The sequence below is a fragment of the Sarcophilus harrisii genome, chromosome 5 (assembly GCF_902635505.1).
Source record: "Sarcophilus harrisii chromosome 5, mSarHar1.11, whole genome shotgun sequence".
Taxonomy (NCBI): domain Eukaryota; kingdom Metazoa; phylum Chordata; class Mammalia; order Dasyuromorphia; family Dasyuridae; genus Sarcophilus; species Sarcophilus harrisii.
In genome coordinates, this window is record NC_045430.1 from 238,511,298 (window position 1) to 238,799,655 (window position 288,358).

Sequence of the window (288,358 nt, forward strand, 5' to 3'; positions counted from 1 at the left end):
GGAACTTACATTTTTATGGAGAAGACAACCCATAAATAACTAAGTATGTAAGATACAAAAAAAGATAGAAAGTAATCTGAGAAAGGGAAACAGTAGCTGAAAAGCCTCCTATGATGCAGTGGAAAGAGCCCAGAATCTGGTGTCAGGAAGAGCAAAAATCTGGCCTCAGATTTTTACTAGCTCAGTTTCCCCATCTGTATAATGAGAAGAAAATGGCAAACCAACCCAGTATCTTTGCCAAGAAAACTCCAAATGGCATCACAAAGAGTCAGATAAGACTAAAAATGACTGACCAATAGCAGCGGCAACAACAACAAAGTAAGTGGGAATTTCAGCTGACTTTTGATGGAAGCCAAATCTAAGAGGTAGAGGTAAGCACAAGCATATAGGATCATACATACATTCTAAAGGAAAGGGAGAAAAAGGCTTTATTTATTCCTCAAGGTGGGTGTGCTCAAACTGTTGCTCTTTTCTTGCCAGACTCCTAAGGCTTCTGCCAGGATAGGACAAAAGTCTCTGATATATGGGGCAGATCCTGCCTGAACTCTGCTATGGAATCAGTCCTAATTGGCTTTCTCATTAGACTTCGCAAAGAATATATAGAAAGAGACATCTAGGGCATGTAGCAGAGGAAACAGTTCCCTTATTTTAGGGAAATTCTCTGCATTTAGCAATTTTGCACACTCTTTTTGTCCTCAAGTCACTCTCAGGAAAGTATCTTTTTTAATTTTTTTAATCTTTCCTAATTATTATAAAGGCAATGTGTCTTTTCCTCAGAATCATGGGGATTTAGGTCATTGTGAACTTTTCTTAATGATGTTCACTTGGGAAATTGGTTTGATTCACTTTTTAAAAATAATAATTCTTTTTTTCAAAATACATGCAAAGATAGTTTTCAACATTCACCCTTGCAAAATCTTGTGTTCTAGATTTTTCTCCCTCTCTCCCTCCCTCAGTCCCTAGACAGCAAGTAATCCAATATAGGTTAAACATGTGCAGTTCTTGTAAACATATTTCCACAATTATCATGCTGCATAATAAAAATCAGATCAAAAAGGAAACAAATTGAAAAAATAGCAAGCAAACAACAACAAAAATGGTGAAAATACTATGTTTTGTGATTCACTCTTAAAAGCTAATAGAAGGGTGTCATAATAGAATAGAGGTATCAGTTCACCTCTTTTCTGGATTCTTTCTTCCATTCTTCATTTACCTGATTGTATTGTGAGCATCTTAGATCAGACTCATCTTTCTCCCCAAAACATTTTCTCTGGATTTCCCTAGTTCTGTTACCATCATGCTTCCAGCACTCTGGTTGGAAATCATCTTATTTTTTTCTTACTTCTAATCTTATATTCTCATATCAGTTCCCAAATCGCACCCATTTTTTCTTTGTAATGGTTCTGAGATCTCTCCTTTTCTTCCCATTCCAACTTTCACTATACAATTTTATGACTTAACTGTACTATCATGATAATCCCCACATTGGTCTTTCTTCCCCAAGTTTTCTGGCCTCAAGTTATCGTAGCAGAGCAGATATTCAAATTCAGGTCCAATGTTATTTAACTTTTCAAATATATTTTCTTCAATTTAACTAGAATGCAATATCCTAGAAGAAATGTCTATCAATCTTCATAGAAGGCACTGAAGAAATGTTTATTGGAGAAGGTAAAGAAGATAATGTCAATTTGTTGCAGTATTCAATATCAGCTTACTAAAGGTAACTCTAAAATTACACTAATTCTGAAATTATTATATCCTTTGGTTATGGCAACTCATGAAACAAAGGAAACGTGAAATGGCTAGACTAATGATGGTGGTAGAATGTAAACTTCCCCTTTAACCACTAGAATCAAATATAAAATCCTGTTTAGTTTTTAAAGAGATTTATAACCTGGTATCTTTGAACTTTTCCAATCTTCTTATACCTCATTACTTTCCCTGTGCTCTACAATTCAGGGACAATAGTCTGCTTGCCATTCCTCCCACAAAAGACTCCATCTTCTAACTCCATGCATTTTTATTGGTGATATCCCCTAAGTCCTGAATTCCCTTCCTCCTCACCTTCACCTCTGTCTCCTGCTTTTCCTATCTTCCTTCAAGTCTCAATTAAATCTCACTTTCTAAAGCAAGTTTTCCAGGTTCCCTTTTAATACTAATTCATTCCTTTTGAGTTGATCTAAAATCTATCCCTCATATATCTTATTTACATATAGTTGTCTGAAGATTGCTTCCTCCATTAGCTGGTAAGTTCCTTAAGGACAGATACTATTTATGCCTTTTTTTGTGTGTCATTAGTGTTTTTTTATAAAATGCCTGGCTTGTAGCAGATGGTTAACAAATGCTTGTTGATTTGGTTTTACTTGACAGAGTTGACAAAAAAAACTGACACTTCTATTAACCTTTAAAAGTGAATCACAAAACATAGTATTTTCACCACTTTTTTTGTTGTTTGCTTGCTATTTTTTTCAATCTGTTTCCTTTTTGATTTTTGGTTTTGCTTGACAGACAGCAATCATCACTGTGACAATGACTGTCATTGTCATCATAAACATTACGGTCATAATAATTATGATCATCACCATCTTCATTAGCATCATCAGTTAATACCTTTATATAATGTCTCTTGTTGATCTTTAGACAAGTACTAATGGTAAGTTAATATTTACAGAGCACCTAAACATTCTGATTCTTAGCTCATATTTTTGGATAATCACTGCAAACTAACAGTGATTTTATCCTAGGATTGAACAGGAAGAGAAGAGCAAGTTCAACTTTCTTGAGAAAATGCAGAGTTGTTTTGGTGGCCCTAAGTTTCTTCTTGAAAAAAGGCCTAGTTTTTAAATGCTAATATTTCATATGACCTTGAGTCATGGACCGTCACATTCCTGGGAGAACTGAAACATAAGACAAGTAACAATGGAGAGACATAATCTGGAAACAAGCAGGTTTTAGTGTATAACAAAATAAAAAAACTATTAATAAGATGAGAAATAAAGGATGTCATAAAATAAATATATGTGTAAAAAATTAAATGGCCTACTCATATTGGTAAAAAACCAAGTAATAACAAGTGGATAGCCCATCTCCACTGGTGTGCTTGTGCCATTAAGAGACAAAAAAGAATGTCTCCCAACAGGCTGTCTTAGTTATGGCAGCATATTGCTAAGAGCCCAATAGAATGAGTCTGGAATATGTGAGTTATGGTTGTCCTTGTTGACGGCATGCCACATGGGATCAGAGAGCTTTGCAAGTATTTGATAAGTAAATAATTTGAATGGACTGCCAAGAATTCTGTTGTGTTCTAGATCCTATCGCTCACATTCATTATCATGGAAATTAAGAATAAAGCTATATGATCGCTATTAGTTTACTAGATTTTAATCTGAAGATAGAAATAATCAGCATTTTTTTTTTGCTTCATTCCTTCTACCAAGGAAAATGATACTCACACTGGGATGTGTAGAACAGAAATGCTTAACAGGGAATTGGAGTCTCAGATAAGAACAAAAATTGTTAAGAGAGCATTTAGCTGCTTTTAGTGAGTCCAAACCCTGGATTAATTATATTCTAGGATGCTAAAATAACTGATAGATTGCTATTGTTTATCTGGACCAATGGACTTTGAAAAGTAGTCTTTGCTAAGAGTCGGCATGAGTCTAATAAGAACAGAACATTCCAGACTAACCACACTGCCAATTGCCTAGAGCTCTAGAGAATACACTGGAGTATCAATGCTATGGCTGAGACAGTGCTCAAGACTTCAGAAAACCATTTAACACAGTGGCTATATTATTCTTGTGTGGAAGGGGCCTGGGAGAGAGGGAGAGAGAGGGAGAGAGACAATGAGAGAAGAGAGAGAGAGAAGAGAGAGAGACAGAGAGAGACAGAGAGAGAGAGAGAGAGAGAGAGAGAGAGAGAGAGAGAGGCAGAGACAAAGACAGAGAAAGGAAAAGAGAGGGAGAAGGAGAAGAAAAGGAAGAGGGAAAGACAGAGAGAGAGGAAGAGCGAGGGGGAGAGAGAGATAGAGAGACAGGGGGAAGACAGGGGTAGGGAAGAGAAAGGGAGAGAAAAAAGAAAAAAGAGAGGGACAGAAACAGAGAGACAGAGAGAAATAAAGAGAGACAGAGCCAGGGAGAGAACGATGAGGAAAGAAAGAGAGAATGAGAGAAAAAGAGAGAGGGGGAAAGAGGGAGGAAGGGGAGAGAGAAAGAGAGAGGCAGGGAAGGAGAAAGAGAGGAAGAGAAGGAGAGAAGAGGAGGAGGAGGAAGAAGAAAGAGAGAGAGTAAGAAGTACATTTTGAAAATTAATGACTTTCATGCAAGCCAGAGACCCTCTCATCATTTCATGATATATGGTGATATAATGGTAATGCATCAAAAAGGCATGCACCTGAGCATCAGTCCATCTTCCCTTGGAAAGATGGAACAGATCAAGTCATTGAACCGAGTGACATAGAACTGATTGGTTGATGTCACTTGTCTATATATTTAAGAATTATTCATGCAAAAGGAAAGAGAGAGGAAGAGACATTTGTTAGTATGTACAGTTTGCTAGGTACTATACTAAGCAATTTTGTAAAGTAGATGCTATCATCATCATCATCATTATTATTAATATCTAACATTTATTTAGTGTTTTCTGTGTGTCAGATACTGTGGTAAACATTTTCCTATTTTTATTCTATATGACCCTGACAACAACTTTGGGAGGAAATTGCTAGGATTATTCCCATTTTCCAGATGAGGACATTGAGGAAAACACATGCTAAATAACTTTCCCAGATTCACACAACTAATAATTACATTATGGAGCCAGTTTTCAATTCAGGTTTTCCTGACTCAAGGCCTAGCACTCTAGTTAGCATTAATGGTATTCTGGAACAAAATGCTCTATTAGAGATAAACCATAAAAACATATAATGACTTATATGGTCTGCTTTGATGAAAAAAAAACTTATAGTCCATCCAACATGAAACTCTCAATTTAAAAAAAAAAATCTATTCATGGTTTGGTTTCCACAGTAAGCTGTTTGAGAGTATGCTATAGACAGATATTTACATTTTTAACCCTGAAATAGGACAATTAACAACTAGATTATAAACTCTTTGGTCAGGGGCTATATTTTACTAATCTCATTGAACACAGAACAAACAGTACCTCACACAAAGTAGGTATGTTATGAAATGAAAGGATAATTAAGTGATAAAACGGATATTGTATCAGGACTCATTTTGTTGAGTACAAATCCAGTCTCATATACTTGCTGGCTGACGCTGGACGAGTCATTTAACAACATTTCCTCATCTATATAAAATGAGCTGAAAAAGAAAATGGCAAACCACTCCAGTATCTTTGCCAAGAAAACCTCAAAAGTGGTCATGAAGAGTAGAACATGACAAACAACAACAAAAGTGAGATGAACTGGCCTGACCTTGGAGAGAGAATATATTGAAGTTGTGAGATACATGTCAGGAAGAGGTATTTATTGCTAAGATTTGGAGGTCAGGAGAAGCCATCCCCGTCCAGAGGGAATGATTTGACAAGAAAGTGTCCCAAGACAAATGAATGTTGCAGGGGTTTAGATGACAATAGGAGAATGGATCCACTACATTCTTTTCCATTTGGAAGGCTAGATTCCAGAAGACTGCCACCAGAAGCTCCAGCCAACCAAAATCTAGAGCAATGGAATTAGGTGCAGTTGTAGGCTAATAAATGGTTAACCATTTGGTTTGTGCTAGGAAGGGCTCCCCCTCCAGATTTACCTTTTCCATAATATTTCCTAATAAGTTCCCTTAAATTATATACACAAATGTCAAATTGAAAGGAGAAGTAAAGATAGGAGAGGGTACCAATGAGCTGAGACAATAAACATGCTAGTCGAGGGGAAAGAGGGCTACTCAGTATAGGAGTCTTTTTATACTTGTAGAATTGGTTGGTATTTTAATATTACTTGAATTTCCTTCAACTACATTGAACTAAGCCAATGAAAGGTTTAGATTATTCTTTAAGAAGGGGAAGCTAGATGGCATAGTGGATAGAATACAAGCCCTGAAGTCAGGTGGACCTGAGTTCAAATCTAGCCTCAGACACTTAATACTTCCTAGCTGTGTGACCCAGGGCAAGTCACTTACCCCAGTTGCCTCAGAAAAAAAAAAAAAAGAAGGGGAAGCTATTAATAAATGAGATAAGAGTTAATATTATTTTTATAGGTCAAATAAAATTTGCTGTTGAGGTGTCAATAATTTTCCAACTCTTTTCAAAAATCTAGATTAAATCTTGGGTCATAAACTTAAAAAAAAATTCTCTTTTTCAATTAAGGATTTTTTTTTTTGTGGTGGAAAATTCCACCAAAGTTTAACATTGTCATCCCAGCTGCCTGAGCATAATCACAACCACTAGAGGGCAGAGCTAGACACCCCAAAAGTATCCCTCAAATGCCAACTTTTAACAAGCAGTATGCTCTTGCTTAAAACCCACAGATTAGTTAAGACCCTGAGAATGCAGGTTTAACTCCCTAAAATGCTGAGTTCAGAATGGCCCCTAAATGTCAATATCTCCTTTGCCAGTAACTTTCCCCCAAAGGAAATTTTTATTTTTTCAAATGACTGTTGCACTTAACAAGCCCAACCTAAAAAGAGAACGGATTTGGGTATATATGGTTTTGACTAATGGGAACTTTCCTTTAGCTAAACCAACTGTTGGCAGTGTCTGAATGTCTGCCAATAAAAAGAGCCACTGCTGAAGCGCTTTTAACTTAAAAGTGGCTAATAAAATCATGAAGGGAAATCATAAAAGAGAATTACAAACAAAATCATGAAAAAAGAAAAAAATGAATTTACAATGATGAGAGACACCCTCCAGGGACCGGGACCAGAAGGGCAAATGTGCAGCCTGTAACACAGGGGCCTTTGACCAATTGAAACACTGCTCTCCTCTGGAGAAGTTTAATTCATCAGTTTGAACTCATCAATTATTACAGGGATTACAGAGAAGGGGAGGGGGGGGGGGAAAGTTGTGTTTAGTTAGAAAAGACTGAAGTCTTATCCTATTACCTGGGGTTGGGACAAGAACAACCTTTCAAATAGTCTTCCATTTTGATGTGTCTTACCTTTTGAGGAGTTGATTAGAATTTTCAAGAAGAGATTTCTCCCTCGTGGGGTGTTTTGCAAATAGCACTTTTAATATCTTTTTAATGTGGATTTTACCTTATAATTCACAGGATTATAAATATAGAACTGAATTTACCCAAACCATTCCCCTCATTTTATAGATGAAAAAACCAAAGTTCAAAATTTAAGTGATTTACTCAGGATGTCATAGTTGAGAAATGACGGAGCTAGAATTCAAATCTAGTTTCAAATTAGATTTTGAGATCAAGTCATATTTGGTCACTTAAAGGGAGAGACTGAAATTATATTGTTGTTGTTCAGTGACCGTCAATTCTCTGTGACCTTATGGACCATACTGTACACTAGGTTTTCTTGGAAAAGATGTTGAGGTGATTTGCAATTTCTTTCTCCAGTATATTAAGATAAAAAGAAGTTAAGTGGTTTGCTAGTAAGTGTCTGAGACTGGATTTGAATTCAGATCTTCCTGATTACAGACCCAATGCTCTATCCACTGTGGTTGAGTTATGCATTTCGTGTCAGTATCTTGAGATTTAGTTTGGGAAGGGACCATCGAGATCTTCTGGTCTAGTGATTATTAACCCATGGATTCCTTTGGCAGTCTGGCAAAATCTGCAGACCCCTTCTAATCATAATGTGTCTAAATGCACAAAATACAAAAGTAACCAATTTCATTGAAATACAGTGATCAGAATACATAGAATACTTCACAGACCCCTGATCTAGTCTAATCCTTGATTTTACAAATGAAATTGAGGCCCAGTGAGATGAAGGGATCCACCCATGGCCACATTGTAATCATAGCACAACTGGGCACTGAATTCATATTCCTTGCTACTATCTCTAGACTCCACAGCTTCTATAAAGAGTATCCTAACTGGTTAAATGTTGCAAAGTTCTTCTATTTTTAACTTCTTTGTACATGGCTGCAACCCAAAGGTGAAGTTTTTCTATGGCACCAATATACTTCTTTATTTTTGGAAAGTTTAAGCCAAATCTTTTCACTTTTTTAAAGTTAGGATTATTTTACACCCCCCCCTTTTTTTCTTTTTAGTATATATATTTACTGTGTGAGAAAGAAACAAATATACCTTTCCCAGTACCAAACACATAGTCTTTCCAAACAATTTGAAGACTTTGCTGACAAAGAAATCAATTCTATGTGAATTCTAAGATATCAGACTTCTCAGCTGATGTGCTCTAACCAAAAGCCAGTCACTATCTGCTCCATTTCCTAAGGGCTCACTGTACACCAGAACTCACTGATTGGGTAAGCTGCAGACTATTTAAGTGTTCCAAGCCACCTACTCAGACTTAAATTTCTCTGGGATCAATACTTCTCCCCATTTTGTTTCCTGGTCTCTATGAGAGTTTACTACACTCCTATGCTTGGAGTTCAAATCTGGTCTCCTACCCTTAAGAGACAAGGAAGAGGAGAATGAACCAGTGAAAAAAAGGAGCCAAATAGATAGAATAACAAAGAGATAACTAGTATTGTAGAAGTTAATGGAGGAGAAACAAGAAAGGGTTGAGGAGTAATAAATTATTAAAAACTACAGAAAGTTCAAGGAGAACAAAGACTGAGGGAAAAAAAGTTGTTAGATTCGGCAATGAAGAGATCATTTGTAATTTGGGACAAAGCAATTTTTATAAAGAGACTCAAGGCATTATTAGTACAAGAACACAGTATCTAAAATATGAATGCTGCTTCTGCTGCTTATATCCTTGAGATTTTTCTCCCATGGCTTCAGTTTCCTCATCTGTGAAATATAGGGTTGAATTAGATAGCCTCACAAGTTTTGCAATATATGATCCTATGAAAGGATACTTGAATAAGTAGAGATGGTGAATGCCAACTACTCTCCCTAGAACTTTACAGAAAAAAAGAGATAAGATGAAGCTTGAGGAAACAGAAAGAGTAAAAGAAACTAAAGTGTTTGCAAGTTAGCCACTTCAGGAATAGTTACTCTTTTCTTATTATTTTTAAAGAAAATTTTGGCACCTAATCAAATGAAATGCTTCTGTAACTATTGTAACCACTATGGTTTACAACTGACATATTGAGAGTTCCCAACTCACTTGTTGAATATCCCCATCAAAGAAAAGACTGATATTAATTAAATGGAGCCTTCACCTGCAGCTAGAGAGCTACAATTATCCCCATGCAAAGAAGTGTATCCAAGTAAAACAGGTGAAGGGGTCCAGTGATACTTCTAGTTCAAATTCTAGCTCTGCCACATACGAGCTGCATAGCTTTGGACATGTCATTTGACCCTTCTCAGTTTGTAAAATGACAAGGTTGGAAAATATGATCCCTAAAGTCTCTAGCTCTAGCTCTTATTTTCCTATGATCCTAAATTACCCAATCTTTCTGTACCTCAGTTTTTTTATTTTCAAAATAAGGGGGTTGATCTCCATGGTTCCTTCTCATTCTGAGGTCTGAGATCTGATGTTCTAGTGTCTCTTGTGAAAGAAAAAGAAGACAGCTGTATTTTTTGGGTTTTTTTTCTTTTACGTGGCTAGGAGCCTTCCATTCCAACCCTGAAATCTATCTGGAATAGGGCTAATTTTAGCATTCTAGAATCAGGGCCCACCAGATGAAAGATTCTCCTCCTAATTCTAGTTTTGTAATGTGTAGGCTTCTAGCCAGTCTAAGTTTAGAATAAGGAGACCTGGATTTGCCACCTGTCTCCTATGATATTTTTGTGTTCATGGATAAGTATTGTTTTAAGCTTCAAGGTAAATCTGTAAAATGGAGACAATAGTTGCACTATCTACTTCATAGCGTAGATTATTAGGAGAAGAATTATTTGTAAATCTTGAAGTCTTATATAAACTTATTTGTTCATCTTTTTCAATGTGTATTCCATTAAGATTATTTGATTGAAGGTTGCTATGGGAAACACAAAATTAGTAACTAAGTCAGATTGACCTCTGGTAACAGCCACTGAATTTTTGAAACTCTAGACTTGGGTAAAGGCTATATAGTCTGCTTTTTATTACCTAGTGAAGGGCTAAACAATTCGCAGATCATCCAAGTCATCTAGGACTTTTCCATGATCCTTTTGACCATTTTATTTCTACTTTAGCACCTCTCCAGATGAAAAACTTCTAGTTTCAGTGCTGGGCAGGTGTGGCCAGGTTCCATGTTTTTCTATGGTTCAAAGGCTCACTATCTGGCTTTTGAATTTGCTTTGGTTGTCTCACAGGAAATCTGCTGAACCATTGGCTTATAAACCAGAGTAACCTAAGAGCCTCACAATAGATTTATTTCAAAAATTTAATTTAGATCAAAACATTAGGTTTTTAAGGAGGTGACTGGGAATAAGAATTGAAACTTCCTTTGGAAAGCATATGCATTCAGGGCATTTGACCACCCTATCTAAAGTCAGAGTGAAACAGTGATTCGGGAGTCTTACATTGAGGGCCCAACTCCTACCTACACTATGTGACTGAGCAAATCACTTAAGCATTTGATTTCCTTATCTATGAGATGAAAGCATTGGAATAAATGAACTCATGTCCCTGTCAGCTCTAAATCTTTTGATTCTGTGATATGACCTTTCACCTATAGTAAGGTTGGGGCTTTTTTGTTTTTAAATTTCAAACTGCCTACTGGATCTTCCACTGATGTTTCTATCATGCCAAGTTCAACACATTCAAAATTGAACTGGTTATCATCCAGTCTCCCCCACTTATATCCTTTATCAATCACTCCATTGTCATCAGTGATTTTACCATTCTTTCAATCCTCTGGGTTAGAAGTCTGAGAATTATCTCTGATTTCTAGCTTTGGGGCATTTAGATTTAAACTTTAGTCACCATACATTGTTTCTCCTTCTGCCCTATATTAGTTTTATACCTATGGGCAGGACTAGAAGAATCACATCTCTTCTGTAAAATAAGGACAAGAAAAGTTATATTACCAACCTGACAAGGCTAGGTTAGAGTTAGGAAAACAATTTGAAAACTTTAAGATACTGCATAAATGTGAACACTTGCTCATGTAGAGAGAGAAGTAATACAGAGCCAGCCTAAGAGTTAAGGTGATCTCTATTTTCCTCCTCATCCCTCCCAAACTGGTCAAATTAATTTTGATTCTCCTTCCAGCAAACCTCTCCAGCCACACTCATTTTCTGGCATTTCCCTAAACATATAAAGACAAAAAGGCTCTGTCCTTTTTCTTGACCTTCAGCAACTCTTCCTGAACCCAATCAATCTATCCAAATCCTAGATACCTAAAGCCCAGCACACGTCCAGCTTTCTCACAAAGACTTCTCAGGCTGCTCCAGCTGACCGTTCTTTCTCCTTCCCCTGAACCTTTATTGGACATTTCTGTCAGCACTCCCACTTTCTCTCTTAATTGGGTGCTAATTATGAGCAGTCTATCCTTTTTCCTTGAAGGTAGACATCATATCATATACTCTGCCCCTACTCAAACACAGAAGATACATAATGGGATCATAGGTTACAGAGCTACAAGGGATCTTAAAACTCTAATCTAAATCATTCCTTTTTACGGAAGAAGAAACTGAGACCCAGAGATATATATGGACTGGACTCCAGAGACCTTCTACTCCAACCAGTCTCTTATTTGACAGATTAAGAAACTGAGGCGTAGGGACACAGCTGTTAAACAGCAGAGATGAGATTTGAACCCCGCTCCTCTGTTTTCCGGTCCTTATATTGTGCCAATGTATCTGTTTCCTAACTCCAGGTTTTAAACGTTAATCCACAATCGGGGGGAGGGAGGAGGCAATCAAAAGTCTCCCCCCTTTCCCTACTGCTCCTCAATTCCTCTGCCTTAATAGGTAGCAGAAAAGGAAAAGTGCATCCTGAACAGCACAGGGCCAGGCTTTCCAACACCTCTGCACTTCGGGGGAAACGAGCAGTTCTTGCCGCTAGATATTGGGGTGGAAAGTTTGAGGCCCGAGCCCCCCAGCCCAGGAGGCGCCCAGTAGCCCCAAGCTCCCCTGGAACAGAAAGTCTCCCGTGGGAGGAACGCCTGCGTGCCCACCCGGAGACACGGGGCAGAGGCAGGCTCCCGTACTGGGAGGGGCGGCGTGTCCAGGAGCCGCGGTGGCGAGGAGGGCCACCAGTCTCCATCTCGGGCCCCCACGCTCCAGCCCACGCCCGCGCGAGTTCGGGCCGCTGAATGCGGACGCCAGGAGGCGGCAAAGAGCCCGGCGTGCGCTCGGGTCTCCCAGGCCAGAACCCAGCTCTCCCGGCTCGATACCTTCCACCAGCCGCCGCTGAGAAGGGGGAGGGAAGGAAGGAGAAGAGGGAGGGGAGACGCGGGGAGGGGAGGGGAGCCCTGGACGGGATGCAGGCGCAGAGCAGCCGCGCGCCTGTCACCGCTGGTCAGCCTCAGCCTGCCCAGCTCTCCTCTCCCGGCTGCCCTCCTCCGCCAGCCGGGCTTGGGCCGGGGCGCAGGGGACTGCGGGCGCCTTCCCAGCGGCTCCTCGCCTCCTCCTCCTCCTCCTGCACCGAGCCGGGGCGCGGGCAGAGTTTGCTGGAGGGCAGGAGGCGAGCTAGCGATGGCTCGGGGCGGCCCCGGCTCCCCGCGGCGGGCTCCCCTCTGGGGCTTCTGGACAGCCTTAGGGATGCTCTGCTCGCCCGCCTCTCAGGCGTTCAACCTGGACGTGGACAAACTCACCGTGTACAGCGGTCCAGAGGGCAGCTACTTCGGCTACGCCGTGGACTTCCACATCCCCGACCCGCGAACGTAAGTAGTCCCGGTCCTGCGCCCTCTCCGTGCCCCCGTCCCCGGAGGTGGCCCCGGGACCTCCGCCCAAGCCCTCCGGCTGCCTCTCCCTTGGGAAGTGTCCCTGGAACCTCCTGGGGGGAAGGAGGGCGATAGAGCGGGACGCTCGCTGCCCATCCTTGCTTCCCATGCCCGGGACACCCCAGCCCGGGGCATCTTTTCCTTTGCGGAATTGTGGGTACATCCCAAAGTAGAGAGGGAGCTCGGGTCCAGCCCCAACCCTCGGAGAGGACCGCGGACCGAGACTTCTCCGTCGCATCGACTAGGTGACAGCGCCCCAGAGCAAACAAAACCAGACTAGTTAAACTAAACGGAAACCTGTCCCATGAAAAGCTGCTTCTGCTGCCTGTTTACACAGTGATTGGAACTACATTGGGGACAGACAAGCTGGGGGGTCGAGAGCGTGGGGCGACTCTGCGGATGAGCACTTTTCTCCTTTCGTGTCCTTGTGTGTGTTTGTATACAAACAGCTGCGGCTGAAGGGACGCCCCCAGCCCCCAAACTCCAAAGTTTCTGATGCTGACAGATTTCAGGCAAAAGACAATTGGTCACTTAAGGAATTTTACCCCCACAATCGGAACTTGTCTATCTCTAGGTTCCCTGGAGCGGAGCTATTTGATTTCTCAATTTTCGTGAGTCCCAGTTCTTAACTTTGGTCCAAATGTTTTGCAGAGTGAGTATCTTGGTGGGAGCTCCCAAAGCCAATACTAGCCAGCCGGACATAGCGGAGGGTGGCGCTGTCTATTACTGTCCCTGGCCGGCCACTGGGGATGTTCAATGCAAGCAGATCCCGTTTGACACCACTAGTAAGTGACTGCTTTTTTTTTTTTTTTTAACATTAATTAACTAAACATTAATCCATTTACTCCAGCCACCACAGAAATCAAAATCGGAGTGTACATGCGCTCTGGTTGGCTTGTTTGATGGGGTCAGGATGTGCAGGTCCCAAGAGAAGCCAATTTTTTTAGGCAAACATGTCTGGGTGTGCGGGGTGAGGGGTGTTTAATGGGCTCTCGAGAACTAATAATATCATGACCTTGAGCTTTTGAACTATACTAGTTTTTACAGTTTGTCTTAGTGTCCTGGGACCATCGAGGGCATGATGGTCCAGAAAAAGCACAAATGTTATACAACAGCCTTGGCAGAGAACTCCGTATATTCCTAACCACAAATCTGGAAGCAGACGGATTCTGCAAACCTCCAGTGTCTTAACTCCCAGGGCAAATTTTACTTGCTACAGCCTAACTTTACTTCACGTTGCCATTTAATTCTTTGCAGAAAGCAAAAATTTTCTTTCAAAATATTGGGCATTGGATGCAAACTAGTACAGTCAGAGTGTAGATGGATTACATTCGTTTCCAAAATCCCCAGACAGCTGTTTCTTATTTAATTAAAAGGAAAATACATTTTAAACAACTCAGGCTGGTTCTGTTTTCTGTGGTGTTTGCCTCTTTATGTCCTGAGAAAATAATTTAAACCCAGTGCTTTTGAAAACATTAACACTGAATGTTTTAATTTATGTGGGCAAATCTTGGTGAATATAGAAACTTGACATTATTAGATAAGCACGCACTTAACTTTTTCTCAAGGAAGCTGAAATTTGTCAACTGTAATAGAAGCCCTGAATTGAGGAGAATATCATTTGAAATACCTTGTGAAACACTCAGCTAACTTGGTTCTGTAACTGCTAACTTTAATTGTTAAATAAATGGGGAAACAGTGTACTGTGGTGGAGAGTGTGCTTGCAGAGTTCCTATATTTGAAATCTCTATCATTTCTTACTTGTATGACCTTGGGAAGTAATTTCCACTGTGTATCCTTCCATTTACCACTATATAAAATCAAGGAGCTGGATGAGGTGACTTTTGACATGCCTTCCACCTCTGATTCCACAATCCTATATGTATTTGCAATTTACACTTCATCAAGGTGAAATAACATAAGTAATATGTATCTCATGCTTATAATGTATGCCTAAAATTTTAAGGAAATAAGTTAATTTTGGTTTTTTAAGTAGATAATATTTCAAAAGATGAAATCACTTCTGTTAGAAATACCTTGAATCAAGACCAAAATGCATCTTTTTTTAATTTAAAAAAAATTTTTTTCTAAAAGTGAAAAAAAGTTCTGAGAAGTTCTGGGGTAGGGGATAGGATTTGACTATGTTAGATTGGAAAATGTAGGTAGTATAACTTTAAATTTTCATGAATGTTTTTAAAATATCAATTCATTTACTTTGTAAAAATTTTCAATACATTTATTTCTAAAAGCATTTATAACTTCTCCTTAACTTCTGCCTTTTCCCAATTCAACAACTTCCCCCCCCAAAAAAAAAAACCCTTATCATAAACATGTATTAATCTACTAAAGCAAATTCTTCCAAATAGAAATTGACTTTCCATTTTAAGTCAATCATATTTCTAGCAGAAAATGAATGGTGTTTCATTTTCATTCTTATGGACATCAGTGCACTGAGAAGAATTCTCAAATCTTTCAAATTTGTTGAATTTTACAACATCTTTACAATATTGCCATTAAAAAATTAGTTCTAATTAAACTCACTTTTCTCTTCATTAGTTCACAGAGGTCTTCTTAGTTTCCTCTGAAACTATATTTCTTAATTTCCTATTGCACAGTAATATTCCATTACATTTATGTACTATGATCTATTTAGCCCTTCCCTGTGAAGAGGACATTCCCTTAGTTTCCAATTTTGGGTCTACTAGGAAAAGAGTTACTGTAAATATTTTTTACATATCGGTCCTTTTCCTCTTTCTTTGAAGTCTTTGAAGGCATTTATCTAGTAAAATTACTTTCATTTACATATGTTTCTTCCCTACCTAACAAATCATTCTTTATAGCAAAGATTAAGAAAGAAAGGGTAAAAAAAATTTCAGCAGAACTTATGAATATATCACCCAGCTCTGACAGGATTTGCAATGTCAAACACCCATAGTCCCCTACCTCTTCAAAGAAAGGATGTAGGAACTTTTTCTCATCTCTTTTAGGATGAGCCTGATCATTATAATTGCCAGTTCATATATCTTCCCATACTTCACTGAATTCTTCATATTTACCATTTCCACTTAGTTATTAATGATTTCATTGTTTTAAAAGATCTTTGAAATTATGTTTTCTTTCAAGGACTGCTTATGAGCTCTTTATTATTGCTATACTACCTTAATTACTATTTTTATTAAATGCTGCAGGTGTCTTCATATCATTTGTTACAAACTTTCACTTAAAAGATGAAAGTTGGAAAATTAAAGTCTACTCACTGACTTTCATTTGTACAGGAAATGTTTCCACTACTGCAATAGTTTTAACAAGACTTTGAAAGCTTCCCCAGTTACTGACCTCAGCATTAGGAATAATCTTTCTGAATCAACAAAATGAAACATTTAAATAGAACAAAGTTGAAGGTCTGATTAAAAAATAATCTAACAAAATTTATATTTTAATAAAAATACTTTATATTTGGATATAGGAATAGTTAAGATTTAGTGATCAGTACCATCATAACTTTAGTTAGAAGAAAATAATCATGTATAATTTGAGGAATGTATTTAGTTTTACTGAGAAATAACATATATCACAAAAAACGTTGAGTCCAGTTGTTAGCATAAAGTGAGAATTCAAATGAAGAGTTACTTTCATATCCTAAGTTGTGCATCTGCCTCTATTATGAACTTATTCAGCTACAGAGACAATAAATATCTGTCACACAGAGGAGTTATAATTGAATCCATTTCTCATTAATCATTATAATAACAATCTTGCTTCAAAATATGAAGCAAATACAGATTAAGAATGAGAAATGTGTGTAATTATAAGTAGCCTTTAACTTACTGGAGGGTTCTATTCCAAAAGTTCATTTGTGGGTTGGCTATTTGGAATCAGAAACTCATCTTCCCATAGATAGACTGTCATCAGTTACAGTTAGGGTCTCAGGCTGGACCACAAAAAAGCCTAATCAACTAATAATGTATAGCTGAAATAGGGTACATTTGCAATGAAAAAAAAAGGTAGAAAATAATATTGCTTCAAGATTAATTATTTGACAGAGAAACAATACAAGTAAATGAGGTCTCTTGACCCAAGGAAAATGCAGTTTTAATTAGAGAAAGATGAGAAAGACAGAGACTTTGCGGATTTAAAGAGGGATTTTGTGCACTCTCAAAGGGTTTAAAAGTTATTGATATTGACTTTTAACTTTGGATAACCATTTCAAAGTTGTAACTTTCTTTTCCTCTTGGTAGATTTCAAACTGGATGGAATCTTGAGGTTTATATGAATCAGATTTCTCATTTTAGATATATGAGGAAATTGAGGGCCAGAGAGGTCAAGAGATTCACAACATGAATAAAGACAATAAATGGCAGAGTTAGAACTGGAATCTACCAGCTCACACTTCAACTCTAATACTCTTTCCACTGTACCATAGTCTACTTTTATGCTTATTATCCATGATCAGATTTGGTTGTTGGCTCATAAATGGAATGAAAATAGGGAAGTAAAGAATGAGAAAAAAAGAGTCAATTTCATAAAGACAAGGGTAGGAATTGGGAGGGGAGTAGGTGTAAATTTTTTTTCAGAGTACATTTTCATAGATTTAATAGAATGGGAGATCTTAATGGGAATTAAAAATTATCTAGTTTAATTCTTCAAAGGAAATTTTTTTTAAAAAATCCATGCAAAATTATGGTAGAGAGAGAAGTGTTACCACCTTCTTCACCATCACCCAAGAGGAAGAAAATGCTGGGGAAGAGAAAATTCTTCACACATGTCACCAGGGGGGGTTGTTGACTAAAGACAACTTTGTTGCTCTTCACCATGGTCTCTGACTATGTAAAGGTGGGTCAGTGGAATAGACATAAAATTCATATGTTAGTGTTCTGGGACTCTGGAGTACCTACATTGTTTACCTATCTACCGCATATCTGTCATCTTATTCACCTGATTCTGAGAGACAGAACTCAAAAAAGCAAAATAGAACACAAAAATTTATTTAGCACATATTTTATGCCAAGTGTTAGGGCAGCTGAGCATTATGGATGGAGATATGACATTGGAGTTAAACCTAGGTTTCAATCTTGCCTCTGGTGTGCACATGGGTAAGCTACTTGACTCTCAGCAATCTGGACAACTCTTAGACTTTTAAGTCACAGATAAGTTGCTTCTCTGCATTGCTACTGGGAGTTTCCATATTAGGAAGTCTAAAAAAGATGAAATCACATCTCTGAAAATATCCCAGGTACTGTAGATTCAAAGACAAAAATGAAACAGTCCCTACTTTTAAGGAGTTCAAACCCTAATTGGAGGATACAGTGCATAAAAGCATATTCAGCTGCAGGGCAGATGGAAAGGCTGAGAAATCCCAAGGATTTGGTAGTGGGATAGATGGCAAAACCCAGGGATCCTCAAGTCATAAAGATAAATCAGATGACAATGCTTGGGGATTTCATGGCATTAAGGCAAGGTGGACTTCTGTGTCGTAGATAGAAATAGAGGTGGGACTTTTTTTCCAGGTGTGTCAAGAACTGATCACAAAAGCACCAAAGGATGGCAGGTGCTTCTGGTTGTCCCAAAAAGATTTTCATAGTGGGTACTTAAGAAGAGCTTATTGGTTGATTGAGAGAGATTGGGAAATCATCTCCATAGAAATGAGAATTGAACCCAGAGGAGCTAATGAGAAGTGGAAGAACTAAGAAGACAAGATGTAGATGAAGTCATCATAAGGATTAAGGATGAATCCAATTCTCAGTGGAAAGTCTTAGAACAAAAATAAATGGCAAAAATAATTATTTTTGCAGATTATAGGCATTATGGTCAACTTTGCTAGAATGTATTTATCTATAACATGAGAACTGAGCTGTCCGTGGGCAGGTATAGTCCTAAGTGCCAAGAGAAGTATGTCATTGCCTGAACAAAATGTGTAGATGAGTCTCCAACTTTTCTCTACCCCTCATTTTTTATAGGTGATGAGATTAAGTGTATCATCCTTAAAGGAATTCTTAAAAGGCAATATATAGTCTGAGAAGATTTTTTTTTTCCCCAAGCAGTGAACCGTGCCTTGGAATTGGTTGGGGGAATTATTAGCTGATTGTGTGTGTGTGTATGTGTGTTCATCTTTGATAGTATTTAATAGATTGCTCTTTTTCATTGACTCCTTTCTAATCTCTACCTCCAATCACTGTTCAGCACAAAGTTTACTTTGAGGATGCTTCTGAGAGACAGATGGATCAAGAGACACAGAAACAGACAGACACACAGATATACACACACAAAGTTAGACAGAGACAGAGAACACTCAAAGACAATGAGAGACAGAGAGAGGGAGAAGGAGAGGGAGAAAGAAGAGAGAGAAATATATATCTCTATCTATCTCTGTCTATAGATATAGAAAAAGAGACAGACAGTATTAGTTCCTGAGAATCTTCCTAGATAAGTACAGAGAAAATCATATTGGTACAGACTAATAGATTGGCCACTCAGGGATGAATTTTTTATCCAGGGAAACCCCATGAAACAAAGCAAAAAATATATGCACACATATTCATGTAATGTGGCGTGATGTTTTAAGTGATAATATACATATATGTGTATACTAATATCTATGAAATATGTAAAAAATAAAACCCATACTTCCCTTTTAACTGTTCTCTCTATTCAGCTGAAGTGTTTTTTTTTTTATTCACAACATGTTGGGCCAGATAGCATACCAGTATCTTTGCTGATTTTTAAAAACACTTTCCTTTAGAGATATCAACCATTTTTTCAGTCCCTTGGGTTCTGTTTGATCTTTAGCAGTAACTGATTATAGCCTCTCAGTTTAGACACTAAGAAAAACTGGTTCATAATTCAATTCAGATCCTGGCCCATAAGTTTGATTTTCAATCTGTTACAATTTCATTGCTTTTTCATTTTAGAAATGACTTTTTCAAGTAATCATCATTAATTTTATTTTCATGTCAAAGGCTGCTAGTCTTTATCCAATTGTACATTATCAGTATGATCTCAGCTCTCCAAGCTTGTATGTTTTGTCTTTTCTATTTCCCACAGGTAAAACCAATCACAGAAGGTATGCAGAATCTCAAACCCTCCACATGAATGAATTTCAAGTATAACAAGAAGGGAACTTTGGGGGAGCATATGATAGTGTGGGAGGTGATAGTTTATTTTCCTGCCTTATTCCAGAATGCACTTCTCTTATCTTCTTTCTGCCTTTCTCCTTTTGTTTAAATCAAGCCAAATTCTCTTCCATTGTTGTCCTATTCTTTTGCTCTTGTCTATGATTTCTGTATTTTATATAATATTTAGAATAACTTTTCATGAAACATCTCTGAATTCATTTCAAAATCCCCACCAAAATTCACTTCTCCCTCTCCCTAACCATCTAAACCAGCCTGAGGTCAAAGAAGGATGGAGGATTGGAAATATAGGGAGACAAAAGAAGATCAGAAAAAACAAAATCCATTCCCTTTGACTTCAGGAGATCATATTTTTAGAGGGAGAAGAGGGACCATCCAATCTAACTCATTTTACAGATAAATGATATGCTCGGTGTCCTACAAATAGCATGAAAGACAAATTCCCACAATAATAAAAGGAAATATTGCACTTGCTTGCCACATAAGCTTAGAGAACAAAGGTTGCATCATTTATGTACTCTGAGTAAAATACAAGCATATCTCAGGTATTCCATGGTGTTAAAAAAAAAATGACAAACCACAGAAACAATAATGATAGAAGAAATTTCTTTTCTGTCTTTGTACCCCCAATATGTAATGTAGTACTTGCCTATGATAAGTACTTAATAAATGCTTATAGGTTCACCACTACAATAAGAAATGAGTATCGATACAGTTTGGGAACCACTCACAATTAAGCTCCCACATAAAAATCAGCAGGAAGAAGTAGAGGGAGTTATTAGGGTTTAACTTAGAAAATCCTCTTCCATTCCTCATTTAGAAAAAAAAATTAATTAGAATTTGCCTGGTCTTAATTTATAAACTTTGGTTGTTTGCTTTTTTGGGGAGACAATTAAAAATGGGAGACAATTAGGTTGGGCTTTTTTTTCAAAGCTCTGAAAAGAGTGGAAATTTTGCTGGGAATAGTGTTTTAGTTTCAAGACGAGAAGGCTTTGGGAGGGGGGTTCTGTTTTATTTTGTGCTGGGTAAGCCCACAATAAGAAGCAGTTTAAACCATCTGGTGTTGTGACTGGTACATGACTGGAGTCTGATAATGTTGGGTGTGCCCTTGCTCTCTTGGGATGATGGGAGTGGGGGTGGGGGAACATATTGGTCACAGAAGTCTTCTTTTTTTCCTTTTCTAACTCAGAAAGAAAGCAGTTTCTGTACAGGACAATAAAAGGAAAGAAAAGAAGAAAATATAGGTCAGAGCCTCCCTGTTTGGACAATAGAAGAAATATAAGAATTATGTTAATTGTGGCACAACTGAAGGGAAAGGAAGGATGTTTCAACTTGGAGCCTCAGTAGGAAGATGGGGAGGATTTTAAAGGCTTGAAGTAGCATTATTTTTGTTGCTAAGAGGTACTTAAAGAACAATCTTGTAGAAATACCATCTTGTAGGAATAATCAAAAGATTTTAGAAATTTATAGGAAGTACTAGGGCCAAAGTTTTCCTTTTCCATGTAGATCCCAGTTTGTTTCATCAAAACTAGTTTATCTTTTCAAGTCTGTGTAAATCAGAAGCAGCTCAGGATTGCTAAAATGAATAATAGCCTAACAAATCATTCTGTGGTGGGGAAAAAATGGACTTGGAAGCCAGAGCCCATTTCACAGTATCACAAAATTTAAGAATTGGAATGAACCAAAGAGGCCTTCTAGTTATTCAGTATTGCTTATGTGCTAGGCACTGTGCCAGTTGCTGGGAATCCAAGTACCAAGAATTGATTTTTCTTTGCATCCCTAGTGCTTAACACAGTTCCCTGTACATAGTAGGTACTTAATCAATGCTTATTGACTTGACTTGACAATCCTTATAAGGAACTTATATTCTAATGGGGGAAGACAGTGAATCTATATATATATAAACATATAATATGAAGTATATGTCAGAGATCATAAATAATACATATATAAGATATACTATTATGTAGTATATTATTTATAATACATGTGCTTTGTTGGTCATATATCTTTGGTCCTGTCCAACTCTTTGAGACCCCATTTAGAATTTTCTTGGCAAAGATATCGGAGTCCTTTGCCATTTTCTTCCCCAGCTCATTTTTACATACAAGGAAACCAGAGCAAGGAGGGTCAAATGACTTGGAAAGGGTCATGCAGCTAATAAGTATCGGAGGCCAGATTTGAATTCAGGAAAATGAGTCTACCCCAAAGAGTCGGTATCCTATGCATTGCACCACTTAGCTCTGTGGATGTACATATTCGCAATATACCAATATATACATATACAGACACATACATATATATATATATATATATATATATATATATATTTCAGATACATATGTATACACACAAACACCCATATACACACAGAGACATGTATATATGTGTATATATTGTTGTTCAGTTGTGCCCGACTCTTTGTAACCTGTGAACCATAGCATCCCAGTGTCGTCCATTGGGTTTTCCTTGGCAAAGATACTAGAATGATTTATCATTTGCTTCTCCAGGGGATTATGGAAAACAGAGATTAAATGACTTGCCTAGGATCACAGAGCTAATGAGTATTTGAGTCCAGGTTTGAATTTGAGCCTTCCTGACTCCAGATTCAGTAGTCTATCCACTGAGCCACCTCGCTGCCTCCAAGGTGTATGGGATGTTCATGGAGGACTAGCACTTGTGGTGTGAGGGCTTGCAGAGCCCTTTTGGGGGCTGCTAATCCACCTTTGATGTCTGACCAGTCACTCAAATCTCACCTGTGGCTCCAAGAAGTTGTAGCACGAGCACCGGCAACCGCTGGTAAAACTGCCTCGACAGAGGGGCTACATCAGATGGAAAGGACCTAATTGATGGGCACCAAACCCATTGGTGAGCTAGGGGAGTGTCTACCTCAAACATGTGAAGCCTTCCCCAGAAAAAAAGGTGGATAAGAACAATTTGTTCCAACATCCATGAAAGCTGCTGAAGCAGGTGGCAAGGAACACTTTCAGTTCATTTGCCCAGACACCAGACACCATGATCATTCATTGCATTCCAGGTCTTTTTCTTAACTTTTATCGTGCCATTGGACTTCAGTGCCAAAGGTTACGTAATTTGCTCAGTCACATGGCTAGTAAAGGTCTGAGGTGAGATTTGAACTAGTGTTTTTCTGACCCCAGGCCCAGCACTTTATCCATTTCATACCCTAGCTGCCTCTCGTTGGGAGGGAGATAACTGTCCAATAAACCTAGGAAGGGGAGTTGTGGCCAGGATGAAGAAGCTAATTAGAATTGCTTATATTTGATTCCAGAGGCAAGAGAAAACAATTGGAATTGACCAATGGTTGAAAGATCAGATTTTCACCTAAAGAAATTACTTTGGTAATAGCATGGAGGATAGACTAGACTGGTGAGAGTCTTGAAAGAGGGAGACCAGTTTGGAGGTTGTTGCAATAGTCTAGGTGAATGGGCAATGAGGACTTCAGTCAAGAACAGCTCTGTGAATGGAAAGTAAGAGTCAGGTGAAGGAAGAAATAGGGAGTGTGAGGAGGGGAGGAGATTATAGACCTGAAACACTGGCAAGATGGCAGTGCTGAGGGTTTAGTTAGAGAAGTTTTGAAGAGGAGAGGATGGGATTTCTTTTGGAGGGGAGAAGCAGAAGTTCAGGTTTGGATATGTTGAACTTAAGATAGCAAATAAAACTTAAGAAGCAGCCAAAATTTCCTTTGTAACACCCTTGAACAGTAGTCAATTTATGTTTAGAGATACTAAGTGATGGCCAATCTGCTAGCTCTTAAGGCAACCCACTCTGCTAATGGGGCAGCTAGTGCAAGCAGTGGATAGAGTACTGAGCCTGGAGTTAAGAAGACTCACCTTCCTGAGTTCAAATCTGGCCTCAGATACTGACTAGCTGTATAATACTGGGGAAGTCATTTAACTGATTTGCCCCAGTTTCTTCATCTGCAAAATTAGCTGGAGAAGAAATGGTCAAACTACTCCAGCACCTTTGCCAAGAAAACCCCCCAAAAGAATCCCAAAGAGTTGGACACAATTGAAAAATGGCACAACAACAACAATTATTATTAGAAAGTTTTCCTTTATATTATTACATGTTAATATTACTCTTTGAAGTTACTGCTCATTTATCATAGTTCTATTCCAGAGAGGCCAATGGAACAAATGTTGCCCATGACCACTTTTCAAATATTTTAAGGCAACATTTCCCATAATACATCTCTTTTTTAGGTTTAACAACTTTGGTTTCTTTAACCTTTCTTCAAAAGCCAAGATTTACTGACTTTTCAGCACCATCCTGTTTATTTCTTCTGTATACCTTCTAACTAATCAATGAAACCACAGGCATTTATTATGCACTTATTATGTTCTATGCACTATACAACATGTTGAGGATAAAATATTTTTAAAAATAGTACTTGTCCTCAAGAAACTTACATTCTATCAGGGGAAATAACTAAATGCAAAATTGATGCAGTAATTAGGAAGTAATTAGGTGTAGACATTGAGGGAGTGAAGTATAAATTAAGATAGACTGATACACAAGGAGCCTCTTGAATGGACTTTTGAAGGATAGTAGAAATCCTAAAAAACAAAAGTGAGAAGGGAGGACATTCTAGGCATGAGACAGCCCAGAAAGAGAGAGAGAGAGAAAGGGGATGTCCTTATGCAAAAGGAACAGATGATAGACCAATAGTTGGAGTCTGTTAATCCATGGACAAGAGGGACATAGAGCAAATCTGGAAATGTTGGTTGGAACCAAATTATAAAAGATTTCAAATGCCAATCAGGAATTTGTATTCTCTCCTAGAAATTATAGGTTGAATAATCATTAATGATTAATAAATATTTATTGGTTTGTAGGAAGCCACCCATGACAGGCAGCTTTTTTAAGCAGAGGAATGATATGGATGAACCTTGGGATTTAGGAACATCTCATTAGGAGTTTTGTAGATGAGAGTGGGGAAGATACTTGAGGACCAACAGGGAAATAATTGTGAAACACTAGGCAAAAGATGACCTGACAGATGCTAGTCTCATTAATGGAGAATGGGGGATCAGTGGAAGATGTTATAGAAATCGAATAAACAAGAGCTGGCAACCAGTTGGATATGGAAGGTAACCCCAGTTTAAGAACCTTAGAGATGACCTAGTCTCACAACAGATGTGGACATTGATGCTCGTATTAATGATGTTATTTCTTTTATCCTCTCAAGGTAGATGCTATTATTCCCCCACTTTATGGTGGAGGAATCTAAAGCAGAAAGTAGTTGAGTGACTTGCCCAAGATCACACAGCTGCTAATCCTCTGAATTTAACTTCTACTGACTGAGACCTCGCCCTCTACGGGCTGAGCCACCTGATAGCCAGTAGAGCTTAAATGATTTGCACAAAGCAACAACCATCAGAAAGAACCTGGTCATAAACAATAAATCCCATTTATTTATATTAATATTTCATATATTAATACATTTTTAAATTAATAAAATAAAATAAATTATATTAATCTCGCTCCACGCCTTCCATGGTGTTTGTGACAAAGGAATGCTCCTTTGGAGACAGAGGAGACAGCCATCACTCTAACATGCACTGGCTGAGGAAGCATTAGAAAGAGGAAGTCCTTGAACTTCCACACAGAAATAGGAAACAGACCCACTCGACGGCTAGTTGAGCTGGAGGAGCGTTAGGCGCCTGTTGCTTAATCTACAAAATTCTTTCAAGGAGCTGGATGTCTGTATGATGGAACAGGCTCCCAGGCACTTGGCAGAAACTTTGTGCGCAGCAGCTGCTGCTGCTTTCTGGGAGAAAAGCACAAAAAGCTTGGCTTGGTTCGGAACTCGGTTTTCGCTACTCGTCTAGACGGGCAGTGAGAACTCACTGAAACCTTATCGATGAGCAGAAAGTAGGAGTGCAGAGTGGTGGCGTTGTGCTGGCCACTGATAAACCAACCAAAATGAAAGTTCCTGCCCTTGGCGGGCTGGCAATCTGTCTAGCCAGAGCTCTGAACAAGTGGTCTCTGTTCCATGTAAACCTCAGGAAAAGGCTGGATTTCAGAAAGTGATACCTGAGTTGGTCTGGGAGAAGTTATCTTGGGATGGCCATTTGGTATCTGTGCGTTGCTTGTAAATTCCTCAACCTTCCCAGCTTCTCCTTATCTGTAAAATGAGGAAATTAAACACCATAGCCTCTGAGGTTCCTTGGGACTCTTTTCCTATCATCTTCCTCTTTGTTCCTATGATCCAAAATCTGTGCTCCTTTAATCTACTTTAAATGACAGCCTCCCCCGACTCCCTAATCCTAACCCTAAATTTGCCCTGAATTCGCACCTCCTGACTCTAACCTTAACCCTCCCTACTCTAACCCTAACCCTAACCCCCTCCTCCAACAACCTATTTTTCTAATACCCATATTTGTCACAAGGAAATTTTTGGTGGAAACAAAAATGTTAGTAGGTTAGCAAACCAAGGGAACATTGCATACAGTAATGGCAATATTGTTTTAAGAATGAATTTGAGCAAATAAGGTATTTTGTCTATTGTAAATGCCCCCCCAAATTCTAAAGGCCATGTGAAAAAAGATGCTATCTGCATTCAGAAAAAGAATTGATACATAGAAATGTATATAGAATGATTTTACATTTATACTAATGATAATCATCTCTAAGGTGGTGGGTGGGAGTGGGGAAGGAAGAAAAAAAAGAAATTTACATGATAATTTTGTCCTATATTTGAAAAGAATAGCAAGTTGTGCATAATGGATTTGCAGTTTCACATGTTTCTTTTATTCCATAAATTAAAAGTGAAATTTTAAAAAAGAGGCTAGCAAAATAAATATTCCTGGATTCACTTCTCAGAAAGTCAGTGGATAGCTCTAAGGCTCTTCAGAGTTAAACATCAAATCCTTTAAGGGATCAAAGAATTCACCTCTCATTTGTTAAAGTTAAAACAAGAGAGGAATTTAAAATGTTAGAGGCAAACTTCAGAGTCACTTTGATATACGATCAAATATCTGATCAAATACCACTTCTTTATGCTTGGTTGCTGAATGGTCCTATTTAATTCATATGCTCTTTAAAAAAAATTTATACCATATAAAAAATAGGTATAAAAGGTTTTGTGCAATAGTGACCAGAGATCCAGTCAGAAAGATCTGGATTCAAATTTTAGCCTCTAATTACTTTCCAATACCTACATTTTTATGACTCTGAAAATTCAATTTTTAGAAATATTGAGTATAAAATTACAGGAGAATTGCAGGTGGGGATATCTGGAAGGCAAATAGAAATAGAACTCAGAGGAAGAACTGCAGGTATATGATTAGATTGGTTATGTAGATTTGGGAGTCATTTAGATAGAAGTACAAATAAAGTCATGGAAATTAATAAAAATCATGAAGGGAAAGAGATAACCAGGCTAAATGTTTGTGAGATACCTCCTCCCAAGGGTGGGAAAGGTGATAGGTCAATAAAATTAATGAGGTGACAGGTGAATAAAATTAACAAAATTAAACAGATTAGGAGGAGGCAATCCCCAAAAGATAAGTATTATGGAAGCCAAGGGGAAAAACTGGGCTGTTTAAGTGTCATATGTCATAGAGGAGCTAAAGAGGAGAAGGGCAGAGCAGTTTGGGACTTGGAAACCGAAATGCCACTGAGGCTCTTATGAAAAGCAGTTCCAGCCTGGTGGTGGGCGAGAAAAGGAGCTAGGTTTTAGAGCATTGGAAATTGTGTGGGTATGGAGGAATGGAAGGCAGTAAGTAATAAGGCCCCTATCTAGAAGTTTATTAGTGAAAGGGAAGAAGGATAGTGAATGATAACAGGAAAGGATATCAAAGTCAAGAAAAGATTTTAATTTCTTTTGTGTTTTTTCTTTGTTTTTTTAATCTTTTAATTTTAATTATTGGAGTAAAACAAGTATTTCCATAAAAATAAAATATAATATATAATAAAAAATGAAGTTGTATAATATAATATACACATATGTAATAAATAATAATAAATAAAACATACACATATATAATAAATATATAATTTTAAAAGATGATTGCTCATGAAACTGCAAATCTAGTATATACAAGTTTTACAGGTGAAATCTGGGCCAAGAAAGGAACTAGTAACTAGTGAGAGAATGAAGGTAAAAGATGATGAATCTGCTGCAACAGCCTGGAAGATATAGAAGAAAATGGGATCAAGGATATGGCTGGAGGAATTAACCTGTGTAATGATCCTCTGAAACAAAAGAATTAAAGGGAGGGTAGTTAGGGTGTGCCACAGTTCATAGACTCATCTTCTTGAGTTCAAACCTGCCCTCAGATACTTACTAACTAGGTGACTGTGGACAAGTCATTTAATTCTGTCTTAAGTTTCCTCATCTGCAAAACTACAGAAGGAAATGGCAAATTTCTCTGGGATCTTTGCCCAGAAAATCCCAAATAGGGTCTTGAAGAGTCATGCATGACTGAAAAAATATCTCAGCAACAACACAACGGACACAGGTTTAGAAATGTGTAATCTCATGACCAGATGGCAACATGATGGATTGTGTCCAATGTGTTGTAAGAGAGGAAATTGGAATTAGAGGATTTAGGTTATAAATCTAACTAATTTTGATGTTGACCAAATCATGTGCTTAATCTGGACCTCAGTTTCCCTGCCCCACAAACCCCAAAGGTTACATTAGATGATCTTTAACAGTTTTAAAACCTGAATCCTACATTCTTGATTCCTTGAAGGAGATAAGCTTATCTGGTCAATAAGATCAAGGGAGTTGAGCTGTGAACTTGGGAAAGGAGGAGTAATGAAACAGCTGTTGTGTAAAGCATAATGGGAGATGAAGCAGATAAATAGATTGTTGTGCAATGGCAAGGACTCTGTTAATGTTAATTAGTAGTATGCATTTATAGCAGGACAAAAGAGCCAGGTCTTTGACTTCCTTTAGAAGTTGTTGGTAGTTAGGGAGAAAGAACTGAGAAAGTGGATTATTGGTAAGGAAACCCCTGGATTGGAGATTAATAGGATCAGAGTAGTGGGGATATAACTTGGAGTTCAGTGGTGGGAGTGGGGAAAGGATAGAGCTTAAATTGATATTGCTTATGATGAAATCAAGACTCTAAAGTCTGGGAAATGAATGTACATTCACAGTAACTTTCCATGAAATATGTCTTCTATTAGTGGGGAAATTAACTATTAAATGTGTTTATATATACTGAGGACAGCTAATCATCTTTGGCTGATGTTCCTAAAGAGGTGACAATTCTTAGCACATTAATTAGGATTCCATTTATAAATACATCAAAAAGGATAATCATTTGTTCAATTGAGACTCTTGGCTTCCTTCTTAAATATTTCACAGTGAGATAGCCCTCAATAAAAGAATTCCAGGCTTATGCAATTCATACATCCTTGGGAATTTCAAGTACCAGATAGAGTAAGACGACCTCCTTTCAAATAAACACATGGTCATAGAAAATGATAGAAACATAAACTTTACTTTAATCAACTGATTAATAATGGTTCTCTGTTCGTGGATATTAGCCCTAGTTCATTCTTTAGCTATGATAGCTGACATATGTTTGTGAAATAGATTCATTTAGATAAATAGTTCAGAAATAAATAATAATTTCTAAATAAAGAAATTTATTTCACCAAAGTGTTAATGAGGATTAATGACAAAAGGATCGGTTTAACCCATTGGACAATGACTTGCACATTCAATCATTCCCTACTCTATCTAAAACAGATGATGGCTCTTCATGCTTTTCTATCTTTGAAGTATACTTACCAACTGAGAGAAAGCTAGACTAAAGAATGTTTAAAAAAAAAAAAAACCAGCAATTTTCCCAGTTTCCTCTGAAACCATCACTTTTGTCTCTTTCTTTATTTCTTATAACACAATAGCATTGTGTTGCATTCAAATGCTATATTTTTAGCCATTCTGTAAATGGGAAGCACTTCACTTAGTTTTCCATTTTTCTCACATATGTTTCAAGGGATTTTTCTCTTTTTTTGTTTTCAGTAGGGATGTGGGGTGGGAAATGGAGGGGGGAAAAGTGCTTGTTGGGTGTTGCAGTGAATAAGAGCACTGAACTTGGGATTTGAAAGACCAAAGTTCAAATCTGACCTGAAACTTCCTAGCTGTGTGACCCTGTACAAATCGCTTAACGCCTGCCTGCAGAAAATTGGAGAAGAAAATGTCTGGCCACTCCAGTTTCCTTGTCACAAAAACTTCATGGACACTTATTTGGTCCACCAGGTCACAAAGAGTCAGCGGACATGACTAAAGGATAAACAACAATCCATCTATCTATCTCTCTCTATTTCAATCTATGTAATATTAAAATAGTAGTTTGGCTTATTGAAAAAATTTCTCTCTTGGACATTCAAGAACATCATAATTTACTCCAGAAACTTAGATATAATAAAAAAAAATATCCTATACTATAAAAATTTTCCTAAATTATAAACACACAGATGTTGAGAATGAAGAGCTGGGGAATGGAGGAACTATACTGGCAAAACATCCCCTCTCCCACCTAGTATTACTAATTGGGTCATTTTCTTGGGCTCCAAGCCTTGGGCACCTCCTTCTGATATTAGGTCAAGAACCAGATATTTGGGCATTAACTCAGGCAGTTGGACAGAGGAGAGAGAAGTTTGTACGAAATGATGTTTGAAAAAATTAAAAGACCTGTAGCTCTTATAAAATAAAATCACCTGCTGGCAGCTCCATGTTTCTCCCTCAACTTACTCAACAAACACATACATATAACTTTTTGATATAAACTAAGTGAAAAAAGAAAATCAAGGAGAAAAGAAATGACAAATGGGCGGCAGACAAACCTCAGTCTTGGGTCGTCTCACTGTAACCAGCTTGTGGTTTCCAGTATTTCTTGATATTTATGTTTACCCACAAGTGGAAAGAAGATTATTCCACTGGGAAGTAATTAATCATCCCTTCAATAAGAGAATACAACAGAAGGATGTATGAATTTCACTACCATCACTAGGGCAAAATAGGTTAGTTGCTGCTGTTCTTCATCCTTTGTTCTCAAAGAGAACTAATGAAATTTTGATATCTGGGTGAATATCATGACTTGAACATGAATTGGACATGAGTGGGACAGAACTGTGCAAAGTCATCCGCCTCACTCTCTCCTCCAGAGTCATCAGAAGTCCAGTGGCAGGACACAGATCGAGATTCCTGGCAGTGGCTCAGGATGCAGTGGGTAATTGATAAACATGATGGTGTGGTTGCTGATCTGTGCTCAGTGAGCCAGACATCCTGGAGGATGAAATCAAGTGGGTCTTAGGGAGTGCTGCTAACAATACTCCTAGTACAGGGTGATTGCCATCTCTATTCAGATGAATTCCAAATCTTTGTACCCAGCCCTAAACTTTGTTTTTTAACCCAGTCCCCATCCCACCAACTGCCTATTGTATACTTTCCCTTGGAGATCACATTGACATCTCTAACTCCATATGGCTGAAACACAACTTTCAGTAGCACTACCTTTAAAATCAGAAAATTTGTGTTCAGATTCTTTCTGCCACTTACTACCTTGGTAATTCTGAGCAGCTCAATTAACTTCCCTGAGCTTCAGTTTCCTCATGTATATAATGAAAGGGCTGGATCACTTACTTCCAGCACTAAATCTATTATCCTGTGATTGCCCATAACCTTCTCCTTACCTTCAAACTTTTCTATTCTCCTCCCTGCCCAAATGCATAACCTCAAAATTATTCTTGACTCTTACCTATTCTTCATATCCTATATTCAATTAATTATTAAACCTTGTTCACTCCTACCTCCACAACATCTCTTTTATTTTCCCTTTTCCCTCCATTCACAAGGTAATTCAGGTTCAGGTAACAAAAGTTCAGACCCTCATTATTTCATGTCTGAGATAGTCAATTATTAATAATTCGATTCTATTATATAACGATTTATATTATATATATTCAATTAAATTATATAATATTTACTTTTTCTCAATAATGCTTTATTTTTCCAATTACATGTAAAGATAGTTTACAACGTTCATTTTTGTAAAACTTTGCTTCTATATTTCCCCCTCTTTCCCTTACCTCCTTCTTCCCCAAATCTGATATAGGTTATATAATAACAGCTTATCAAAGGTCTCTGCTAAGCACAGAGGCTAAAAAGGCAAAGATGGAAAAACCCAGCCTCTGCCTTTCAGAAATTTATATTCTACTCTGACTATTGCCTCCTTATTTGTCCTACTACTTCCGACTCTCCCCTAGTTCTTCATACAGCTACCAAAATAATCTTGTAAAGACCCAGGTCAAGACGGCAATTCCTTGCTACAAAATCTTATCACCAGGATAAAATGCAAACTTTCTATTTTTGCCTTTAAAGCCCTCAACAATCTGGCTCCAATCATCCTTCCTAGCCCTTTCCCCCTTTCACATTATTTCTCCTCACACATTCTTTGTTCCTGCCAAACCACTCTACAAGTTTCCTAAACTTGCCTCTCTGGCTTCCATGTATCATTCAAGCTGTCTCCTGAACCTGGAAATTGCTCCCTGTTCATCTCTGACTCTGAACTCTTAAATTGCTTTAACTTTCATGCCAGTGTCACTTTGCTGCTGATGTTGTCCTGATCCCTGCTTCTGGGTTAGGGATATTCTCTCCTTGTTTCAGTTCTCTCATAATAACTTACTTGTAATTGTCCAGTAAAATGGGGGCTCTTTGAGGGTAGGAACTATTTTATGTTTGCATCCATAGGACATAGCACAATACCTTGGAATTTTTGTTTGTGTTTTTCTTGGTTGCACTTATGATTTTACTGGCATAGATAATTCCCATGAAGGCAGATCAGCAATTGTTCTGCAACATAAGAATCCTAGTGTTGCCCACTGAGAAATTAAAGAAAATGCCCTGGGTCAGTCACTCAAACAGTCTGTGTAAAAACCCAGAGCTTCTCAATTAGTCAACAAAACATTTATTTAGCACCTACTATGTGCTTGGTACTGCTAGGAGCTGAGGATGTGAAGACATATTTGAAGCAGTCTTTGCCCTTAAAGAGTACACATTCCAGTGTAGAAGAGAATATTCCCCCCCCCCCAGTAAATTATATTTTATTTTTCCAAATATATGTAAAGGAAGTTTTCAACATTCATTTTTGTAAGATTTTAAGTTCCAAATTTTTTCTCCCTCCCTCTCTTGCATCCGCCTCCCAAAGACAGCAAACAATCTAATACAGGTTATATACGTACAAACATTTTTAACATATTTCCATATTTATCATGTTGTGTAAGAAAATAGAATGCTTTGGTCTGTTTTCAGTCTCCAGAATTCTCTCTCTGGATGTGGATGGCATTTTCCATCACAAGTCTACAGAATTGTCTCGGATCATTGTATTACTGAGAAGAGCTAAGTTTATCCTAGCTGATCATTGCATAATGTTGGGTAAAATGCTCTCATAGTGATATACAAAAATCATATAGAGGTTATCTTTGGGAAAGGAAGGAAAGAGGAAGGAAGGAAGGAGGCAGGGAGGGGATATAGAAAGGAATATTTATTAAAAATTTATCATATGCCCACATATTATCTCATTTAATCTTCACAATAACCCAGGGAACTTGGCAAACAACTAGAGAGAATAGGACAAGTCTCATACTATGTTTCATTCTTCACATTTGATTTTCAGTATTGTCCCATTCTTGGTGTCCCCTTTGGAGTTTTCTTGGCAGAGATGCTGAAGTGCTTTGCCATTTCCTCCTCTAGCTCATTTTACAGATGAGGAAACTGAGGCAAACGGGTTAAGTGACTTGCCCGGGATGATAAAGCTAGTAAGACCGGATTTGAACTCAGGTCCTAGAAGGCTTTTTCAACTGTACTTTTTTGAAAAATGGAAAGCACTTTAATGCCTATAAGCAGAATTTAAAGATTATTTTTAAAATGTACTTGGACAATTCTTGCAATATTTAGTCCCCAGAATAGTACATTTAAATGGAAGACTTGGTACTATGGGAGAATTTGCTGATATTTTTCAATGCAAGGCCCCTACTTTTCAAAAAAAATTTAGTCTACCAAATATTATTGACCTTGCTTACCTTTATGAGTTTTACCTCTTTTCACTCCATCATGAACTATCTTCACTTCTTGGGCTGCTTCTCATTTCCATTGAGCTAAGAGAATAGAAGAAGTTGTCTGCAGACCATATGTTCAATGAGTTTTTATGCTCCCAGGGAAAAAAGGAAAGAACAGATTCCCATGAAAATCAAATCAAAAAGAAGTTAGGGTTGCCACCCAAGATTCTACCAGAGCCTAGAAGTTGGAGCATCCATTGAGGATGACTTTCTTTGTAGTCTAGTAATGAAAAGTCCACTTTTCTTGTCCCACATCAGAAGCTTCTTCAGGTTTTCACAGACAATCTATGACAATAGAAAGAACTCAATGGCATGAGCTCTGCAACTGTGACATTAAAATCTGTGTAGCCCCACAAAATTAGCATGTATTCAGGATTCACTCAAATACCCCCAGAGAATGGCAGAGCAACTCCAAGTTCTGGAACAATCATGATCCTATGTGTTTTGCCTTGAGTCAGCAGAAATGACTAAGAACAATTAGGAACAATAATTCACTTTGTTATTGTGCAGTCATTTCAGTTGTATTCAATTTTGTGGCCCCATTTTGGATAGATACTGGCAGAAATACTAGAGTAGTTGCCATTTCCTTCTCCAGCTCATTTTACAGATGAGAAACTGAGGCAAACATGCTTAAGTGAATTGTCTAGGGTGACACAGCTAATATGTGTCTGAGGATGGATTTGAACTACAGTCTTCCTGACTGCAGATTTGGCCTTCTAGCCATTGCCCCATCAACAAAATAAAGTTTGGTCTTTGCCATTCACTTTTGTCTTGGTCACTTTTGGAATTTGCTGTACAAATGATTGGTCTAGCTTATTTTTTACAATTGCTTTAAAAATTCCTTAATACTTTTAATAGGGAGAGTACAAAGATTTGGAGTCCATATATTTTCATGTTATATGCATGTTTGCCTTTCCCTTTCCCAATCAACTCTCACAAGCCTAGTCCTTTCTCTTGGTTCTTAACCAAAAATATGTCATCAATCCTGTGAGAACTACCTGGAATGTCTGCTACTGTTGAGGCAAAGTTTTTCAATTTTCATTAGAGGTTGTCTAATGGTTGACTCCAGATTAAATTATTTATGGTATAAGCTAATGAAAGAACATTTGAAAAATGTTAAGTACCTTAAGGATGGTTGCCAGATCTAGATGTGTGTCAGTTCTGTATGGAAATATACTTACTTTATCCTTATGCTCCATAGTAAAATACTGAATAAGGACAAAATAATTTTCTTTGTTACCATTTTTGTTCAATCATTTCATTCTGGATTACCAGGTCCCTGCCCAGGGTCACACAGCTTATAAGCATCTGAGGCTAGATTTGAACTCAGGAAAATGTGTCTTCCTGATTCTGAGCCCAGTGCTCCATTTTAAGTCCCCAAACTGCTATTTCTCAAATAAAAAATATTCAAAGTCATTTTTTAAAAGTAAACATTTTAAGGTCATAGATGTTCCATTTGGGACTGCTGATAAAAGACCTATTACACTCCTGTGTTTGTTGTACTATTATGAGGATTCTATTATTCTGATAGTTAAATGATCTCATCAGAATTAGCCCATTTTGTGGCATTTGTGCTACCTAGCTGCCCATAAGTTCCAGCAGATGCTACAAAATTGGAAAGACTTTGGATATGGGCTAAGGGGTAACACAAGAAGGAGCCTATCTACCCTTAAGGAGATTCATTGCTGGAAGTCGGGTGAGAAGGTGATGAATTTTTTTGGATGTGCCAACTGATGAAGCCAAATCTAAGGATCTACTCTTTATCAATGTACTATGTATGCATTGGTGAAGGAAACATGTATCAATCAAAAAGATCTTTTGAAATGTTGACCTGCTAAAATCTATTAAAGACAGGTAAGTGGTACAGTGGATAGAGTGCCTGGCCTGAAATCAGGAAAATGTCAGTTCAAATCTAGTCTCTGACACTCACAAGCTGTGTGATCCTAAGCAAGTCATTTAACTTGTACCCACCTTTCTCAACTGTGAAATGAGATATAATAATGGCACCTACCTCCCAGGGTTGTTTGTAAGGATCAAATGAGAGAATATTTTTAAAGCACAGAAACTGGCATATAGTAGGTGCTTAATTCTTATTCCAAAAATGTTCAGAACTTATATAAATACTGTATGGTGTTTTTTCCCAAAGAAGCACATTTTATTTTGTTTTGTGCTAATTAGCTGGAAAATTATGAACATATGGAAAAGGTAATTATATGGCTTTCTGCTAATATGACAAAAATGTGTATTTTGTAAAATTTAATATGTTAAGTTTAAACTGTTTATAAAACTTAAAAAAACATTTTTAAGTCAAGATCTAATAGCATAAATGCTTTTGCTTTGCTGAATTTGAGATAAAAGTTTGTTTTAGGAGGTTTTTTTTTTAATGAGAAACAAAATAAAAGAGCGTGAACACCAAAGGATCATCCCAGAAGCAAGGAACCTTAGCACTGGGCTATTGAGAAAGTCCTTAATTTTGACTAGTGAAGGAGCAGCTCAGCTTTGGTTAGAACTCTGTGGGAAATCAGTTTACTAAAGGGAAGTGAGGGTGAAAGCAAGGGATATCTGTTTTCTATTAAAACCTGAAGTATATTATAATTGGGGCTGAGTTTCTCCCCAGATGCCTTCTCTTATGTTAACATCTGCAACATGTATAGAGAGCAGTGAGAAAGGGCTGTCTCCTATGCCAGGGTGGACACATGTAATTCAGTTAAAAGCTGAGTCCCATTGGCTACTCTTAGCGCTGGTTCTTCATTGATGCACACAGTAAAGAACTTTACTTGTCTGACCAAAACGAGATTTCTGGGTGTTTCACCACAAAAAGAGCTTAATAACATTTAGAAATATTTGGTTTTAAATACATTTAAATATTTTAAATTAAAAATTGAATGAACTAAGTAATCATGGATGCAAGTCAAGCTGTCCTTGTATACAATAAGTGTTCACAGTACTTATCACTTGAAATGAATATTGTGTCTTTGGGTTTCTTTGAATTGAGTTAGAAATATAATCTGTGGGAAGAGGTTTTCACCCAAGGATAGTCTGTCTTTCCTTCTTTTTTTCCTTGCTTCCTTTTCTTCCTCCTTTCCTTCCTTCCTTCCCTTCTTCCTTCCTTCCTTCCTTCCTTCCTTCCTTCCTTCCTTCCTTCCTTCCTTCCTTCCTTCCTTCCTTCCCTTCTTCCTTCCTTCCTTCCTTTCATTCTTCTTTCTTTGTTCCTTTCTTCCTTTCTTTTTTCTTTCATTTTTCCTTCATTCTTGTTTCACTTTCTTTCATCTTTCTTCCTCTCTTTCTCTCTTTATTTCTCTTTTCTTTCCTTCCTTCTCTGACTCCTTCTTTTCTTCCTCCCTCTCTCTTTTCCTCCCTGTATGATTTTTTTTATTCCTTTTTCTCTCCTTCCCTTCCTCCTTTCTTCCCTTCCTTTCTCTCTTCCCTCTTTCCTTCCTTCCTTCCTTCTTTCTCTTTTGCTCTTTCAAATTCCATAACATATGCCTAGTAAAACTGAAATCCATTATTCTGAAATTTATAGTTGAGTAGTCATAGGCTTTGTCTTATTTACAAATGTATGTTGTCTATTTCCTTTAGTGCATCAAAGATTGCTGTTTCCGAACCTAATAATCCTCCCTCTTCTTTTATCAGACAACAGAAAAATTCGAGTCAATGGAACCAAGGAACCTATTGAGTTTAAATCAAAACAGTGGTTTGGAGCAACAGTAAAAGCTCATAAAGGGAAAGTGGTGGTAAGTCCTGATTCTGCCTTTGTTGTGCTAACATATCCCTTTTTCTGACATGTTTTATAAAGCAAAATTTTAAGAGACAAAATCATGTGCAAGTTGTATTCTGTAAAGTAAGATTCAAAAGATTAAAGGAGATTTTGTGGCCATTTTAGAAATGAAATTTGGTGCTTTGTTCACAAGCAAAGTAGTTTATTGCTTTGAGTCACAAGTCAATAAACATTTATTAAGTGCTTACTTTATTCCAGCCACTGTTCCATAGGAAATAAAACTGCATTTCTAGATATAACTTCACTAAACTGCTATTTCTCAACTAAAAAACATTCAAAGTGATTTTTTAAAAGTAAACATTTTAAGGTCATAGATGATCCATTTGGGATTGCTGATAAAAGACCTATTTTTTTTCCTGTGTTTGTTGTACTATTATGAGGATTCTATTATTCTGATAGTTAAATGATCTCATCAGAATTAGCCCATTTTGCTATAATTCAGATCGTAAGAAAGTTTATAGTGGTTTTTTTGTTCATTTCGATGACCAGCACTATAGAAAACTAATTCAGATGAATCCTCTTTTAAGACCTCTTGCCTCTCTGATATTCTGATCTATGGATCAATGATTCTATTTCATTTGTATCCTTACTATTATATATGTATGAATCATTTATTTTTTACTCTATTCTTTCACAGAAATACTACTGAAAGATTTTCTGTTGAATTTTTAAAAAAACTGATCAGATTTAATTTTTCTTTACGAGAATATAGAAAAAAAAAATTGGCTTTGAGATTTGTTTAAAGTGATTTCAATTATAATTTAATAGGAAGAAGTGCCTAAAGGAAATTCCTTGCATTATTTAGTTTTGTGGTTAACCCACAAAAGGGATTTTGACATAAAACAGGTAATCTATAAAATACCGTCCTCTCTGGTTACAAACTGAACATTTATAGTACACTCCTGCTAGTCTCTTACTTGAATTATTGTAGTTCTCATATTCCAGAATTAGTACATGTTATTTTCTTTCCTTTGTGGGGACTATGACAAGTCATTTTAATAAAAAAAAAAAGAGCATTCTGTCTAATTATTCATTTTAAAAAATCTAATTCCATTCATATAGTTTTTTGGACTGTTATATTGACTTTTCTAAGTGTTGAAAATTTAGGAAAATTTTAAATACATATGTTATTATCTACAAAAATTTCTTAGAAAGCACAAAAGGAGTCATTTTAAAACAATTGGAAACAAAAATAGCACATATGATGCCTTTTGAAAAAAAATAATTGTTGGTTAACGCTGGAGCACAGAGGAAAGTGCAAGTACATTTTCAAGAATCTTGGAGTCACTTTCTTAAAATATGAAAACTTTCCCATACAATGTTGTGAATTCAGCTCCACAAAATTTTACTAAATCAAATAATTCAAAAGATTACTTTGCCCATACAAATAGGTAAGTTAGATTGTTGCTTGGGTACATGGGGGAAAGAGAGAGAGAGAGAGAGAGAGAGAGAGAGAGAGAGAGAGAGAGAGAGAGAGAGAGAGAGAGAGAATATATACATACATTATATATATATAATATATATAGTTCTATATATTACATTTTCCTTCTTTATCTTTTTTCTCTCTCCTTCTGTCTGTTTCTTTGTCTCTGTCTGTCTGTCTGTCTCTGCATGTCTCTGTCTCTGTCTCTCTTTATGTGTCTCTCTGTCTCTGTCTGTCTCCTCTCTCTCGTCTCTGTGTGTGTGTGTGTGTGTGTTTCTCTTCCTCTGTCTCTCGGTCTCTATCTCTCTGTCTGTCTGTTTGTCTTTCTGTCTCTGTTTCTCTTTCTCTTTCTTTCTCTCTCTTTATCTTCCCCATCCTTGTCTCCTTTCCTTAGGGGATTATGAGTATGAGTATAAGGATTTACCCCATAGGCCATCTGGGAAGAGAATATTTTCTAAATTAGGAAGCCCTCTCTCAATGCCAGTTGTAATTATCATTGAGATTTCCAGATAACACTAGTATATGAAATCCAGCTATATCCAATCTTCTAGTTCAGTGTCTTCATTTTGATAATGAGGAACTAATGCTTAGGGATTCTATGACTTCCTCTAAATCCCCCAAGTATTAATGAACTGAGTTGCAATCTGAACCGAGGTCTTTTGCCTTCGAACATGGTATTCTTGACCCTGCACCACATTTCCATTTTAAGTGACAACCTTAAGCCATGGTCACATCTGGGTTTTTGAATCTTTTTTTTTTTTTTTTTGTTCTGTTGATGATGCTGGGCAAGTCATTTCATCTCTTTGGGACTTCTTTTCTCTCACATTGGGAATTCTAAGTTCCTTCAATATCACTGAATGACTTTCCAAGATTTAATCTTGCTCCTGGTTGGCAGAGTATTTAATGCTCAGATATCCTATCACCTAAACTTATTTTTATGGCTTTCCTGATTATTGTTTTATTGTTAATGTGATAAATATATTCGCCTCCTTTCCATGATTAGCATTTGTGCCTTTGGTGGGAGAAGAGTTCTAAGCTGGTCAAGATGTAGCTGTTCCCTTCCCACCAAATGTTTATTACACAAAAGATGACCATGGAGAGCAGATAAAAACACATCTACCAAAGAAGCATTAATTGGGGAAGTCACATGGGTTGGGCTAGGTGATAAAATACAAGAAATTTCAAGGCTCTATGACTCAAGAGCTGGATGAAATCTTAGCTCAACCTTGGAGAGAATAGTCACCTAAGAAGTACACTTTCAGTATTCTCTCATGGAGCAAGCCCAGGAAATCGAGGCACAAATTGAGGTATTTGCCGCCTTCTTGCATGTCTACAGCTTTAGAGGCCTCCCATTTATTATTCAAAGTCTGTGCCTTCCCTTCCTCATTTCACCTCTCCCCTTGGCCCCCAACACATCCCATCCTTCCCTCTTGGACTCTTTGTTAGTCAGAAATCATATCTCACTACATGTATTCAGCATCATATCCCAGGATTGTTCCTCAGGGAACTGAAAATGGCAGGGTTACAGACTGGTCTAACTCACAGAGAGGAGCAAGGTGTTTTATAACCCTGATGCCATGTATAAATATAATACAAAAACTAAGGCAGAATTATCCTTGCCTCAACATTTTACTGAGGGAATGCATCAGGTCTACAGAGAAGGATCCTATCCATTTTTGAGAAGCCAGGAACAGTTTAGGAAAGGATTTGTGAAGGAGTGATGACTGAGTAGGTCTGAAGAGGAAGTTAAAATCTGAAGAAGAGGTAAGGAGGGATTGTATTCTGGGGATGAGAGACAGAGACAGAGGGAGATGTACTTGGGATGTGGGATGAATAGCTGGCTTCTTTAGCTGGATCCCAGCATGCATAAAATAAATTAATGTGAAGAAAGATTGGAAGTTAGATCCAGATTGGGGAGAGACTTTAAAGTTCAGAAAAGTTGTTTTTATTATCCTAGAGACAATAAGGATTCACTAAAGATTTTTGAACAAGAGAATGGTGTCTCTAGATCTTTTAGGCAAGCATTTTACTTGGACAGCTGTGTAGAGAAGATGGATAGACGGAGAGGATGGCTAGTTAGAGAAAGGAGAGGCTAAGCAAGAGGGGATGAGGACCCCTTGTAGAGTAGTGACTGGGGGAGTGGAGAGAATGGAACGGATAAAAGTTATCCCAGATGAAGAACCAATAAGATTTCGTAACTAATTGGATGAAGGAGAATCAAGAACCCAGAGTGCTTTGGATATTGTGAACTTGAATGGTGAGGAACTGAAATAGGGAAGTCTGGGGGGTGAGGAGGAAGAAAATAAGTCTCAGTTAGGATACTTCATGTGTAAAATACAGCCTAAAGGGTTGGTTATAGGGCCTGGAGTTTAAAAGAGAAACTAGGCTATATATAGGTAAATGAACCATTGGGTTACCAAGATGGAAAAGAAAGGGAATAATCATTTATGGATTGTCTACTATGTGCCAGAATTTGTGCTTTGTCTCATTTCATCCTCACAACAATCCTGGAGCATAGGTTCTGGTATTATATACATTGGACAGTTGAGGAAACTGGCAGACGGAGATGAAATGACTTGTTCAGAGTCACACAGTTTCTCTCTGAGGCTGAATTTGAACTCAGATCTTCCTAACTCCAGGCCCATCAGTCTCTTTCCTGCTCTGCTTCCTATCAAGGGAGAAAATGTTAAAAATGGAAGAGAAGAGGGCACAGGTAAGAGCCTTGGGGCCAGTAACATTTGCACATGAACATGTTTAACCTATATTGGATTACTTGCTATCTAAGGGAGTGGGGAGGAGGGAAGAGAGGGAGGAAAATTTAGGACACAGGGTTTTGTAAAGGTGAATGTTAAAAACTATTTTTTCATATATTTTGAAAAAAGGCTATTATTATTAAAAAGGAAAATGTAAAATAAATATATCACTTTATCTTGACAAAAAAGAACTTATCACATTATGGTCAGTATCTATCATCTAGCTAGCTAGCTCCATATTTAATTTTATAATTTAAAATTTTGATTTCATGATAATTTATAATTCTTCTCTATTTGTTTATAAACTTCTGCAGGAAAGAGTCTATTTTGTGTTGTCTTTGTATGTCCAATAGCTAGCGCTGCATCTTGAATACAATCAGTACTTGACATTTTTGCTGGATTCAACTGAAAACAGGAATACAAGTACTGTGCTCAGCACTATGAATGGCATAATTAAGTGTGACCCTAGTAAATTTGTAAAGTCCCAAGACACAGGTTCCTAATATCTAAGTGTTTAAAGAGATCTTACCTAGAGTATAGAAATAAGGAATTTTTAGTCTATGTAGAACTTGCACTAGGGCCTGATTGATTTAGGCTAGAATATAAAAGTCTTCTAGAATGAAGCTGGTTAAATAATGGAATGAATTACCAAGACCTTGTGGACACCATGTCCTTAAAATTAGGCTATGTCCTCATCCATCTGGAATCATTTTAAGTGTTAGCCTGCCCAAAGGGGGTAGATGGACTCCATGACTTCTTAAGTTTACTCCCAGGCCTACAGTGCCAGGATTTTGTGTTCTTAGAGATAAATACTTGACTAAATAAGGTAGAACACTCATCCAGAATTAGGCCCAGCAGTTGGAAATAAAAAACAAAGAGTCTATGGAATATATAAACATATATTCCATAGACTCTTTGTATGTATTGTGTGTATAATATAATACACACACACATATATACAGACATACTCATAAATGTATACAAACACATATATTTTATTATGTAAATATTTTCTAGCAAAATTTTACCTTTTAAAATTTACTGAAATTTAAATTAAAAATAAATATTTTAGTTACTCTCTGCAATTTAAATCTTCTTTGGAGAACCAAGTTAAATTAGAGCATTCACATTCCTTATTCCTGCTCTGATGTACATTTATTTTGTCCAACAAAATTTCTTGTGTTGGCCAAAATAATCCATAGGGAGTAGTCACTCTTCTTCAGAATGAATTTCTGGAAACCATGGAATAAAATAGGTCATTTGCAAATGGACCTAATTTTCCCATAAAAACAGTTGCATTATTGACTGAGAATCTAGTCTCAAATAAAGATATGGTCAGGAGTAAGTCATATAAACAAAGGTGCAACAATTATCAATTTCTTTGATACTTTAACATAATAAAATTTTATTCTAATTCCTTTAAAGTGGGAAGAAATATCCTCCACTCAGAAAACTTATAGAGGCCCCCAATGTCCCATAAAATTTTAAAGTAGCACATAGAGATATGGGTCTGCTATATGATATATTTGACATAAAAGTGAATGCAAATGCTATAACAATGTTCAGATGTTCAAAACAATTTGTTGGAATTCATAGAATTAAAAAGATTTAGAGGTATAATTTTGGTGTTCCAAACTTCATAAAAAAACTTTCCCAGAAACTTTGAGTTGTCTTCTTTTTTTACATAAATATTTCTCAAGCAAATAGAAACCTTCAAAATCATCCTATTGCCCTTGGAATCTCCACTGAAGCATGAGATTGACCCCACTTTGTTGACAACTATCAACACGATTTCACATTTCTTTGGAAATTCATTTAAATTCCACAAACATTTAGTAAGCTCTTATTACATGTGAAGCACTCTGAGAAATATTATGATAATTACCAAGTTTTTAAAAGGTAGTTTCAGATCTCCTTTGCACCCTCAACTGCCTTACATAGCATTGAGATGAGTGTTGTTTAGATTAGGGCTTCTTAAATTTTTTTCACTCATGATGACTTTTCCCCTGAGAAATTTTTATGTGATCCTGAGTTGGTAGATATATGATATATATACAAATAAAAAATTTACTGATAATAAATCATAATTTTATGACCCCCACATTGTTACATGACTCCATACAGGGTTATGAACCACAGTTTAAGAAGCTGGGATTTAGATAAAATTTAATGAGTGTAATGTCAATATTAAAACAAGCAAAACTGTACCTATCAGTATAAATAAAAGTTATTTTTAAAAAGTCATGGAAATACAATTTTAATATCAAAAATGCATATATTTTATTCAGTTCCTGGATTATGATAATCCGAACTCTAATTAGCATAGCATTTTTTGATGACTTTTACATGTCATTATGGTCCTTTACAATTCCTATAATTACAATTACAATCTAACTCTCTGGTCCCAAGTGTTTGACACGAGAGAATAGGGTATGGACTTGGTTCCCATAATAAGACACCAGACTGATGGAGACACTCCAGTTAAATCTGTTCATTTTATAGATGAGGAAACTGAGGCTCAGAATGTGAGATAGATTGCCCACACAGGTAAAAAGTAGAAGAGTTCAGCCTTCGAACTCAGCTCAACTACATCAAATCCAGTGTTCTATTCATTATATCATACTTACGCAAATGCAATGAAACATTATAAACTATTTCTGATTTAGGGAACACTTTTTATCTGCTTAAGTATTTTTGTTTAATAATAAAATGATCTGTTTAATTTATTTCTATTGATGCATAGTTTATTGTTTATTTTATACTAACCCTTTCGGTTAAGTAAAAAAAAGGTATTTTCAGCGTGCTGACTCTTAAAGCTGCCCCAAAGTATAATATGTTATTCTACCAAAGGTTTACAGATAGAAGCTAGAAAATCAACTATGTGAGGTCTTGAGTTTCCTTTCTCTGTGTATCCAGTGCTTAGCACAGTCACTGTCTGGTATATAGTAGGTGCTTAATAAATGTGGTTTGATTACTTGTTAAACTAAATAACCTCAGAGATCATTAGAAATTCTGAAAGTTGAGGATTCTACAATAAATTCTACAATAAAGGAAAGATAGCCTTTATCATTCTGTAAGAGCCACTAAAACAATCTCCAATCAACTAATTCAACTGATATCATGGCTATTTTCTCATTTATTGTGGTTTGCCATAAATTAATTCCAACCCATTCCAGATGTAACAAAACAAGGTAGCTAAAACCTCATCCAAGAGTGCTTGTTGCCTTTGATATTTTAACAGGCCTGTGCTCCATTGTATCACTGGAGAACTCTCAAAGCAACGCCGGAAAAGGATCCTGTTGGCACTTGCTATGTAGCAATTCAGAACTTCAGTGCATATGCAGAATACTCTCCTTGTCGAAACAGTAAGTTGTGTTTATGTCAATGTATTGAAAATAATGTTTGATTCTAGAGATTGCTCCTTATATCTTTAAAACCGGAGAAAACCCAAACAACAGTTTTGAATGACCTCATGGAAAAAGTCCCTACCAGTGCTGTAAAAATGCTGTACCATTGGAGGGATAATAGAGTGGATAGAGTACTGGGTTTGGACTCAGGAAAATCTGAGTTCTCCCTTAGCTACTAGCAGTATGATCATGGGTAAGGAATTTAACCTCCATTAGCGTTTGTTTACTTATCTGTAAAATAATAATAGCACCACAGAGTTATTGTGAGAATCAAATAAAACAACAAATAAAGCCCTTTCCAAACTTTAGAGCGCTCTGTATAAATGGGGGCTGTCTTTATTATCTATTTTAAGTAACATTCTTATTCTCACATATGTATGTGCATATACACATATGTATGTATACAGATACTCACACATTTTAAAAAATAGTTAAAGTTCTAGTTGTATATATAGTCCTTTGTTTTATTTGGAGAAGAAAAAAAGGGGGTTGAATTAAATGACACTATATAAATGTAAGTTAAGATAAGCAAAACTCTACCATAAGTTCAGTGGTTTGATCAGCTTTTTTAAGATAAATAATTTCAGCTCCCAGTGTATGTGTGATTTCCAAAGACAGGAGGCAGGTCAGGATAACTTAGAGTCTTAAAAAACTCCCTCTGTCATTGAGCTATTATGGCTCCACTTAGGAAGTTCCACTAAGGAAGCCTCTGATTCCACTGCTATTTAGGTGTCAGAGGAAGGTCTTGAATCTGGCCTTGCTACTTCCAAAGCTAGAGTTTTCCCCACTATGCCGTGCTGACTCAAGAGATAGGGAAGACAACTATTATTCTCCCCATTTTGCCCACGAGGAAACTGTAGCTCAGAGCAATTCAGTGATTGATTCAAATTGGCCTTACAACTCATTTGTGTCAAGGTAAGATGTGGACTCGAGTTTCCTGAATCTGGGTATTGGCTCTCTACTAGGCCACACAGAACCCTTTATCCAATTTAAGTTTTTCTAAAGCTCTAAAATTGCTCTTAAATGTATCTATCTTAATAAAAATTATACTTTGAAAAAAATGTGCCTGTGAATAACAACAGTTACTTAGGAGAAAAGATATTTCTGATTTAAGCATTTTTAATTGGAACAGTAGAGGGTTTTCTTTTTCTCAACCATGGATTTTTCCTGTATCCTATTAAATTATCAAATGTTGAGATTCTCCTTCAGAAGGTCAGGCAATCATTGATAGAACGTGTTAGGAAGAAAGTAAGCCAAACTTCATGAAAATCAATGGAGACACTTTTTTTTTTATTGCTAATAGCCAGTGTTAATAAGTACTCTGAATTTTGTTTCAGATAAAGTCATGCTTATGTTTAATTGTATTAAATTTTAATGCTAATGAGCTATATGGGCATAATGTACATTAGCCAGTATGTTCCCAGAACTGGAAATGGCTAGTCAATCTTCCCTTGTATTGAACAATGTACTTTTTTAAAAATTACTCCATTCTTCTTGACTGACATCTTGGTCTATCAAATCTCCTCACATTTCTGTTTTCCTATTTCTCAAGTTCTCCATTTCTTTCTTGTTGGGACTCTGAAGTAAAAAGAACACACAGGGAAAGGGATCAAAATAGTGATCTAAAGGGGTCATCTGAATTATGACTTTTGGCTCTATTATAATGGAAAAAATGTCATGTTGTGGCCCTGGCTCTGGTCCAATAGACCTTTTGCCTTTAAATCACTTTCTGGATCATGTCATTACATCAGGTAGGGCTGTTTTTCATTAGCATATATGAAGCTACCCAGTTGGATAGAACTGGTTCTATAAGGGCTGTTGATCTCCCTTACTCTCGATTTAGATTATTCTGATATTACTACTACTTTGCTTTTGTTGCTTTTCCGTCATGTATGGTGTTTTGTGACCCTGTTTGGTGTTTTCTTGGCAAAGATACTGGAGTGGTTTGCCATTTCCTTCTCCAGATCATTTTACAGATGAGGAAACAGGCAGGCAGGGTTAAGTGGCTGCCCTAAAATCACATAGCTAGTAAGTGTCTGACTCCAGATTTGAAGTCAGGTCTTCCTGATTCTAGAACTGATGTTCACATCCACTGCAGCAACTAGTTGCTCCTATATCTTGCTTTAGACTGTGTCTAACCATGCAACCTGAACCAGAGGCCAAAGAACAAGGCAGAGTTAAGTAGCATTTTAGATCTCTAAAACACAGAAAAAGAAGCATAGATGTCCTGGGTACATGGTTATACATCTCTGGATGCTGAGTTCTTATAGTGGAACCCTGATTACAGGCTACTATAGAAGGTATGAGTTCTACTGTATGAATTTTGTGACATCCTTTTTTTTTCCTTTTCGATAGTATTTTATTTCTTCAATTACATGTAAAGATAGTTTTCAGTATTCATTTATGTAAGACTTTGTGTTTCAAATTTTTCTCCATCCCTCCTTTACTTTCCCCCTCCCCAAGACAACAAGCAAACTGATGTAAGTTAAATATGTGTAATTCTTTTAAACTTATTTCCATTGTGTCATGTTGTGCAAGATAAATCATTTCAAAAGGGAAAAAACACACAAGAAAGAAAAAACAAACAAACAAAAGGTGAGGGTACTGTGCTTCCATCCACATTCAGTCTCCATGATTCTGTCTCTGGATGTGGATGGCATTCCATTCTATATCTATTAGAATTGCCTTGAATCACTGAATTGTTGAGAATTCATATTTGATCACAGTTGATCATCTCGAAATGTTGTTACACTGTGACATCTATTTTTAACAATTAATAGGATTGAGACTAAGTATAATTATTCAACAAGCATTCCTTAAGTGCTTCATGTCAAGCACTGTGCTAGGTGCTTAAGATATAAATACAAACAATGAAATAAAGTCTGCCTATCCTGAATGAGCTTACATGCTAGCAGGAACAAGCTCTCATGAATACATTATATAAAGAATAGTTAATTCTCAAAGGAGTTTATTATAAGATAGTTCATTATATGTAATTATATATATATGTTATATGTATAATTAAGATTATAAGATAATATTTTATTATTATAAGATTATAAGGTAAGGAGGACATTAGCATTTGAAGAGATTAATAAAGACTCCATGTAGATTATGTTTGAATTGTGACTTCAAGGAAGAAAGGCATTTTCTAAGACAGAAGGAAGGAAGGAAGGAGTGCATTTCCAATATGGAGGATGGAAAATACAAAACACAGAGAAGAAGGAAAATGGAAAGTTCTTTCTGTGTGAGACTCAAAGAAGTCATTTTGGCTGACACAGAATATAGGAGGAAGACCAATATCTAGTGAGGCTAAAATGATAGATCAGAGCCAGACTGAATGGGACTTTAAAAAGAAAACAAGACAGTTTATAATTTATCCAAAAGACAATAGACACTTGAGTATAGCAGATAGTGAAATGATATATATGGTCAGAGATAAACAAGGAAATCACTTTCACAGCATTAGAGAAATAACTAGATATTTAGATATTCTAAAAGATTGTAAGGAATGTTAAGCAAATTATAAGATTGTAGTAATTTATTTCTTTTAAAAAATATTATTCATGCTAAACATTTTTTAAATTTTGAGTTTCAGATTATCTTCTTCCTTCCCAAACCCTTCCCCTATCTACTGAGAACTCCAGCAAAATGTTATCAATTATTTATATTTGTAAAATTATACAAAATGCATTTCCTTATTAGGATATAACAAGTAAAAACAAAAAAAAAATAGAGAAAAATTTTACGTCAGTTTGCCCTCAGTTCATTGGTTCTGTTTCTGGAGATGTATAATTTTTTTTTTTTCATCATGAGTCCTTTGGAATTATTTTGGATCATTGTATTGATCAGAGTAATCATGTCTTTCACAGTTGATCATCATTACAAAATTGCTATTACTATGCACAATGATCTCCTGCTCCTTCCCATTTCACTTTGCATCAGTTTATATGATTCTTTTTTTTCTGTAATCACTTACTCATTATTTTTATAGTGTAATAGTATTCTAAGACAATCATAATGCCACATTTTGTTCAGCCATTCTCCAACTGATGAGTATCTATTTGATTTCCAATTTCTTGCTACCAAAGAATTGAGCTTCTATAAACAATTTAGGGGCACAGATTTAATAGTAATATTCCAGGATCAAAATTATATGTGCAGTTTTATAGCCCTTTGGGAATAGTTCCAAGATTTTCTCTAGAATGGTTGGACCAATTCAGAACTCGATCAGTAGTTTATTAGTGTATCTTCGAGCATTTGTCATTTCTAATAGATATAAGGTAGTACCTCAGAGTTTTCATTTACATATGACTACCAATAGCCTCAATTTCTTCTCCTGAAAACTGCTTTATCAAATCCTTTGATCATTTATCAACTGGGGAATGGATCTCATTTTTACAGATTTTATTCCATTCCATATGTGTTGAAGAAATGTTGACTTTATCAGAGAAATTTTCCTTTACAATTTTTGATATTACTGTATTGTTATGATACCTTTTAACAAAGTGTAACTTCCCTAATTTTAATTCCCTCTTATAATTAGGTGTTTTTTGCTTTTGCTTTTTCTGAGATCATGATTGTTAACCTTGCCTTTTTTATTTTAGCTGAAGCATAATAGATCCTGCGAGTCATTTTTTTTTCAAGTATGTCTCTTTTTAAAAAGTATATTATTAAATTCTGCTTTTCTAAACCATTTTGCTATCCAATTATATTTTCTGAGTTTTCATTTCATCCTATCCATATTCACAGTTATTATTAATAACTGGATGTTTTCCTCTACCCTATTGTTCTTCTGCTATTCTGTTTTTTTTTCTTTTTTCTCCCTGTCTATCCTCCAAGTCTATTTTTGCTTCTGATCACTACATCCATTAATATATCCTTACTTGTATCATCTCTCCCCCCTCCATAGTTCTTATCCCTTCCCCTTCCTGTTTCTGTACTGGGTAAGATAGATTTCTAAAACTAACTGAGGTTTTGTATATATTATTCCCTCTTTAAACCAATTCTGACAAGAGTGAGGTTCAAGCATTGCTCACCCACCACAAATTTTCCCCTACATTATAAATAATGTTCCTTATGCACCTCTTTTATGTGAGAAAATTTCCCCCATTATACTTCTCCCTTCCCCTTTCTCCCAGTTCATCCCTCTTTCTCACCAATTCACTTATTTTCTGAGGTCATCCCAACATAATTGACTCACATTCTTGCTCTTTGTTTATGTAGACTCCTTCTATCTACCCTAATAATGATAAAGTTCTTAAAAGTTACAGGTTTCATATCCCATATAGGATTGCAAAAAGTTTAGCTTTATTTAGGTCCTTATGATTACACTTTCATGTTTAACTTTATATATTTCTCTTGAGTCTTGTGTTTGAATGCAAAATCAGCTTTGGTCTTTTCATCCAGAAAGTCAAAATTCCTATGTTTTATTAAATATATGATTCCTCCTTCCCACAAAGGATTGTACTTGGTTTTCTAAAAAGGTTATTCCTCTTTTAATCCTAGCTCCTTTGCTTTCTGGAACATCGTATTTCAAGCCTTCTGCTCCTTTCATGTGGAAACTTCTAAATTTTGTGTGATCTTGACAGGGGTTCCATGATATTTGAATTGTTTTTTTTCTGTCTGCTTGCAATATTTTCTCTTTGACTTGGGGGCACTGGAATTTGCTAAAATATTCCTGGAAATGTTCATTTTTGAAGTCTCTTTTAGGAGGTGATTAGTGGATTCTGCCCATTTCTATTTTATTCTCTAAATCTAAGATATCAGGACAGTTTTCCTTGATAATGTCTTGAAACATGATGTGTAAGGGTTTTTTTGATCATAGATTTTAGGTTGTCTACAATTTAAATTATCTCTCCTCAATCTGTTTTCCAGATGTATTGTTTTTCTAGTGAGATTTTCACATTTTTTCTATTTTTTTATTCTATTGACTTTGTTTTATTGTTTCCTGAAGTTTCATGGAGTCATTAGTCTCTATTCACCCAATTGTAGTTTTTAAGGAATTATATTCTTCAGTGAGCTTTTGCACCTCCTTTTCTATTTGGCCTACTATGTGTTTTTTAAAATGCAATTCCTTTCTACAGTAAACTGTTTTTAACCAAGCTGTTAATTCCTTTTATAATTTCTTGCATCACTCTCCATTTCTTTTGCCAATTTTCCATCTACTACTCTTATCTTTTTCTTTAACTATTCCAGGAATTCTTATTTGGCTTGGGTCCAATTAGAATTTTTCCTTGAGGCTTTGCATATAGTTATTTTCATGTTGTATCTTTTCAGTTTATGTCTTAGTCTGGCTAAGTCCTTTGTTGTCGTTTACTCATTTCCCCCTGCCTATTTCTTCACTTTGAAGTTTATTTTAAAGTTGGACTCTGCTTATCTGGGGAGTTGGGGAAACACCATGTTAAGCTTCAGGCTTTTTTGTGTTACTGTTTTCAATGTTAATTCTGGAGAATCTGCAAGATTGGTGCTTCCAAAGTGGTTTTATCTTGGAATAGCTGAGATTATTGTTTTCCTGATCTGAGCAGAGTCTTTACTCAGAAAAGGCCCTTGCTCTCTGCAACTACTAATACTTGTGTTCCTCTTCACCTTGGAACTTCAAATCAGACAATAGAATTGATAATCAGTACCAACTGTACCCAGTGCCAGCAAACAGTCTCCTGTCATCTATTTTTGACCAATTATCTGATTCTTTTACAGTTTCTGGGCTGTGATCTCCCAAAGCTTTTGCTGCTGTTTCTACTGTTTGGACCCCTTCTAAGGTTTGGGTTCTTCTGCCATGCTCTGAGTCTCCATCACTTTCCCAGTGTTATAGACCACTGCAGGAGATCTAAGTTGTCTTAGGCTGGGAAAATGTCTCTTTAAACAGTTTTTTTGTTTCTCCAAAATTTGATTTGAGGGATTCTTTTAAAGTTGTTTGGAGAAAAATGTTAAGAATTCAACTTCGCTTCAGCCATTCTTGACTGTGCCAGAAGCTGAATCCCCAAAGCTGAATTATTTTTTAATTTTTAAACATTTTTATTTAATGTTTTGAGTTCCAAATTCTATCCTTCCTCTCCCCTCCTCCTTGAGCTGGTAAACAATCAGATATAGGTTATACATGTGCAATTATGTAAAAAATTTCCATATTAATCATTTTGTACAAGAAAACTCTAAGAAAAGAAACAAATGAAAGAAAGAAAGTGAAAATAGCATGCTTCAGTCTATATTCAAGCAATATCAGTTGTTTCCTCTGGAGGCAGATTGTATGCTTCATCATGACTATTTTGGGATTGTTTTGAATCATTGTATTGCTGAGAATAAGAGCTAAATTTTTTAAAAAAAGTAAAATGGAGTTACAATTGAACTCAAGACCTGGGATGATTTGAACGATAGTGTGTAAGTATTCATTTCTGTTTCTCTAGGGCTTTTCCTCAATTATTGGTAGCTCTATTGCCCTATAAATATCCAGAAAAAATTCCTTTTGGTTTCTAATGTGCTCCCAGCTCACTGATATGATGGTCATTTGGTCATAGAGCCAAAACATCTGCAATGACGATTTTCAAAGAGGAATCAGAGAAGTCTGTCCTGTTAATGTCCCTAAGACTGTCTTCAACAATGTTATTGCCGCATTGATCAATATGGAGTTCACTTTCCCCTTCACATGGAGCTAGTTAACAACTTTCACATACAGACCTTCAGTACATCCATGATGAAGGAACAAAATGGCTCCCAAACTTTTTGCTTCCAGTTTGGGCAGCCAAGGCAGCCATTCAGCATGATTGCCAGGGTACCAGGATGCTGCTTATGTCCTGAGATACAGAATAATAGAGTGGAAAGAACTCTGAATTGGGAGTAAGAGGATTTCAATTTCAATTGGAATGCTGTCACTTTTTACTTGCAGGACTTCAAAAATCACTTAACAACTCTCTGAGTCTTACCCCATCTGTAAAATGAAGCGGCTCATCCAGATAGCCTCCTGCCTTCTAAGTCTATGATCCTCATACACTGGTATTTTGGGAGAAAGGATATTTCCTTGTATGGACTCCGTCCAATATTTTTCTTGTTGTTGAGTCATTTTTCAGTCATATACAACTCTTCATGACCTTAGTTAGCATTTCCTTGGCAAAGAGACTGGAATAGTTTGCCATTTCCTTCTCCACCTCATTTTACAAATAATTAAATGGAGATAAACAGGGTTAAGTGATTTGCCCAAGATCACATAGCTTTTAAGGCTGGATTTGAACTCAAGAAGAGGAATCTTCCTGACTCTAGGCTTAGTGTTCCCTCCACTGTACTATTTAGTCAGTCTCTCTCTTTCTCTCTCCCTCTCATTCTCTCTCTCTCTCTCTCTCTCTCTCTCACTCTCTCTCTGTCTGTCTCTCTCTCTCTCTCTCTCTCTCTCTCTCTCTCTGTCTCTGTCTCTCTCTCTCTCTCTCTCTCTCTTTCTCTCTCTCTCCCCCTCTCATTCTCTCATTCTCTCTTTCTCTGTCTCTCTCTCTGTCTCTCTCTCTCTCTCTCTCTCTGTCTCTGTCTCTCTCTCTCTCTCTCTCTCTCTCTCTCTCACACACACACACACACACACACACACACTCACTCACTCACTCATGAATTTCAAGAAAAATGGCACCAAGAAGTCAGAGGTCGCCTATTTTCTGTGCTTCACACACGTACGCCATAAAAGTCAATGTAGGGGAAAGATGAAAAATGGTAAATATAGTCCACAAGATAGGAAATGATGGAGAAAAATTGGAGGAACATCTGGAAAGAATGGGAGATGAGTGAATGCCAGAAACAATTCTCCATGTAAATGGAGAAAGAGCAGAGTCCATCTTCAGAAAGGACAGGAAGACTAAATTTGGTTGGAAAGTCTGGCAATGGCCTTCCATGCCCAACTTATAAATTTTTTTCCCTGATGATGTGATGATGATGTGTGTGTGTGTTTCCTTCCTGGCCCTCTCATTTCCATTTCTATCCTGACCAAAAAAGTAATTATTCACATATTTGCCACACACTCTTTAAAGAATTTGGTTTCTGCCAGCCCTGAAGCTGCTTTCTGGTTACAATTTAGACACCTTACAAAGCTGTGGTGACTCTTTCAAGTTACAATTTATGAGTAGTTGAATTTTGGGAGGAGGAGCTCTAATTCCACATGCTCCGAAGCCTTGAAATAGGGCTGGCTTTGGGTTCCATGTGTGAGGCTGTCTGCTGTGGGGAAGGACCTCGCGAGCACTGGTTCAGGGCCGGAGGACTTGAGTTCAGGTTCTCACTTAACAGTTAAGTCACTTACCCTACCTCAGTATCAGTTTATTCATCCTAGAAATGAAGTGTTGGACTGCATGATTTCTGAAGTCTTTTATATCTCTTGAAACTTGATCATGCAAGTTGGCCTTCTGGGTAATTAACTGTTACCCAAAATCTGTTACCCAAAGTCTGCTCATCTCACCTTTGTAGCATCTCTTGAATATGTCCCTTTCTCTCCTCTGACACTGTTAGCACTCTGGCTTAGGTCCCCATCACCTCATACTTGGACCATTACAATAGCTGCTGGTGGGATGTTCATCCCAAGTCTCATATTATTCTGCTCTCAACTTATTAAAAAAATTCCTGCTAGCTTTAACCTGTGTACCTTCCCTGAGAATGAGCAATTCAATGCCCTTCAATTGCACTGAATTACATAATGCTGGTGCATTTTGACATAATGATTTAAAATTTCCAAACCATTCTTGCATACCTGATGGGAATTTGGAGGTGCTGTGATATGGGGGAAAGCATGCTGGATTTGGAAGCAAAGGGTCTGAATTCAAATCCTGATCTGCTTCTTAATAGTTGTGACACTTTGGACAACTTCAACCTCTCTGAGATCCAGTTTCCTCTTCTGTAAAATCAACAGGTTGAACCAAGTTACCCTTAAGATCCCTTTCCAACTCTGTCTCCATTTATCACTTAAGTTATATGACTCATCCAGGGTCACACAACTAGTAAGTAAGCAAATCCAGCAATTTACCAAAGATTATATCATAATCATATAACTTTGCAAATGGGAACTCTGCAAAATGACCTTTTATTCCTCATAAATATGATTTGTGGAGCTAGACATAATGACTTGCCTGGGTGATGTTCTTGATGGTCCAAAGAAGTCCACTGATATTTAGACAAACAAATGCATTTGGAAATGACAAAGAGGCTATTAATACTGAATGAAAAGAAAACCACAAAGTTAAACATATTGATTGTGTTGCTTGTAGTCTCTGGTAAAATACCACAGGATCATCCTAATATGAGCAAGAAGAAGGTGTTCTTTGGAGAGTTCCATAATGTAATAGTTCCTTGTTTTGATCTTTGCAGACAATGCTGACCCCGAAGGCCAAGGTTACTGTCAAGCAGGCTTTAGTTTGGATTTTTACAAGGTGAGATTTGCTCCATTTGTAGCTTTCAGGCAACACTTAATTTATCTATTTGATTTGGAAACTCTCCCCCAAAATTAACTCTCCTGCTAGTTTGTTCAGATGCCATTTGTGTCTCTAATAGAAAAAATATCATCGTGTGTTTATACTAATTCATAATTCAGTAATTTAAAAAGATAACCATTGTTGTCTCTAAAATTCTCTGCTGCCTCTAATAAATATTAAATATATTATATATGAGTACCAAAATCCATAACCACTTTGATAAGTATTAGATCAAATTGAAAAGCTGGAATGGGGGCAGGAAGGAAACATCTATGCGAGATGTTCCCTTGCAGATAATATCAAGAATATTAGCAGCTTATAGAATGTTTTCCTGTAGTTCCTTTCCCACTGAAATTGGGGGTAATTGTGGTTAGAATAAGGAAGGGCTCAAGGCCTCAGAATGGCTAACACTCTGGGGATCCAAAGCTTCCTTGTGTAGTGAATGCAGGTATCAAGAAAAGAAGAAAAATAAAAGGGAGCCTATTGCTGAGTCACATTAATTCTCATCACACAAGCCTAAAATTAATTTTAGCCTCATTCTTGAGATTCATATGATCATGGAATTAAGGTATTGCAATGACTTTTGAGGTTTGTTTCCATAATACAATTCCAGGGAGCCGAGTTTACTCATTCCTAAGAATTGCATTCAATGAATTAAAATTGCCTTAAAATATAAAACTTAAAACTATGTTCTTAATGATAGATTAATTTTAGAGCTTTCTTTGGAAAAAATCAGAACCAAAGAAATCTAGATATTAGTAGTAGGGCCAAGAGAAACCTAGGTTTGAGTCCTGCCTTTGAAATGTACTAGCTTTGTGACCATGGGCAAGACATTTAGCTTTCTAAACCTCAGTTTTCTCTTTTGTAAAATGGATATAATGCAATCTATTTCACCAAAATTGTTGGGTTGGAATAGGACTCAAATGAAATAATGTCTGGAAGATGCCTTGAAACTTTAGAGCACAAAATATATATTAGCCCCTACTCTTAACTTCATGTTAATATGGTTGGCAGAGAAGTTCCTTTTAAAGTTAATTTTTCTCACACATACATATAGTCAATCAAGAGTTTATTAAATATCTACTATGTGCCAGTACTATGTGATAAAAACTTTTAATTTTTTTAATAATCAAATTTGCGTGAATAATATTTTTTAAACAGTTAATGTCATTGTTGTTTGTTTGTTTTTTGTAGAATGGAGATCTTATAGTGGGAGGACCTGGCAGTTTTTATTGGCAAGGTAGGTTTTGTTGACAGTGGGAAAATCCACATTTGGTAGAAACTAATAAAACACAATTATGAGGCATAAATGCCACAAGAAGTTGTACTTTAAATACATTTAGTTTTATATCTGCATTCATACAGTCTATACTTGACTGTACAAATGACATTTTGGAATCATGTTATAATTAAATAAACAATCCCTTATGATCAATCCCATAGGATTACTAAAACCAAATTATTTGACATCTTGAATGGTCTTATTAATTTCTTTCTTTATTATTTTTAAATGAAACAATGAAAATATTTGAGGCAGCAAAAGAATTGGAAAGCCAACAAAATAGAATTATTCTAAGATTTTTTCCCAATCATTTCCCCCCTCAATCAGCCCCACATTTTCCTTTGTTTTCACTAAGTAGACTTAGACATAATAAAGATGCTTTAAGGAAATACTGTCTCAGTGAGAGCATTCAGGGTAGTGTGGTTTCTAATCTGGAGAACTAAGCCTCTACAGAGCTGACTTCACGTCCTGTCTTTGCTAACTACATGACCAAAGGGAAGGTTCTCACCCTCTCAGGACTCCTAAAACATCTTTGAGTCTATCGTATATAGACAATGGCCAACCTGTAGCTGAGATGAGACTTTTTATACCATAATTTCTCTCTACACCAGTGAAAGGGTTTGTTTTTTCCTGAGAAAATTTATATCTTTAGCTTGGTTTCATGACTGCATCCAAGTTTAATATGAGAATTATTAGGAATATCTAAAAACAAGCTATCCCCCAACCATGAAGCCTGAGAAACTTGGCAGATTTTTTAGTATTGTTCTCCCTGGACAAGACATGAGCAATCACCATTGTCTGACTCAGAACAGTCCTTTAAATCACAGCCATCAAATCAGGTTTATGGCCCTGTTTCCTTGTTTTACTTGCTCTAGTCCCAAACAGTGTGGGAACCATGTGTTAATTCACTAAGGGAGAAATTTGGCTTTTAAATTATTATTACATGTTGGCCTTTAAATCCCCAAATTGACAGATTTAATATCTTCCCTCTGAAAGACAGGAAATTACCAGATCACATTCTTCCTTTAAATGCTCATCCTAAACTCAGTATTGTCAAACAGAGGCTCTCTATTCAGTCATTCTAGCACAGTGAAGTTCCGTAGGGACTGCCATGAAGCAGGGGGATCTTTTCTTTTCTTTCTTTCTTTCTTTCTTTCTTTCTTTCTTTCTTTCTTTCTTTCTTTCTTTCTTTCTTTCTTTCTTTCTTTCTTTCTCTTTCTTTCTTTCTTTCTTTCTCTTTCTTTTTCTTTCTTTCTCTCTTTCTTCCTTTCTCTTTTTTCTCTCTCTTTCTTTCCTTCCTTCCTTCATGTCTTCCTTCCTGCCTGCCTTCCTTCCTTTCTTCTTCCCTTTCTTCTTTCCTTCTTTCTTTCCTTTTGTATTTCCAGTACTCAGCTCATAATAAGTACTTATTAAATGCCTGTGGATAACTTGATTGGTACTAACATTACTAGCAAGTAGAGTCACTGAATATTTGTTTCCTTCTCAATTAATAGCTACCATTTCTATAAAGCTTAGAATGCAAAGCACTGTACAACTATGATCTCATTTTATACTCATTACAGTCCTGAGAGGTAGATGCTATTTTTATCTACATTTTAAAGTTGAAAAAACTGAAGCAGAATGAGGTTAAATGACTTTTCCAGAGTCACAAAACTGGTTAGTGTCTGAGGCTGACTTTGAATTTAGATTGTGTTGACATGAATCCAGTACTCTGAAAAAAATAGGAGAGCGGGTTGGTCTTAATAGTTGTGCTGTCTTATAGGACTATTATGTAGCTTAAAGGAAACTAGAAGGTTTCATAAAGGCAAATGAATATTAACATAGTAGCTGTATTGAAAAAAGTCATAGTAGAAAATTGTTGGATTCTGAAATGGAAGAGTATAGTCATATTGTAAGACTTTCTATACCACTTTTATTTGGGAAAAAATTATGTCTTACATAAATTTGCCAAAGTTTGTCCCCATCTCAGACTTTTTTAGTAATTTAGTCATCCATTTTTGTTGAAATTCAGTCAAGTTAAGCAATTAAATTATTTTGAATATTATAACTATCCAAATTAACTCTAAAGAGCATATGAAGAAGAATGCTATCCACTTCCAGAAAAAGAACTGATAAATGGGAGTTTACAAGAAGAATTTTGCATGTTTGCTTTCTAATGGTAGCCAGCTATATATGGGAGTAGGGGGAGAGGAAGAAAAAAGAAATTTATAGAATTTCATTATATGTTTAAAAAGAATAGTAAGTTGTGCATAGTAGATTTGCAATCATTTTTTCATTGTACTATGTTATGGAAATGCTTGTTTTATTCTATACATTAAAAATCATCTCCATGCTTTTCATTATTATAAATATACATAAATTCAACATAAAATATTGGAAATATACATAAATTTAATATTAAAAAGTCAGTGGTTGGCATAAATACATTTTTTTTATTTAGGTGATTGTTCTCTCTTTAAAAAAATAATTTATTATGAACATAGCCTTAAATAATAATTAAATGAATTGGTTGATATAAGCAATCAATTTAAGCATACAGGGGTCCTCAAACTACGGCCCTGCGGGCCAGATGCGGCAGCTGAGGACGTTTAAACCCCTCACCCAGGGCTATGAAGTTTCTTTATTTAAAGGCCCACAAAACGAAGTTTTTGCTTTTACTATAGTGCGGCCCTCCAACAGTCTGAGGGACAGTGAACTGGCCTCCTATTTAAAAAGTTTGAGGACCCTTGCATCAAAAGACATAATTTCCACATTCAGATATCTCAGACAATATTCTAACCAGTCCATGCTTATAGGCTTTTCAAGTGTATTAACAAAATAGTTTGTCTTTTATTTCACTTACAATTTGAGAACTATAAAATTAAATTGTATTAAATGGTAGTCTATCGATCTTCAGATTTCTCTATTATCAGTTTCATTTTTCATTTGAGTCAGAAGAGTCAGGAAGGAAGGAAGGAACTTCCTCTACTTTAGAATGAATTACTTGAACCTGTCTTCAGTTCAAGTCAGCCAGGAAAACTGATGATGAGAACCGGGCAATCACAGGAGTCATGACCCCAATCTTTTCTCATGGCACCACCTCAACATTAATTTTTTATTCTAGTAGAAACTATAAAAACGTTGCCTTTAAAAGCAATTCATACTTTAGTGGAAAATGAGTAAATTATTTTCAGAGAAAATATCTTTTTCTTGTGTTAGTCTGCAGCAATAATAGTTATTTGGGTTGGTACACTAATAACATCAAGACAATTAGGTAGGTGGCACAGTGGATAGGGCATCTGATCTGGAATCCAGAAGGCATGAGTTCAAAGTCAGCCTCAAACACTTATTAATTGTATGGTCCCTGAGCAAGTTTGATGCACTTTCTTTCTTCACCTGAATAATGAGCTGGAGAAAGCAATGATAAAGCACTGCACTATTTCTGCTAAGAAAATCCCAGATATAGTTACAAAGACTTAAGACATTCGGAAAAACAACTGAATAACTTCTAATACCTCATTATGTAAAGGGAATGAACAACTCATAGTGGGCTGGGTTGAGGTTTTCCCTTCCAGTTAGAAACTGCATATCTTGCTATTTAATTTGATTCATAAGATCCAAAAATCAGAATCACTTAAAGTCTACAAAAAATTAAGGAAGTACCTAATAGCATCAGGCACTTCCCTGAGGACAAGAAATACAAAAACAAAACTATAGTAGTGCCCTTCAACTGTCCTCTAGTCTAATCCCTTTATTTGATAGATGAGGAAGCTACTTTTTACTTTTGATACCAATGATGTATACCAAAAAAAAAAAAAAAACACACACACACAAACACACACACACACACACACACACACATATATGTATGGCATAATGGAAATACACTATATTTAGTATTGGAAAATCTAGGCTCAAATCCTGACTGTGAAGTGATCCTTGTGTGATCTTAGACTTGGTTTTCTATTACAAAAGGAGGAACTTGAACTTGAAGACCTTGAGATCACTTCTACCACTAAATCTATGATCCTACGAATTTCAAGAGCATTTCAGAAAATGTGTTTCCAAATATAAAGATATATGCTATGGCTGGTAGCCCAAGGTAGCTCAAGTTGACTGAGCAGATTCAGAATTAGAATAATTCAAAATACACTGATTTATTCTACTGTTATTTATACTAGTCTGGATTACTGCCCTGTGTATTTTGTTGTTGTTGTTGTTGTTACCCCAGAGATCATCACTAGTTCCCTCCATGCATGTAGAACATTAAGTATTTCAATAGCCTGTATGGCTTTTTCTTGGATGGGGTTATAGGAAACATGGTATTTTCTTGCTTTCTTTTAACATGTGAAGTTATTTGACCCCAGGCCAGGTGATTACAGCCAGCATTGCTGACATCATTGCCAATTACTCCTTCAAAGATATTCTAAGAAAATTAACTCGAGAAAGACAAACTGACGTCGCTCCAGCATCCTATGATGACAGCTACCTTGGTAAGATTGATGGACTCTGGAGGTATTTACAATTGCTCTTGGCTAGAGATGCAAGTCTCATCAACGACTGATGTAAAATACTTTGACTTTGTGGCCATGTCATAGAGAGGCTGTCTTGTTTTCCTATTGGATATATTGACTTGCCTTTTCCAAAAGTATTGCTAAATCATTCGCTGCACTAGGTGACATGTACACATTCTGATAGAATGGAAAGTGATGAGCATGGCAAATGGAAAAGGTACTAAGAATTCCCGAGATTAAATCCCAGCTGTGATGCTTCCTACTAGTATGACTCTAACGAATTCCCTTAATCTCTATGAGGTTCAGTGTTTTTATGTATAAGATGAGAGGATTGTACTTAAGGACTTCTCAGATCCTTTTGTCATCATTAATTTCAAAGATTTGGCAATATTGAATGTATGTGATATCCCATTTTTCCTCTGTCTTTGTACATGTTCTCTCTCATGCCTAGAATGCCATCCCTGTTCACCTCTTAGAATTTCTGGTTTCCTTCAAGACTGATATTCCCTCTTTCCATTCATTGTTAGTGCTCTTCCCCATTGGTTCTATTTGAGATGTATAGATATAGATACAGATATAGGTATAGATATATAGCTATATAACAATAGATAGATAGATAGATTCCCCCATTCCCATAGAATGGCAATTCCTTCAGGGTGTAGACAGTTTAGTTTTTGAATTTATATTTCTGGTACTTAGCAGAGGGTTTAGCAAACATAAGTACTTAATAAATGATTGTTATACTGAATTGAATTCAATGAAGGACTATTGTCCAAGTATTCCTATACATGAGCCTGAATCAGAGTTCCGAAGATTCCTACGGCAACTTTTGAGAATCCTATCATTGGCTATGTGAGGTAATGTTGAGATCACTAAAAATGTGGCCAAACTTTTCACATGTGCACTGTTCTGTGATTGGGCAGGTAGATAGTACAGTGAGTGGTCAGGAAGACTCATCTTTTCCAGTTCAAATATGTCCTTGGATACTTACTAGCTATAGGAAGCTGAACAAATTGCTTAATCCTGTTTGCCTCAGTTTCTTTATATATAATATCAACTGGAGAAGGAAATGGCAAACCACTCTAGTATCTTTCTCCAAAAAACTTTGAATGAGATCTCTAATAGTCAGACATGACTGAAAAATGACTGAAACCTATTCAGTGAATGTGTTACTTATATTATTCCACATAAGAGTTGCTTTTTTGGTACATTTTTTTGTGACAGAAGACATAAAACAAAAATGACTGGTCTTAATGGTATGGTATGTGTTCCTCTTGAGAAATCAAGAACTCTGTGTTGTCAGCAGATGTATCACTGATTTAAAGACAAGAGAGAAAAAGTCACTTTTAAATTAAGTAGGAAATGAGCCCTTGTTGATTCCTGAAATGTAGAAAAAATCTAAGCATCTATGTTAGGTGTCTCAAAAAGAGTAGTTGCTAACACCTAGATATTAACAATCATGATGCACTATATTAAAAATAATAACTGCTACCAGTCCTGATTTCAGGTTGAATTGTGAAGCATCTCTGCTTTTAGCAGCTTGGACCTTAGGAGATGTGATGTTTCTGTGTTCTTAATAATGATCAGTAGCTCATCTTTATAGCTCTTTATAGAAGGAACACATGTAAGTTAAATATTGCTTTTCTTTTTCCAATTTCAAACTTCCTCTTTTATGAAGTTTATAGAGTTCTTTGAAAAGAGGAGGAGCCTAGAAGTGCTTAAATCTGCATACTTCTCTTTAAATAGTTGGTCTTCTCCACAGAGACTTGTTTATTCATTCATTTTGTATTTGTTTCTTTTATTTACAGGATATTCAGTTGCTGCTGGGGAATTTACTGGAGATTCTCAGCAAGGTAGGAAATTATGTATTGATTGCTATAAGGATAAGAGAGAACTTTCTTCCCCACAATAATAACACAAAGAAGTGTTAGTTTCATCATTCCTGTTTTACAAATAAATGAGGCCCAAGATAGAAGAGACCTTGGAGGTCATTTAGTCCAATCTCTTAATTTTACATATAAGAAAACTGAGAGGAAAAGTGCTGAAAGTTCCTCAGGTTTAGTTCACAAAGTGGTAAATGCTAAAGTTTAGAGTTAAATTCAGATCTCCTGACCCCAAGAGCAAAACTCTTTCCCCTATACTGATGAAAGAACTGGGAGGTAAGGTAATATTTCTTAGTTCTGGATAGAGAATTTACCAAATAGTTAATGACTTGGATCACATGATTCATTTAGTAACAGATTTAGGATGAGAGACCAAGAGTTCTCCATCTAGTCAAGGTCACTGATATTTATATCACTGATGGGTGGTAACTGCTGTTCATCTACCTGTTCTAATTCATATTCTTCCAAGAATAAAATTTAGAATATGTTAAATAGAGTCACATGGAGGAAGGCAGATAGTCCTCTTATCAGTCTATGTTGATAGTGCATGTAATGCAGAAACACAAAAAGCAAACTACAATTAGCTAGACTTTCTCTGGGGGAAATTGTTTATTTTTCTTAAAAATATCCACTTAATTCAAACTAGTTCTTATATCAGATTTTTGGTAGCTTATTTTGTGATTCAGGAGAGATGAAACTGGTAATGGGGAGATTGTGAAGAGAACCAAAGATCTAGTATTATGGCAGGGGTGAGAGGGGGAATCTCAGTCCTATATTCACTCAGGAATTTTGCAAAGGAAACCATAAAAAGTGCCAAACAATGTGTGAGCAAAACAGTTTTAGGATGTTGGTTTCAGCACTTGTAGGAAAGAAATCAAGAACAGCCTTGTTTTTGGGCTGTTGTTCAATTCTGACCCAGGAGAAGGCATTGATGATCCCCATTCATAGACCTTAGAGGAAGGGATTTAGAAAGAAAAACTACTTTTCAATATTACAAATGCTGTTAAAATGAAGACCATTCAGACAACAGATCCAAGGTTTAGTGATTTCCAGAAACTTTGGTAAGCTGCCTTTGAAATTCCAGTATCTGACAACATCCTCAGCAGTTCAAAAGAAAATATAAACCTTCCAGGCAGACCGAGGCTCAAGAGGCCACCCGCCTTCAGTATTTACTCAATGAGACTGTCCCAAAAGGGAGTGAGGAGAGAAGCCTGTCAAACAGAATGAGTAATTCCACATCCTCTAGGAATCCAGTCAGATGCATCGAAGCCAAGCTAAAGAAAATAATTTGGTCCCTGTGGACCCACTCTCCTTTCCCCGAAGCCAGACCCTGTCACTCTCTGAGCAGTGAGTGACATTTGAGTGAAGGTTTCAGTGAATCACTGGACCAAAAGCAGGATTCGTGACCCAAGATCAAAACTCTTTCCCCTATGCTGATGAAAGGCTTGGGAAGTAAGGGCATCTTCTTAGGTTCTGAATAGATGATACAATGGGTAGAATGTCCAGCCTGGAGTCAGGAAAACTCATCTTCTGGAGTTCAAATCTAGCATCAGACACTTCACTAGCTGTGTGATCCTAGTCAAGTCACTTAATCCTGTTTGCCTCAGTTTCCTCATCTGTACAATGAGCTGGAGAAGAAAATAGTAAACTTCTCCAGTATCTTTACCCAAAAAAAAGCACAAAAGGGGGTCATAAAGAGCTAAACATGACTGAAAAAATAACTCAAAAGTAACTTGGACAAAATGGGTGCCTTTCAAATAAGAGTGCTCCCCATTAGCCATCAGTGTTACAGCTCACAGGAGTTAAGCTTCCAGCAATTAAAACTGTCCAAGTTGATGTTCAAGTTCTCTCTAATACAAAAACAAAAGCAAAATAAAATTAGGGGATTTTTAAAAATAATAGCTTTTTTATTTTCAAAATATATGCAGATATTTTCATCATTCACCCTTACAAAATCTTGTTTTCTAAATTTTTCTCCCTCCTTTCTCCCCACCTTTCTCCTAGACAGTAAGTAATCCAATATATGTTAAATATGTACCGTCCTTCTATACATATTTCCACATTTATCATGCTGCACAAGAAAATTCAGATCAAAAAAAGAAAAATGAAAAAAAAATATAATGCAAGCAAACAATAACAAAAAGAGTGAAAATGCTATGTTGTGATCCACATTCAGCCCCCAAAGCCCCCTTTCTGGTTGCAGTTGGATCTCTCCATCACAAGTCTATTGGAATTGGCCTGAATCACCTCATTGTTGATCATCGATCATTAGATTTAATCATCACATAACCTTGTTGTTGCTGTGTCTAATGATCTCCTGGTTCTGCTTATTTCACTCAACATCAGTTCATCTAAGTCTCTCCAGGAATCTCTGAAATCATCCTGCTGACTGTTTTTTATAGAACAATAATATTCCATAACATTCATATACTATGACTTATTCAGCCATTCTCCAGCTGATGGGCAACCACTCAGTTTCCAGTTTCTGGCTACTACAAAAAGGGCTGCTACAAACATTTTTGCACATGTGGGTCCTTTCCCCTTTTTTATTATCCTTTGGGACATAGACTCAGTGGAGACACTGCTAAGCAAAGGGTATGCACAGTTTGATAACCTTTTGGGCATAGTTCCAAATTCTTCTCCTGAATGGTTGAATCAGTTTACAACTCCACCAATAATGTATTAGTGTCAAATTAGGGGATTTTAAATAGAGTTCTAGCTCTGCTACTTGTTAGCTGTGTGATCTTAAGCAGATGGCTTTTTGTTCTGGGCCTCAGTTTCCTTACCTGTAAAATAGGAATTGGCCTAAATAAATACAACATTCTGAGTTGGAACCCGGCCCTGGCCAGGAATTCCTTCTACAATCCCTCCCACCAAATGTTCCTCCAGCTTCTCCTTCAAGACTTCCAGTGAAGAATAGCACCTCTCCTCTGGAGGCAGTCCATTCCACTATGGAGCAGTGATAATTGTAGGGAAGTTTCACTTTACATCAAAACATAATCTGCGTTTCTATAGCTTCTACCTGTGTGGAGCCAAGAAGGACCATCTCTTTCCTCTTTCATGATTCTTCAGATCACTAGACTTTAAGGTTCTGTCCAGCTCTATGTTTTCTCAGATTCTGGAGGTTTAGAAAACCTGTTGTAAGTAACTTTAATAACAACTTTTGACTTAAACTCATGAGAGCTAGCATTCTGTAGTGAAAACAATGCTACATTTGGAATCAGAAGACCTGGGTTGAGCCCCACCTCTTCTTCTTAACACCTAAGTAATCTTGAACAAGTGACCTCTTTGATGGGGTTCAATTTCCTACTCTCTAAAATGAGGGAGCTGAAGTAAATCAAAGCATCCTAAACTGTAGGACATATAGAGTTGTGCAACTGAATGTGGGAGTTGCAAAATTGTGATTTATTATCATTCACTATTTGATATATATATGTATAAATAATATCTATATACCTGAGAATCACATAAAAATTTCTCTGGCAAAATGGTTTTTAAAAGTCCTAGACAGCTTCTAAATCTCAAGAGCTATCTTTTTTGTTTCATGATATAATTTTTTAGCAAAGAAATTGGATTAAGTACCTCGTCCAGGGTCACACAGCTAGTAAGTGTTCAGTCATTAAAGTCAAATCTGAACTCAGGTCCTCCTGATTCCCAGGCTGGTGCTGTATCCACTGCATCATCTAGTTGTCCTGTGTTGTAAAATTAAACTCTTTCAAAAGGGATGTGTATTTGTGTGTTCATTCATGAGTTTCTGTAGGGTAAGAGAGTGTAAATATTATATATCTAGAATTCCTTTATAAACTCTTGCCTGTTTGAAAGCAGTATGGGATAATGGATAATGAGTTGACCTCAAAACCAATAGGAATAGATTCAAGTACTATCATTGACTTTATGATCCTGGGCAAGCCATCTAATTTCAGAGCCTTAAGTAACTCTTTAAGACTATCAATTGCAGAGAAAGTGTTGACTTACAGCACTAGAGATTCTTCACTTGGGGGTTTCTTATACAAATGGCATCGCCAGTCTCCTCCCTTTCATTATATGGTAGATCTCTTCCTGATTTCTCCCAGCTTTCTAACACTTCCTTGTGATTCTGCAGGTGCCAGGTAAATTTAATTCCACCTCATCAAATAATCAAGACCGTAGGCAAGTGTGGCCAAAGTAGACAACTCACCTATCAATGCTTCCACCTGGCTTAATTTTCCTGAAAGCTCTTTCTCTTCACTCCCCTCTCCCCACCAAGTAGATGGATTTACTACTGAAAATTCCAACAGCTACCCCAAAATGGATGACTTTGTTCCTAATTTTAATTCTCCTAGTCCAAACTGTCAAGATAAATTTCATAAGGCCCAATTTTTTCTATATAATGTTAAGGTTACAATTTTGATTTGAGACGGGCAGGTAGGCAAAGAAGCAATGGAAAGGCTGCTGTTCTTAGACGTAAACTTAAGAGCACCAGCCCTGAAGTCAGGAGGACCTGAGTTCAATTCTGGCTTCAGACACTTAATATTTCCTACCTGTGTGACCCTGGGTAAGTCACTTAACCCCAATTGCCTCAGCAAAAAGCAAAAAAAAAAAAAAAAAAAGTAAGTTTTTGAATGAAAAGAAGACCCTTACCTACATGTCAAACAAATTAACTTTGTTAATGCCATGCTGTTATTATATTTATTCCCTAATTTCAGTTTTAATACTGCTATCGTTATGTGTTGCACCATGGTTGCCCCAAAAGGTATGGCAGCCAGTTCTAAGGGAAAATGTTTTTTAAATAGGAGTCCTCCAGCCTGCACCTGAATCTTATAAATTGTGATCTCTGTGGTAGGAGGCCAAAGTCACCCATTCTTTCACATTTGTCCAAGTAGCCTTCAGTCACTGGGAGTTAAGGACATCAACCCCTCAAGTGGTTAATGAGAAAGCCAAAGTTCCTTTGAAGTAGAGAAGAAGAGTTATCCTTTCTTTTCTAGAGCTCATGCAGAGAGAGCAATAGAAACCGATCTGGGGTTCAAAAGAGATAGCCCAAAGAATATACCTAAAGCATCTGGTCAGAAAGGCATTTATTTAGAGACTCATACCTCTGAAAACACTCCCAAGGAAAGGGCCCTAAATAGAGGAGAAAGCAGACTTTTTATACTCTTAAGAAAAACAAATAGGTTATTTTGAAAGCTGCCTTTCACTATCTGGGAAGTAGCATAAAACTGCTCGTTCCACTTTAAAGTTAGTCTTGTAAAGTTGGACAAAGCAGCTTATTTCTCCCGTCTGGGACAACACATCTTTCCGTATTTAGCCTTTCAGAGCATACTGGGATGGGGGTAAAGAAGTCAGAGAGATTTGATTGATCTATACTGCTATGGCACCTAATTCTAATCTCCTTTGAGAGGGAGTATTTAGGAGCTCTCATTTTGTTTGTACACTGGGGCAGCAGACTGTGACCATAACACTTCTACTTTTTGCCAACTTGAAAGAAACATAAAAGAGACAAGGGTTAAGGTATAAAAGCATGACATAAACCAGGTTTCAGGTTAGAGTGCAAGGTGATGTAACACAAACTCTGCCTTGACTGTCACATACCTGGTAACATGAATAAACACGTCCACTTTCTAATCACCATTTTTCCTTTCAGAAATCCTGGCTGGTGTTCCACGGGGTGCACAGAATTTTGGATATGTAAGTATCATGACTACGCCTCTCAATTCATCAAGGAGATACCTTTAACTATCTGCCTCATTCTCTATCTCCATCTCTATCTCTATCGCTCTGTGTTTAGATACCCCCATATACACACATATTATGCCATGTATTATATAATATCTACATGTACATAGATTCATATATGTATATATACACACATATACTCACATATATCTACATATATATGTATAAAATCTTTTTTCAGTCTGAATTTATGATTGCCTCTTCTCATGAAGAAATTTCCTCTACCAGTATAAATGAATGAAAATGATAACCACAATATTACTTTGAGGTTTGCAAAAGGCTATATATATATATATACATATATATATATGTATATATATATATATATATATACACATACACACACACATATACACACATACATAACTCACCTAATCCTTACAACTACTCTGGAAAGTAGATACTGTTATTATCTTCTTTTTATGGATGTAGTATATGAAGAAAACAGGTTAAATGATTTACACAGGGTCACACAGTAACAAGTATCTGAGGTTGTATTTGAACTCAGATCATCCTGGTCCCATGTCCAGTGCTCTATCCAATGGGCCACTTGACTACTTAGGGCAGGGATCATTTCTAATTTTCACTTTACCTTTTTCATGTTACCCAGTATAGGGCTGAACTATTGGATAACTGATATTAGATATTGGGTGACTGATTGCATAAATTATCAGATAACTGAAGAAGGAATTAGAAATCAGAGGAATTGGGTTCCTTCGATCCAAATCCATTAGTGATACCAAGACAAAAATTAATTACATTCTTGCCCTTTCCTTTTAAGAACTTTGCATCCACCAGAAGGTAGTACAAACAAATTTGAGGAAGGGGAGGACTCCCTTTTTCTCCAATGCAAGGAAGTGGGCAAAAATTGTTTGGAAAGAATCCTCCAGTTGATATTGAAAAGTCTTCATTGACTTCTAGAATTTAGGGTCTTTGTACCATTTAAACCCTTAGTTCATGTCACCACAGCACATGTAGAAATGAGGGAATGGTAGAAGAAAGAAATAACCTTGAAAGTTAACTATTGTCCTTTTGCTTCTCAGTAATGTAGCATCTAATTTCTATGATTTTAGGTTTCAATTATTAATTCAACGGATATGACCTTTATTCAGAATTTCACTGGTGAACAGGTAATTTCCTTTTTCAACATTTTAATGTTTATTGTGTATTGACAACATAACCTTATGTTATCGATACACAATTTATGTTGATTCACAATGTTATGTTGTTGATACACAATTTGATCCTATTTTTCAACTATTTTCAATACTAATTTTCAAAATAGGATCAACTATTTGATCCTATTTTTCAATGGGAGAAAAAAACCAATATACTAAATAAGGGTTAGCACCAAAAATCTCTCTGAGTTTCATAGTTTTCTCTATTTTAAGTTTATCATTTAGTAGTAATAATAGTCTACAAAAATAATTATGCCTTGGTTATCCCTCTAATAAAACTGATCTAAAGGCCCAAAATCCAAAATCATGACTAGACCAAAAATATTTTCTTTCTGGCTTTGAAATTCTTTTTTTTTACATAGCATTTGAAGACAGATGCATTTGATGTCAATTCTCCTTTGTTCTCCATTACATGCTAAATATTGACCACTTGACCTTTAACACAAGGGTCAGCAGTCCAAATTGAATTTCCTGATTGTTGTCTTTCCCTCCCTCATCTCTTCTCTCAGTTAAAAGAGAGAACTAAGTATTTTTGTTAGAAATGGCCCTTGTCATGTTACAGGCCATATCAAAAAGTAAGGACAAATCAAGGCAGACTAGTGATGATAAATAATTTAATAAAATAAAAAGGTGATAAAAGGAAATAATTTTTCAAAAACATGATTTTTATGGTTAACTTGCATTGGAGATGTATTTTTGTTGCAATAAGAGGTGATTATATAAAAATAGTTCAGGGATTCAAAATATGTAATAGCTTCGGATTTTCATTTGCAGATGGCATCTTATTTTGGATATGCTATTTCAGTATCAGATGTCAACAATGACGGGTAAGTGACTACATGCATTTTTCTGTCCTAATTTAGAATACTTATGTAAAAATTTCAGTTTTCCATGTATAATTTACTTATAACTCTACAAGAAGAGAGAGTCTACTTTCATAACTTCACAGAATTTGATCTGGAAGTGAGTCAAAAACAGTTGGTTAACAAAAGTTAAGAAGAATTGACAACGAGAATTTATTAAATGCCCATTATGTTCCAGGTATTATGCTAAGCATTAGAATTAATATTTAAAGATTGTTTTCCCCAAGTTTCCTATTTTACAGATGTAATAATCATAGACAGGACAAGCATTCGTCAAATTGGCCTTAGCCTCAGGAACCAACAGCCAAAGGGACATATTGCCTACTTGGTAGCTACCATCTGCAGATCTTACCTCATGGTCCTTTGCCAACTGTACCATGACTCAATTGCAACTTTCCAGGGACCTATCCCTGAGGTGCTACTTACTTTCTCCCTGAGTTTCCAGAATAGTGAAGATCAAACAGACCATCTCAATATAACTGTAGGTATTATTAGAGTATCCTCATCCTTGTTAACTCATTTTCTTCCTATTCAATGGTTTTTGTTCCAGATGAAGAAAAAAAACATATTCTGTCTCTGGATGCCCTTAAAATTTAGGGATATGAAATGACTTCCTTAAGGTTTTACAGTTTATAAAGTAAGTCAGACTTTGAACATAGGCTATCTGCTGTCAAATCGACTGTTCTTTTTAGCCTACTTTAGGACAAGGTGATATACCTATTAAATAGAATTCCCTATGCTTTTTTTAATCCTTCACCCAGTTTCTAAACTGTCATTCCAAAGGATGTCTTTACTTTTATTTTTAGAAAAATGATTATTCTTTCATGAAACTATCCATCAAAATTCATCTCTTACATTGTTTTGAAGATCTTACTCATCTGACTCCCTCTCTAATAATTATTCCTCTTAACATGTCTAGATGTGTCCATCAACAATCCACGAATTAGTCAATTATGCTTCTAATGGTCTGCTAATTTGGTAATGGATGCTCTCTTGTTAGGGGTCAGTAGTTAAGCCAAATAATGTGAGCTTGGCAAAGAGCTAAATTGTGGTTTTGGTTTACTCTTTCCAAAGAGAGCAATTGATTTAAAAAAGGAAGAGAGCCAATAGGAAGAGTTAAATTAACAGGCCATTAGAAGGAACATTAACTGGGTCATCTTTGTATAGCTGGGATTGATTGTGTTTTATATGATTTTGTTTGTGTGATTCATGTGTCTTTATTTCCCATCAATGGTTCTTTATAGAATGTAGGGTTCTCCAGATCTCCTCCTGTATCTCCACAGATGCTCTTGCAGGGCTCTGCAGATAGTGAGAACTCATCCATGCTAATAATGTAATAATAGCAGTGGTGAGATATGAGTTTAAAGTAACTCTTGTTACTTGTAACTTTCCCAAAATCATACTTGATAGCTGGGGGACATAATCACTTAAACAGTCAAAGAACTGTCAAATGGGAGAGAAATAAGACTTGTCAATTATGTCAACAATAATTTAGTAAGTGCTTCGGGCACTAAACTTAGATAATCCAAGAAATGCAAAAGCAGTTCCTGCCCTCACTGTCTTTCAATCAGGTAGATTTAAAGATGCAGCCAATGGAGTCTCCTCCTGCCTGTGTGATAGGGAAATAAGCTAGTAAATATCTCTCACATGAAGACCACCATCTTAGGTGATTTGGGCATCTTCCAATTGGTCAAAGATATTGACTGGGAAGGAACCACAGCAGTCATCTGGTTTATTAATGTCAGACTCAAATAGAACTAAATCTACAAGCTGCAAATTGACTTATAAATTAACATTATTTGTTGTGTTGGGTTGGGTTATATTTGTATTTATTTTTTCAAACATTTCCCAATTACATCAATTTATAGTCTGTTTGCTCCAGAGGGCCCTTAGTTTGACACTTCTGATTCTGGTCCAACCCCTTCATCTTATTTATGAAAAAACTCTGTATCCAAGGATACACAGATAGTGTCTAAATTAGGATACAAACTCTAAAATCCAGCAATCTTCTCACAATACCAAGTTTCCTATGACTGGAGATAAGCCCAGGTGATTACATGCCAAGTATATTATTAAAGGGCTTTCTATTCAGGTATCAGATAGACTAGATGGTCTCTGGAGGTGCTTCCAACTTTGGGATTCTGAGAATCTGGAACTCCATATGGTCAGAAACCTAAATTATAAGATTTACCAAGTGATAATCATTCTAAAATTCACCATTTATATATTAATCTTTTTACACATAAGATTTACCAAGTGATAATCATTCTAAAATTCAATCATTTATATATTAATCTTTTTACACTGTGAGGATAAATTGACATATCTACTTACACTAAAAATTTGGGAAGAACACATTGGCTAAAGGATATGTTTCCCTGGTATGGAGTAGGTGGAACATCTGGAGAATAAATTAAAAGCAAAAAAGACATAATGTCCTAATTTCATTAATGAAAATACATTTGCACATTGGCCTACCATCCAACTAATGGTACGGCAACCAGCATCAGGATGCCTTCCCACTGGGGCTTGCACATAGCATTTTATAGGGCACAAATTGGCTCAATGTGTTCCTTTCTGTGGGTCAGACACTTTTTAAAATTCCTTTCAACTTTCTCCCTACTTCATAGTATACCCTGCAGGACAACAAATACATGGACTCATTCTAGTCTGTAGCAAAGTTTTGTGACACCATTTATTGTAGTTTTCAGTGTTTAAAAAAGAAGAAAAAACAACCTTGTTGATACCCTCCAACCAAAACAACATGGTTTAAGTAACTAATACCAGCCTTTCTCCAGTGATAATCAGGCCATTCTTTCTTGTCCATAAAAGACTGCTCCTCTGGCTCATCCAGTTAATACACAATTTCCTACAATGTGTTAGTTATTAGGCAGTTCATTCTGAATGCTTTCAAATCCTTAGGATAATGTCTCTGATAATTTAATAGTGTTCCTTTAAAGATACTCTGGAGAAAAGGATGGATATACTGATATTTTAAAATATTAAGGTGCCATGTAAATTCAGTATCAATATATATACAGTTAAGACGCTCTTTGGACATGGATCAAAATGGCTCACAAAGAAAATATTCAAATTCATCTCCAACCGAGATAGAAAACCACTGGTCTTATTTACACTAATTATGTGATCAGTCTCTATTATTTTAGATGTATGTTTGCCTTTACAATAGAATAGAAAAGGAAAACTGTGACTTTTTTCTGTATCCCAGTGTTTGAGTTTTAAAGTTGAATGTGAAGGCTGCCTGTTAACAACATAGGGACTGACCCAAAGCTGTCATGAATCTTCCTGGAAGAGTTCACAGTTGTTAAACATTTTCCTGAACATCTCTGCATTTAGGTGACAGTCACATGTTCCCCCATTATAAGTTGCTTCTACTTAATACTAGATCTATGTTCTAAGCAAAACTGTATGTGTGTGTGTGTGGTATGAGTACTTCTACCCACCAACACCCCCAACCCAATAAGAAAAATTTAGACTATATCTTAATTACAAATTCATCAGTGAAATTATAGACTTCATCTATAATTATATAAAAAAGAACTAATTGAAGAGAGAAAAATGTAATTAAGTTGGCAATTTGGCATCATGGGATAAAAATTCCTTGAGTGCAACATGTGAGTTCCAGTCAATTAGGTCCTCAAGAGCAAGAATTGTTCTGTTTTTTAAATTGTTATATTCCCAGAGCCCAAAAGGATCTTGTATATACATACATATGTGTGTATGTACACACATAGCAGTAAGTATTCCTTGAATTTAATTGACTTGGATTGGATGGAATCCAATCATTTTATCAACAAGTATTCATTAAGGGTCTGCAATGTTACAGGTACTGTTCTAGATATTGTAGATACAAAAATAAACCAAGAAAACTTATTTTGTCTTATTGAATTTATCTTAATTCTAAACAATCAAATAACTTTGTAAGTGTATTGTTAGCCTTAGCCTCTGTGGGCATCATAGAATGTCAATCTTGCACACAGGTAATTTTTTTAAAAGTAGCTTCTTAAAACTCTACTTAGGCTGCAAAAAGCCATCTTGTTTAGTATTTACCCATGATAAATGGATTGCAATGAGCACTGGGCTATCTGGAGTAGTTGACTAACTATAGTTAATTCTTATTTTATGGATAGTTAATGACCATCTTAAAAGAAAAGTGGTAATTACCAAAATCCAGCATAGCTTCATCAAAAAGAGATCATGCCAGGCTACTCTTGGTGGTTCTCTCCCTCCTCTTTTTAGCTATTAGGCTGTTAAATGAGATTACTGCTGTAAACAAAGTTTACTTCAATTTTACTAAAGCATTTGATAAAATTGTACATATTTTCCTTATAAGAAAATATGCAGAGAGATATGGTCTAAATTGCAATACATATAGGTGAATTCAAAATTATTGAATGGCTGAACCCCAATTAGTATTTATTAATGAATCAATGTTATTTTTGAAAGTGGTCTTCCATAGAATTTTTGCTAGCTCTGTCCTATAAGGGATTTTTATCAGTGTGCTTGTACATTGCAGACACTTGTAAGTGTTCCTTGAATTGCATTGAGTTGAGCTGGTCTGGATACATGCCAATCAATTTATCAACAAGTGTTTATTAAGAGCCTACTTTGTTAGGCTAATCTCTGGTTTAAAGTCGTAGATTGCATACTTATCAGATTTTCAGATGACACAAAGGTGAGGGAGATCATTCAAATTTTGAATGACTATATTAGTATCTATGAAGACCTTGACAGGCTAGAACATTGCGTCAGATTTAATTAGATGAAATTCAATAGAGATAAATATGAAATCCTACACGGGATCAAAAATGTTAATTTCACAGTTGATTCTAGAGGACTAATACAGGAGCAATAGGCTGATGAATTGAAAGCAAATTTAGGTCTGATGCAAGTGAAAAATTTGTGCATTTTTTCTCCTGAAGAATTACATTCAGTTTTATTGGGTGGGTGATTCTTGGTTGTAATCCTAGCTATTTTACCTTCTGGAATATTATATTCTAAGTCCCGTGCTCCTTTAATGTGGAAGTCACTAAATCTTATGTGATCCTGACTGTGGCTCTATGATGTTTGAATTGTTTCTTTGTGACTGCTTGGCAATATTTTCTCTTTGTCCTGGGAACTCTGGAATTTGGTTATAATATTCTTAGGGATTTTCATTTTGGGATCTCTTTTAGGGTTGTTAATAGATTCCCCTTTATATTTTACCCTTTGGTTCTAAAATATCAGGGCAGGTTTCCTTGATAATTTTCTAAAAAAAAAAACCATATCTAGTCTTTTCTTTGATCATGGCTTTCAGGAAACCCAATAATTCTTAAATTATTCTTCCTTATTCTATTTTCTAGATCCATTGTTTTTCCAATGTGATATTTTATATTTTCTTCTATTTTTTTCACTCTTTTGACATCCATAGATGTCTCATGGAATCATTAACTCCCATTTGCTCACTTCTAATTGTTAAGGAATTATTTTCTTCACTGAAGTCTTGTACCATTTTTTTTTTTGATTTGGCCAATTCTGCTTTTTTTAAAAAAAAAGATATTATTTTCTTCAGTATTTTTGTGCCTCTTTTACTTATTATTTTTCTCACAGTTTCTGGCATCACTCTTATTTCTCTTCCTATTTTCTCTCTACAACTCATATCTCTTTATTTAACACGTTCTAGAAATTCTTGCTGGCTTTTGGTCCAATTAGTATTTTTCTTTGTAGATGTTTTGGTAGCTGTTTTCACATTGTTTACTTCTGAGTTTAATGTTAATCTTCCCTGCCACTGTAGCTTTTTGTGGTATCTTTGCTGTATTTGTTTGCTTATGCTTACTTCTTGACTTTCAATTTTATGTAAAAGTTTGACTCTTTTCACTCTGGGATGAGAAAATTCTGTGCCAAATTTCATTCTTTTTCAGGCTATATGTTCAAAACTATCCTTCTTTGTAGATGTTTTGGTAGCTGTTTTCACAGCTTCTGAGTTTATTGTTAGTCTTCCCTGCCATAGTAGTAGCTTTTTGTAGTAGTCAAATTCTTTGATATATTTGTTTGCTTATGCCTACTTCTTGACTTTCAACTTTCTCTGCAAGTTTTTGGTGTTTCCAAGGCGGAAAAATTCTGAGAGATGTATAGTCCCTGGTTTCTTGCTTCTGAGTTCCCATCTTTACCCTGGTCCCCTGCAACTATAAGCCTCAGCACTTATCTTTGCTTTGAAACTGCAGGTCCCTTCCTCTCCTGTGACCAACCCCCAGCACTCCTCTCCACCCAGACCTACACATGGGCAATAAAGTTGCCAGTCAGCATCATCTTTATCCAGCAAAAGGTTCCCTCTAATCTCTTTCTCATCATTTGTCTAACTTCTTTACTGTCTCTTGGCTGAGTGCTCCTGAAGCTGCTGCTGCCACCACAGTTATCACCATGCTTCCACCCCAATGTCCCAAACTTTTCCTGTCAATCTCCTAAGTTTTCTTTGGCCAGAAAAAAAGTCTCACTTTGATCTTTGGTAGCTCTGTCACTCCAAAATTTGATTTGAGGAGTTATTTTTAAATTGTTTGGAGGAGATTGTTGAGTGGCTGTCCTTAATCTGCCATCTTGGCTCCATCTCCTGTTTTTAAGGGCAGGTTTCCATTCCATCCCTCTAGTCATCCCAAATAGTACTTCTAATAATAGCAACTAGCATTTATATAGAAGTTTAATGCTCTTTAAATATTTAAATCTTTGTACTTAATGTAGACCTCATCAAGTTACTCAAAATAAGATTCTAAGTATGAGATGGATGTTTCTTCTTAGTTACTTTTTAGTCACAAAGGTTGTGGGAAAGATTTTCATTCTAGATCACCAACCAAGAGATAGATAGGCAAATAATAGCATTGGACATGAAAATATTTAAATCTATTTTCCATATGACTATTGTGTATAACACCCTTATGCAGTTGCTTTGTACCTTGACACTTAGGAGAATCTTGTCCTCTAATGTTTTCCAAGGTCTTACTTTCCAAGAACTCAGACTGAGGAAGGAAAATTGGTTAGTCATATTGGGTCCTATAGTCTAATGAGTAAATTAAGGTATGTTTTCTCAGAACCCCCAATTCCCCTCCTCCACTTTCACATTAAACTGACTCAATTCATTCTCCTGATAGTCATTTGGGTGAATTCTAAACAATTTGGATTAAATTGTTTAGTTAATGTTGATTGTTGATTGATGAATGAACTTTCAAGGACTCCAGATATTTGGGAAACATAAACAGCTAGAGGAAGTTAACTTGAGAAGCTAGATGTATTCCCTAATAGAAGCCAGTCAACTCATCTGAAGTCATCAATGTTTGGTTACGAATCTTTGGACGAGTTTTTCAACAATAAAAGATCTTGGTGCTTTTCATCTGCCTGAAACAAACAAACCTGTGTCCAGAACTTCAATCCCACTGCCTCAGTGTGTTTGTACTGTATCAGGGTTTCACAAAATTACATTTTAACCCATTGACACCTCCCATCCTCCTGCTGTTTATGGTCTCCGCAGGACACAAAGGAGCTGAGTAGAAGCCCAGCAGGTGGCTAACTTGACCATTCTAGGGCCACTTTATTGGAAAGGAAGTAACATTGGATACTTGTGTTTATGCTGAGAACTCAGCATAAATAAATCTATTTGTTGACTTGCCCTGAGGATATCATCTGGGCTCAAGTTCTGGTAGCCCACTAGATTGAAATTATTATTTTTTAAAATAATAGCTATTTTTCTCAAATACTTGCAAAGATACTTATCAACATTCACCTTTGCAAACTCTTGTGTTCCAAATTTTTCTCCTTCCCTCCCTTTATTTCCCTAGACAGGAAGCAGTCTGACTAAACATATGCAATTCTTCTAAACGGTTTTCCATATTTGCCATTTAAACTTGAGGGTATGTTTAGATAGCAACATGACTTTGCCCATTAGCAAAAATAAAATAATTGATATGATTTCATAATAGCCTATATTTTTGGTGGTGCATTACTACTGAGTTAAAATAAAGCTCTATAGGTTATAATATAGTTGCAAAATATTTTTAGGAAAATGATGAATACAAATGATGTTTCTGACTTTTTTTTTTCTGAAGCAATTGTTGTTAAGTGACTTTCCCAGGGTCACACAGCTAGGAAGTAATAAATTATCTGAAATCAGATTTGAACTCAGGTCTTCCTGAATTCAGGGTTGGTGCTCTACCAACTGCACCACCTAGCTGCCTCTTGTTTCTGACTTTTTAAAAATATATCAAGCCTGTAAATACTAATTCTCCTGAACTCTCTCTCTCCCTCTTCCCTTCCCTATCTTTCTATCTCTCTCCCCCTTTCTTTTTCTTCCTTCCTCTCTCCTTGACTCTTTCCTCTTCTCCTCTCCTCCTTATTTCTTTCTTATGTTTCCTTTCTCTTTCTCCTCTTTTCTTTTCTCCTCTCTTCCCCTTTCCTCACCTCTCATCTCTTCTCCTCTACCTTCTCCTCTCCTTTCTTCTCTTCTCTCCTCTGCTCTTTTCTTTTCTCTTCCCTCCTCTCCCTCTTCCTCTCTCCTTCCATCTCTTTCTTTTTCAGCCTGGATGATGTATTAGTTGGAGCCCCCCTTTTCATGGAGCGTGAATTTGAGAGTAGCCCTAAAGAAGTGGGACAGGTTTACCTCTACTTGCAAGAAAGTCCTTTGCTCTTCAGAGATGCCCAAATCCTTTCAGGAACTGAAGTGTTTGGCAGATTTGGAAGCGCTATCACCCATTTGGGAGATCTGAACCAAGATGGATACAATGGTGAGTTTAGTTTAAATTCACAATACTTCAAAAGTATTGCAATTTTCATGTCACTGTTGGGTGCAAGGAAAGAATGTCATTTTATGCTAGTCTTGTTAGTGTATGTGATAGAGCTATTAAAATGTGGGCAGGTTCAAGATGGTTGTTTGGGACTCTTTATTAGAGAATTCAAATCAATATTTTGTGTGATGTATTAAGGATAATTTAAAAGTTATGTGATTTCAAGCAGTAAATCAAATATAATTTATTGTTTATAATATGCCAATAAACTAAGCACTGTGGTGATAAAGAAGAAAAGCAATTCTTGATCTAAAAGGACTTACATTCTAATGTAGAAAAATAAAGATGTGAAAATAAGTACAGAAGAAAGAATAGATGGGAGGAAATTTTGTAGGGAAAGGTACTAGTAGCTTGGCAGACCAAGAAAAGCCTTATATAGAAAGAGCATTTAAGTTAAATACTGAAAAATTCTAGGGAAACGAAGACAGAAAAAAGGGAGGGAGAACATGCCAGGCAGGGGAACATCCATCATCAAAACATCATGGAAGCAGAAGATGGAGTTTTATATAGAAGTGAGAGTAAGTTTGCCAGCATAATAATAATTAATAATAATAATAAACAGCAATGTAGATTACACGGAGGGGAATACAACATGAGAAGATGAGAAAGGAAGGTCATGACGTATAACCTCCCTCCATCAATGAAAATAGCAACAATTCCATGTGCCATCAGTTGCCAAGGCGGAAAAATCTATTACTTACTGATAAACCCTTCCAACATAGTGAAGTAAAGTTCTTCATATGATAACTCTCTAGCATTTTGATAATCCTCAATTTGAAGCATTTTAAGCATCCTTGGAAGATCCCTATCTTCAAAATTGAAGACCAGCTCAGGAAAGGACAAGAATCTTGAACATTTTCAAGAGTTTGCGTAATACAGGGTTTCTTAAATTTTTTCCACTCATGACCCTTTTTTACCCAAGAAATTTTTCATGGCCCCAGGTATATAGGTAAATAAATAGGTATACAAATCAAACATTTGCTGATAACAAGTCATAATTTTGTGACCCCCCTACATTCAGTAACATGACCCCATATGGAATCATAACCCACAGGTTTAAGAAGTTTGGGGTATAGCACATATATATTATATGTAGCACCTGAAAGGTTTCTGAAGCTCATCCTGAAAATACATATCATACTCAAGAAGTGATGGTACCAATCCATTAAGATATTTCCTTTTTTTTTAGAAAATATAACTCTCACTTCTCTATTGCTTAAAAGATGTCCAAATACTTAAATGCATTATCTAGTTCAATACTCAAAAAAATATTGTGAGGTAAAAATACTTATGTTATACCTATAACTTATAATTATAATATAATACTTATAAGTATTTAATCCCATTATATAGAGGAGTCACCTTGGAAGTTAAATGACTTACTCAAAGATGGTAAGGCAACTAGCTGGCACAATGGGTAGAGCATGAGTGTGTTGAATCAGACTTGAATTCAAGTTCAATACTATATTTTTCTAGCTGGGTGACTCTGGATTAGTCACTTAATCTCTGCCTCAGTTTTCTTCTCTGTAAAAAAAAAAGTGAGTATTTACCTTTTAGGGTTGTTGTGAGACTCAAATGAGATATTTGTGAAGTGCTTAGCAAAACTTAGGGCACTATATAAATGCTATGTTCTGATGATAATAATAACTACTATTACTATTATTGTAATTTGGCAAAGATGAGTCCAGATTTTCTAAATCCAAGTCTAGTTCTGTTTCCACAACAGCATATTGCTCTCCAGATAGTGACTTGCAAAGGATCAAAGACTCTAGCCAAATGGTATTCCTATTTCTGCCTGAATTAAAGCAAATAAGCAAGTGATATTTCTTTGATAAGATTATCTCTCTGAGATTAATCTACCTAATTTTCAGAATGAAAAAAAATAAAAATAATACAGATTATCAGAAACTATCCCTTCTGAATTCACTGTTAAACATAACTGTGCTGAATAACTCAATTTTAAAATTTTTATTCATATGTTTACAAGGCAATTGGGATTAAGTGACATCCCCAGAGTGGCATAACTAGTCAATGTTAAGTATCTGAGTACATATTTGAACTCAGGTCTCCTGACTTCAGGACTAGTGCTCTATCCACTGTGCCATCTAGCTGCCCTATAACTCAACTTAAATAAGCAATTAGTATGGAGTTTTGCTAAGATCTTAGTTCAGAAGTCTAGTGTGAGAGAGTATATAATTGTTAAATACTATTCTGAGGTACCCTGATCCCTAAGTAGCTAGATTGCTGCACAGTAATTACTTAGTTAATGGTTTTTGTTCTCTTTCCTCCATGTTTTAGTCATTGAGATCTACTAAAGAAACTCTGTATCTATAGAGCATGTGGCCCTTGGGGATATTAAATTTTATACTGATTTATGACTTGTGGCTTTCTAATGCTACTCCTCCCCCCCATTCTTGATTTATGACTTCCAAAGACTCCCTTAAGTGAATTACAATTCTACATTCCCTTGGGTAATTGTCTTCTAGTATTTATTTGTTTCCTTACCCAAGACATTAATAAAATACTTGGAAGATAGCAGAAGTGCTTTATTAATTTGTTATAAAGGACAGATCTTTTCTATTGATACTCAGTAAACCAATCTTAAATGGTTTTTCCAGATCATTTTACAATCTTCTTTTGTGGACTTTAAAGTTGAATATTCAGCAGCAGTATATTTATTATCTATTAGGAGCTGATCTTATGGGAGCATTACAATTAATTGAATATGTGTTCAGAAGAGTATGAGATTAGGTATTTTGTTGAGAGAGAAGGAAATTAGAGTTGGAGTTAGCACAGGAGGAACTTTCAAGATTTGTCACAGCCCATCATGGAGAATTTGGCACAGTATAATGAGGGAAGAGTAAAGGAACTATTGTGCAGAAAGTTAGATAACACAAATTTGTGGTGGACCCAATTAAAAATGGTCACATGTCTTTCTCTAGTACTGTTGAAAAATATGTGAATAGGAGTAGAAGAGGCAGAGGTGGGGGAAATTAAGGGTTAGAATTTGACAGGGAATTAGTGGTAGAATAAGGGGATAAGGAAACCAAGGGAACAAAACAGTATAAATGTGAGCTCTTTATATATAATGTAAAGTCAAGATTGATATAGGGAAAGAACAAAACCAGAGTAGAGGTACTGAACTAGGAGAGCCCCAAGCACTGGGGCTAGAAATCATGCAATAATGAAGAATGAGTTTAAGAGGATATATAGAGAGTGATGGAAGGATATGTAATTGTGATTGAAGAGAGGAGTCTCTTAGTTCTCGATACTGAAAGTAGGAAGTTTGTTGCCAGTGGTAAGAGAGAAATAATAGTCCCTGAATATGACTGATGTGAGTGAAGATATAGGATATGGGGACTAAGAAACTGAAAAGCCAGGGTAGATTCATTATCAACATGTGTGCTGAAGTCCTCTAGGGCAAAGCTTCTTAAAATAAAATAAAATAAATAAGCATATCCACCTCATTATTATGCAAATTTGTTTTCCTCTTTAATAAATGGTAAAATGTATATGTTTTAAAATAAAATTTTAGAATAAATTTCTTTATAACTTATTATTCATAAATGTTTGATTTGTATACCTATTCAAAAGGTATAAATAGAAATAAGTATAAATATATACCTGGAGTCATATTTTAAAAAATGGATGAAAAGGAGTCAAAAGTGGAAAAAGTTTTACAAGCCCTTCTCTTGGGCTAAAGTTAGGATGGAGAAGAAGTCTAAAAGTAAGTGAATAAACTTGAGAAAGGAATGAAAATAAGCTAGTAGTCAATGGACATATACTATGGGAATACAGATAGGGAAATATATATAAAGGGGGTAAATATTAATAAACAACAGATTACTTACTACTGGCAGCTGAGGGAGTGGGACAAATCTGGAAATAGCAATGGAGACAAAATATCCCTAGTTTTCCTCTTGGACCAATGTATTGGGGAGGGGAGAGTAGGGGAGATGAATGAAGGCATTTCTAGTTGAAATGATGGCCAGAGATTCATTGCCTTTTGGTGTTAACCAGGTTTCAATAAGTGCCAGAAGTAAAAGGAGCAAGAGAGGAAGAGATTAAGGAAAAAGGAAGTAGGTTAGTGGTGGGATGGTATTCCAGAGGGCACAATGGAGGAAGCAGCAGAGCTGGATCAAGACTTACAGCTGTTAATAGTTAAAATTCATTTATTTAGTCTTATCAACTGGTCTTTAATTATGACAAAGAAATGTAAGACAAATTGTCTACTTATGTTTACTATAATGTATCATTATTATGTTACTTTTCTTAGAGATTTTTTTCCCATTAAAGTAACTTTTGTAATTCAATGGAGATAAGTGATACAATGGAGATAGTGCTGACATTTAGATTCAGAAAGAACAGACTTCAAATTTAGTCTTAAAACCTTACTAGCTATGTGATTCTGGGTAAGTCAATGTCCACATCTGTAAGATAAGCTAGAGAAGGAAATGGCAAACCACTACAGTATCTTTACCAAGATAGTTCGCAAAGATGTGTTCACAAAGAGTCGTATACAACTGAAATGATCCAACAACTAAAATTGTAATTCAATAAATGCCCAAATTAATAAAAAAAAAAAGTGGAAGGTGATCTGTTTTTATAGTTTTTATTAAAAAACATTGAATCGAGAAAGTTGGAAGACTTGAGTTCTGGTACCAGCAGTTCTATTTACTGGCTATGTGACTGTGAACAAACCATTGAATCCTTTGAAACCCAGTTTCCTGATTTCTTAAGTGGAAATAATCATGCTGCTGTCTTGATGCCTTCATACAGTAGTTGTGAGCATCAGATGAGATGGCTATTATAAAGTATAATATTATATGCTTGAGAAACTAGAGAAATGAGGAATAATAAAGCCTTTGAAAAGGCTTGGATTCAAGTTCTGAGTCTGAAAATTATTGTCACTATGGGCAGACAAATCAGAGGAACATGAATCTGGAGCTGGAAGGGACCCCAAAAGTTTTAAACTTCATGCCTTCCCTATCCTTATTTTACAGATGAGGAAATTGAGGCACATATTAGTGAAGAGACTACTCTAGGGCTGCATAGCTAGTAAATATCTGGGGGTAGGGTTTGATTCCTGGATCCAAGTGCAGTGCCCTAACCTTTAGATATCACTGTCTCTCAGGCAGCTATATGAAATTATAAACTAAAGACTACATGTCCTCCCAGCTTTAAAAAAAAAAAATCAGATTCACAAAGCACTTCACTAAGTAAAAACACCAAAAATGGGAAGTTATATATACATTTAATATATATAAAACATTTATTGAAGTTGTTTTCATTTACAGCTAAAACTGTTTTGTTTCAAGTTATAAATCAAATGGAAATACTGACATAGAATGGGATTCCAGATGGATCTGATACATTTATGAATTTAGTCAAACAGAAACATGGTGCAATAATGGAAAGACTCCTGAACTTTCAGTAAAAAAAAAAAAAAAAAAAAAAGTGCTTAAATTCTAATCCTACTCCTTACCTGAGGGGATGGCATGTAAGATAGAAAGAGCACTAGCTCTCAAGTCAGTAGTTTTAGGTTGAAATCCTGCCTCTGATTCTTAATAGTTGTTCAACATGAAGCAATTTACCCTTTTTAAATTTCAGTGTCTTCCTCTGTAAGCCAAGAAAGTTGAACCAAGGGACTACTGAGTTCTAATTTTATCAGCCCAGAATATCTCTTAATCTATTAGACCCCATTTTTCTCAACAATAAAATAGTCGACCTACATACAAAGCCTTTTCCAACTCTAAATCCAGGATATCAAGACCTTGGGAAATTAGATTTCAAACGATCACTCTTTAAGAAATAAATATTTATGTCTTGTAGACATTGCAGTTGGCGCACCATTTGCAGGAGAAGATGGAAGAGGCAAAGTGTTCATTTACAATGGGAATGCTGAAGGGTTAAACCATAAACCATCCCAGATTCTGAATGGAGCCTGGGCTTCCCAGACCGTGCCATCGGGTTTCGGCTTTACTTTGAGAGGTGATTCAGACATAGACAAGAATGATTACCCAGGTAAGTCCTTCCACAGAAGAATTCATTTCATCCTTCCCCTTCTCTGGAAAACGTATCATGCTTCAGCAACTCTTTTATAAAGGCCAAGGTCAAACTCAAATGTAGTCACAAGGGCTCCTTGTATAGGATTCCTGGATGGCTCTCCTGCAAATTTAGTCAGACAAAATAAATACTCCCTTTCCTGTCAAGAGACAGCATCAGAGATGCAAAAAAAGACTTCAAACAGTGACATTAAGCATGAAACCTGTCGACTTTGTTAACAAAAAGATTTAAGCCCCCTTTTCTTCTCAAAATCCCAGTGAATTACATGTGCCAGAAATGTGGACAATTTCTTTAGTATGTGTAAGGAGTTCTTAAAGCATGTAATCCTTCAGAAGTCCTGCTGACCCCACAGGTCCCCTCTGCCTTTACTCAAACTGCCTAAATAGTTTTTTTTGGGGGGGAAGCAGCATTTATTTTAAGCAAGATTGCTTGTTGTTTTTTCAATTTTTTTCTGAGATGGGTAGTATAATTTGTTTAGGCAACTAAGTGACATAATAAATAGAGCTCTGGATTTGGAGGCAGGATAACCTGAGTTCAAATGTTACCTCAAATTAGCACAAAACTTAGTAGTCATGTGATCCTGGACAAGTCATCTAACCTCTGAACTTCAGTTTCCTCATCAGTAAAATTAGGGGGTAGAAATGCCTGACCTTTGAGAACTTTGAGAAGTTCCCTTCAAACACACAATCTATGATGCTTTGAAGAACAAAGAAAGACCTTTCACTTGTCTTTTCAGGGGAGAGGGAATCATTGTCTGTACTATCAAATCAATAGATAAATTGATCTGTCTCACTAAGCAGTCTCTCTCTTTGTCTATATCTTTCTTTTTTCTCTTCCCTCTTTTCCCCCCCTTTGTTCTAAGCTCTATGAGAAGAGGTGAATGGATGTTTTCTAAAATGATACAAAAAACCCTATTCATACAAATATTTTTAAAAATAATAACAACAAAAGGAATTATGGAAAATGATACAGTAAACTATCCTTCATTGTTTCATTTTGATTGTAGAGTTATGGAATCTCTCCATATAATATAAGATAATTGTTGTCTGGAGAATCTTCTCAGGCCACATAGAAGTTTTCTACACTTCCCCATAAAGACTTGCTTTCAAAAACTGCAGTTTCTAGCAAAGAACATGAAACTTCTTGATTTTAAGTTTCTGTTTTTTTCATTCATTCAAATTACTGTAGTCCAAGATGATTTTGACTCCAATAACTAATGGTTAATGACCATTGACTCTTGGTTGGATATATTCCATACCAAAGTCTTGCTATGGTTCAGGGCAGCATTCCAACAAGTCAGCTGCTTAAATGTACATTATTCCAATGTTCATCCTTTCACTTTCTCTTCCCTCTATAATGGAGAAAAAAAAAAAGATTCCCACAGTATTTGTTTCTCTCCCCCCTCCCCCACAATATCTCCATTTTCAATCTTGGCAGAAGACTTTCAATATTAACATAGACAATATGGCAAGCCTTGGAGTCATGTTCAAATCTGTTCTAAAGCTCTAAACACTTGACCACTCAAGACTGTAGCTTTATCCTTCTCTGAGATTACATCGTGCTAAGCAAAATCTTGATCAGTAACTAACCATGATCAGCTACATAGAAAGGCAGCGACCTATTTATAATGTATCCTTCTTAAAGAGTTATTTATCATCTGATCTCTTAAGATCCAGAGTAGAAAATTCGTTTCCCCTCCTCCTTCCATTCCCTTCACCCCCTAATTCTCTTATCTGATTCCTAGCAGTGGAATGTCTGAGTGATTAAACTAAATTATCACAATGTAATTTTAGATAAATAGTTGTCTTAGAAAGTTTTTCTTCTTCATTGTGCTTGGCACTCCCTTCCATTCTCCCATTCTTACAATTGGAGACCTTGACAGAGTGATTCTTGGGTCTGCCAGGATTTAAAGGAGGCAAAGGAAGTATCCCTTGAAAGGCTAGCCCATCTACTTCTTTATAAAACTAGACATTTTTTTTTCAGAATGAAGGGACAGAAAACATTGAGAAATGAAACTTATTCTTAGAAGAATTTTTTTGGGAGAGAAAGGAGCAAAGAAAGATGGAGGCAAAGAGATGTTCTTGTAAACACTGTTCTAGAGAGTACTTATCAGCCACCATATATTTCTTTCCACCCCCTCTCTTCCCACAATAATCAGAAAACCTGACAGCGGATGTGTACTCAGAGTAAAAAAGTAAGGGAAGTAAGTCTGCTTATGTTGGAAGTGGTCACTACCCTCAAGTTGGATCTGCAGGAGTTCAATTTATGGTAACTAATGAAGACATGTGGAGGGACCCAGGTGGTGGCTTAAAAAAAATATAGCTGATGTCTTTTCCCCTTGTCCCAAATAATAGATCTCTCTCTAGTGCAAGAATTTTATGAATTTGTGATTCATAGACTTGGGGTTTACCAGGAATCCAGGAACCTATTTTTAAAAATATATATTTTGATGATGACTTCAATAGTCAATTTTTATTGTAATTCTATGGATTTTATTTTATGCATTTAAAAACACTTTCAGGGGATGGTGGTCCTTGTCTTCAGCAATGAGTGCTAAAGGATCTCCCCCAAAGTTAAGGACCCTTTCTTTATTTCACTATTTCAGTGCTTTTTTTGTCCAATATGGATTTTATTTATGTAAAGTATAATTTATTATTAAAATAGATCAGCAAATTTTCAAAGATTCAGAGAGATGCTGTAAAGTACCTACTTACCAAGGTCATAGAGGATATGTCAGAGTAGCAATCGAGCCTAGGTCAATCTGATTTCATAGCTGAGTCCCAGATCAATCCATCTTATGGCAAAGTCAAGCCAAAGTGCCCCAAATCTATACAACTCCCTTGCTCACAACAGTCTTGGCCAATGTTATGGGATAATTCTCACTGATTCTATCAATATTTTAGTTCACAACAGGGTACAATAAAATGCCTCGTTTAAATATTTGAAGGGTCCCTTATTTCATCAGCATGGTCACTGTCTACTAATGTAGATAGTGACCCCTCCTTTGTTGCACACCTTATTTACTTTATTCTTTCCCCCCTTTATATTCCTCCAAGCAAGCTACAGTTACAAAAAGATATATTTATATATTCAGATATAGATATGTATACATAAACACATACATGTCGTTCCTATACCTATATCTGACTCTTTAATTCTGTTCCATAACTTGCTTTGCTATTACTTAACCTCCCCCCACCTAAGGATCCTTCTTTTGTCTTCTTCCCTCACTCTTTTCTTCCACATCCACCCATCTTTTCCCCCTTATTTCTTTATGAGGGTGCTATACTCTTTATGGTACATATGCAGTGTTGCCTATTGAACCTATTCCCAATGTGATTAGATTTTCAGAACTATAAGCCCTCCTCCCCATTCTAATGCCTCTGTGTCTATTATTCCTCTGCACCTCATTTGTGTAACATTATTAGTATTTTTACCTTAACCCTGCCAATCTTTATTTTGAGTAGCCCTAGTGTTGATGTGAATATTAAACAAATAGTATGCATTTTTCATGTCAAAAAACCCATAAACAATTTGTCCATATTTAAATAGTTTGTCCAGGTTGAGTTCCTTAAAATTGATCTATGATATTAACTTTTATATATTAAGTTTTCTGTTCAGTTTGGGTTTCATTGATAGAAAGTCCTGAAAATCTCTAAGATCATTGAAGACCCATTTTTTCTCATTTAAATTATAATTTTGATTACTATGATACTTTTGGCCACAAGCCTAGTTCTTTTGATTATTGGTAGATATAATTTCAGGACTTGTGGTCTTTTATTGTAGCTGATAATAAATTCTGTAGAATTCTAATTGTAGCTCCAGCATATTTGAATTTTTTTCTTGTTTCTTGAAAAAATTTTCTATTTTTGAAATTTGGCAATAATATTTCTGTGTGGTTTCCACAAAAGATCTCTTTGAGGTGGTGATCGGTGGATTTTTTTCCTATTTCTATTTTGCCTCATGTTCTATCACTCCAGGACAATTTTTTTTTATTTCTTGTGTTATTATGTTAAGGTTCTTTTTTTTAGTCACAATTTTCAGGTAGTTGAATTATTCTTATTTTCTCTTCTTGATCTGTTCTCCAGATCTGTCATTTTTCTTATATGATGTTTCATATTCTGTTCAATTTTCTCATTTTTTTATAATCTGTTCTATTATTTCTTGATCTCTAATACCTTCACTGGCTTCCCCTTGCCAAATTCTAATTTTAAAAGAATTATTTTCATCTTTGAGACTCTCTACCTCATTTTCTAGTTGGCTAATTTCCCCCTAATCTTATTGTTTTTCTTAGATGGTTTTAATTTATTTTTTTAAAGTTTTTCCTCAATTTCTCTCATTTTATTTTTGAATTCTTTTTTGAGTTCTTCTATAAATTGTCTCTGAATTACATTCTCTTGTGAAATTCCATTTCATGTTACTTCCATTTCATGTTACTCTTTAGTGTAGAACCTTTTTAAAAAAAACTAAAGTGTCCTCCTCTGAAGATGAACCCCATTTCCCTGTTCCTATAATATGTTTCAATGGTGGGGTTCTTTGCTGGTTCATTTAAAAAAATAAATGATATTAGTGTGAGCACCTCTAATTTAAGAGTGGGAGCCTTTAGCTTCACTTCAGATCTATACTCTGACCTAAGACCTCAACCTCCACTCTCCAGTAGTGCCCACAGCCAGCAGCATCTCTGTCCCCCCACTCCAGTGAGTTGGTTCCTTCTTGCCCAGGGGCTCATTCCTGCAGCACAGCTGAGCCTGGCATTCCAAATAAGTCAAGGTTCACTCTGTCTTCTGAGGCTCCAGCCACACCCAGCTCACCCCAGGATGCCCCACTTGCTGTTTCTATGGAGCTACCCTGGAGGTGTTTATACTTCAGACTTAATCCCCAGCCCTGTAGTCTTTCTGCAGATCTTCTCAGATTATATCAGGACAACCCCTGATCTACACCATGTCTTCTTTATTTTTCAGAAGTCTATGTTAACCCTAACGTGCAAATTTGTACTATTTGTAAAGGAATTCTGGAGAGCTTGAAATTTACCAACCTACTCCACCATCTTCCCCAAATCTTCCCCCTAGGCTATTCTCTAGAGTAAAAGTTGATGATCAGCCTGCTTTGTTAAAATGAATTTTATCCTTTGGGAATTCCTATGTCACTGGAATTACAGATCCAGTCCCTATCTTTATCCTTATCTTCTATGGATTACCAAAAAATAGCTCATCAATTCTTTGTCTCTAAAATATTGTTGTTGCTGTTTTTGTTATTGTTGAGTCCTTGCAGGAGTGTCCAACCCTTTGTGACTCCATTTGTGTAATGGATACCTTCTCCAGCTCTTTTTACATATAAGGAAATTGCAAAGATACCTTCTCCAGCTCATTTTACATATAAGGAAATTGAGGCAAATGATGACTTGCCTAGGGTCACATAACTAGTAAGTGTCTGAGATCCTATTTGAACTCAGGTCTTCTTGATTCCAAGCCTAGTACTTTTTCACTTGTTCCACGTAGCTTCCATCACCAATGGTTCATCCCAGTCTGTTAACTTGAACTCATTTCCAGTTGGTTGGTATTCCTTTATAATTATCTTTTTTTTCCTGAGGCAATTGGGGATAAGTGGCTTGCCTAGAGTCAACATAGCTAGGATGTATTAAGTGTCTGAAACCACATTTGAACTCAGATTCTCCTGACTTCAGGGCCAGTGCTGCATCCACTGTGTCACCCAGCTCACCCTCCTTTATATTTATCTTACCATCTTCTTCTATATTTGGATGATCAGTTGTGGAATATGATATAGAAAGAATTCTTGTTCAGTTAGGAGTTGGCTTAATTGTTCACTAAGGTCTCTCTCAAAGTCTCTTCATGATCTAGTGTAACTGGACTTTAGTTTATAATTTGAGGAAGGTTTAAAGTTCTAAGGAGCTCTTGCAAAAATAAAGAAAAAGAGTGAGATAGTGTTTGTATCTACGTTAAAAATTTGGCCAATTCCATTATTGCTGCTAAATATTTATGTAATATAAGGAGGGAAATCAATATACTGATCTGAATGAGCTCTGAGCAAGGGTTCAAACTCAGATATTTATATATGAATGATCATGAACAATCACTTCACCACTTTTAGCCTCAGTTTCATCATTTTAATTGGAGATGATGACAATACTATTTTTTCCCTTAAGATTGTTGTCTGGAATCTGCTTTGTAAACTTAAAAGTGTTTTATAAATCTAAGTTGTTTTGAGTCATAGCTGGTAAAATACAGCTTGGATAGACATTAACATAAAATATAAAATAAAATGCATGGTAAGAATTGTCTGGAAAAGTTCATTTCCTTTGATGGAATGGGAAAAGAAAGAAATCTTTCCATTTGTAGTTTGACTTTGAAAGTTATTACTTTTCCTTTGACAGTAAAATTATTTGACAAGCCAGGATGTATATTATATGTTTTTCATGATGACCAAACCCACATCAATGGTTCCTTGTCAATCATTTCCTTGTATATAATGAGCACAGCAGCCATCATGGTAGTTTGATATCCCTTAAAAAGACTGGCTGTTGGATCATTCACAAAAATGAAGACTAGTTCACAGAACATGTGCATCAGAATCTATGTGTCTTTATATAATATATTCATATCTTGCCTATAGAATATATCTGTAAACATATTGTCTTAAGAGATTTTTTGCATATTTAAATCTGATTTTCCCAGTGATATTGTAAAATTAATCTGGTTCTGTGTTTCTTTGGGAGCTGGGATCAAAATTATTGACCCTAGCACATATAATCCCCCCACAAAAAAAATTTTTTTGCTAACACAGAAAACCAAATTACAAGAAAAATGACAATTTCTAAAAGTAAAACTTTTTTTAAAAATTACAAAATAGGAATACAAGATAATTTGGGGTATTTTTTATATTTGGCACAATAGATTCAATATCTAAAGGAAAAGGAAATAAGTCCAGTCTAGCTGAATAGGTCACATTAGGCTAAAAAGTCATTCTGATTACATAAGATTTCCAAAAGAATATTCTAATTCAGTTCAGTAAATATTTATTAAATGTCTGTCATGTGAGCCTAAGACCTAGAGTCCCTTCAGATTGGGGGAACTTCTCTGAAGGTGTGGGAAAGTTGAAATTATATCTCTCAGCTACAGGGGCCAATTTTTAATAGTCCTTATGGAAAATGCAGGAAATAAGTGCTTCCTCAATTTTTATCTTGATTAAGGGTTCTTTTTGCAATTTGATTATTAAGTAGGGTTCTTCCAGGATGTCCTTTGAAGTCAGAAATATGTCATGTTTCTCCACACAATTTTTATGATGACTGATTAAATCAGTAACTGATTAAGTCTTTAAGTGAAAGTCATTTTGGTATAGAAATACTGAAACATGCTTGTGAGGGGAAAAAAAATGGATGACTAGCTAACTTTCCCCTAATCTTGCTGTTCATAAGTATGATGCTGGTACCTTAGTCCATATCTGAGTATTTCTTAGTCACTTAAAAATACAACCAATGTCATTGTTCTTTTTTAAATTTTGAGGGTATTGTTGAAGTTTATATTTATGTGATCAGGATAATTTGGCACAAGGAATTCTCAGTGAGGAAATTCTCTGTACCAATGCAGATTTGTGACTTAGGGTCTTAAACAATTGCTTTAAGTCACTGAATTATTACATTACTCACCTGGAGATACCCAGTCAGTATTTGTCAAAGAAATGATTTGAACCTGGATCTTCAAGCCTTTGCTCTATTTACTATGCTTTGATATTTCCCTTAATAGAGTTACCTGAAAGAAATTCCCATCCCATAGGAGTACTGCATGACCTCATGATAGTAGAAGCTACTCTAGTATTTTTCCATTCTTCAGACCTCCAATCCCAGAAGTATAGATCCCCAGTTTTCAGAACCTGGTATAGTTTCAGGCCCCACTCCCCTCTTTACTTTCCATTTAATTAGAATCCCTAAATCAATTGAGCCTTTGAAATCCAAGGGAAAACACAAAAGAGTGATTTTAAAAATTGAAGTTGTCGATTTCTAATTCATATGAATGTAAATTGAGTTGCTTGGATTTGCTATTGGGCATGATTTCCTTAAAAACTGTGATTAGATTTGAAATGTCTTACAAATGATTGCTTCTGATGAGATAAAGGCAGTTTGCTTTCACAATCACAGTATTTCAGCTATCCCACTCTAATTCGGTTAAGTTTTACTGCTGTGACATAGTAGAGTGAGATGTGTGCTAGATCTGAAGATATAACCCTTCCTCATAAGCTTCCAAGGTTCCACAGTCTTTTTACCTTTAAGGGCCTCGGTTTCTTTATCTGTAAAATGGGGAAGAGGGAAATTGGACTAGACAGAATTTAAGGTTCTTTTCATGTCTAACCTTCTATGATCCTGTTTTGCACCCTCCTTGTCAAGTATCATCTTCCCATCGCTAGTTATGTTTTTTCCCCTTTATAAGGTCTAACAACACATCAGTGAGTGTCATCTTTGATCTTTAGTGGTGCTTCCCCCATTCAAAAAGAAATAAAGTTTTATCTCTTATTTAAAGGTATATAAGAAAACCTATAGATCACCATTACAACATCATTTCTTCCTGAGGGAACAGATCAGGAGACTGATTATTCTGTATTATTTACATATGCTAGAGACACTGACGGTCTCCAGCATATCGGGTGGACCCGTGTTGGAAATGTTTGGGAAGGCTCTTTTCAAGTGTTGCATAGAAGGGCAGATGGGGATGGGTTGTAATCTGTGTTACTGAAAAGGACATCAAAATTATTGAAATGATAGATCCACTTGAGTATTTGAGGATGTATATATTACCAACTATGAAATAATTATTCATTCCTAAGTTCCTACATGGCTCAAAACCATCCCTATACATCATCCACAAAGGGCCTAGCCAATTCATCCACAAGAATTCATCCACAAGACCAGATCAAAATAAGTCCATGTAAAGACTAATATATTTCTAAGTACAGAAACATAGAAGAGTTGTACCTTTTAAGGAAAAGTTGTTACTGTGAACTTGAAGCCAAATTCATGCTTTTCTCTCAGTTGAAACAGTGGGAGACAGGAAAGAAGGGTAGCAGAAAAACTAAAGGCATAATTGTTACTGTTCTGTTAAATATTTATTTGTTTGTTTAATATTTGAGTGTTAATAATGTGCTAAGGACTAACCAAAGCCTAACCACAAATCCCTTCCTGCTAGAATATGGACAGTGCTGGAGGTGGGCAGTGTGTAGACTGAGGTTTGGTTAGACCTCATAATTCTACTCCTATTCTTTTCTCTATTACGATATGCCCTTGTTATTCATAACAGCCATTAGCAACTTAATTCTATATAAGGAAAAATCTTTTTACCTTCTTATTCTACTAGAAATAACAATAATATTTATAGAATACTTTTAATTTGCAAGGTGCTTCATAAATATTTTATTTAATCTTCACATCAACTCTAGGAAGTAGTTACTATAATTATTCCTATTTTATAGATGAGAAAACTGAATCAGACAGAAGTTATAGGATTTGTGCAGAGTCACACAACTAAGGACAGATTTGAAATCAGATTCTTCTGACTCTACAGTCAGTGCTCAACCTACCTGCTAGAATAATACACCAACCTATCCTTCTTCATTTCTTATTTCTTTGTAAGCATTGTACCTACGTGTATATCCAATGCAAATATATATTTACATATCTATTGTGTTCATCCATATGTATTTATGATATATTCACACATGAATTACGTGTGTGCATCCATGTACATGTATGAGATGTGTACAATGAATTATGCCTTTTATTGTGCACATCTATATACATGTATGATACATGTACACATGAATTATGTATATATATATATATATATACAAATACATGCTTTTTGTATCTTAGTGTATCTGATTTTATCAGTCTGAATATAACTTCCATTGATGTCATCATATAAAAAATTAGTTCATGTCTTTTCATAAATAGTTTTCATACATGTGTGTATACACATATATTATATTATGTGCATGCTATATATATGTATACATATATATAGTGTGTGTATATATGTAGATAGATATTCTTTCAGTCAACATTTGTTGCATGTCTAATGTATGACAAAACATGTGCTAGGTGATGGAAAAGATACCAAATTTTCATAAACATGGTCTCCTGACTTCATTGAACTTGTATTTGAGTAGGCAAAATAAGACCCCAAACATAAATATAGTGAACATATACTTCATTATATTTGAATGGTTGATTGAGAAAAGTACAAAACAAGTCATTTCGAGACATTTAAATAAATAAAATAAAAGTTCATTATTACCTAGGTAAAGCTTTGTGGAGACATTAGCATTTGAATTCATTTTTAAAGGCTGATGAATAGTCCCAACTTTTGGCAGATAAACTATTAGTGTGAAATGAGGCATACATTTTTAGAAGTGACCAAGGTTTGGGTTTGTTATGCTTGAAAGCACTTATTAATTTTGAAATGAGGATTCTAAAGAGGTTGGGAAGAGATTGGAAGAAAAAATGGTATTGAAAAGAATATCAATAAAACCTTTTAAAAAATAATTATAAAGTATAACTAGGAATTCAGGAGATGAAAAAGGGAATAGGGTCTGTGAGGAATAATTCCTTCTCTATGTAGATATATCTATTAATATTAAGTAGCATATTTAATGTTACCTAATAGACATACTCTTTGTTTATGCACATTCCAAGATCATGAATATGGAATCTTTTGGGTTTAGTGAGATTACATTTTGGCAGTCTCTTACCACTTCTCACAGGGCTTTCTTTGAAAACGAGATTGTAGATTCAGTAAAGATGTGGAAGTAAAATCTGCATCTACCATACTGGGAGGATTAGTTTTATTCAATTCAGTATTCATCAAAATGGGGATTATAGCACAAACCGATAACCACTTTTGCCTTAGAAAATTCACTTTTGCCACTTTAAATAGTAAACAAGACACAGTCAAGTAAGGAGAGCATATCTTAAAGAACACAGTGAGCAGAAACAACAGCCACCATCAGACCAAGAGCTTCTGAAACTTTCTGCCTCTCAGAGAGACAGAAAGAGGGGAAAGCAATGCCTACTGGCCTCTTTTCTGATCCAGACAGGGAAAAAATCCCTACAAAATCTCTTTTGCCTCAACAAGAGCTAGCAGAGAATGATAATGAGAGATAATGAGAAATGATCCCTCTTGCCTACAAAAAGGCTCTTCTTTCAGTATGTATAAAAATATTAGATGTATAAACACACCAATATATATGTGTGTTATATCCACATGTATAATTTTTACATATATATACATAAACATATATGTGTATATTTCAAACTTCATGATATAGAACAAACACTGGAATAAGGTATTTTCAGTGACAGTGATGTTTTTTTTAAATACGTCTTCAATCTTATTGGTATAGACATTTCCTCTGACTGATTCATATCATAACTTTTTCTGTAACATACACTCTTAAAATATCTACAGCATTAAGGGATTGTGAATGAAACATGTCATGAAATATATTATTATAAACAGAACTTGAACTCAAATATACCTGATTCTAAGCCCAGATGTGAAGGAAAGAATGAGTGAGTATATGAATGAAGTTGAAGAATGAATGGATGAATGAAAGAATAAATGAATGAAAAGCATTAATTTAGTATTTATTTTATGCAACGCACTGTTCTGAGTCCTGGAGATACAAATAGAAAAGAAAAATTATTCCTTGATCTTAAGGACTTCACATTTTGTTGTGGGGCAGACAATATATATAGAAGATTTCAGATGCAAGACAGATGGAAAGGACCCACAATCCTTAGGGGACAGCTGCAAACCAGATTTCAAATCTGTTTATTTGAATAATAAGGAAGATTATTCTTTAATTTCCAGCTTTACTGATAAAGTTATGTCAGTTTCTGATGTTGAATCATAGAAAGAATTCCAAAGACATTAGAAGCAAGAACTTTCTTTTCTGGATCTTCTTTCTATCCACTGTCTTAGAAGGATTTCTTTTGTTTATTTGTTTGTTTTTGCATAAATCTCTTTCAGTCTGTCCTTGAAAACAGTTGTTCCTTTTCTATAGGGACCATTTGATTGGCTGCATAAAATATTATAGAGCCCTCAGTTATCTGGATCAGCCTCATTTATTAGGGGGATGATGCAGAAAAAGGGTAGCCTGTAGGGATTTTAAAGAATTGCCCTAAAAGTTGAGAAGGGAAAAGATTCAGGTTGATTAGAATGTGATGAGAATTTGGAAGAAAATGGTAAGAACAATTGTTATGTTAGATCTGTTCCCATGAAATTTATTCTTTTACATCAATCAGTAAGTTCCTTTGTGGATAAGGAACATTTTTTTTTTACATCTTTATTGTGATCCCTCCACAACTCTTAATACTGGTGCTAGGCATATAACCTTTAGATGCTCATTAAATGCTAAATTGAGTAAGAGAAGTAGTGCTATGAGTTTATATTTTGAATCTTTAAAAAGCATTTCAGGATCTGTCTCTTTACTTTTAGTTCACTAGAAGGTAATCTAATTAGCTTTAAGAATACCTTAATCCTAATAAGAATCCCCAATAAATTCAGAGGCATTTTTATTTGGGAAGGTTTTTGCCTATAGTCAATCAATGTTTTCTGAGTGTCTGCTGCATCTATGCGTGTATATTTGTGCTTAGATCTGTGAGTGATATATAGAATTATGGTTCAGCAGGAAGATATTTATACTTATAAGATATGGTCCATGTTCTCAAAGATATTAAACTCTACTTTGAAAGCTAAGGAATTAATGTGTGTGTGTGTGTGTGTGTGTGTGTGTGTGTGTGTGTGTGTGTATACACACACACACAAATAAATAAATTACTATTACCATTCCCAAATCAATCATTAAATGTCAAATATATAAATGGTGCAAAACGTTGTAAGAAGTAAGGGAAGAAGGAGGGGCAGAAGAGAGGGGGGGGAGAGAAGGAGAAAGGGAGAAGGAGAGAGAGAAAGGAGAAGGGGAAAAGAGAAAGGGAGGGAGGAGAGGGAGAGATCACTTCTAGCCAGGGTGGTAAGGGAAGACTTTTTAGACAAACTGGAATCTTGATCTGAACCTTGGCTAGTTAGTATAAAGTTATTATAAAGGAGAAAATTTCATGTAGCAGGACCAATGTGAATAAAAGTGACAATGCAAAATATAATGTAAATGTGGATAAAAGTTAGTATGGGTAGAATAGAGTTTATGTAGGGAATAGTTGGGGTAAGTTTGAAATGTAGGTTGGGGCCAGATTGTAGAAAGTCTTGTATAGCCTAAGTAAGTAAGCTTCACTATTTGGGCTATTTCTCTTATTCAAGTTTCACTCATACTGGCAGTTCTGGGTTTCTTAGAGAGTAGGATTAGTTCAGTCATTTTCCAGTCATGTCCAACTCTTCCTGACCCCATTTGGGATTTTCTTGGCAAAAATACTGGAAGGGTTTGCCATTACCTTCTCTAGCTCATTTCACGGATGAGGAAACTGAAACAAACAGGGATAAGTGACTTGCCCAGGGTCATACAAGCGAATAAGTGTCTGAAGCCAGATTTGAACTCAGGAACGTTTGTCTCATGATTCCAGGAGTGGCTCTCTATCCATTTCACCATCTAGCTGCCCCAAAGAGTGAGATAAGGCACACTCAGGATCCAAAATGTCTCTCAAACTCATAGGCAAATTAGATATGTCAAAAAGATAGTCTTCTATAACTTAACACTATAATTACTTAGTTCTTACTAATGTGTTCATACTTATACAAAATAACCAAGACATTAACACTTAAAACATAGAACATTTACTTTATAATAAGTCAAAAGCAGGAATGATCACAACATTTATTCATCAAAAGCAAAAGCAAAAAAAAAATCCACTTTTTTACTCAGTAGAGGGAAAAATTGGGGCTAATCAAAATGTCAGTTTACCCACAAAATTAGGTCACAGTCTTCCAGGAATGCACTCAAGAGCCATAGGGCAGAGTGGACACACACAATTGTAGGAACCTAGCAAGGAGGCACAAAAGTGAGGAAATGTCCATTCTAGCCAGTTGGACTTGATGTTTTTTGATCCCACATTAAGTTTCTTCTCTCCTTATCATTCTCACTATTTTATTGCCAGGCAAAATGACTTCTTTTCTGAGTGTGTATGCATGTGTTTGTATATGTGCATGTATTTAGATGTGGTGACTGTGATATAAGGAATAGAAAGCTGTCCTTAACATCTGGAATATCTGGATTCAAGTCCTTCCATAATGATTAAAAGAGCCTGGGCCAATTACTTAGCACTAGACAACTCTGCATTGGTCAAGAAAATTATTCACTGTGAAATCCCTTTATCAAAAGAATCACAGGATTGATCAAAAGAAAAAATACACACTTAATGTATATATAATCCCTAGAGGTATTTAACTTGCAAATACCAAAATTGCTTACTTACTGAAAAATGAGGTTAAGTGGGGACATTTCCAAATGTGCCTATTTATGTGCTTTGAAATGCTTAAAAGACTGATTCACTAGTAATACCTTGAAAACATTGATCAAATGGAAACATTTCAGAAAAGAAACAGCTGTGGTAGTCAGACAAGAAACCCTAACATTTAATAATCTGGTCGAATTCTATTAAAATATTATTCTCCAACAACCCCATCTGCTACAGGCATTAACTCAAACAGCAGAGAGAAGTGCATATTTGTTGTAGAAGCAAAAAATTCAGGCTCTAGAAACTGGATGGGGGGAAATGGCACCATGCCAAAGTTATCATTGTCTTGTTCAAACTCATAAGATATGATGATTATGTCATGAAGGCAATTTAAACAGTTATACGGGAAGGGGAGCGGGGGGAACTGTGAAATGGTGCATCTGTTTTGACGAGTAGAGCATTGTACAGTGTGTGCACATGTGCGTGAATAAGAAACAATGCATAAAAGGAAATGGATAGATTCAACCAAATAGAGTAAAAATTGAAGTCAGGGTATAATGTATTTTGTCAAGCTCCGAGTCCACTTAAAATCGCCAGTTTGACATTTGGAATTAACTTCTCAAGCCATATAGTCTGTTTATTTATTTTCCTGGCAAGCTCCTACTCATGTTTTTAAGAAAAGCAGAACACCAAGCTGCTTTTATGTAGCTATATTTTGATAATTCAGTACAAGCAAATTAGAAATGAAGGGATTGCTTTTCTAGTAAGATTCACTTGAATTTAGATGAAATTAAAAATGTGCTGAAAAGACTAGAAAATAGCAGCATCAAGCAATAGAAAGAGTATGAGGAACTAGAGAGCTAGAGCTTGAGTCAGAAATTTACCAGTAATTGAATTAGTTGTGTTACTTCATGCACATAACTTCACCTTCTTGGCTGTACTTACTCATCTGTACAATTAAATGGTAGATACAAACTAAAATTCAGATTCTGAATTAGGACTTTAGTGGACCCAACATCACACTGCTCTTGCATATAGTGATACTAGGATGTTATGTCAGATGAGTGGATCAAAGCATTGAACTACTTGGCTTATGAAATGATGAGTAAATTTGATGCAGATTGACATTAAATATGTTGAAGCCAAAATCTAAATATTCACTAATATTGAAATTGATGATATTCATTAACTAATGTCCAATGTCTGCTCAGGAATTCAGCTTAATGATTGTCAGCAACAGCCTTTAGTGACTTTTTCCATAGCATTTAGAATTGAGAAACTGAATAGTAAGGGTAGCACAGAGAGGGATTTGAAAAAGCATGAAAGAGGACAGGGCAAAACAGCAAGGGAATCCAGAGCAGAGGACAATATACATACATGTATGTGTGTATACATACACACACATACATGTATGCAGTATATGTATGTAAACACATACAGAGAAGTTTATATATACATATGTGTATATATATAAATGAAATTATTAGTTCAAGACTGAGTGAGGGATTGAATAAGAAAGTGGAAATGTGAGAGCAAAGAACAAGACTAAGTAAAAGTTTTTTTTAAAGATGGAGGAGACATGGGGATTTTTGTAGATAGTAAAGAAGTTAAAGGAAAAAAATAAGAGGGAGAAAGAATGTGGGGAGGAAATGGCTTTAAAGAAGGAAGGAGCTAAGATCAAAGCAATATGGTAATATAAGAAGGGTTGTCCTTGGAAAAGAGAAGAACTTCTTCTTCATTGGAGACTGGAGTAAAGGAAGAGAGAATGACAGAAGATGATTGATTGTATAGAAATGTCTCAAAGGATATCACACATGGATGGGCTATAATAAACCCAGTGGACGGAATCAGCTAGACTGCAAATCCAGAGAAGTACTTTAATTAGAAGTAGTAATTACAATAGATATGTCAGTCAATTAATAAATTTTTGTTAAGTACCTGTTTTGTCCTAGACACCATGTTAAGTGCTAGGTATACAAATCAAGACAAAAGACATTCTCTATCTTTAAGAAATCACAATTTAATGGATAAACAATATACAAACAACTATGTGTAAAAATAAGCTATATGTAGGATAAAATAGATATCATCAAAAGAAGGAAGGCACTAAAATTAAGGATTAGAAAATGTTAGATATAAATGAATGAACATATAAATGAATATATATTAAGTGCTTACTATGAGAAAAGCATTGTGCTAAATGCTAAGGATACAAATAGAAAAGTAAGACAATCCTTTCTCTCAAGAAGCTTTCATTTTAAAGAAGTTAACATGTGGAAAGTTTCTACTATAAGCTGGGATGGAAAAGTTTCTGATTTTTAGGGTACAGCAGTAAGGCAGATAGCAATGCCTTTTTATGTCATTTTCACTAACGCAATCAGATCAGTTTCTGACATTGAACCATTTTGTCAAATGTCAAGAACTTTGGTGGCAAAACCTTTCTAGGTCTTGAGAAGCTGAGACTATTATAGCATCTGCTGAAAAGAAAAAAACACAAATGCTACATCACATTTCCACAGAGCTGGCTTCCCAGGATGAACAGCTGCGATTCCCAAGATCTTTAGCATCCAAGTCCTGGGTTGTTTCCATCAGGGTCCGAAGAGAGATGGTGATTAAGGTGGGGGTGATGGTGTTAGCTAACCTTGACATGATGCCATAGGATTATAAAGCATGTATCTGCTTCCTCTCACATGCTCATCACAACATTCCAGTAATATACATTGTGGGAACAATAGAATTCCTTCCCCTCTAATTTTAAAGGTTAGAAGCTGTGAAAGATAAATTGACTTGGTCAGTATTGTTAAAAATAGGATTGAAACAGAAATACCCTCCCTCTAAGAGCTATGAACTAGAGCAGAGCCTTTGGATAATTGATAATTATACAATTTCATAATTGATAATTTTTTGAAATTCCAAAATCTAGAAATTTTTTCTTCAACTGTTATATTTAAGGTATAATTGAACTTTAAGATAGGGCAAGCTATAGATTCAGTGTTAAAGTGGCTAACATCTGTCTTCAAGAATCCTAGTTCCTCCTGTGCTACCTTTTCTCCTCCATGTGGAAATTCTTACCAGACTCCACGGGCACCTGCTTCTTCCTCTTATAAAAACCTCTCAACTATAAACTCATTTACATTAAGGTATAAATGACTGATAATTGTTTTTTTAAAATGGGATCTACATGGCCTAGGCATAAAGAATGGAATTATGAATAAATTAGAGGAACACAGGATAGTTCACCTCTCAGACCTGTGGAAGAGGAAAGAATTTATGACCAAAGAAGAACTAGAGATCATTACTGATCACAAAATAGAAAATTTTGATTATATCAAATTGAAAAGTTTTTGTACAAACAAAACTAATGCAGACAAGATTAGAAGGGAAACAATAAACTGGGAAAATATTTTTACAGTCAAAGGTTCTGATAAAGGCCTCATCTCCAAAATATATAGAGAATTGATTCTAATTTATAAGAAATCAAGCCATTCTCCAATTGACAAATGGTCAAAGGATATGAATAGATAATTCTCAGATGAAGAAATTGAAACTATTTCTAGCCATGTGAAAAGATGCACTAAGTCATTATTAATCAGAGAAATGCAAATTAAGACAACTCTGAGATACCACTACACACCTCTCAGATTGGCCAGAATGACAGGGAAAGATAATGTAGAATGTTGGAGGAGACGTGGGAAAACTGGGACACTGATACATTGTTGGTGGAATTGTGAACTATGCTCAAAAAGTTATCAAACTGTGCATACCCTTTGATCCAGCATTGTTACTACTGGGCTTATATCCCAAAGAAATCTTAAAGGAGGGAAAGGGACCCACATGTGCAAGAATGTTTGTGGCAGCCTTTTTGTGGTGGCCAGAAACTGGAAACTGAGTGGATGCCCATCAATTGGAGAATGGCTGAATAAATTGTGGTGTATGAATATCATGGAATATTAGTGTTCGGTAAGAAATGACCAACAGGATGATTTCAGAAAGGCCTGGAGAGACTTAAACGAACTGATGCTGAGTGAAAAGAGCAGGGCCAGGAGATCATTATATACTTCAATAAAAATACTATATGATGACCAATTCTGATGGACCTGGCCATCTTCAGCAATGAGATGAACCAAATCAGTTCCAGTGGAGCAGTAATGAACTGAACCAGCTATACCCAGCTAAAGAACTCTGGGAGATGACTAAGAAGCATTACATTGAATTTCCAATCCCTATATTTTTGTCTGCCTGCATTTTTTATTTCCTTCACAGGCTAATTGTACAATATTTCAGAGTCTAATTCTTTTTGTACAGCAAAATAACAGTTTGGTCATGCCTACTTATTTTGTATTTAACTTAATTTAATTTATTTTATTTAATTTATACTTTAATATATTTAACATGTATTGGTCATCCTGCCATCTAGGGGAGGGGGTGGGGGGAAGGAAGAGAAAAATTAGAACAAAAGGTTTGGCAATTGTCAGTGCTATAAAATTACCCATCATATAACTTGTAAATAAAAAGCTATAAAAAATGGGATCTACATAGAACCAGGCCAACAGATTCCTAAGTTAGAGGAATAAGACCAAATGAAAGGACTTCAGGTATCAGCTTCAATGGGCAAAATGTTGGGAAGGGAATAAAAATATAAAAAAATCACCTTGTGTAAGTCTAGTGCCCAATCTCAGCTTTATGAAATCAGCCCTGGCACCAAGCAGCCTATTGTTCGGGGTGTTTGTAACCAACTTAATGATGCTTGATTCTAACATGGAAAGCTGAATGGCTCTGCCACCAGTGAGATGAGGAGAAATGCTGTGAGGACAGAGCTAAACATCATCTAAATGAGGGGAGAGATCTTTAACTGTAGCTCTCTGTATCAGCAACTTCAGCCTCTGAGGACTGATGGGTGGGGAACGTTCAATAGAGCCAGGGGTATGACTTTTTTTTCAGCCACACACTGGCAAAGATATGTGGGATATAGTTTTCATGAAGCAGAATCACAGATAGACATTCATCTTCTTGGGTTTTTGTTGGCTAGTAAACAAGAAAACACACCTTTAGGAAATTAGAATGCTACAGCCCCATAACTCCATAATGTTTTTCTTCAGAGCTCACTTGGAAGATTTTCATGCAGACTATTAGGGTGAATACTTTCTATTAAAGAAATTATGGATGCTTTTTAAAGCATTTTTTCTTTAATCAGTCACCCATCCTCTCATGGTGTTGTGTAGCTTGCAACAGAAGGGCAATGAATAAAAGCTGCTTCTGTCTATTTTTAGACAGCCATACTTGCCAGATTTAGGAGACTTATCTAAACGCTTGCTTTCCACAAAAATGAGTTATGTTTATGCAGTGCCAAACAACCACAGAGATTTCATAATCCTCTGCTTACAAACAAACTTATTGTATTTACTGACATAGTTTTCCTTCATTTTTTTCTTCTGTGTAATTATCACTCTCAGGAGGGATAGGGGAAGTCAAGGGAGAATGCCATGCTCAACTGCCATACTTGGCAACTATGGTTATATGCTTTAAGGTTCTTATGTCTATTTGCCAAAGAACAGTGGCTCCCTTTAAGTTATATAACAGGGGCAGCTAGGAGCAGTGAAGAGAGCACCAGCCCTGAAGTCAGGAGGACCTGAGTTCAAATGTGATCTCAGACCCTTTACACTTCCTGGCTGTATGACCTGGGCAAGTCACTTAACCCCAATTGCCTCAGCAACAAAGATAGATAGATAGATAGATAGATAGATAGATAGATAGATAGATAGATAGATAGATAGATGGATAGATAGATGGAATAGATCAATAAATAGAAAGATAGATGGATGGATGGATAGATGGATAGATAGATAGATAGACAGACAGACAGACATAGCAGACAGTTATATAGCAGACAGAAGCAATAACTAGGTGGCACAGTAGACAGAGTACCTAACTTGACATCAGGAAGATGCAATGTGCTGAGTTCAAACCTAACTTTAGACACTTACTAGCTGGGTGACCCTGGATAAGCCATTAACCATGTTTGCCTCAGTTTCGTCATCTGTAAAATGAGCTGGAAAGGAAATAGGAAGTAACTCCAGTATCTTTGTCAAAAAAAAAATCAATAAACAAACAAACCCAGATCTGGATCATAAATAGTTAGACAGGACTGAAAAATAACTGAACAACAAAGTGGGATTAGGGGAGAGGGATCAGAAAAGGCTTCACAGCAGCCTAGCTAACTCAGCAATATACATCTCCAAGTAAAGGCAGGAGATGGCATTTTCTAAACAGTCCAAATCATTGCCAGCATTTTGATTACAAAATCAAAGACAGGCAGAGTTGGCTCAGGACTTTACCACTAAAAACCTTGGGAATAGCAGCCCGTCACAGGCCACTGACCCTGCTTTTAGCTCAACTCTCTCAGCCCTTATCCAGAGAAGCAGCTCCTTTGGACACAATTCCTTTTACAAGTGTGGCTGTTCCCACCTCCTCAGCAACCACACTTACTGAAAATCCAAAAAACAAAACTCTCACCACCAGTCTCTGGCACTGATAAAAGCTTTAGTGACAGAACTGGATGTGGTTTAGTGATGAAAATGACCCTAAGTAAGTTGCTTTGCTATCTGCTTTGTTCCTGCCTCCCAAGGAACTTTTCCATCTGTCTTACAAGTGAATACTTCTATATGTGTCTTCTTTATCTATTAGTTTGTGAACTCCTTTTTTTAAGTAGGTACTATCTTACCTCTCTAGCTTAGCACAGTGCTTAAAACATAGTAACTCACTATATTTGTATTTATTTATTTCTTCAATCAGTCAGTTGAATCCGGCTTTAAATGATGAGTAGTATGTTATCAGCAGGAACATTCAAGGGATAGCATCATAACAGAGGCATAGAGGTGAGATGGGGCAGGATACATACAAGATAACAATAAATATCCAAGATTGTCCAGAACATCGTGGATATAGTGGAAAAGAAGGTTGTTGTCTGTTGTTCAGTTATTTCAGTTCTGCCCAACTCTTCATGATCCCTTATTCTCTCAGAAAGCAGGTGGAAAGTGAGGGATGAATAGAATTTAGAATTCAAAACTTTTAAAACAAATTTAAAATTATTTTAACATGTAATTGGGGAAAATAATTTTTTAAAGAAAGATACTTGACATTAGTTCAAAAAGATAGCTTGGTACCAGATTTGAAGACTCATGAATGCAAAATTAAGGATTTTGAACTTCTGAAATGATCCAAGGGTTTAAATTCCAGATAAGCAACACTAGTAGAGAAGTAATTTGTTGTAATAGCTAAAACCGACTTTAAAATCAGAAAGAGCTATGTTCAATACCCACTTTTTTCTTTTCTTTTCTCTCAATAGTCTTTTATTTTTACAAATGCATGTAAAGATAGATTTCAATATTCATTTCTGTAAGACTTTGAGTTCAAATTTTTCTCTCCCTCTCTCCCTTATCTCCTTGTTCCCTAAGACAGCAAGCAATCTGATATAGGATATGTGAAAAATCCTTACAAACATATTTCCATATCTGTCTTGTTGTGCAAGAAAAATAAGACAACAGGGAAAAACCATGAGAAAGGAAAAGCAGACAGACAAAGAAAAGGCAAAAACTCAAGCCACATTCTATCCCCATAGTTCTCTCTCTGGGTACAGATGGCATTTTCTATTCCAAGTCTATTGGGACTGTCAAGATTCACTTCTGATGAACACTAGCTACATAATACAAGGCAAGTCTCATTTCTCTGGGCATGTCTTACTTGTAACTTAAAGAGCAAGTGCTGACCAGCACTGACAAATCAATGAAATCATAGATCCAGTTTTTCTCCCTGTTCTTATTACTAAAGTGGTCCCCTCGTATTAGCCATTCTCTTATATGTAAGAATTCTAGAAATCTCATAGGAAGTGATAAATGCACATAGGTAGCCACAAGAATTCCAAGAATCCCATTCCTTCCATACAACAATTTCAATTGATTTTTTAATGTCTTCCATCTTTCTTCCCGTGGCCTCCATCTCCTGCTGCTCACTCTCTCAGATCTCCTAAACATTGTCTTCTTGTTCATCTCACCTGCCTACTTGAAGCAGAGCTAGTCTTTTCTAGTTGGAAAACCTCCAATTTTAACAATTCCCTTGGTGGGTTGGCGAGATCTAAGACTTCACCTTCTCCATTTCAAGCAACACTTCCAAAGCTTGGTTTCTTTCTTTTGAAAATAGAAAAATGCAAATTTGAAGATTGACATAAAACATGGGAGTAATACATTTCTCCTGTGAGCTCATATTTTCTGAGTTAGTCTTGCTTGCTGACCAAATCTGCATCCCCCTTTGGTTTCAGCAAAAATATTCACTGGATCCAAGAAAAGTTGAAAGGAAAATAAACATGTTAAGCAATGAGATGGGTCACCAAGGGCCTAGCATTTTAAAGCTCCATTTCATTTTATTTTTCTGTTGAGGGGAACAAAGGTAATTTGCCAGACTCAGTTATTTTTCCCAGAAAAGAAACAAAAAAAATCCTTATTTTGCATAAAGTTATTTTTTAAAGAATCTGCCTGTGGACAACTCTTTAAAAAGAGAAAGGAAAGGAAAGAAAACAGGCAGCTGATAAAAATCTGAGACCTGTTATCTCATGGTGATCTGAAAGTATGTGGAGTTATGAATCTAAATGTTAACACCACAGTTGATCAGCTTCCAAATCATCATTTAAACCCTGAAACACTGAAATATGTGCCCTGCTTGCCAAATGCAAAAAGTTAAGATAATTTAAAATAATACATATGTGAACCACAACATGGCTATCATAGCCAATCTCCCAGTCAGGGGAAGAAAATCGATTGGGCAGAAATGCAAGTCAGCAAACCATTTCTCCTCTGCTCTAGAGATTGAGGGCCTGAACATGAACAATGGCTAACCCCTTCTAGCAGGCACAATACCAAGGTGATGTCTCAGAAGACAAACATTTTTCTGGGGTTGATATATAACTGGGATTTTGGACCCTGGATAACATAGCCATATTTCCATATAGAAAATTGTGCTGTAGTGCCGCCAAGGCTCTTATTTTCGTGTAGGGGGAAAAATCCTATTCTGGAAAGATTCCTGAAAAAACAAACCTTCTTTATTTACCATCCTAAGTTCCATACCCGGATCTTTGTGCATAGAATAGATACTTTCTTAAATTGAGCTTAATTTGTTTGGAGTGTTCTGGTCCCGGTGGAACCAAAGTTCTACTGTTTCTATCCTGCCACCTGGATCTGAATTCTTCTTTCAAAAGAGACCTCAAAGTAACATGTAGATTTTCTTCCTAAAAAAAAAACAGTTTAGAATATGTAAATCTATCAGAATTTACCCGTTTCATACTATACAGTCTTTATAAATGGATCTTTTCTTTGTTGTCTTTATCAACAGAATCATATTTTGTTTGTTCTGTTGCTTATTTCCCCTAGAGATTTTGTGTTCACAGTTGATTTTTGAACCTTTATCTATCTCTTTATCCATATGTTTATAAATAGCCCATATTATTGGGGGGATGTAGAAGAAAAGAGTAAAAAAATGTAGGAAGAAGGAGTAAGAGAAGAAGGAAAAAAGGAACAGAACAAAAGAGAAAGAACTGGAAGAGCAAGAGAAGAAAGAAAATAGGAATTAAAAAAAAGGAAGAAGGAAAGTAGAACAAAATTAACTTTTCTACCAGATTTTTCTCCAGCAATTTACAAATTCAATTGCCATCCCCCCATTAATCTCCACTCTCTCCCTAGTCATTCCCTACTGCCTTCAAACATTCCTGAGTGTCTTCCCATCTTTATAAAACCTTCCCTACACTTCATTGTTCCCAGGATGTTGTTCACATAGCTGCTTTCTTTTTTCTCAGCCACTTTAGCTGCCTCCACCACTCTTTTCTCAGCCCTCAAAACTTTGCCATTTGTTTTCCATCCTCAACACCGAACTAATATTGTTCTTCTCAGAGTTAATGGCAGTCTCTCAGTCACCAAATCTGATGGCTTTTTTTTCACTCCTCATCTTTTTAGAGCTCTCTGTCCAATGATGATGAATACCTTCTTCTGAATAATCTCTCTTCTCTGGGATTCCATGACGCTATTTTACTCCTTCTGCCTGCCTGCCTCCTTCCCAGTCTTCTTCAATGGTTCTTTATCTATATCATGTCTCTTCCTGCATCCCTCCCCATCCCCAAATGGTGGGTATTCCCCAAGGCTTTGACCCAGGCTCCTACTCTTCTTTCACTCTATTTTTTCTGTGGAACCTCATCAGCTCCTGGGGGTTTCATTATCACCTCCATGCAGATGATTTACAAGGCTATCTATATCCAGTCCTTTCTTCTGAACTTCAATCTTTGCTCACTAATCACTTCTTGGACACTTCAGACTAGATGTCTCAGGGATACCTTTAAGCTCAACATGTCTAAAACTTAACTCATTACTTCTTAACCTTTCCAAGTTTCCCTATTTCTATTGAAAATATCACCACTCTTCTAATATCTTAAGCCTGTAACCTCAATTATCTTGAACTCCTAATTTACTCTCGCTATATGTAACTGTTGCCAAATCATGCTGTTTATTTCTGCCTGTGCATTTCTCACATCCAACCCTATCACTTGAATCATATTGTTTCTATCTTAGTTCAGGCTCTTGTTACTCCTTACCTGGATTGCAATATTGGTCTCCTAAATGATCTTCCTGTTTCAAGCGTCTTCCTATTCCAGTCCACTGTGCCCAAGTGAATTTACTTAAATGCATATCTGACCATGTTTGTTGTTGTTCAGAACAACAGGTTTTTGTCTTGCCTGCTCTTTGTGACCCCATTTGGAGTTTTCTTAGCAAAGATACTAGAGTGTATTATCTTTTTCTTCTCTGGCTCACTTTATAGATGGGAAGCTGGAGTAAACAGAATTAAGTGACTTTCCCAGGTTTCACACAGCTAGAAAGTGTTTCAGGCCAAAATTGAACTCAGGAAGATGATTCTTTTTGACTCCAATCCAGTCACTCTATATAACATACCATCTAGCTGCCCCATCTATGTTGCGCCCCTGTTTAAATAATTTCAGTTCCTTTCTTTTTTCTCTACAATTAAACCTAATCTTCCTTGTTTATCTCATAAAGACTGTCACAGTCTTTCCCAGCATATCTCTCTAGCCTCACTGAACATTATTCCTATGTATTCACTCTATTTTCCAGTCCAATTGACCTTTTCACTTCTCTCCATCACTTTTCAGTTTCTTTGCACTGGCCATCCTCCATGGCTCAAATATGTTCCCTTCTCACCTTGACTCCTAGAACCTCTCTATATCTTCAAGATACATCTGAGACACCAATTTCTGCATGAAGTCTTTCCTGATTCCTTCATACCAATGTTCTTATCCTCCCTCTGAAATTGCTTCCTTTAAATTCTCTATGTGTATTTATTCTTTTTTATATTTATTCTGTATGTATGTACTCATCTGATATCTTAAAATATAAGCTCCTTGACAGTAAGGATTATTTCATTAGTTGGCTTTGTAGTCCCCATACCTAACACAGGACCTAATACCTTAATAAATGCTTAACTGATTATGTAATGGAGCTCTCTAGATCATCATTCTCTAGAAAGATTAGGGTCCATAGTTTCTGAGATAGAACACTTTACTTTATTCAAATGAGTTTGGTATTTTCCTTTAGTGTGAAAGAAAATTATTGCTCTATTGGAAGACTAGAAAAATAATAAAGAAATTAGGTGATAATTATAAGGGTCTATTGAACAATTAAAACCATACAAACTCAAGGTGAGATTAATATGAGAATTTTAAATTAGACATATTTTGAGAAGGCAAAATAGATTCATCTAGAAACCTGTGCCCTCAATTATCATGGTTGGATACAGTGGCTAGAGCAAAGAGGCTTGAGTACAGGGACAACTTGATTTGATCCTGGAGTCAGAAAGATATGAAATTCAAAAACAGCCTCCTATTCTCGCCAGATTTTTGTGAGAATGAAATGAAAGAATATTCATAAAATGTCTAGCATAGTTCCTGAAACATAGGTACTATATAAATACTGATTTCCTTCTTTCCTTTCTCCCCTTTTCTCAAAGTTTTTCTTGAATTGATAGAATAATTTAATTGTTATTCTCATTTTGACAAGAATTATTTTCTTATTTGAATTGTTAATGGTTTTTCTCTTTGCATAAAGCCTAACAATAATTCTATCTTTTAGGTATATATTAGACCATTGGATAAAAAACAAAACTATTTTATAATGAGATCCTTCCATTATGTACGTTCAACCAATTACAGAATCTTTTTAAATGGGGCTCCAAATGGAACACCAAATGGAATTGTACTCAATCATGTTCCATAGCCAGTTGTATTATGAACCAGAATGATTTAGAAACAGAATTCTCTGTTCTTATTTTGGTTGTTAATTGTAAATTAGTGTTATTACTCATCATATTCAATTGCTCCAGGCAACTGTCTTAGATCATAAGTTGCAATGAAGTTGCCAATCTGCATATAGGAAGGAATTTCCATTCTTGAGGTTACCTACACTGATGAAGTAGCAGTTCTACCAAAAAAAAAAAATCATTTCAGTATGTTACACATGCAAGTGATGAGTAAGATGTTGAAACAAGGCTACTATAAAAACTGTTATATGTTTTTTTCCAGATTTAATTGTGGGTGCCTTTGGAACTGGAAAAGTGATTGTTTATAGGTATGTGGTTGATGGTATGCAAATATTCATGTTGGTTTCAAATCTGTTTAATTTTTTGTGTTACGTTAGACTAAAATAGCATTGGGCAAGTGCTAGTTCAGAGATTTCCAAATATTTCAAATATTTATTTTGGAAACTCCTTTTAAAAAAAGATTAGAGTTGTATATTTTCATGCTTGCTTGTTTGTTTGCTTTATTTTCATTGAAATCTCTGCCTTCATGACTTAGTATTCTCAATATTATGAATTTAGCAAATAGCTACAAAACACTTACTTTGTGAAAGAGAAAAATGGAACTACCTCTGCCATCAAGGAACTTACATTCTACTCAGGAAAGAAGTTCTAAAACATATCGAGATAAATGTGAAAGGACTTGCAGCAACTAGGGAGTGAAGTAAACTTGGAATCAAGAGGAACTGAGGTATTTTACCCAAGCGAAAGCTCTAGCTGTGTGACCCTGGGCAAATCACTTAATCTATTTGCCTCAGTTTCCTTATCTGCAAAATAATTAAGAGTAGAACCTATTTATAAAGTTTTGTGTGGGGATCAAATGAGATAATATTTAAGTGCTTTATAAACCGTAAAAAACTTTATAAATGCTAGCTATTATTTTTCTATTATTATCCTAAAAGAGAAAAATCACTGACAACTAAAAGGAAGGAATGAATCAGGTAAGACTTCACACAAGAGGTAGCTCCTAAAATAGTGATAGTAGTAGTAATGGGACTAGTGGTGTTGAGTAGTGATGGGAGTAGTAGCAGCAGCAGCAGCAGTAATGTTGATAGAAATGAGTAATGTCATACTATGTTCTCCCATCCCCAGTTCATTCTCATCTATGACCAAAAAAAAAAGATGAAACTTCGAAGATTTGGAAGTGATCCACATTAGATATTACTCATTCAATTCTCTTTTCCTGCCTTCAGTGTATTTTCACATTCATATATAGAATAGAGGAGAAAAGACATTTCTAGAAATATATCTTGGATCTTCCCATCAATAGTAGGAATAGGAACCATGATGTTCTGGGTATCTCCAAAACTGAACTCATTAATTGTATAGTCAGTAGATCCTAAGTATTTCCTTATTTCTGAGGAGGGAGCCATCTGCTTTCCAGTCACTGAGATTTACTTCCTCAATAATCCCCAACACTTCCCTCTCCCTCCCATGGTCAACTATTTGCCAAGTCCTGTTAATTCTTTCTCAGAACCATCTCTCACTTGTGTCAACTCGAACCATCTCTCACTTGTGTCAACTCTGTTCTACTGCCCAAATTCAGGCCCCAATCCCCTCTAGTCTGGTAAGTTACAGGAATTTCCTTGGTCTCTCCATTTCAAGTCTCTCCCTTGAATCCATTTGTGGAGCTGCCAAGTCATTTTGTAAAGCATAGGTCTCATCATCTCACTTTCCTGCTTAAAAATACCAGTGGCTCCTGGAATACAATACAAACTTGTCTTTTTAAAGCCCTTCAGAATCTGGCTTCAATCTTCCTATCCAGACTCATTGTAAATTATTCCCCTTCATATGGTCAACATTCCAACCAAATTGGACCTACCTTTCATCTCTCATTCCCACCCTTTCTATGTTCCCTAAGCCCGAAGTATGTTTCCTCCTCCTCTTAAAATTCCTAGCTGTCTTCAAGATTCAGTCCAAAGCACCTTCTTCCATGAGCACTTTCCTGCTGTCTACAGTTTTAATTTCCCCCTCAACACAGACTACTTTGCATGTATCTTAGCACCCATTCACCCCTCAATACATGCATGTGCAAGAACATGCATGTACTCTCACACTTGATATTTTGGATGGATTTTATATTGGCAGCTAGGTGTTGCAATGGATAGGACTCTGCACCTGGAATCGAGAAGAATCATCTTCATAAGTTCAAATCCAACCTTTCATCCTATTTGCCTCAGTTTCCTCATCTGTAAAATGAACTGGAGAAGGAAATGGCAAATCATTCCTGTTTCCTTGTCAAGAAAACCCCAGATGGGATCATGAGAAATCTGACACAACTGAATAACATCATCTTGTCTTTACATATCTGTGTACAGACTTTTTTGGGGGGGGTTGCTACAAGAATATAAACTCCTTAAAGGGAAAAAAATTGTCTGTTTCTTTCTTTATATCTTCCGTGCCCAGAACAGTACCTGAATTCCTGAAACTATATAAACTTGTCTGAAGGATCATAGCACAGAACCAAGGGCCATTAGTCCAAAACAGGACCACCAATTCCCAACAGAGTTCTATGGACTGGTTCCCTCAGACAGAACAAGATTCCCAGCTTCCTCTCCCAGATTCACGAGATGACTTCCCTGGATAGCTAACCACAATGTCTCTGATAGCTGGGAAATGGAGGAGACTACATTCCCATAGTATCCACAGTAGGAATCTCATTAAATTTAAAACAAAGTCTTTTACAAAGAGTGCAAATGAGAATCATAAAGAGGTTTAGGAAAATTTACAATAGGACCTCTGGTAATCTGGTGATGGTTAAGTTCTCGTTTAAGGCTGCATGCTGAACAAGTCTTTGCTGGCTGCCCTAAGGCTCCGCATTCCCATTTGTCATACTATTGCCTGGAAGAAGCTTTCTTCAGCATGACCATCATGTGTGGTTTTCATCTGGAGCCTTGTACTCAGTAGCTACCATGGTTTTTAGTTACTCCTTATAAAAAATGTACCTTGTTTTCTGGCAGCTAGGTGGAAAAGAAAAGTGCGTAGTTTAGAATCAGGAAGACTCAATTCCCCGAGTTCAAATCTATCCTCAGACACATATTAGCTGTGTGATCCTAGGTAAATCACTTAGACCTGCTTGCCTCAGTTTCCTCATCTGTAAAATGAACTGGAGAAGGAAATGGCAAAGTACTTTAGTATCTTTGCCAAGAAAACACCAAATGGGGTCACAACTGAACAATAACAACAAATCTTGTAGTCTTACTCACTACATCTCATCTACTCTCTGCCCAGAGAATAGATTTTGTCTTCTGCTGAGCCAGTTCTTTAAAGGATCCTAGGAATATGATTTTGAGCTAAATCTTTGGGGTCATCTAATTCAACCTTTTCATTTCACAGATGAGGAAACTGAAGCTCAAAGAAAGACTACCAGGGTACACAGAGACCAAGATTGTATCCACATAATTTGAATGGAAAACTACAAATTGAAGTAAAACAGAAACTAAAAATAAAGCACCATTACAATCAGAATCAGAAACTACATAACTATAACTCTTCTAGTAAACATTTAAGAGAGGCAACATAGTGGATAGGAAGTTGGCTTTGGAGTCAAGTAAATTTAAATCCTACATCTGGCGGTATAACCCTACACAAGACACTGGACCTCTCCATCTCTCCCACCCCAAGCAATTCAATTCTTTAAGATTATAGCTTGTAAAAGAGGTTCTGGGATATGTATTGGTAGAGAAAGTGTCCTCACAAAGCTCAGTTTATACCAATGAAACCAAAGCTGACAAAAAGTCAGCTTATACCAATAAAATCACAAGTCTGGTCCCATTAAAAAAAAGTCACTCCAAAGTGCTAAATATTCCTAGCTCAGGGTTCCATCACACTGACTAATGTCTTGCATCTATCTCTGGAATCAAATCTTGAATTTGCACATATGTTGCTAAATATGCAATAAGATGATTAATGACTATAATACCGTATCGTGAATTTAATCAGGATTTAACAGGGATGCTAGGAGAAATGGCATAGGGGCACCACAAATGATCAGGAAATAGCATAGTGGCTAGAGCATCGGATATGGGATCATTTTTTTGGAAACAAAGCATTGGTTTTCAAGAATATGATTGTCAACTTGTCACTCCTTCAGTTTGTTCAGCATCTATTTCTCTTTTCCCCCATGTTCACCCACAGAGCAAGACCAGTTGTGACAGTGGATGCCCAGCTTCTGCTGTATCCAGTGATTATAAACCTGGAAAATAAAACCTGCCAGATCCCCGGCCTTACAGCATTAGTGCCTTGGTGAGTTTGCATACAGACATTTTTGTAGCTGCTATCTCCCTTTGCATGTTGGCTTGTTAGAGGTCTCTGAAGAACTAAAAACCAATAAAAGTTGAGGAACCTTCCCAGTGAAAACTTGCTCTGGATACAGTGACTATGACTGATTCTTTTCCCCAGCAGAATTAGATTATCTTAACAGCTTTCTAGGTTGCTTTACTGAAGAATTCAGAATACTTTATAGTCACAGAAAGTATTTTTTTCTCTTCTTGTTAAGGTTGGGTAAATTATTGCATTCTTGTTTTGGAAACTATCATCAGTTAATAACCTCCCATGTAGGTACAGCCAGAGAGTAAGGATGATACATGAGAGAATTTTTTTCCTTATAGTACATTTTCGTAACCATTACCACCTTGATAATGTGAATCTGTGGTTTTCTAAATTAATATGTGGGGACACACATACTTAGAAAAACACAGATTGCCATTATCTAGGTTGTATTATGTTTTTGCTTAGTAATACTCTGCATTTTGTAGGCAGCATGTCACAAGCATTTTTCAGTCTAACTAGTCTGATTTCTTATTAAAGTTTGGAAAGAGACTTGGATTGATGAACTGAGCTCTTAAAAATCACACTGATTGTTAAGGTGGTAGAATGATGTCCCCTATGCCCATATTGCAGGAGACTATCCTTTGTGGCTTATAAAATATTTTCCTTACCTTCTTTGGAAGTCATAATTGGATGAAAATGAATCAAGGGTGGGGAAATATATCATTATTTCTAATGGAGGAGTTGGAGTCAGGAAATCTAACTCAAATATTTACTGGCTGTATGATCCTGAGCAAATCATGTTACTTTTATGAGGTTCAGTTTCCTCAACAGGAAAATGGGATAATAAAACCACCTACCTCATGATGTTGTGATGAAGGGTCAGATGAAATGTCTATGTAAGTGCTTTGAAAACTTTAGTGCATTTTATGAATGTGAGTCATTACTTTTTCCCCCATGTTTGTGTTCAATGGCATTCAGAGAAATCTGCTTAGCACAAGGACTATTACTTAACTAATATTAATCACACAGTAGGTGATTAATAAATGCTAACTGACTGACAAATGTCACCAAATGACACCAGGTGTCATGTATTCCATAGGCAGGCAGGGGAAGTCCGTAGTTCTCTTTTCAGATGAAAAGTCTTAAGTAATTAACAGAAGAAATGCTATATTTCATTTAAACGATAGTGAAAAATAAAGGTGAATTTTTTTCCCTTATCCAATTCATGGGACCTTTGAAATCTTTCCATAGGTCAAGGCTAAGAATCCCTGATATAATGGTCAGGTTGGCAGGGCTTCTTAAACTTTTTCCACTCACAACCCTTTTTTGCCTGAGAAATTTTTACATAACTCCAAGTATATAAGTATAAAAATGGATATGCAAATCAAATACTAATTGAAAATAACTCATTGAAGTGAGGAGCAAGTGAAATAACATACGAAAAAAATCTTTCACAAATCCCAAAGAAACACTAAATAGTGTACTGGACCCGGAATTAGGAAAACTTGAATTCAAATCCTCCCTAAAATGGGGATAATAATAGCACCTACTTTACAGTTATATTCGTGTATGTATGTATGTATGTATATATATATATATATATATATATATATATATATGATAATATATAAAACATCATTTAAATGCTAACTTATTATTAGTGGTAGTTTTAATACTATTAAGATACATAGGAAAGCCAACAAAAAGTGAGTATTCAAGTTTTGCCATTCCTTTCCAGGCAAAGTGGCCATCTGCAATAGTGTGTGATGCTCTGAAAGGGGCAGGCTGCAGGCTGCATTCAGCCTGAGCTAGAGCAGTTATTTCTGGCTTTTGAGTGTTTGAGTATTATTGATGGTCTTTGGACGGGAGTCTGTGCTGGAGGCAAAGCCTTTAAGGGTGGAGAGCAAGCAGGAAGGAGGACCCTGAACAATTCTTCCCAAAACATCCTCTCAAACATCCTCAGTAAAACATTACTCTCCAGCCTCCCCCAAGGAGAAGCTGGTCTTGTTCTCCCATACCGGCATTTGGCAATGTTTGGGAACAGCCCTGAGCCCATAAGAAAATAAGAGGGGTTGTAAACCACAAAGTATTATAAGTAAAAGATGACCTGGGAAACTGGGGAAATGAATGAAAAATGGGAACATTGATCCTTTCCTTGTTCATGGTGAAATGAATATGAAATGGACTGTGAGGATTATACAAACAGGAATCTTAACCCTTTAAAGGTCACTCCACAGGTAGCCAGCTCCACATATCACTCATGAAAACTGAATGAAGTGACATTTAACTCGATGTAGACAGCACATTTGGAAAGAAAATGGTAATGCCCTGGAAAAGGATTCTTTTAAAAGGAGTTCTCATTTTTTTATATATTTATATTAGGTTTAAATGGGTTTAACAGATTACAAGCACTGTTTTGCTTTGAGGAAAGAATATTACTTTTTAACAAGAAAAGTTCCTACATGAGTCAGTCTACTGTTGTGATAAATAATGTTATTCATTGAAAATATCATTTATTACAAGAATAAATATATTATGTCACAGTTATTTTTTCAACAGTTTTAATGCATGAATATGATACTGTGAAAGACATTTTCTTTCAATTCTACAAGGGTTGTTTTTTTTTAAATATTAACCCTGTGTCTTACAAGAAGGGAAAGTACCATTTTATGCAATCTAGTGTAGACTGATTTCCCAGAAGATTTTGTGTTTAGTTCTACATTTTGAACTCAGTTTCCCTTTATAATTGAAGAATAGCTATTAATTTTCTTTTCTGTAATATGTCTCTATATTTTACATGATGATGTATTGTACTTCTGAAAACAATTAGGTAAATTCTAATAGACATACAGAGCTAAATAGAAAACCATAAATAGGGTCACAAAGAGTTTGACTGAAAATGACCCTAAATGGCATGATGGGAAGAATACTGACCCTAGATTAAGGAATATTCCTCTTTCTGTGTTCAAATCCAGCCTCTGACACTCACATGACCTCAGACACTCCTTTGTGATCCTCAGAAAGTCAATTGTGTTTGCCTCAATTTCCTCATTTGTAAAATGAGCAGGAGAAAGAAAAGGCAAACCACTTCAGTGTACCCCCAATGGGGGGTCACCCAGAGTTGGACACAACTGAAAAACCACTGAATGACAACAACAGGCAAATAATTCCTCAGACCCACTGGTAGAGATTTCTGTGTCCCTCAGCTAGCTGTGTGACTTGTACGAAATGACTGCTAACTGACATTTTGAAATTAGTGGAAGTTAAAGTAGTCATTTTCACAGAGAAATATAGGATTGTGGATAAACATCCAATATTCATAGAATATTTCTTAATCCGTTGGAGCAAGGTCATGTCATCTGGTGAAAAAGGTGGACAGTCAGTTACAAAATCTGTGATGCAGTAGAAAAAGTGTTGGATTTAGTAGCAAGGATCTCCACCACATGCTAACTGTACAACCTTGGGCAATCCCTTTGGATGAATTGTTTACTCATTGGAAAGGGGGCTGGATTACATGACCACTTCAAAGGCCATTTTCAGTTCTATTTCTTTGACATTTCTTATGTAAAAACAATATTAAGTATTTCAAATTATAATTCACACTTCTATAACATTTAATTTATAAAGTGATTTCCTCACTACATCCCTCTAAGAGTGGTCATATGGCATTATACCCATTTTACAGACAAAGACACCAAGATTCAAAATAATTGAATGATTTGTTTGAGATCACATAGCTAGTAAGTAGCAGAACCAGACATGATACCCCACACTCTTGTGATTCCAAGCCTGCGTTATTGTTACACTAGAAAGAATACTAGTCTTAATTGTTTTTTTACATTCTATTTCATTTTAAATTAACTACTTCTTTATTACATATCACTAATTCTTGCAGATATACTGAAGAATTCCTTTTTTCCCCCCAAATGTCACTAGGTTAGGAGGTCTTTAATAATGACAGAGTTAGAAGGTCATATAATGCATTGCCCTACCTCCAGGCAAGATCACATGGAAACCATCACGAACATATGGTTTTCTGTCTCCTATTCTTAAAGGTCTCCATGGAAGGAGAGGCTTTGGCAGGGTCTTCACAAAGAGACTGGATTGAATCAAAATTACTGATCAGACAGTCTGCCTACTTTGAACCAGAGGTTTCACTTCCAGTTGGAACTTTTAGCTCCACTTAAGCACAGAGGTCCCATGTAGAAATAACCCATATCTTATTCTGGTGGCCCCACCAAGTATCTCCTGCAATCAGCGGTTTGGTTGAAAGGAGAGAAAATTTTATGATATGTTTTTAAGTCACCCTGGAGCACCATAAAATTAAACCCAATATATTTATCTTTGAGAAACTTAATTCATAAAGGTTCCAGTCATTCCAATTTCTTTTTAAACTGAGAGACTTTCAAGTCTGTTTTCTGGGTCATAGAAGCAAGCCCGATGTTATTTTCTGTAAATGGGCAAATATCCTTCCTAAAGTTATCACCCAATGAAACTTGTTTAGGTGACAGTCCTATGGTTAGTAATCAGCTGTAGTCAAGTCAAATCTGGATGAAGCAAATTAAAATGCTTTTGAATCAAGGTAATAGAGCCAAAAATGGTGTACATGCTTGCAATCTCAGCCTCCAGAGAGACTGAAGCTGGTAGATCTTTTGATCTAAAATTTAGGTGACTTGTCAAAGCCCCACACATAATAAGAGGCAGAAGTGACATCTGGATACAAGGTCCTCCAGCTCCAAATCTAGGGTGTTGTACTATATCTTCCATGAGTAATTAAATTGAGTTTTTGCAAAAAACTGTGATTGATGATACAAATGATATAAATTCTCACAGGAAGAGATTTCAAACTCATCACTTTCCTGTAATATTTTCAAGTGCTTGGTATTCACCAAAAAAAAAAAAAAACATAAGAAAGAATTATCACAATATTTCAGCCATGACAAGATTTTTACTACTAAGTAGAATTCTCTATTGTTAAGGCATTTAGCAATGTCCGGAGTAGATTTACCTTTGAGTGGAATGTTTTCTAACAAGTAGCTGAGCAATTCAAAAAAGATAAATAGCAAAAAGAAATTTTCCACTTAGGGCCTAGCCTGTATCTGAAATTTCAGGCTACAATCAATTATTCATCTCACTTGAGTAATTCTAATTGAAACAGAAGTGGAGTCCCAGTTTGTGATTTCTCTTGGGAAGTGGAATAAACACTTGTAATAGCAATGAGCCTCAGGCAAAAAAAAATTTTTTTTCTTAATGGTATGTGGCAAATTATTTACCCTGAAGGAAGGCATTGGCTGAGGTCACAGAAGATATATGAATCCCAGATGTGACACATTTTCATTATACTTGACACAAAAGTAATATGGTTAGATATAATTTGCTGGTTTTGCATTTGGTGAGTACTTGAATTAATACTGGTATTTCATTATTATTATTATTGCCATTATCTAGTTTAATATGGTATTTTAAGGCCTGCAAAGCTCTTTCCATTTTATCTTATTCAAGCCTGCCCACAACCCTAGTAGCTCAAATCAGCAAAAATTCTGCAATTTACAACATTAGGGATTTGCTCAGAGAGACTTTGAAGTTAAATGGCTTGTCTTGGGTCCTGTTACCAGTATTTTTCAGGGCACAGATATAAACCAGAGGTTTTCTGATTACCCCTCATTCCTGGAATGTTAGGTCTCCTCAAAACAATGAATAACAATAGCTCACCTTTATTGTGTGTGTGTGAGTGTGTGTATTATGGACCTTGCCCTTTTATTTATTTAGAATTATTTTTGTTTTCAGTGCCAAATTTTTTTTCTTCCCTCTGTCTAACTCTCCCACTTATTGAGAAAGTCAGGAATATGATACTTGTTATATACATGAAGTCATATAAAACATTTCCACATTAATCACTCATCTCTATATGTCCATTTGTACACTTAAAAAGCCTATATATATATGCCTTATAAAATAATATATAATGTAATAATAAGTCAAAAAAATTAAAAGTATTATGATAATTGTAAAATTATTATAAATTTATAAAAGGTATTGTAAATCACAAGTCTTTGATGGAAATAGTGCAAGTGTTACTATTCTTATTTTTTCAGATGAGAAAATAAAACTCAAAAAAGTAACTCATGCTAATAAACTATTACTATCTTTATTTTTATAATAAACTATTATGATCCTTATTTTTTTCAGTTGAGAAAATTAAACTTAGAAAGGGGGATTTGACCAAAGTCATATGATTAGTGAGTACAATCTGTAGACTAGAATCCAGATCTCTTGACTCCTTCCTAATGATACTAATACTGGGACAAACTAGTACTAGAGCTATATGTTGGGATTTTTTTTTGTTGCTTTCAAAAGTCAGTAAAAAAACACATTAAGACATCTCCTTCCTTTTTTTTTTTTTTTTTTTTTTTGAGGAGGAGGAGGAGGAATCTATATTTCAGAATTTGGTATTTTTGTATTCTAACAATCTTGTTTTTTAATAGCTTTACACTGAGAGTGTGTGCATCTGTAGAAGGTCAGAGCATTTCAAATACAGTAGGTAAGTATCTTTTCATATTCCTATATGTATACATATAAATAGATGATAGATTAATAATTCAAGTTGAACTTGCTCCTGAAGCTATCTAATCATATTCCTTCATCCATTACCCTGAAAAAACTAGTCCAAAACCAGTAAACAACTGTAGCAACCTAGTCTTTAACAAACCCAAAGACCCCAGCTTTTGGGATAAGAACTTACTGTTTGCCAAAAATTGCTGGGAAAATTGGAAACTAATATGGCAGAAACTAGGCATTGATCCATACTTAACGCCGTACACCAAGATAAGGTCAAAATGGGTTCATGACCTAGGCATAAAGAATGAAATTATTCATAAATTAGAGGAACACAGGATAGTTTACCTCTCAGACCTGTGGAAGGGGAAGGAATTTATGACCAAAGAAGAACTAGAGATCATTACTGATCACAAAATAGAAAATTTCGACTATACTAAACTGAATAGTTTTTGTACAAACAAAACTAATGCAGACAAGATTAGAAGGGAAGCAATAAACTGGGAAAATATTTTTACAGTCAAAGGTTCTGATAAAGGCCTCATTTCTAAAATATATAGAGAATTAACTCTAATTTATAAAAAATCAAGCCATTCTCCAATTGAAAAATGGTCAAAGGATATGAACAGACAATTCTCAGATGAAGAAATTGAAACTATTTCTAGGCATATGAAAAGATGCTCCAAGTCATTATTAATCAGAGAAATGCAAATTAAGATAACTCTAAGATACCACTACACACCTGTCAGATTGGCTAAGATGACAGGAAAAGATAATGATGATTGTTGGAGGGGATGCGGGAAAACTGGGACATTGATGCATTGTTGGTGGAGTTGTGAATGAATCCAACCATTTTGGAGAGTAGTTTGGAACTATGCTCAAAAAGTTATCAAACTGTGCATACCCTTTGATCCAGCAGTGTTACTACTGGGCTTATATCCCAAAGAGATCATAAAAAAGGGAAAGGGACCTGTATGTGCACGAATGTTTGTGGCAGCCCTCTTTGTAGTGGCCAGAAACTGGAAACTGAATGGATGTCTATCAGTTGGAGAATGGCTGAATAAATTGTGGTATATGAATATTATGGAATATTATTGTTCTGTAAGAAATGACCAACAGGAGGATTTCAGAAAGGCCTGGAGAGACTTACACAAACTGATGCTGAGTGAAATGAGCAGAACCAGGAGATCATTATATACTTCAACAACAATACTATATGATGACCAGTTCTGATGGACCTGGCCATCCTCAGCAATGAGATCAACCAAATCATTTCCAATGGAGCAATAATGAACTGAACCAGCTACGCCCAGAGAAAGAACTCTGGGAGATGACAAAGAACCATTACATTGAATTCCCAATCTCTATATTTTTGCCCACCTGCATTTTTTATTTTCTTCACAAGCTAATTGTACAATATTTCAGAGTCTGATTCTTTTTGTACAGCAAAATAACGGTTTGGTCATGTATAAAAAAAAAGAAAAAGAAAAAAGAAAAAACTAGTCCAGAAATTGATTTTTTTTTACTCCAATTGAGGTTTCTGACTATTATTTAGAATGAATAGAGAGAATTATGACAAGTTCTCAGTATATTTAAATTTTATACACACATACACACATATATGAAAATCTGGGTGCTAGATCCGTGGAATATTACAGATATACCTTACTTTGATTTTAGAGTAAAATACTTTTTAAATTTTTAGCTGTTTTAGATATTTTCTTTTTTCCCTATTTCATGTAAAAACAATTTTTAATCTGTTTGTGTGTTTGGTTTTCTGGGTTTGGGGTTTGTTTTTTTACAGTTTTGAGTTCCAAATTCTTATAAAGGTTGTACTTGTGCAGTCACGTGAAACATTTCATATTAGTTATGATGTGAAAAAACAGACTCCTTCCCCAAAAAAAGAAAAATAAAGTTTAAAAGACTATATGATTCAATTTGTTTTCCGATGCTATGAGTTCTTTTTCTGGAAATGATTAGCAGTTTTCATCAAAGGTACTTGAGATTTTATATTGCTGAGAATAGTTAATTCATTCACAGTTGATCATTGTACAATATTGCTATTACTCTATATACAATATTCTTTTGGTTCTGCTCATTTCACTTTGCATCAGTTCAAGTAAGTCTTTCCAGTTTTTCTGATAGCATGATGTTCATCATTTCTTATGGTATAATACTATTCCATAACAATCATATAGCACAACTTGTTCACTTGTTCATCCATTTCTCAAATGATGACTATCTCCTCAGTTCCAATTCTTTGCCCCCACAAAAAGAACCATTGTAAATATTTTAGTACATATAGGTCCTCTTCCTTAATAAAAATTCTTTGGAATACAAAGTAAGGGTATTGCTGAGTCAAAAGATATTCACAGTTTTATTATCCTTTAGGCATAGTTCCAAATTGCTCTCCAGAATGTTTAAATCAGTTCACAATTTCACCAAGAGTGTATTAATGTTCCAATAGAGAAAAATACTTTTGGTAAAGTTTCTTAAGTTATATTTGTGTAAAAGACAGAGATACAGGCTGGTCAGCTCAACAATTAGGTAGATCTGAAACTAGTTGAATAGTTTTGCTAGGAAATATCTAATTGAGTATGTTGTAACTGAATGTGTTTCTAAATTTTCCAAAAAAAAATTTGTAATTAAAAATTACATTAATTATAATTAATTGTAAATGTAATTAAAATTTACATGGATATTAAAAATATAGACATACATATGAACTCTGAAAATGATGCAAAACTAGGAGGGAATGTCAGAACCCCAAATAACAGAATGAAGATTCAAAAAACTGACAAACTATATTATTGGACTTAATCCAGCAAATATCAAAAACAAATTCTTACATAGGCTCAAAAAACTAGCTTTTTAAGTACAAGTTGAGGAAGACTTGACTAGCTATTTAATGGAATATAGATAGATACATAGATAGATGGATATAGATGGAGGGATGGGGAGGAGGGATTTAGTAAGTGGGAAGCTTTGATGAAAACAATAGTCTAATATGATATCAAAACAACTAATTTGATCTTGGACTACATTAAGGGAGAGTATCCAATTCAAGGAAAATTAGAATATTACTGTCTCTATTTTTGTGAGATTATATCGAAATGATTGAGTTCAATGTGGGGTGCCATAATTTGTGAAGGATGATGAAAAGCTGGGAAATTCAGAAGAAGCCTACATAGCAGGATGAGAAAGGGTTCTGGGTTCATGTTATCTGAGCATCAGTAGAAGGAATGAGGGCAGTTTAGTGTTCAGAAGACAAAATGAATTGTGTGCACAAAAACTATTATCAAGTATTTGAAGTGCTGTCACTTGGAAGGGTTAAGTCCCCACAGACACAATTAAGAACAGTGAGTAGAAGGCACAGAGAGGCAAATTTACCCTGATATCAAGGAAAGCAGACCCACCCAAAGGAGAATAGACTTCCTCAAAAGCTTTGGGGTTCCCCCTCACTAGAAGTTTTTAAGTAAAAGCTACTTCACAGGTAGTGGCAGGAGGAATTCTTGTTGAACTTCAAGTGAGGTGAGATATCTATGATCTCCTTTCTGAGTCTGAGTTTTTATGATTCTCTATCATCAAAATCAGCAGGCATTACATGTGTTTTTATTAAATCCAAGAAATGCTTTATAAATTCCATCAACTTTTGTTTCCTGATTTTTTTGATTCCCATTCCAAAATACTTACCCCCAAAGAACCAACTTGAAGCAAGTGTGTGTGAGAAAGAGAGAGACAGACAGACAGAGACAGATATGGGGGGAGGGAGAAGAAAACATGTTGTTCATTAAAGGTTCCATATTAAATGTTTAATTTACTTTTGTCTTGTAGCTCTAATAGCTGAGGTGCAGTTAGATTCATTGAAACAGAAGGGAGCCATTAAGAGGACCCTCTTCAGGGATAACCATCAGCCACAGCTTGTCTTCTCTCTACTGATAAACCAGCATCAATCCCTCCAGTGCCATGACTTCATTATTTACCTCCGAGTAAGCCTTTTTTCCCACAAAATCATTTTTTCCTGTCTTCAACTGCCTGTAGAATTTATTTTTTATTCATACTTGTAATTAGGAGACTCCTTCCATCAATAAAGATGTATAAGTTACATCCCCAGAAGTGACTTGGGGCATGAACCCCTGAGAAGTTAAGTCCCTTGCTCAGAATCCCAAAGTCAGTTTGAATCAGAAGAGGGGTTTCCCCATGGGTCTCCTCAACTTGAAGGCTACCCTTTGTTGTGAGAATCTTAATCCTAAGATTCAGCCCCTCGTGGAGTCACAGTTGTACCTGCCCCTAGCAAATCTTTTTAAAGGGTATATATAGTTTATCTCATCTTGGTAGTTCAGGAACAGAGGTGGGAGAGAGTGATTTTTTTAAGGCTCTAATGCTAAAATGAGAGGTGGTATGACTTATTGAGTAGATCACTGAACCTATAACCAGGAAGACCTGGGAAGACCCCCACCTCTAGCACTAAATTGATTGAATGACTATGACTCCTGAACCTCATTCAATTCTCTAAGACTTTCCTACTTTACAAGTTGGGACCTGCATCTAAGGAGGGAGTTCCCATGGCTTCAGAGAGATGGAGGATGTACTAATGGAATAATTTGACATTTTTTGAGTATTTAAAAGTTAAAAGGGGACATGGCAAAGTAGAGAGATATGGGTCTACTGCTTATTAACTCTGAGACTTTGGACAAATCACTTCTCTCTGAGTCTAAATTTCCTCATCTATAAAATGGGGCTTTCCCCAAATTAGCCCTTCAAGTAACTTTGCATTTCCTAAAATTAAAACATAGAAGTTTAGCTCAATGGAAAGACTGATGAATGTGGAGTCAGAGGTCCTACGTTACCAACCTGGCTCTGACATTTATTAATGGTGTGATCTTGGGCATATCCCCAGAATCACGGAGCCTCAATTTCCTCATCCGTAAAGGGAGAGAGTTGGCCTAAATTACCTTGATAATTCCTTTCGGCTCCAAAGCTAAGATTGTGTAAATTATAATGTTTATTATCATTAATCCTGTCATTACTAAATACTCGACAAGTTAAGTGTCTGATCTCAAAGAAACTCATAAATTAGGTCATCCTTATAAATCCAGTCCATGATACTTTTAATTATATTTTCTTCGTTTTGGTTTTTGGCAAGGTTATCAGGGTTCCGTGACTTGCTCAGGGTCCCACAGCTAGGATCTGAGGCTAATTTTGAATTCATATCATCCTGATTCTATCACACCACCTAAGTGCCCTTTAATTACATTTTTAAAGATTATTCTCCTTCTTGACATGCACATTGCACACATGTACAGATCTGAGTCTGTGTAAAAGGTTGATGGTCTGGGTGACTGAGAAGAATAACTCCCAAGGATACCTGTGTGCTCCTGTAGAATTGCACGCCCTCCTGCCTTTACCTCTCAGCTAAAATCTCCCCTTCTACCAGAAGCTTCATCCTATCCCTCTTAATTCTGATGCCTTCTTTCCCCCTTTGGATTATCCTGCTCTATGTCTTGCTTGCACTTAGTTGTTTGTATATATCACCCCATTAAATGCTAATCTCTTGGAAATCATGGGCTTGCTTTTTCCCCACCCCCTTTTTTTGTATTCCTTGGCACATAGTAGGTGTGGTAAGTACATAGTAAGCACACACATCAAAGCTCATTGACTAACACAATGATTTTCCAATGACTTCACCTCTGGAAGACTGACTTTTCAGCCCACATAAATCAGCGAATCACTCAGCCTGTTGTTGTGATAATTGTTTCATTCACCCAGTGTTTGTTTAAAAAAAAAAATCATATGCTGTCACAGATTAGCATCTTGTAGCTATTTCATGGAGCCTTCTTTAATTTTGTGATTATTTCCGTCAGGATGAAACTGAATTCCGAGATAAATTATCTCCAATCAACATTAGCTTGAATTACAGTTTAGATGAATCCACTTTTGAGGATGGCCTTGCTGTCAAACCAATACTGAACTTCTACCGGGAAAGCATTGTTAATGAGCAGGTAGGATCAGGGACCCTCTCAAGTGACCTCTGTTCAAGCAGGCCATGGAGGTTGTTTACGTGACCTTGAAACAGATCCCAGCTCTTTGTATTTAATTCCTGCATGCAAATGTGTAAACAGTTTGGAATTTTTTTCTGACATGTTTCTTGAAACACTGCATCATTGTGTTTTCGGAAGCCCTTCCCCTTGTGAAACCCAGATTTAATTCATTCAGAATGTGGATGTCATGGAAGCAATACAGCCTGTAATCTTCCTGACGTTGCCAGGGCTATGTTCCACATGAAAATGTAGATTGAATTGGGATGGCGGGCAGGGTGAGAGGAGATAGGATGTCAGCCATATCCTCTGGTAGACCTGATGGACTTGGAACCAGGTGGGATGTGTGCAGTGCTTAATTTACGGCCTTTCTAATTGGTTTTGGGAAAGGGCAGTGACTCAGGTTTTCCAAGTGACCATTGATGCTTGTTTCCAACAAATGTAGGCTCACATCCTGGTGGACTGTGGAGATGACAATATGTGCATTCCTGACTTGAAACTTTCAGCCAGATCGTAAGTTTAAATAAATAAATTTGTGTATTATACATAATGGAATACAGGCGCTTATTTAAAGCTTCTTTAAGGAAAGTAAACATGTACTTCCAATTGCTAAGAAAAAAACCCCACATATATTTTTTGATCTTGAATGCACTTTGAACTGGTTTAGGTCAGCTCTTTGTGACTTATGTTGAGTGACACACCCTGAGATTTTGGTTGAATTGTTTCATCCTTCAGGGAAAGAAAAATTATATATATGTTTTCAAACATTTATATACTTATATATGTACATACATATATTCATGCTAATATTAATTAATTGATATTAATATATACATAATAATACCTATATGTATATAAAACACATTTTAAAATAAGTTTATAGGAACGGCTGGAATGCATACATAGATATATATTTAAATTAATGAAGTTATACATATTTAAAATATAATGAAGAGAAATTGACCTTGAGAATCAGTAGATGTTTAATAAATCCTTATTGATAGATTGATTAATGAAAGAACCTCATTATTTGGTGGCTCAAATGGGAAAGGCATATAATACTCACATCCTGTATATACTTAAGTGAGCTATCCCCAATCCTGCTTTTGTAACATCTCAAAGATGTCTCATATTTTCTCAAGAGATATTTGGAGACTGATCATAAAGTTCAGTTTCTCTCTCTCTTTCTCTCTCTCTCTTTCTATATATATATATATATATATACACACATGTATATATAAATATATATACATATATGTAAATATATACATGTATATATAAATATATACACATAATTCTCTATGATTTAAAAATTACTTATTTTAAGGATCTCTGACAAAATTAAACGGTCAACAGTATCATCACAACTACTAAAAGCTTGGGTATTAATTATCTAGGTATTTATAAATTGCATTGTATTATGTTACCAGGAGAGAAAATATCTAGGGATGTGTGTGTATATATGTGTGTGTGTGTGTGTGTGTGTGTGTGTTTGTGTGTGTGTGTGTGTGTGTGCGCAGGGATAAGGAAGGAGGTTGATTTTCACACCTATCCTCAGGGTGACTGTCAACAATTTTATGAGAATTATCCTACTGCCCTCCATGTCCTGATGGCTTCCTTGTGAACTTTAAGGGGCTGCAAGGTTATTCTCCCATGTTGGGAGATTAGGAAGGTGGTACTTTTGAATACTTTTGAATCAAAAATTTTTTCCAAATCCCTTAACTTGAGTTTTTAGCTAAGGGAGTTTCTTCCATTGGTTTCATGTTAAGGGATCGGAAAGCCAGGATCCTTGGTTTTTGGGGACTCTGGGACTCATTGCATAGACTGATTTCCCTTTGCTTGAGTATTCTAGCCCACTTTCTAGCATCAGGATCTAACCTTGTTTTTCATCTGCTCCTCTTTGATTCTTCCAGATAGATTCCTCTTTTCCTGTCTTCCATTTTCAGGGAGTGTACATATTATAGGATATTATAGTGACTTCTCTGCCTCTCCCCTCCCCATCAGCCTTTTGCCACTCTTAATTTGTCACCCTCCCACGGGCCATCCTTTCTTTTTAATCCCAGGGAAGTCATTAACTAGGAATAGCAGCGGTCGGTAGGGCAACCTGCTTCTCCTTTGTGGACCTGCCATAGCTAATTAGTCTTCTAATTCTGTTTGTAGAGACAAACAACAGCTGATTATTGGAGATGAAAATCACCTAATGCTCCTTGTAAATGCAAGGAATGGAGGAGAAGGAGCCTACGAAGCTGAGCTCTTTGTGGAGATACCTGAAGAAGCAGATTACATTGGTACTGAACGCAATAACAAGGTAATCTTTAAAATCACTGATGATATTGAAGTACCTTGATGGGTGCAGAGGGTAGAGCCCTGATCCTGGAGTTCACATCCAGCCCAGATCCCTATTAGCTGAGTAACCCTTCCAGGTCTCAATTTCTTTATCTTTAAAAAAGTTAGCCCCTAACTTTTAGCCCCTAGGTCACAAGGGTCCCTTCATTCAGGGAACATTTATAAGATGTGTCAGGCATTATGCTAAGCCTTGGGGATACAAAAATAAAAACAAAGCACTGCTTGACCTCAAGAAGCAAATATTCTATTGGAATGTGGGCTTGTTCTGGCAACCAGAACCCAGGTAGACCAATTAGAAAACTCCAAAGTACTAAATACACATGAGAATATTTTTGTAGTCAACTTAATTTAAAGAGTTCCTGTCTGTCGCTCTTTTCCCGACTAATAGAACAGGAGAATTTTACCTCATGGTAGTAATTATAGGAGAAATAAACCAGGAAAAAGCAAAAATTTGGGTTCAGGTCGGTAAAACAGGATTAAGGTCCTTGTAAGCCCAAGACACTTCTGTTTCCAGGCCCTGTGGTAGATGCATTTTTTAAAATATATCTGATTTTACAATGAAAACATAAAATCTACAAAAGTTGCATATCCAGTGTTAATTTCTTTTACTTTATGGGGGACAAAAAGATTGGCTTTACCTTGACTGACTCTGTGTATCTACTATTTCTAATCTTGCTAGACTTTTTAAGGATGAAAAAAAACCACAAAAAACAAACCACTAAGTCCTTTCTGTTATGATGTTTATTTTAGTTTAGAACCAGGTCCAGAATCTACTGTGTGTTGCATAATATGGTCCTGCAGGTAATATCATTGCCCACATATTGGAGGGGCAATTTGAATAGTCACAATACATTGAGTTGAACTGAAGAAGAGAAGAAATAAATAAGCATCTGACTGAAGGGATAAGGGGAAAAACCCCTCTTTGCTCCTGCCCCCCGCTCTACATCCCTCCTTTTTTTTAAGCCTATTTATAATTCCTTTGAGTTTCAAATAGGTCACAGGAGTTCTGGTTTTTATTATTGTTTCATGGAACTGGGCCCAAATCTGCCATGAACTGATAATGGGATGTATCAGCCCTGAAAAGGGAACATGTCCATTTTTCTTGCTTCTTGGCTTGCTTTCTCACTCTCTTGATCAAGAAATACTGACCAGTTCTCCCTTCCCACTTAATCAGTGCCTTCCTTTATTAAGCTCAAGCAGATGTTCTCATTCCCTTTATTAGGAGAACATCAGTCTTCCTGTACTAAATGGTCTTATGCCCTCCTCTGTAATCATCTACATTATCCCTGAAAATGCTTTACTAAAGTTTTGAGAGAACCAGGACATCAGAATCATAAAAACTCATGCACACACTTGAGGACAGAAACTTTGGCTTATGTTCTTATAATATAATATAGCATAATATAATATAATATAATAATAACCCAGCCTAGAATGTAGTGGAAATACAACAAAAGAATAAGAGCTCTGGGCTTCTTATTGGGTGATCTGGATTTCACTTCCACCTCTGATATTTGTCACCTATGTGATCATGGACAAAGTCAATTAGGAACCTCAGTTTCATCATCTACCAATACCCTGTTGTGTTGTGAAGAAAGCTTTTGTAAATCTTAACACATGCAAATATGAGTAACTTTTGTTCTTTATCATAATAAAAATTAATTCAATCAATGCTTAATTAGTTGACTTTATGGGAGAAAAAAACAAATAAAAATGATTAGCAAAAGCATTATGGATTTGCTGTAAAGAAGGGAACAAATCACAAATTGGCCTCTAGTCTTGCTAGCCCTATTCTCCTCCAAGTTTTACCCATAGTGTACAATACATGTTTGTTCCATAAAGTTGAATTCATTATATAATAATGGCAATAACTGACAAAATCTCAACTGTCAAAGATACACACACAAAAAAAAAAAAACAGGAGAAAAATAATTTTGTTTCCAAGCAAGTAATTTTAGGACAGTCTTTATATACATACAATTATGTGATTCTAGATAACAAAGCAAAAATAAAAAAATCTATGTACCTACCATTTGTGGCTCAATCAATAATTAATAAAAATCTACCATATACTGGGGATACAAGTTTTTAGATTGTGAATTCATTTTTTAACAATATCCTCATAGCATCCTTTTGTCCATTTACATGGGATTCTAGAATTGATCCCCAAATTATGCACAAAACAAAGAAAAACAAGCCCAATGATGTGATTTTAAGAACTAGCCTTGAAATTCCACAAATATTTGGGAATTAATTCCCTCCATGTTGTCCTACCTCTCAGTTAAACAAAGAAACATGTTTCAAAATTTTCTCTTGTTTTAGCATAATAACAACTTTGTTCTTTGGATGGTTTCATGGAGAGCAATTGTTGTTTTGACTTTCTGGCTGCAAATTCATCTCCAAACCATTCAGCAAACCTGATCCAGATAAAATCATGTCCACTTTCCCAATTCATCTGGTCCAAATTATTTGGTTCTGCCATCAACTCTGCTTGAGCCACTTTCTCCAGCCTTTATTTTTCACTTTGACATGGCCCCTTCTTTTCCATTTTCTGTTTGTTCCTAAAAGCCACCTTCGCTATCTCCCTATAGATTTAGAGACTGTTTATATTACATGCACTTATATTTCTGTTCTACTATGATTGTCAATAGCTTCTCTATTGCAAGGATGAGAAAAGAAAAAAGTCATTTTCACCTGATGCTAAGATTATTTTTCGGTCATTCAGAAATTTATCTCAGATAATATATAGACTGTTATGTGATTTCAGACCTTAATTAAGAGTAATTTTAAAAAAAACACCTCCTTTTGATAGTATTTCAAAAGCCACAGAGCTAACTTTTGCCAGAGGTGAAGTAACTATGTTCTTCTTTGAGTTTTTATACTACTATCAAAGTAATGAGAAAAGCAGATCATATAGGCTCATAGATACTGCTAGGGACTTCAGAGGTCATCTATTCTAGCCCTCTTTTGTTAGAATTGAAAAAACAGCCTCTGGAAAACTTAAGTGACTTGACCAAAATCACATACATAAATATCAGAGGCAAAATTTAAACCCAAGTCCTCTGATTTCATTGTCACTGTCTATCGCATGTTTATTTTATAAAAAGGATGGCAAAAAGAAAAAATAATAAATTTAATACACATAAAATTGGAAGGAATAAATAAATACTAACAGACATAAAGTTATCGGGGTAATAGTAGAGTAGAAAGTGAAGGATGTTAAATGGCATGCTGTGGAATATTAATGTCTGGCTCTGTAGCTAAATTATTCATTCATTGAGGGCAGATGCTAGGTCTTATCAGTGGTTCTCAAACTTTTGTTTTCAGTATCTTTATCCTATTAAAAATTATTGAGGATCTCTCCAAAGAGTTTTTGTTTATCTGGATTATATTTATAGATATTTACCATATTGGAAATAAAAACTATTTTTGAATTTGTAGACTCTCTAAAAGGGTTTCAGAGATCCCCAGGATTCTCTAGACCATACTTTGAGAACCACTGTCTTAAATACTCCTCTGTATCTTCCTTAGTTGTCTATCTGCACAGTGCTGTGCCGTGGTAGACTCTCAATTTCTTGAGATTTGGTTAATATCATCTCTCCTGTGCTATTTGTGTATCTTATAATGGAGGGGATGTCACGGAGGGTTCCCTAAGGCAAACTGTGGTAGCTATAGTAAGTCTTACAAGACTGAAAAGCTTTGGAATAGGGGCTTGGGGACAGACTGTATAGTAACTGAATGGCACCCTAGCTAAATTCAAGGAGACTCATTACCAGGAGGCAGCAGAGTAATGAATGGTTAGCTATGACAACTCTCAAGAAGTATATTTTAATTTGTAAGAAGGTTGAGATCTATATATGGAGAGAGTGCTCACATCAATAAAATTATAGATCATTGAAGTATTAAACTATTAATTAATTCAAATCATTCATTCACTCATTTCAACCAGAATGTATTAAGTGCTTGCCATTAGCATAGGTGCATGGAGGAGGACATGGAGAAAGGGAGTTGTATGAAAGATAAATGAGATAGACTTTCTACCCTTAGGAATGTTACCATAAAGCAAAAAGAGATAAGATATATGCAGATTAGTGGTTTTAAAATCTAGAGTGCAATAACAAACATAATGACTACTATGTACAAAAATTTGGGGATATAATAATGATTCAGCCTCTGTCCTCAAGAAGCTTGGATTATACGAGAAGGAATAAGACATATTCTCAGTTGAATATAATATAAGCAGATAATATGAGAAAAAGGAAAAATCCATACCAAGTATCCTAAAAAATCTGAATATAAAGAGTTCAAGGAAACCAGATGAGAGAAATCATGTGTGGGAATCAGGAAAGGCTTCATTGCAGTGATATCATTTGAGCCAAGTGTTGATAGTAGACTAGGAGATTCCCAGGATAAAGAAATAAATCATTCAATGAAGGCGCCCACTCTGTGCCAGGAGCTCTGCTAGATACAGGAGATGGGAAGACAATAAATGAAACAATCTCAACTCCTAAGCCGCATCAAGTGAAACACTGGAGAATGAAATGTGCTCAAATTTTATACATACATGAGGAATGATTAATTGATGAGAAGGAAGAATCCCATTATTTTCGGGCATCTAAATTTTCTTTTTGCCACTTATTTTAAAAATGCCTTACCTTATTACACTATCACAACGTCCTCAACGAGTTAAAATTATCAAACTAATGACTTGATTATGGCTACAAATGGAAAAGGGAGAAAGAGTTTTTGAAACAATGGAGGAAAAAGCTTAGTTATCTATAAAAATAAGAATTGTTTTTCCTAAACCACAGTTGAACAATTCGAAGCCATTGGAAGAAAATAAATGTTTAAAAAAAATAGGGAGAAAAAATATCTTTGATTGATGTAGGTGCCAAAAAGTCCGAGGACTGTTCCTAGGAAGCATGAAAAATGTATTGTTTGTTTTTTGGCTGCTGGACAGAATCAAAATGTTTACCAAGGAAGATAAGAGTTGTATGAAAAATGGAAAATCTTGATGAAGTCTTACAGGACAACATAGAAATTCCTTTTTTAATGTTTTTGTTATTTTCTTAGCAAGTAGATAAATTTTCTTTTTCTTTGTTTCCTTTATTCAATAAATTCCCCTGATATTCTAGTCAACTAAAGAATATTTATTAAGCATTTGTTATATGCCAGGCACTGTGCTAAATCCAAAGGACAAAAAAGAAAGGCAAAAACAATCCCTGCCTTCAAGGAGCTTACAATGTTTTGGAAAGGGACAACATGCTATCAACAGGATATAAAATATATACGGAATAAATTGGAGATAACTTTAGAGGAAAAATACTAACATTAAATAATACCAAGAAAGGGTTCTTGCAGAGGTTAGAATTTTAGTTGAGAACTGAAGGAAGAAAAATGTGGAGGAAAGAATTCTAGGCATGGGGAATCACTCATGAAAATGCATAAAGTAGGAGATAAGGTTGTATATAAGGAACAACAATGAGGTCAGAGTGATTAAATCACAGAGTTTGTGCAGGAGAGGAAAATATAAGAATCCTGAAAAAAAAAAAGGAAGCAGGGAAGGGGTAGAGGTTTTTAAAAGCCAAACCAAGGACTTTATATTTGATACTAGAAGAAATAGAGAGCTTCTGATTTTATTGAGTGGAAGGGGAAGGAGAGAGCCATGATCAAACTTGGACTTTTTTGTTTAATAATCTCAGTCATGTCCAACTGGTCATGACCCCAGTTGGGGTTTTCTTAGCAGAAATACTGGACTGGTTTGCCATTTCCTTGTCTAGTTCATTTTACAGATAAGGAAACTGAGGCAAATAGGATCTCAGTCTAGTAAATGTTTGAGACCAGATTTGAACTCAAATCTTTCTGACTCCAGGCCTGGCATTCTATCCTCTGTGTCACCTCGCTACTCCTAATATTGCACATTAGGAGGATCAGTTTGACAGCTGAGTGGCAGAAGAGACTTGAGGAAGAAAGTCTAACCAGAAAATTATTGTAATGGTCCAGACATGAGGTAATGAGGGCTTGTACTATATAGGGAATAAATTCAGAGAAGGGAAGGTAGAAATTACAAATTGGTTAAGGAGAAGTGAGAGAGAGAATGACCCCCCAGCTTTGTAAGTCTGGGTGACCAGGAAGATGGTGACAGTAGGAAATGACTTTGGAAATGGCACACCATTCATTATCAAGGATAAGTATGACCAGGAACAAATTGGGCCCATTCCACAGTAAGAGAAATGGATGATTGCTAAGCAACCTAAGAGTTATACTGGTATCTAAGAGATATTTTTAAAATTGAAGGAAAATCGCAAATAAATTGAATATATTCCTTAGGAAAATTACAGAAGAGCATGTACAAGAATTGCAAAAGGAAAGAAAACATGGATAAGTGGTAACATACATCTATATCAGTGAGATTATAATAAATATTATGTTATGTAAAATATAATATCATATGTTAATATAATATGGTCAAGGCAGCCAATACCAGGGAACATATTAACATGAACCAGAGTACTCACTTAGCTATTCTGTATTGTTGGAAGGAACATACCCGCCATTCTACTAGGACCATGGTTTGACACAAAGTAGACCCCTGAAAAAATGGAACAGAAATCCAATAATTATAGAATCTCAGAGTTGGATGAGACATTAGGGGACATCTGGTTTAGCCTGTATCTGAACAGAAATATCTTCTATAATAGGCATTATTACTCACCCTAATCAAGACTATCTCCCTGTACTGAGATTGTGGAATTTACAGTTAGAAGGGACTTAAGAAGTCATCCATCCCACATTTTACAGATGGAAAAATTTAGGTTCGGAAAAATATGATTAAGATCTTTCAAGATCTTAAACTAAGCTCTCAGACTAGAAATTCAGTGTTTTTTCAACTCTTTCACAGATATTGCTTGGGAAGGGTAAAGATGGGTCAGGCACTGGAGTGTCAGGCTCTTAGTAGTCAGAGGAAACCTGATGGCATATATCACTTAGTAAGAGTAATAATATATAAATATAAACATCTAAAACATGCACTATATAATAATAATAAGAAGAAGATTTAGAGCTGGAAAGTACCATATGATCTCTAATCATTGAATTCAGCCCTTTCCTCTCACAGATGTTGAAACTTAGCTTGTCCAAAGTCATACCTATAATCAGCAATACTGGGACCCAAATTCAAGTCCTCTGACTTTGTTCATATTCAACCCTTTTTCTGTAATATGTTCAATCACCATTTGTAGAGTAATTTTGAATATTGAACAGTTTACAATATGAATATACTTTTAACTCACTTAACCAATAGTTCAAATTTTTAAACATTTAGTAGCAGGGGTATAGATACCCTAGGGATCCCCTTCTACCAATACTCTGGAGTGGGAGCAAGTATTAAATTCTTCAAACTTAGCTTCATTTCAACTTTTACTGAAATCTTTGAAAGCCCCTTTGAAAAGTCACTACAGATGATCTATATCCCATGGTATTTATTCATATCCCCATGGTATTCTTTCACAGAGTCACTTTTAGCTACCTGTCAACTGACAGCAGTATTGTGAGGAAAGGACATTCTTAATATTAAATCTCTCTATGAACAGGAGTTACCATTATTATCTTTATTATTTAAACCTTGTAGTTAAGGTTATTTTTATTCTTTGAACCTGCATCTTGCAAGATGGGAAATCTATTTTAAAATGTTTAAGTAAATATCACACTACAAGTTCCCTCCCCCCCCAAAAAAAAAAACAAAAACAGAAAAGATACATTCCTCCGGCTCATTTATTTCTATAATTAGGCTCCCTCCCTTCTTTTTCAGGTTCCCTACTTCCTCCCTGAAGGTTGACAGTCACAAATTAATTGTGCAGAATTGCCCACACAGGTGTTTAAAATCAAAGAAATTTCACAAGCCCAGAGTTTTCCTTGTCTGCCAGGGTATAATTTGTTCTGACCCCTGAACTCAATGTTGGTGTTCTTGGTCGTTGCAGGCTCTGCACCCACTGAGCTGTGAGTACAAGATGGACAATGTAAGCAGAATGGTGGTGTGTGACTTGGGGAACCCTATGGTGGCTGGAACCAATGTAAGAGAAAACCAGATGCAGTAGCTGATTTTTATCTGATTGAATTTTAAGGGAAGTGAGTGGAAAACTACTCAATTAGAACTCAGCTACTTAACAAGCTGTGGCTAAAACAAATTGCTCATTTAGATGGGAAATTAATGGAGTAATAAGATCTAGCATCATTTCCACAAACTGGGGTCAAAAATATAAAAGGAAAATACTTTCTTCTTGACATTGAGAACTGATTTTCTGATTTAAATTTATTTTTGAATTAGTTCTACTTGCGAATTTATGTTAGAAACTCAATTTTAAAACCCCCCAATATATATGAGTTCCTTTCTTGGGTCACCTCCAATTAAACACACACACGAGCACACACATAGAAACTGAGTGACCAGAACAAGGAACTTCCCTCTCTCTTCAATCATTATTTGAAATTTCTAAGATTTCCCAATTGGTCTTTGAGTTGCCTTTTCTGTATGTGGACTAATAAATATGCTATATTTATTGTGCTAATGTCCACATCCTATATATATATTTTTTTCAACCTGAAACAAAGAAGGTTCTAAGTCTCTTTCACTATTTATTGTCTTCTGAGAATGAAGTCAATAATAGCAGAACAGGAAGCAAGCTTGTTTTCTTGAGATTTCAAATGTCCCTTTAAAAAGGAAAATTTTTAAATAAATAATAATTATTCAACTAAGTTCTTAAAGTGAGGATGACGCAAATAGTCAATATTGTATGAAGCCATAATGTTAAAAGTACATAATCAGAATGGGATATTTGAACTACAACATGGAAAATTATATAGGCAGTGTTGTGTTTATGAACCAATTAATCTGTCTCCTACCCAGTATTTCAAGAAAAATCCAGCCATCTAGTGTGAGTGAGACCTACCTAAAAGCAAACAGGAAAGAAATAAAGTCATTGCTATTCAGCATCTGCAGGTCATTAGTTTCTAATTGCTGTGTTAGTACTGAATCTTGAGTGAGAATAATGTGAGTTCTTTAAAACTTTACCTGAACTAGAGAAAAATGAGAATAAAAATTGTCAACTCATCATTATATAAAGGAGAGCATAGATGGGATAGAATTTGTTCCTAAAGTTCAATTTTAAAGTCAAAATGATTTCAAATAAAGGGGGACAAAAGGAAAACAATACATTTGGCCATCCAAAAATGTTTTTAAAAAAAAAAGGAAAGAAATTAGGAGATAGAGTTGTTTGGATTAGTTTATCTCATAGGATTATTACTGCAGCAGAAAATCATTCACTTTCTTATCTTATTCTTGTAATAGCTCTGACCACATTTAGTTTCATTGTATTGTTTTCTCATGTGACACTTTGGTATAATTACCTGCCTATTTTGTGGGTTTTGTGTTTTTTAAAGATTATATGTCCGTTGATTATAGTACAATTCTATAGATAAAGATACTATTAAGGCTTGAAGTATTAAAGGCATGAAGGGAGTGTTATTTCAAACCCCAGTATTTTAAAAGTTGTTTTCATAAGGGCAAGAACTATGTTATATTCATGTTTATATTGTTCTTAAATCCAACTGTAGGATCTTGTACATTTTAGGTATTTAAAGAGGTAAAATAATACACACAAATATACACACATTATATGTATATAAAATCTCATTTAATCCTCGCAGCAAATAATAACCCTAATAAGTCTAAATACACTCCAAGTTTATCAACTTAGAAGAGTTAAGAAAATTTTTTCCTAGCAAAAAAAAATAAAAACAAAAATGCCAAATGAGGTTATTTTTGAAAGTTAGTGTTTAATTCTAGTTATGAATATAATAGTTCATTCACATCAGACTGTCATCATTAATGATTTTCCCTTTACTTAGCATTGTTTTTAATTCTTGCCAATAGTAGAATAGGTTATCTTTCAAAATAGATGGCTCACTGTCACTAGAGTGTTTAGGAAGAAGCTGGATAGCTAATCCTCTATCAAGGATATATAGTATAAGACATTCCTAAATTGGAAGCAAAAATAGCTTTTTTAGTTCTAGAATTCTTTCATGGCTGAGTCTCATACCTGATTCTTTCCTAGTACTCACTAGGTCTCCGATTTGCTGTCCCTCGTCTTGAAAATACCAATACAAGTATTGACTTTGATCTCCAAATCAGAAGGTAAGACCTTTCATCATTGAGGGACTTTGAACTTTTGAACTAAATGCTTTTCTCTCCATGTTGTTTTATTTTATTCATCTCTTAAAAACTATCCTAAAAGAGCAATCAAAGATTTCATTACCCATTCAAGATAGTTCTTGACAAGGAGTCCATGAATTCATGGGGGGGGGGGGGAGTATGGTTTGTGAATTTGAAAATTTTAATATTTTGATATGTATTTCAAAATACTTCATTTCTTTTGTAACCATTTATATTTATTTTGTGCTTTTAAAAATATTATTCTGAGAAAGACTCCATAGGCTTCACTATGCTGTCAAAAGGATCTATGATTTTTTAAAAAAGATTAATGATCTCTAGAGCTCTAGGAGTTTCAACACCTTGATCAATGTTTTAATAAAGATGTTGTTTTCAGTACTTATCTATAGTGATTGAATTGACCAATCGAACAATCCCATGAAACACTCTAACAGCTAACATTCCTAATCCTAATCAGCTATTACTCATGTCTTAGAGGAAGAAAGGAATCTCATTGTCAGTACCAATCTTTGGCCAGATTATGAAGTAGGCAGAATCTGTTTCTCTCTTTCTCCTTTCATTTCCCTATCCTGGTATCCCAACCTTCCTTTCAAAGATCTATCTTAAACCCCAAACAGCTATTAGCTAATCTTCAGTAAATGATAACTGATGGTGTGACCCTACCTCAGGGAGTATTTTCATTTTAATAGGAGAGATTGATGTCTGGCAAAAACTTCTAAGACACAAAAAAATGATTATTTGATTAGATATCCTGACAGACAAGGGAAGGAAAGCAATTGAGAAGCATCCCTGACCATTCCCTTGATTTCAATTTATAGGACAGCTATGCTTCTTCCCACTGAGACTAGCTCTTTTCAAGTCTCTAGTTTATTTGAATTTATTCCCTTTCCCTCTACCCTTTTTTTCATCCTGAGAACTAGAATTAACCCTATCCTGGAAGAAATAACCAAGAGCAATGTGACTTCTCAACAGGACCATCACTGGATCAGTATTTATTGATGATGAATAAGGGCCAATCCCTTATTCCCCCATACCATGCCCCAGATTATGCAGTAAAGAGAGTGGCTTAAAATTTTCATTTAGCTTTGAATGAAAATATGAAGCCAGGATTTTCAACTTGGATCTCATAGAATGAATTATATGACTTTGATATAATGAATCTCTTTAGAGTCAGCATTCTTTTTTCAATACTTTAAGGAAATTCATGGTATATTAGGTAGAGAGCCAACCTCAAAGCCAAGTTCAAGGGTCTATTCTGATTTATTGTAGTTGTGTGCCTGGGGGCAAATGATTTAACCTCTCAATGCTCTAGACATAGCTCTGTGCTAGCCTTTGAGAAGTCTCCATTGGTAGAGAGAGTTCTCTCCTCTGAGTATCCCTTCTACCAATGAAATCACAGGCATTATTCTTATTGCTTAAGAAATAACATAGAAGTGATTTGATGGAGGACATTTAAATACACAGAAGCAGGGAGGATGGAATGCATCTGATGAAGTTGCTCAGTTAGGACTTCACCCAAGACCTCTGGGTTCCTGTGTAATTATGAATGATTTCCAGGGTGAAAGAATATTCTACCTCATTTTATATTCCCTTTTTAATGGATGTCAGTAAGATCTTCCTACATTTAACCTAAATTCTTCCTAAACCTAAAACCTTGTACTCTCTTGGTGATCAAGTACAGAGTGAGCATTCACCATTTATCTTACTGAATTATCAGAGTGCATAATGAAACCTAATGACCCACCAAACCCATGCTTACCACATAGTAAATCCTAGCCCATGGCTACTAACAGGAGCCCTATCAGCACTGCTCCTTACTTCAGGAATAATTATATGTTTTCACTTCCACTCCACACTACTTCTCTTCATAGGAATTACATCAATACTCCTAACAATATTCCAATGATGACGAGATATTGTACAAGAAGCATTTCAATCTCGGTCCAGAAGATGTCACATATAATACTGCAGTTTATCCCCTAGTTATATCATGAATTGTTTTTTTCACTGCACTCATTGTCTGCAATTTTAACCAAAGTAGCTTCACAGAGTTCTGCTTCCCTGAGTAAACATTTTATTGGATTCTACTCTTATTCATTAGTAGTGCTTTCCAGAAAAACAAACAAATAGAGCTTCCATTTAGAAAGAAAAAAATAAAATTAATTTATCCTTCTTTCTCACTTATAACTGCAGCACTTGCATATAATGAGCTGTGCAGTTAGTAGAGCTTGAGTGCTGAATCTAGGACATTGATTTTAGGATTTTCAGTTTTAGGAGCCTTCCCCAATGCCTTTTTGTAGAAAGCTGTCCTTTGTTATCATTGTTGCTCTAATAAGTACTAAATTAAAAATTGAAAACAAAATAGATATTCTTTTCATATTCACTTTCATCTTAAAGAATCTGTCTTGATTTTTCTTTCTTCCTTAAATGCTATAGCAATGTACTACCATCAATAATTATCTTGAAAAATTAAAAAAAATAAAAATAAACATGATATTGACAACCATATGGAATTATTAAACACATACACACATATACATACACACACACACACATACAGGACCCCTGCTCAAGAAATCTGAATTCTATTATCTTTACTCTTTTCCTAGTTAGGGGTTCCTCAGTCTCTTCTTCATCTGTGAAATGCAAGTTGGATTAGGTCACTTTCCAAGTCTGTGATTCATATTCTAAGAATTATAAATGTGTCCAAAGACACATTCTGAATCCAGAAAATCACTTGTAGACTTAATCGTCATGAGGCAAATGAATCCTCCGTAATCTACTATTCTGATAGATTTCAAAGATGCAAATAAGATTGCAGTGAAATGGTTTAATTTTAGCTTAAACAAGTCCATTCAAACTCAAAGTAAAACAAATATGCTCAAAATCAAATTTCAATTCTTAAGGGGTTGGGGGTGGGGATTTGAATGCTGATCCTCATATACGGAATCCCAGTCCCCTGCTAGAAGAAAACTGGGCTTTCAGAGTCATTAACTTGGAGCACTTTTTGGTTGCCAAATGTTTGAGTAAAAGGGCTTTTTGCTACTTTTGCTCTGTGATTCATGAAAGTCTTTTCTTCCATATGTAAAGAGAGTCTCCTGTATTTATAACAGATCCATATGATCACCTTATCCATTTTTTCTTTGCCAGAAGAGGAGCTATAGATTAAATGCTGGTTCTATTGGCTAATATAATTAAAAGGACAAGAATCTTAAAAGGTTGCATGTTTTCATTAAGAGGGAAGGAAGGAAGGAGGGAAAGACAGACAGACAGAAAGAGATAAAGATAGAGACAGAGGGACACACAGAGAGAGAAAGAAAGAGGAACAAAGGAAATAGTAAATGGAGAAGAAGGAGGAAATGTGCTTCTATTAGAAGAATAAGTGAAAAACATATTTATCCTTGGCATACATCAGGATGTGTTCCTATAGAGGAAGTTCACCATTAATTTTCTTAGAGTAGAAAGTATAAATAGCACCATATCATAGACAATGATGGATTACTTGTTTAATGTAACAGCAGTATTAGCAAGGGAGGCTTGCTTTTCAGAGAGCGGTCAAGAAAGCATACAAACTGTATATATTAATTGTGGTTCCTTTCTCATGAGGGGATTTTATTAAGAACTACTGGATTCAGTGCAAACTTCCCTAGAAATTCTATACTGCAAAATATCATAGAATTGCTTTGAATAGAGAAGCAGAAAATTTAGTTTTCAGGGCTTTGATTTACTTTATTGTATTTCTAAAAAGACAATATACACTTCATGTTTTAAAAATAAGTTCCATACCTGATACCTGTTTACATTACCATCTATAGCATAGAAGAAAGTACACATGCTTAACATATATTGGATTGTCTGAATAGGGGAAGGAATAGGGGGGAAATAGAGGGAGAAAAAATTTAGAACACAAGGTTTTGCAAGGGTGAATGTTAAATACTATTTTTGCATATATTTTGAAAATAAAAAGCTATTATTTAAAAAAGAAAAAATACATTACTGTATATAATGAATAGTTTTGCTCATTAAAATAATTGGAAATGACACCATTTAAATACACACTTATGCACATAAACATTGTTCTTATAATTCAATCCCCATGTTTTCCACTAACAAGGAAATAGGAAAAAAAAAATATAGCTAGCTATTCCTTAGAAGACTCAAGTTTGCAAATCAAATCATTGCCTATGACTTACAAGAAACTCAGAACCACAAAGCCTGCATCCAGAAGAATCATTCAAATGCTTTTCAGTGGTTAGTCATTCCCAAGGATGTGCTTGAAAAAGAAACTTTTCTATACTCCCCAGATGTGATCATAATAGACCAGTATAGCAATGGGATTCAAACAGTGGTGAGCAAGTCCCTCTAGGCTTATTCCAGTGCTAGCCCATTATGGAAACTGAAACTGCCATCTGCTGATTTCTGTTTTTCCATATGTGTTTGTAATTATATAGTTTGTTGTTATCTGTACATGTGATCAATCAGGATGTTAAAAAATGTAAATAATTAAAAGAACCAAGGAAGCACATTTTAATGATCTTTTAAGAGTTTCTATTGAATTTTATCCAATTCTTCCCAGTTTTTAAATTTAGAGAGCTTTAAAAAGCTCACCAGAAGAAACCCTGTTCTTTGGGAGTTCAATCCTATACCGTTTTTCACTGAATCATTCTTTCTAACCTTGGAATCCCAATAGAAAGTAGCTCTCCTTGGAGAATAGCCAGGTTACAAGACATTTTCATTCTGCAGAGGTAATTGCAGAATGTAAATAATATATTAACTCTAATCCATGGTAGGAAATAAATTAGGAAAGCTAGATGTGGATAGTGTCAGGACCTGTAGTCAGAAATGACCAGAGTTCAAATCTGGCTTCAGACACTTTGTAGCTGGGTGATCCTGGGCAAGTCACTTAACCTTGTTTACCTCAGTTTTTTGCGCTGTAGAATGAGCTGGAGAAATAAATGACAAACTACTCCAGTATCTCTGGCAGGAAAAATCCAAATGGGGTCATGAAAAGCTAGACTGAAAAAATGAACAACAATAGGAAATACATAATTTGGTTCAATTAATGCTTTAGTTTTATAAGACCTATCTTCTTTGCAGCTTTGAATGTTTAATATAGTCATCTTTTGTTAAATGATGGTTGGAGGGAACATTTTCCCCAACATCAGTTTGCTTGAGAAAGTATCAGCAAATATAATAATGATTTTACCATTATTTTTTAATTACAAAAAGTGAATTTTTCCACTTGAAATCCTTGAAGCACTTCATGGACAATTCATTGCTCTGTTATCAAGTAGTTTTTCAACCCAACCTGGTTTCTTTCTATAAACTTAATATACTCAGAAGTTCACATTCCCCACAGGGGGTAACTCAAAAAGCAGGATCTAGATGTAAAACTGAAACTGACCTCTGTAACCATATTGTCCAAGCCACCCATTTTTACAGATGAGAAAACTAAGACCCAGGAAGTTTGTGACGATAAATGTCCCACAAGAAGTGAGCTTCAGACATGGGCTATAACAATAATAATTAATATTCATATAACATTTGCCAAGTGCTTTATTCATATCTTATTTTATTTTGATGACAACTGTGGGAGAATCAGATACTTTGAATTCAGAACCAGAGATTACTGGATCATGAAAGTAAATTTACTATAAGGAGAGTAGATAATGTCATGTTTTTCAAGATCCTTATATTTTGATTGTACTTTGGGAGGTTATCTGTACCATTAGAATAAAAAACAAAAGTTGACTGGAAAATCTTTTGTGTAATAGAAAATAGAAAAAAAAATTATGAAAGTATCTGCCTATTGATCCTGGGAGGCAAATTCAATCTAGTCATTTTCCAATCAAAATTCCAAAGATTAATTCACTTCCTGACATTTAAAGTATTTTCAGAAAAATCATTTTTGTGTGTGTGTGTGAGGTACTTGATCTTTGATCAAGATGCTTGATCCTTAAAACATACTTTCATTTTCAAATAAGTTTTTTTTAGATGCTCATGCCTTGTCATTGTTGATTTAAAAATATATGGACTGTATTGTGTAGTTACTATTCTTTAGCATAATTATTAATTTTGCTGTATCTATATTTTAGTTCCAACAAGGATAATCCAGATAGCAATTCCGTGAGCCTGCAAATCAATGTTAGCGCTATGGCCCAAGTAGAGATAAGAGGGTAAGTAATAAATTGTAGTTGTATAATATCTGGACACATATCACATATCTAGGCACAAAAATAGTTAAAAATTAAAAAAAAAACTATACTAGTGAAGTGAGTTCTCATATTAAAAATTATCTATTCAGTTCCTTTGTATATTTACTTACATATTCTGCTAACCTTATAACAAAGAGTAAAAGAGACTTTTAATTTTAAATTTTTTTTTAGCTCCCTATAGAAAAGAAACAATGAAAAAACTTCTTAAAAACATAGCTTTCCAAAATTGGAGTGAACCTCCTTGGGGATGATGATTTTCTTAGCCTTATACATCTTTAAGCAAATGCTAGATAGGTAAATAAGATTCATGTTTTCATAAGGGATTGAACTAAATGATTTCTAAGATCTCTTGCAAATATCTAATCTAAATCTAAATATTAGAAATCAAGATTTTGTGCTATGATCTATGTAGAAACTGTCAAGGAAGACCCAAGTCTTCCAATGACTTCATTGACGTGGATTGTGAATTGTCATGGCCAAAAGGAATTTCTTCTGTTCACTTGCATTCTGATGATGATTCTATCTGTATTTAGTTCAAGTATTCTATGATTATGAACACTGGAATAGGAATCCACAATTTCCTATTTACCATGACATCCTAGTGGGTTATGGTTTTTATATCTGTCATCCAAGGATCAGGCTGGCTAAGTCTGAGAAACATGGAACCAAGATTTAGGGAACAGGTATTTATTTTTTGTTAGTTACAACAATTTATTAAGCCATTTGTTAAGGCATGGGCAGCTAAATGATACAGTAAATGTAATACCTAGCCTGGAATCAGGAAGATATGTCTTTCTGAGTTCAAATCTGCCCTCGGACACTTACTAGCTATGTGGTCCTAGGCAAGTTATTTAACCCTGTTTGCCTCAGTTTCCTCATCTGTAAAATGAGCTGGAGAAGGAAATGGCAAAACATTGTGTACTGACCCAAACATAGATAGAATCATCATCAGAAAGCAATTTAACAGATGAAATTCCAAAATTGAGTCACTACAAGTCAAACCAAATTGAAATGACTAAACAACACCAAAATTTTGATGTAGGTCTTATAACAATTTTAACATAGCTGAAATTACATTATGGTCTTGTTTGTTGATTGAGCAATCAAATGTGAGATTAGAGGAACTGGATCGCTAGAGCTTGATTTACACATTCTAAATCTATACCACATGTAAGGCAAAAAAAAAAGAAAATGAATTTTAAGTGGATCAATTTTATTTTTCATTTAAAAAAATCACATTAACTTAATAAATACCACCTAAGGTATAATCCTTACATACCACTAATTTCCATTTTCATTCCATTTTAAAGCTAATTTTAGATATTTAATAATTCCTTAGATTTGTGATGAAAAAAACATAATAAGACATTATTCTTCTTTACCTTATTATTAGTCACCTTTTTATACTTTTCACAGAAGATTTATTCAAAAGTTGGGACTGAGTTTCTTAACTTGACATAAAATGAAATGTTTCCTATTGCAAATAAAATATAATATTAGACATTTTCTGGGTGAAGTGAGCCAAGGACAATTAAGTTAAGGCTTAATGCAAAATATTCCCCCCCCTTTTTTTTTCTTATATTGAACTTCTGGAGGAAATGTATTCAGTTGTCTGCTTGTTACCAATGTGACTTTTTTCTTTATAAGGAGACATGGAACCACTCCCTTTGTTATACTGTAGTGTCATCCTATATAAGCTTCATTATAGAAATATGATCATCTAAAATGCTGATCTAATTTCCTAACTTAAGAAGTTTTGAAAGTTCTTTTTCGCCATTTTCACTCTCTTTTGGGGGTCATTTTCAAAATAAAATCCTTCCCTCCAATTATCATCATTGGTAGAGAAAGAATTTGTCAAAATGTTGTATTGTTCTAGGAATGAAATGTCATGAAAAAGTAATGTATGAGAATCTCATATGCTCGATTTATAGGAAAAGCTAACTTTTTAGGCCCGCAACAAGTATATTATTTTGTTGTTGTTGTTGAATCCAGACACTATCTTAAACAATAGATTTGAAAATTTCTTCCTGTATCTAATGTTTTTCTGAGCCAAATGTGGGTTCTACTTTTGAGGGCAAATACAGAAGAACTCACCAGCTTAATTTGAAACTAGATAATCTCTGCTTAGTTTTTAGACGCAGCTCTATACTGAATTCTTGACACTGTGAGCTTTAGAAGTACTGGCTAATACTGCAGTAGATTTCAGACTAAAATACATGATAAGAAAGCAATTCATATGAAAGAAGGTCTTAGGGAAGGAGTGGGCTATAAGCACAAGAATCACCAATATGAAGAGGCAGGCAGGTAAAACGTTTTTAACTGGATGAACAAGACCAGTGTGCAATGTCATTATCCCCCTCTCAACTCCTCTCTGGAATGGTATGTCTAATTCTGGGTGCTACATTTTTCAAGCAGCATTGGCCAGCAAGACCATATCCAGAATAAGGTGACCTGGAAGAAGATAGTAAGGGCCTTAAAGTCATGCCACCATTCAAAAGAAATAAGGATGTTTAACCTGAAGTAGACACTTCAGAAGGAATATGATAGACTTCAGACTTACAGAGGGCTGCCAGATGGAAAAAGAAATAGACTTCTTTTCATGGCTCTGAAAGGGAGATTTCAGTTCAATTAAAAAAAAGAAAAGAAAAAATAGAGCTTTAGAAAAATGGAATGAATCTTCTTGTGGGTGACTGTTTTCCTGGCCTTCAAAGCCTAGGTGATTATTTTCCCAGCCATGGATATCTATAAGCAAAGACTTGATGTGTGAAAAAAATTCATGTTTATGTTATGGATTGAGCTAAGTGATCTCTAAGACCCCTTTCAAATCTAAATCTGAATATTAGACTTCAATGATTGGTGCTTTGATTTGTGCAGGAACTTCCTTCACTATAGATGCAAATCTTGCAATGACTTCATTGACATTGGTCATAAATTGTCATGGCCAAAAAAAAAAAATTTCTTCTGTTAAATTGCTTTCTGATGATGATCCCATCTATGTTTGGGTCAGTACACAATGATGACTCTTCCATGGGCTGTTAGAATTTTTGGAAACAAATCTGATCTTAATCATCAATTATATTCCTCCTTCTTAAAATAGTCAGTAGATGTGGGATAATCTTTGGAAAACTATACCTTCCCCCCATAACAATTTCATTCAATCTAGGGAAAGAAAGCATTCTTTTTTCAACAGAGATACCAACTTAACAAATATTTATGAAGTACTTACGACAATCAAGCCATAGAATCAAGATGTTGGGGATATAAAGATAGATGTGACCCAGACCCTACTCATAGATAGTTTCAGTTTAAGAGACAGAGAGAGAGAGAGAGAGAGAGACAGAGAGAGAGAGAGAGAGAGAGAGAGAGAGAGAGACAGAGAGAGAGAGAAGAGAAAGAGAAATATTGATTGAGATTCAAACAGACACACGGAGACAGGACAGACACACAGAGAGAGAGACAGAGACAGAGATGCACAAAAAGAAATATGAGATGAGAAAAGAAGTATACCTTGGAAGAAGTTTAAAGGGTAGGAAGAGCATGAGGAACCAAGAAAAGGAGACCAGAAAGGGACAACCCAAGAGGTAGGATTGTGAACTATAATAATGTAATCTCATGGAACAAAAAGAAGGAGAAGAATAGCACTTCCAGTTCCAAAATGTTTCAGAGAGGTCAAGAAAAATAAAGATGGAAGTTTGGGGGGAGGGGGAGTATTTTTGTTTATTGATAACATAGTCATTAGTAATGCTGGATAAAGCTTATTCAGTAGATGGTGAGGACAGAAAACAGATTATTAAGAGATTTGGGAGAAAAACTCTAATTGATGATAAACAAAGAAAACAAATATATACTAATCTATCTAGGAAATTGGACAGTAAATGGGAGGAGACATAAAAGGTGCCTGAGGAGAAAGTGAGAATAGGGATGATTGATACAGCAGATTCACATAGATAAGAGGAGAGGTTGAGATTAGAAGTACAGGTGAAGAGGGTGACCTCTGTCAAGACGAGGGTCACTTGTGCCTCTGAAACTGTAAGAAGGAAAGAAGGTAAGGATATTCAAAGTATAGAGCAGTGGTTCTCAAACTTTTGTTTTCAGTATCTTTATCTTATTAAAAATTATTCAGGATCTCTCCAAAGCGTTTTTGTTTATCTGGGTTATATTTATAGACATTTACCATATTGGAAATAAAAACTATTTTTGAATTTGTAGACCCTCTAAAAGGGTTTCAGAGATCCCCAGGATTCTTTAGACCATACTTTGAGAACCACTGGTATAGAGTCACAAACTTTACTTTCTCATTGGGAAAGGTAGATAGAGCTAGGAATTTTAGAGAAAGGCAACATTAGAATAACTATCATGGAGAATGTGATTTAGGGGCTCAGTGAAACATTTATGGAGATAAAAGGTCGCCATGCAGCAATAAAAACCTACTTAAGATTAGATGATAGTAGACATTTATAGTGAACCCCATCATTTGTGCATATAGATCCAGATTTACTCCTTCCAAAAAAAAGTTTGCCAGATATTCTACGATAAATATTGGTATTAGCACCTAGCCTAAACATTTTGCTACCAAATTGTTCATGTCACCAAGGTGCTAGTAGGGAAACTATTAAAATCCCAGCAGCGACAGTGGTCCATTATCTCAAGGACTTTGTCTCTTCCTAAAAGGATCGGTCATCATTACTTTCCTGGACCTCAGGTTTTCTATAAATGAGGGGGTTTCAGTCATTATTTCTAATGTCCTTTCTTGTTCTCAAATTCAAAGATCTTTTATAAAGTATTTAGACATTTACATGAAATAACTGCAGTACAAAAGACAAAGAGGCTATTTCTTAAAGCTCCTTCTTTATGTTGATAGGTCTGTAAACTTAGATTATCAAACTTGTGAGGCTATGTAATTCAACCCATTCACTTTATAGATTAGGAATCTCAGGCAAAGAGTAGTAAAGTTACTTACCTGAGATCCTATAGGTAGAAAATAGGAGAGTCAAGATTTAAACTTGCATCCTTGACTCAACATCTGGCACCTGAAATGATAAATAATTACTGCTGGCAAAGAGAAAGCTATCTTCTGGAATAGTTATCATTGAGCACTCCCACTGTGCATTTTTATGCAATTTCTTTAGCATTAAGCAATGTTTCTGTGGAATATTAGAAGAAATTGTATATGACCCCACACCCTAAGGAAACAACTTTGTTTAATTACTTTTAATTAAAAGAATTTGAATTTTTTTCCAGTCTCTGTCATATATAACTCAGGAAATTTGTAATTTTTCAGAAAAGAAATAGAAGCATACAGAAAGTATAGCAACCCAAACTTAGAACTAGAAGAAACATTATAGTCCACTAAATACAATTTCCTCACGTTATAGATAAAGAAATTGACACAGAGAATAGTTAGATGACTTGGCCAGAGTTATACAACTAGTATACAAAGGATTCTAAGTCTTTGTTACTCCAAGTCCAGGACTCTATCAACTACACCATGCTGCTTCTATTAAGTGATTTGCCTGAGGGACAGAATTCAGTTTAAAATGCTTTTTTGTTCTTTCTTTGGACATGGATTATCCAGAAGAGAGAATAAGATTTGAACTTTTGGGAGACTAAGTTGATTACTAACTCCCCTTAAGAGGCCAAAATGATTGATGGCCAAAAGAGATCATTTCCATTGAAACTACTTCTATCTGAATGTCTGGGAATTCTTCCTCTAGTGCTTGCTTTTTTATTAAATGCCAGCTCAGCTTGCTGAAAGAAAAAGGATCAGTTTATTAAAAATATTTTCTATTGAAACTTGAATTTACCATGGGTTTTGACAAAATTAACCATGGTTCACTTGCCCTGAGTGATCAATACTTTCAACATCTAATCATTGATAAATAGATGATGATATGAAGTAATAGAATTATATTCCATTCCCATTCACTCCATGTCCACATTCCATGCTGTGGATAAACATATAATATGTGAAAATAGTACTATATAATATCACAAACCAACTTATTTTTTTAGATAACATTGATTCCTGTCTCATACTCTCAAATTGTTAGCAAGACACTTTTGGAATATTCAACTAGGTTTTATCCTGAGCTTCTCACCCTGATTCTGATTCTTGGTCTGGACCTTATGATATAAAATAAGATATAGCGAAAAGAACCACTGAAAATTCAGGAATAGAGAGCTGAGAAGTGGCTGCTTTTCTCGTCTTGCCCAATATTTTCTGTCTTCATCTTGGGACATGTACTTTTTGAATGCCTAGATGTTGTTTTCTTTTCAACCTTAGCTAGACTTATGCTAATAAAGCCCTTTATTAGGGTCACATTTTAGTATAAAAACAACCTTGGTTTCCTAAGGGCAACGCCAACAAAATGCAAGCTCTAACAGGCCTTGGAAAGATTTCTGAAGTGGACTTGGAAACAGACTTCATGGTCTTTCTTTTTAGGACCAGCCCAGTTAAATTATGAGAAGGTCTACCACCAGATGGGGGCCATAACAACTCATTAAACCATCTACTAATGTGTCAAGGGGTTGTAATCCAGGTTATGAAGGAAGAATTGACCAAGACAGTCAAGATCTCAGATGCTGGAAGTTCTGAAGCATGTATATTTGAGCAAACTTACACACAGACAAATATGTGTGTGTGAATACCATATTGCCATCCTAAGTACACCTACATATTTGTGGGTATATTTAGGTTGCAAATAGGGACTCATGATTTCATTGATTGCAAAAAATAATGAATAAAAGAATTCTAATAATATAAATTAGGCCGTCTTCAACTTTAGAGACGTGACCAGAACATTGAGAAATTGGAGTGTCTCTGGGGCTAGATAACTACTGACTGTTAGAGGTGGGATTTGAATCTAATTCCACCTGGCTTTGAGATCAACTTTCTCTCTACCATGCTGGTTTTTTCTTATTATGGAGTCATTTAAATTGTATCCAATTCTCTGTGATTGTTTGAGATTTTCTTGGCAAAGTTATTAAAGTGGTTTGCCATTTCTGTCTCCAGCTCATTTTGTAGATGAGGAAACTGAGGCAAATAGGGTTACATGACTTATTCAGGGTCATACAACTAGGTCAGGTACTGAATTTTGTCTAAATTTTTTTTATTTACCTCAGTTCCCAGTACAGGTCATTGCACAGGTAGTGATTTAATATTGTAGTCAATCAGTAAGCCTTTATTAAATATCTACTATGTGCCTGGCATTGTGCTAAGTTCTGGGAATATTAAGAAAGGCAAAAAAAAAAAAAAATTGGTCCCTGTCCTGGATGAATTTATAATCTAATTAGATTTATGGAGATAGATACATAGATATAGATAGATAAATAGATGGATGGATGGATGGATGTTGTTAATACTACTGAAATGTAATTTCCTTGAGGGAACTGTAGATCTTATCAATTTTTGTATAGGTTATAACCTGACCCAATTCTCTGTGTTCGGTGCTTATATACATATTAAGTTCTCAGTGAATGTGTTGTTGAATGAATGGATGGATGATAGTGATGATAATCTTCATTCAATCATTTTTGATGCTTACATTGCAGAGTTTCCCATCCACCACAGATTGTTCTGCCAATTCATAATTGGGAGCCTGAAGAGGAGCCCCACAAAGAAGAAGAAGTTGGACCATTAGTACAACATATTTATGAGGTAACAAATATTAATTTTGTCCTAGCAATGTTGTCTTAAATTCTTTTCTTTAAAAGCAAAAACTCCCCACTTTGATGAACATTTAAAATGGCACAATCCAAATTCTTTTACTCACTCTGTATTAGTGTCTTCAAAATATTCTATTTCTAGATGTTGCAGTGGATACTGCCCTGGGGTTGGAATCAGAAAGATTCCTCTTCCTGAGTTCAAATCTGGCCTCAGACTCTTACTAGCTCACTCACTAGCTGTGACTTGGGCAAGTCAATTAACTCTATTTTTCTCAGTTTACTCTTCTGTAAAGTGAGCTGGAGAAGAAAATGGCAAATCACTGCAGTATCTTTACTGTGAAAATGCCAAACTAGGGGCATGAAGAGTCTAAAAAAATGATTGAATAAGAAATTCCTAGTTTGGCTCTAAGTCGTATGGATTAAAATAGTCATGGATCAGATTTACCTGCTCACTGTTAGTAAAGGCCATTAACAGGAAAAAAAATTTTATAGATCGAATTTTCTTGGTGGAAAGAACCTTAAAGAACAAAATTCCAACATGGTTATCTTAAAGGAAAGGAAATTGCATTGAATGTCATCTCCCATGCCTGGAATGTATTCCTTCTTAAGAGTCCTTCTCTTCCTTCAAGACACTACTCTAGTGCCCCCTTCTTCATCTTTCCTCATCTCTCCAAGTATTAGAGCTATCCTTTCCAAATTATCTTAGTACCTAAGATAGTTGTGATAATTGTAAAGTACTTAGGACATCACCTAGCATAAAGTAATGGCTGTGGAAATGTTAGTATTATCTTCAGCTAATAATTAAGTTACAGGCTTATTTTAATATAATTGAGGAAGAAAGATCCCATACTGGGACTTTCCCCATATTGAGACAATTCTATCTATTTTATATATTCAATTAAAATTAAGTAACTCATCTTAATAATGAGACTGCTATCATAGAGAAGGTTCATGTTTCAGGTGAAGATATAATACACAATTCTGAATCACATCTGTAAGATTTTATAATTTTATTATCTATTCTTATACCATTAAAAATAAAGAAAAACATTTAATATCAGATTTGAAGCTTTTAAATGTAGAAACATCTAAAATTAAATGATTTATTTGTTGAAACTAAGAATGCCAAAATTGAAATGATGATGATTTTATTTCCTTCATTACTTTTTTATTTTGTTAAAACATAACACTGAAAAGGAGCAACCACTATCATTTATTTGAAGCTTTTGAGACTTTTCTCCTTGGAAAATTCACCATTAAAAATAAGATTCTATGTGCTCTTCATAATTGATTTCTCCTGTCCCTTTCCCCTAGAGTTTATTACTACTTATCTTTTCCAATACTCCCAAATGAAGCTCTCATCTTCTACCTTTAAGAGAACATGTGAAGGTAACATTGACCAGATTTAACAATCCATTTGAAAATGGATTGTCTGTTTACTCCATTGAGAAAAGAAATCCAACTCTGTCAAGTATCGGAGAAAAGAGTTCTGCATGTATCCAACTGCATGTGACTCTGTCTAATAATGGATCAAAGAATCATTGAAAGTTCTTCTCCTGATACAAGATCATTTGAACCAAGACACACTGTGAAAAAAAAAAAAAAAAAAGAATTGTAAGATAAATTATGCAAATATCCCTATACTGGTTTCAGCTCTGGGGAGTACCTGAATTAGCCTGTCCTATGCTCTACTGAAACCGTCACAAGAATCCAACTACCAAATGACCTTACTAGTCTGGGTATAATAAGAATTCCATTTGTCCTGACCACATCATGATTATCAGATGTTCCATGCCCATTTAATTGCTCAGAATGTCTTTTTTAAAATACTATATAAGCGAATATCATTAAATTTTGATTGTGTGGATTGAATGGATTACTTAATAAACAAAAAAGTAAAAATGTGTTTTGGAATTGTTTAAGGATGTTTAAGATCTATGAAAAAAAGGTGAAAGTTTCCTATTAATGCTCAGAGAGTTTAAAAAACGAGTTCAAGTGTAGTAAATACTCTCTGTGAGCTCTTTTGCCGCCACTGAATAGAAGGGCTTTAGATTTTTTGAAGTGCATATCTCTTTATGAGATGTGAGTTTTTTCTTAGAGATTTACTGATTAAAATAAAGAGATCCCATGTTTGGAACAAGCCCTTTAAGTGAACTGTGGTGAGACCAGACTATCTTCTGCATTTGATAGATGACCATTCTTCCAGGGGGTGAAAGAGAGTATATCACATATGGTTATAATTCACAAGTCAGTAAGCAGGAAAGAGTAGACAGCTCTTACTAGGAAAAGCAACAACTGAGTTTAAAAATGATACCGTTAATGTCCCAAGCCTATCTCTAAAATTAAAGTAATAAAAACAATCAAGGTAAACACCATAATTTTAGACATGGCTAAGCTCTGTGGACAGTGTTGAGAAAATCCATACATGGAGTTTCACTGATTTAAACAAGCTCTCATAACAGCCATCAAGTCTCACTGTCTAAGCTGTTTACATAATTTTTCTGAACTTATATTCTAGCTGATTTTAAAGGAATTATATATAACATATATACATATTCATATTAAGTCATGATAGTCACCGTAATCATTTCTTTGGCAGCTACACAACATCGGACCCAGTACTATCAGTGAAACACTTCTGACCGTGGGATGGCCAAATTCTGCAAGAGATGAGTCTCTTCTATATATTTTCCATATTCAGACCCTTGGGCCATTGCAGTGTCGAACGAACCCTGCTATCAACTCACTGGGAATAAAGGTAGGAACTATTCCTACTAATCATGGTTTCATTATTAAAATATTATAAATTCTGGCAAGGTAGTATGGTATAATGTGTAAAGAGTTGCTTTTAGAGACAAGACTATGTTGGTGTCATGAGAGCCAAAAAATAGAATTAATTGCAAGTCAAAAGCTTCTCTCCAAAAAGACAATTTTTGAAAAATTGCCTACTAAAGTCTCAGACTGGTTTTAATCTGTATCAATGGAAGGACTTCCACTAATCCACACATCATTCTCCACCTTCATATGTGTAAAAAGATAAGCAATGAAAAGAAGCTGACTGGCTTCTATAATAACAAATTCATTATCGTTACAACAAAACAAGTAAATTCTTTAATAATATCAGGCCAAAACAAATAGGATTCCCTTTCCTTTTCTCATGCTTTGGGTAGGAGATTGGACATTTCTTCCTCTAAGTTCCTTCCACAGCTTAGAATTCTATAATTCGTTGATTCTCCTGATATCTTTTAAACTATTAAATATATCACTTTTATCTGGCTGTATGTAATGCTGAATTGTCTATACACCCGCAAGCCAAAATAAGACATTTCCAAATCTTTTGTCTGGAGGAATCAGTGTGGAATGCTAGTTGTGAAATACAATTGGCAAAGTGCTTAGTTCATTGTTTGGAGTGGGAATGATGGGCTTCCACTACCAGCTCCAAGTGCTACTGGTGACATGAGATAATCTCCCAAAGGCTGTCCACATGTCATATGAGCCAAAGGATTATGTTTCCAGGTTTCCATCCCATTGACAGAATTATGGAGAAGCCACAAGAGGGAGTGTTTGCAGTGAAAGGAGCACCGTATTTGAACACAGAAAACACCTGGGTGTGAATCTTGTCCTATTAGCTATGTCCAGGACTCTGGCTCTGAGCTTTAGTTTCTTTAGCTATAATCCTATCTAATCTGACAGATCTCACAGGATTGTTGGGTAGAAGGCACTCCATGAGCCTTAAAACACTGTAGAAATATACACTTTTGTTGTTATAGTTGAAACTGATAGTTTTCTCCATCACAAACTTGATTTTGTCGAACTTCAGGGCTTGTCCTGACTTTTCAAGGGAAGTGGGGGAAATGCAGCACAAGAGTTTGAGAAAGTCGTGCTTATCTGACAAAGAGTCTTACTAATTATAGATATTTCTTTTTTAAAAAATAGAAGGAACTTTCTGCAGGGTAGCTGGGGGAAGGAATATTCTCCTAAAAGCTAGGGGACACAGAGCCTCTGTTTGAGAGGGAACACCAGGAAGAACTCGTGAAATACTGGGCTCACAGTCTGGGATCCAGGTTTGCCCCCTTCTCAATGGATGGCACAATGTCATTGCTCCTTATAAAAGAGGTTTTTATTTTTCAAGCTCAGCCTGGCTTGTTTTCTATTTTAAAAAGAACAGAAAGTATGAAGGCAAAAAGAGGGGTTCAGTGTTAAAGGACTAGTAGGGCTATGTTAGTGCCTCTCTCTGGACGAATAATAAATGGGAACATCTGTAGTCCACTTAATTATTAAAAGTGCTTCTCTTCCCTAAAAATGGAAAAAATAAAATTGCCATTTCATCTTCCTTGACCCTCCTCTCAAAGCACTTTAACCTCTTCTAGGACAATGATTTACTGTAAAGTAACTCTTCTTCCAATGTCAGCATGTCAGTATTTTTAGTAATTAACTTTTTAAAGATATCTCATCACAGTTCTGGGTTTTCAGTCTACGACCCTGAAGTAGAAAGCTTCTCCTCCATATTTAGCTTCATGATTTGCCTAAGGCTGGCACATTTGTATGTATCATGTAACTTGTTTAACGCACCTCGTTCGCCTTGACATCTGCCTTTCATTGCTATTTAATGATGCTTTATCATTGTTGGGACAGGGCCTGCAGTTAACTGGCTTGTTATCAGGCCTGTTTATTTCATTTGGCAAAATAAGTGGAGGAGCAGCCCCTGGAACGTCTTAGTGCCATTTTAGCACCAAGCCTGCATTGCCCGATCTTTTCTTTAGTTTCTGAAGGACTGCAATTACCACCAAAACTCCTCTGTGTATACATTGGAGATTAGATGCCAGAATAATCTCCATATAACTTGAGATATAATTAACATTTCAATTCTTTTTCAATAAGTTCTTATTAAGTTCCTACATTCTAATAAATAGTCCTTCCCCTAAAGGAAACCACGGTCTATTAGGAGGAGGTAAAACCTAAGCCAATGATTATTGGTATAAGTTAAACTGTGATAAGTGCATAGAAGAGAAATCCAAGATTAGGTAGATAAGATTACTTCACAGATTTACAGACAGACATTAAACAAAATTTCATTCAGAAAGGAGATAGTTTAACTCTTAGATGAATTTCTAGTACAATTTCTAATGGAATGAGAATCCCTTCTACAGTAAACAAAACCAGTGTCCATTGAGCCTTCTCTCCATTGATGAGGAACTAAAGTTAGCCCATTCATTCATCCTCCCCGCCCCTCTTAATAGTATTTTACTTTTTCTGATTACATGTAAAGATAATTTTCAATATTCATTTTTATAAGATTTTGAGGTCAAAAGTTTTTTTCTCCTTCCCTTACCTCCCTGATCCCCAACACAGCAAGCAATCTGATATGGGTTATACATGTACAATCATTTCAAACATATTTTCATATCAGTCATATTGTGAAAGAAAAATTAAAACAAAAGAGAAAAACCATAAGAAAGAAAAAAAAGTTGAAAGTAGTATGCTTCCATCCTTATTCAGTCTCCATAGTTCTTTCTCTGGATGTGGATGGCATTTTCCATCTCAAATCTATTGGAATTGTTCTGGATCACCACACTGCTGAGAAGAGCTACATCTATCACAGTTGATCATCACACAATCTTTCTGTTATTGTATACAATGTTCTCCTGATTCTACTCCCTTCACTCAGCATTAGTTCATTTAAGTCTTTCCATATCCCTTCTTCTTGTGAAAAACTCCAGTTTTGTTTCCATTTTTCCTTATATCAAACCTGTATATTCCTCTTTACAACTTCTACATATTCACTGCTTCTACTTTTGCCCCTTTAAGGTCAATTGGAATGTCTATCTCTTTGAAGCATTGACAGTTCTTCAGATCCTTGAAGACACTTTTCATGGCTCTTCAAAATCTTTTTTAGGCTGTATATTTTCACTTCTCTCAATGCATTCTCATATGGTGTGACCTTCTAGATTTAGAGGATGAGTGATGGGGCAGCTAGATGGTGCAGCGGATAGAGTATCTACCTTGAATTCAGAAAAAAGTGAGTTCAAATCTGGCGTCAGACACTTAAGATTTCTAGCTGTGAAACCCTGAGCAAATCACTTACCCTCAATTGCCTTGCAAAAAAAAAAAAAAATAGAGCATGAGTGAAGGCTTCTGTAGTCAGAGGATCTGGATGATGGCAATACCAGCTATCAAGTAGCTGATACAAATACAGAAAGGCAAGCGGGGAGAGGATGTTTGGGAAAGACTTAGTAGCACATTTAACCTGAAGCACAGAATACAGCAAGAGGACTAGTGTGAAATGAAACTGAAAAGATGGTAGAAAGGTAGAGAACCAGTTGGGAAGTAGAGAGAGGAAGCTGTGTATATTAAATACCAGAATAAAATGTTTTCATGTTAACTCTCAGACAATAAGTAACTATAGAAACAAAGGAATGACATGATCAAACTGGAGCAGTAAGAACATTACTTAGCAGGGAAGGTTGGAGTAGAAAGGAGAGAAACCAAAGGCACAGAGACTATTTATGAAACTTAATTGTTGTTCACTCATTTTTCAGGCATGTCCTATTCTTTGTGACCCCATTTGGGCTTTTCTTGGCAAAATACACTACTAGAGTAGTTTGTCATTTCTATTTCCAGATCATTCGATAAATGAATATACTGAGGCAAACATAGTTAAGTGACTTGCTAAATAGTGTCTGAGGACAGATTTGAATTTATAAAGATGGATCTTATTGACTTATGCCCAGAACTCTATTCATTGAACTACCTAGGTGCCCTACGAGACTTATACAATAGTTTCAATAAATATTAAGGTTCTAAATTAGATTAGTAATAGTGGGAATAGAATAGAATAGAAAGAAAAGATATATGATATCTTAGAGATAGAATGAACAGGAGTTGGTAAGTAATGTATAAGACATTAAGGATTAAGATAAGAACTATTATCCCCTTTTTACAGATGAGGAAACTTAGAGTCTGAAAGGATAAGTGACATACCCACAGTCTCATAACTAGTCTCATAGCATAAACTCAGATTTTCTTGACTCCAAATCCAATGCTACTCTTCTTAAATGCCATATATGTAGTTTTATTTTGAGGGGTCAAGGCCATCATTATATAGAAAAGCATAGCAACCTACCTTCACATGGCCATCCATACACACTGTATGAACTGGGGCAAAAAAGAGTTTCTTTTGCCAGGTGTAGCGGCCACATTTGTAATCCTAGCCATTGGAGGAGGCTGAGCCTAGCAAATCTCCAGAGTTCTGAGCTGAAATTAGGCTAAAGGCAATAAGGTGTTCACATAAGTGGTGTCACACACCAACCAATAAGGTGCTGAATAAGTTAAGTACTAATATAGTAAGGCTGAGGAGCCAAGGGCCTCTACGCTACTAAATGATGGCCTAAGTTGGAATTAGAGGGTTATAGCTCTTGTACCAATAGTGAGTAGCACCTACATTTCCAGGGAATCCAGTTGTTTTAAAAAGAAGAAAGAAAAAGTAGAGGAAGAGGAAGATGAGAAGAGACTTTTCTTATTTGTACTTCAGTCTCTTTATTTGATAGACTTGCTGAACAATTCTTTTTTGTATGAAATTTTAATTTTGCAAAAAAGTATTCTTATAACAAACTCTGTGAAGTAGATGATGCATTTGTATTATTTCCATTTTAAAGATGGAAAAACTATGACTTGGAGAGATTAAATGACTTACATAGCTATTAAATGTCAAAACTGGGATTCAAAACCAGTCTCCTGATTTTGAAACCAATGTTCTAATGATATACTTCACATACTACAGATTACTCTTTTAAATAAATACTTCTATCTCATTGACAAAAGTAGAATGCTAATTAATGAGATCAAGTCTAGGATGGGTTTGGTTTTTGGTGGGAGAAGTATGTAATATGTACTTAATGGGTGAGCATCTGGACAAGTGGGAAACGGGTTGGCTTTGGAGTGAGAGTAACTTAATAACGACCTGATATCTGACTTTGTTACCTTGGGCCAATTACTGAAGTAATTAATGTTAAGTGAGCTTTCTAATCTATAAAATTAGGGTGCTTGGCTGGATGGCCTTGGACTATGAATCTATGGATTGTGTTCTACAGCTTGTCAAACTATGAAAGCTTCAAACCACAATAAGACTTAAAGTTTCATAGCTTAAAAGTAGAGTAAAATTTTGGGAATAATTAAATTATATTATCATATTATTATTATATCACTGAATAATGAAAAAACCACAGGTTTCTTTAGAAAATAAACTTAGATTTGGTGCAGTGAGAGTTCTGCTTAAAGTGAATATGTTCTCTAGGACATAGTAGATTCTCGCTGTTTGAAGGTCAGGTCTCCATAGAAATTTAGGCTACCTCTTATTTGATGTGGTTTGGAGGGAATCTTTTTATAGGAATGGATTAAGAGAGGTATCTTCTTAGTGATGCTTTTTAAAAATCCGTTGTCTAATCAATAATTAGGATCTTAGTGTGGAAGATGATAATCACTGAGATTCTGTGATGTGTGAAATAACTGCATGAAGCACATGTATAAAAATATCACCTTCTTTCTTTAATATTGCCATCCATCTGAATGATTTGGTTATGCTTTTATGGCAGCTACATGAAGCACAAAGTCCATTGTGACAGGAATAGAAGATCCTGGGGATGGATGCCTTATAGAAGGATATTACATTGCTCTCCATAGTCTCACACAAATCATAAAAGCTTTTTTCATCATCTGGAGTATAATCACTTCTAATTAAAGCAATCCTAGAATCAGAGATTTAAAACTGAATAGAGCTCCAGAGATCAGCTAGCCTAATCTGCTCATTGTACATCTGTACATTATACAACTGAGACCCAGAGAAGAGAAATGATCATTGCAACCTCATACAAATGGTATATAGTAGAGGCAGATTTGAATTTGGACTTTTTAATTCAAGATACATTGATTTTCCATTACAGATTCCTTTTAAGATTTTTTACATTTTATTGAATTCTATAAAAAGACAAAGAAGCCTAAATTGGACAGTCATCCTTTGACCCAGAAAAATATAACACAAGTGAGTCATTTTTAGGCATATGATTATAATTAAATCCTTTTATATACAACAGAATGTTGCATCTAGCCCCTTTCCTAGTTGCAAACATTTGCAATGCGGACATCTGTATATATGAATATTAGACATTGTTAGAAAATATCCTTTTCTCAGTGCTCAGTGCACACACACACACATACACACACACATATACACACACACACATATGCAAACACCCTGTAGCTACTGGCTGTCTGTTGTAATCAAGATATCCCTGGCTGGCAGCACCACCTGGGGTTTGGCCCAGGGAACTGTCTGATTCCACATCCCTACCAGTCATCCCTTATTTATCTGGTGAGGGATGGTTATACACAAGCTCTCCTGAAGCTTTTGCTTTTTTTCATTCCTCACAACTCAGTTAATACTTTGGATTTCTCATTGCCTGTTTACACATACATCAGGGAAATTTTCCCCATCTACTCTGTCTTATCCCAACTCTCTTCCAACTTTTGTTCTTTTCCTTCCTCTCTTCTCTTCTCCTTTCTTCTTTTCTCCCCCCTCTCTTGTCCATCTCATCTTCTTTTTCCTCTTCCTCTATCCCTTTTCTTTTTCTTCTCTTCCCTTCTTCACCTCCCCTTCTTCTTCTCTGTCTCTTTTTCTCTCTCCCCATTTAAAATGTCCCGAGAGAGGCCATGGAACTTTTGCCCAAAGGCCAATATAATGATTGCTCCTTGTAGGTTGGAAGTGAACATTCCCTTTGTTTGCTGGCATCATGGGAATTTCTTCAACCTGTCTTGTAGTTGCAGTCCAACTTTCTGTTTCTGGACAATGAGAAACCATTTGTCAAAGGCTAAATGATGGCAGACAGTAATGGCAGTAGCAACAAACAGAAGGCATGATGATCCTGCCTCAGGTTTACCCTACTCCTGTTTTCATGGTTTTCTCCCACAGAATATATTATTTCATTTCTATTCGATTTCACAATATTCTATTTCAACATCTCCCCTTTATCAAGCTGCTGGTTTTGCTTGGTTGGATTTTGTCTTCTAAACCTGGCTCAGTGAGCAAATTTCCTTTCAAATATATTTGAGGCCAAGGAGAAAGGATTTGATGAGAGGAGCTCTTCATATTGCACTGTCTTAGACTTTTGTAAAATGTTCCATTGTCTACAACTTTAAGGCCAATTTATTAAATCTAATTAGCTCCAGAGCCTTCTTGGAATAAACTTTTAGAACTGAATCAATTTTATCTCAAAATAGAATAAATTTGGTTTTGAACAAAAAGAATTCTCTCCAACTACTGTGTTTTCCCATTTGGGTTGTCCCCAGGCTTAGTTTTCAAGGGTCATTCGAATGTGTTGATAGTTTCAAGTAAGAAAATATTAGAAAAATATAGCCTTATTAAGAAATAGAAAGAACAAAGAGAACAATGGATAAAGAGTTTGGCAAGAAGGATACTAAATAGCCAAGAATGCCATACAGGAGGAAAAAAAAAGGATAGGCAACGTGATACTTTGTAAACAAGAAAAGAAGACAAATGGTGATCCCAAGTTTAACCCTTGTTGTGATCACAAAATCCAGTTCCTGTCCCTAATATTCTAGGAGAAAAACAGCCTGAGTTAAAATTCTTTGTAAATGACTCGACTTAAGAAAAAAGAAAACAGGAGAATGACAAAGTTGACCTGTGATGAATTCAAGAAAGAAAAATCTTTCAAGCAAGACCAATCCCTATAGAGTACTAATTAAACCAAAAGAAAATGTCGATTTAGAACTGGAAGAGATCTTAGAGGCCATGGAGTCCATTCTACACACACATTTTTCATATGAGGAAACTGAGGCACAAAACAGTTAAGTGACTTGCCCACTTGATACTTACAGCTGATAAGTGTCAGGTCAATTTTGAATCTGAGTTTTCCTCTCTCCAAGCCTAGTTCCTTTTCCATTCTTCATCAATAACTACATAATATAAATATGGAATTAAGAGACATAAGCATATATATCTCATGTTGAGAAGCATGATTTCTCTTGAAAATATATTTAAGTACTTTAATTTTTGATTTCACCAATGTGCATTTGCCATCTCACTAAAATTAATCAAATCAAGTCAATTCTGATCATTCAAAAGAACTGATGTGCAAGGCATTATTAGTTGCAAAAGTGCAAAGATAGAAAGCTCCTGCTCTCAAGGAACTTACATTCTACAAAAGGTAAGAAAGTGTACAACCTGTATATTGATAATTACAAAGTAAATTGAAGAGGAAGAAAGCTGCTGAAAGTAAGGTGAATCAGGAAGAGCCCATCCCATCCATATCTTCGGTAAATCCTTCCTATGGAATATCAGCAAATTTGTTTTTCCTCAGATTTTGTGGTATTTCATGGATACCAGTGTAACGCATGGCCTTTCCATAGGTTATACCCAGTTCACTCCATTATCACTTCATCTTTTATAGTCCTTCATGGCCAGTGACTTCTTTTTTTTTCCCTGAGGCAATTGGGGTTAAGTGACTTGCCCAGGGTCACATAGCTAGGCAGTGTTAAGTGTCTAAGGCAATATTTGAACTCAGGTCTGGCACTCTATCCATTGAGCCATTTAGCTGCCCCCCAATGACTATTCTTTTGCATTTGGGGGATTTTGCTTATAACTTATTTATATCAATGATACATTTTTCTGTTACTTTTTTGTTTACTGACAATTTTTGTTCTTTTTGAAGTCATTGGATTCCATGATTTATAGCCATATGGAATCACTGAGAGAATATTGGTATTTTAAAAGAAGAGCTTTTATAACAAGATAAAACTTAGAATTGTTGACAATTCTTTTCATCTTCCCAAATGTGATCCAGTCTGTTTTCCTCCTATTCAATTCTTGCCTCACCTCGTTGTTCATTGGCAGTGCCTAAGCCAGATGTGACTATTGATGGACAATGTTAGTAGGCTGCCCATATAATCATGTCACATTCTGGATAAGGGCTGTTTTTTATCCATTTGGTTCTGCTATGTGTATTGATACATTTTTTGGAATGATCAGGTTTCATCTAGGGAAACCCTTAATGTGGGGCTTTGTATAATAATCACAATAGCATTATAAGAAAGGGAATTTAGATACTTGCCATCTAGAAAGACTCTTGCAACAGGTCATATTCAATGACACGTGATAACTGAAGACCTTTTCTGAAGCTTTATTGTGACATGGTGTTGTTTTAGGTTCTTTAAGTTTATATGAGAAGAGAACAATTTTTGGCTGGTTTTACCAATCCTGAAAAGATTTAAGTCCAATATTAGTAATAGACCGTACCTATTGGCCAAGGACTACATAAAGAGGCTTTCCTCCAAAAGATTGGCCACTAAGAGATGAATTCTTTGGCCACGCAGACTTAATGGAATGGCTCATAAGACAAAAACAGGTCGTCATTCGTTGGGAACCCCCTTCTACTCCTGCAAAAATGGTGGTTTGGCAATGGAAGAGACCATCTATAACATATTACTAGACTAATATATCCACATCTGTAATGAATATTGAATAGATGTGTATATGTGTTCAAGGAGCCAGAAGCTATAAAAAAAACTGACAGCCAAATGGAAGAATGGTTTACAGATTCTCCTTAGAAAGATGATTAAAGAAAGGAGTTCATAGCATCATAGGCAACTGATTTAGATCTGGAAGGAAACTCAAAGGTCCACCTAGTACAGCTCCTTTACTTTACAACTGAGTAAACTGAGGCCAAAGGTAATACTGGCAAAGATGGCTTCTTTTCTGATGCCTAAAGCAAGGCCAAAAACAAACCAATAAAAATTAGGATAATGATAAACTAACACAGCACCATGAAGAAATTGTTGTTTATATAGTAACATCTGTTACAAGCATTTGTGGAAGTAAAATGTTCTAGGAAGTACTTGACATTCAAACCAAGTCATTTATACTCTGATATTTGATTCACTGAATTCATTATTTCAGTCATTTTCTACTGTCCATGACCCCATTTTGAGTTTTCTTGGCAAGGATACTGGAATGATCTGCTGTTTCCTTCTCTCTTTCATTTAACTGAGAAAGAAACTGAGGCAAGCAGAGTTAAGTGACTTGCCCAGGGTCACTTAGGTATTAAGTGTCTAAAATCAGATTTGTTCTCAGGAAGAAGAATCTTCCTAATTCCAGGCCGGTACTCTATCCACTATACACCTGGTCTCCCTGGTACTTGATTTCTTCAATGTGAAAAAATAGACATAAAAGAGGGCAGCAAGCTGTATCCGAAAATATGATTTGGGTTTAAGAAAGGAAAAACTGTCAAATGCTGTATTATGAACACTTCCTCGGAAATGGCTAGATGATTTTACATAAGATAATCACCAAAACAAACTTGTGTCAAAAAAGAAATTGAGCATATCATAAGAAGAAATCAATGGCTACCAACCTCAGCATAATTTCACAGACCATCAACTACTTAGAGCCAAGGTCAGAATCAAGATTGAAAAAAGAACAAAGGATAAGAATAAGAAGAATTTCTGTGTAGCTAATTCATATGGATATTTCTGTCCTACTTAAATAAAAAAAAAAGAATAAATAAATAAATAGGTAAATAAATAAAAGAAAAAATGAAGATTGATTTTTTTTTAAAATAGAGGCATTGATTATGATGATCAACATAAGTTTAACCAATAAGAAGTAATTATCAAAAGAAAGAGACTGAAAGAACTGAGAAATCACCTCACCTTGTCCTCAATGCCAAAATAAAACACATTGCTGCCAAAAGGAAATACAAGTTTAGGGTGCAAGCTTATTTGCCAAGCATTTCAGAGGATGCTAGGCAATTACAAATGGTGGTGGTTCCTGTAATTATGAAAAACAATGAAAATGAATTTAAAGAAAGTTAGGCATGAAACTCAATTAAGTTAGGTCATCTCAATAGTTAGAGATGAAAATAGAAATAGAGATAAAATAAATAGATATGGAATAAACAAAATATTGACATTTCTATAGTGATTTATTGTTTTCATAGATGAATATGGGCTTCAATTCAATCCAGTAACTATGTATTAAGTACCTACTATGTGCAAGGTTCTATTATTCCTGGTACTAGAGATCCAAAGGGAAATTAAACAATCTCTGCCCTCAAGAGGCTCATATTATATTTCAGAGAGTCAGAAGAGTCCCAATCTGTATATGAGTGTAATGTAAAATGATTTGAGAAGAGAAAAAGCAATAGCAATTTGGGGGAAGAGTACAGAGGACAAATCTGGGAAAACTTTAGGAGCAAGCAGATTCCTGAGTTGAGCCTTGCAGATAAGAATTCTGGGATTAGGCAACTTTAAGATTAGGAAGCAGTGAATACATTCCAGGCATAAGGAAATATCTTTGTAAATACTCAGTGGCAGAGATAGTGTGTTATAAATAAAAACTCACTACCCACCCAAATGCCTACTTTCCCTGTAAATCATTATGAAAATGGTTTATAAATATATTATAGATACTATTGATGAAAATGTGAAAAGGTAACTAGTAGGCTTTCTTGGATGATTTTTCTCAGCAAAACATATCTTCCAATACTCATAACTGATTGAAAGGTATAGAAAATACATCATCTCACTAGGTTTATTGTTTGTTGATTACATGCCAACCAAAAATTAAGAAAAAATGACTTTTCAGGACAAAATACAGCCTTAAAACTCTCCTCAAACAATCTCTCTCTGGTATTTTAAGACGAGAATCCCTTGATAATTACAACCCAAACCTAAAAGTCTTCTTTCTATCAATATTTCTCAATTTCTTAAAAAATTGTTTTCAAAAATCTGTGGGAAAACCCTGAAGAAATAATTTGACTCATGCTTAAGATTAGTATTTCCTCTTAGCTGTGTGACCCTGGGCAAGTCACTTGCCCCATTGCCTCAGCAAATGCACACACACGTACACACACACACACACACACACACTATTTCCTCTCTGATAGTTATTTTAATGTTTTGGGTTTTTTTCCCCCTTCAATCCAAGTGTAAGCTCTGTCTCTGAGAAATATCTTCCAAAGAAATAAATTAACCTTTAAAAACACAAAAGAAATGAGAGCGGACATTTAAATATTTTCTCATTCAACTGCCAAATTTCAATTAAATCCATTCTGATTCAGGTTTTTTTTCCTCATATGGATTTGTGGTTTATTTTCATATCTGTAACAGCCTTGGCAGAGAGTTCATGTATGGCTTATTCAATTAAACTTTTCTAAGATTGGATTATTTCAAGTCTCTATTTCTTATAAGGTTAATCTGCTTATGGTATGCTTTTTTATATATTTATTCATTTCTCAATTTGTTACTTTTATTGGACTATAATTAAACAAAAGAATTTATAATAATTTCCTTTGTTTTCCCTTTTAACTTTTGCTGCTAAAAAGTTAATTTTCTCACTATGCTGTATTTTCAAATATTCAAATGGACCTATCCTATCCATGCCTGCCTATTCTACGTGATGCATGTTCTCCCAACAGTTCATCAAAGAGTATCTGCTCTTCTCAATTTCCCCTGATATGGGTGGATTAACAAGAAAACACTGCAGCCATCCTCCTGTTATCCCATAACCATATGGTTAACCCATCTTTTTGTGTCATACATTTCCTTAATGACATCCTTTATTCCTTCAGAATCCCTCATGATAACCTAATGGTTATATGCTAGTTTGTTTATACCTATCATGCCCTATATTTAATCCACATCTTCATTCTTTAAGGACATTGGTATTCCATATTCCATATTCCTTGGTAGAGAGTTCATTTTCCTTATGTATAACATTAAAATGATAGTATTGAAAATAGGGAACTTTGATTTCTTGGGAAATTTGAAATCAGTTTAAAAAAGAGAGAAATTTGTAATTCCAAAAAAAAAAATTTTTTTCCCTTTTCAACTCTAAGCCTATCCCGTTGTCCAACTACATTGTCTTTCCCAGATGTGCAGTGGACAAACTTTAGAGGGTATTTATTTGAATGTATATTGAAATCTGGTCAAAAGACACTCTTCATCTACTTGGTATTTCCTATGTGGGGAGAGTCTTCAAATTCTTTTGAGTGATTGTAGATCTCTTCCAAGGAAGCTGCCAACACAGTGCTCTCTGAAAACAGGAACACCTGAAGGATCTTACCATCTACAGAGTGTTATCGTCATCAAAAAGTGTTTCGTTGTTGGTATTGTTGTTAATATCTTCCTAGGAATCCTAGATGATCTTTGTATTTGAATGGAAATGCCTTGTTTTAAAAGTGCTTGCAAGGCAGCTTTTAGCTTCTAAAATATGCTATAATATCCCTACAATGCTCATATCCCTTTTGTATTATCTTTTTTAAAATTTTGAATTTAACAATACCAAAAAGAAAATATTATGAATATAAAAAAGAACAGAATTAAATAATTATATGTAAAAATGAATCTCCAATTTCCATTCTGAACATCTTTCTTTAAATATATGTAATAAATTCAATATATTACTTTCAAAATTATCCTACTTGTCTGTTTTTCCTTCTGAATTTCATTTTCTTCTCTTCTTCTTTTTTCTTATTTTTTGTAATCCTGTAGAAAATTATACCTCCCTCCAAAAGACAATACAGTGCTTATAATTAATAAGTGCTATTAAGCAAAATCAATCTATACATTTGCCATATCCAAATACACGAGACTCATTCTGTATCTTAAGTCTCTCACTTCACTGTCAGAAGGTAGTTAGCATTGATCCTTTGGAGTTATGATTGGACATTTCAGTTTTCAGAGTTCTGAAGTCTTTCTAAGTTACTCTTTAATTTTTTTCTTCACTTTTCCTTTTTTAGAAAGAAATATCAACCACTTGGTCTTTTATCTGGCTTTGTTGGGAGACTAACAACTTTCAATATTTTCTATTTGTGATTCTTTAGTTACAATTATTGTTTACTACAGAATGAACAATCCTACCTCCATATTATTCTTTATCAATATTTAATTAAATCATGTAAAAAACTTCCATATTCCTGCCTCTTGTATTTTCCTAATATTCAGTATTCTCTCTTTAAAATATTCTCTGACAGAAAGTATTCTGATATAGGAAGTCAGTCTTGTTACATTATAGATATTTTACTGGATCCATTTCTAAGAAATTGTGTGTTTTCATTACAATTACAGGCATATTTGTAAGAAAAAAATTCATTTATTGTGGCAAGAATCCTGCTGCTTTGTCTTTTTTTTGGAGGGGCAATTTTCAGATTGCCTACTTTTTATTACACTTCAGCATACAAACAAAATTTTAAAATGTAGACAAAGCAAAAAAAAAAAGTTAGGGAGAGATTTAACTTTTAAGAATTCTATTCTCTGAAAATCATTTATGGCTTAAATTGGCTTCTTCAACTCTCATTATAAGGAAATTTGGGGAGGGGGGATGTTTTCTTTTTATCATCCTAAGCATTTCTGTCTTTAAAAAATAAAATTATGTGGTAGAATAAGCCCCTTGGACCTTTTTCCATATCAACTTAATTACTAATGAAGGAATGCACAATCATCTTTTCCTCTCTCTGGCATGCACAAGTAATACCTAGAAACCAAAAAAATAAAAGCTAAACACATGGAGAAGATATGGGCATTACTTTTTGATATCTCCAATGCCTTTGATCATATTCTAGAATAGCTCATAAAGAATTCTTCAAAAGTTGCATTTTCAAGTATATTGGATCTTCCTTTTAATTCATCATTTTGAATTTACATCTGAATGTATTGATGAAAACAGAAAACTGTTGGTGACCAAATTTAGAGGAATACATAGAAAAAGAAACACATTTACCAATGACTGATTAACTGCTTCCTACTGTGGAGAAGAGGAATTTTCATTTCCATTCCGTTCATTTCCATTGTGCATGTGTATGTATATAAATGTATACATATATAAATATATCTGTGCTTAACTGCTTGGAAGAGATAGACATAAGGGGGAAAAAATAAAGTAAAAACTACAAAGGACAGAACAAAAAAAAATAACCTACAAGGAAGCAAAGAAAAGATGTACAGTGATGAATAAAATGTATTTTATTATATATACTTTCTTGAAATGGAAATTTATTGTCAGATATTTTGAATCTTCCTCATGTTCTTCTGGATACATGACAATTTTCTCCTTCCCCCCTTTCTTTTTCCATTTTTTTTATTGTCTTTAAGTTTTAAACAAATAAATTGTTTTAAAAAACTAATCTCTGATCTGTAAAATAGTCTGCAAATAATAAGTAAATTTCTTTAATAAGTTTTTCAGAACTAATGTAATTATTTTGAAATAATTTCTTGTAACAATTGTAGCTAGCATTTGTACATTTTAAAATTTGGTATATGTAAATAAGCTGTAGTTCAATACTACAATGAGGAATTTTGAAGGAGTAAAGGATGTCATCATTTAACGCTCATAAACACCTTGAGAGGGAGATGCTATTATTAGACCAATTTTATAGATGAGAAAACTGAGCGAAATAGAAATTTTGCCCAGAGTCACACAGCTAGTAGATATTTGAGGTTGGATTTGGACATGGATCTTCCTGACGCTAGACCCAGTACTCTATCTACTGCATCCCCCATACCAGGCTCTTGAGATTCAAGACCACAATATACACTCCAAAGTAGGCACTCAATAAATTATCACTTTGAAGTTGGGAAGGACCCCAGAAACTAAGTACTTAAATGGCTTCCCCAATGTTTGTTGGTGAAATGTCAAGGCGTTTCCAAAGCAAAGACTCTTGTCATTTACCAAGAATATCAATTAAACTGCCGATATTTTTTTTTCTTAAGCAAAAAGAGGAACGCTTACATTTGTAAGAAAATACTCATTAATTACCTCAATAGAAAAAAAAAAAGACTCTAAGATCTTGCCTTGTTTCTATTCAACATTGGTCTTAATGAGTACCACCCAAGGATTGAAAAGGCACCCTGGCTTTGGAAATGAGAATAGTTTCTAAATTGTTCCCATTCTCCTGAAGGTATCTTCTGCTTATCTTAGGGATATGGTATCACCCCGAGTTTTACTTAGAGCTTTCATTGGTTCTGGGTTCTTTCAGTTCAATCTGACCCTTACTTCTGCCTTTGGTCTAAGAAAAAAAAAAATCTCTCTATTCTGTCTCTCTGTTTCTGTCTTTCGCTCCCTCCCCGCCTCTCTCTATTCCTTGCATTCTGAGCCCATCTAGCTCTCCAAGCAAATATCACAGAACCAGAGTCATAGACATATTAAGTTGAAAGAAAACAGAGAAGTTGTTCATAAAGCCTCCCCAGAAGTCTTAACCTTATCAAAAACCAAACCAAAAAACCATTGGACTAGTCCAGTAAGTACTTACCAAAAAATTCCTCTATAATATGTCCCAAAAAAGCCATTCTTGGATTTAGGAAAAACTTCTCTCTAAGTCATTTCTTTTTTGCTGATTGCTAATATCCTGGTCCCCACCCAGAAGTCTTTCCCTTCACTTTAAGCTTCTATCCTTTTGAAATCTTCACTTATATGATATATTACTTGTTTGACTTTTCTTATTTCTCATTTCCTTCCCTTTCCCCTCTATTGTCTGTCTCTCTCTTTCTCTGTTTCTCCATCTCTCTGTGTCTGTTTCTGTCTCTCATACAAGCAGACACACATACTTTCCTATGCTCTACATTTTTTCCTATTCATCCCTGATCTTCAAACAAACTAATATTTATTAGTATATATACTATTATTATTTATTAATATATGCTCTTGGTAACATGCTGATTATTTCTTATTAGTGGATATACTATTATTTATATTCATCTATAGGTAATGTTTTTAAGGTGGACTTCCATAGATTGTTTACTCCCTGAAACAGAGGCCAATTTTTAAAACTACTTTTAATACTCTGCCAGTAATGCTGTATGGCAGCAGTTCATAAAATCTCTAAAGATTTAAAGTTTCAGATCACCTATAGGGCAGTAGAGAAACACTTGATGAGCTGAAATAGGTCAAAACCCATATCTTCCAGATTAAAAGTCCAGCATTCTATTCATTACCCCGTTTTCCATTTCATTTTTAGATCCTCAGAGATGAGAATCCACAGACCTACTTTTCTCTGATCCAAAAAAAGAGTCAAATCTATAAAAAAAAAAAAATACACACAGACCAAGTTCCTAGTTTTTTGGAATTTTATTATTGTAAACTTCATGATAATAGTAATAAATGGGAATGGAATATAGTGGAAGGTGATTTGTTTTTCTGAAATTCCAAAACATCTGCACAGAAATCAGATGTCCTTTCTATGAAAACCAAAATAAAATCACAAATTCCAGAGCATAAACTCAATGTTTATTGAATATAAATAAATTTGGCTTATTGCCATTGATACTATTGAACTGGGCTCCTTCACTGGGGGATCTTTTTATCAAAGGAGTGCAGCTAATCTGTATACCAGGCAAAGAGGCTCCTGCCCACAGCCAGTGGTTTCTAAGGAGTTTGTGTTTTCTCCAGCTCAGAAGGCAGCTCAGAATCCCAAGATCCCCGAGCTGGAGGGAACCTCAGCCACTCTCTAGGCCAAATGACTGTTACCACTCATGAGGTTACCAGTAGCCATCACATAGCATGGAGTGGCCCCTCCAGTGCCAAATGTTTTTCATCACACTTCGACAAGAAGCTTTCTATCTACAATAAGGAAGCGGGGGAGGAGGGAGAAGGCAAAGGGAGATGATTTTATCCCCAAATATTCCACTCATTTTTATTTTAGTGCTTCTGGGGGTAATTACTTTGGCTTAAAGTATTTATTCCAAGGGGTCTGTTGTCAAAATGAAGGCCTCCCATTTATGAGAGCTTATTTTCACTGGATAATGGAAAAACTCCCTTCTTTACCCTACAGTTTATTATCAGTAAGGAAGTATGTTATAGCTATTTCCTAAGCATGTATGGTATGTAGAAGACGGTGGTAAGAGCTGGAGGATATGGGAAATTGAGATTGAACCCTAATAAAGAAGCTGGGTTCAGTGGCATCCACAGTAATAAGACAACATTCCTGGAGAAACTGAGGCAATGAGGGTTAAGGGACATATATAAGGTGACAAACTAATAAGTGTCTGAGGTGATATTTGAACTCGGGTTCAAATCACCTTTTATCCATTGTACCTACCCATGAGAATAATATATAATGGTAATAATAATAGAATTAGAGTTTTAAACTTTGCAAAGCACTTTATTTATGTTAACTCATTGGAAGATGAGAAATATGACTAAGACCAGAAAACAAGCAATGTGATATCAGGTTGTACTGGCCAAGAAGTCTGGACTCTGTTAAGTAGGCAATAGATAGCCACTGAAAAGTTTTAACGACTGTTCAGATCACTGTGTAAAAAAGATTAGTCTGGCAGTGGTGTGAAGGAGGGATCTGAGAGGAATTCTCATAGGAGCCTTATTTAGTTGGGGGAAAAAATGAAATCAGCACACCGATCAAGGCCAGGGAAGAGGGAGTAAATATTCCTGTAACTGTACACAGTCTCATTGTTGCCCTGCTCTCTTTTTTGCAGCCTGCAGCCTCCCAGGAGGACACCCCTGCCCTCAGTGCCTTCCTGCGTAATTCTAGCATTCCTCATCTTGTCAGGAAGAGACATGTCCCAGTGGTAGAGATTCACAGACAAAGTCCTGCAAAAATACTGGTGAGTTCACTGGAATCTACTGAGGGCTGTTTTCATGATTTGGACAGAATTCTTAGATACAGATGGTTTTAACTTCATGAGGATTTTTCTTTTCAGTTTCTTCCAGGACACTGATGTGCCTAATATATTCTTTAGAAGTACATGATGAGAAAAATCTTAGTGTCTTCTCAATGTGAGAGTGCTTGCCTCATTCAGATAAATCCTGAATGAGAAGTCATGTAAGGAAAACAACAACAGCAACCTTAGACTGATGGGAATGAGGATAGAAAATGGTCCTTTTAATAACCTAAAGGTCTTAATCTTTATAAGAAAATAATTCAATAATCATTAGAGTCATTGGAGAGGGGGAGAGGAAGAAAGGAAGGGATGAAGGAAGGGAGGGAGGGAGGAAAAGAAACAAGGAGGGAGGAAGAAGGAAGGAAAGAATAGAAAGAGAGAGAGAGAAGGAGGGATGAAGAAAAATTATTTCTACCTTCAAAAAACATATTCTGTTGGGGGAAACAACATGTTAAATATTTTAATGTATTAAATATATATGATGTTATATATTTAATTATCCATCATCTGTTAATATATTAAATAAATATCTTGCTAAAGCAAGATTATTTGGTGAAAGAGAGATTCTTTTGGGCACTTGAGCAGAGACTTGAAAGGGGATAAAAATCTTAAGATGGAAGAGCTGAGAAAGAAATTCATTCCAGAAATGTGGACTAGTCTGTTTGAAGGCACAAGGATGGAACATGGAAAGTCAGGAACCATAAATACAAATGGGCCAGTTTGCCTGGCCTCCATGAAGTAAAACATGTGAGTGGGAATAATGTGAAATATGACTAAGTAGTCAGATTGTTAAGGGCTATCATTATGAAGCAGGGGATATCATATTTTGTCCTAAAAACAAGAGGGGACTGCTAAAGCTTTTTAAGCAGAGAGATGTGGTTTTAGGAAGATCATTTTAGCAATTTTGGAAGGATAGATGAGGCTTCGGGAGCATAGAGATATTTACCTTCTATTAGGAGTTATTGGGAGGCTATTGGAAAAAATCCAGTCATGAGATGGCAAGGGCCTAAATTAGAGTAGGGGCAAGTAAAGAAAAGGGTGCAAATGCAAGAAATGTCAGAAAGGTAATTTCTCAAGATTTGGAAACTGATTGGATAAAGAGTGAAAGGAAACAAAAGAAAGAATTGAGGCTTAGTCTAAGGTGGCAAATAGGTGTCTAAAAGTGTTGTGATATACATGATAAAAAAAAAAAAAGATATACATGAAAAGAAGGATATGTTTGGGAGAAGAGATAATGATTTCTATCTCAACATGCTTTGGACAGGAAATGTCCTAAAAGACATCCAATTGAAATATATAAAATATATCATTTGGCAATGTACAACTAGGTCTCAGTAGAATGTTTCCAGTAAGGGATATATACATTTGAAAGTCATCTGCAGAGAAATGATCGATAAAACAATGGGAACTAGTGAAATTCCTAAGAGAGATATTATAGAAGTTCCAAGACAGGATTATGAGTAACACCTACAACTGGGGAGATGGATAGGATTCAGCAAAAAAAGACTGAGAAGGACTGGTTAGAAAGATTAAAATAAATAAATGAAAAAAAAGCAAGAAAGACCAACATCCTGAAAAATGAAAATACGCAGGAGGTGCCACAGGGAAAAAATCCTTTTCTGCTCCAGGGTCCAGCTCTGTTGGTGCAATTTTGGCAAAGGCCAGAGGATAGATAGAATTCAGGGTCAAGGCAAGCCACACGAGATCAAATTGAGGACCAAAAGGACCCTGAAAATCCCATCTAGTTGGGAAGATGCAAAGAGATCATGTTAATTCTGGTACGACCAGGGGGATTGGATCCATTTCAAAATCAACATTCATCCCCTTGCTGCACCCTCAGTCCCTAATGTTATCTAATCTCCCACTGCGCAGCTGGCCTCTGAATAATGTCCTTGACCTCCTTGGCCCTGATGGCCAGCTTACTTGGAGCCAGTTCCCAATTTTCTAGACAGAAATCATCCATTCAAAGGTCTACTGTTTATCAGCTCCAAGTCTCCTATGCAAATGCCATGTACTTTGGAATTTCTGCCTTTCTTTAGTCACCATTTCCTTTGCTCACATCTGATATTTCTAAAACTGTTGTATATATTTGAATTCCAGTTACAAGATCAAATTCTTTTCCTCCATCAATCTTTTTTTTTTTTTTTTTTGACTTCTCAGTGGAAAAGTTTTTCTGCTTCTGCAAACCACCCAGAAACTTACTAGCTGCAAAGCATAAAAATCCAACCATCTGTTTCCACATTAATTACTTGATTGCACTAATTAGCATTCTGAATTCTCTTTGTTTCTTATTGTTTACAAAATTAAGGATCACTTTCCCCACTCTTTGTTCTCAAGTCAAACTACTAAGCAACTCTAGATAAAGCGTGATTATGTAAAGTTTATTCAGAAATCAAAAGTTAAATAAAACCTCCTACAATTTTTGTTTTGTTAACAAGAATTACTCAATCACATTTCTGATGAAGAACTTAAAAGGACAGAATTCCAACATCTGTTTGGGGTGATCATAATATCAAATTTGCATTAAGAATCATTTATCAGTTACAATGAAATGTAATTTTTGGACTAAAACTTCCCAAATTTTGTGATAATACATTTTACACATTTTCTCCTATTAGAGAACCATAGGTTTGGTGGGCCAGAGAGAATCTAAAAGCAGATTCTAAAAATAGTTATCTATTATCAGATAGATAATATTTACAATTTACATTTTTCTAAAACAGTACAAAGCCATTCTCCATTCCTGGGCCACCTCCTTCATTCCCAGCACAAGAGATTGAAAAAAGGTGGCCAGTTTTATTACTCTCCCAACTTCCCCAATATGTTGTACTGATGGTATATATTGTACTGTTGGTTTGGAAAAGCTGACATTTGTGAGACATGGATAATCATGAGAAATGTCCCAGAAATTCCATTTCATAGATTTTGTTAAATTTGATCCATAGCCTGTAACTTTTTGAGACTCCATTATCATTCTCAATTAAAATGTATTATTAATGTATGCTACATGTATTAATTCATTAAAAGTTTGTGAATAAAACTATCTCAGCACCTAAGGGTCTGTGTAATACAGGTAACATCACCATCAGGATAGATATAAAGCATTTATGGAATTTTGATTGAAATAGCTAACAGGGACTTTAGTGGTTACTTTTCTAGAGTCTGGAAATTTGCTTCCTATTTTTATAACTGCATTTCACTAGATTTTTTTTTAATCCTAAAAATAAATAATAAATAATAAAATTATGCATTTATAGATGTTGTTTTGAGGAACCATAGACTTCATCAGATTGTTTTTACACAAAATGTTGGGACACTAATCTAGCCAAACTCTTTAATTTTACAAATGAAAAAATGGAGACTCCAAAACTCTAAGGAATTTAATTGCCTTAAGTAACACCCCTAAGCAGAGATGAGCTAGTGACTTTCCGGCCAGTATTCTTTCTCCTAGACTTTGGTTCCCTAATCCTTGTTTTTAAAGAACTACCCAATGATATTAGGGGAAAATATGCCAAAATAATTATCTTGTTTTTTTATTAGTTTCATTAAGTGAAATTTTCTTGGCTTAAAAACTGATAACTCTAAAAAAAAAAACTCCTAAAAAACTCTAAAAATAAAAACTGATAAGATTCTGCTCAATGCAAGTACTGTTCAAAATATGGTCCAAAAGAAAAATGGAATTGATCCTCTAAAATTTCATCTTACAGATAATTTTTCAAAAACATATATACTTCATCCAATGAGGAAGTCTTATAAGAAACTGGGCATCCTTGGGATCTGGATTCAATTTGTCAGATTTTTTTTCAGGAGTGGAAGTGGGGAGATATGGAATTATCCAGTAAAATTGTGACTCTGATATAATCTGGCCCTTAGTGATCAAAGGAATTTATAAATTAATGAAACTTCCAGAAGTACCTGATTTATAATCAGAGAGAATAATTTAGATATAGACAAAAATTAATTTCCAAGTAGCAGTCATTCAATTATCTAAATTAAGATTCTTATCACAAAGTCATAAGAAGCAGAATGGTATAGCAATGGCCTTGAGTGAGGGCATTTGGGTTTCATTTTCATCCCTGACACTTCCTACATGTGTCATTCTTGGCAGATCACGCGTCTTGCCTGTTCCTTAGTTTTGTCACCAATATAATGGAAATGGCAATTTCTGTATTCCCCACTTCAAAGGGGTATGGTGAGGAAATTTCCTACAAACCTTAAAAAAAATAAAGAACTATATATTTATATCTATGTATGTATGTATGTATTTATGTGTGGTTCAGACTTAGAGGATCCAGGGTCATATAAAGAATATATATATTTTTTAAATTGACATAAAAGAAAGAAGGGTTTAAGCACATAGTAAGGGCTTTTAAAAAAAAATTCTTCCCTTCATTGAGCTAGGTGGTACAGTGGATAGAATACTGAATTTAGATTCAGAAAAACTTCAATTCAAATCTGATCTTGGACCCTGCTGTGTGACCTTGATCCAATCACTTAATTTTTCTCAGTCTCATTTTCCCCATCTGTAAAATATGGCCAATAATAACATTTCCAAGTTTGTCAGAAGGATAAAATAAGACACTATTTGTAAAGTTCTTTTTAAACGTTACAGTGTTATATAAATGCTATTTATCTTCTTCACCGTCATTATCCTTATAGTCTGAACAGAATGAGAGCATTTTGTAAAATGTATACACTCCTGTTTTGGGTAGCAGAAAAAAATAAGACCAGTGAATGTTGTCATCTTCACCATGATTATAGTCTATTTTGGGAAATTCCCCCTATGAAATGTCATCGTGAAATGACTATGACACACACCTATGAGTATTCCATGGGTACAAAATGGTAAGGGAAAGCCAAGGGAATCATAACATTGAGCCACAGTTCTCCCATCTTAGAATTCATGTGAAAGTTTGGGACAAGGAATCTTGTTTTTTAAATATCTAGTTCTTCTTGGTTACCAAGACTTCTAGATTAACTATATTTTAGTTTCTAATGAACTAAAACTTCATTTATCATTAAATGATATCTGTTGATAAGAAAATGTGAATAATCCCCATGTCCCAATTGAGCTGTATCATTACCCCTGACAAGAAATGCAATCCATAAAGTCACTTTTCTGAATGTCTTTTTACAGAACTGCACAAATATCGAATGCTTGAGAATCTCTTGTGTGGTTGGCCGATTGGAAGGAGGTGAGAGCGCGGTCCTGAAAGTCAGAGCACGCTTATGGGCCCAAACTTTTCTCCAGGTAATAAAAGTGCAAAATGGACTGCAAGTAAAATCTGTTTTCAAAACCAAAGCAGGCAACTATTTTTAAAAGAAATTTCATTGGAGGAATTGAGCTGAGGTCATCTGGCCCAAGCTCAGTTGGGCATAATTGGATTTAAAGTGTTGTTTTATTTTAGAACTGCCGGTATACCATATTTCAAAGTAAAGGCAAAGCCTGTCATAGCACTATTCACTTTGAAAAAAGCATACTCTACAAACCAGGTCTTTCCTAGTTTCTATCCAAGGGAATTAAATTACTCTAATACCAAAAGATTTAACATCAAGTGCTTTTACCTATAATGTGTTCTTTAATATCAGCATTAGAGTAAGATTCCAATGTATATATTATTTTTAGCTGACCCATTACTTTGGATTATTTGTGAGACAGTGACTCATCAAGCAGGGAATTGAATGGACTATTTAATCATTTTGATTTTCTCTTCTGTTAAAAACTAGGGATTTCCCTTTGGGAAAAAAAAAGTCATTTCTTTTTTTAAAAAAAATCTATCTGACCATCTATTTATTCTGAGGTTTCTTTAACTATTTCAATAAGTATTCTCTCAATCTCATTTTTAAAAATACATGTTATGAATTAAATTTTATGTCCCCATAGAAATTCATTTTATTTTACTTAGTTCAAAATATCAGGTAAAATAAAATGAAGATCCTATAGAACATAATCCAGTAAGTGTCATCTTGGTGCTTCCTTTCCTCATGGTCACATCTTTTTCTTCTGGCCAAAGTTCTCCTATAGCTTAATTTTCTTTAATAGATCAGGATTATAATAATTTTGATAGATCTTTGATCTCTTGGAAAGGAATACTCTTTCCATTGGTATCGATCATAGTCTACCCATGCCCTCTCATCTAGTGTTACTCTTGCCCCTGTTCTCCCATTAATTCTCTGTAAGAGACCATCCCTGTGAACTGGAGATCTTCTTCTTCTAGGGTCCTTGAACCTGTATTTTTGATTTTTTTGTTATGATAACTATATGTCAATGTAATTGGTTTCTTGTATAATACCATATATTGTATTTTATGCACTTTTAAACATTATTCTGAGAAGTCCATACACCTCTCTAGACTTCCAAAAAAGTCTGTGACACAAGAAAAAAATGAGAACCCCCATCCTAGATCATTTATGTGGATGCCATAAGGGCTGTTCTTTGGTTCTTTTCCATCACTCAGTCATTTGTGGCTTCTATTGCCTTCCAATCTCAATGACATCCTTTTTTTTTGGAAGGGGGAGGGTACTTCATTGCCCTTTGAGTGTCCTACAGTTTAAATTTTTGGGCAACTGTGAGATTCTATCATTAATAGAAGAATGTTGATACTTTTAAATGGATCATACATGAATAATAGTAAAGAAAGAATATCAATAATAGGGCTTTTTCAAACCTGAACTGAGGTTCCATTCTGTACCCATTTTTAATGATTTGTATTTTAATTAAATGCATGTTTTAATTATCCACTATTGAATCAGATATGGCACAAACCACAAACCCTTCTCTTTTTTCAGTCCAGAGGGAGTCTGGAAATGAGTTACATTATCATCAGTTCCAATCTTACATCCTGTAATGACATGATTCTCTACCTCATTCCAGCATAATCATGAAATCACTTCTACAATCTAAAAGATAAATTTTCTAAAAATGGATTACTACCTTTGATCACGTTTTTGGAGTGATTCATGTCTTAAACTATTTTCAATGAAATTCCTTAAAGGGCTCTAAAATTCCTAACGTTGTTTTCTTTATCTAAACATACACTTAAGAATAGATTTCTTTTCTTTTTCTTTCCAGATATGAAGATAGCACTGATTAATCTTGGATAAGATTTTTAATCAGAGAAAATTTAATATATTATGAATGACACTGGATGTTTGAGAAATTTTGACAAATGATAGCAAAAAAAAAAGTAGTAAGGTCTAATGGGGAAAGTACCGGATTATTACAATAAATTTTATAACTCCTCATTTTTACATAGTGCTTCAAGGTTTGCAAAATGCCTTCCCTTACAATCAAATGGCCTTGGTATTAGTATTACGTCCTTTTCTGCAAAGGAAAGATCTAAGATCCAAAGAACAAGTTGCCAAGGTCTCACAGCTCTTACACGCTAGTTTTTATGTGAATCCTTCTCTATGTTGTGGTCTTCTTTCCAAAATTGCATCAACTCACCTTTTCTTACATCATATACTCAGAACCAAGAGAACATTATCAAATGGAAAGCCAATCAACTGATCAACAATCATTCATTAAACACTGTGATCCAGGCACTGTGCTGACCACTATAAGATCCCAGAAAAAAAAGATGGAAATAAGAGAGGAATGGCAAGTAGGCTAGAATCACTACACTATGAAAGGCATGGAGGTCAAAAATACTGGAAAGTTGGGAAAAGTTGTAGACACCAAACTGAAAATATCCCAGTCATTTCAAAACCCTGCCACCTGTATTCTAGATGCTTTCTTTATCCTCCTGCCCCTGAAACTTAAGATTCTACCCCTGGAAGCTAGGCTCTGGTAGGTGAATCTTTGCTCCTATCTTGCCCAGAACATGGTCTTCACTCCATTTTCTGGGCATTTCCAAACTACATTCCATATGTGCCCATTCCTTTTCTGGTTCTTCCCCTTTATGTGTTGTTGCCCCATTAAAATGTAAAAAAAAAAAAAAAAAAAAAAAAAAAAAAAAAAAAAAAATTCCTTGAGGGCAGGGACTGTGGGTTGTAGCCCACTGATTATCAGAATGCTTGATCATTCATTCATGTGTTGATTCATTCCTTCTCATCTTATCACTTTGGTCCTCTTCAAAATTCCACAACAATTGAAGAGGAAAAGCTCTGTAGCTAGATAAAGAAAAGAAAATAAGCTTGTTTGTGAACCATATGTTGAAAATACAGACACTACAAAATAAAGGAATTTTTATTATAACATTTTAATGAGCTAGGACAGAAAAAATTCAAGTATTGTACTTAGTTTAAATAGCTGTTGTATTCTTTCTATTTAATATGATTATTTCCCTGATCTACATTTATTATTAGATCTCAAATTTCTTCAAAATCCTCAACATAAAAACTAGGCAACATTTAATGTTTCTTCTAAAGAATGTTATAAAATAGAGAATTTTTCAATTGCTTTTGTAAGAATATACTCTTTTCTCATAAGTAACATATGCCATCAATAATATTCTGGTTTTCTGGCTCCACAGCTTTTTTAATGGGATATTAAAAGGCTGAATCACTCACATTATATGGATTTATTTAGGATTACCCTACTTTTGGGGCTGCCTTTTGGCACAATGGATAGTTTCAAGCCTGGAGGCAGAAAAACCCATCTTCCTGAGTTCAAATCTGACCTCAGACTTTTACTAGCTACCTCACCCTGGAGAAATCATCTAATTTTGTCAGCCTCAGTTTCCTTATCTGTAAAATGAGCTGAGAAGGAAATGGTAAACCCCTCCAGTACCTTTGCCAAGAAAACTTCAAATGGGACATTTCCTAACCAGGGATTTCTCTATGGCAATGAAATTATAAATCTAGGCCCTTTCTCTGTCTCTGTAGATAAGCCAAATAGTATAGAAAAGAACAACCAGAGCGATGAAGGACTTTGTCCATATTATAGAAGTTTATTTGAAGGACCTGGTGATGTTTAACCTGGAAAGAGAAAAAAAACTCAATGAGAATATGATGTCCCCATTGTTTTATGGTGGAAAGATTAGATATTTTCCTGTTTAGTCCCAAAGGCAGAATCAGAATCCATAGGTGGGAATTGGAAAGGTGCAAATTAAGCTTTCCATCAGGAAAAATTCCCTTAGAATTACAGTTAGCTATAAGTAAAACAGACTATCTCAAGAAATAGTTAAGTAACCATTCTTTGAAAATTATCAAAAAGAAATTAGATAATCACTTGTTAGGCATATCATAATGGGGGTTCTTTTAGGAGTATCAATTGAACTAGATGGCTGCTGATGTATCTTCTTTCTGCAAAATCAAATTAATCAATAGCTAATCTACCTTATTGCTTTGGTTGCGCCCCCCCCCCCAATAAAACCAAATCCTAGATCTATTAGGAAAGTAAAAACAATATTTTTACTTTCAATTTTATTAATCTCATCTTTGATTTTCAGAATTTCCAATTTGGTGCTTAATTGAGGATTTTTAATTTTTTTTTCTTTTTCTAGTTTTTTTTCATTGCATGCTCAATTTATTGATCTGTTCTTTTTTATTTTGTTGATGTAAAAATTTAGAGAAATAAATTTTATCTCAAATGCTATTTTGATTGTATTCCATAAATTTTAGGATAATTTTCACTTTAATGAAATTATTTGTTTCTGTGATTTGTTCTTTAACTGACTTTTTCTTTAGGATTAGATTGTTTAGTTTCTGCCTTTCTCCATCTGATTTTTTTTTTTTTGGCTGAGGTAATTGGGGTTAAGTGACTTGCCTAGGGTCACATAGCTAGGACACTTAACTTTTGTTAAGTGTCTGAGGCCAAATTTGAAGTCTTCTAACCACTGCATCAACTAACTGTTCCCATTCTCCTTCTGATTTTTGAGGTTTATGTGACCTAATACATCATCAGTTTTTGTGTAAGTGCCATATGCTACTGAAAAAAATTGTGCATTTCTTTCTATTCCCATTCAGTTTTCCCCAAAAGGTTATCATATCCAACTTTTCTAATATTCTATTTACTTCCTTAGTTACTGTCTTATTTATATAGGAACCTAATACCAAAGAAGATGGATTTATGTGCTTTCCTTTCAATATGTGTACTTTCTAACCCTGTGATTTAGTAATTTTGTCATATGGCCTTCTTTCCCCAAATTGATGTTTGGTATCCCACTGAAAATCTCTAAAACACCATTTTGGCAAGATGCTCTCTAAGTGCTCCTTTGTCCATGGGCCATTCAGAAAACAATCTCTTTCACTTATTCCAGATTATCTTGGGACTTCTGAGCTGCCTGAAACATAAAAGTCTACTTGAAGATTTAAAATTTTGCCAGTAATTGCTTAAGCTTTTTATTTCAGACCACAAGGCTTTTGTTTCCAGTAAATGGTGAATATTTAAGCACAGGCTCCATAAATTGGCCATGTGGTCAAAAATAAAGTGCTCCTTGAAAATGAGTTAGAAAGCACAAGAGTGGGTGGGGGAAGAACACTCAGCTGCCAGTACACACTAGGTGTGCCCAACTCAAAAACCTCCATCTCTATTAGTTGCCAGCCCTATAACTTTTATTTGTACCGTTACAGAAAGCAAATTGTTCTGTAAGAGTGCATAACAAAGTCAGCCAATGGTCTCCTAACCTCAGTTTAAATGAAGCCGTTATGGAGGAGGTACAGGGCATTTCCGGAGCATTAATGGCTAGCTGGGGAAAGTATATGAGCCAAGATACTGTCAAGAGATATTAACCCCAGTTGGTTTTTCAGTTTTCAAAACCTTTCAATATGGCACTGATTGCTGTTATTAGGATAAATTACTATATGGGAGAATAAATTCCCTAATCCTTACTCCACCTCAGTATGATAGTTCTTAAATAAAGAGTCCAATTAAATAAGCATGGACCTACCTAACCTACATAATTTACTCAATAATCCATGTATTTACCGGATACACGACAATGACATTATACAAAAGAGGTCTCAAAGCAAAGAACAAGGTGATTTTCAAGTTCTGCCCATTCAGCTGCCAGTTAACATCTATCTATCCAAATTGCTCTGTGGCTTGGGATCATTTTAGAAAAAAGAAAAGTAGATCCTTTGCCAAAAATGCTGGAGATCTTTGGCGTATGAGTATAGAACATGGGAATAAACTTTATTTTTCATTTTCCTTTAACTCCATCTCCACTTGCCCAAAGCCTATTTTTTTAAATCCAAGGTCTAACTGTTCATATGTATGAAACAGGATCAGAGTATGTGAATATTCAATTCTTTTTTTTTAATGACTTTTTTATGAATTTTCATGATGTCATTTCCCCCAATTTCTCGTATGTCCACTCCCTGATCTGGTAGAGAACTCACATGTAAAATATTAAGTAAACTCTATTGCCTTTAGATTCCAGGGAAAATAAATCATTGAAAACATTCATTGCATGTGCCCTTCCGCATCAGGCAGGTGTGTTGGCTTTCACTGGGCTGGAACCATTAGAGGAGGATTTTCTCAGTACAAAATTCAAAGCCACAGATCACTGGTGCAGTTCAGACAAGGTTTTGAGTGGAGAAAAATTAATCACTTCACCTTGTTGGAAATTTTCTTGGTGAGAAAATTCAGCAAATAAAAGATGAATTCATTCATGAAGACAGAGAGGATAAGAATAGGACATGTACAGAACAGAAGTGAATGCAAGGGATAATGTTGTAAAAATTACCCAGGCATGGGTTTTGTCTATAAAAAGTTATAATTTTTAAAAAAAGATAAAATATAGTTTGAATTTAGACTGATTTCATTGGTCTCTACATTCTCTGCTTTAAAAGTTGGATCTGCTATAGGAACTTATATGTTGGGCTTCTGTAGTTTTTATAAAGAGAACTAAGATATTATTTCTTTGCTATATTTACTATGCCAGTTTCTAGCCTATTAGTAATCAACAAAACCAACCTGTTAACTATAAGAATTATTTTGAAAATAAATAAAATGATTCAGAAAAACAAAAGAATAGGACTGTAAAGGAAAAGAAATAGGATGATGTCTTAGGAAAGCTAGAAAAAATTGATGAAATTGAATGGTTGAAATGGCCCACACTCTTTTTCTAAAAAAAGAAAGAAACAAACAAAAAATATCTGATACCTCATGATGAGGTTCATCTTAAAAACAATTTTTATCCTCTCCCTCTTCAAAAACTTTCAATGAATTTCATTTACCAAACTCCTTTGTCTGGCATTGAAAGCTATCCATAAGATAGACCCCTGCTATCTTTCCATCGTTTCTTGCTTTCTAGGTCCTCTCCATAGCACACAAGTCAGAAGCTGACAACGTTCCCATTTCCAAGTTGTTGATCCAATTCCTCCCCTACCCAAAGTGTCTTGCTTACAAATCTTTTTCTCCCCAAGAGACCTGCTATTTCCTTCCCTGAAATCCCAATAAAATTACAATCAGATCTATTTCAGCATCTGCCAAATAGCAATTTGACTCAATGCAATGAGTATTTATTATGTACCTACTATGTGTTAATATATTATGGTAAAAAGAGAGTGAGACCTAGAATTGGGAAAACCTTATTTGACTCTTGACAACTACTAGTTGGATGAGCAAGAGAAAATCACATGACCTACCTGAACCTCAATTTTCTCATCTATAAAATGGAGGAAAAAATGCAGAAATTATCTATTTCACAAGGTTGGGTTTTTTTATTATTATTTGAAAAAGGTGCTTTGACAGATACGTGCCCTAATTCATTCATGGCAAACATGGGCCAAGCAACTGCTTATCTAGGGCACTACTTGATCTCAAATCTCAGGAAATTTGCAAATAGTTCAGAAGATGACAAACTATAAGGAGGTAGCAATGTGGGCTCTCAGAAGTCAAAACATTTTTTTGAGCACCTTAATTGACAGAGTAGGTTTCTTTGTGGTGATGTGTATGTATATTTAGAGTAGTATAAATATTCCCCAGGGAAGCTTAGTGTTTGGTTTGAATTACTGGGTAGAAGCAACCTAAGTAATTTGTCAACAATAGTGTATAAGCAAAGAAAATGATTAGTTACAAGCGAATGTGTAAGCAGAAAAAGTGTTGATTGTCTTGAATAAGAGGTATAGGATCCCCAACGAGTTCCAGAAGCTCCCTCTGATTAATCTCTGGGATTAAAACATGAGGGATTAATAGACATGCCTTTCTTCTGTATTAGAATAGAAGGTCTTGAGACCTGGGAGTACTTTGCTATTATTTTGTATTTGTAGTACTTGACACCATGCTGAACACAGAGTAAGGGTTAAAAATTTAAATTTAAAAAAAGCTTGTTGATTTTAGATTGCTTTAATTGTGAATCAAGTGTAGAGGAAGACTGGGAAAATATATTTTCACAATTAAGTGGAACTGATTCAGCTAGGAGTTTGGTTTGATTGCAACATAGAGAAAAGGGGGAATAGTGGATGATAAGGCTAGAAGCATAAATTGTGATTCTATACTGTAAACCAGTATCTGTAAACCAGAAGCTATCAGAATCCTTAGCTTTTTCACTGTCAAGTAATTATATATATATATATTAGAAATTGGATTCCAACATATAAGGTAAAAATCATTGGAAAAGTTGCTCAAACTCTTATAGATTTTTTAAGATCATAATTGAGTGACCCAATAAGATCAGTCTTGACCAGACAGCAAAAAGACAGTCACCAAAATGATACTAGACCCAAAGCCATGTTATGTGGAAAGAGAATGGGACTGGGATCTAGGATCTAGTTTTGAATGCAGGCTTGCTAACACAGCAACATTAATTCAATCACTTTCCTTCTCTGGGTCTCAGTTTTTCTTCATTTTTAAAAATGATATCTGAGATTAGACTTCTTGGACTTTCCTTCTCTGGGTCTCAGTTTTTCTTCATTTTTAAAAATGATATCTGAGATTAGACTTCTTTGAATTCATTTCTAGCTCATGAATGGGATTAATTATCCTATAAAGATAAAAGGTTTAATCAAGTATTTTTTAACCTAGAGTGATATTTTAAAAAATTGTTTTCCAACAATTTAAAATAATTGCTTTTAACATTTTGATAACTATATTTCAACATAATTGATTCCTTTTGTAATGTTGCATATTTTATTTATCATTATTCTGAAGAAAGATTCCATAGGCTTCCTTAAACTGTCAAAGGGATCCATAACACACACAAAATTAATTAATTAACAATCTCTGTGCTAAATAATGATACTACCAGTATGAAGCTTTGTAGAAAGAATATTATTATCTAACCTCATCTCATAAGATTTTAAAAGAGGAAATGGTTTCGATCATAGGGATATTGTGGGGAATCTTAGATACTAGGAAGATGTTGTGGATTAAGAAACACTAAAAAAAAAAAGTCTACATAGGAATAATGTGGGATTTTCTCTTCTAAGGGTGTCTTGGATAGATGGATAGATGAATAAATAGATAGCCTTTTTCAGAAAGAATGAGCTCTTCCCACTTGACAGGAATTCAGTAGGTTCCTTCTGCATTTATTCTTAAATAGTAAACACTTGTAACAATTTTATGGGACTCAATAGTAGCTTATCTTTATCTACAAAGAGGCTTTCATCTAAACAGATGGAAGTGATCATTGTTTATTTAAGATAAACAAATTCAAGCATTGCCAAAGTTTCATTTGAATACAAAAAGACAAAATTGTGCTATAATTAAGTAGTCATTAAATTTCAGTTCTGAAAGCTTTTGTTCCTTACTATATTTATTTGAAAATAATAAATTGTGTCTATATTTTTAACATGTTTGTAAACCAGATTGATGCATTCTGACTTTTCCCCACTTCCAATTAGTCTTTGTTAAAAGATTTTCGAATTGTTTTTTAAAAATATATCAAAACACAATGGATGGGGAAGAAGAGGGAGAATCTGGAATTCAAATTATAAAAACAAATGTAAAAAATTGTTTTACATGTAATCAGAAAAAATAAAAATATTAAAAGGCAATATTAATGAACTCTTCCAAATAAGAGTTTTTTGGATAGCTGAAAACTATAGTAAGCCTTTTTCATTTTAAATTTTAGCTGTTTTTAATGAAATATTTCCTTAGATAGTTGTCAATTTATTTTATGTACAATTTTATAGCTATAACCAGATGAGTATTGTTTAAGCTAATGATAGTCATCACTGCCATGCCATAATCAGCTCTACTTGTAACTAAGCCAAAAAGATTAGTCAATTACTTTTTTTCTTCATTGCAAAATGTTGGCTGTTTACATCTGATCCTTTTTGCAAAGGTCTCAGAAGAGACATCCTAAGCATAATCTTAATAGTTCCTTTCTCAGCAAACCTAAGTTTAAGAGTTATGAAAATGGGGGTGGGGGGCATCAACTTCATAGAGAGAAAATTTTCTTAATAACAAATTTTCTTGGAGTATAAGGAATTACCCATATGACTCCTACAGCTGCTGCTGATTGGAAAACCAACCAATCTGTATAGGAACTATCTACAGATCTGAGCTGTTTTGGTCTCTTTCACCATTCAACTATCACCAGACATTAGGTTATATTTTCATTACTTTTTACTTCAGAGCTATTCTGAATGCTTGAGATTGCTTGTTAAAGACAAAGTTGTTTTTCTTATCTTAAAGAACAAAAAATTTTGTCCTACTGTGTGAAAGAGAATGGGATTGGGATCTAGAATCTAGTTTTGAATGCAGGCTTGCTAACATAGCAACATTAATTCAGTCATTTTCCTTCTCTGGGCCTCAGTTTTTCTTCATTTTTAAAAATGATATCTGAGATTAGACTTCTTTGAATTCATTGCTAGCTCATGAATGGGATTAATTATCCTATAAAGATAAAAGGTTTAATCAAGTATTTTTTAACCTAGAGTGATAGTTTTAAAAAATTGTTTTCCAACAATTTAAAATAATTGCAACTAAGCCAACAAGATTAGTCAATTACTTTTTGTGTGAAAGTACAAAGCAGTACACCCATATACTCTTTCTAGAAGATTATCAAAGAAGGCTGTCAGCATGTTAAAAACATCCTACTTGTGGGAGGAAGTATTTTGGGAGCACCTCAATAGGACAGAAACCTAACTTAATAAAATTATTTCATTGGTCATTATGGCATCTTTATTATGCCATCACTTTCCATTAGAGCATGCCATAACCAAAAGAATAGTGGATTCTTGAGTCAGGAGACCTGAGTTCAAGTTCTCATGTAGAGAACTACTAATCATGTAATTTTGAGGCTTTCTGAGTTTCAGTTTCCTGACCTACAAAATGGAGTTAATAACATATCACCTACCTCACAAGATGGTTATGATTACATAATTTTGCAAATTCACAAACAATACATAAATGTTTAATTAATGGTATTATTAGCATCTTGAAAAGTATAAGAAGAAGCAGCCCTGAAGTCAGGAGGACCCAAGTTCAAAATTGGCCTCAGACACTTAATACTTCTTAGCTATGTGACCTTGGGCAAGTCATTTAATCCCAATTGCCTCAGGAAAAAGAGAGAGAACCACTACACACCTGTCAGATTGGCTAAGATGACAGGAAAAAATAATGATGATTGTTGGAGGGGATGTGGGAAAACTGGGACATTGATGCATTGTTGGTGGAGTTGTGAACGAATCCAACCATTTTGGAGAGTAGTTTGGAACTATGCTCAAAAAGTTATCAAACTGTGCATACCCTTTGATCCAGCAGTGTTACTACTGGGATTATATCCCAAAGAGATTATAAAGAAGGGAAAGGGACCTGTATGTGCACGAATGTTTGTGGCAGCCCTTTTTGTAGTGGCTAGAAACTGGAAACTGAATGGATGTCCATCAGTTGGAGAATGGCTGAATAAATTGTGGTATATGAAAATTATGGAATATTACTGTTCTGTAAGAAATGACCAACAGGATGATTTCAGAAAGGCCTGGAGAGACTTACACGAACTGATGCTGAGTGAAATGAGCAGGACCAGGAGATCATTATATACTTCAACAACAATACTAGATGATGACCAGTTCTGATGGATCAGGCCATCCTCAGCAACGAGATCAACCAAATCATTTCTAATGGAGCAGTAATGAACTGAACTAGCTATACCCAGAAAAAGAACTCTGGGAGATGACTAAAAACCATTACATTGAATTCCCAATCCCTATATTTATGCCCACCTGCATTTTTGATTTCCTTCACAAGCTAATTGTACAATAATTCAGAGTCTGATTCTTTTTGTACAGCAAAATAATGTTTTGGTCATGTATACTTATTGTGTATCTAAGTTATATTTTAATATATTTAACATCTACTGGTCATCCTGCCATCTAGGGGAGGGGGTGGGGGGTAAGAGGTGAAAAATTGGAACAAGAGGTTTGGCAATTGTTAATGCTGTAAAGTTACCCATGTATATATCCTGTAAATAAAAGGCTATTAAATAAAAAAAAAAAAGAAAAAAAAAAAAAAAAAAAGGAAAAAGAGAGAGAGAGAAAGAGAGAGAGAAGAAAGAAATAAAGGAAGGAAGGAAGGAAGGAAGGAAGGAAAGGAAGGAAAGGAAGGAAGGAAGGAAGGAAGAAAGATGGAAAGAAGGAAAGAAAGAAAGAAAAGTTTAAGCATCTGGTGAATGACAGTTTGTGCTTTGTGATTTTTATGTCCCTAATACAATTTTAAAATCTTTTTGTGTTTTCAGAGAAAAAATGACCCCTATTCACTTGCTTCCATTGTGTCTTTTGAAGTTAAGAAGATGCCATATAATGACCAGCCAGCACAACTTCCAGAAGGAAAAGTTGCGGTAAGTATCATACGACACAAATGAATTAGATGACCATCTTGGGCACTCTTCTTCATGTGGTCATAATTATATGCAATGATCTTTTTGGATCAATCATATCTTTCTTATTTACCCAATTACTTTTTATCTGATTTTATGAAATGTCATCTAAAACTCTTCTAAAATTAATTTTCCTGGAATCCTTTCCTAATCTTGGTGTGGAAAGACAGAACTGGCATCTCCTTCCTTATAGGCTGTCTGCGTTTTATTAGCCCTTTGAGGCAGTTATTGACTGTTTATTAAGTAACTGGCATGTGAATGGATATTTGAAATGAGAAGAATTTGAGTCCTACCTCAAGGCTATGTGTTCCTAAGCCAAAATCACTTAACCTGTTTCAGTCTCAGTTTCCTCATCTGTAATATAGCAATGATAATAGCAGCTACTTTGCAGAATTGTTTTCGACTATATAAAATAATATATAATGTATTTTGCAAAATGTGAAGCACAATATAGACATGATTATTTTTCCAGTACTCTGCACATGGCACATTCTTATAAGAAAATAGTGAAGTTGGAGTCAGAGGGCCCGGATTCAAGTTCTGGCACTGATACACTATATAACTTTGACCTGAGTAATTTTTCTCTTTTGGTCATCTGATTTCTCTTTGGAAAAATGAGAGAATTGGACTGGATAATCCATTATGTCCTTCCCAGCTGTAAAACTATGACCTTATGAATTAAACTTTTCTACATATTATGGTTTTGTTTTAGGAAAGGGGTTGAGTGTTGGTGATCAGATAGCAACCCATATCCTGTAATGGTGGAATTATTCTATTACAATGGCAACAATGATATAATTGAAATAACTACCAAGGGAGGATTTAGAGGGCTAAATTCTGATGCATTTGAGATCATGGATTGGATGCATTACTTAGATTTGGGATTCTTCCCTTCTTCCTTCTACCCACCTAAAGAACTTTCTTCTTCTCTTAATCAAGTAAAACATTGCTAAGAAAAGGCAGCTTTGACATAATAAAGGGGTCACTATTGCCAGGGCTTTTTTCCCCCACAACTGTATGGGAATGATCAAAGCCAGAGTACAAGAAAACACAAGGTTCAAAAGCTCATTCTATGGTCATACAACAAATAAATAACATGGCCTTTGACAGGAGCTCATACTCTTAAAACTACTGCTGTTTTGAAGGAATAAGATCTTAAATAAATGGAGTATGTTACTAATAGTGTTCTTAGTAATGCTTACTTACTAATGGTTGCTCTTACCAGTTTGCCAGATCCAACTATTAAATTTTAGTATAAGCATTTACACACACCTTAGAAATCGACAAATGCTTCAAATTTAAAGCTTGATTTTGCATTGTTGTGATTGTCAGTACTTAAGAAAGGGATGCAGTAAATGTTAATAATTGCAGACTAAACTTAACAATCTGTCTTGCATACATCATTTTTTTCCCTAGAGAGCATGTTGTTAAACATTTACAAACACATCTTTCTTATCCCAGTTCTAGTCTAAGGTGAGATAGAGTGATTCCGTGGAAAGTTAAGTGGATTAAGTTTTAAGGTTCCAAATTCAAATCCTAACTCTGTCATTTACTTATATGTGTGATTTCAAGTAAATCATTTATCTGAAGTTGATGGCCATTTTTCATACTCTTGAACTTGAGGTTGTCAACAATATAACCATTAATATGTGGAAATATTTCTCTTAGGATGCTTCTTCTCAGGTCATATGCCATTTATACCTCTGCATGAACACTATCAATGGCAGAATGAGCAAAAAAAAAAAACTCCTTAGGAAGCCTAACCTCTTGCTCATGTCCATATAGTAAACAAAGGCAAAAGACACTAAGAATTTGACAATCCTTGGACCTCCTGAGAAAACAAAGGGCTTGTCATGTATTTTTTCCCTAAGTGGCCATTAATTGCTCCTGAGAGGAAGAAGAGAAATTCTCTTCCATAATGAAGGTCCAGTCTTCCTAACAGAGTCAGGCAAGTAAATAACTTATCTTTATAAATCATGAGAAAGGGTAGCTCTTCTGAAAGGAGTTTATTTTTCTGACTCTCAAATTGCCAACCATCTTGAAGGCAACCCTAACCACTGAGAATCACAAAGTTCCCTGTATTTTCTTAGTAGCTTGTCACTACCCATGCCTATTTCCATGGGATATACCCTTCACTTGTCTCTCTACAAATGTTCCTGCCTTGTAATGTCATCCAGTTGATTAGGAAATTTATAGAATTGATCAAGGGCTCTCCAAGGAACCTCACAAGATCATACCATCTCTTATATGAAAGATAAATCCAGACATAAAGAAGGAAAAGGCATTTTTCTATGTTTTATAGCTGTCAACTAATGCTTGCCTGGACATATCATTTTAGATTTTACAAGCTTATAAAAAAATTTTCATGGGTATTTCAAGGCAAATACCCCAGCTCTTTCTTCATTTAGCTCACCCTTTTTTTTTTTTTTTGTCACAAATGCATAGTGTCTTTTTGATTTATGATCAGACTAGAAAACAGAGGTGGTTTTGATTTTTAATACTGAGTATCATTCAGAGGGTTTCAAAGCCTGCAAGTTCCAAAAGACAGAAATTGTAGTTCCTTTGTTTTCGATCAGCATGTGCCCAATAATAGAAACACATGTTGCAGTGATCATGGGCAATAATATTGCACCATCCGCTGGAATCGGCCAAAAGTGATTGCCTGCTGTTCTGACAAGTCTCAGATGGGTTCCACAACAATCAGCATCCTTCTCCCAGCCACAACAGTTATAAAGAAAAAGAAAAGAAGCTTTTTGATGCTAGTGATTTACTACCCAATATCTGCAGAGGTTATTGGAGAAACATTGAAAAAGAATAGTGATTTCTGGTTCCCCAATATCTGCATGGTCTATGGAGCTGTTTCCACAGGTTGATCTGGGACATGTGGAAATATCCCTTCAGTATTATGAGTTGAAAGAATTCTGTTTTGAGCTAGCCAAAAAAAGAAAAAAAAAAGAAATCTGTGCTACCTCTGAAAGACATTGTCATTCTCATTTTCCCAAACAGACCAGATTTCCAAAGAGTGAGAAAGAACCATTCATACTAAAATATGGTGTGCACTAGGGTTGATAGGTTGAAGATAAGAATTCCAGTCCACACTCTTCCTAATGCCCTTTTGTGTATACTCTTGGGCAAAACACTTAACCTCTTGGTCTCCCCCTTTATAATATAAAACACTAATATTTGCTTGTCTCCCAACCCCCTGGCAAGGATTGATTGGTTAGTCTGCACTCCCTTTTCAACATGGTCATAATTCATATATTTCCTGTGTGCTGCATTGGCTTTGTAGCCGAAGAAAATGGTCCTTCATTTGCAACTGTCCAGTCTCTGGTTTTAGCCGCTGAATCGCTCATGCAGTCTAACATTTGTTATGATGAGGGGTGAGAAAAGGAGATGTATCACACAAAGGGATTAAGTCTGAAAACTGAAATTTCCCAGCTGACAGTAGACATCAATCAGCATTCCCTTTAGTACCCTGATCTCTGTGCTTCTGTTTTTGCATGTCTTGTCGCCAACAGGGAATCTATCAGGTGGCTTCAAAGAGACACTTCTGTGACTTTGCGAGAGTTCAAAAGTAGTTGCTTCTACAAAAGGAAATCTTCCTCTTCCAAAACTATAAAATCAGAATATGGTCCCCATTGTGAATCTAAAATTCTAGGCTAATCATTCCCCCCCCCCCCCAAATAGAGTTGGGACAGTCAAGGGACGAACAACCCTGACCCCTACCCTGATTCCCCAAACGAGAGAAAGCAGGAGAAAAATAAAGATGAAATATGGTATAGTGTGGTTAGAATATTATGTACAGAGGCACAGCTAGTGGCCCAGTGGATAGAGCACTAGTCCTGAAGTCAGGAAAACCTGAGTTCAACTCTAATCTTAGACACTTAACACTTCCTAGCTGTGTCACCCTGGGCAAGTCATTTAACTTAACCCCAATTATCTCAGAAAAAAAAAAGAATATTGTGTACAGAAAGACCCAAGTTCCCATTCCCCTTACTAACCTTTAAGATGTGTCACCATAAGCATATCTTATCTTTGAGTTTCAATTTCCCCATCTATAAAATGGGAATCGTAATATCTATGGTACCCAGACTACAGAGTTGTTGTTGAATCATGATATATATAAAAAATACATACATTATATATATATATATAATAAAATCATGTATTAAATATATACATATACTTTTTAAATGGAGCTTTATCTAAATCTATGCCCATTATAATTAGTATTTATGATGATTATTATCTTCAATGAGAATGTAGAAGGCCAGGCTTTTCAACTTAGGTTTTATAATCTTAAATATTTATCTGAACAATTGCAAAAGTCCCCTGGTCAGTCCTAAATGTCTCATAAGCATCTACAGCTCAATATGTTCATAAAAGAATGTATTTTTCTCCTTAAACTCATCCTTCCTCCTGATGTTCCTGCTCTAATTGAGGGCACCATCATGGTTTCAGAAATCTAGCTTCACAATGCAGTGTCATTTATCCTAGATTTTTCAAACCCTCACTTCTTCCTATCTAACTTGTCGTATTTTTTATTCTAAATCAACAGCATCTCTTAGCTCCATCTCTTCACTCACATGACCACAAAGACTATTGCTCTCGTGACTTTTCTTTTAGTCTGTTGCAAAAAGCCTCCTCATTACTCTTCTTGCTTCTAAGCTCTTTGCTATTCAATTCATTCTTCATACAGATCCAAAATGTCTACTCCTGAAGCAGAGGCCTGAACATGTCCCTGTGGTTCCCTATTGCCTCTAGGATCAGATAAAAATCCCTTAGTGTGCTATTTAAAATCTGACTCAAACCTCTTTTTCAGTGTTGATTATGCAAGACTCTTCACACATATCTTTAAACACTGTCCATCACACCTGGAATTCTCCCCTTCCTTCTTACCATCTATTGGAACTTCCATTCTTTCTTTCTCCCCTCTCCTCCTCATCACTCTTCTTCCTTCTTTTTCCTTCCTCTCTCCTCTCTTTCCCTCTTTTCTCTCCCTCTATATATGTATGTGTGATTACACACACACACACACTCAAACACAATTTTATATGTTTATATGTATTATTTAGTTAATAGCATACACATTGTATCACTCCCTTAGAAAGTGGGAGAGAAAAGAAACTGCTTTGGTTTTGTCTCTTTATACATAAGACCCAGAATAGTACCTAGGCCAGAATAAATACTTGATATAATTGTTGAAGTAGCTGAATTGAAGTAGCATAGGGGGAAATGAGGTGTGTGTGTGTGGGGGGGAGATGAACAGATTCAGAGACAGAGAAGGCAAGAGTGAGACAGAAACACACAGAGAGACAAAGAGAAGGAGAGGGGAAGAGAGACAGAGAGAGAGAGACAGACACACACAGAGAGAGACAAAGAGAAGGAGAGGGGGAGAGAGACAGAGAGAAACAGAGAGACAGAGAAAGACAGAAACAGAATGGATGGGGAGGGAGAGAAGGAGGGAGGGAGAAACGAGAGAAGTACAAAACCTCTAGTACGTAGACTAGGGGAAAGGATTGCATATTTTGAAATGTATTATTGATGTGTTTTTCAATGTCCCTCTTTTTTATGGGAATAACCCCAATTTACTTTATATCAAGTGGCTGCTAAAATCATCATCCTACACAGTATTACAGGTTGTGCTCTTGGTCCTGTAATCATGATATTTTGGCACACTTCTTTTAAACATCCTTGTAAGTCTCAATGAAGTCTGTTTATACAAGGTTTTTGTAGCACGTAAATACAAATGTCACTATTAATTATAGTTACAAACACAAGAGAGCCTTTTACCTTCTATGTTGGTATTTTGTCAAAATATACAAAAACATATCATAAATGTCTAATCATAAAATGAGGTCATAATAAAGTTTTATTTATGATTGTTTAACCCTAATAAGAGAGTGACAGAGACAGACACAAATTCAGAGACAGAGAAACTTAAGACTCAAAGTAGAGGAGATTAAATGTCCATTTAAGAGAAAATCTAAGCTACTTATGACTTTACATTTTAAGTGATAAGTAAATAGGTAAAGTGAATTGTTTAAATCTCATGTAGATTTTTTTTTAAATAGCCCAATTTCCAGAAAAGGGTCCAGTAGAAAATTCCACTAGCCACTTAACTGACAGAGTATTTAATTTTTTTTTCTTAAATTTTCAACTACATTCCTTCATTGAACTTTAGTTTGCCTTCAGGGAGCAGTTTTAACAACAAACACATCACCCCAGCTGGGAGTGCACAGGTCCCTTAGGAAGCATGGAGTAGTATTGGTGATGATGATGATGATGATGATGATGATTATGATGATTATTTAGAGGAGCCTCACTGTCAGTCTGTCCTTTGAATCTTTTGAAGCACCAGTGTTATTGATAAGTCTGCCTTGTAAGACATTCCTTTGTCACTGCAACTAATGTCATTGAATAAGATCCAAGGAAAACTTAGATTGAAAGGAATTATATTACATGGTGTTTTACAGCAAGTTTTCATAATAATTAAAATCAAAACAATAATAATCAGAAAAAGCAACAGAAAGGCTTAGTACTTAAAAATGAGATAAAACTGACCAAAAAGTGTATTTGACAATCCACAAGGATTAATTAAGTCATTGTTGTTGTGCAGTTGTGTCCAACTCTTTGTGACCCCATATGGAATTTTCTCAGCACAGGTTGGAGTGGTTTGCCATTTTTTTTCTTGTTCATTTTCAGATGAGGAAACTGAGGTAAACAAGGCTAAATAACTTGACTAGCATCACACAACTAATAAGTATCCAAGGCCACATTTGAACTCTGGAAGATCAATCTTGTGAATCCAGGCCCTATTGTTCTGAAGACACTAAGAAGGACAAAAACAGACCCTGCCCTCAAGGAGCTTATATTCTAATTGGAAAGACAACATGTGAATAATTAGGTACAGGCAAAAGGAGATGAACTATAATCTGTAGGCATTATTCAATAATTTTCAGAATTAATGATCAAACCTTCATCATTACTTACCCATTCATTAATCATTCCAATTAGTTTCTGATGTTCTTGTCAAACTCTTGATGCAGAAATCCTCTCTCCTTGGAAAGAGTGGCAATTTACCCATATCTCATTACCCATATTACTACTGAAAGAGTAAATAATTTACTAAAGGCTATATGTCTGTGAATCATCAGAGAAGGACTTGAATTTAGGTCCTCCTGACTCCAAGGTTGACCATTTCTCCTTCATGCTGTCAGACTTGGTTATATTGTCAGAGCTTTAGATATGATCCTTCTACTTGTAGGGCATTGTTCTGACAGACCTGGCCAGGATTTACTTTAGCACAGGCCATTCTACATTTTCTAACCTTTCCCCAGTGTCCATAATTTAAAAAAAAACAAAAAAAAACTTAAGTTCTTCTTTGGGGGCCCTTGTCTTTATAGCCAGAGTAAATAGCATATCTTAATTGATGGCTTGACACCTTTTTTCTTTCAACATGCATGTAGATTTCAAGGCTATATTCCATGTGAATGTAGAAATCCATTTAACTAGGTGCTGAACTTCCACCTGCAGATGGACTGGCAGGGTTCCATTTACTGTCCTGCCATATTCCAAGGACTCTCCATAGTCTTTCTCCATACTTTTTCTCCAAAATTTGCCTATGACTTCCATAGTCAATCAATGAAGAGAAAGGAAAAGGAATAAACCTTTATGTAATATTGAATTTCATCCTTACAATGACCCTGAGAAGTGCTCTCATTATCTCCAGTTGAGGAAACTGAGGCAAACAGGTTAACTGACCTGCCTATCAATGTCCTAGGTCAGAGTAGAATTCAGCCAACTCTCTACTCCCTTTAATGAGAATGAAAAAAACTGAGTACCTCTTTTCACAGTGATTGATTCTATGTATTAATAAAGTCAGTAGAATAGCAACTATAACCAAAACACAAATGAACTCTAAGTCAAGGCAATTGCCTTCTAGTTCAGAGAGTTTGTAAAAGCCTTCCATCTCCCGCACAGATGGCCTGCCTCCAACTTCAGAAGACCAGGGCTAAGGGATGAGGGCACTTGAGGGAGGAAGGGTAAAAAAAGAAAATCAAGTAAGGGAGTGAGCTTATTCCTGGTCATCTCATTAAGATTTGGGCAGGTTTAGATCTTGATGGACTGAGGAAAGCTGTGGTGATGGAGAGACTTAGAACATCTCCCTAAATGACTACTTCATCTTCTCTTAAGTTGTCACCTCAGCATTAGAAACATAGAAAATTCTTCCAAAATATTTGCTTTTTCTGAAAAGACCTGCAATTTCCTTATCAAAAGCTTCCTTCTACCAATAAACTTATTCTCTCTACTTTGCAGTTTATAATTTTCAAGAGTTCCTATGGGGGACCAAAATGTTAAGTAACTTGCTTAGGATCACATGGCCAGATTGTGTCAGCCATAATGTTAAAACTCAGGTCTTTTTTATTCCAAAGACAGCTTTCTATGAGGACATATATACTCTCTCCAAATCTTAAATAGCACTTTCAAAAGTCTGGCTCTAACTTGTCAAGTTTTAGAAACACTGCATCAGACTCTACAATCCCAAAATTGTAGTGACTACCATCAAAGTATTCAGTGATGTGGCTGTTCAGCCTTTTTCAATCCTGTCCAACTCTTCATGACCCTATTTGAGATTTTCTTGGCAAAGATACTAGAGTGTTTTGCCTTTTCCTTCTCTGGATCATTCTATAAATGAGGAGATCAAGGTAAACAGGGTCATACAGCAAGTAAGTATCTGAGGCCAGATTTGAACACAAGATGAGTCTTCCATGACTTGCTGCACCTAGCTGCCCAAAGTATACAGTAGACTCCACTAATTCTATTCCTTTACTTTTTATTAAACAAAATAACAATTGTTTTTTATTTTAATTCCTTGGAGATGCTTCTTAAATAGTGACTTGAATAAGAAACAGTTAGATTTTTCCATGAGATAATTAGGTCAAAATTCAAAGAAGCATCCTATAAGTTTTACCAGCTTGCCAAAAGGTCAAGAACCAATGATTTTAATTTTTAGCAAAAATAAAGCCTCTCATATTATTCTGGTCAAAGAGATGGGAGATTAGATGATGAATATAATCAGATCCATACAGAATTGGTTGGGTGATTGGGCTCAAAAGTAACTATTCACGAGTCAATGTTATCTCCAGTGACACTTCCACTAAGGTCTTAAATGGGATTTATATTTGGCTCTGAACTCTTTAACATTTTATCAATGACCTGGATAAAATCATAGATAACATGGCCAAATTTTCAGGTGTCAGAAAACTAGGACTGATAACTAACACAGTAGACCAGAGGTTCAAACATATGACCCAAGGGCCAAATTTGTAGCTCATAACAATACTGAATGTGGCCCAAATTAGATTAAAATGTAATTGAGAAATATTTAACAAAATTTTTAAAACAGAATATAAATAATTGAAGTCATTATACAGCCTGAAGGGATCTTTATCTATGGCTTACTCTCCTCCCCACCTCATTTTCACCCTCTTCCCTCAGTTTTTATTTGAGCTTGACACTAGTATACTAGATAACCAGATCAGGATTAAGAAGGGTCTTTATAATGGGATCACTCTAAATATATAAAATTCATTAGGGATGAACATAACATAATTCCCAGTCTCACCATAGAGTTCTTATAAATAAATGCTTGGTGAATTTCAGCCATGTGCCAGGAGTCACACAGAGTATAGAATTGGGCATGAGTTTGGCTTTTAAACACATTTGCAGGAATCCATGGATTTTATTGAGATTTTACTTCTGTAGCGGATCACAACAATTGGAATAAATAATCTTTAATTCACTTCTGGCTCTAAAAATATATTAAAGTAAATTCAGCACATTTACAGAAAATTATATTAGAGACTAGAGAAAATATGATGAGATATTGCTTTGCCATGATGGAGTGCCCAGAAAGCTGGATCTGTAACCGGAAACCCTGAGATTTGCTCGCAACTCTGGTTTATTTTTCAGCTCCTCAGTTTCCTCATCTAGAAAATGAAAGCATTAGAAGGAATGACCTCACTAAGATCCCATCCACCTCAAAATGGGTGATCTTACCTAGGAGGGATAAAAAATATTCATTTGATAGCATTCTAATATAAGCTACTCACAGGCAAGAGCTCTCTCTCCCCCCCACCCCCTTTATATCCCTAGTGCTTGGTATATATTAGGTATTAAATAAATGCTTATTGAAAGGAATTGAATTAAGTTCATTCCACTAGGGCATGACACATATGTAGAGAAAATAAGGTAATACAAATTAATTTTAAAATTCATTAAAAAGATGTGAAGTGCCATAGGAGGTCTGTGAGACAAATGAGAGGGAAGCAGATAAGACTTAATGGAGAAAGTGAGATTTGAGCTGGGTTTTAAAGAATGGGTAGGAACTTGAGAAGGGGATAGCATACTTCATGTGAAAGAAAAATGTCCAGACAAAGAAGTAAATAAGTCAAGTATGGAAAGCAATCCAATTTGGCTGTAGTATATTGCATACATGAAGATTGGGAGCTTAGATTTAGATCAAGAGAGTATCTGAAAGGTTCCTAGTCCAACACTAACGTTACAGATAAGTAAACTAAGTGTATTGAGATGAGGCTGGAAAAATAAGGTGATACCAGATTTCCAAGGTCTAGAATGTCCACTACAATCATGTGTCATAACAATTGACAGATTATGCTCAAAAATTATCAGAAGTAAAACTAGAATGTGGGTCTACCCAGAACTCCCATGACTTTAAGTGTCTTTAAAAATACTACCTCTAGTACCTTTTCTAAAGATATTTAAGAATATAACAATTGTAAGCCTGTACCAAGAATTATAGTCTCCAAGAGACACATGAGAAAAATAATTTTGTTAATCGTACATCTATATTCAAATTAATGACCTTGAAATACAGAACTTAACTTCTTAACAGACAACATATTGTTTCCAAGTATTTATTTTGAGGTATTTAAGCATTTTGACATGTAACCAGAATTTACTTGACTGATGGCCACTTTCCCAGGAAGCACCAAATGCTTTATATTAAAACAAGTGGGTAATATTCAAGTTTCATTTCCAAGGGCCATTTTTAAAATGATTTAATTACCAAGCAAAAATAATAGCAAAAGGAAAAAATAAAAAGAATAGATTAAAATAAAAATACATTTTTCAATTTGCAAACTATTTCACATACATTATTTTTATATAGCATATATTTATATATGCAGTTCTGTGAAGTAGAAACTTATTTGTTAATTTTTTTTTTTTGTCTAAGACCTTTGATTTCACTGATACCGAAAAATATCAGTGAGGAAGCTTCCTGTAAGAATGAATCCTGTAAAAAAAATCCTGGACTGCTCTGTACTAGGAGTCTTAGAAAGTTATCTGAGGCACTAACAATTCAAATGACAACCACTATGTCTTACAGATTATAATTCTGGCTTTCTCTCCCCTCTAATATATATAAGAGGATCATCATCACAGACCCATAGAATTTAAAAGGGGAAGGGATTATCCATGGCCATTTAGCCAAACCCATGAACAAGAGGAATCCCACCAACATATCTGTCCCTAAAACTTAGGTAGACAATCTTTAATCTATCAAATTAGTAAGCCTGGCCAAAAACAAAATAAAGGTAAAGAGGTTACTGTGACATGAAGTGATCCAGCCTCTTCTTGAAGAAAGACCTCCAAGAAGGGGGAATCTCTTTGCAATAAATAGACAGTCCTGCCCTCTGTGGATGAAAAGAATTAAGCAAATCCTTCTTTTACATAAGAGCACTTCAAAGAATTGAACATATTCTTCCCTTTTCCCAGTCTCTTTTTTTTTTCTCCAGGTTAAACACCTCTACTTTTTTTTTCAATTGATTCTCATATGGCATGATCTCAGGGCCCTTTATCAAACTGGTGATTCTCCTCTGGACACTCGCCAGCTTATTAATATCTTTATTCAAATGTGGTACCCAGGACATCATCTTCAGATGGTGATGGCAAAGTACAATGGAACCTTTAGTCCCCTATTCCCAGAATCTATGTTTTTCTTAATGCAGACCAAGATGGTATTTTTTTTTTGACTGCCATAACCACACTAGTGGTTTGAAGTCAAATCTTTTTCAGAAAAGCTGCCTAATCATGCCTCTCCCTATCTTAGACTTGTGAAGTTTTTTTTTTTTTTATCCAAGTATAAGATTTTATGTTCATCCCTAATGAATTTCATATACTTAGAGTGATCCCATTATAAAGATCCTTCTTAATCCTGATCTGGTTATCTAGTATACTAGTATCAAATTCAAATAAAAACCAGGGGAAAAGGGTGGAAATGGGGTAGGGAGGAGACTAAGCCATAGAAAAAGATCCCTGCGGGCTATATAATGACTTCAATTATTTATATTCTATGTTTTAAAATTTTGTTAAATATTTCTCAATTACATTTTAATCTAGTTTGGGCCATATTCAGTATTGTTATGAGCTACAAATTTGGACCTTGGGTCACACGTTTGAACCTCTGGTTTACAGTGTTAGTTATCAGTCTTAGTTTTCTGACACCTGAAAATTTGACCATGCTATCTATGATTTTATCCAGGTCATTGATAAAATGTTAAAGAGGTCAGAGCCAAATATAAATCTCACTTAAGACCTCAATGGAAGTATCCCTGGAGATAATACTGACTCATTAATAGTTACTTTTGAACCCAGTTATCCAACCAATTTTGAACTGATCTGATTACATTCATCATCTAAACTAAATCTCCTATCTCCTTGAGCAGAATAATATGAGAGGCTTTATTTTTGCTAAAAATTTAAGTCATTGATTCTTGACCTTTTGGCAAGCTGGTAAAACTTTTAGGATCCTTCTCAGAATAATTTGTGTAAAGTATATAAGGTTTCAAAGAAAAACAAGCATATGGAAATACAGTTACAAAATACTTAAAAAAAAAAAAAAAAAGTTCACAGATACCCTAAAAATCTATCCACAGACCACAGGCTAAGAACCTTTGTTCCAACTAACATAGTATTTTCTAAATAGTCTCCTCTTCTAATTTAGCGATATTTTAAAAAGAAAATAAGATAAGTCTGGCAAGATCTAATCTTCATAAATGGCTGGCTCTTTATAATCACTTTTCTATCTAGCTGTTATCAAATATCCCTTTAAGTATCTGTCCCAGAATTTTCCCAGAAATTGAAATCAAATTCACAGCTACTAAATATGAGAGACAAGAAGATTTTGACTGATATTCAACATTCCATTCCTTTATTGTAGGACACATTGAAAGAATCCAGATGTTTTCCCAAGAAATGTAGAATAAAGACCTTGTCATCGTAAATGTGAAACTGAACCCTGGCAATTCCATTGTCCCACGAAATGGTCTCACGAAATCTTTGGTCCAATTCAGAAGGAAGTAATACCTAAAAATGAATTAGACAGTTTCTGCTCTGTAGTCTCATCCGGCAGTCCCAGAAATATGGGTCCATGCTTCAGTGGTGATTAATAGTAAAGAATTGAAAGTTTGCTCTTTCTCCTAATGGGGATAACAAGGTAGCCACAGTAATTCCTGATCTGGCTTTTTACATTTTTTATTCTTTGGAAAAACCAGCTTACCAGTTATCCCACTGTTTCATTTGGGCCTGTGATCCTTCCCTGATATTGCTGGCTGATCCCTGCATCCTTGTGTGAATTCATTTTCAAATTAAAGTGTATTTGTCTCACTTTTCATTTCAGATTAGAACATCAGTCATCTGGGCAACTCCGAATGTCTCCTTCTCAATTCCATTGTGGGTTATCATATTAGCTATACTTCTTGGATTACTGGTCCTCACCCTTTTGACCTTAGCTTTATGGAAGGTAAGTCTTTGGTTTTTATCATTCTTGACCCTTCCTTTGGTCTATGGAATAGTGAAACTGTCAAAAAGAATTTAGAAAGACAGTGACTCTTTAATCTTGGACTCGTGATCTTTAACTCTTCAGAGGAGCATAAAAGGAGCATTTATCACATATCTTGTTAGCTTTGGCAAATTTAAGATGCCTGTGGAACTGATATTTAAGAAGACTGTTGTGGTTTAGGGCCCGCTTTCATGTTGGGAATTTACTTGTAAATGAATTGTGAGAGAACTTGGCTTACTATCCAACACCAGGCATCTCCCTTCTGGAGCACTGAGGGTGTTGATATCCTAGCAAAGACGTTTTCTTGGGTAATTTACCTGGGTCCTTGCTTTTCTGTTGACACGATGCTATTCCTAATGTTTTAAAGCTAATTAAACAGCTGCCTTCAGAACGGGCCAATTTGGATATGATCCTTTGAATGTCAGTTAAGCCAACAAGGTTACAAATTTAGTAACACTCTTCCAACGGCAAATGATGTTTTTTTTAAAACTTCAGATACTTTTAACCTGTGTCACTATTAAGTAATCTCAAATTTCCCTTCTTGTGTATGTTTTATCATGGTTTACTCCAGTGGCCTACAATAGGAACTAATTTTTGGCAAGACAGCTTGCATCCGTGCCAAGTTCTGTCTTAATTTACTTTCCAAAATAGAAACTCCATCACAAACACCACTACTATGGCAATAACTAATGTGAAGCACATCGCAGCTGATTTCTGTCTGTTCTAGGTACCTTACAAACACAACACATTCTCTTTTAAAACAGCAAAAAAATAAGTCAGAGAGCATCTTTGCTTTAGCGAAAGGGGACAATATCTCCATGTAATCTTAATCTGAATAATGGCTTCTCTCCTGCCTGTCAGAGACTGATAAAATGACTAGATTCTTCACCACTACTACCATTCCCCCAAACCCTAATAAATGTCATATGTTTTTTGTCAATGGGCAGCTCACTTCTTACATACTGTGAACTTTTGAGTTTGTCAAAAAGGAGTCCTCCCCCCAAAAAAAATTCCACCACAATACAAAAAAGAGCAAAACAATTCACTATCTTAAAGAACAATATTTTCTTATGCCTCATGCCATCCTATAACATAAGTGGGCTTTTTTCAAACTTGTGGAAATAGTCTTCCTATTGTATTATATACTTAAGGACAACAATATTTTCAGAAATTGAGCATTAGATTGAGGTCCTGTATCAACAACAGATAACTGACAGGAGGTTCCATATAAATACACATAAAAAGAAAAGAATAAAGAAGACTCTAGTTAGAAGCCAAACTAAGTGAACTAAGCTACTAAAATGGAGAAACAAGAGAATATAATCCTGTCATTAAAAATTTTGATTCCCACTGTGAAAGACCCTTGAATCTTCCTATAGAAGTGAATATAGTCTGAAAAAGACAGTGTTTGGAAATTCAATGCATATAGCTGCAAACCATCTCCTACCACATGATTGCTATGTCATTTGTAGTGGGAAAGATCCAAGAGGTCTGAGGACCCAAGTTCAGATTCATCCTGGCTACTTTCTATAGATAGTATGATCTTAGGCAGCTTATTTTATGTTTCTAAGTTTAACTTACTTTAAAAAAAAAAAAAAGAAAGAAAGAAAGAAAGAGTTTGGGCTAGATGATCAAGATAATCTCTTCCAACACGCAAAGTCTATGGGTAAGATAACAAGCCAAATTATTCCCTTTATACCTTGAAATATAGGTGGAGGTGAGAGCCTACAGCCTATCCAACAGCTGGTTCCAAGGGAGATTGATTCCCTCTAAGCAAAAAATCAGTGATCAATAATTTATATGTGTATGTATATATATATATATGGAGAAGTAGATAGAGGGAAGACCTTGAAGTCAAAATGTTTGGTCCAAGTTGACCCATACTGACTGTGTTATTCTGAGCAAGTCACTACCTCTTAGTGCCCCCAAGCAATATCTAAGACAAGGGTAATAACCTTCCAAGGGTTTTATGAACGTGATCAGGGAAAAAACGTCTTTCTTTTCATTAACCTCTGACATTTAGCATTTTTTTCAAGTATTTAAAAAACATTCCACAAAAAACAATGTCTAAGTCCAGACTGACAGAGAGGTAGAGGGTACATCAAAATGTTTAGAACCCCTGGTCTGAGATTAAAAGCTGCAGAGAAGGTATTGATCAGGAGCAGCTAAGTGATACAGTGACTAGAGCCCTGGCACAGTAGGTAGGCACTTCATTTTTATCTATATTAGAAGAGAGAGTAACTCCATGATTGCTTCCTCTACTGATAAAATCATGGACTGGTCCAAAAAAATTACATGTGCATAGAGGTATATATGCATATTATTTGTTATATATATATATATATATATATATATATATATATATATAAGAAACAACATATTTAACAATCAGCTCTCCAAAAAAAGACACACTTTTACATTTAATATCCATTATTAATCTTTTCTATTACTTTTTAAAGTCTAGACAATAAAAAAAACAATAAATTAAGCCCCGAGTTGTAGTATTTGCTGATTTCTAAAGTGGAAATACTCCCCAACAATGACTTTGACAGACTAGTAATAGCTGATTCCTACAGATCCCTGCTACCAGACAGTCTTTGGTATGTAGGACTCTACTTTCAATGAAGAATGTATTCTTTTTTTTTAAGTTTAGAAAAACATTTGTCTATATATCTGTTTGTCTTTTTTTTTTTGGTAGTGTGGATTCTTTGACCGAGCAAGACCTCCCCAGGATGATATGGCCGACAGAGAGCAATTAACAAATGATAAGGTTCCTGATGCATGAAAAAAAGATTTTTAAAAACCTACCAACTCAATTCAGAAGAAAGACTAAAGCCAGCCACCATGGAACCAGTGGGCACCATGTTGATGCCATTTGAATTCTGCAGTACTTTGGGAACTCGCCGTGCAATGAGCATAATCTTTTCAGAAAGGACCTTCATCAAAACAAACCCATTATTGGGAAGAGTTTTGTTGTTGTTTTGTTCCTGTTCTAGATTTATTAGATACTTAAGACTGTGGAGATGGTTTAAATTGCTTTCTAGATAAACCCAACTTAAAATGACAGGATAAAATTCTCAAGTTGCTGTAGAATCTTGAAAGTGAACCTAGTGCACAATCCTTTAAACACTACTGTATCAAGCAGAATATTTGACACCTCCCTAGGAAAAGAAACATTGCTTCTGAAACTGTGGCTCAGGGAGACAAGCAATATGTTGTTGGTACTGTGAAAGTACTTTTTAATGCTACAAAGAAACTAAGTGGGGGTAGTGAGTATTTATTCTTTTCCACTTCTGTAGTTTGACATCTGGAATGTCAGAAGACCCAGACAGCATGTCATTACCCATTTTTGAAAATCATTTGCTCAGTTCACAAAGAAGAAAAGTACATTTTGCAAAAATGATGTTCCAGCAAAAAATGATTCTTTAGAAAAGTTGCAGAATGGATGCAAAATCTGAGAGCAAAGAGAATCAGTTCTAAGATTCAGTTGCACATAATACTGTATCTTCTTGTACCAATTGGCATTCACTTTACACCCACCATCCAAGGATTCAAGGCTGCCTAAATGAACATTGCCAAATGCTGCAAATTTTTTTTAATTTTTTCCCTTATGTTTTCAGTTACATCAGTTCATCATATGTCACGATACTCCCAAAAACTCTCTTCATTTTGTGTAAATGTGTGTGTGTGTGTGTGTTTAAATTATAGTAATACATCAACATTTCAAAAATTCTTTCCTTTGGGGTGGAATCATTTCCAACTACTCAAATAACAACTCTGCTTTAAAAGAATATTTTCTCGAATTGCTAAGGTGAAAATGTTCCTCAGGAGATGACCAGCATCCCCAAAATGAGCCTTTTTGTGCTTAGTAAGCCCTAGGATGATTCCAACATCATCCATGTGTACACTTTGTGTACAGAGAGCCTTTTTAGCTTGACCAAACCTATTAGAGCTCAAATTCTACTATTCAGTAGCCCTTGAGAAACAAAGTTCACCTCCATGCCAGGAAAAAGCATCATAGTAAGATTTCAGTGAAGAATTTTTTACTCTGTTTAAAATGTTTTTTTTTTTTTTAACTAACTTGATAGTAAGCAATGTTAAAATGCCCACAATGCTATTTCAATAGTAAAGTGAATTTCATTATTGTGAGATTCACATCACTGGCAAAAAATACTAAAGGGGGAAAATGAACAGCCTTTATAAGCCCTTATAAGTATTTCCATATATTTAAGGAAGGTTTGGAAGCTGCAACCAAATATTTTTTATTTAAATATCTATTTTTCCTACCAGTTTGTATTATCAACACATAGAAAACATGTATCAGCTACGAATAGAAGGGAAGTATAAAATAATACAGACCTGGTATAGGAATAAAAGTGTCTCTTGAAAAAAAATTTAGAACTTATATTTTCTCAGTTGCATCTCCAAATTCTATATGCTTTTTGCTGCTTACTTTTGAAGTTAGCCAGGATAGCTTCTAGTATCAAAGAACAGTTTTATTAAACATTTTTCCTACATTCATTTTGAATTGAATGCCCACAAAAATTTTTAAAAACCTACATATAAATATTCTATATCATTGTATATAATACCGTCATTGATAAACTAGGATTAACCAGCCAAATTAATACACATCATCTGCACAATTTTGTATTATTTTTATTATAATGAAATATCACTTTTAAGAAATACAAATTTACGTGCAATACTTTATATACATATGTATTTGTAGCATGTTTACACTGGCATTAATTTTTGTTTTATATATGAAGAAACCTTTTGAAACATACTGATGAAACAAGTATAACAAAAAATATTGACAGAAAGCCTTGAGTATGCAATGCAATTGGAAAAATTATATCACAGTTTGAACAATCATACTTTATTTGAAAGATGAGCCAAAGTTGCATATACTAAATTAAAAAAAAAAAAAACATCATTCCTCAGCCTGGCAGGAAGCCTTTTGGCTGCAGCTGTAAAATTTCATTAGAAAACAATTGAGAAACATATGGAGTAATGCACTGTTACTTTGAGCAAAAGGTTTATTTCATATTTCTACTGCCTTGTAGATGCAACTTTCCCATGGTAGTCATCTGGAGTGTTCTCCTGTCAAGAAGTCAACTTTAGTTTCCATTGTTTGTGGATCACAATTACAATGGTGTTAAGGAGTTTTAGGCTTTCAAATAATCAGCCCCTGAGGGATTTTAGGTGTCAGTTATGGTATCAGAAGTCTCTTTTAAAGGGATTTTCTTTGGGAAAAAATGCCTTCTACAAATAGGGGCTCCTATGTCATGTGAATGCAAAAGTGGACCTCCCCAGGTGCCTGGAATCCCACTCTAGATACATTGCTTTCAAGTACAAAAAGTTCTCTGTCTCCAAGGACCCTTCTGAAAATGTAGATCCTGGGATGAATAACACCTTGGAAGATATATCAGATAGCTAAGAATAAGGCGCTGGCACAGGATGGCACAGCTAAGACATTCAGCCTGTTTGAGCTTTATTCATTTCATCTGCAAAATGAGGAGACTCTGTGACTAAGCAATAATAATAATAAGAGCTTCAAAGTTTACAAAATTCAATGACTTATCTCCTTTGACTCTCACAACTACTCTGTGAGGGAAGCTATGTATATTTTGTCACTGTTTTACTGATGAAGAAAAATTGCCCCAAATCACTTATATAATTAATGGATCAACAAGGACTGAACCCAACACTTCTGATTTTCTAACAATCTATGATTTTGTGATTGAAGATGTCCTGGAAGATGTCAGACTGCCAGGAGAGGAAAAAAGTGCTCAAAAAGAGAAGCAGAAGGACATTGACTTTGCTGTGGGCTATCCCTATTTAGAGAAAAATGGAAGGTTTCGACCTGGTAGATGATCTTGTTGAAATGTTCTGTCTCCTAAGGAATAGACCACAGAATGGTCTCATGGGTATACATGATCCCCATCTACCGCTTCTAGTGTAGTAAAGTGAAGATGTCATAGAAAAAGAGAATCAAACAAAATGAAAAGGTAAATCAGCCCAGAATAGTATTTACTGAGCATTCATTTCCTACACAAAATATTAGACAGAGCAGTGAATATTTTTTTATTATAGCAATGTCAGTGGCTTGAAAATCCATAACATGCTTGCATATTACAATTTTCATACATCTTTTCACTCTTGCAGCTAATTTGAAGGCACAAAAATGGGCATATTAAGTTTTATAAACTTTGGAAAGCCCATAAACATGAAAATTGGATAGTTTGCCAAACATTGCGCAACACTATGTTGCCATTGAAACAATGAAGTCACTGTTAAATAGTTATGTGTATATTGGCTGAGGTTTCCATGTACCTATTTACTTTGTCACAAATAAAATACCAGGTGAAAGACAAATGATGTGTTTGATGTGCTTTGTTTCACATGCAGCAAACAACTTTTACATGTGACATACATTTTATATTTCTGTTTTTATGCCTTCATTGGGGAGATTTCATGTTTATTAAGCTTGAAATATAGGCCGACATATTATGCACCCCCACCTCCAGGAGATAGGACAATGGTCCATCAACTTTTACAGAAATGTAACACAAAATGTAACAACGTGCTTGTTGATCTTGGAGACCATTGAAAAATCAGTTGGAAAACCACTAAACTTCAGGCTAGATTTAAGCTTCCATCATTGGTAGAGTTCTTTTGCTCAAAAGCAATCCAAGAGAAAGTATGTCAATTAAGGAAGTTCTCAAAGAACCGTTCTCAGACTAATTGGCTAGAACTAGGACTTCTTGAAATCTTTCAAAGACTTATTAAATGTCACACAACTAAGTATTCATGTGCACTGATTATTGTACATAATCCATATCACCTTCTGGGAGCTAATCTTCAATTGCAAAATGGCCTTTTGAATGCCGATTACAATTAAATTGCTGCTTTCTTTGCATGAGGTATTATAAAATATTGTGATGGATGGGATACAGTTTAGAAATAGAGCAAAACCATAAACCCTACACATGCTTAAGACAACAGCAAGTTCGGAACAGCAAGAGTACAAAAAGTATGACCTTGTTTATTCCTTTTAATTTCTATCCCCCTACAATACCATCTGCCTGATGCACTGTCTTTTGGAATTGTTTATGAGTAAATTCTTTGTTATTTATGATGGTTGACAATGATCCATATGGAAATATAGTCACATACTTGCATCTCTTGACAAGCAAAAATGTCTTGAATTTACTGTTGTAGGCACTCTGCTGCAACATAGTAGGAAAGTTCTTAATGTTTCTAGGCCATTGCTTATTTTGATTATGAGCTCTGTTGTACTGTAAATTAAGTCCAGCAAATTGCTCTTTTTAAAATTTGATGGTATTGGTGATATTTTTCTAAATTATAGAAATGAACCATCCCAGCTTTAGACTTTGACATCAGCATTTACGTAATGATAGAATGAAAAGTGGAACTATTCCTACTAGAGATCAGCATCTCATACCAAATCCCTGAGAAAGCCAATCTGTGTCTCTGTTTCTCCTTAATCGTATCTTTTCCCTCTTAAATTTGACTTTTGACTTTATCATTCAACTGAAGCTGATTTCTTTAAAGTTGCCAAGTATTTCTTCATTGCCAAGTCTGATAAAGTCCTTTTTAATAGTTTACTTCCTATTTGCACTGTCTAACCTCTGACACCTTTGATTACCTTCTCCTAGACAAGTCAACAAATGTGTGATAAGCACTCTCTATGTGTTAGGCACTTTCCTAAATGCTGGGATGCAAAGAAAAGGAAAAAAATAGCAGTCTTTGATACCAAGAGCTTACAGTCTAAGGGAAGAGATTAGGTTTTTCTGATAATGCTCTCTCCTGGTTTTCCTTCTTCAGTCATGTCTGATTGTTCCTTCCTGGTCTTCTTCACTGTATCAAAATTATGTTTACAACTTGTATCTCCCAAAGTTCTATGTTGGGCTTTCTCTTTCTACTTAGCCATGATCACGTCAGGTCCCATATGTTCAATTATTCACTTGGCATGGATGATTACCAGATCCAGCCCTAATCTTTTTCCCGAGTTCCAGTCTCACATGACTAACTTCCTCTTGATCATCTCAAACTTCATGTCCCATCAACATTTGTCTATTAACAGAACTCATTCTCTTTCTACTCCAAACCCTATCTTGCTTCTGAATTTCCCTTTTGTTTTTAAGAGCCACGATCTTCCCAATTACCCAGGTATCATCCTCAGCTTCTCACAATCACTCTATATATCCAGTCTGCTTCCAGATCTTATCAATTCTACTTCACAGGATCTTTTGTATGTATTCCTTTCTCTCCAGTCACCTAAGTCATGCCTTTGATGCATGCCTTTATCACCTCATGTACAGACTATTAAACTACCCTATTGCTTGGTCTACCTATTTCATTTCTCTCCCCAATCAAACCCATCCTCCATTCAGCCGTCAGTGGTTTTCCTAAAGCACAGGTCTTTCTTTCTCCAAAAACTCTAGTGGCTCACTATGACTGCTTCCCCACTCTCACCCCTCCCACCCCAGATCAAATAGAACATGCTCTGTTTGGCACTTAAAACCCTCCCAAGCTGCCCTCTTCCTCCCTTTCCTATTTTCTCATACTTTTCTCTCTTCCATTTACTTTTTGGTCCAGCCATGGTGGCCTTCTTGTATTCCTCACAAGCAATATTGCATCTTCTGACTTCACACATTGGCAATGTCTGTCTCCCATGCCTCGAATAGTCTTTTCCTCATTTCTGTCTCCTGAATTACTTGAATTCCATCAGAACTCAGCTCAAATTCCACCTACTGCAAGAAGCCATTTCCACCATGATCCTTAATGTCTCTGAGATTCCTCTCTATTTCCACTGTTTTATTTTATCTACATTGTTATTTGCATGATACAGCCTCCCTCAAAACACGAACTCTCTGAGAGCAAAAACTGTTTTTGTCTTACTTTTTATCACCATCACTTGAAACAATTTCTGACATAATAAGCACTTAATAAATGCTTGATGGAGGCTGCAGACATGTGAGCTTGTGCATCATTCCCTGGAAACTCCTCTCTCTATTATGTTTTCTTTCTTGGTTAGATATGGTTATAAGTTCAAAAGTTCCAAGGATCTGAAAGTATTATAGGAACATTCACCAGAGTCGTTGGTCACAGTTACCAAAGAAGCAGAAATACGTCTGAGAAAACAGCTACTGGAAAGATGATTGAGTTTGACTGTTTGAATAGCGTCCAGATGAAGTGAAATGCAAATTGCCCAAGTATTCATATTTCAAAACTGCTTTATGTCCTCATGAATCCTAAATAAGGCTCACAAATAATCATAACCATAGTTATAAGTTGTTATTAAATTATGTTGCAATCATTCTATTAATGCACACTTTAATTTTTTTATTCCTAGCATTTCTTTTCATAAACTATTTGTCCCATACCTGATTCATTTTGCATATTGAGTACTCTACTCTTATTCCTTGCTTTGGAATGAGTTATAGCCTATAAGTCTTAATTTAAAAGCTGTGAACCATAATTTTTACTTTAAGTAACATCCTTAAGATGCTGAAGTGAAAATGTATTAATCAGATAATCAATGAATGTAAAGTAAATGGAGCTATTATTAATGGCCAGAGCCCCCAGGACTAAACCTTGACTAGAAACCACAACAGCTGGGTCCAGAGCATGAATGGGTAAATCCCCAATTGTTGTGAGCTCAGTCAGACAATCTCTAAATACATGACCATATCCTAACCCAATTCTCTCAGCTATTAATACAAATTAGAATTTAAATTCTTTATTCTTCTGTATCGTCCATTACCAATGATGCACTTTTAGAAGTGGTCTTCTAAAAATAAACTGAATGCTTCTATAGACACTTTATCTCTTTCAGGTCAATGGAAAAAATTACAGGACTAAATATAAATTGGGGAGGGGGGATTTCAAGGTGCCAACTGGAGGCAAGAAAACAATGAAGGGACAATCTAGGAGTTAGACAAAAACCCAAAGAGCCAGTTCCTTCACTAGATTTAGAATATACTAGTGCAGATGGATATTCACTAATGAAATATGTCTGTGAATAATTCTTTCAAATAGGGATTGAACTGTTGTTCAGCCTTCATTTTCAAAAAGGATCAATAACATCACAGAATGATGTTTTGATTTGTACATGAATTAAATTTAAGTGAGTCAGAGTTGTGCAAAATGGTCAGCCTCACTCTCTCTTCCATTGAAGTTGAGTAGCAAGACAAAAGTCAAAACAATTAGCAATGACTCAAGATGCAGTAGATGATCTTTATGTCTTTGAGTTCTGACTAAACTCTAAACACTCTACAATACCTATTTCAGCCATCTTCAGGACCATTGAAACAAGTTGATCTCATCTGCCCATTTCACAGGGGGGAAGTCTTCACATGCTTGGGATACACTTTCCCCTAATTCACTGGGTTTGAGGTCTGTTGAGTATCTTCCACCAGGTTTAGCTTGTTTATAGAGACAGTTTTACCAGGGTGTGATGACTGTGCATCCTATAACTTCATGGAGGTGAAAGTTGAGTGAATCAGGTGGACCCCAAAAGTGGATGAGCAATCCTGAAAAAAGATTGAACTAGAATGTCATTGAAGTCCTTCCAACTCTAGAATTCTGTGACCTGAGAATATTCATCCTATATCTATCACCATGTATTTTTCTTTTGAAGCTGTAGAAGGGATGTTTTGATTTCTTCTCTTTTTGCCAATTGGAAAATGAAGACAAAGCTATTTGTCTAAATTGTTTTAATCACTCAAAATTGTTGACTCTAGTAGCTGAATCATGTAGTCACCTCCCTTGATCAGAGATGAGTCTCAAAGCCTCAGGGTTTGAGATCTGTGGGAGCCCAATTGCTTTCACAACAGAGTTTTGAGGATTAATGGAACAATATGTAAAATGGTTTTCCTCCCCGCCTTGCCCTGATCTCACCCCAGCCCACTGGACTGAATCCCAGAGGCCAAATAAAGAATTTTTAAATTGTGGTCACAAAATCTAAAAAGATTCTCTTTCACTTAGGGCATTAACCACCCCATCCTCCTGCTCTGCCATGTCTCCAAATAATTGCCTTTTAATGACCTTATTGCCGAATAGAATAATGCTATGTTTTATTATTTCACCTCTTGGAAACCATAGGTAATGAAAGATTAACCCTAAGAAATTGAACTCCAATTTAATTCTAGACTTGATAACTTGGTCTGCTAGTTGGATTACCATCAATGAGTGTATGTGTGTAATTCGAACTCTACATTGAAATACAAATTGTTCTCTCAAACTGTCAAAAATAATAGCCTCTCTGTATACAGTGCTTCAAGATTACAGCATTTTGCCCTCATTTATCTCACTTGAGTCTCAGAACAACTCTGGAAAGTAAGAAATTTTCCCATGATTCAGTGGATCTGAGGTTTCATTAATGTGAGCATTCCATCCAAGAGTGATCCATCCACATGCCTTCTCATCCTATGCGGCTCTTATTCCTGTCCCCTTGTCAGGAGTTATGGGGGTTTTCCTCTAAATCTTGCCATTCCATAGGTAGCCACACAACACAGAGCTCTCATGCAGAAATAGCCAAACATGCCTTTACCCTATCTTTTATTATGCTTTTTGTATTTCATCATGGATAATGTTACAGCCTAATTATTCCCTCCATGCATCTGGGCATTGCCCTTTGGGAGATGCAAATACTATATTTTACATGCGGGGCAATTGGGAGTACAAGAAGTTAAATGCTTTCCCCAGTCACAAGGTTAATAAGTAGCAGACAGAATTTTAATCCAAGAACATAGCTCTTTTCAGGTTGCTATATACCATAGTTCTTGTATATTCCAGCTTTGTTATGATTACATATGGCTTAGTCCAGTGGAAAGAATGATGAACTTTTGGTTGTTGGATCTGATTTTGAAACCTGGTTCTGTCACTTAATGTTTGTGAGATATTGGATATTTACACATCTCTGGACCTCAGTTTTTTCCATTTGTACAATGAAATTGGACTAGCAAACTTCTGAAAATTCAACTACAGATAAATACTCCTATGGTCCTATTCCCTAACTTAAACTATACATATCTATAAAAATGTAATTTTCCTCCTCACATCCACACTACCCAACTAAAAAGCAACTCCTCACAGAAAAAGACTGGTCATTTTTTACTTCATATCTCTAAGAATAATAATCACTTGTACATATATGGCAACATATATGGCAAAGCACATTACAAATATTAATTGATTTCATTCTCACAACCACCCCGGGAGAGAGGTGCTGTTATTATCCCCATTTTACAGATAAGGAAACTGAGGCAGAAAGAGGTGAAAGTGATTTGTCTGGAGTCACACAGCTAATAAGTGTCTGAGGTCAGATTTTGAACTCCAGACTTCTCATCTCCAGGTCCAGTGTTGTATCCATTATGACTTGTAGCTTTCAGTATGCATGAGGTATTATTTTTTTGTCTTGTATTACCTAAACATATATCTCTGTATGAAATATATATGCATATGTATATTGAATACTGAAGAGTTGTGTGTATATATTTATAACAGAAATAAACAAAAGGATATTTATCTATATATGTATAAATATAATAAAATATATATATTTATATATGCATAAATACGATAAATAACAAAAAGTAATGTAACTAAAAATTGCAAATTTTTAAAGATTTAACCTCCAAATGAACGTTATCTCCTTAAAAAAATCATTTTGTAAATTTCTACATGGATTCTTGTGACAATGACATCGATCATCTGGGAACTAGTCTTTTGGAACTGTCATCAGTACTTTCCCTTACAATAAATGAATTATGTCCACACACACACACACACACACATAAACATAAGTTATCAATCTCACAAATCCATGTTTCATTTGTACTTCATTAATGTAATCATTGATATGGAATGGTAGAAAGTTTATAGGACTTGGGAACTAAAGGATCTATCATCAAACCCTGGTTTTACCCACTTATGATTTGTATAACCTTGGGCATTTTCTTATTTTTAAAATGAGATGGTTGGGTTAAATCAAAGCTTCTTAAACTGTGTGTTATGACCTCATGTGGAGCCACATAACCAAATGTGGGGGTTGCAAAATTATGATTATCAGCAAATGTTTGATTTGTAAACCTATTTTATATACCTATAAACCTAGGATTGTGTACAAATTTCCTGGGTGAAAAGGAGTTTCGAGAGGAAAATATTTAAGAAGCCCTAATTGTATGACCTCTGTGTGTCCTCCTCACTCTAAATCCATGATGCTGTGTGCATACCCATTCAAATAATTTACCTTTATTTAATTTTTCAAGATTCACAAACCAATTTCCTCAAAATACAAAAGAAAAAATAAATCAGTAAAACCAACTGACACATTGTATCTGGGAGCACATGCATTATTCCATCCCCTTAGTTCCCATCTCTGTAAAGGAAGAGGAAGCATTTCATCAGATCCTCCGTAGGGCCATACTTGGTCATTATAATTGCTATCTATACAGCATTTATTTTATTGAACTGAATATATTGAACCATAAAGTTCCATCTCCTATCAACTAAGATGAAACCTTAGAGTTTAGAAGCCAAAATTGACTTCTCAATGATTTGTTGTCTGACCTTAATCAAATCAATTTCTCTTGCAGAGTTCATGTTTCTTTATCGGTAAAATGAGGAAGATGATGATTTGCTTCATAGGAATATTGGATTGTTGTTATTTAGTCATTTGAGACTTGTCTCACCCCATTTGGTTTTGACATTTCCTCTTGTACTTCATTTTACTAATGAGGAAAGAGAGTTAAGTGATTTGCCCAAGATCACCCAGCTAGTAAGTGTCTGAGACCAGAATTGTACTCATGAAAGCGAGTTTTCTTTCTTGACTCCAGATCCCAAAGTTCTATTTACTGTGCCATCTAACTGCCCTAGGCATTTTTGGAAGAAATGACATTAAACTGAATTGAAAAAAAATCAGCACTTAATGTCTTCTACTATTGAATCAATCATTCAAGAACTTTATTTATTGTTTATAGGATCACAGAATCAGAGCTAAAGTGGACAAAAATCCTCTGATCCAAACTCTGTATTTTACAGTGAAAAATGAAGATTTAGAGGGTTTTTGATCAGGGTCACACCGCTAATAGTAGCAGAGCTGAGGTTCAAACCCACATCCTCTATTCCCAAATCTAGTGATATCATGACAGTTTAAGAAATGATGATATTTGACAATATGCTTTCCCCCTCACTATGCATTCACTGGATAAATACTCTTAGGGTGCAATATATCATTTGGTACGGCCATTCAGGTAAAAGATTCAGAAAATTCAAATGGGAAGCATCTGTGAGATTATTCACTCATGACATCTGGAGGGCCATTGAAAAAGTCTGGAATTTCTAGGCTGAACTCTTTGTCAAGGGGCCGGAGTGAACAGGAAGAAATAATGAGTCTTTTCTCTTGATAATCTGGTCTACAAATCTCAAAATGGGGTCTCCACACAGCCAAGCGTACATAGCTGTTTCAAAAACTTGGTGGGCAACAAGAGAGCGATTTCTGATTATACATACATACTATTGACTTTTGAAGGGACTATCCTAAGATTTCTTAATCCTTCTTTCCAATTCTTCTACCTCCATCTGCTCTACTGCCTCCATCCTTCTACTATCACTTCCACCAGATCTGTTGAAGCAGTCATTATGGTTAAATTGATCTTCCTTCAAAAACAAGGCTTTCCTTTTGTTCTGAGCTAGCAAGGATTCCAAATAAGGAAATACCCAGATCTCTAAGTGACCAAAGAAGCAAGTTTTACTGATTTCAATATTATAGGTTTCTCAAAGATTTTTCACTATTAAACATATTTCAAAAGGACAAAATTCATACTTTGCTTATTACATAGTATTAATGTAACTGTTCAAAGCATTTGCCTTCCTGCCTTTGCCTTTACACAGGGAATAAAACCTCCCCCTCAGTTTTGTTTTACTCCAAGACAAAAATTATTAAGAGGGAGGAGGAGTGAAGGGTTACATCTGGAGAGAGTTAAGTACTGCGGCTACAAGGAACAGCTGGAATGTGAGTAATGTGGCAGCTTCTCCTGCGCAGCCATTTTGTTTTTGCTCAAGAATGTGCTCAAGTGGTGGTGGTTCAAGTTTGGAAAGGGAGACAATGTGTTTCCAGAAAAGAAAATTAATGAGCTACTCATTCCTGTAAGCCATTTTCTGCCCTAAATATGCTTCTTAAAACCATCTCCTAAGAGGCTATTAATGAAGGGGTAGGAGAATCTTCTGGGATTCTGGGTTATGTTTCATGCCTCATTTTCAAAGCTTTATTAGAAGTGTTTGGAGAGCCCACTGTGGGATTCCATGTTCTGCACACTGGGCAGAAATGTTCACTTTGATTGAAGTATAGGTGGGCTTGGCTCATCATATTCTTGCTTTGATTGAACAGAGGGCAAGCCAGTCAGTCTCATAAGTCAGTGTGAACTCATCCCAGTATGGTGAGACTCGCCAGAGTTGGTAGCTCTGTAATCACTTGATTCTGTCCTTTAAATTGCCTTCAAATTTGCATTCTTTGCTTTTCTTCCCTTTCATGTATCCCTGTAACCACATGAATGATGTGAAAGGAAAATTCCAACACACAAAATTGCTCTTCAAATGCAAAGAGTTTCTATTTAAATGTAAGACAGAATTCTATTCCTTCTGAAATAGTGAAATAGTGTCTGAAAGTAACTCTAGTTAAAAAGATTCACACAAACTTTTCTTTTAGACACTTCTTCAGAATTGATGGTTAAAAAAAAAAAAAAAAACAATTTCCAATTAAATTAGAGAAAAAGTTACAATTTCAATTGTCAAATAATCCAGGAGCATACATATGTAGTAGTAGTGGCAAACAAGTTTTTATCATTTTTTTAGATATAGATCATTGAAGTATTAGAAACAAAAAGAAAATTTTGCATCAAGAAAAAAATCAGTATTAAAATAGTTGTTATGTTTTAGATCTGGCCTCATAATAATATTGAAAATCTTTAATATCTACTGTTTTCAATGATGAACAAGATCACTTCAACCCCATTTTTCATTCATAGAGCTGACTTACTGAGAAGCTTATAACTAAGGAGCAACAGGGTATAACAGATGAGCTAGTTGATATGCTCCCCTTTCAAATGGATGTAATTATAAACCTACTTCACAGAGTTCTTAAGAAACTTAAATGAGATTTTATGTATATATATATGTATATGTATATATATATATATATATATATATATATATAAAGTGCTTCATAATCCTCAAAGTGTTGCATAAATGTCAGCTATAATTTTAAGTCATTAAAATTTTTTTGTAGGAGAGATAATTTCTTTTAAAATGCTTTATATGTAAAAATGAATGTATAAATGGATGAATAAGCATTTATTAAGCAGTTACTATATACCAAGTATTGTGCTAAGCCCTGGGGATACCGATAAAGTCCACTCTCTACTTGAAGGAGAGGATTTATATATGTGGGTTAAGAGTTCAAGAGAGTATAAATGGTTTTATCGGTAGGTACTAAGGATTTGAAGGGCATAGAGACAGAGCAAATTATAAGACCTAGAAAAGAAGAGGCAGCAACTTTTTTCATAAATTCCTTTTTTTTCTAAAGACCTTAACCAGTTGGTCTATTATCTGAAGGATATGAATGAGCACAAGTACAAGTGTGCTCAAAGACATGACTATAAAGCTTCTGGAGGAATCATGGGATTGGGGGCAGAATGGAGATGTCTATAATTCCTGGTGATTTCTCCCATTGGTATAAATGGGTAAAGCCACAGTACTTTCTGTTTCATCCTGATTATACCCTAAGTATCAATATGGTGGTCCTTGAAAAATACAGCCTTGAAGAAAGAAGTGTTTTTATTTTGAGTAGGAGACAGGAGATGGGATGTCACATACAAGGGACAGCAATCAGCTTAGTTTTCTTGGAAAATGAATTGTGTAAAACCAAGTAATATACAATAAATCTAGAAAGTTAAGCTGGAGACCGGTGATTCCCACTCACTCGCTCGTATGTTCCTTTTCAAAGTTGAATATGCTTAAGTCTAATGGATAGAAAATTGCTGCTGCTAAGTGATAAAAGGAAATTGAATTAAAATACTGAAGTGGATCTGTGATTTTGGCAATGTGGCAATGTGCCAAAGACCCAGATGACAATGCACTGGGCCAGTTAAATGGCATAATGGATAGAAGAACTTGGGAGTCGAAGCTAAATTTGAATCCTGCTTTGAACATTAGTTGATAACCCTGGAAAAGTCTCTTAATCTCCATGTGCCTCAGTTTCCTCATCTGATTAAAAAAGAGGGAGTTCTACAAGGCAATTCCAATAAACTCTGGATAGAAAATGCCATCTGCATCCAGAAAGAGAACTATGGAGATTGAATGTAAATCAACACATGCTATGTTCACTTGTTTTTTTCTGTTTTTTTTCTCTTTGGTTCTGATTTTTCTCTCAACATAATTCATAAAGAAATGTCTATTTAAAAAGTTAATATACATGTATAACCAGAAAAAAATAAAACAACAAAAAGATGGAATTATACATGGTACCCTCTAAAATTCATTTTAGCCCTAAATCTACAATATTATATGTGACAATGCTCACCTATCCTGGGCATTTTCAACCATTTTCCCTTCTATAAATCTGTCATAAGAATCCACTCAACATATTAGATGGCTTCCTCAAGTTCTCCTGACATTGGATGAATATAAATAGAATTCTCTGTCCTTTATCTTTCACTCTCACTATGTGATTAGTCCAGCCTGTTTCCCAATCATACTTTAATAACACTCTTTGACACTTCTCCCATTTAATTTCTTGTTTATAATGTTTAACCACCAGTAATACCCATTATGCATCCCACAATTACCCTTTGGCAAGGGAGATTGCAATGGAGGTGTCAGTAGTGATCTTCAACCCCTCACCTTTGGAGACTGTAGTGTTCCATGACTTACAGATACAGAACATCACTAGTAAGAGTATTGGAGTTAAAAAGATGTATCTTTCTTTCCAGAAGGATCTTGGGGTTTTAAAGAATAGCATGAAGCATCTGGGTGTTCAGTGGATAGAGCACCAGCCCTGAAGTCAGGAGGACCTGAGTTCAAATCTGGTCTCAAACACTTAACACTTCCTGGCTGTGTGATCCTGGGCAAATCACTTAACTCCAATTACCTCAGCAGGAAAAAGAAAAGAAAAGAAAGAATAGTGCAATTTCCCAAATGAAATACAGTTCATTCTTCTCTTCCTACTCAATTCATAATAAATAGCTAATGATTGACCAACACAGTGCTTCTTTCAAGTGGTAATACGCTGACATGTATTAAAGAAATATGCCCTGGCAGGAATTAGTCATTTGGTCTCTGGTTTTTAACACTGATCAGAACCTCATGATAAGGGAAGTCCCATTTAGAGACATTTGGTCATGGTGCCAAAGGATCTGAGTTTATGAGCTCAGCAGTACTTGGGAATCAGCACATGAGGTGCCCTAAGTCACATCCTGTTGGAGATATGTAGATAAAAAAGGAGTTATCCTACAGAGTTAATAGTCCAGTAGAGAAGATAAGACATGCAATAAATATAGAAGTAATAAGTACCATAAGAGCGATTCAAAGAGTTAGAGGGGATCAAAAGAGGGAAGGAGTACAGACCTGAGACCTGGGTCATGCTTTAGTTTCCCATGAGGACCACTTAACTTATCCCAATTCATTGACCAAAGACTGGGCCTCTAGTCTCTCAAATTTGTACTTTTGGTTACACAAAAGAGCCAGAGTTTTAAGGATACCTTTTTTTAATGGTTATAATAAACTTCCAACACAATGGAAAATTTTGGAACATGTCTTATAGTAAATGAGCTTCAGCCTGTACAAATTAATTTCTCTTAGAGAGGCGGTGTGACGTAATAGATACGACCTACAATTTGGGATCAAGAAGATCTGCCTTTGAATTCTGTTTTGCACTTACTGGCTGGATGACCTTCTTAGAATTCATTTCCTCATCTGTAAAATAAAGATTCTGGAATTGATGACTTTTAAGGTCTCTTCTAGTTTTAAAACTATGATCCTATGATCCCATATCCATTGTTTTTGGATAAGGTACATCTCTTTAACATGCTATTCCTTGACTCTCCCTTGACTATATCTCATCAGTTGCCAAGTCTCAGTAATTCCACCTTCACAACATTTCCTGTTATAGACTTTCATCTCCCGCCTGAGTCTACACAGTCATGGTACAGACCCTCATCGCCTCATTCTGCATAGCCTGGTTCCCCTGGTTCATCTCTCCTCATTCCAGTTCATCCTCCATTTAGTTGCCAAAGTAATTTTCTTAAATTCCAGCTGGGATCAAATTATCCTTCCTATTCAGTCAAATCCCATGAAAATTTATTACCTCTAGATTCAAATATAAAAATCTCCCTTTGACTTCCAAGGCTCCTAGCTACCTTTTCAGTCTCCCAACACCATTCTCCCTCCCTCATGTAATCTGAGGTCTAGAGATACTGACATGCTTGCTATTCCAAGCAAGACCCTTTTTTCCCTGTTTTATTTTTACTGACTATCTCCCATGCCTAGAATACTCATCCTCCTTTCCTCAGCCTCCCAGCTTTCTGCAAGTCTCAGCTAAAACCAAACCTTCTGCAAGAAGGTCTTTGGAATGCTAGTGCCCCTTTTCTCTGAGATTACCTTCACAGATAGATAGAATAGATAGATGGATAGATGGATAGATAGATGGATAGATAGATAGATAGATGAATGGATGGATAGATAAGTGTATACACACACAGAGAGATACATATATATAACAGTAGCTGTATATCTACTCAAGATTATCCTAGAACATATATCCATGGCCTTTTTGTACTTTATTTCCACTATTAAATTGTGAGTTCTTTAAAGGCAAGAACAGTGGTTCCCCCCCTTTTTTTGGTATCCCTGACACTTAGCACAGTAACTGTCCCATGGTAAGGGCTTGATAATAAATACTGGTTGGCTTGACTTAACTTGAGTTAAGACCTAGACCTAGCCCAAACCTAGGTTGCTGGTCTCCAACAGGCAACATCTTGTTATGAAGTACTGAAGTCAGGGTAACCAATCTATTTCATAAATCATAGAATAATGGATGAGAGCCAGGAGAATAGTAAGCACACTCTCTTTGAGGAAGGACAGGAATCAGCCCCATGTAAGGCCCTCTGGTAAAAATGACTTTCCTCTTGACCCTGCAAATATTGGAAGAATTTGATAGGAGTAAACAGCATTCTTTCCCTTTCTGTCAATGAGCATTTCAAACTGTTTTAGATACTGGTATTCATGTCTGTAATTTGTCATATCTCACTTTCTTATTTTAAGAATAATGAATATGCTCAAATATCTCAATTTTTATGAACGTTGCATTTCTTAACTTTTCTTCCTGGAATGCTCGCAAAGACACCAAGTAAGGAATGGAAATCAGAAGGCTGGGCGATCATAGTTGAATTGGTTTCTCAGAAGGTAACTCTGTCACAGGGAACAAAATGGGGTCTTCCCTTGACCATTTCATTATCACCAGGAGGCAGGAATTCCAGCTCATTCACTATTGTTCTTCTTGGAGAATGAGTTTGGAGTCTTCAGGACTACCAAGATTACTCTAGGGAATTGCTTCAGAAATGGGGCAAGCCCAAAGGATTCTTGGGTTTCATGGAGGACAGAAAACAAATCCTCCTAAAATATCAAATTTGTTATTCTTTTAGAAGAATATGGAGATTAAGGGAAAGCTTCAATCAGTTTAGGGGCCACCAACTTGGTGTAGGCTTAATTGAAAATAACAGGAAACGAATGCTCAGAACCATCTTCTCCTTTCCTCTCACCCTTCCCAAATGTGTACCTCAGGAAGAATTCTAGATCTCCAAGTTTGGAGTATCCCAGAAGCAAACTTCCCAACACAGTTACCAAGCTATTTTATTATTGAGGAAAAAAATCATCCATCCATCAATTCTTTAGAAATCTTTTTCCATTCTTTGCTTCATCTATCAATTCCTTAGAGATGAAGTCTAGATAGAGAATCATCACTTTTGACAAACTCTCAACCAGGCTTGGGATGATGGTATGCTGGAGAACTAATGGATTTATGGAAGGTAAGGATTATACAGATCCTTTTCAAATTTTTTTAAATAATAGCTTTTTATTTTCAATGTATTTCAATATAATTGAAATAAATTTTCAATATATCTTTTTACCAAAAGAAGAAAAGTCCAGAGCATTACAGAATTATTCAGGACCTCAAAGATTAGTTTGTCTAGCCTGTGTCTTGAGGAGAAATTCCCCTTGTCATATTCCTGACAACCCATCCCTGATGAACAGTTCTCCAACCTCAGCTTGGACTATTCCAATGAAGAGTAACCTATTGCCTCTTGAGAAGCCCATTGTGCTGCTGGATAGTTCCAGTTATTAGGACTATTCTTGTGACAAAGTCTTTCCTATGATACAGAAGACTCACATACTTGTTTGAGGATTTCTAATTTCTCTGGGTCGTTGTTCCCACTTTAAAAATCTGGAACCCTCACTATATAATACTATCCTGAGTGTTGTCAACATTTTTTCCTTGAAAGTACATTCCACAACACTCAAAGAAGGGGAAATATTTTTAAATAATGTAAACAGACTCAACAGAATTTATTCGAAATTTATTCAGATTTCAGTGGAATTAACAGTGTTCAAGTGAATAAGGATTCAGAGACTTAGAGAGCCTTAATCACAGTCAATCTCCAGAAGAGGTCACCACGAGGTGTTGCCCCTAAAAGAACAAGCATATTTTTGCTGGGAAAATTGGAAACTAATATGACAGAAACTAGGCATTGATCCATACTTAACGATGTACACCAAGATAAGGTCAAAATGGGTTCATGACCTAGGCATAAAGAATGAAATTATTAATAAATTAGAGGAACCCAGGATAGTTTACCTCTCAGACCTGTGGAAGGGGAAGGACTTTATGACCAAAGAAGAACTAGAGATCATTACTGATCACAAAATAGAAAATTTTGATTATACCAAACTGAAAAGTTTTTGTACAAACAAAACTAATGCAGACAAGATTAGAAGGGAAACAATAAACTGGGAAAATATTTTTACAGTCAAAGGTTCTGATAAAGGCCTCATTTCCAAAATATATAGAGAATTAACTCTAATTTATAAAAAATCAACCCATTCTCCAATTGAAAAATGGTCAAAGGATATGAACAGACAATTCTCAGATGAAGAAATTGAAACTATTTCTAGTCATATGAAAAGATGCTCCAAGTCATTATTAATCAGAGAAATGCAAATTAAGACAACTCTAAGATGCCACTACACACCTGTCAGATTGGCTAAGATGACAGGAAAAATAATGATGATTGTTGGAGGGGATGCGGGAAAACTGGGACATTGATGCATTGTTGGTGGAGTTGTGAACGAATCCAACCATTTTGGAGAGTAGTTTGGAACTATGCTCAAAAAGTTATCAAACTGTGCATACCCTTTGATCCAGCAGTGTTACTACTGGGATTATATCCCAAAGAGATTATAAAGAAGGGAAAGGGACCTGTATGTGCACGAATGTTTGTGGCAGCCCTTTTTGTAGTGGCTAGAAACTGGAAACTGAATGGATGTCCATCAGTTGGAGAATGGCTGAATAAATTGTGGTATATGAATATTATGGAATATTACTGTTCTGTAAGAAATGACCAACAGGATGATTTCAGAAAGGCCTGGAGAGACTTACACGAACTGATGCTGAGTGAAATGAGCAGGACCAGGAGATCATTATATACTTCAACAACAATACTATATGATGACCAGTTCTGATGGACCTGGCCATCCTCAGCAATGAGATCAACCAAAATCATTTCCAATGGAGCAGTAATGAACTGAACCAGCTACGCCCAGAGAAAGAACTCTGGGAGATGACTAAAAACCATTACATTGAATTCCCAATCCCTATATTCATACTCACCTGCATTTTTTATTTCCTTCACAAGCTAATTGTACAATATTTCAGAGTCTGATTCTTTTTGTACAGCAAAATAACGGTTTGGTCATGTATACTTATTGTGTATCTAATTTATATTTTAATATATTTAACATCTACTGGTCATCCTGCCATCTGGGGGAGGGGGTGGGGGGTAAGAGATAAAAAATTGGAACAAGAGGTTTGGCAATTGTTAATGCTGTAAAGTTACCCATGCATATATCCTGTAAATAAAAGGCTATTAAATAAAAAAAAAAAAAAGAAATGAGCAGGACCAGGAGATCATTATATACTTCAACAACAATACTATATGATGACCAGTTCTGATGGACCTGGCCATCTTCAGCAACGAGATCAACCAAAATCATTTCCAATGGAGCAGTAATGAACTGAACCAGCTACGCCCAGAGAAAGAACTCTGGGAGATGACTAAAAACCATTACATTGAATTCCCAATCCCTATATTCATACTCACCTGCATTTTTTATTTCCTTCACAAGCTAATTGTACAATATTTCAGAGTCTGATTCTTTTTGTACAGCAAAATAACGGTTTGGTCATGTATACTTATTGTGTATCTAATTTATATTTTAATATATTTAACATCTACTGGTCATCCTGCCATCTGGGGGAGGGGGTGGGGGGTAAGAGATAAAAAATTGGAACAAGAGGTTTGGCAATTGTTAATGCTGTAAAGTTACCCATGCATATAACCTGTAAATAAAAGGCTATTAAATAAAAAATGAAAAAATAAAAAAAACAAGCATATTTTTCCCATGCCTATTGGTCCTCATCATCAATGCCCATGGTGATTCTTACCATTTTCCACAGCATCACTCTGGCTATAATTCTGACATGGAGTCTTCTCCATCCTTTTCTATAGCTCTTGGTTGATTGACACGCCTTTCACAACTTCCCACTTTTACCAGAAGATGATGGGGAAATCATCTATTGTAGAGACATAGGTGAAACTTCCCCTCAGTAGTCTCTTGTCTAGCTGTTGTGGTACTTACAGAACTCCTTTGTCTTGGTCACAGACATTTGGTCTATCCCTCCACATCAATTACACTGCTCCAAATATGACACTGTTCTTTGGATCTCTCCTTTGTACTAAAGTTCTTGTTGCCCCTGGAAGCTTTGTCCACATATCAAGGAAACCTGCCCATCTTGCTGTTCCTTTACCAACTTTGGTCAAGTTGAATTTCAGTCCAAAGTTGTCTCTCCCAAGGCCCTAGGATGGCATGTCTCATTTCAAGTTGAGGGACTGAAGAAAGCCCTTCATTTTAACCATATGTTCTTTCAGCCTCTAGGTTCAATTAGGGTCAATTGGTAAAAAGATGATATTGTGGCAGGTCACAGGATAAAGGGAAATCATATATTTCCTCAGCATCACTGTGCTCAGAAGAGAAGAAAACCTTCTGACTACATTTTATTTTTTGTTATATTTAGCCAAAATCTCCAACCATGACTTTATGCTGTCCCTATTAAATTTTGTCTTATTGGATATGGCCCATCACTCCAGATTATGAAGATCTTTGAAGTCCTGACAATGTCATCTAGCTTGGTAATTAGGACTCCCAGTTTTATTTCATCCAAAATCTTGGTCAGCATGTTATCTATTTCTCCATCCATGCTATTAATAAATATACTGAAAAGAAAAACATTCTAATAGAGACATCTATTCCAGGATTCCCAGAGCTTTATTATAGACAAAGCTTCTTTTGAGATGGCACCAACCAATTAATGATAACTCTTTGGGTCCAATAATTCAACCAGTTCTGAATCAACCTAACCATGCTAAATCCAGCCTACATCTTAACTTTATCCAAGAGCTAGTAAGATAGATTTTTGCCAAAATCAGAAATATAGATATTCTAAGAGTGCTTCATTCTTATATTTCAATTCATGGTTCAAAAAGTTCAATCCCATTCCCATTCATCACTTTCCTAAATCTGTTTTTGTCTTCTGAAGCCTTTCTCTCATAAAAAAAAAATACCTACAGCTTTGGTGTAAGAAGCCAGGAAGAGAATAAATCCTCCTCTTTGGAAAAAGACAAAGGGATAGCCTCACATCTCTGTCAGAGCTCCCAATGTTGGTATGTGGGAAAGAACTACATTTGACATCTGATTCCCCCCTGTAACAGTAAAATGTAGGGTAAATCATGTAACGTCTCTGAAAATCAGTTTCCTTATCTGTAATAATAGGAAGTTGGACCTGCTGGCTTTTAATATCCCTTTTAGTTCCAAGTCTGTTATCCTGATAGGGGTAGTTAGGTGGCAGAATAGATGGAGCACTGAATTTGGAATCAGGAAGACCTGAGTTTAAGTTTGGATCTTGCCACTTCCTAGGTATGAATCTGGGCAAGTCACTTAACTCCCTTTTCCTCAGTTTCCTCAGTTGTAAAATAGAAATAATAATAGCATCTACTTCCCAGGATTGTTGTAAGGATCAATTGAGATAATATTTGTAAAGCATTTAAGGCAGTATCTAGAACATATATTGGAACATATAAATGTCATATATTTATATATGTATTATTACCTTATATTATACATGATATGTAACATAATAATATATAATATTATATATAAGCATTTTATAAATGTTAGCTATTATTATTATCCTAAGATCATTCTTCCACCATTCCTTATTTATACCGTATTTTTATAACCTCTGATCTTCCCATACAGCTCAGGATTTCCCTGTGTCTCTACAGATTATTTTTCTTCTTTGTTCATCTTGAGTGTACTTCTTCCAATACAATGTTGGAGTTGCATAGGAATAGGAACCAGACAGGGGCAGCTAGGTGGTGCCATGGATAGAGCACCCAGATCTGAAGTCACACAGAGTCTAGCTGTGTGACCCTGGAAAAGTCATTTAACCCTATTTGCCTCAGTTTCCTCATCTGTAAAATGAGCTGGAGAAGGAAATGGCAAACTGTTCCAGCATCTTTGCCAAGAAAATCTTTATCATACAATTCAGATGAGTTCCAATGGTCTTGTATTGAAGAGAGCCATCTATACCCAGACTGTGGCTCACATGGTTCATAACCTAGCATTCTCATTCTTTTTGTTGTTTTTGGCTTGCATTTTATTCTCTTTATCATTTTTTTCTTTTTGATTTAATTTTTCTTGTACAGCAAGATAATTATAAATATGTATGCACACATTGGATTTAACATATATTTTACCATGTTTAACATATATTGGATTACTTGCTATCCAATGCAAGAAGTGGGGAGAAGGAGGTAAAATTGGAATACAAGGTTTTGCAAAGGTTAATACTGAAAATGTTGAAAATAATGTTAAAAATTATCCATGCATATCTTTTGAAAATTAAAAAGCTTTAATTTAAAAAAGCATTTGGGAAAAAAAAGAAACCCCCCCCCAAAAAAAACAAAAAAAGAAAATGGGGTCATAAAGACTAAAAGAAGGTTGAAAAGCAACATGGAAAGGTAAAATGACTTTCCTGCTGTCACACAATCAGTATCTATAAGAGGGGAGATTTGAACTCAGTTCTTTCTGACTCTAAGGACAGATATAAGACACTGTCTCAACAATTACACAGTGTGGAACAAACCCAGAGGGTCCATGCAAGCAGCTAATACACTACATCACATTAAAATTGAATAAAGGACACCAAAAATGTTCATATTCTATCAAGTATCAAGTGTTTCTTCTCTCTCTCTCTCTCTCTCTCTCTCTCTCTCATTCTCTCTCTCTCTCTCTCTCTCTCTCTCTCTCGCTCTCTCTCTCTCTCTCTCTCTCTCTCTCTCTCTCTCTCTCTCTCTCTCTCTCTTCTTACTAGTCCATCCAGTTGCACCCTACCCACAGCCTGGCCCACAGTCCAAACCATTACTTCTCTTATGAATTCATCTTTAACCAAGTTCATGACAGCCCCTCAGCATCTTCCATAGTCAATGATAGTAGCTACTCACCACCAACATACCATTTTATGATAATCCTTTGAATCAAGTTCACCTAATGTATTAGTAATATACTAAAACAATGGCAGTCCATCAGCTAAAAGTGTAAAAATACTCAGTGTGATTTAGACCCCAAACCTTCAAAATGGCCAACCAACTCCACGTACTTATCCAAGACATTTCTACACTATTTAGTCATCTGCCTAAAGTCCCAGGGAGGGGTGGGGGTAGGGAAGAGGTCTTCCCAGATTAATTAGATGAAAGCCAATGACTTCCCTGACCCCATGTTCTCTGAAAGTGGGACTTTTCAGATGGCTGTACCTCCCTATTCTACAAGTGACATTGCTTGCCCTCTCTATCCTTTGGGCTTTGTCTGTTGCTTTTTAAACTAATAGAGCAAAGAATAGGTCCTAGATCTACATTGTTCTCATTAGTCTAACCCCCCCCCCCAAAGGTTAATAATATTAAGGTATAGTCCACCAACCTCACTAAGAATTGGTTTGGGGCATTTGAGAGTTCACCTTGAGTTATAAAAATAACCCAACTCCTTTCAAAAAGGGAAGTTTCAAAATGCCGCCCCATACTGAGTCATTCATCCATAGAAATGGGGCCTGAGGGACTTAATTAGGAACAGCTGGGGCAAACAATGACATTGCAAGATTCCTTTAGAAAAGAAAGATCAGACATACATCAATAAAAATGAGAAAGAGGTCACTTCAGGAGACAAGGAGGGCTTTTTAAAAAAGTACAAAACCAACCAATTGACAAGTTATTGTTCCCCATAAGTGGCAAAATAACATTTGAAGTCTTAAAACAGCAGAGAATAAACTGAGATCGACAGGGTCAAATCTTAGAAAGTTTTGTAGGCAGACAGAGCATTAACCAAGACAGTAATTAGAAAATGGGGTTTTTTGGAGGGGGAGAGGGACCATTTGGTTAAGCTCAATAATAAACCTTTTGTACTTGGGGGATAGAAGGGGTTAGTTCTTGTTTATTCTTTATAGCTTTATTTTTTTAACCTACAGATATGTGCATGTATGAGAAATACAGTCCAGTGGAGGATATGGTAGAACACACTTTCCAAGAGGTATAATCTGGAGCCAGCTGATGATCAAATCTGAGTATTTGTAAATCACAAATCAGCAAGTGCTGCAAATCAGAGCTTGGTTGATTGCTTTCTTGTATATGTAGACTTCAAAAAGTTCTGGAGAAAATAAGAATAACATAAATTAAGTTTAAAATGTGTCATGTAGATACATATAGATATTAGGTATATCAAATCAGTTGCTAAAACTTTTCCCAGCATAGCCCTGCCTGCCACCCAGATCCAAAACATTGCACAGGCTTTTTGACTTTACCTTTTTCAGTATTTCTTACATTCACTACCTCTTTTTTCATGCATACAGCGATCACCCAAATCCTTGCCTTTATCATCCCCTGCCTGTGCCATTACACTTGCCTTTTCCCTCACTTTGGCCTTTTCTGTCTTTAATCCATGCTCTATGTAGAAGCCATATTGATTTTTCTAAAGCACAGATCTAACCTTTGCTCAGAGGACTCTATGAGAAGTCCCTACTTAAGAAACTTCAATGAGTACTTTTGGATTTATTTTAAGATAGAAGACCTCTCTTGAGCAAAGATACTGGAGTGGTTTGCCATTTCCTTCTCCAGATTATTTTACAGATGAGGAAACTGAGGCAAACAGTTTCTTATGTCACTGTCACTTATCATTCAAGTCAAACCTGTCTACTTACTATTGCCCATATATGACAAATTGAGGGGTGAAAAATGAAATGATTGAAGAAACAAAGATTTGAGTTATATTCTATCCGTGTGTGAGAAGAGAATAATCTTGACTATATATTTATATCAAGTATATTGATTTAGTAAGCAGCAAATGTCAATTGCATAACAGGTCAGGATCAGATATCAGCTTGGACTGGACTTTGAATGTAGGGGGGGCAGATACTTTTATACATTAAAAACAATCAAATAAGGACAATGAATTAAAAGGAAACAATACAATATTAGTTGTTGGAACAACGAATAGGGACCTTAGTCAGTGGGACAAACGGATTCAATTCTTTGAAATCTTGTCTTTGGTGGCTTTGCTCAGGTTGGCTACTCCCACTTTCCCTTCCCCTCCCTACCCTTTTTTCTTGAAATGTTCACTTTCCTCACTTGTGATACATTTAAATCCCACCATTCCCCTCAAGGCTTAGTTTAAGTTTAAGATCCATCTCCAAGATGGCTTTCCTGATTTCCCTGATTGGTAGCATTTTCCCCCTAAAATTATTTTGTCTGTTTTATATATGAGAGGAAATTTAACATATGAATAGAGATCTTATTGACTGCCAAGTCAGGAACATCCAGGTTCGAGTCTCACCCAACACATACTGGCTTTTTGATCCATTGCTAGCAACAATTTTTCAGTTCTCTTGGCTCTAATGCTACAGATCAAAGAGAATGAACTGGCCTGTATTTGTAGAATCGGGACTCAGAGACTGGAAGAAGAAATGCTCCTTAATGAAGAACATGGAAAATCTCTTTTTTTGTGACCAAAGGGAAAGAAGGAAGAATGGATGATGAGTCAGAAAAGTTTTTTGAAATGGAGAAAGGGAGAAGAGGTAGTTTAGATTTGATATCCTGAATATTCTCAGTGAAATACATCTGCCATCTATTGTAAGTACAGGAATTTGAGCAGAGAAAACAGTTTGGAACAATCTTTGTAGGGAATGAGAAAGGGATTCAAGTACCAGGGAGGAGATAGATACCTTAAATTGAAAGTGAACAAAATCATTTCAGTATTATGATTTTGTTCAGAGTAGAATCGTTAGATGATGTGTTTACCCAGTTACTTAGAGGATGGAAAATGATAACAAAGATGTGATAAAATGGCAATGAAAACTCGTGTATTTCAAATAAATGGCTTCGAATTTTGAAAATGCCATGATCAGGTTTTTTTTTTCAGTAGATCACCAAGAAATACATTGAAGGATGGGGGAGATTCAGGCTATGGTTATTTTGTAATCCCTTTATAGTAGATGCCTTCATATGTACCAGAAAAAAAATTTCCCAAGAGCAGAACCACCTTTTAAAAAATCCCTTTAAAGCAGACCTTAGTTTGTACCAGGATAGGATCTCTACACTGTTCCTTTCTTAGATTATTCTCTTCTCAAACATGGATAGAAACACCTGATGAGTTTGCATGCCCTAGATGGCGTTGGATGATTTGGGTGGGAGAAAGTTCTGGGAACATTTGAGGAGGTTTCCTCCAACTTTAACTGACTATTAACACCACAGGAAACTATTCTAAAGAAAACATAATGTCAAACAATGGAATTCTGTAACCACTTCCTTGCAGTCCCCAGTAAATATATTTTGAAAGCAATTTTCAATGGCATGTCTTCTAAATGTATATAAATAGCTGTGGCTGCCATGGGGAAAGTGTGTTTCCAAATCAGGCTGATAAACTAAGCAAGATAAAGGAGGTCAAATGAACAGAGAGCAGTACACAGCCCTGAGTGGAATTTTTGTACATTTGGCTTACGTTTGCAAGATTGTAATCAGTCTAAAATCCTGCCTTACTTTAAGGAAACTCAGTATTTAAAATTCTAAATTAAAAAATAAATCAGAAGCGATTTATTAATATTACAGATGGATTCATAGACCTAAAAGAACGATTGATGCTTTCTTAAGCATTTGTGAAAGAGAAAAGATTAGATCCTGGCAGAATGAGTGGAGGAGACTGCTTTTGCCTTTCATAGTCTCCTATCCTGGTCTGACATGGGTGGGGATCTGAGATCAAATACAGGCTCATACTCTTTTGAGTAAGGGGACCATTTCACCTCACATCTCACACCTCACATCTCACAATTTCACATTCTCACATTTCACCTCACAATTCTGAATCTAAAATGGAGATGAACATTCCACCTTCCTGAATGTCATTCTGAAGAAAGAATATCTTAAGGAGTTTTATGTGAATCTATTATATAAGACCCCTAAAATTTTCTCTCATAATATGAAGGTACCCCATAAGCTTTGGGGGATTTTTTCTCTTGGCTTTTACCTCCCACTCTGAAAATCTAGTTCATTGTACTCCCTTTCCTTCTCCTGAGTGTTCTGAGACCAATTCCCCACTTGCAGTACAGTGCAGTAACTTCAATTATTCTATGTAAGCCTTCCCACTACTGGTACAGATTGTAAGCCATCCACAGCTTCTTGGTCTGTGTAATTCTTTTTATGGTCCCTCATAAATCCTCTAAAATGAATGTATTCAACATGGTAGAGGAAAGGGGAAGAGGATAGAATAAACATTTATTAATATCTAATAAGTGCTAAGCAGGGTGCTAAGCATATTACAAATTATAGCTCACTTGATCCTCACAACAACCCTGAGAAATAGGTGCTATTATTATCCCCATTTTATAGTTGAGAAAATTGAGGCAGGCTATGATTAGGTGACTTGTCCAGAATCATATATCTGGTGTGTGTATGAACTACATTTGAACTTCCTAACTTCAGGTTCAATACTCTATTCACTGTGCTCTCTAGCTGGTAGAGACCCTATTCAAAATCTTTTAATGTTTTTTGGGCATCAGTGTTTTACCTGTGATATCCATTTGGCATCTTTTATTCTTGATATGACTGTTCTGTGTCCCCTTTCTAGTCATATATAAGAGACTAGGTGACCCTTGTTGACAATATGAATTTCTTTTTGATGAAGATGGCCATTAAAGCTTTTTCCAACTTGCAAGTTCTGTGATTCTGTCATTTCAAGCCATGGGATATATTTTTTTTTCTTTCACATTATGAAAAGGGCTAGTCACTGCCCCTACAGAGGCCCCAAAATCAGACTCCAAGAACATCCTTCTCTCTCATCCCTCACCAACACTACTGCCACCACAAGAGAGAAAGAGCAAAATGTGATCTTTGGCTCTACTCTAACCTTCTTGTTCTGATTCCCAAGGGATAATGGGTACAGATGAGTCTAGTCGCTGCAGGGTGGAAGGATGATGCCGGATGGCCATGGACAACTGGGCATTTTCCAGCTGTGAGCCCCTCCCAAACAGTAGTTTCCCACTTTAGCTTTGGACGTAGCATCCAAACCAGAGTGGTGGTCATCATTACCAGATGCACACACTGGACAGATTGAGACAGTATATCAGGAGGGAGAAGGAGGAAGGGGCTGCTGCTCCCACCCTTACTTCCAGAAACAATCTTCCTGAGCCAAATAACTAGATCTTTTAAAAAAGAGATGGTGAGAAAAAAATAAAGACCGTCCCTGGGTCAGGGACTATTCAGAAGCAACTTTTCCTTTGGCCCTCCCGACCCTAATGATTCAACAAAGAATTCCATTTTTGCATTTTTCCAACTGTCCTTGAATGGACAAAAGATGACAAATACGGTCTTGTTCCTCTTAAAATGGAATATGTTCAGTAGATTAATAGCACTTTCCTCCCAAAGCACTAAAACCTGTTGTGAGGCTGTTTCCTGTATAGGCAAGGTCACTGGTAGGCTAGCTGACTGAATGGATGCTTCCCTGCTAAATATTGTTGGGGGCCCTTTTACAAACAGGGAAAGAGTCAAGGACCTGGATGCTAGGGGAAGCAAAAAAGAGAGAAGAAGAAGAAGAAGCTATTCAGCTCTGGCTGATCTCCTGTCGGTAAAATGGGCACCATCTGCATTCTGTCTGAGCCAGAGCTGCCTGTCCGACTCTAGAATGAGCAAATTAAAGTTGATAAATTGTGAAGTCCTTACTACTATTAAAGATCCCAGATGCTCAACTGTGTGAATGGCTACTTTATCTCCACTCAGATCTGCTGACACTGAAACAGGACCGGGAAAGAGATACCAAGCCCCAAACCCAATCAGAGCAGCTTTTCTCTCTTTGGCCATGGTTAGGTTTGTGTTTGTAAATCCTTTGTCAAGACCCTAATCTCCACAGAGAGGTATGTAAATTCATCTCATTTTTCTTGACCAAAAATACTTCTTTGCATAAACAAAATGCTCAATCTACCAAACGCCTCCCTTCTTAAATATTGAGTTACCCACAGCAGGGTTATTCCAAAGATGTCAGAACTTCCTACTATTGTTTGTTTTTATTCTCCAGCATCAAACTCAGTAATCTAGTTCCCAAGAGATTTGCCTGTCTGCTGTGTTTATCTTACCTCTTACCAAGTAATAAATAAAGCTATCAGAGAGGGCATTTGATTAGGGAAGGGTAAGATGCCAAGGACCATTTATGTGTGCTGGGTGGTCTGTTTGGGCCCCCCCCTTTTTTTTACATGGAATAGTACTGCTGCTGGGAATGTTGTCTTAGCAGAGGTATCCCTTGGGGGCCATCCTTCTTTTGTAAAGCAATGGACTGACTTGGAGTGAAGGAAGAACTACCCAGGATGAACAAACTTGAATAAAATTTCAGTAATAATGGATTCTCCTCATTCCTTCAGTATCCCCCAATTCAGGGTCCTGTCAATGATTTACTGGCCATTTTGATCACTGTGAGCCCCTCCCAAACAGTAGTTTCCCACTTTAGCTTTGGACAAAGCATCCAAACAAGAGTGGAGGTCATCATTACCAGATGCAAACACTGGACAGATTGGGACAGTGTACTGGGAGGGATGCCCTAAACCATCTGCCATTCGCCATAGGTGTATTCTGCTTCCCTTAGGAAATTACAACTATACCTATTTCAAACCATATTAGAGAAGATGCTGTCCTGCCAGAAACTCAGACTAATAAAATGATAGGGGACAGAGCAGAGACAGTTTTATTCCAGGGAGTTGGACCAAACAAGAGATGAGGTAACTTTCAGCTCTGATTTTTAGCAGCCGCCATACTGGTTCCCATTACTCTCCATTTTCTCACTCTTGTTTGCCTGCCTTGAAGTCACTGCCTTGGTTTAACTTTGTGCCGAGTTTGCTTTAGACTATCCATGTTACACGGACACCCCAAAGTAGGAGAGTTTTATTGTAGGTAGCCCAAATACCACAAATTAGCCATACCCAGTGGCAGAAAATTGGCTCAGTCATCATATTTTAAATACAAATGTATATACCACTATTGCTATATCCAATATGGGGACCGTTTTCCTGATGACAGTCCACTGATTCTGTCTATTAATATATACACTTTTCATGAAAGCAGAGAGATAGAACAGAAGAAAAGGAAGTGAGAAAGTGACAATTGGAGACTTAAAACTTCTAAGTGAAGAGAAAAAGAAAACAGAGGTCCCTGAAGTACATCAGATCTTCCTTAACCTTCTATCAACTTCCAAGACTGTCCTAGAAGCAAAGGGAAGGAGAAGCTGCTTAAAGATCCCTCAAAAAAGGAGCTGAGGCAGATGAGGTAAAGGTTCAGTACTTTCCTTATTCAGAGGCTGCTTTCAGACACTTTCTCTCAGAATACATGTATGAAGGGAATGCTATCCTGTTGAGCATGATATAAGGGAGTTGTTCTCAGACTTTTTGATTCCAGGATCCCTTTATACAATTAAAAATTATTGAAAATTCCAATGATCTTTTATTTATGTGGAAAATGACATCTTTATTTTATCATGAGGACAGTTTTGACTTTGAAAAATCCCTTGAAAGTGTCTCATAACTCCCTAAGGTTTCGCAAGTCACCCTTAGAGAATCTTTAGTGTAGGGGAAAAAGTATTAGTCTTGCATTTGGAAAGCCCTGGATTCAAATTCTGCATTAATTATTTCCAGATTGTATGATCATGGACAAGTCAATTTCTCTTGGCTTCAGTTCTTTATCGATGAAATAGGAGAGTATGACCAATTGGACTAAATGACCTCTACAATCTCCTCTAGCTCTAAATCTATGATTGGATAGCTATATATTTCAATATCTTCAAAAAGTGATACTTCCCTCCTAGTATTAATCATGAATCATCACAGGGCAAACATTATAATTGCTTAACTTGCACTTTCATGTCACCTTTCTTGAGACCAATTAATAAATCCCCAAGCAATGTTGCTTATGCTCTAACTCTCTGAGAGACTCTTTTTGTAGATATGCTGCCCAAAAAAAAAATGGCCCTTTTCTTTTCCCTTTCCTATTTTTTCAAAGCAGACTTTATTCCTAATTTGATTTTTTAAAATTTACAAAAGCCCTCATATCTAACTATCCAAAGGACAAACTTCTTTATCCTTCCTTTTTGGTGAAAAATTCATCCCACTAGGTTTTCATAACCCCTTTTACTAATTGATTGCTTTAAATTCTCTTTCCATTCAATAAAGCAAAGATCAAACCCTACTCCATGGATTTTCTATGGGTTGGCAGGCAACCAATGCGCCATCTGGGTAATTTTGATCATTCATTTATCATTACATGAAAGTTTAGCCTAATTGGCATTTAACCCAAAGCAGTCTTTGCAGTAGCAAATTCAATTTATTGATGGAACTCTTCATGGTTGCCGAATTTTACCTTGCTTGTCTCTCTGTTCTCAGGCAAAAGTCTTGCTTGCATTCTTCAAGTTTAATTTTAAACTCTGATTGGATTTCCCAAGTTATTGAGTCACTTTTTAAAAACTTTTCTCACAATTAAGGATAAGCCAAAAATTTGGTACAGATAGATATAAAATATAATAACTCAAATGCTTGCATTTTAGAAATGATAATATATGTAAAACTTTTGAAAATTTTAAATGCTATATAAGTTATTATTATTTTTGTAAGAAATAAGGGGCATGATAAAAAAAAAGTTCTGAATAAAGAACTCCCTCAAATGTACTTTCACTGCAGTTTATCATCTTAGGGAGTTTCCTAGAACATTGACAAGATAAATATCTTACCAAGGGTTGTACGAGCCAATATGTGTAACAGACAAAACTTGAACCCCATTGTCTTCCCATCTTAGATACCATCACTCTAGCCACTGTCATAATGTCTGTGGTTATTATTATTATTATTATTATTATTACTTTAGGAGGTGGAGGGAAAGGAGGAGAAATAAGAAAAGGAGCTGGCTCAGTGGTTCGAGGAGTGAGGTAAGGTGACATATGGTAGGTCACAAGTTCCTGGAAGACAAAAGTTTGTTTTGTTTTTCATATTGTCTCTATATCCAGCGACTTTTAATCTGCTTTATTAACATTTTCTTCATCTTCTTCTTAAATCTAGGCAGTCAACAAAAACAATAAATCAAGCCCTGATTTGTAAGGTTTATAGATTTTTGAAACATAAATGCTCACACTGAAAATTTAACAATTAGCTCTACAGAGCTGGTATAAACTGATTCCAACATATCTTTATCTGTATGCCTAACACATATCTTTGTGTTTTTGAGTTTAGAGGAAGGGTAGGAAGGTTGTTTGGATCTTCTGGGATTTATTATCAGAGGGAGCTCCCTATAAAGAAATATCCTCTCACCAGTACAAGATTTCTACAAATTAACCATCATGGAGTTTCCTGGAGACAGTGAAAAATGTAAATATTTTTGCACCATCATTATGACAAGGCAGGCCTTGCATCCAGGCTTCCCTACTCTATCTCCCCTACATGATATTACCCCTCACCTTGTGCATAGTAGGTACTTTAAAATTGCTTGTTCAATTGGAAGGGATTGACTTGCCCAGAGTCACATGATAAGGCCTTGCTAATAGGTCCCTGAAACCAGAATGGAGGCCTCCTAACTCCAGTTTCCATTATTAGCTAACAACTAGCAGACCCCACAAATTCCTCATAGCCCATGAACACTCTAAGTAAATATTTAAGCAGCTCTAGCCTATTTTTATTGCCCTCTGGGGGATATGGTAAAGGGAAGCATTCTCTCCCATGGCTCCATCATTCTGACTTTTCTCTCCAGTCCCTCCACTTCCTATAGTACCCCGATCATCTCCCATTTCATTCATTTTCACCATGGAACCTGGGCTGCTACAAACAACAGCAGGATTCTCCCACCTGGTGTTTCTCACACTCTACCGAAAATTTCCAGCTGAGTTCTAGCCTCTGGCTCAGAATCAATTGGGCAGCCTCCCTTGGACGGAGTTTATTAATTCACTCCAGGAAGAGGGAGGATGAACAATGAGGCTTTCTTCTTCAGTGTCTGATGTTCAGCTGGGACACAAAGGGGACAATTCCATTGCTTCTATTCAACTGGGAGCACTTTCTTTTCTCAGGTCCCTTAAAACATGTCGTTACAAATAGTACAAGCTGTATTTGTTGTTGGGAAAGATTTAAAGATTCTCGGAAAGCCCAGGACACCAACAGCCACTCTGGAGTCTAGATATTTCCCCCCCAATTATGCAACTGATTTTCTGCTTGACTGAGAGAGGAGGTACTTGGGAGTTTAGCCAGATAGTGCCCAGTGAACTCACTTTACTTAGTGTTAGGCAGTCAAAAGCAAAGTGACTCAAAATCGGGTATGGAAATACAATCCTCACTTCAACTAGAGGTAGAGCTCAAGAGTCTAGAAAGGGAGGAGCGCAAGGGAAGGACCTTGAAGCATTAAACAAAAAATAAAGAGTTTGGACAGAAGAAGGGAAAAAACAATTTGGTAAGAAAAAGGAAGTATGGAGACAAAAGGGAAAAGACAAAAGGCTGTTGGGTGGCTACCACCACTTTCCCATTCACAGACTTCCTTTGTTTTGTTTTGTTTTTTGTTTTGTTTTTTCATATATTGATGATTTGTTTCAAGGTCTGAAGAAGACCTGAAGCTATTGTACTTCAAAAGGAAAAAGAAAGTTGATCCATGGAAGCAATGAGCCACTTCCTACTTCCTGTCCCCATAACTCCAGTCCAATCTCCACCCTTCAGTCCTGCAAACCCTATCCATATCCGTATACCAATGGAGAGGCAGTTGAGTCAGAACTGCAAATGCTACTTCCCACACCTGCTATCTCAATGACTGACTCTTGGCTATTGCTCTATAAGCCTGACTCTTTAAGAAAAACCTAAAATAGGATGACTGGGGAAGGAAGAGAAACAGGAAAAGCTTACCTGTCTTTCTTTGCTTAGAAATTTAGAATCCACCTGGAAATGTAACTTAGAGATATATCAGTTCTTCCCAGTAGAAAGATATGACTTTAAGTAATATTATTTTTAAGAATCACAGAATTTTAAAATTGGAAAGTACCTCTATGGCCATCTGCTCCACAACATGGATGAAAGGAACTATGACATGCCCAAAGAGTGATTATCCACCCACTGTTTGGATACCGCAGTGGAGGAGGATCCCTTCATCTCTTGAGGCAGTCTATTCCACTTTTGGACAGTTTGAATTGTCAGGAAGATTTCCTTGATCTCAAACTAAATTTACTACATTGCAGGTTCAGCTCATTGCTTTTGGTTTAGCCACCAGGGAGTCAAATAGAACAAATTTAACCTTTCTTCCAAATCCCTGAAGGCAGCTATTGTGCCCTCTCCTATTACCCCAAAGTCTTCTTCTCTCCAGGCTACATATGCCAAGTTCCTCCAATCAAAATTCATGACATGAAGGTCCTTCAGCATCTCAGTTGCCTCCTCTGTGCATTTTCCATCTTCATAGTGTCACTTTTGAGCTGTGGTACCCAGATCTATGCTTTGAAGAAAACTAAGGCTTTCAAGAAGTGGAGATATGGAAGAAGAGCAGATACAAAGGTGTGGAGATAGAATATGATGTCTTCTCTAGGGAATAAGAAGCAAATCTTCATAAAAATATTTTTCTCTAGGATTCACTTCTATGTAATTTTACTTACCACAATTTTGCCTTAACACTACAAGCTCCAGGAACATTATCACACCTTTACTTTCCACAGAACACACCTATTTAGAATCAGGGATTCTTAACCTTGGTTCCATGGACTCATTTTAAAATATTTTGAAAACTGTGTATCAATGTAATCAGTTTCCTTTATAGTCCCATGTAAAATCCTATTTTACCAAATGTATTTAAAAATATACTTCTGAGAAGGGGTTTATAAGTTTCACCAGATACTGCCAAAGGGTCCAAAGAAGAACTCCTGCTTTAGATTGTCAGAAAAAAAAATTATTAAAAGCAGACAGTATTGCTTAAGATTTCTCATACCTGGTTTGCATTTGTCTTAAGTCTCATTAGTCAGCCCAATTCTTTCATCTGGTTCATGTAAACCCAAAGTTTTGTTATTAGGTAGCCAGACTTGGGAAGACAAGCCCGTGAGTCCTTCACTAGGCTAGATTCCTGGCAATATTCCCAGTCCGGTGCCAATCCTCATCCTGAAAGTTTGTCCAACTTCATAGAATTTGTCAGTATTTATACTCCTTTGAATAGTCTTCCAGAACCCAGGGTCACCTCCCTGCCAAATGAGGAAAGGGAGCAAAACTATTACTACAGTGGAGAGCAAAAGATCCCAGAAATTCCCTCAGCCAACAAACATATGTCGGTTCCCTCTTCAAGGGGAGAGACATGGCAGCCAAGGATAATCCCCGTTTAGAGGACGTGCTCATTTACAAAACATTATAGAGGATGATGACAGAAACTTGTGAACATTATCTCCTTATAAAACACCAAAAAAGCATTGCAAAGGAAAACAAGCTCCAGGAAACTTCACATGAGGCACATAAAAGCCAAATCAGTTTGAGAATATTTGCAATTCAAACTAGAAAGCACACATTAATATACAATGAAATGGATTTGACATCACTGATTTTTTTTATTTCTATTATATTTTGCATTTACAAAAGAAGAAAAATGGCATCATCAATAGAGACCCTTAAAAAGTATATTGAAGACCTGCCTCTAAAACATTCTGGCGATGTGACCCTGGGTAGGTCACTTGCCTTACAGTGTATTAGGCTCTATAAGGTACAAAGAAGGGACCCAATCCCCAGGCAATTCCCTAAACCAGGGTTTCTTAAACTTTTCCCACTCATGACTTCTTTTCCCCTAAAAAATTTTTATATGATCCCTGGTTTGTGGATATATAAAATGGGCACACTAATCAAACATTTACTGATAATAAGTCATAATTCCATGATCCTCACATTCAGTTAAGAAACCCCATATGGAATTGTGAAGCAGAGTTTAAGAAACTGGATGCTAAACACTGCAATCACAAATCCAATCCCTAATCCCTGTCTCTTTGTTTCTAAATCATGCTCATTTCTGACTATTTCCTTCTGTCTTTCCCTACCCAGAAAGATATCCCTTAAAACAAAGAATAAAAAAAAGGCAGATGCAATGAATTTAAGAAATGCTATTCATCAAAACCACCCCTGTCAATTAAATCTCCTGCAGTGGAATTTAAAGTCTCATTTCCCTCAAAAGTCCCAGTGTGACCCTGTCTGATGGCTGTGGGTCCCTCACTAACTTGTCGATGGGCCTTGCTCCCTGCCTTGCTCTTGTCTTCAAATTTTTAAGGACACCTCCTTCAGTTTTCTCAATTTCACTGGTGTTTGTGGAGGAAGGCAGCTCCCAACCCTCCAGCCCTCCCACTCTGGTAGCTCCTGTTCCTTTGCTCAGACTTTCATAGTGACTGATTCTTCATCATCCATCTTCTTAGCAGCTCTTTCATAAATGTCACCAGCATCTGCCCTTCTGTCCCTGACTGGAGGACATTGTTAGCATCTAATGGTCTGCCAGTTACCACTTCCCAACTTGCTGTTAAATGAGTGTGTTTTGAAAGATAAATTCTCCCCACACACATCCAAAGCAAACATTTCAGAAAGGGCCCCCTTAACTTTTCTGTAAATGAAAAACCAACCAGCTCTCCAAGGAAAGGGATCCTTGCTTTTGTGGGCTCAGAGAAATGCAGCCACTGCTACTTAAGTGACATTTTCTGCTCTGTAGGAAGGAACCTTAGAAAGAACATCACTAAGTCTGTCAGCAAGCCAACATCACCTTCATTCCCAAGGGGGAAGGGTCCCGGACTTGTATACCATGTGGAGTGAGTTTTTTATCTACTCAATGATGTAAAACTTTTGGCTCGAGTGCACTGATTCCTGTGGCGGCTACTGGGGCCTTGCCAAAACCCTCAGAAGATGATGTTGACAGAGATTAGGAAGGAGAGCAAACCCAGTCCCAAAGTTATCTATTCCAGAAATCCTGAGGCCTCTCTATAAGGAAAAAATTTAAAGACTTTACATGTTACACGTGGGACAGGATCACTCCTACCAAAGGAAGGGCTGGTCCAGTCTTCCTTTAGTGAAATTTACTCTCCCTATTATCCCATTTCTCTGCTTTGATTTCCTACTGCCATAAGGTCCTGAATCATTTGGGGCTTCAGTGCCCTGTTGATACTCTTTGACTAGGTTAACTAGAAGTCAAGACTGCATTTGTGGCCAAATAGCCACTTCCTCCCCCTTTCCCCACCAAAGTCTTATTCCTGTTTCTTTTTTTATTTCATTTTTTCTGAAGGAATGCCAAAAAAAGCAAATACCATCTATAGTGATTTCTTCTTACCAGAGGCCATTGACGGCCATGTTTTATGCCCCCAGAGGGTTTGTTGCCTTCCCAAGAAGGCCCTCTTTATTCTTATTTATTGTTGATTTTCCCAAAACAAACACAAGTAGAGAACCACAACAGTCTTGCAGGAAAGGTCGAGGAGCTTAGAGTAGACTGGTTTTGTAGAGTGGAGGAATGGTTGCACGTGAGACTTTGAGGCTGGATCTCCTTAGCCTGCTGAACTCTGTTCTATTTCTCTAGTCACCCATGAATGTTCAAACAATAGGCTGAACCTCATTATTCTCATTGCTAAGAAGAGGCCACTTTTCAGCAGTAGAATTCAGATTCCTAAAGAGCAAGGCAGCACTAGTCTATCCCCATAAATCCAGGACTAATACCCATTCCATTTCCAATGACTTAAGCAGGATTTTTGTTTGGAGTTTTCTTAGTAAATTTGAACTGAAACTGCAAGGCTCATTGTTCATCAACTTTAATCCCCAATTACAAATAAACTTGCAACTACAATTCTTTCTCCCCGAGTATGGAATTACTTTCGTTTCAAAAAGTATTCTCTGTTGAAGTCTTAGTACTGCTATAGATTTCCAAAAATGGAATAAACTGAGTGGAAAGGAAAAGTATTTCACACACACACACACACACACACACACCATCCAGAGATTTGTAACTAAAAGCCCAGTGAAACGGAGGATGGATGGCCTCTCCACTTGCATGAGAGTTCCCAGAATCCTAGGATAAGGATCTGACCTAATTTAAAAGAAGAAAGATACTTTCTCATCAAGGACAGAGATTACATCCCATAATAAATCCTACATTCTATATTATGGTCCCTCCTTTAGCAGAAATCTCTTCCAATCTTCTAAGTCTCACTGAGTTTCCTTAAGCAATAAAAATGACCAGTCAAAGGAGATGAACAATTTCCAGACAAAGAAATTGAAACATTTTCTAATCATGTGAAAAAATCATATGAATGCAAATTAAGACAACTCTGAGGTACCACTACACACCACTCAAATTGGCTAAAATGTTAGGGGAAGATAATGATAGATGTTGGAGGGGATGTGGGAAAACTGGGACATTACTACATTGTTGGTAGAGTTGTGAACTCATCCAACCATTCTAAAGAGCAATTTGGAACTATGCCCACAGATTTATCAAACTGTGCATATCCTTTGATCCAGCAGTGTTACTACTGGGCTTATACCCCAAAGAGATCTTAAAGGATGGAAAGGGACTCACGTGTGCAAAAATGTAGCAGCTCTTTGGGCTTATACCCCAAAGAGATCTTAAAGGATGGAAAGGGACTCACGTGTGCAAAAATGTAGCAGCTCTTTGGGCTTATACCCCAAAGAGATCTTAAAGGATGGAAAGGGACTCACATGTGCAAAAATGTAGCAGCTCTTTTTGTAGTGGCAAGGAACTGAGTGGATGCCCATCAGTTGGAGAATGGCTGAAACAAGTTAAAATATATGAATGTTATGGAATATTATTGTTCTATAAGAAATAACCAGCAGGATGATTTTAGAGAAGCCTGGAGAGACTTATATGAACTGATACTAAATGACATAAGTAGAACCAAGAGAACATTGTACACAATAACAAAAAGACTATGAGACGGTCAGCTCTGATGAACGTAGCTCTTTTCAACAATGAGATGATTCAGGCCAATTCCAATGGCCTTATGATAAATGGCCATCTGCATTCAGAGAGAGGATTGCGAGAACTGAATGTGGATCAGCATAGTATTTTTACCTTTTTTTGTTTTTTACTTGCTTTTTTGTTTTCTTTCTCATTTTTTCCCTTTTCCGATTTTTCTTGTGTAGCATGATAAATGTGAAAATATGTATGGAAGAATTGCACATATTTAACATATATTGGATTACTTCTCATCTTGGGGAAAGAATGAGGGAAGGGAGGGAGAAATTTTTGGAAAACAAAGTTTTGCAAGGGTAAATGTTGAAAACTATCTTTGCATATATTTTGAAAATAAAAAGCTATTATTTTTTAAAAATGACCAATGAAATGTGACTGTCATCATGGATCACATGACTTTGAAAGCTCTTATTTGAAGAATTCATTTCAGAAAAAAATTGTTACTTTGCAGATGAAATGAGAGTAATACCCAACACCAATACCCAATCAATGTGAAGAGAAATTCTCTATTGCTAGAGGACAACAGAATCAGGTGTCCCAAATGCACGGGGTCTGGTGAGAAGAAATCCTGTCACATAACTCAATCTTGTTGTCATCTTTTAATCTGTTAATGGAATGGTAGATGAGGAAGAAAGAACATCATGAAGTTTTACTGAAAAATTGAGTCAGTGACAAATGACAATGAAGTCTCATGAGAAGTGATCTGAATATTTGGCATCTTTGTTAATAGCCCAACACTTGATGGATAGAATGTGTAAAAAGATAAACAATAAAAAAACACACTGGGAGAAAGTGAGAAATATGATTAAAGATGAAGGTTAAAGCAAATTGGCAAACAGGTCAATGAGGAAAGAATCACCTGATTTAGGGGCAGCAAGGTGGTATAGAGGCTAGAGCACTGGCCCCAAGAAAAATTGAGTTCAAATCTAGACTCTGATACTTACTAGTTGTGGGACTCCTGATTTGAAGGTGTTTCTGCCTCCTAAGGGACAGATTAAAACTAGAATGCAGTAAAGCTTAAAAGACCAGAGCCAAAAGAAGAGACTTAGAATAACTATCAACTTTCAGTGTGACATAGCAATCAAAAGATTGATATTTCTTTACACAAGGGTCAATAAACCGTGTCCCATGGGCCAAATTTGGCTTCCAACCTGATTCAAATGGTTTGTGATCTGAGTGTTTTTTACATTTTTAAATATTTGGCCTAAGGAACATAGTTTAGCAACCCAATCTCCAGGATAAAGGGAACTACACTCCATTATACAAACATTTATTAATAACTGAGTCTGTGTTAGGTTCTGGGATTACCAAGAGAAAAATGAAAAACAGTTCCAGTCCTCAAAGATTGTGAACTGCTCTGTCTTGGATAGAGAGAACATTCATACTCCAGGTGACTTGGATAATAGCTATAGTACTATCATTTATGTAGCACTTAAAAGTTTTAAAGAACTGTCATCTTATTTAGTCATCACAACAATCCAGGGACTTAGTTGTTACTATTATCCCCATTTTATGAATGAGGAAGATGAGGCTGAGACAGGCCAAGTAATTTGCAGAGTTCATAAGTATCTGGGGGCATGCAGGTGGTGCAGTACTCATCCTGGAATCAAGTAAGTTCTGAGTTCAAATGTGGCCCTAGATACATATTAGCTGTGTGAACCTGGAAAATCCACTTAACCCTATTTGCCTCAGTTTCATTATCTGTAAAAATGAGCTGGAGAAGGAAAGAGCATACAGCTCCATCACTCTATCAAGGAAACCCCAAACAAGGTCGTAAAGAATCAGACATGACTGAAATCTATTGAACAATCTGGTAGTAGTCCACAAAATGGGTTGGAGGTGGGCAGAAAAAAACTATTTCAGAAACCTAGGAATAAGGTAATAATGGTAATAACTGAGAAATAAAAAAGAAGTAAATAAGACATTTAGAAGAAAGATGAGAGGATTTAGGAGTTGGCCTAGATAAACCTAAACTTTCCAGAAAACTAAGCCAAGTACTTTGCAAGATTTAGTAAAGAGGACAACATGAATAATCAGTTTTCCAAAATATCTCTATTCAGGAGACAACTTTCAGTAGAATCTATGCTTGTTGTCCTTCCTCTCCCTCTCCCCCCCAAGAAGGGCAATTTTCAAGTATGGGACTTAAGTGTCACAGGATATTTTTTTAAATGAAAGATGGAATCAAAGACAGAATGAAGAGAAGTGAATTTTGGTTGGTACCTGATACCTTATTCTCCTCTCTTATTCGCCTGCTTTCTTGGAGTCAGTCCCACTACCAACATCATTTCTGGCTACCTTGGATAGAAGGGTGAGGCAAAAGGCAAGGTACCCTTTAACAGCAGAGGAAACAATATCAGAATATCTACTGCCTTAAGACAGTCCTTTATCCCATTCCACAACAATATGAATGAAGGAAGGAAGGAAGGAGGGAAGGAAGGAAGGAAGGAAGGAAGGAAGGAAGGAAGGAAGGAAGGAAGGAAGGAAGGAAGGAAGGAAGGAAGGAAGGAAGGAAAGAACAGTTACTCTATGTGACAAGCATAGTTCTGGGGATACAAATACAAAAGCAAAGATAGTCCCTCAGAGAATTTACATTCTAGTGAGAGAGACTTATATCAGCAAAGTTTTAAATAGATTGACACACTGCATCCACAAACAAAGGCAGGGTACATTTGGTCATGGTTCATAGTTCCAGAACTAGTTCTGAAGTGAGAGGGAGGAATGAAGTGAAGTGAGACAGGATTAGTCGTGAATCAAGACAGCAGAGCCCCTAAGCAGAAACCCTTCCAAGTCATGGTCTCTGGTGTGGGCAGGGAAGGGGCTGGTGAGGGACTCATGAAGGTGTTGACCAGAGAACTACATACCCTACAATTACACCTTCTTATGTTTCTTAGGGATTGGAAATACAAGCTCCAAAAAGCTCCCATCTCAATAAGTCACTTGGTCCTCTTTGATTCCCCTACATACCATTTGGCAGCCATTTTACTATGGGGGTATTAATTTCCCATAGCAATAGTGTCCTGTTTCGGGGGGGAGACAAAGCATCTTCATATTGCAAGTTTCTTTCTCTTTAAATCAGTTATACCAACATGACGGGGGAAGTCTGATCCGGATACTTCAGTGATTTTAAGATTGCAGTGTCTCTCCTTTAATGGCTCCCTTGTTGGCTGTTCTAGAACATTAAACAGAAAGCAATAAATGGTACATTAACTGCAGTCAGGTGACTGATATATAACAAGAGAAGAAAAGATGACCTCAGTATAGCTCCAACTTCCCATTTTCCATAGCTTAGGGAGCTTCATTTAGGCCAGTCAGGTTTAACAATGTCTCAGATGGCTCTTGTAGCTTAATTCCAAAATTATCATTATGACTATTATTACTGTTATTATCAGCTTCCATTGCTACAGCAATAAAAAGTTTATAGAGTGTTTTTCCCTTGAGGCTTTGTGAAGCAAGTAGTCCAAGCAATATTCTACCCAACAGCCTAAGTGTAAAGGACTATACTTTGACACTCTGGGATCTCTCCACCATTGCTTATCTCTGTAAATTGAAAAATCTGAGAGCTGACTGTATATATAAATAGTTTGAATCACCTGTTCTCTCTCTATGCAACTTGGCACATGTGCTATTTCCTTCAAAAATCCAACTGACTTCTTTTCCTAGTTTCAAATGAAATATGAAAAGAGTCTAAAGCTCTTCATTGAAAATTCCAAGTTTATTTATGGTCAGTAAGAACCCATTTCCTCATTATATACGTAAACTTAAATTTTTTGAGGAAGAGTCTTGGACTAAGGGCTAAGTGATTAAAAGGAAGGGAAGAGAGAAGATGAAGACATAGAGAAATGATTGACCAGTGAAGACCCATTGCTCCCAAAGTATGATGGGTACTTTCAGGTCTTTCATAAGTCTTCAATTCACTGAATGTCTAAATGTTTATTAATTAGTTACTATTTGCAAAAGCAAGATGAGACACAGCAAGGCATAATAGTATTAATGATAGCTAACACTATAAAAGTGCTTTGTTATCTTATTTGACATTATAAGGTAGGAGCTATTATTATCCCCAATGTACAGATGGAAATCCTGAAGCTTACACTTGCTAACTATGTGACTGAAAACTTTCTGAGTTTTCATTTCCTCATGGCTAGCACTCTCACAAATAACTTTGCATATCTTTTTTTAATTTAATTTAATTTTTTCTTTTTTCTATAATAGCTTGTTATTTTTCAAAATACATGCAAAGATCATTTTCAACATTCACCCTTGCAAAATCTTTTGATCCAAATTTTTCTCCTTTCCTTTCTCCCACTCCCCTCCCCTACACAACAAGTAATACAATATGGGTTAAATATGTATAATTCTTCTAAACATTTCCACATTTATCATCTTGCACAAGAAAAATCAGATCAAAAGGGAAAAAATAAGAGAAAAAACAAGCAAACAACAAAGATAAAAATGCTATGTTGTGGTTCACATTCAGTTCCCATGGTCCCCTTTCTGATGCAGATGGCTCTCTCCATCACAAGTCTATTGGAATTGGCCTGAATCACCTCATTGTTGCCAAATCCATCACAGCTGATCATCAAATAATCTTGTTGTTGCTGTGTTCAATATTCCTTTGGTTCTATTCATTTCTTTAATATCAGTTCATGTAAGTCCTTCCATAGTCTTTCTGAAATCATCCTATTGATTGTTTCTTATAGAACAATAATATTCCATAACATTTATATACCATAACTTATTCAGCCATTCTCCAATTGATGAGAATCCACTCAGTTTCCAGTTTTTTGCCACTACAAAAAGGGGTGCCACAAACATTTCTGCTCATACAGGTCCCTTTCCCTCCTTTAAGATCTCTTTGGGCTATAAGCCCAGCAGAAATACTGCTGGATCAAAGGGTATGAACAGTTTGACAGCCCTTTGGGGCATAGTTCCAAACTGCTCTCCAGAATGGTTGGATCAATTCCCAATTCCACCAACAATGTATTAATATATAATACTTTGTAAATCTTAATAATACAATGTGTCCAGAATCCATAATTCTGTCTGTAAAGACATACCTACTGCTGACTCAAATCATGGAAATTTGAAAATGATCTTGAGAGTCACTGTAGCCAAAAATCAATCCATCTGCGGTCAGCTAGTGATAATTTTTTTCAAACTTAGACTGCTCATTGGAAAATAGACAAACTTATTAATTGCTGGAAACACACTTGAAGCCATCATTAAGAAGTCAGGGATTTCTCCATGCTATAATGAGACTTAAGAGTGGAATTCTGGTAAAAATGATGAACCTCAAAATAATGTGTAAATGTTAGTCATAGTTGTTATTTAGTCTGACCCTGCCATTTTACAAATAAAGAAACAGAGGTTGAAAAGAGATTTGCTCAGGTTCACAGAACTACTAAGTGGTTGTACTAATGCTTAGTATAGTCCAATTTTTAAGTATATAGAGAGGGTCTGGTTAAAACCAAGTAGGTGTACAACTTGTAAATGAAATGCAAATATGGAGTGCAGGTTGTTAATGCCTCCTTTGATTACTCATTAGATTATGTTACTAAGAGGGCCAAGGTGATGGATTCAAGCTCTGACTGACCCAGTTAACTTTGCCTTGTTCAATAGCTACAGGTCATATCCAATCTTAGAATAGACTTATTCTATATATAGCTTGAATGTACACAATCATTTGCATGCTGTCTCCTTGAAGGCAGGACACCATGTATTTGCATTTCTTTGTATTTTTTATATACAGCATAGTGGCCAGTGTGTGCATGTTAAGCTTTTAATAAATGCTTGTTGATTGACTTACTGACATATCTTCTTAGAAATGTTTGCCTTAGGCACAGGGAAAATTAAGTGACAGACAGGCTGATAGTATCAGAAGTAGAATTGGAACCCACAGTCAACAGAAACATATCTATTCTATGAGGAAAAAAACCAACAATTATTTATTAAGTGCCTACTATATATGAGGGTCAGCATTGTGGTTTGTCCACAACACTGACCCTCACACGTAGTAAGCACTTTATTTTTGAGAAAGATCATGACATCAAGAAGGTGCTGCCATGACTCACAAGTGAATTGGATTGAAGTGAGAGAGAGGGCTGTGCAAAGTCCCCAGACTCAATTTCTCCTCCAGAGCCATCTGGATCCAGTGGCAAGACATAAGTCAGGATGACTGAAGATGGCTTTGGGGGTAGTGGGAGACCTTGGCCTTTTAAACTAAGGTCTTTCCCAGGTCTAAGTGTGAGATAATAGAGTTAAGTCACATTCTTTTCAAAGACAGAAACTAGAAATAATTCACTAAATGAACACAATTCAATGAGCACATATTCAGCATCTGCAATTTGCCAGGAGCTGAGTATACTAAAATAAAAGTGAAAATAGTCTTTTTCTAGGAACTGACACTGTAACATAACATGCAAATAAAATATATCCAAGGTAAATACAAAGTAATTGTTAGACAAAAAGTTAACTGGGGGAAAAGGGGAGCCATGAAAGAGACCTCACCTAAGAGTGATACTTGAATCAAAAGGAAAAAAGTCTATTTTATTGAATGAAAGTTAGAGCCCAATAAATGCTTAGAAAACCACAAATGCCTTCTTGCTCCCAGTTGGCACCTCTGATCCTGGCTCTGCCTTTTACTGGCTCTATGACTTTGGACAAATCATTCAATCTCTTTGAGCTTCAGTTCCTTCATCTTGCACTAAATGACCTCTAGGAGTCTTTCCAACCCTAAATTGAAGCCACAGTTCCAAATCTGATTCTCCTAATTCCCCTGCAGTATTACCTCCCTAAAGTTAAAAAGAAAGAAGGAAAGGAATGAAGGCAAAGTCTTCCAGTAGAGTAAAATTTCTGAGCATGAAATCCTGATGTTGTGGAAAGTAAGATAAGAAGACCACCTTATCTTATTATCCCCTAAATGGTTTAGAACAGACTTTTTGCTCTCCATAGCACTATTTCAGGGGGACAGGATGTGAGATGCCAGATACCCGGATCCATATTTTAACAAGCAATTATAAAAGTTGGAGGAGGCAGTCTATTTACTCGAAGTCATATTTCTAGAGGAAGAAACTTTACAAGTGATAGGACTGTCACAAGAGACTGAATGAGATAAAAACCAGGAACCTTAAGGGAGTCAGCTCAGAGAGGAGGATTAGGGGATGACTAAGACAAATACATAAGGATCAGATAAAGGAGTCTGAATAGTAAGGGTTGGGAGGTGGGAGCAGAAAGACAGCCATTCTGCAGGTGTTCACTCTTCAAGGGATGGGAGGGAATGAACTTGTCTTGTATAGAGCCATCTCTGCAGTAACTAGCTGATATTTCCTTTCTTCTACTATGATCTTCCAAAGAATTTGTGTTGCTGAAGTTTATCGTTGAGTAATGAAGCAGAAATAGAGATAGAGGATGATCAAGGAGGAGGAGGGTGTATATATTGAAAACAATGGTAGCATTGATGTTGTTGATGTTGACTGAATCTGAAGCAAAAATAATGCTATTCAGCAGAGTAGTCCCCCTGCCCCCAAAGGGATAACTACCGATCAGTTATCTATTGCTTTACTATATGAGTAATTCTTCTTTTTCTCCTTCTTTGATGTTAGTTTTACATTTCTCTCTATAGGAAAAATGCTATAGGTTTCATTCCTCCAATAGTATGCTTATTGTAGTTTCATAGGATCAGAAACTAAGTCGTCCTGATCTATATCTGGCCACAGGACCCAGATGAGAGTCTGGATCCTGGAGGAGATCCTGAGGCTGGTGATCTTGCCTAGTTCTCCCTCATTAAAATCCAATTCACTGCATGTCATGGCATCACCTCCATGATGTCTTGGTTCTCTTCGAGAGAAAGGACTGACAACAACAACACAAAAACCCAGAACCAGTGGAGACTCCAGAGGCCATTTAGTCCAACTCCCCCATTTCACAAATGAGGAAACTCAGGTCAACCTGATTACACTGATTACACTGATAATATCAGAAGCAGAAATTCAAACCCATAGCCTCTAAATCCAGAGACAGAGGACAACCGATTGCTACCGTAGATAGGAAATTCACACTTACAGAAGTAGCACTGAAGTTAACATTTATGTAGTTGTTGCTCAGTTGTGTCCAATTCTGCTTGACCTTATCTAGGAATTTCTTTGTAAAGATACTAGAATACTTTGTCATTTCCTTCTCCAACCCATTTTATAGATGATGCAAATAGGATTAAGTGATTTGTCTAGGGTCACACAGCTAGTATGTGTCTGAGGCTAGATTTGAACTCATAGAGTCTTTCTGATTCTGAGTCCAATGTACTCTCCTTGGTCCTACCTCGCTGGCCCAAACACATAGAGATGAGTTAAAACTCATGGGAGCCTTAGCTGCCCTGCCTTCTTCCCCTTTCCTCTGCTCTGGCACCTTCACTATCATTGAGATGAGACAATAGAATTGTAATTTTTCTTGATTTCCTTTTTTGCTGTGAATGTGAATTCAAAGAATGAAAGGTGATGGGCCTCTGACTTTCGTGGGCTCAGAATTGCCACTCCCTGTCCTTAGGATTGCATTTCCACCATTATACAAAATGCTATTCTACTGGAGTTGAAAGGACAGATTAATGGCACAATAGAATACTGGGCTTGGAATCACTTGTCTTCCTGAGTTCAAATCCAGCCTTAGACACTTATTAGCTGTGTGACTCTAGGTAAGTCACATAATCCCATTTCCCTCAGTTTCCTCATCTGAAAATAAGCTGGAGAAAGAAATAGCAAATCATTCCAGCATCTTTGTCAAAAAAAAAATAAAATAAAGGGTTCACAAAGAGTTGGACATGATGGAAATGACTCAGGAACAACAACAAAGCCTTTGAGAAACTTGAACCACCTTCATGACTTAGTGAAGCACTTGAGTTAAGATTTTGTAGAGAAAGTACAGTGAGGGGCATTCAGAATTGAGGAGATGGATTACTGTCTGAAAGGGAAATATATAACCTGCAATAACCAAGATCTGAATCTACTCTCTGGACCATAGATGTCATCTGGGAGCAAAAAGTCACCAGTGGCTAAGACTATAGTAGGCAATATTCTGAGGACTGGTGGGGTTTTACTTTTCATGCAGCAAAATGAATTTTTTCCATTCAAATCCAATGTCTCCCTTATGTAGAATCTCTATCGTGATCCTCCCACACTTAACTCTTTGACAATTACTTTGTGTTTCCTCTGCATATAGTTTGACACTAGGATTCCAACACATATGCAATCATTTGATTGTAAGGAGAGCAGCGATTATCTTTTTCTTCTATTTTTATCTCCATCTTTTATCACATGGTCTGACACATAATAGATATTTAATAATTTATCTGTACTTAATTGCAGGCTGATGATACTTTAGTATCACTTGCTTAAGCAGCAAAGACTGTTTCGACACATGTTTTTGTATGCCCAGTTCCTGATGAATAAAAGCTTGTTGAATCTAACTGATTGTTTTGGGTTCTGTTTTCTATTCTCTTTACTGAGAACATCAAGAGAAAAAAAAAAAACAGTCTACTCTCAAGTTGCTTAGCTCCTATAGTGGGAGGAAGGCTCCCAAGTCCATAGATAAATACTTTGAAAATAAATACAAGATAATTTCAAAACTTATTAAACGCTTCCTCTACATTAAGATCAGTAACATCCTCCTCAGCAATGTGAAGAATTAAAAATAATTCACTAAATTAATAAAATTCAACAGTTTTTATTTAGTACCTACTATGTTCCAAGAACTGGGAGAGTGCCAACAATTGAGGAGATCAGAGAAGCCCCACTTTTAAAACTGTGCACATTGATATCAGCATGATCACACACAGCATAGAGTTACTGTGCCAACGATGGCTAACCTTGGAAATGCCCTTAACCCTGTAAGCCTCTGGGACAGCTGAGTCACTGAACATCTGGACCAGATGAAAGGAGACCAAACCTTTCAGATCAACTGTATCCTCAAAGGTCTCATTTCTGCACAACAAACAAACACACACACACACACACACACACACACACACACACACACTGGGAAATCCAGAAAGCTACATGGAGACTTAAGAAGCTCCCAAAGAGATAGCTCAAAAAAACAAATGATTTGTTCTCAGTTTTCACCTTCTGGTTTGTAGTAAGCAAGATGACTAAAAAAAGTTAAACATCCAGCCACAACCAGACTGGTACTTGAAATGTTGTTTACATTTTCTGAATATTTCTTCTCCAAGAATTTTACATTTGTTTGTCCTGTAGAAATTATCATCATCAACAGCAATCACTGCTTGTAATCTCCAAGAATCAGTCTGCAATTAGTGAGTGCATACTTAATTAGTACTTACAGGCACATTCTTTCCCAAAGGTTCCATTTGGATGCCTCACTGTGTGACCTTGGAGGTGCCCCTTGGATGCTCATGGGCACTGCCAAGCGAGACCAGAAGCACTGTCATGTCCTCCCAAAGCTAGAAAACCTTCAGAAATGAGCCCACGGGCAGATTGTGCCTCCCCTTGGGGGGCTAGCGAGCCTAAGCTAAAACCAGACAGGTCCATGAAGTGCCTCTCCTAGATGACTTTTGTTTCTCTCTCTGCCATAATAATTCCCCAGTTTTGCCACTTACTAATTGTATGACCTTGGACAAATCACAGTTTCTCTGAGATGCAGTTTTCTCAATTGTAAAATGAGAGGGGAAACAGCTTCAAAGGTTTCCTTAGCTCCAAATCTATGGATTAATTAAACCATTTAGGCAGAGAGGTTGCCATCTACATGAGTGGACAGTATAATTAGAATTGGATTTGACATCTCAGGACTTGGGTTCAAATCCTGATTCTGGACAGTTTCAAATTTCAAATCTTCAAAGCACAGAGAGAAACCAGACCACACCGCCTAATATATACAACATATATCACAACTTCCTATGAAATCCAAACAGGGGGGTCAAAACTTCCTGTCTACTTATAGCTGGAGCACTTGCCTAATACATAGTAAGTGCAAGGAGCTGGAGCAAGCTCTTCACTTGTTGTATCAGAAGCTGGCAAAAGTACCTTAAGTATTTGAGCTTTCCCATCCAAGGTTACTGAGAAAAAGCTTTGCATAGACCTTATATATGCCTACATACACATACATATGCCTATATACAGGTTATCCCAAAAGTCTTAGTGCAGCTCAATGCTATTTATTAGTGTTTACATGATGAAGCTATTAGAGCTTATTTTACCAGTTTTTAAGCTATTTGAGTTTAAAAATGCAATGAGATTTGGAAAACATGTTATATTTACATGTTGTTCCCTTTCCCAAATTAAACTGTTTTTGTTTTTAAATCCCTAAGTGCTTCATATAATGTCTGATACACAGTAAGTGCAAGAAATGCATGTTGATTAGCTAATTCTAGAATTCTTCATATATATATATATATATTTAGCAAATAATAATACTAGTATTTATATATCTTCTTAAGGTTGAAAAAGCATTTTATACATATTATCACAGTTCCTGTGAGATATTGCTATTATTATCCCCATTTTGTGGATAGGAAAATAAAGCTCAGTCAACTTAAGTGGTATGCCCAGTGTTACAGAGCCTGTGAGTATCTGGGGCAGAACTAGGACTCAGCTCTTCCCGAGTCCCAAGTCTTGCATGCTACTAAACCAAATTATAACTTTGCTATATTTGGGATCATAGGATCTGGATCTGATAGAGCTTTATAACTTACAGCTTCTGTTACCTTGCACAGATTTCTTCCCCTGTCACTTTTTTTTAATTGTTTTATTTTCTTTTTTTTAATTTATGGCATAAAGCAAGCATTTCCATAACACAATATAACAAAAAAAGATGATTACACATGAAAGTGTGCTTCTATTATGAACAACTTGTTATTCCTTTTAAATACATAATAAAATTATGTGCATTTCTTTTTCCCCCTTGTTTCTCCTCTCCCTCCTTAGTGATGGATATCATTAGATGTTGTTTTTCAACTGTAAAATGAGGGTGTTGGGCCCTTCTAACTCTCATCTCAATCAAAGATTCTCAATCCCACAAAATGCTGCTCGCCATCTCTCCCTCCTGTGTGGGTGTTGATAGGGTTAACATAGCTAAGAAAATGTGACAGAGGTATTGCTGATGAGAGAAACATACTTCATTTTCCAAACTCGGGTCTCAGGAGTCTTCAGGTTTTCTTCTGTATTCTGATCTCCTTGCTTTAATTACCCTCATCTGATACTCAGTGATGCATGATTTCAAGCATGAATAAGAATGGAAATATTTGTATGGGGAATCTCCCGTAATTTGATTTCTATGTAGAAAGGACTTTTAAGACAATGTGAACTCTTTCCAACCCAGAGTAGACTCACAACCCAGGCCATTTTCTGCAGAGTCCCACTGCCGTTGATCAGGAAGATGTTTTCCAAACAGATGTAAACTTTGCAGGGTAAGTATGAGAGCGTATGAGACCTGTCAAGGCTGGCAGCAGAGGGATTTCATGTCTTGGTTCATAAAGGGGAAAGGGCTGTTGATCCAAAAGGCAGCCACTGGGGACAGGAAGACAAAGAGTAGGAGACTGACCCAGTGACTCCAGACAGTTGCTGGCTAGTGCTTAGGGGCCCCTGACCTCAGCACAGGGCAGCCAGCCATGCACACTCTCAGAACTTGCAGAGTTAATCTGAAGGGGCTAAGCAGGGGACAGGGACAGGGCAAGAGTGAGAAAGTCATGAGAATGTTATGAACCGAGATCCAGGGAAACTCGGCTTCCTCTTTGGAGCATTCTGAGGGCAGTCCAACGGATGTTGAGGACAGGAAAGGGGGAGCGCTGCTACTTTCAGGGAGGGTTATGTGACAGCCAAGAAGGAGACTGATGACAGTGGGTGGCCACTCTTGCCTTGCCGTCCTGGCTTAAAAGATAATCCTCGTTTCCTCTGGGCCACTGAGTCATCACTACTGCAGACTCAGAGAGACCAAGAAACCATTGAGTCCATTCCTCTGCCCCCAGGCAAGACCTACTTGTACCTGGTCCACCATGTCACCTTCAGCATCCATGAGCTATACCACACTTCCCCCTGCTGACCAATCCCAAGAAAGGCAAAAAGAAGACATGTCTTTTATGCAGATTTTAAAAGAAATAAAGAATATTACAGCCAGAAGAAACTCTAGAGATCATCTAGTTCCATCTATCCTTTTTGAGGAAACTGGAGTCCAAGTAATTTGTTCAAAGTCACAGGGCTGGGTAATTATAGAGCCAGACTTTGAACTAATGTTTACTGACCCCACAGTAAAGGGATCTTGCCATGACTCCATGATACACTGTTGGTAAGACCCACTTCTGGATTACTAGTAGCTCTGCTGTTTGCTTCTATTCATTCCCACTCTGTCCCACAATATAGACTCCCTTGCTTAATTTTTAAACTTCTCCATATGCTTACTGTTCCCTTCTTCTGCTCCTTCTGTGCTCCACAATCCCATCAAAGGTGTCTTCTCTCTCATCAGCCATCTTGGTACTATATTTCATGACTGGAATTCATTCATTCCTTTCCTCTGTCTGATGTAATTCCTTCTTTCTATTAAGACATACCTCCAAGGTATATCTTCTTATTCCTTATCTCCAACTGGAAGTGCCCTGCCTCCCAAACTATTTTCTATGTGGCTATATTGTGTTAATACTTTTTATATTAATTCCACGTGCATATATACACATGCATACATATGAGAATACATATATATATGTTGTATGTTATATATATACGCATGTATATAATATACCACATACTTAATATGCATTTCACATTGCATTGGGCAGCTAGATTGCACAGTAGACCTAAAGCATGGGGCCCTGAGTTCAAATTCAACCTTGGACATATACTAGCTATGTGATCCTAGGCAGGTCACAACCCCATTTGCCTTAGTTTCCTCATGTACCAAATGAGCTGGAGAAGGAAATAGCATTTTTGTCCAAGTATCTTTGCCAAGAAAACTCCAAATAGGTTCACGAGGTATGGGTCACGACTGAAATAACTGAAGAACAACAAAGCACATTTGTATTAATTCCCTTTATATAATTTCTGCGTATAATATGGATATATGTATCCATTTTATGTATGTGCACATTTACGTGTGTATGTGTGTATTCTTGTTATTTCCCCATTGGGATATAAGAAACTTCTGGAGAGTGGAGCTGTTTTTCATTTTTGTGTACCTATATCTCCCATGCCTAGAAGAATATGGGGTATATGACTGGGGATTAATAAGTGCTGTTGTTGGATTGATTGATTCACAAAATGTACCTGCTATGAGCTAGATGGACTCAACAAATCAGATATCTGTGAATCAAATTGAATCAAATTGAGAGATTTTCCCTGAGTGCTAAAGAATAGGACCAACTAAATGCATAAATATGGCTTTCTATTCATTTCAAGGATTTGAAAGATAATAAAAGCCCTTACTCTACAGCTCAAAAGACCTCAAGATATTTGAAATGCCCATTATTGGGATTATTCCTTTAAGTTATGGCATTATCCTCAGTTGTCTCCTGGTAATATATGAATTTAGAATCTATTAAGTTATTATATTAACTTACACTATTACATTATTATTATCTTATCTTATTATTAACTATATTAACTTATATATGTTATTCTATTAGAAGACAACTCATTTATGTAAATTTCAGAGACCTAAATCCCTGTTTTACATGACCTTGGACAGATCACTCATACTCTTATTTTCCTTATCTGTAAGTTGGGAATAACCACCTATGCACCTCTCAGCATGAGACAATCTCTCAACATGGCTAATAAACAATCTACTTGTAAACTTTAACATATCACATAAATATGAGTTTCATCAATGCTGATAAAATTCTCAGATAACTGCCCTATTGAAAAGAAGAAATCTGACTCTAGAGGGCATGGAATTTTAGTGAAAGTTTTTATGGAGAACAAAAATGATCGGGTAAATGGTCAGTCTAAGGAAAATTATGAATTAGATAAAAGTTCATCTAATACCCTTCCCACCTGTCCTTTTCTTCCTTCTTGATGAACACTTACCCAGGTCCTCAGGGACCTTACACTGCACCCTAATGTCTAGGGACCCATGTGTTGTCTACTCTAAGACTAATGTCCAAGTAAACCATTCTTATTTTTGACCTTCAATTATTCCCTTAAAAAAGGCGTCCAAAAAAACTTTACTTTCCTAAGTTCCATTGCCTCTCATCTAGCTCTTCTTAGAAAGTAAGCTATCAAAGAGCTTTACAAAGGCATTTATGCCAGATAATTGCATAAGGTGTTATATCCTGTCAAAATTATGGCCAAAGTCATGTGGTCACAGGACCATGGATTTAGAGTTAAAAGAGACTTCAAGGCCAGCTTAGTCCAGTTAGTTTGGTTACTGTCACTCCCCTCTGCTGCTATAAAGGCTAGAGTCGGTGAGAAGGTGTGAAAGTGATGAGATACTAATGATACCTCTAGGGTAGACAGAAACAATTCCCAAAGCCAGGCAGGGTCAGACAACAGAGGAGGATCAGGGGAATGATTCATGCCAGTCAGGGCCAGAATGTCAAAAATCATGGCATTAGAGATCAAACAAGGCATGCCAACAGAATTATAGAGCATCCCTAGAAAATTAAGTGACTTGTCAAGAAATTACACCCAAAGCAAATGACAGAGGAAAGGGGGAAGGGAATTAGGTCTGTAGACTCTTTCCACCACTCCATAGAATTCTGTTCCCTAATCAACTACTTTGCAGTAATTTTACACACAATTTCACATGAACATACACACACACACACATACACACACACACACACACACACACACACACATTAAATTAAGGCTCAAATTTCCTTAAGAAATAATGATCATCTATATGTATGTGTGCACTTTTATCCTTTTCTCTATTTTTGATGTCAAACCCAACATTTCAATGGATCAATAGATCAATGGATCAACAATCTTAACTCATCTACTGATGGAAATTGTAACCCATCCGTGATTGCCCTTATACATTTCCTTTCAAAAATGCAAAACAGAGAGTCCACTCAACATGCGGAAGACCTTCCTCATTTCCCTTGGTTTTTTGAAGAAACCAATGTAACACAAGTTCATTGCTTATCTTGCACTTTCACAGCATGACCAGTCCATCTTCATTTTTATTTGTGAACTTGCAAATAGGGATCATTTCATTCATTGTATTTATTCCAGTTCCTACCTGGCATATAAGAAGCACTTAATTTTTGTTGATTAATTGATCATACTTTTTGGATAATATCATTTGTATTAGCTCATCTTCATATCTCGTTTTCATTATGTGTTACGGCCTGCTGACACCCACTATACGTCTTTCAGATGCTCTCTAAATGATACTCTCTTCGACTCTTCAGAGACCATAGTTCCCAGCCACACTTTGAAGTATTGTAATTGTCCACTGACACCTCATTAGATTCTTGGTTTTGGGGGCGTGATGATATGCTACTTCCTGACTGAGATCAAATAAGGACATATCTCTCATAAAATAAGACAGCTATGGATGGTGTGACTGGACTAAGAAGGTAGAGGTCTGTGTCAACAGGATTGAAGATCCTAGATTCAAAACTGGTTTATCCCTTAAGACGTGACATTTTCCCTCTCACCACAATGACTATCATATTTGAGTTAGAGCTTGGAATGCAAAAGAGAAGGTGCAACTGTCTGGAAAAGCAGAAGAGATGGCTTTAGACACTAGCAACAAAAAATTATTTAGGAAGAATGATGGGAAGATATAGACCTTCAACTCTCTTTCTTCTCTTCTCTCTTTCTTCGGAGGGACAAGCAGCAAATGACAGCTCTTGTCTTTCTCTGTGGCTTTCATTTTACTTTTTTCTAAACAGGTGAAAACATGAACTATTATAACTTCCATGGCAAAGTCACATGGAAAATAAGCATTTGTTTCTTGGTGTGATGGCAAAGATCTGAAATCCTTACCGCCAGGAAGCTGAGGCTAATGGATCACTTAAGTTTGGGGGATTATGATCTGTGAAGGGTTAAATTGATCAAGTATCAACACTATTTGCCAATATAATGAGCCTCTAGGAGTAGGGAGCCCCGGGACAGCAAAGTGGGGTAAACTTTTCCAGGCTGGAAATAGAGCCAGTTAAAGCAATCATGTCAATCAGTAGTAGGATTGGGCCCATAAATGTTCCCTACATTTCCAATCCAAGGAAAGCTAGTGAAGGAAAGAAGTGAGGAAGGAATGAAGGAGGAAAGGAGGAAGGAATGAGGAAGGAAAGAAGGGAGGAAGGGAAGGAAGGGAAGAAGGAGGGAAGAAGGAAGGAGGAAGGGAGGAAGGAAGGGAAGGGAGAGAGGAAGGAAGGGAAGGGAGGGAGGGAAAAAGGGAAGAGAGGGAGGGAGGAAGGGAAGAGAGGGAGGGAGGAAAAGAAGGGAGGGAGGGAAGGAAGGAGGGAAGAAGGGAAGGAAGAGAGGGAGGGAGGGAAAGAAGGGAAAGAGGAAGGAGGGAAGAATGAATCATATGTCATACTCAGAAATTCTAATTCTGAATCTAACACTTTCCCCCTTATACTATGTTATAATTGAAGGGTTGTCACATAGAAGAGTAACTTGGTTTATTCCACTTGGCTTAATAGACCAGAATTAAGAGGTGTGGGTTGAAGTTTTATAAGAAGGTTTCAGCATAATGAAACAAAAATTTTACTTTGAATTAGAACTATCTAAAAATGGATTGTACAGATTTGACTAATAGTGAGTTTTCTGTTGTGGAAGGTCTTCAATCAGAGGTGGTGGGGAAAGTCCTTTTTGGAACTGTTTCATAGGACAAAAACTACTAAGATAGAAATTATGTGACCTCTGAGATCCTTGCCAAGAAGATGATTGTATAAATTCTACCATCAGTCCACCTTCTCTTCTTTCTTTTTTTCCTCTGTCTCTTTTTACTTCTTTCTTCCTTTCCTCTTTGTCCCCTTTCCTCTTCCCACTCAATTTTTTTCTTCTTTTATTTTCATCTCCTATTCTCCTTGATTCCACAGACTTTCCTAGCCAATTTAGGTCTTGGCAGCTATTTCACAAAAATCCTGCTTTTTTTGGAGTCAAAGTCCCTATGAAGGACTTTGTCTAGATCTGAAGAAGATAAATTTGGGATGCATCACTTGAGATCCAAACTAACTTATTACTGAAGCTCTGAGGATTCCATTGGACAATTACAGAGACCATTTCAATGGAGCCTTTGAAACCTCTATAATGAACACAGCTAGTCATTGCTCAGAAGAAATAGGCTTTACTCCTCTGGCAGAGAAGTATGTCTGGTTTATCCAATGTGGACCAGCTGAGCTATTACTTTTTTAAGAGGTTTAAATTAAAAAGCACTGTTCACTGTTCTTTAGGACAAAGGATAACATCCCAGTTGGAAAAGGCATTAAAACCTCCATGAAGTTGCTGTTTTTCTAAGGAAATGACAGTAAAAAGAGGCTTCCTGCATAAAATATAAAATTAGGGACTTCCTAAATAGGGCCAGACGCCACATAGGTCAGGACTCAGGAAATAATCTCCTATCTGATCTTATAACAGTCACTTCAACCCAGGACTTTGGTTTTCTCATCTTTAAACTAGGAAAGATGGTTCTGGCCCCCCTCCTAGGCCAAGGTCAATTTAGCTGGTAATTACACAGAGCTATGTTAAGGTGGAGGCTAAATAATGACAACAATAATTCTTTTGCTTAATGAAATGGAAACAAAGAAAGGTCTTTTTTTTGGAGGCCATACCCCATGATGAACTTTATAAATGGAGTCGAGGTATGACTTTTGAGTCGAAACACAGCCACTTTTGAGAGTTTCTATTCAAAGATGAATAATTAAGGATTCAGGGCTGAACCCTGAGAGTATGGGCTTTGGACCTCTTCCTCCATGACTGACTGTCATAGTTAGGAAGGAAAGAGAATTGGGATTTATTAAGCATTTATTAAGTGCTTATTATATGCCAGACATTGTGCAGAGTACTTTACAAATAGAATACAATTTTGTTTTAATATGAGTCAAAGGCCCAGATTGGGGGAAATCCTATGCTAAGTGTTATGGGCAGGCTCATAGTGGAGACTCACTATGGAACTGTCTCCCTCACCTAGATAGCCCACCCTTGCTATGAGACAATGGAATGGAGTGAATATAGTGGTGTCCAAAAACCTAAATTTGGTTATAGAACTCTCAGAACACAAACTGAGAGCAAAAAAGGGCATCCAGTCCAACCTCTTAACCATAGATAAGAAAACGGAAGTTTGGAGAGATCACACAGAATTTTAACCCTTCTACCAAAGTTCATCTCCAGTACCCTCCACTTTGCCATATTTCCTCTCCAAGATCAGGAAAAGGAGGAGGAGAAGGAGGAAGAAGATGAGAAATAGGAGGAGGAAGAGAAGGAGAAGGAGAAGAAAGAGAAAAAGGAGAAGAAGGAGGAGAAGAGGAAGAGGAAGAGGAAGAGGAGGAAGAGGAGGAAGAGGAGGAGGAGGAAGAGGAAGAGGAGTGGAAGAAGAAGAAGAAGAAGAAGAAGAAGAAGAAGAAGAAGAAGAAGAAGAAGAAGAAGAAGAAGAAGAAGAAGAAGAAAAAGAAGAAGAAGAAGAAGAAGAAAAAGAAGAAGAAGAAGAAGAAGAAGAAAATAAAGAAAAAGGAAGGAAGGAAGAGAGAAAGGAAGAAAGAGAAAGAAAGAAAGAAAGAAAAAGAAAAGGAAGGAAGGGAGGGAGGGAAGGAGGGAGGAAAGAGAAAAATATGGTTTCAATCTGTATTCAGATATCAACTCTTTCTCTGAAGGTGGATAACATTTTTCATCATCAATCCTTTATGATTATGTTGGACCTAGTGCTGCTGAGAATAACTGAGCCATTCACAGTTGTTATTATACAAATTGTTTTTACCATGTACAAAATTGTATTGGTTTTGTTCCCTTCACTTTGTATCAGTTTGTGTAAATCTTGGCAAGGTTTTTCTGAAATCATCCTGCTTGTCATTTCTCATAGCACAGCGACATTCCATTGCAATCATACACCGCAACTTTGAACAAGCTCAAAGCCATCCCCTGAATGACAGGCATCCCTTTGGATTTCCAATTCTTAGCTACCACAAAAAGAATTGCTATAAATATTTACTCATCTTCAGTGATAAGGTAGTTCCCATGTCTTTATACCTCCTTATTTTACTTATTAGGGGATCCCGGTTTAAGAAAACCGTGACACACAGAGAATGGATTGAGTCAGCCCAGGATGATGGCATCCATGTTTCACCCTTTCATAGATTTGGAACTCATCTAGTGAACTTCCTCAGTTTATAGATGATGTCCAGAAAGCTTAATTACCCAAGATTATACACCTGGTCAATAGCAGAACCAAGCTTCAAACCCTGATCCCCCCATCCAACCCATTCACCCTCTTGTTTCAACCTGCCAAGGGTCAGGTCAGCCCCTTGTTAAATCTCCCCATCCCATTTAACCCCATAACCACAACATTCTGAAGCTGTAAAATCAGTGGAAAGGAACACTGTCCCAGAACTGGAGGCTCAGACTGCTCTTTGACCCTGAATGCTAACCCTCTCTGCCTGCCTTGTTTTGCCACCATAAAAATGCCATGAGAATTAAATTCTTTGAGAAAGAAGGGAAAAACAAAGGACAAAGATGTAATGCTGATAGGAAAGGGCCAAAAAGTGTTTTATCCTAATGAAATTGATGACAGATACTCATGTGTTATGGTATATTTTTTATATTAATGTCAGTGTTTCCATTTTATATACAAAAACTCTGCAAAATTTACTGAATCTTTCACTTTTCATTCAGATATTTTTGGCATTGTGTAAAGAAAGCCAGCTTTTCTCTAAAAGGTCAGATTTTCTCCCATCATCTAGAATAGGAAAAATAAACTACAAATGCCTTGAAAATGATACTCTCCGATAATAAAGGATGATAGAAAACCAAGCCAGTCATACAGTTCATTTTACTGTGGTCTTTATAGAAGTGAGCCAAGGAAGATTTCTCCCAGCTGGGGGATCATTTTAGTAGAGTGACAGGTCTGATAACAGAATCAGCTATAAAAAACATTACCCAGCACTTAGGGAAGAATCCCCCCCTTCCCATTTCCCCCTCCCAAGGCCAGACAATATGCATTCACAAGTTTGGAGAGAAGTCAGATATCACTGGATCTTTTTTAAAGTTTTACTAGCTTCCAGGGAGAGTCCTGAGGACTTGGTTTGGGGGTGGGGGCTCCATACACCATCACTTAAAGGGGTGAGGGAGCTGGAAAGTCCAAGCCAGTACAAAGGATGGAGGTGGTATATAAGGTTGTGTGCCCCTCCCCGGGAACCTTTGAGCATCATGTTGATGAGCTCCTTGGGAGCAGTCCTGCATTGGGCTGGACACCCGGCACTGTAGTCCAACCTGGAGTGGGTCCCAGCAGGGACTGTTCCTGGGGAGTGTGGGTGGGGTCTGTTGAAGTCCTCTTTTCTGTGGTCTTGGCCATCTTTTACAAGTGCATCCCCAAATAAGGGACCTCACAAGGCTCTTCCTCTCCCTTCCCCCAAGCATCACAGTTTGAGGCCAGCCTCCAATCTAGGGTGGGGTGGAAGAGTGGCTGGGGAGGCCCAAGGAGCATTCCAAATGCTCTCCTAGATGTCAAGGTAAGGGGGACAGTGTATTCAGTGTGACTGAATCGCAGAGTGTAGATGAAAGTAATATGGAAGGTGATTGGAAGGAAAGGAAAGAGGCAGGCGATCAATAGATGTGACTGCTTAATAAGGAAATACTGGGTTCACTAGGTAGGGATGGGGATGACATGGTCCAATGCATTCTTGCAAATGTCACTTTAGTGGCTGAATGGAGAGTGTTATGGGCTGAGGAGAGGCTTGAGACAGGGAGAACAAACGGGATAGAATTGCAGTATTCCAGGGAGAAAAGTTACCGAGATGAAGAGAACAGTAAATGTGGAGTTAAAGGACCCTCTTTCAAATCCCATCTCTGATGATTACTACCTGTATGAAGATGGAAAAGTTGCTTCACTTTTCTGCCTTTCTGTCTCATTATCAGTAAAATAGGGAATTGGACTACATAGTCTCTAGATATGTGATACAGCTATAGATAGATAGATATAAATCTACAGATAGATAGATGATAGATCTATGTCTATTTATATCTATATCTAGAAAGAGAAAGAGAGACAGAGAGACAGAGAGAGAGAGCCTAAGAGACCATATATGTGTGTGTATGTATGTGCTTACATTCCCAGAATATATCCCTTGAATACAAGAGATGCTCAATAAATGCTCGTTGGCAGTAATGGTCATACAATGGACTTTTCATGTGTAACACTGTTCCTCCTTTTCCAAGAGCTAAACAATTTGCACATCCACAAGCACAATGAACTTGCAAGTGTAAATTACTTATTTCAAAGAATTATGTAGATATTTAGTTATAGTTAATCCTCTACACATTACTTCTGAAATTGACTTTTTGTATCCAGATATAGGACTTCACATTTGGGGCAGCTGGGTGGCAGAGTGGATAGAGTGCTAGGTCTTCTTGACCTGGATTAAATTTGATCTTAGACACTGGCCAAGTCCCTTAATCCTATTTGCCTAAGTTTTCTCATCAGTAAAATGAGCTGAGAAAGAAAATAACATGCTACTCTGGTATCTTTACAAAAAAAAAATTCCAAAATTGGGTCACAAAGAGTTGGACATGACTGGAAAGCCACTGAAGAACAAAAACAAGATTACATCTATCGTTTGTAAAATTTCATTTCATTTAGTTTAATCCTATTTCTAGCCTGTCAAGATTTTTTTTTTGAGATGGCAAAATGTTAAATAGAGTAGTACAATTGTCATCAAGAAGACCTCAGTTCGATTATAAAGAAGGGAAAGGGACATGTATGTGCACGAATGTTTGTGGCAGCCCTCTTTGTAGTGGCTAGAAACTGGAAACTGAGTGGATGCCCATCAGTTGGAAAATGGCTGAATACATTGTGGCATATGAATATTATGAAATATTATTGTTCTGTAAGAAATGACCAACAGGATGATTTCAGAAAGGCCTGGAGAGACTTACACGAACTGATGCTGAGTGAAATGAGCAGGACCAGGAGATCATCATATACTTCAACAACAATACTATATGATGACCAATTCTGATGGACCTGGCCATTCTCAGCAAAGAGATCAACCAAATCATTTCCAATGGAGCAGTAATGAACTGAACCAGCTATGCCCAGAGAAAGAACTCTGGGAGATGACTAAAAACCATTACATTGAATTCCCAGTCCCTATATTTATGCCCACCTGCATTTTTGATTTCCTTCACAAGCTAATTGTACAATATTTCAGAGTCTGATTCTTTTTGTATAGCAAAATAACCGTTTGGTCATGTATACTTATTGTGTATCTAATTTATATTTTAATATATTTAACATCTACTGGTCATCCTGCCATCTGAGGGAGAGAGTGGGGGGTAAGAAGTGAAAAATTGGAACAGGAGGTTTGGTGATTGTTAATGCTGTAAAGATACCCATAAATAAATAAAAGGCTATTAAATAAAAAAAAGACCTCAGTTCAAATTTTATCTGTTACTTACTAGCTGACTTTGATCAAATCATTTAACTTTGCTAAACCTGGTTTTTTTTTTTTCATCTGTTAAATGAAGGATGGGTTGTTCAGTGTGTCCAACTTTTCATGACCCCCTGTGGGGTTTTTTTGGAAAGGAAACTGAAGTGGTTTGCCAATTCCTTCTCCAGATCATTTTATAGAGTCAGGAAACTGGGGCAAAGAAGCTTCAGTTACTTGCCGAGGATCACACAGCTAGTAAGTGTCTGAGACCAGATCTGAGATCATCAGCAAGATGAGTTCCTGATGCCGGATTCTATCCAATGTGTCCTTAGCTGTTTCATAAAATGGGGATAATGGTGCCTAATTCGCAGGTTTATTGTAAGGAGCTAGTGAATAATATTTGTAAAGTATTTTGCAAACTTTAATTCACAATATGTGTTAGCTATTATTTTTATAATGATCATTATTAGATCTTAACTATTCTCCATTCTGTTAGTTCTCCCTCCCAGCTTTGTGTTTTCATTATGATTTAAGAAGGATGTACCTATGTCTTTATCCAAGTCCCTGAGAAAATTTTTAAACAAGTAGAATCAGAGATTCTTGAGATGTTCCACTGGGGACCTCTTTGCACACTGATATTGGGCCGCTAACAACAATTCTGAACCCTGCCATTGAACCAATTCCAAATCTGTCTAAATTATATTATTGCCTCATCCCCACCTCTGCAGCTTTTTCATGAGAATTGCACATGACATTCTATCGAAAGCTTTGCTAAAATCTCGGTCAGTGCATTGTTAAAGGCCCTGAGATGGAGAATGTTATCCATCTCATGACAGAGGGTATTAGACACAAGTTATAGAAAGAAATGTACAGTTTATCCCTTCCACGTTGTGACTTTTGCCATTGCAGTTTCAATATATCACAGGTCGGCATAAGAAATTCAATGGGAATTTGGTGGGAGGGAGTTTTGAGGAAGCTGTAGACAACTAACAAAAGCCAAGCAGAGAAAAAGTTTAAAATCTCAGACATACATAAAATTTATGTATTATATTATATAATATCCACATATTTTGTCTTTTAATATCAAATAGTTCAGACTTCTGTGGTATAAAAGGAGGGGAAAAATTTACATGGATTTTCCAGATATGAGGGACACCACATCCCTAACTTTTATTATATGGAAGGGATAACTGTATATGTGTGCATATGTGTATATATGTGTGTGTATAAAATTTCAGACGTGACCATTGTATGGATTGCTTTTTATTTGACTGTGCATATTTGTAACAAAAGGATATTTTACTCTGCTTTCAATTAGGGAGTGTTTAAAGATGGAGTGGGACTAGCAATAGAGATCCTCCCAAAAAGAGAGCCATTAAAATATTTTAATGCACTTAAGAGAAGAGAAGGAAGTTCAAAAGAGAGCACTGACAAGCAGTACAGCTTTGAAAATAATATGTAGAATAATTTTGTGTTTTTTAAAGCAAGCAACATGAATTGGAGATTCTTTTATGTTTTGTATATATGGAATTTACTTTTTTGGTGTTAAACTTAAGAATAACAAAATTTCAAAAAATAACCATCAGTAAACAACAAATGAGTCCATTTTACAGATCAGGAAAATGGGACCCAAAGGAGGTGACTTGCCAAAATGCCCATAATGCTTAGCAGAGTCAGGATCTGAATTGAGAAGTTTTGAATCTACATCTAATATTCTTTCCAAGAGATCACTATCTCCTACCAGGTATATTCAGAGATGACATTCAGATATAACTCAGATAACACTCAGAGATAACAAGCTGACCAAAGTAGAGAGTTATAGTGCAGCAAAGTGTCAAAGCAAGGGGAAACTAAGATATCTATAATCATAATATCATAATATATCATCCCACAATAGCCACCATCGAGTGAATTCTTCAGGACCAGAGTGTGTAACCAGAATGGGGGTGTTTGGGTACAATCAAGTATGTCATGGAAAGCACACGGACCTGGCTAACAGAATTCTCTCCTCCACACACATTTATGTCACCCAAGGGGAATGTACCACAGAGTTTCCAATACACAGATGGCTCTGTGGGGGCGGGAATGGGAGTCCTTTGATGCATAGACTGACCTGACCTCAGTTTTGCTTAATCAGAAAGAGGTTCAGGAGGTGCTCCCAGCCCTGGGAGATAAGCAGACAGAGATTTTCTTGTTGATTTAGATAAAGTCCCATTTCCCCTAATGATGTGAGACAGCTGTCTGAGAAAAACCATCCTCCGAAGCTCAGTCCTCCTGCAGTATGTACTGGCGTGAGTTTTGAGCGCAATACAGCTTGACTCAAGTTATCATAACAAGTGGGGAGCTGAACGCTGGGAAGGTTTGCCATTGAATGAAATGAGTCCTTTGATTCTTGTCCATCCTTCCGCTGGCTGTCATGAGGTCTCATAACAATAACTGATTCTCTGCTGTGCAGCCTTCCTGTTAGGATCTCTGATCCCTGTGAACTGAAGGAGAACACTGTTGCTTCGGGATTTTCTCCTCTAATCTTTGCCTTTTTCTTCACTTTCCAAGGTTACCACTCCACCCAGTTCCATGGGATCCCTTCCCATCTGTTCAGCATGATTCACTGTACTGTAAGCCCACCCCACTAAAAGTAGGGGAGAAAAAAGACAATCTGACCTGATTTGTTATTTATCTACTTCCAGGATGTGGTGAGTGTCTTTAAAGTCAAGGGCTCAGATCAAAGGAAGGTCACTCCTACACAAAAGATAACATTGACTATCAGCTGTATTCTGATGCTATAAAATGGTGGCCCTTGGGAGGAGGGAGCTGCATGGATTTGGGGCAATTTCCCACCTCTAAACAGCCTAAGTAAATACAAGTGGCTGCCAAGGCAGAGAGGGAAATAACTTCCTACTGAGATTTATTACTGACATGCATCAAAATCTCCTGGAAAATTACTTAATTCTAGTTCTTTCTAAAATATGAGTCTGCGACCCCCCTAAGTCCAAGTCTGCTTCTGAAGACAGACTCCTGAAAAATAGGAATTTAGAAATTCAACCATCTATGTTCTCCTCCCTTCACACTTCTGCCATGCTAGTCGAGTATGGGATTCAAGAAGCTAGTCCCAAGTTTACGTCTGCTTTTTGGCAAAGCTAAGTTAATTGCTGGAGTTTCACACTTGGGAGCAAGATTCTCTGTAAAAATAACTGCTCCCGAAAGTCCCCTAGATTACCTAAGATTGTATTTTATTAGTATAAAGACAAAGACCAGGAGTTGCTTTAGTTGTCCTTCCTTCGTTTCCAAAGAGAACCAATGAGATCACAAAGTTGGGGTCCAGGGAAGGGGGAGCAGTACAGTGTGTTCCACTGTGGGTGATCTGTCTAAAATACAAGTTCAGAAAGCTTTTCCAGAGGTCAGCACAAGTAGTCCATTAGTTCATTCAGGATGGAAATGTATCCGGATTTGTACAACTCACATTTCCTCTGCTTTGCTCATGGAGCACAGTGCCTTCTTTGATGTAGGCACGCTATGCCAGGAAGTCTTGTGCCAGCATCTCCCATGTCTTACAATCGGATACTAAAGTTCTTCGGAGAGGTCATGAGCATGTCCTTGTACTGCTTCTTCTGATCATCATGGGAGCACTTGCTTTGTGCATGTTCTCCATAAAATAAGGGAGCCTTTTAGGTAAGTGTGCCAGCAATTCTGTCAGCAATTGCCTGTCCTTCATTTAATAGTTCTGATTCTCAAATAAAATATTCATCTTTCCCTCAGACTCCTTTGACAGAACAACAAATCCTAGGGGGAAAATTAGTGCTCAAGAAATTTGAAGGAATGATATCTGCCCTAAGTTGGTCCAAAATCCAGAAAGAGCCATCCCAGCCCCTTCCCCTGGAGACAGATGTGGTTAAAACCAAGTACATTTTTGAGGGTATGGAATGAACAGCTAGTCATGACTCCAGTACTACTAGGAGAGCCAAGTCAACTTCCCAAAGCTATCCCATTTCTAACTCGGTCCCCCTTTCCCAAGTAGCCAGAAACAAATGAGAAAATACTGCAATTCTGTTTTACTGTATAGTTTGCTTTTGCTCCCTGGAGAATCAAGTAGCTGAAATTGTTTTCAAAAATTATTATGCAGCTGCTCACCAGAATAAACTAATTATCTTATTTTCAACTTATTTTTTAAAAAGAGACTTTTACAAATTGTTTCTAAAGAGAGTGAACATGAAGGAGATGATGTGCTAGATATGGGAGGGAACAAGCATTTATTGAGTGCCTACTGTATGCCAAACATATGCTAAGTGCTTTATAACTATTAAATAATTTGATCCTCACAATGCTGTGAGGTAGGTCCTATCATTATCTTCATTTTACAGTTCTGGAAACTGAGGCAGATAGAGGTTAAGTGGCCTGACCAGGGTCACTCAGCTAGTTAAGGTCTGAGTTTGGATTTGAACTCAGGTCTTCCTTACTCCAAGTCTAGCATTCTATCCACTGTACCACTTACCTGTTTCTAACAGATCTTTGTTTGAATCCCAACTCATGACACTGTGCTAGCTGGATGACTTATTTAATGTCTCTGGGCCTCAGTTTCTCTTATCTGTCAAATGAGGTGATTAGAATCAATGAACTCTAAGGTCTCTTCCAATTCTTGGGCTCTGACACTGTTATCCTATCTATGGCTTAGAACTGAAAGAGCCCATGTAGTCCACAAAGAAGTATTAAATAGATCATTTGTTTCAACAGAGCGCACCACTTTTTATAGAACACAAGCATCAGGAATCAAATTTTTACAATTAGAGTTTGAGTTAAACCTTAGCCTTTCCCATCACAAGTTGATGAAACTATTCCTCCAGGCTGGAATAAGTTTTAAGGGTGAGCCATCAGAACATCACTAGATAAGAAGACCTAGATTTGAATCCTGGCTTTGATTCTTATATTGGTATGACCTGAGAAAAATCACGTAGGGCATTCGGCTTCTTCATCTGAGAAATGAGAATATTAGGCTAGATGAACTCCGAAAGCTCTTGCAGCTCTGTGTTTATGAGCCAATGAACTATGATCCAGTGGCCTTGAGTGGGCAGAGGCTTCAGGAATGACGTGTCTATATTTGCCAAAACAAACAGTTGATTCAACAGAGCCAGTCAACACAGTGAAAATTACTCAAAGAGCAGTTGTTTGGCATATTGGAGACTGAACGTGCTATTAGTTCATGAAGAACTCTTTAGCCAACTGATATAGCATTCTGGAAATATGTTCTTGGTTTCCTCACCTAGAAATATGGGTAAGAAGGATTAAAACTGGCAAACCCAAGACCCCCAAAAGCCAATTTCCTGATTCAGCTCCAAGTATGAATGCCTCATCTTTGTACTCTACTTTAGTCCAATATTTATTCCAGATAGTTAGTGGGAATTGTGAGCATTTTGTCTTTATGCTAAAGATCTGGGAGTGATTTTCTCTAGGAACCAGAGAAACTCTCAGGATTTCTGATATTTAAACTAGAACTTGGAAGTTTTATTTCTTGGTAAGATGTTGGATCATTTACCGAGCCAAATGGATTTGCTTTCACTTGTGGTTTCAAGGAATGAGCATTTATTCTTCAGTGTGTATTATTATCCTGGTTGTTTCCTTATATTTCTTTCTCTGGTCAATTGTTTTGATTGTCTTATACTTCAAAATGTTCTCAGAATCACTATCTTCTGGGTGAGTTATTTGACTGGATATCAAGAAAGGATTTTACAAAGGCAATTCTTAAATCTATTTTTCATTTATTTTGATGAAAATACCAGACATAGAACTACAGCAGGGACATTGTAACAGGCAAAAGTGGGGTAGAATTCATATATCCCTTGGATATCAAGTTGTTGAAGAAGATACTACACTGAGGAGATAGTCTGGAAAAACCCTTTCCATCAGATGGAAGCAATTTTACTGCTAGACTTAGTTTATCCAAACTTCAAGGAAGCAAAAAGTACCTAAAATTGCAAAGTAGAGCCAAAGTGCTACAGAAGATGCTGTCATGGAGGGAATCTCAAGCAAACCAAATTGTCCTCTAAACTGATAAGGCTTCCCATACCCTGCTCTTTTGGAGTGCTTTGTATTCCAGTTTATTTATCTGGCTGCTGGCTGCTTCGGACTTCTGACCACAGCTTCTGTCAGGTCCATCTCAGCCACGTCAACATTATTTAGTGTTTATTTTGACTGATTGTGCTATAGATGAGTTCCTGGGTCAGGATCGTTATGTGCTATAGATGAATGGAATCCAAATTGGTGATGGAGGGTGATCCTCCCTAGTTGGAGGATAGGGGTCAGAGGACAGGGTAAGATAAAGTCATTTGTGATATGATCAACTTAATAACAAGGCTTGGAAATATAGATTGTGGAGTTGAAGGGCCAAGAATCATGGGAAAAGGGATTGCATTTGAAGCAGTAGTTGCATTAAAATTAGGAACCTAAATGTGAAAGTAGGACACTGAGAGGAGAAGCTTTAATTTTCATTGGTTCAATGCAATAGTTTTTAATGAGCATGGATCTTTTGTTTTGCCAGTGGGGCAGCTTCATCATAGTTCAAAAGTTACTCCCCACCCATTGCTACCCTTATTTTCCAAGACTAAAGCTAACTCTGGGTGAAGGGCAACACTGCTGACCTCCTAACATGACTCTGGCTTCCCTCCATGTCTGTTCCTTAATGCCACCTCTTGCAACAGGATATTCCATCTCCCCAGATTGAACTCTATGTCTGAAATTTTCTCTCTCCTCATTTCTATATCTTAAGTCCCTAAATCCATTTAAAGCACAGTTCAAATACCACTCACATAAGGCCTTGCTTTATCTCCGATCTAAACCAATTGCTAGTACTCCTCTCCTAGATTACTTCTATATAACCTATTCTGTATTTACTTATTTTTTTGTACAAATGGTTTCTTCTGATAAACTATCAGCTCCTGGAAAGCAGAGACTATCTTTTTTTCTTCCTTTCTTCCTTCCTTTCTCCATTCCCTTTTCTTCCTTTCTCTCTTTCCTTTCTTTTTCTTTCTTTCTTCCTTCCTCCTTTCTTCCCTCCCTTTTTCCTTTCTTCCTTCTTTCTTTCCTTTCTTCCTCCCTCCCTTTCTTCCTATCTTTTTTCCGTCTTTCTTTTCTCCATTCCCTTCTTCCCTCCCTTCTTCTTTCCCTCCTTTTCTCTATTCCCTTTTTCCCTCCCTTCCTCCTTCCTTCCTCCCCTCCTTCCTTTCTCCATTTCCTTCTTCCCTTCTTCTCTCTCTCCTTCTTTCCTTCCTTGCTTTTTTTTATTTTTTTTGTCTTCACATTCCCATTTACCTAGCATGATTTCTGGCACTTAATAATACTTATTGATTATAGGGGGATTGATTGACAGGACAGAGAAACAAAACAAGAGTCCATACAAAGTCCATTTACTATAGGTGATCAATTCAGTCAAAGAAACAATGAGGTTGATACTTTCTCCTCATTCTCTGCACACACTTTCCAAATTAATCAGTTGTTAGTCTAAATTGACTAAAAATGAATGGTTTGAGATATTGTTTAGATAATTCCTTGATGGAGCCAGTGATTCTAGAGGTCCATCAGTCACAGTGATGGAAGAGTCCCATAAATTATTTCCATTTGGAAGGAAGAAAAGAAAACTTGGCCGAGGAGTGAGATTGTCTTCTTCTTCCAAAGTCTGTGGGAAAGAAAGGGTGGGGGAGAAACCTTGTGAAATTTGGAGAATCTTTTAGCCAAGAATACGCTGAAACATAAATCCTGCTGATAGTGAGTGGTCTGGCTCAGGAAGTAATGGCAGGAACAACAGCTTTATTTCATGCTAAGGACCATGATTAATCTGCTGAACATGACCCTGATCTGTGGACGGCACAGCTTTGTACACTATGAGTCTTCAATCTCCCTGAGGAGGACATTAGTGACCGTTGTCCTTCCTGTGTTGGTTTCCTGAGTTCTGGAGAAGGTTGAAGGAAATTGGTCCTTGCCAGTCCCTTCCTCTTGAAAACCTGAGGGTATTATCTACAGCTCTGGCATAAGTTTACTTCTCCCTCACCTTAGAAATAGTCAATGTTACAATTTATGGTGTCATTATTACTATTTTCAGCTTCCAGTTGACCACAGGCAAAGCACTCCATCCTTATCAGGGATGATTCTGGCCTATTGTCACTCTTTTTGGTCTGAGATACTAGGGCCTGGCATGAGAGCACAGTCATACACTTGGAAAGAGAAAAACCAACATCCATATTGCCTTGCTGTCATTCACCTTAAAATGTGTTTAAGGCCTTCTCATTTTTGAAATTTCCATATTTTCCAGAATATAAAGTTAAAATAAGAAGTCTGAGGATCACTTGTAATCAACAGGACCTTCTACTATGGAATATAGAAATTAAAAAAAAAATTTAATATGCCCTTCACATAACTAGTAAGTGTCTAAAGCTAGATTTGAATTTAAGTCCTCCTGATTCTAGGGGAGGTGCTCTATCTACTGTACCACCTAAAGGTACCTGTACCTCAGAAATGTTCTTAAAATACCAATAATGTAGACAAGGGATGAAATTCTTTGAGTTACCATAAAGCCAAGGCATCATGAGTGGGAGGGCAGTGTTAGAGATAAAAGACCCAGCTTCGAGTCTTGTCTCTAATTCATACTACCAGCTCTGTGCCCATGGGCACAGAGGGAGGTACTCTGGTAATAGATATACAAAGAGATTTACAAATATTATCAAATTTTATCCTCCCAAAAACCCTAATGGAAGAACAGAATTCAGTGACCTGATTTCAAATACTAGATTTTCTAGTTATTATCTGAGCAAGCAACATATATTCTCTAAGATCTCAGTTTCCAAAAGGAGACAACTAGATTAAATAATTCTGAGAACTCTTCCAACTCTAAAGCAATCCTACCGTCCTACAAAGTGGCATCCTCCCCATAAGTCAGACTACTCTCTAAAACCAGATGTTAACAGACAGAACTGCTGAGATCTACAATTGTAAAGAGTGTTCTACAAAAGAAGCTCCCTATTTCCGGTAAAGTTACAAGTCTGGATAAAAAATAATAATGATGACAACTCACGTTTGCATGATCCTTTCTAGTTTATCAAGTAATTTCCTTATAATACATGTAAAGTGAGTATTATTAACCCAGGTTAACAGATGGAAGAGCTGAGTCTCAAAAAGAGTAAATGAATTTGCCATTGTCTTCAAGAGGTTAATGAAGCTAGGTTTAAAACCCAAGTCCTCTGATTCCAAATCTAAGATTCTTTTAACTATACTAAACTGCCTTTCCATAGAATGAATAACAACTCTATTAGGGAGTAACATGGTTTCTGAGCACTTTTTATCTAGAGAGGAAACTGACCATTTTTCAAGTTACCCAATGTTTGCAGAGATTATCTGTATGCTATTTTTCTTTTCTGCCCCCTCACAAAAGCAATAAATTTAATTCTTGGATTATTTCTATCATATTTTATTGTTTCATGCCCAAGAAAACAATTTTCATTTTTATAAAGAATCTGAATTCTGCCTTTCAGATTTTTAAAAAGGAATGCTTTTTACACTAAGAAGAACTTATCTAACAATGGTTCCAGCCATAGCCTTCAGATTTACTAATCAGTCACAGCCCATCTCAGCAGAGATTCGGAACAATGTGTTATTATGATCATGCTGACATATATATGGATACAGACCAATCTGTTTAACCAAAAATTATCATCAAAACATTCTATAATAGTTCTGATGTGTAAGTAGATACAGTTTGTCATCAATTGTTGGCCTTGCCTGGAATAATGATGACAATTTCAAAACAGAAAATTTGGGGAGACCAGCAGCACCAGTCACACAGAGGACCACAATTAATACTTTTGGGAAAATAGAAATTAGGTGAGCATGAAAAGTAATGAGATTTGGAGAATTGTTTCTTTTAGGATTTGTGCTTTTTAAAAAACATACAAAATTTATACAATCAAATCAGAGCTGTCTTTCATAGTAGTCCCTTTGGGAAGTACATACTTTCTTCAATAATGCTGCAAATGCTCAGAACATTCCTGGAACCCAGCTCTTAAAATTGTTTCCAGAGATAGTTTATGAACCATGCAAACGGGTTGGTCTCATTACTTGATCCCATCATTTATTTCATTTTTTTTTTTATCCATTTGGCTTGCTCACCTTATTCACAAACTTGGCTTCAAATGACTTTGAACCATTTCTATCAATCAAATCTTCCTTCAAAGTAGACACATTTATCACCAAAGGGGACATTCACAAAGATGTGATGTAGGCTTATCTTTGGGGTAGATAAGATTCTTCCAATGCTAATTTCATTAAAGTCACACATGATCTCTCTCTCTCTCTCTCTCTCTCTCTCTCTCTCTCTCTCTCTCTTTCTCTCTTCCTTTTCTTCTTCTTTCTTCTCCTCTTTTTATTTCTCTTCCTCCTTCTCTCTACTCTTTTCTTCTTTTCTCTGTCTCTCTCTTCCCCTGTCGACTACTGCCATAACATCTAGAGTTAAAATGAATCAGATTTTTTCTATATGTTTAAAAGTACTCAACCAATTTTTCCATCATTGTTATCTTTTATTTCCCATGGTAACAATCCGTATATTTTTAGCCAGATATGGAATTATTATTGAACCAATAAAGGTTGAATTATCTGTTTAATGATATAATGAAAAAAGCAATGGATTTAGAGTGTGAACCCGGGCACTTATGCCCTCTGTGACCTTGAGTAAATTATTTAACCTCTCTGGGACTTATTTTCTTCATCCACTAGACAAGGGAGTTGGATAATATAGTCATATGGCTTCCCTAGTCACCAGTTCCAATAGTCACTCAAGCCCCTTAACTCATGAGTCATGGTGAGAAAATTGGAAAATTCTTGACTCCTTATTGCCACTTCCAGACTGTCCTTCCACCATTACTCATTTTCTGTCTTCATTAAGGTTCATTCAGCACATGTTCATCACCCAATCAAGATTCTAATAGCTTTTGCCTACTAATCTCCAACTCACTTTCTTTCCTTCTACTGTGAGTTCAGTACCTTGTTCATAATCTTTCTTTCCTCCCCAATTCTTGACTTCATACTAAGAAATGTCAGCATACATTTTGATTTTCCTTTCAACACCATAACCTCTCAATTCTTCAATTTATTCATTTCCCATGACCTCTCCTCCACCTTAACTCAGCTACCCAGACAGATGGTCATACCCTTGATCTTGCCATCATCCAAGTGTTTCATTCCCATGTCTGTGAACTTTGAAATTCCTTTATTTGATCATAATCTGTTGGCTTTCCATCTCTCCCTCTGCCTTTCATCTCCGAACCCTATCCTTTGTTCTCACCATGACTTCCAATTTTTCTACCCCTCAATACTTGCCCAGGCTCACCTTAATCTTTGGTTAACCAATTCACCTCTACACTCTCCTTTTGTTTTGAGTGTCTGGCCTCCTTATCTTATCAAAGTTCTTACCCTGCCAAACCTCAACTTTAAATTATTCCCACCATATGCTACCTTCACTCTACTCATACACTACGGAACAAATTTAGAGAAAATCATGAAAATATGTTGACTGGGTATACTTAAAATTTATGGTACACCACAACTATGAATCTCACTGAAGCTTTTCCCTCTCCCTATCATTACTTCATCCACCATAATGGCTTTTTAAATCTTTTCATCCTTCCTCAAACTTCCCCCTGTTCTTCTTCTCCCCATTCTTTCAGCTGAGAACTTTACCTCATCTCGCACTGAAAGAAATAAAGCCATTTTCAATGAACTGCCTTTTCTCCCCTTCTCCTTACCTGGCATCACACAGATACTCTTCATCGTTATCCCTTTCACCACCTCTGTCTCATACAATAAGGTAAACTCTTGCCAAAACAAATCCTCCTCCATGTATCAATGATACCATTTTATCCCATCTTCCCCAGCATATTTCTCCCTCTATTTTACCTACCCTTGCATTTATCTTCAATTTCTCCCTAACTATTGGTTGCTTCCTACTGCCTATAAACCATTCATTTCTCCCTCACTCCCCCCAAAAAAACCTTCATTAGATCTATCTATCCCTACTAGCTGTAGTTCTATTTACTTCTTCCCCTTCATGCTCTTTGAAAGGCCATGTCCACCTGGTATTCTTTACTTCCTTTCCTCCCAATCTCTTCTTAATTCTTTATCATCTGGCTCTCAGAATAGTTGTTAAAGTAAATCTGTTTTCTCAGAAGTTACCAGTGATCTCTTCACTGCCAAATCTAGTGGCCTTTTCCCATTCCTCGCCCTTCTTGACCTC

The 288,358-nt window shown here is 36.1% G+C and overlaps 1 protein-coding gene across 1 annotated transcript; it reads left to right on the forward strand.

Moving 5' to 3' along the window:
* Nucleotides 1-12,108: 12,108 nt before the first annotated feature.
* Nucleotides 12,109-215,073, forward strand: ITGA8 (integrin subunit alpha 8). Its single transcript, XM_031939925.1, has 30 exons — nt 12,109-12,855; nt 13,567-13,700; nt 37,782-37,882; nt 45,344-45,467; nt 55,836-55,897; nt 57,134-57,179; nt 61,568-61,693; nt 63,523-63,567; nt 69,218-69,261; nt 70,383-70,439; nt 71,262-71,314; nt 79,913-80,118; nt 86,011-86,202; nt 113,283-113,328; nt 117,194-117,301; nt 123,814-123,869; nt 127,718-127,872; nt 129,748-129,885; nt 130,367-130,434; nt 132,082-132,229; nt 140,247-140,339; nt 142,380-142,459; nt 148,591-148,671; nt 156,262-156,367; nt 158,975-159,133; nt 177,871-177,999; nt 183,194-183,307; nt 195,627-195,728; nt 209,473-209,595; nt 212,333-215,073. The coding sequence occupies exons 1-30, from the start codon at nt 12,668-12,670 to the stop codon at nt 212,417-212,419; spliced, it is 3,171 nt and encodes a 1,056-aa protein (XP_031795785.1). The 5' UTR covers nt 12,109-12,667; the 3' UTR covers nt 212,420-215,073.
* The last annotated feature ends 73,285 nt before the right edge of the window (nt 215,074-288,358 follow it).

Bases quoted from the DNA above. Each gene is read 5' to 3' on its own strand.
- ITGA8 (XM_031939925.1), top strand. From the start codon at position 12,668: ATGGCTCGGGGCGGCCCCGGCTCCCCGCGGCGGGCTCCCCTCTGGGGC. The intron at 113,329-117,193 runs GTATGTGGTTGA...GTTCACCCACAG, and splicing joins GGAAAAGTGATTGTTTATAG to AGCAAGACCAGTTGTGACAG. The intron at 195,729-209,472 runs GTAAGTATCATA...TTTTCATTTCAG, and splicing joins TTCCAGAAGGAAAAGTTGCG to ATTAGAACATCAGTCATCTG.